Source organism: Ranitomeya variabilis, chromosome 1, assembly GCF_051348905.1.
Source record: "Ranitomeya variabilis isolate aRanVar5 chromosome 1, aRanVar5.hap1, whole genome shotgun sequence".
In the NCBI taxonomy this organism is placed as follows: domain Eukaryota; kingdom Metazoa; phylum Chordata; class Amphibia; order Anura; family Dendrobatidae; genus Ranitomeya; species Ranitomeya variabilis.
The window spans coordinates 25,451,092-25,739,449 of record NC_135232.1 but is presented as its reverse complement, the minus strand read 5'-3'; the positions used below and the strand labels follow the sequence as shown (position 1 = coordinate 25,739,449).

The 288,358-nt window shown below is 46.9% G+C and overlaps 3 protein-coding genes across 4 annotated transcripts; 1 reads left to right on the top strand and 2 right to left on the bottom strand.

The window, feature by feature from the left end:
* Nucleotides 1-78,340: 78,340 nt before the first annotated feature.
* PTGER4 (prostaglandin E receptor 4) lies at nt 78,341-95,917 on the top strand. Its single transcript, XM_077281448.1, has 2 exons — nt 78,341-79,313; nt 93,235-95,917. Exons 1-2 carry the CDS (start codon nt 78,492-78,494, stop codon nt 93,817-93,819), a joined length of 1,407 nt encoding a protein of 468 aa, XP_077137563.1. The 5' UTR covers nt 78,341-78,491; the 3' UTR covers nt 93,820-95,917.
* Nucleotides 95,918-106,250: 10,333 nt separating this feature from the next.
* LOC143803643 (uncharacterized) lies at nt 106,251-109,281 on the bottom strand. Its single transcript, XM_077281428.1, has 3 exons — nt 108,172-109,281; nt 107,433-107,859; nt 106,251-107,027 (listed from the first exon to the last, which is right to left on the bottom strand). The coding sequence occupies exons 1-3, from the start codon at nt 108,741-108,743 to the stop codon at nt 106,872-106,874; spliced, it is 1,155 nt and encodes a 384-aa protein (XP_077137543.1). The 5' UTR covers nt 108,744-109,281; the 3' UTR covers nt 106,251-106,871.
* Nucleotides 109,282-109,439: 158 nt separating this feature from the next.
* Nucleotides 109,440-279,629, bottom strand: TTC33 (tetratricopeptide repeat domain 33). Of its 2 annotated transcripts, XM_077281442.1 has the most exons (6): nt 279,262-279,629; nt 268,352-268,460; nt 267,813-268,042; nt 176,743-176,824; nt 147,605-147,736; nt 109,440-111,663 (listed from the first exon to the last, which is right to left on the bottom strand). In XM_077281442.1, exons 3-6 carry the CDS (start codon nt 268,034-268,036, stop codon nt 111,310-111,312), a joined length of 792 nt encoding a protein of 263 aa, XP_077137557.1. In that variant the 5' UTR covers nt 268,037-268,042; nt 268,352-268,460; nt 279,262-279,629; the 3' UTR covers nt 109,440-111,309. The 2 variants fall into 2 exon arrangements, with proteins under 2 accessions (XP_077137557.1, XP_077137551.1); XM_077281436.1 differs by lacking the exon at nt 268,352-268,460 and having other exon boundaries at nt 279,262-279,452.
* Nucleotides 279,630-288,358: the final 8,729 nt, after the last annotated feature.

Sequence of the window (288,358 nt, the reverse complement as noted above, 5' to 3'; positions counted from 1 at the left end):
TGCTCCTCATCCCCCCACACTCACCTGTACAATCTGCTCCTCATCCCCCCACACTCACCTGTACAATCTGCTCCACATCCCCCCACACTCACCTGTACAATCTGCTCCTCATCCCCCTACACTCACCTGTACAATCTGCTCCACCTCCCCCACACTCATCTGTACAATCTGCTCCTCATCCCCCCACACTCACCTGTACAATCTGCTCCACATCCCCCACACTCACCTGTACAATCTGCTCCACATCCCCCCACACTCACCTGTACAATCTGATTCACATCCCCCCCCCACTCACCGGTACAATCTGCTCCACATCCCCCACACTCACCTGTACAATCTGCTCAACATCACCTCACACTCACCTGTACAATCTGAATCACATCCCCCCACACTCACCTGTACAATCTCCTCCACATCCCCTCACACTCACCTGTACAATCTCCTCATCCCCCCACGCTCACCTGTACAATCTGCTCCACATCACCTCACACTCACCTGTACAATCTGCTCCTCATCCCCCCACACTCACCTGTACAATCTGCTCCTCATCCCCCTACACTCACCTGTACAATCTGCTCCACATCCCCCACACTCATCTGTACAATCTGCTCCTCATCCCCCCACACTCACCTGTACAATCTGCTCCACATCCCCCACACTCACCTGTACAATCTGCTCCACATCCCCCCACACTCACCTGTACAATCTGATTCACATCCCCCCCCCACTCACCGGTACAATCTGCTCCACATCCCCCACACTCACCTGTACAATCTGTTCCACATCCCCCCCACACTCACCTGTACAATCTGCTCCACATCCCCCACACTCACCTGTACAATCTGATCCACATCCCCCCCACACTCACCTGTACAATCTGCTCCACATCCCCCCACACTCACCTGTGCAATGTGTTCCACATCCCCCCCACACTCACCTGTACAATCTGCTCCTCATCCCCCTACACTCACCTGTACAATCTGCTCCACATCCCCCACACTCATCTGTACAATCTGCTCCTCATCCCCCCACACTCACCTGTACAATCTGCTCCACATCCCCCACACTCATCTGTACAATCTGCTCCTCATCCCCCCACACTCACCTGTACAATCTGCTCCACATCCCCCCACACTCACCTGTACAATCTGCTCCACATCCCCCCACACTCACCTGTACAATCTGCTCCACATCCCCCACACTCACCTGTACAATCTGCTCCACATCCCCCCCACTCACCTGTACAATCTGCTCCACATCCCCCACACTCACCTGTACAATCTGTTCCACATCCCCCCCACACTCACCTGTACAATCTGCTCCACATCCCCCCACACTCACCTGTACAATGTGTTCCACATCCCCCCCACACTCACCTGTACAATCTGCTCCTCATCCCCCTACACTCACCTGTACAATCTGCTCCACATCCCCCACACTCACCTGTACAATCTGTTCCACATCCCCCCCACACTCACCGGTACAATCTGCTCCACATCCCCCACACTCACCTGTACAATCTGTTCCACATCCCCCCCACACTCACCTGTACAATATGCTCCTCATCCCCCTACAATCACCTGTACAATCTGCTCCTCACCCCCCACACTCACCTGTACAATCTGATTCACATCCCCCACACTCACCTGTACAATCAGCTCCACATCCCCCACACTCACCTGTACAATCTGCTCCACATCTCCCACACTCACCTGTACAATCTGCTCCTCATCCCCCCACACTCACCTGTTCAATCTGCTCCACATCCCCCCACACTCACCTGTGCAATCTGCTCCACATCCCCCCACACTCACCTGTGCAATCTGCTCCACATCCCCCCACACTCACCTGTGCAATCTGCTCCACATCCCCCCACACTCACCTATACAATCTGCTCCACATCCCCCCACACTCACCTGTACAATCTGCTCCACATCCCCCACACTCATCTGTACAATCTGCTCCTCATCCCCCCACACTCACCTGTATAATCTGCTCCTCATCCCCCCACACTCACCTGTACAATCTGCTCCTCATCCCCCCACACTCACCTGTATAATCTGCTCCACATCCCCCACACTCACCTGTACAACCTGCTCCACATCCCCCCACACTCACCTGTACAATCTCCTCCACATCTCCCCACACTCACCTGTACAATCTCCTCCACATCCCCCCACACTCACCTGTACAATCTGCTCCTCATCCCCCCACACTTACCTGTACAATCTGCTCCTCATCCCCCACACTCACCTGTACAATCTGCTCCTCATCCCCCCACACTCACCTGTACAATCTGCTCCTCACCCCCCACACTCACCTGTACAATCTGCTCCTCATCCCCCCACACTCACCTGTACAATCTGCTCCACATCACCTCACACTCACCTGTACAATCTGCTCCACATCCCCCAAACTCACCTGTACAATCTCCTCCACATCCCCCACACTCACCTGTACAATGTGCTCCACATCCCCCCACACTCACCTGTACAATCTGCTCCACATCCCCCAAACTCACCTGTACAATCTCCTCCTCATCCCCCACACTCACCTGTACAATCTCCTCCACATCCCCCCCACACTCGCCTGTACAATCTGCTCCACATCCCCCCACACTCACCTGTACAATCTGCTCCACATCCCCCACACTCACCTGTACAATCTGCTCCACATCCCCCACACTCACCTGTACAATCTGCTCCACATCCCCCCCACACTCACCTGTACAATCTCCTCCACATCCCCCACACTCACCTGTACAATCTCCTCCACATCCCCCCCACACTCGCCTGTACAATCTGCTCCACATCCCCCCACACTCACCTGTACAATCTGCTCCACATCCCCCACACTCACCTGTACAATCTGCTCCACATCCCCCACACTCACCTGTACAATCTGCTCCACATCCCCCCCACACTCACCTGTACAATCTCCTCCACATCCCCCACACTCACCGGTACAATCTCCTCCACATCCCCCCCACACTCGCCTGTACAATCTGCTCCACATCCCCCCACACTCACCTGTACAATCTGCTCCACATCCCCCCACACTCACCTGTACAATCTGCTCCACATCCCCCCACACTCCCCTGTACAATCAGCTCCACATCCCCCAAACTCACCTGTACAATCTGCTTCACATCCCCAAAACTCACCTGTACAATCTGCTCCACATCCCCCCACACTCACCTGTACAATCTCCTCCACATCCCCCAAACTCACCTGTACAATCTCCTCCACATCCCCTCACTCACCTGTAAAATCTGCTCCACATCCCCCCACACTCACCTGTACAATCTCCTCATCCCCCCACGCTCACCTGTACAATCTGCTCCACATCACCTCACACTCACCTGTACAATCTGAATCACATCCCCCCACACTCACCTGTACAATCTCCTCCACATCCCCTCACACTCACCTGTACAATCTCCTCATCCCCCCACGCTCACCTGTACAATCTGCTCCACATCACCTCACACTCACCTGTACAATCTGCTCCTCATCCCCCCACACTCACCTGTACAATCTGCTCCACATCCCCCCACACTCACCTGTACAATCTGATTCACATCCCCCCCCCCACTCACCGGTACAATCTGCTCCACATCCCCCACACTCACCTGTACAATCTGTTCCACATCCCCCCCACACTCACCTGTACAATATGCTCCTCATCCCCCCACACTCACCTGTACAACCTGCTCCACATCCCCCCACACTCACCTGTACAATCTCCTCCACATCTCCCCACACTCACCTGTACAATCTCCTCCACATCCCCCCACACTCACCTGTACAATCTGCTCCTCATCCCCCCACACTTACCTGTACAATCTGCTCCTCATCCCCCACACTCACCTGTACAATCTGCTCCTCATCCCCCCACATTCACCTGTACAATCTGCTCCTCACCCCCCACACTCACCTGTACAATCTGCTCCTCATCCCCCCACACTCACCTGTACAATCTGCTCCACATCACCTCACACTCACCTGTACAATCTGCTCCACATCCCCCACACTCACCTGTACAATCTGCTCCTAATCCCCCCACACTCACCTGTACAACCTGCTCCACATCCCCCACACTCACCTGTACAATCTGCTCCTCATCCCCCCACACTCACCTGTACAATCTGCTCCTCATCCCCCACACTCACCTGTACAATCTGCTCCTCACCCCCCACACTCACCTGTACAATCTGCTCCTCATCCCCCCACACTCACCTGTACAATCTGCTCCACATCCCCCCACACTCACCTGTACAATCTGCTCCTCACCCCCCACACTCACCTGTACAATCTGCTCCTCATCCCCCCACACTCACCTGTACAATCTGCTTCTCATCCCCCCACACTCACCTGTACAATCTGCTCCTCATCCCCCCACACTCACCTGTACAATCTGCTCCACATCCCCCACACTCACCTGTACAATCTGCTCCACATCCCCCCACACTCACCTGTACAATCTGCTCCTCATCCCCCACACTCACCTGTACAATCTGCTCCTCACCCCCCACACTCACCTGTACAATCTGCTCCACATCCCCCACACTCACCTGTACAATCTGCTCCACATCCCCCCACACTCACCTGTACAATCTGCTCCTCATCCCCCCACACTCACCTGTACAATCTGCTCCACATCCCCCACACTCACCTGTACAATCTGCTCCACATCCCCCCACACTCACCTGTACAATCTGCTCCTCATCCCCCACACTCACCTGTACAATCTGCTCCTCACCCCCCACACTCACCTGTACAATCTGCTCCTCACCCCCCACACTCACCTGTACAATCTGCTCCTCATCCCCCCACACTCACCTGTACAATCTGCTTCTCATCCCCCCACACTCACCTGTACAATCTGCTCCTCATCCCCCCACACTCACCTGTACAATCTGATCCACATCCCCCACACTCACCTGTACAATCTGCTCCACATCCCCCACACTCACCTGTACAATCTGCTCCTCATCCCCCCACACTCACCTGTACAATCTGCTCCACATCTCCCACACTCACCTGTACAATCTGATCCACATCCCCCACACTCACCTGTACAATCTGCTCCTCACCCCCCACACTCACCTGTACAATCTCCTCCCCATCCCCCCACACTAACCTGTACAATCTGCTCCTCACCCCCCACACTCACCTGTACAATGTGCTCCACATCCCCCCACACCTGTACAATCTGCTCCACATCCCCCACACTCACCTGTACAATCTCCTCCACATCCCCCCACACTCACCTGTACAATCTGCTCCTCATCCCCCCACACTCACCTGTACAATCTGATCCACATCCCCCACACTCACCTGTACAATCTGCTCCACATCCCCCACACTCACCTGTACAATCTGCTCCTCATCCCCCCACACTCACCTGTACAATCTGCTCCACATCTCCCACACTCACCTGTACAATCTGATCCACATCTCCCACACTCACCTGTACAATCTGATCCACATCCCCCACACTCACCTGTACAATCTGCTCCTCACCCCCCACACTCACCTGTACAATCTCCTCCCCATCCCCCCACACTAACCTGTACAATCTGCTCCTCATCCCCCACACTCACCGGTACAATCTGCTCCTCATCCCCCACACTCACCTGTACAATCTGCTCCACATCCTCCCACACTCACCTTTACAATCTGCTCCTCATCCCCCACACTCACCTGTACAATCTGCTCCTCATCCCCCCACATTCACCTGTACAATCTGCTCCACATCCCCCACACTCACCGGTACAATCTGCTCCTCATCCCCCACACTCACCTGTACAATCTGCTCCTCATCCCCCCACACTCATCTGTACAATCTGCTCCTCACCCCCCACACTCACCTGTACAATCTGCTCCTCATCCCCCCACACTTATCTGTACAATCTGCTCCTCACCCCCCACACTCACCTGTACAATCTGCTCCACATCCCCCACATTCACCTGTACAATCTGCTCCTCATCCCCCCACACTCACCTGTACAATCTGCTCCTCACCCCATGCTCACCTGTATAATCTGCTCCTCATCCCCCCACACTCACCTGTACAATCTGCTCTTCATCCCCCCACACTCACCTGTACAATCTGCTCCTCACCCCCCACACTCACCTGTACAATCTGCTCCTCATCCCCCCACACTCACCTGTACAATCTGCTCCACATCCCCCACACTCATCTGTACAATCTGCTCCTCATCCCCCAACACTCACCTGTACAATCTGCTCCTCACCCCCCACACTCACCTGTACAATCTGCTCCTCATCCCCCCACACTCACCTGTACAATCTGCTCCTCACCCCCCACACTCACCTGTACAATCTGTTCCACATCCCCCACACTCACCTGTACAATCTGCTCCACATCCCCCACACTCACCTGTACAATCTGCTCCTCATCCCCCCACACTCACCTGTACAATCTGCTCCTCACCCCCCACTCACCTGTACAATCTGCTCCTCATCCCCCCACACTCACCTGTACAATCTGCTCCACATCCCCCACACTCATCTGTACAATCTGCTCCTCATCCCCCCACACTCACCTGTACAATCTGCTCCTCACCCCCCACACTCACCTGTACAATCTGCTCCTCATCCCCCCACACTCACCTGTACAATCTGCTCCTCATCCCCTCACACTCACCTGTACAACCTGCTCCACATCCCCCCACACTCACCTGTACAATCTACTCCACATCGCCTCTACACTCACCTGTACAATCTGCTCCTCATCCCCTCACACTCACCTGTACAACCTGCTCCACATCCCCCCACACTCACCTGTACAATCTGCTCCTCATCCCCTCACACTCACCTGTACAACCTGCTCCACATCCCCCCACACTCACCTGTACAATCTACTCCACATCGCCTCTACACTCACCTGCACACAGCTGGACTTTGTTTCTCACATCCTTTTTTGATATCCCTCACCTGCTCTTGTTTGCTTCTACAGTCAATAACATGTCAAGAGTTTTGGAGGAGATCTGGTGTCCTTCTCCATCTCCTCCATGGAATTATTAAAATCCATTTTTTTTTTATTGAAGATCCATTGAAACGAAATTATTATTATTGTAGATCATTTTCGCCAACGCGTTTCGAATGCTATATGTTGTATTATCAATGGATCTTTAATAAAAAGCTGGAGCGTAATAATTCATGGAGCTGTACTCCCGGTTTATATTTACTGTCTACATATGTCAGATGAAGATGGTTAAATGCTCCTGGTGGAGGATTCAGGCGGCTGGATGGACCAGATGGTTTTCCACCAGATCTATGTCAGGAATCATGTTTGACCCAATGTCACCAATGTTAGAGAATATGGAGGTCCTTGGAGGGGCAAAAATAAGGTTATTCATGATCTCCTTTAAGATTTATGTCCTCATCTATGACATTTACTCTCTTTGTTGTTTCAAATAGTCTGAAGGGGCTTCATCAGAGAAAATAAGCTTACCCCTGTCCTCAGCCGTCCTCTCCATGTAGAATGAAGAATGATTGTGCAGAGAAGAAAGGGTGAGCACTACCATGAGTCCTGTGTAGGTCAGCGGTAATGCCTCCTGATACCATTCATGTGTGGGGGCTTCTCCTCCATGGAGGCGGTCAATCACAATTTTCCTAAGAATACGGCCATGAATATAGAATGGGATCTAAACCTCCTCCAAGGGCAACTTCTCCCATCATCCAGGACAATGTGGTGATGATGGTTTGTCCCCATGATGGCGGCCAAGTCACAAGAAAAAAGTGAGAACTAAATGGCTCCAGGAACAAAACATTGTCATTTTGCGTCCAGGAAACTCCGTAGAGCTCATCCCATTGAGAACCTGTGGTTAATCCTCCAAAAGCTACAAAACACAGAAATTGTGATAAACTCTGAGGTGTGATGAGACAAGAACGGGCGGCCATCAGTCAGGATCTGCCCAGAACCCGATATCCAGTCGCCGGGAGAATGCAGACGTCTGGAGAATCAAGGTCAGCGCTGGGAATATTGAGGCCTCACAGAAACAGGTGGTGAGGTGCGACCTGGAGAGGAGACAATTAAGCCCCCCTTCAGTGATGTTGCATAGGGAGGTTGTGGGGTTTGGACATTGGTCTGATATACAAAGGGGTTGTGGTGGTTGAACAATGAAGACTTGCCTTGTTTGGTGGATCTTATTTTTAAAGTGTGTGGCAAAGTCCTCAGCAGTGATGAGGGAGGTTGGAGGGGGCAGTGGTTGGTGGAGGAGGGAGTTAAAGGTTTTGAATAACTGTTTGGGGTTGTAGGATAGGGAAGATACGAGGGTTGTGAAGTAGGCCTTTTTAGCAGAGGTGAGAGCAGATTTGAAAGCGAGTGTTGCCTGTTTGAATGCAGTGAAGTCGTCTTGCGAATGTGTTTTGTTCCAATGTCGCTCTGCAACCCTGGACAGTTGCCGGAGCTTTTTAGTGGTGTTTTTGTGCCAGGGTTGTCTATTGATACATCGCACTCTACCATGAACGAGAGGGGCAACCGTGTCAATAGCTGATGCAAGAGAGGCATTGTAGAAAGCAGTGGCACTGTCTGTGTCATGGAGCGAAGATATGGATGCCAGTGGTAGGATAAAATCAGAGTGTGTGTGGGTGTCTAGGTGTGCAAGGTTTCTGCGGGGGTGTGCATGTTGCTGGACATGGGTTAAAGGTGAGGACTTACAGTAAACAAACTAACAATGACAGACTGGTACAGAGGGAAGAGGACCCTACCCTTGCGGGCTTACATTCTACAGGATTATGGGGAAGGAGACGGTAGGTTGAGGGTTGCAGTAGCTCCGATGGTGTTGAGGTGGCCGTGTGGTCATTACAGGCTGTAAGCTTCTTTGAAGAGATGGGTTTTCAGGTTTCTTTTGAAGGATCCAAATGTGGTGGATTACCGGACGTGTTGGGGCACAGAATTCCAGAGGATGGGGGATATGCGTGAGAAGTCTTGGAGGCGATTGGGTGAGGAGTGAATAAGTGTGGAGGAGAGAAGGAGGTCTTGGGAGGACCGGAGATTACGTGAGGGAAGCTATTGAGAGATTAGTTTGGAAATATACGGAGGAGAAAGGTTATGGATGGCTTTGTAGGTCATTGTTAGTAGTTTAAACTGGATACGCTGGGAAATTGGGAGCCAGTGAAGGGATTTGCAAAGAGTGGCAGCAGGAGTGTAGCAAGGAGAGATATGAATTAGTCGGGCAGCAGAGTTAAGGACGGGCTGGAGGGGTGTGAGAGTGTTAGAAGGTAGGCCACAAAGGAGGATGTTACAGTAGTTGAGCCGGGAGATGATTAGGGCATGCACAAGCATTTTGGTAGAGTGAGGGTTGAGGAAAGGACGGATTCTGGAAATATTTTGGAGCTGGAGGCGACAGGAGGTGGCGAGAGCTTGGATGTACGGTTTGAAGGACAGGGCAGAGTCGAGAGTTACTCCGAGGCAGTGGATTACCGGGACAGGGGAAAGTGTGATTTCATTTATTTTGATAGATAGATCAGGTAGGGAAGATATGCGAGATGGAGGAAAGATAATTAGTTCAGATTTGTCCACATTGAGCTTGAGGAAGCGAGAGGAGACAAAGGAGGATATGGCTGATAGACACTCCAGGATTCTGGAGAGCTGAGAGGTGAGATCTGGGCCAGAGAGGTAGATCTGAGTGTCATCGGCATACAGATGGTACTGGAAGCCATTGGACCTTATGAGTTGTCCCAGGCCAAGTGTATAGATTGAGAAGAATAAGGGCCCTAAGACAGAGCCTTGAGGGACACCAACAGAGAGATGGCGAGATGAAGAGGTAGTATGGGAGTAGGAAACGCTAAATGTGCGGTTGGTGAGGTATGAGGAGATCCAAGGGCAAGGTCTTAGACACCAAGGGAAGAGAGGATCTGTAGTAGGAGGCAGTGGTCAACTGTGTCGAAGGCAGAGGACAGGTCTAGGAGGAGGAGTATAGAGAATTGTCTGTTAGCTTTGGCTGTAAGTAAGTCGTTAGTAATTTTGGTCAGGGTAGTTTCAGTGGAGTGGTGGGGACGGAAGCCAGATTGTAGGTTGTCAAAGAGAGAGTTAGATGCAAAGTGAGAGGAAAGTTCAGCATGGATGTGCTGCTCAAGGAGTTTGGAAGCAAATGGGAGCAAAGATATGGGGCGATAGATGGGCATAGCGCTTGGGTCAAGGGATGGCTTTTTGAGGATAGGTGTGATTGTGGCATGTTTAAAAGCAGAGGGGAAGGTACCAGAAGTTAGTGATAGGTTGAAGAGATGGGTTAGGGATGGGATAAGTGTGGTGATGAGGTTGGGGAGGAGGCGGGATGGGGTCAAGCGCACAAATGGTGAGGTGTGATTTGCTTTCAACTCTGTCAGCACCTAGGATGCCGATATAGTTGATATGCGTTGGCGTCGGGGGACAAATATACTCTGGGGTCCTGAATATACTCACCAGATTCGGCCCGCAGGCCAGAGTTTGACATATGTGGTGTAGTGTGTGTCTGTTGATTCATATAAAATAACTGTGTTGCCAGTGTTCGCTCAGTGATTTTCATGGATGGATAATTAAATAAAGAAATGACAACGCTTCGCCTGTTCATTACACTGTTAATCGCGGACCTCACGTACAGTACCCTGAAGTCATCCGCGTGCTGACCGTGATTCTCATAAACTCATAGCTTTCATCCATCATGTTGGTAAAAAACGATTGTGACGATGATTTTTGTGCGGTCGAGTGAACAGCCCCATAGACTACAATGGGCACATGTTCTATCAAGGACAGAAAACGTACATGTTACACGGACGAGTGAACGAGGCATCGAGGATAGAAAAACACTGAAGCCGCAAACTGTGAAAACCAACATGTGCATCAGTCTCTAAAGCTTTGGCCACGACTGTGTATAATGTGGCCACAGCAGCCGCTCACCGGACATCCCTCAGATACAGGCGCAGGTCAGAGGGATGTCTTAGTAATCATCTACCTAATCTGTCATTGTTGCTGGTATTGTTATTACAAGATTGTATTAGCCTTTCTTTCTTCCTTTTCTTTTTTCTCTTTCTCTTTGCTGTATTTTCATTTTTGTTTCTTTCCTTCCCTTCTTCCTGCTTGATTTCTTTCTGTCTTTTTCTTTCTTATTCTTTCTTTCCTTCCTTCCTAATTTCCATCTTTCTTTCTTTGCTTCCTACTTTTTTCATCTTTCTTAATTCCGTTGTCTTTTTCTTTCTTTTTCCTTCTATCTTTTCTTCTTTCTTTATTTCTGTCTGTCTTTCTGCTTCCTTCTTTTCTTACTTCCTCCCTTTATTTTCTCTCTTCATTCCTTCCTTCCCTTGCATCCTTCTTTATTTCCTTCCTTTCCATCCTTCTTTCTTTCTTTCTTTCCTTTCTTTCTTTTTCTTCTCATACTCTTAATAAACATTTCTTCTATCCAGTCTCTCCTTCCTTCCTTCCCTCCCTGCGTTCTTTCCTTCCTTCCTTTCCTTTCTTTCTCCTCTTTTCTTTCTTTCTTCTCAAACTATCTTTCTCTTTTTCTTCTCATACACTTAATAAACATTTATTCTGTCCAGTCTCTCCTTCCTTCCTTTCTATCTTTCCTTCCATCCTTTCTTTCACCTTTCTCTCTTTCTTCTCATACTCTCCTTCTTCTCATACTCTTAATAAACATTACTTCTGACCAGTCTCTCATTCTTTCCTTCCTTCCCTCCCTACGTTACTTCCATCCCTATGTTCCTCTGTTCCTTCCTTCCATCTTTCCTTCCTTCCTTCCTTCTTTCCTCCCTCTTCCTTCCATCCTCCCTCCCTTCCTTCCTTCTCTCTTTCTTCTCATACTCTTAAACATTTCTTCTGTCCAGTCTCTCATTCATACCTTCCTTCCCTTCCTACGTTCCTTCCTTCCCTCCCTACATTCCCTCTTCCCTTCCTTCGTTCCTCCTCCCTTCCTTCCTTTCTCCTCTTTCTTCTCATACTCTTAAACATTTCTTCTGTCCAGTCTCTCATTCATATATTCCTTCCCTCTCTCCCTGTTTCTTCCTTCCTTCCCTTCTTCCCTTCCTTCCTTCTTTCCTTTCTCCTCCTCTTTCTTCTCATACTCTTTCTCTCTTTCTTCTCATACTCTTAAACATTTCTTCTGTCCAGTCTCTCATTCATATATTCCTTCCCTCTCTCCCTGTTTCTTCCTTCCTTCCCTTCTTCCCTTCCTTCCTTCTTTCCTTTCTCCTCCTCTTTCTTCTCATACTCTTTCTCTCTTTCTTCTCATACTCTTAAATATTTCTTCTGTCCAGTCTCTCGTTCATACCTTCCTTCCTTCCCTCCCTATGTTCCTCCCTTCCTCCCTATGTTTCTTCTTTCCTTCTTCCCTTCCTCCCTTCCTTCCTTCTCTTTCTCGCTTTCTTCTCATACTCTTAAATAGGGTTGAGCGACTTTTGCTTTTTTAGGGTCGAGTTGGGTTTTGTGAAACCCGACCTTCTCGAAAGTCGGTTCGCGTGAAATCGGCCGATTCTACTGTGAAGTCGGGTTCCGGATCGGAACACGAAACCCAATTCAAGTCAATCTCTCTCTCTCTCTCCTCCGTGCAAAGCATGTGTTGTGTTTGACTGCGGAAATCACTGCAGCCCAAACGGTAATATGGCTCTATGACGCCGCAGAAACCAGGCCGGAACCTATGTCATCACGCTGCCCACACTCCATAATTGGCTGAAAAAATGGCGGGGAAGGCGTCATACAAAACGCGACTTTGGCGCCAAGATCGCCGACCACGTGGCCGATCCCACGCTGGAGTCGGGTCGGGTTTCACGAAACCCGACTTTGCCAAAAGTCGGCGACTTTTGAAAATGAACGATCCGTTTCGCTCAACCCTACTCTTAAACATTTCTTCTGTCCAATCTCTCATTCATACATTCCTTTCCTCTCTCCCTATGTTCCTTCCTTCCTTCTCTCCCTACATTCCTTTCTCCCTTCTTCCCTTCCTTCCTTCTTTCCTTTCTCCTCCTCTCTTTCTTCTCATACTCTCTTACTCTTTCTTCTCATACTCTTAAACATTTCTTCTGTCCAGTCTCTCGTTCATACCTTCCTTCCTTCCCTCCCTACATTCCTCCCTTCCTCCCTACATTCCTTCCTTCCTCCCTTCCTTTCTCCTCTTTCTCTCTTTCTTCTCATACTCTCTTTCTCTTTCTTCTCATACTCTTAAACATTTCTTCTATCCAGTCTCTTATTCATACGTTCCTTCCTTCCTTCCTTCCTTCCCTCCCTACGTTCCGTCCTTCTCTCCCTATGTTCCTTTCTTCCTTCCCTCCCTACATTCTTCCCTTCCTCCCTACGTTCCTTCCTCCATCCCTTCCTTCCTTCTTCCCTCCCTCCCTTCCTTTCTTCCTCCTCTTTCTTCTCATACTCTTTCTCTTTCTTCCCATACTCTTAAACATTTCCTCTGTCCAGTCTCTCGTTCATACGTTCCTTCCTTCCTTCCCTCCCTACGTTCCTCCCTTCCTCCCTACGTTCCTTCCTTCCTCCCTTCTTTCCTTTCTTCCTTCTTTTCCCCTCTTTCTCTCTTCCTTCTCATACTCTTAAACATTTCTTCTGTCCGGCCTCTCACCATGTTGCCCGCTGCTGGTCTTCAGCCTGTGTGTCACATGGAGGTGGTTTCCATAGCACAGAGGACATAATGTTTTCTGTCACTGCCAGTGGCCTGAAGGCAAATGGCTCCCAGAGCTGAGTATTGGGTGCGGGTTCCAGGAATGATCCGTTCTGTCTGAAGCTCCAAGAACAAAGAAAGTGTCATTAAAACGCAGAACGTTGGTCGGCTTTGCACAACCCGACTGACGCTGAGCGGCTTCTGATTCCTCCATGGCTTCTCTGTCCTCTGTAGGAATAATCGGATCAGTGACTTGTCGCCTTTTTATCCTCTATAAACGAATATTCCGGATGCTCAGGACACCGGGATGTCACTCTCTGGATACGTTACCAGTAGTCGCCATGCACATGGCCAACATTCCTAGTTTGCAGATACAATCCCAGGAACTAGGTCCTAGAAAAACCTAAAAATGGGTGGTCCTGAGCATTTGGGGGTGGTCTCAGGCTGGGTCTAGTATGTCCCAAATGTGGCATTTCAAATGGACAGGACAGCAGTAATAAGTAATAGTAAAGGACATTTTCTACAGAAAAGTTCCACAACTCTCTTATAGACCTTAATGAATAATGAAAGTGATGAATTGGGGTCCGGATGTTTACATTTCTCACCATTTCTTGCGGTCGCCTCTTCTCGGTTCACTTTATTTGAGGGTCTGACTGTGTGATGAAAAGTTATGCAACTTTGTAGAATACAGTAGGAGAAATAAGTATTTGATCCCTTGCTGATTTTGTGCGTTTGGAGGGAGTTGAAGCTCCGAGTTGCCAAGCGACAGCCTCAAAATCTTAGTGACTTATCGATGATCTGCAAAGAGGAGTGGAGCAAAATTCCTCCTGACATGTGCGCAAACCTCATCATCAACTACAAGAAACATGTGACTGCTGGGCTTGCCAACAAGGGTTTTACCACCAAGGATTAAGTCTTGTTTGCCAGAGGGATCAAATACTTATTTCTCACTGCAAAATGCTAATACATTTATATAATTTATCCAATGTGATTTTCTGGATTTTATTTTTGATAGTCTATCTCTCAATGTTAAAATTAACCTACCCTTAAAATTATAGACTGTTCATGTCTTTGTCAGTGGGCAAACTTACAAAATCAGCAAGGGATCAAATACTTATTTCCCCCCACTGTACATTGTAACAACTCTCCAGCTGGAGACAGGATACAATCTAGGACCATATAGTAGAATATCTGATCAACAGTGATAGACTGGTACCAAAAGGCAGAACCGGATAGAGGGTGAGGGGCCCATTGTGACCAGTGTTGTGGCCCCCGGACTGTACATGTACAGTGAGGCTGTGCCGGCCGTACAGGAGACCTCACATTCCTAGAGGCCTCGTGTCACCGGTAACTCCAGTTTCTACGTCGTCTGTCACAGGTTTTACATCACGGTGTAAACCTCCGAGAACCGAAGATAAAAGGAAAATCCAGACTGAGAATTATCTGTGTAATGAGACGTTCTGTGTCCACACCGGCCCCGCACGGCCTCTAACATCTCTGCTTGTTGTCAACATTTACTTCCAGAGGTTAAAAAAAACAAACGTACAAGGTCAGAAGATGTAGACAGAGGTGCACGGCATGAAATAGTGTCACATGGACGACAGGGCTGGCTGTATTATGAGGTTCTGCAGCAGCTTAGATGTATGATGAGGTTCTGCAGCAGCTGATGTGTATCATGAGGTTCTGCAGCAGCTGAGGTGTATGATGAGGTTCCGCAGCAGCTGAGGTGAATGATGAGGTTCTGCAGCAGCTGATGTATATCATGAGGTTCTGCAGCAGCTGAGGTGTATCATGAGGTTCTGCAGCAGCTGAGGTGTTATGAGGTTCTACAGCAGCTGAGGTGTGTTATGAGATTCTGCAGCAGCTGAGGTGTATGTAATGTGATCGGTCCAACCTCAGGGACCTTCACCGAAGAAGATTGCAGGGGCACCGTGGCTTTTACCAGGCGCAGTGCCACTGAGGGTATGTGCACACGTTGCAGATTTGCCTGCGGATTTTTCTGCACTAAATAGATAGATCTATAGATATATGAATAGATAGACCTATATATCTATATATAGATATATAGGTCTATGTATGGATAGATGTAGATAGATATATGGATAGTTAGGCTACTTTCACACATCAGTTTTTTTCCGTCAGGCAGGATCCAGTGAATTTTTGAAAAAACGGATCCATTGCAAATAGTGAAAAACTGATGCAACTGATCCGTTTTTTTGAGAGAGAGAGAATGGAAGATGTGCATGATTTGAATGGAAAAATGCATGAAAAACCGGATTCGGAGGCCGGATTCATCATTTCACATCTCAGTTTCATACATATTTCGCCGGATCCGACCAAGTGCTTCACAGAAGTTTATAATGCAGAACCGTGAAAATAAAAAATCATATTTTTTCACAAAAATGATCTTTTCGCCCCCAATTTTTTATTTTCCCAAGGGTAAGAGAAGAAATTGGACCCCAAAAGTTGTTGTACAATTTGTCCTGAGTACGCTGATACCCCATATGTGGGGGAAAACCACTGTTTGGGCGCATGGGAGAGCTCGGAAGGGAAGGAGCGCCGTTTGACTTTTCACTGCAAAATTGACAGGAATTGAGATGGGACGCCATGTTGCGTTTGGAGAGCCACTGATGTGCCTAAACATTGAAACCCCCCACAAGTGACACCATTTTGGAAAGTAGACCCCCTAAGGAACTTATCTAGATGTGTGGTGAGCACTTTGACCCACCAAGTGCTTCACAGAAGTTTATAATGCAGAACCGTAAAAATTAAAAATCATATTTTTTCACAAAAATGATCTTTTCGCCCCCAATTTTTTATTTTCCCAAGGGTAAAAGAAGAAATTGGACCCCAAAAGTTGTTGTACAATTTGTCCTGAGTACGCTGATACCCCATATGTGGGGGTAAACCACTGTTTGGGCGCATGGGAGAGCTCGGAAGGGAAGGAGCGCCGTTTGACTTTTCACTGCAAAATTGACAGGAATTGAGATGGGACGCCATGTTGCGTTTGGAGAGCCACCGATGTGCCTAAACATTGAAGCCCCCCCACAAGTGACACCATTTTGGAAAGTAGACCCCCTGTTATGACCCCAATGGCGAGGGTCTCAGAGGAACGTGGAAGTCTGCAGAATACAAAAATCCAGCTCATAGGGCAGTGGTAACTGGGTTGACCATATATCTACTCCTAACGCCAACACTAGAAGTAGCCGGGGATCATTCCTACGTTGATTCTAGATGACACGCTCCAGCCGGAGAGTCTAGCTACCCCTAGTAGAGGAAAACAAAAGACCTTTCTTGCCTCCAGAGAAGGGGACCCCAAAGCTGGATAGAAGCCCCCCACAAATAATAACGGTGAGGTAAGAGGAAATGACAAACACAGAAATGAACCAGATTTAGCACAGAGAGGCCCGCTAACTGATAGCAGAATAAAGAAAGGTAACTTATATGGTCAACAAAAACCCTATCAAAATCCACACTGGAAATTCAAGAACCCCCGAACCGTCTAACGGTCCGGGGGGAGAACACCAGCCCCCTAGAGCTTCCAGCAAAGGTCAGGATATATATTTGGAACAAGCTGGACAAAAATACAAAACCAAAACAAATAGCAAAAAGCAAAAAGCAGACTTAGCTGATATAACTGGAACCAGGATCAGTAGACAAGAGCACAGCAGACTAGCTCTGATAACTACGTTGCCAGGCATAGAACTGAAGGTCCAGGGAGCTTAAATAGCAACACCCTTAACTAACGACCCAGGTGCGGATAAAAGGAATGACAGAAAAACCAGAGTCAAAAAACTAGTAACCACTAGAGGGAGCAAAAAGCAAATTCACAACAGTACCCCCCCCTTAGTGAGGGGTCACCGAACCCTCACCACGACCACCAGGGCGATCAGGATGAGCGGCATGAAAGGCACGAACTAAATCGGCCGCATGAACATCAGAGGCGACCACCCAGGAATTATCCTCCTGACCATAGCCCTTCCACTTGACCAGGTACTGAAGCCTCCGCCTGGAGAGGCGAGAATCCAAGATCTTCTCCACCACGTACTCCAACTCGCCCTCAACCAACACCGGAGCAGGAGGCTCAGCAGAAGGAACTACAGGCACAATGTACCGCCGCAACAAGGACCTATGAAATACATTGTGAATAGCAAACGACACAGGAAGATCCAGACGAAAAGATACAGGATTAAGGATTTCCAATATCTTGTAAGGCCCAATAAAACGAGGTTTAAATTTGGGAGAGGAGACCTTCATAGGAACAAAGCGGGAAGAAAGCCATACCAAATCCCCAACGCGTAGTCGGGGACCCACACCGCGGCGGCGGTTGGCAAAGCGCTGAGCCCTCTCCTGTGACAACTTCAAGTTGTCCACCACATGATTCCAGATCCGCTGCAACCTATCCACCACAGAATCCACCCCAGGACAGTCAGAAGGCTCCACATGACCCGAAGAAAAGCGAGGATGGAAACCAGAGTTGCAGAAAAAAGGCGAAACCAAGGTGGCGGAACTAGCCCGATTATTAAGGGCAAACTCAGCCAACGGCAAGAATGTCACCCAATCGTCCTGATCAGCAGAGACAAAACACCTCAAATAAGCCTCCAAAGTCTGATTGGTTCGCTCCGTCTGTCCATTAGTCTGAGGATGGAAAGCAGACGAAAACGACAAATCAATGCCCATCCTACTACAAAAGGATCGCCAGAACCTGGAAACGAACTGGGATCCTCTGTCTGACACAATATTCTCAGGGATGCCGTGCAAACGAACCACGTTCTGGAAAAACACAGGAACCAGATCGGAAGAGGAAGGCAGCTTAGGCAAAGGAACCAAATGGACCATCTTTGAGAAGCGATCACATATCACCCAGATAACGGACATGCCCTGAGATAGCGGAAGATCAGAAATGAAATCCATGGAGATATGTGTCCAAGGTCTCTTCGGGACAGGCAAGGGCAAGAGCAAACCGCTGGCACGAGAACAGCAAGGCTTAGCTCGAGCACAAGTCCCACAGGACTGCACAAATGACCGCACATCCCTTGACAAGGAAGGCCACCAAAAGGACCTGGCCACCAGATCTCTGGTGCCAAAAATTCCCGGGTGACCTGCCAACACCGAGGAATGAACCTCGGAAATGACTCTGCTGGTCCACTTATCCGGGACAAACAGTCTGTCAGGTGGACAAGACTCAGGCCTATCAGCCTGAAATCTCTGCAACACACGTCGCAGATCCGGAGAAATAGCTGACAAGATAACTCCATCTTTAAGAATACCAACAGGATCAGCGACTCCAGGAGCATCAGGCACAAAGCTCCCAGAAAGAGCATCGGCCTTCACATTCTTTGAACCTGGTAAATACGAGACAACAAAATCAAAGCGGGAGAAAAACAATGACCAGCGGGCCTGTCTCGGATTAAGGCGTTTAGCAGACTCGAGATACATCAGATTTTTGTGATCAGTCAAGACCACCACACGATGCTTAGCACCCTCGAGCCAATGACGCCACTCCTCAAATGCCCATTTCATGGCCAACAACTCCCGATTGCCCACATCATAATTTCGCTCGGCAGGCGAAAACTTCCTAGAGAAAAAGGCACAAGGTTTCATAACAGAGCAACCAGGGCCTCTCTGCGACAAAACGGCCCCTGCTCCAATCTCTGAAGCATCCACCTCAACCTGAAAGGGAAGTGAGACATCGGGCTGGCACAAAACAGGCGCCGAAGTAAACCGGCGTTTCAACTCCTGGAAAGCCTCCACGGCAGCAGGAGCCCAGTTAGCTACATCGGAGCCCTTCTTGGTCATATCCGTCAAAGGTTTCACAATGCTAGAAAAATTAGCGATAAAACGACGGTAGAAGTTAGCGAAACCCAAGAACTTCTGAAGACTCTTAACTGACGAGGGCTGAGTCCAATCAAGAATAGCTCGGACCTTGACTGGGTCCATCTCCACAGCAGAAGGGGAAAAAATGAACCCCAAAAAGGGAACCTTCTGTACACCAAAGAGACACTTTGAGCCCTTGACAAACAAAGAATTTTCACGCAAAATTTTAAAGACCAACCTGACCTGCTCCACATGCGAATCCCAATTATCAGAAAAAACCAAAATATCATCCAGATAAACAATCAAAAATTTATCCAGATACTTCCGGAAAATGTCATGCATAAAGGACTGAAAAACTGAAGGCGCATTGGAGAGCCCAAAAGGCATCACCAAGTACTCAAAATGACCTTCGGGCGTATTGAATGCGGTTTTCCATTCATCACCTTGCTTAATGCGCACAAGGTTGTACGCACCACGAAGGTCTATCTTGGTGAACCACTTGGCACCTTTAATCCGGGCAAACAAGTCAGACAACAGCGGTAAAGGATACTGAAATTTGACAGTGATCTTATTTAAAAGCCGATAATCAATACAAGGTCTCAAAGATCCGTCCTTTTTTGCCACAAAAAAGAATCCCGCACCAAGAGGGGAAGAAGACGGACGAATATGTCCTTTCTCTAGAGACTCCTTGATATATGAACGCATAGCGGTATGTTCAGGTACCGACAGATTAAACAGTCTTCCCTTAGGAAATTTACTGCCTGGGATCAAATCTATAGCACAGTCACAGTCCCTATGAGGAGGCAGTGCACTGGACTCAGACTCACTGAAGACATCCTGATAATCAGACAAATACTCCGGAACTTCCGAAGGCGTAGAAGAAGCAATAGACACAGGCAGGGAATCCCCATGAATACCCCGACAGCCCCAACTTGAGACTGACATAGCCTTCCAGTCCAGGACTGGATTATGGGTCTGTAACCATGGCAGCCCTAAAACAACCAAATCATGCATTTTATGTAAAACCAGGAAACGTATCACCTCGCGGTGTTCAGGAGTCATGCACATGGTAACCTGTGTCCAATACTGCGGTTTATTTGCTGCCAATGGCGTAGCATCAATACCCCTAAGAGGAATAGGATTTTCTAATGGTTCAAGAGTAAAACCACAGCGCTTAGCAAATGACAGATCCATAAGACTCAGGGCAGCACCTGAATCTACAAACGCCATGACAGGATAAGACGACAGTGAGCAAATCAAAGTTACAGACAGAATAAATTTAGGTTGCAAATTACCAACGGTGACAGGACTAACAACCTTAGCTATACGTTTAGAGCATGCTGAGATAACATGTGTAGAATCACCACAGTAGTAGCACAAGCCATTCCGGCGTCTATGAATTTTCCGCTCATTTCTAGTCAGGATTCTATCACATTGCATCAAATCAGGTGTCCGTTCAGACAACACCATGAGGGAATTTGCGGTTTTTCTATCACATTGCACCGAATTAGGTGTCTGTTCAGACAACACCATGAGGGAATTTGCGGTTTTGCGCTCCCGCAACCGCCGGTCAATTTGAATAGCCAGTGCCATAGTATCATTCAGACCTGTGGGAATGGGAAAACCCACCATAACATTCTTAATGGCTTCAGAAAGGCCATTTCTAAAATTAGCGGCCAGTGCACACTCGTTCCAATGTGTCAGCACGGACCATTTCCGAAATTTTTGGCAGTACACTTCAGCCTCGTCCTGCCCCTGAGACATAGCCAGCAAGGCCTTTTCTGCCTGAATCTCAAGATTGGGTTCCTCATAAAGTAAACCGAGCGCCAGAAAAAACGCATTAATATCAGCCAATGCCGGATCTCCTGGCGCCAGCGAAAAAGCCCAATCCTGAGGGTCGCCCCGTAAGAACGAAATAACAATTTTTACTTGCTGAGCAGAGTCTCCAGATGAACAGGGTCTCAGGGACAAAAACAATTTACAATTATTCACGAAATTCCTAAACTTAAACCTGTCTCCGGAAAACAGTTCAGGAATCGGTATTTTAGGTTCTGACCTAGGATTTCTGATAACATAGTCTTGTATGCCCTGCACACGAGTAGCCAGCTGGTCCACACTTGTAATCAAGGTCTGGACATTCATGTCTGCAGCAAGCATAGCCACTCTGAGGTAAAGGGGAAGAAGAAAAAAAAAAAAAAAAACTCAGAATCTTCTTTCTTATAATCCCTCTTCTGCAATGCATTAAACATTTAATACTGGCCTGGCAAACTGTTATGACCCCAATGGCGAGGGTCTCAGAGGAACGTGGAAGTCTGCAGAATACAAAAATCCAGCTCATAGGGCAGTGGTAACTGGGTTGACCATATATCTACTCCTAACGCCAACACTAGAAGTAGCCGGGGATCATTCCTACGTTGATTCTAGATGACACGCTCCAGCCGGAGAATCTAGCTACCCCTAGTAGAGGAAAACAAAAGACCTTTCTTGCCTCCAGAGAAGGGGACCCCAAAGCTGGATAGAAGCCCCCCACAAATAATAACGGTGAGGTAAGAGGAAATGACAAACACAGAAATGAACCAGATTTAGCACAGAGAGGCCCGCTAACTGATAGCAGAATAAAGAAAGGTAACTTATATGGTCAACAAAAACCCTATCAAAATCCACACTGGAAATTCAAGAACCCCCGAACCGTCTAACGGTCCGGGGGGAGAACACCAGCCCCCTAGAGCTTCCAGCAAAGGTCAGGATATATATTTGGAACAAGCTGGACAAAAATACAAAACCAAAACAAATAGCAAAAAGCAAAAAGCAGACTTAGCTGATATAACTGTAACCAGGATCAGTAGACAAGAGCACAGCAGACTAGCTCTGATAACTACGTTGCCAGGCATAGAACTGAAGGTCCAGGGAGCTTAAATAGCAACACCCTTAACTAACGACCCAGGTGCGGATAAAAGGAATGACAGAAAAACCAGAGTCAAAAAACTAGTAACCACTAGAGGGAGCAAAAAGCAAATTCACAACAACCCCCTAAGGAACTTATCTAGAGGTGTGGTGAGCACTTTGACCCACCAAGTGCTTCACAGAAGTTTATAATGCAGAGCCGTAAAAATAAAACAAAATTTTTTTCCCACAAAAATTATTTTTTAGCCCCCAGTTTTGTATTTTCCCAAGGGTAACAGGAGAAATTGGACCCCAATAGTTGTTGTCCAATTTGTCCTGAGTATGCTGATACCCCATATGTGGGGGGGAACCACCGTTTGGGCGCATGGGAGGGCTCGGAAAGGAAGGAGCGCCATTTGGAATGCAGACTTAGATGGAATGGTCTGCAGGCATCACATTGCGTTTGCAGAGCCCCTAATGTACCTAAACAGTAGAAACCCCCCACAAGTGACACCATTTTGGAAAGTAGACCCCCTAAGGAACTTATCTAGATGTGTTGTGAGAGCTTTGAACCCCCAAGTGTTTCACTACAGTTTATAACGCAGATCCATGCAAATAAAAAAACATTTTTTTTCCACAAAAATTATTTTTTAGCCCTTAGTTTTGTATTTTCCCAAGGGTAACAGGAGAAATTGGACCCCAAAAGTTGTTCTCCAATGTGTTCCGAGTACGCTGATACCCCATATGTTGGGGTAAACCCCTGTTTGGGCGCACGGGAGAGCTTGGAAGGGAAGAAGCACTGTTTTACTTTTTCAACGCAGAATTGGCTGGAATTGAAATCGGACACCATGTCACGTTTGGAGAGCCCCTGATGTGCTAAACAGTGGAAACCCCCCAATTATAACTGAAACCCTAATCCAAACACACCCCTAACCCTAATCCCAACGGTAACCCTAACCACACCTCTAACCCAGACACACCCCTAACCCTAATCCCAACCCTATTCCCAACCGTAAATGTAATCCAAACCCTAACCCTAACTTTAGCCCCAACTCTAGCCCTAACCCTAACCCTAATGGGAAAATGGAAATAAATACATTTTTTACATTTTTTTAATTTTTCCCTAACTAAGCGGGTGATGAAGGGGGGTTTGATTTACTTTTATAGCGGGTTATTTAGCGGATTTTTATGATTGGCAGCCGTCACACACTGAAAGACGCTCTTTATTGCAAAAAATATTTTTTGCGTTACCACATTTTGAGAGCTATAATTTTTCCATATTTGAGACCACAGAGTCATGTGAGGTCTTGTTTTTTGTGGGACGAGTTGACGTTTTTATTGGTAACATGTTCGGGCACGGGATATTTTTTTGATCGCTTTTTATTCCGATTTTTGTGAGGCAGAATGACCAAAAACCAGCTATTCATGATTTTCTTTTGGGGGAGGCGTTTATACCGTTCCGCGTTTGGTAAAATTGATAAAGCAGTTTTATTCGTCGGGTCAGTACGATTACAGCGATACCTCATTTATATAATTTTTTTTTGTTTTGGCGCTTTTATACGATAAAAGCTATTTTATAGAAAAAATAATTATTTTGGCATCACTTTATTCTGAGGACTATAACTTTTTTATTGCTTCGCTCATGATGGTGTATGGCGGCTCGTTTTTTGCGGGACAAGATGACGTTTTCAGCGGTACCATGGTTATTTATATCCGTCTTTTTGATCGCGTGTTATTCCACTTTTTGTTTGGCGGTATGAGAATAAAGCGTTGTTTTTTGCCTCGTTTTTTTTTTTTTTTTTACGGTGTTCACTGAAGGGGTTAACTAGTGATATAGTTTTATAGGTGGGGTCGTTACGGACGTGGCGATACTATATATGTGTACTTTTATTGTTTGATTTTTTTTTATTTAGATAATGAAATGTATTTATGGGAATAATATTTTTTTTTAATTTATTTATTTAGGAATTTTTTTTTTATTTTTTTTTTACACATGTGGACATTTTTTTTTTACTTTTTTACTTTGTCCCAGGAGGGGACATTACAGATCGATGATCTGATAGTGTGCACAGCACTCTGTCAGATCGACGATCTGCTGTGCAGGGCTGCAGGCTTACCAAGTGTCTGCTCTGAGCAGACACTCGGTAAGCCACCTCCCTCCCTGCAGTGCCGCGGCCATCTTGGATCCGGGACCTGCGGCGAGGAGGGAGGTAGGAGACCCTCGGAGCAACGCGATCACATCGCGTTGCTCCGGGGGTCTCAGGGAAGCCCGCAGGGAGCCCCCTCCCTGCGCGATGCTTCCCTATACCGCCGGCACACCGCGATCATGTTTGATCGCGGTGTGCCGGGGGTTAATGTGCCGGGGGCGGTCCGTGACCGCTCCTTGCACATAGTGCCGGATGTCAGCTGCGATAGTCAGCTGACACCCGGGCGCGATCGGCCGCCCTCCCCCCGTGAGCGCGGCCGATCGCGTATGACGTACTATTCCATCCTTGGGAAGTAGGGCCCACCCCACATGGACGGAATAGTACGTCTAATGACAGAAAGGGGTTAAAAAAAAAAAAAAAAGGAAAAAAATGGCATGGGCTCCCGCGCAATTTTCTGCGCCAGAGGGGGAAATCCGACGGCCGGGGGCCAATATTTGTAGCCTGGGAACGGGGTAATACCCATGGCCCCTCCCAGGCTATGAATATCAGCCCGCAGCTGTCTGCGTAGCCTTTACTGGCTAGTAAACTAGGGGGACCCCCCCAAAAAAATGACGCGGGGTCCCCCTATATTTTATAGTCAGAAAGGCTACGAAGACAGCTGCGGGCTGATATTCATAGCCTAGAGAGGGGCCATGGATATTGCCCCCCCTGGCTACAAATACCAGCCCCCAGCCACCCCAGAAATGGCACAACTGTAAGATGCGCCAATTCTGGCACTTAGCCCCTCTTTTCCCACTCCCATGTAGCGGTGGGATATGGGGTAATAAGGGGTTAATGTCACCTTGCTATTGTAAGGTGACATTAAGCCCGGTTAATAATGGAGAGGAGTCAATAAGACGCCTATCCATTATTAATCCTACAGTAGTGAAAGAGTAAAATAAAAAAAGACACAGCCAGAAAAAAGTATTTTAATATTCTTAATTTCACCATACTTACCATTCTCAATCGCCTGTAAAAAATTAAAAATACTAAACCGTATACTCACTTTCCACCGTAGTCCAATTAATAACGAGTGTCCCACGACAATCCCCCCTATAGAACAGTGACATTGGGTGATGTCACTGCTCTATAGGGCCTCCAGTGACACACTGACAGGAGACAATGGCTCCTGCAGTGCATCACTGAAGAGGTTACCTGAGTTCAGGGTCTCACTTTATGGCAAAGCTGCGTGGGAATTTTCCCACACAGCAGTGTCACAAGTGAGACTAGGGACTATTTCTCACAGCGGCAGAGGAATACAGTGCAGAAGGATACCTTCCGTCATTGTATTGCTGGAGCCCCTGGAGAGCGGTCGCATCAGCTGATGTGGCAGCTCTCCACGGGAGATCGTCGTGGGACACTCATATTAATTGGATATCTGCGGATCAGGGAGTATATTGTTTGTTTATTATTTTAATATTTTTTACAGGTGAGCAAGGGCTTCTGGGATCAAGGTGATGGTGAGTATGTACTCTATGTTGTATGTACGTACTGTATGTTGTATGTTCTGTTGTATGTTGTATGTACTGTTGTATGTACTGTATGTCATATGTTGTATGTACTGTTGTATGTTGTATGTACTGTTGTATGATGTATTTTGTATGTACTGTTGTATGTTGTATGTACTGTTGTATGTTGTATGTTATATGTTGTATGTTCTGTTGTATGTTGTATGTACAGTATGTCATGTCATATGTTGTATGTACTGTATGTTGTATGTACTTGTTATATGTTGTATGTTGTATGTACTGTATGTTTTTTTTTTACATTCAACACATCAGCCGGATGATGGGACTACTACTGTCCCATCATTGGCTAATGTGTCAATCACTGTCACTGTAGCAGGCATAGCCCGATGGGACTTGTAGTCCCATCGGACGATGCCTGCACACACACACACAAACCCAAAGACCCCCGGACAGCCCGCAGACCCCCGACAGCCCCGCACAGACCCCCGACAGCCCCAGCAGACCCCCAGCAGCCCCGCACAGACCCCCGACAGCCCCGCACAGACCCCCGACAGCCCCAGCAGACCCCCGACAGCCCCGCACAGACCCCCAACAGCCCCACAGACGCATCGGCAGCCCCACACAGAACCCCGACAGCCCCGCACAGACCCCCAACAGCCCCACACAGACCCCCGACAGCTCCGCACAGACCCCCGACAGCCCCACAGATGCACCGGCAGCCCCGCACAGACCCCCGACAGCCCCGCAGACCCCCAACAGCCCCGGACAGAACACCGACAGCCCCAGAGACACACCGGCAGCCCCGCACAGACTTCTGACAGCCCCGCACAGACCCCGACAGCCCCGCAGACGCACCGGCAGCCCCGCACAGACCCCCGACAGCCCCGCAGACGCACCGGCAGACCCACTGACAGCCCGCAGACCCCGCCTGCACACACATACATGCACAGGCACAGAGTCACCGCCCACACTCCACCCACACACTTCCCTCCTCCCGATCTTCAGCATTTCATCCGCAGCTAAACCGCAGATCTTTTTTACATCTTGCTGGGGATGTGCCAAACTCAATGCAAGTCAATGGGTGCAGAAACGCTGCAGATCCGCACAAAGAATTGACATGCTGCGGAAAAAACAACGCTGCGTTTCCGCGCGTTTTTTTCTGCAGCATGTGCACTTTCGGATTGGGTTTTCCATAGGTTTACATGGTACTGTAAACCGCATGGGAAACTGCTGCAGATCCGCAGTGTCAAAAACGCTGTGGATCCGCGGTAAAATCCGCAACGTGTGAACATGGCCTTAGACGTCTTATCAGGCTGAAGTGACACAAGTGAATGGAGCTGAGCGGCTACAACCAGAGCGCACGATGACGAAAGTCGAGGGATGGAAATGTAGATGGGCCGGTGATTTCCAGACTTGATGAATTTGGCATAAAGGCAAAGATGCCTTTTTCAGGTTTCTTTTTTGCTCTTTTGCTTTATTTTGCAGATTTTTTGAGTGATATGCTGCACAATCTTTTTGATAAAGGATTAAAATGTAATTGTTATTTTTTTAATGATGTCAGAAAAGTTAGACACACTTTGCACCAGGGAGCTGGAGAAACATCGTACAAAAAATGTGGTGATATTTCAAAAAGTCTCAGATGATGAGCTAGCCCAAAACATTGGGAGAGGACCTGGAGAATCTAGCCTAAAAATGGTGAAAACACTAATGAGTTTGATGAAAAAATAAAATCCCCTAAAATCCAAATTTTTACTCCCTAAAAAAAAAGATGTTAATTAGACCAGTGAATCGGAGCTTAAGTGTTTCTCACCTGTCCTGGCTCCAGTGCCGAGTTTTGCTTCCTCCTTCCTCGGCAGACAGTTCTCTCTGTGCTAGTGCATGTCAGGTGCACACCTCTAATGTCACCATGCAAAGCTTTTCAAAGCCGACCCAGGTGGCTGCACGGTGCCTGAGTATTCAGGTAGTAATGCTGCTTTGTGCTATCTTAGAGTCTAGCAATCTCCTACTTGTCTCTGCTTCACCAAATGCCTGATTGTCTACTCAGCTCAGCTGTTCCTGAGTGCTGTATGCACACCAAGCTCTCTTACTACAAGGTGCTTGATATCCTCCTCAACTCTGCTTTTCCCTGTACCCCATCCACACATCGAGCACTGGCACTTCAGCTTTCCTATTCCTGAGTGCTCTCCACACACTCAATTCTTCCTACTCGTCTCTGCTGATTCAAAGCGCTATTCATACATTCAACTCTGCTGCATCAAGGTTCCTGCCTGCCTACTTGCGTCTGCTGATTCAAGGTGCTGTTTGCACACTTGGCTCTGCTGTATCTTGCACTTCCAGTTCTGCTGTACAAATGCCATTCTGTATACCCAACTCATTGTTTCTTCGTTTCATGGTCCTCATTGTTTCATGTGTTATAAGGCCTCTTTCACACTTCCGTCTTGCAGCTCCCGTCGAGATACGTTATTTTTTTAAAATGCAGTATCCTGCAAATTTTTTTGCAGGATCCTGTTTTTTCCCATAGACTTGTATTAGCGACGGATTATGACGGATGGCCACACGTGTCATCCGTCGTGCACTGGATCCAGTGGAATTTTGCTGTATGGACGCAGGAATCCAGTGACGGATCCTATTTTTCCATCTGAGCATGCCTGGAAGAGTTTTCCAACCCGGAGAAAAAGTCTCTCTCTCCAGAATTTTATACCTTAAAAATCCATGCGAGAACTAGGTCGACGCATCCGTCGAAATACTGGATACGTTACACACGTTTTACACTATTTTGGCAACATCCGTCGATGCGTCACTTTACTGCATAGCGACGCACCCCGACCGACGGAAGTGTGAAAGAGGCCTTATCTGGTTTGTTCAGCTCTGCTGCATCACCACTTCCAGTCCATGCTGCTCACGTTGATCTACAACTTAGTGAATCCACCTCTCCAGGTGAGACCATAACACTGAGTCATAAAAGGACTAAACAGGTTGCATCCTAACATTTAGGGTATGTGCACACGTTGCGGATTCTGCTGCGGATTTTTCCGCAGCGGATTTGGAAAATCCGCAGTGCAAATCCACTGCGGTTTTCACTGCGGATTTTCACGCGTTTTTTTCTGCGGATTCCTCTGCGGGTTTTCAACTGCACTTTCCTATTGGTGCTTGTTGAAATCCGCTGCGGAATCCGCACAAAGAAGTGACATGCTACTTCTTTTTTTCCGCAGCATTTCCGCGCAGATTTTTCCGCAGCATGTGCACTGCGGTTTTTGTTTTCCATAGGTTAACATTGTACTGTACACCGCATGGAAAACTGCTGCGGATCCGCAGCGTCAAAACCGCAACGTGTGAACATAGCCTTAGAGTTCTAACCCATCCACAGGTCTGGCCGCGGTGACCCCCATTGATCCTGAGGGCTATGAAAAACCCTTTTAAAATGTAGCGATGGGTGCACAAGAAACCCACCGCGCCATTCATGGTCTATAGGAGTTAGACGAGCGCCGTTCTCTTCCTCTGGCAGTAACTTAAGCAATGAATGGAGCGGCTGTGCTCCACTCTTCTGTACATTCTTCTGGTCCAATTTTGAAGATTTATCTTTAGAGTTTTGGAAGACCCCCTGTTCTGCACCCGATCACAGGTTTGATGGCTGGAAACCAGCGAACAAGTTGTAAGATTTGTTAGGCAGTGACTGGTGTTACATGTAGAGGTCACTGTATGTTCCCCCAGGATGCGCACGGAGGCGTACTGAGGCCATAAGAGTGCACTGCAGTCACAGGTGTAGCTGTGGTTGCAATGCAGACTAAAGTGAGTATAGGTCTTGGACATGATGGTTGTCCAAGGCAGATTTAGGGAAAACCTGATCTGGGTTTTGGTGTTTTGAAACAGACTGCAGATGGTATTGATGCAGTCATTCCTGGCCTGGGCTTTCTATGTGGCCCAAGGCCACAGGTTGCCAGTTTAAAACCCTGCAGTATAGGGTTTGGGTGTGTCAGGGTCAGAGTCAGTATCAGTCTGGTGTGTGCTATGCAGAGCTCCTGTGTGTGAGGCAACACAGGCAAAGAGCCAAGCAGCCAGGGGAGCTGAGATGCCTGGCACCCACAGCGTGCACAGCAGTGAAGTCACCCACGGTAATGGTGTAAAGCTGTGAGTAGAGACATTAACAAGGTGGTGCAGTTGCCCACGGCAACCGGTCAGAGGTGGACTGGAGTGTTTAGTGACTGTAATCTGTGTTTATATGGATTGAACATTAATGCTGTGAAGTGAATGCATTAAAGAGACTATTGTTTGGAAGTTTGCTGGGTCACTGCGCCTCATCGCTCCGTAAGTGTGCTACCACTGCACTACAGATTGTGATCTACTAAAGGACGGCAGGAAAGAAAATCATGGTGTTACGGCAACAGGGGAAGGTTTTATTCTTCGGGATTCTAAACCTCATAAGGAAAATAAACCAAAAGATACTCAGAGAGAAAGCGTGAATTATGAGCAAGCGCGATAAGTAAGGAACAATGAGTAATGATGGCTGCCGGCTGCTGATATGGATGTCACTAGGACTTTGTAGTGTCTTCTTTCCACACCCAGTCCATAGCTCTCCCTAATCTGTACTCTACAATGTATATTTGTGCCCTTCCTTCTGCAGTCAGTTGTATATCTTGGCTTGTTAGTTATTCACTGAAGTGACTTGTCCTAATGGTAGATTATCAAACCCTAGACCCCATAAGAAGTATGGAGTGAAAAAATGTCCCTCCCGCAGGTGTAACACCTTACAATCCCTGCAGAAAACTAAGCTTTAGCGGCTGCCTATTGGCATTGAGCTGTACCCATTGGCAATGTATGGCTGCATTATAAAATAATAGGCAATGTGAGAGATGCAGATACTAAAGGACGGCGGAAGGAATGAGCGGCTGATGAGAATATGACCCATGTGGGTTATTTGAGGACACGGGGTTAATAGAGTGATCCCTAATTAATATGTGATCACTGTTTACACTGAAGGTAATAAATGACGCCATCCATTATAAGTGATGAAGTTATATATAGTCTCTGTATCATGACTCATGGGACGTCAGCTAAGTGCTCTGCGATGCCTCGTGCCTCCTCTGCGTGGATCAGGCGTGACGAGGCGCCATGACGGCAGGAATCCTCCAGAGACATCCGTCCAACTATTCTCCATTAATTCTAATAGCAGCAGCGCGATGGGATGGAAATCTGGTGACTTACGCTGCAGTAACGTGTTTTTCCCATGATTTGGTCATTTTAGCATTTAGCTCTTATTTGTTAGTTTATTTATTTTGCTTTTTTTATACATTATTATCGTGATTGAAAAGGTTTTTACTTTGTTACAATTCTGGTGTTTTTCATGATTTATTACTTTTGGTTTTAGGTGCATAATTTAAAAAAACTTTTTGTTCTGTTTTATTTTAGAATTTTTTTTAATTTACTTTTTTTTTTAACGTTATTTTAGATTTCATTTATTTATATTTTGTGTTATTATTAGGTTTCAGTGTAATGTCATTATCTCAGGACGGCCACTGCTGAAAAGATATTACTGTAAGGTAACCCCGACGTTAGAAAATTCTGAAAACTGTTCTTACCTTGGGACGGATCCGTCACATGATGAACCCCTTGAGCGCCAGACTTATAATTATGGGGTCCTATTAGTCTGTTCATAATATTTCCAGAAAAAATAGTGCGACATGCATTTTTTGCGAACAACCAGCCCTGGGTACCACATGGGTGAAGTTGATGCAGCAGTGACAGAAGAAGCCCCCTTTCTCTTTACCGATGTCACAGGCACTACTGATCATCTCAGGGGATATGTAACTGACATCTGATTCTTCTCCGATCCCGGCCATTGCTGATACCGGCTGTCAGTCACAGCCCGGACCGTTCCCCATATGGGATAACATGGGCACAACTGCAGGAAGTCGTAAACTGGCTTTAGGACTTTAGCACCGAGTTTAGGTCTAAGGATAGCAAATCTAAAAATTGTGCCAAAAAAGTAACAAAAATCGAAAAGAAATTAAAATATTTTTAAGGGAACATGTCGGACATATAAAGGGTGACTAGCTGCCGATCTATGACCGGCATGATAAAAGTGCCAAAGTCCAAGTCCTAAGTGTTGTACTGATATAATAGAACGATCTGTAGGACGCTGCACAATGGAGCAAAACTTAGTGAAAAACTTTATACGTGCTGGCCCTTTAACTGATGGTACAATGCAGGCACCAGGCAGGTCATCCACAATGGACATTACTGGTCATTGTTAGACATTGTTGCTTAAAGTGACCCCTTTGTGCACCGCTCACCCCTATTTCTGCATACATTAACTCATTCCTGCCACAGGTAGTGTTCTTTTTTCCCTCTTTGTTCTTTCCTTCCCTTCATCCAACAGCCATATGAGCAGTGGTGTAACTAGAGTCCAATGGGCCCCGGGGGAAAATTTGGACCTGGGCCATCCCCTCACACACAACCGCAACTCCGACTCCCTCCCCATCCGCACCCACATGTTGGTCAAATGCATGGGCCCTTATAGCGTCTAAATCCTACCAACTTTATGTTATAATGTCCTGCATCCTGGGCTCCTTCTTGGTATATATGTCCCTCATCCTGGTATATATATGTCAGTACAGACCAAAAGTTTGGACACACCTTCTCATTTAAAGATTTTTCTGTATTTTCATGACTATGAAAATTGTACATTCACACTGAAGGCATCAAAACTATGAATTAACACATGTGGAATTATATACTTAACAAAAAAGTGTGAAACAATTGAAATTATGTCTTATATTCTAGGTTCTTCAAAGTAGCCACCTTTTGCTTTGATGACTGCTTTGCACACTCTTGGCATTCTCTTGATGAGCTTCAAGAGGTAGTCACCGGGAATGGTTTTCACTTCACAGGTGTGCCCTGTCAGGTTTAATAAGTGGGATTTCTTGCCTTATAAATGGGGTTGGGACCATCAGTTGTGTTGTGCATGAAGGTCAGTCAGTCCAAAAAATTGGGAAAACTTTGAAAGTGTCCCCAAGTGCAGTGGCAAAAACCATCAAGCGCTACAAAGAAACTGGCTCACATGAGGACCGCCCCAGGAAAGGAAGACCAAGAGTCACCTCTGCTTCTGAGGATAAGTTTATCCGAGTCACCAGCCTCAGAAATCGCAGGTTACCAGCAGCTCAGATTAGAGACCAGGTCAATGCCACACAGAGTTCTAGCAGCAGACACATCTCTACAACAACTGTTAACAGGAGACTTTGTACAGCAGACCTTCATGTTGAAATAGCTGCTAGGAAACCACTGCTAAGGACAGGCAACAAGCAGAAGAGACTTGTTTGGGCCAAAGAACACAAGGAATGGACATTAGACCAGTGGAAATCTGTGCTTTGGTCTGATGAGTCCAAATTTGAGATCTTTGGTTCCAACCACCGTGTCTTTGTGCGATGCAGAAAAGGTGAATGGATGGACTCTACATGCCTGGTTCCCACCGTGAAGCATGGAGGAGGAGGTGTGATGGTGTGGGGGGGGGGGGGGGGCTTTGCTGGTGACACTGTTGGGGATTTATTCAAAATTGAAGGCATTCTGAACCAGCATGGCTACCACAGCATCTTGCAGCGGCATGCTATTCCATCCGGTTTGCGTTTAGATGGACCATCATTTATTTTTCAACAGGACAATGACCCCAAACACACCTCCAGGCTGTGTAGGGGCTATTTGACCAAGAAGGCGATTGATGGGGTGCTACGCCAGATGATCTGGCCTCCACAGTCACCAGACCTGAACCCAATCGAGATGGTTTGGGGTGAGCTGGACCGCAGAGTGAAGGCAAAAGGGCCAACAAGTGCTAAGCATCTCTGGGAACTCCTTCAAGATTGTTGGAAGACCATTCCCGGTGACTACCTCTTAAGGCTCATCAAGAGAATGCCAAGAGTGTGCAAAGCAGTCATCAAAGCAAAAGGTGGCTACTTTGAAGAACCTAGAATATAAGACATAATTTCAGTTGTTTCACACTTTTTTGTTAAGTATATAATTCCACATGCGTTAATTCATAGTTTTGATGCCATCAGTGTGAATGTACAATTTTCATAGTCATGAAAACACAGAAAAATCTTTAAATGAGGTGTGTCCAAACTTTTGGTCTGTACTGTACACATCCTTCATCCTGGTATATATATTTCATATCCTAGGCCCCCATCCTGGAATATACAGTCATGGCCAAAAGTGTTGGCAGCGTTGAAATTGTTCTAGAAAATGAAGTATTTCTACCAGAAAGTTATTGCAGTTACACATGTTTTGTTATACACATATTTATTTCCTTTGTGTGTATTGGAACGACACAAAAAAAAAACAGAGGAAAAAAAAGGCAAACTGGAAATCATTTCGCACAAAAGCCCACCAAAAATGGTCCGAACAAAATTGTTTGCACCTTTCCAAAATTGTGAGTAAACAACTTTGTTTCATGCATGTGATGCTTGGTGAAACTCACCTGTGTCAAGTAACAGTTGCGTGCAATGCAATATGAAAATCACACCTGAAACCAGGTAAAAAGGGAAGATTTTGACTCAATGTCTGCATTGTGTGTCACACTAAGCATGGAGAACAGAAAGACCCACAAAGGCCCACAAAGAAAAGACCACAGTACCTACAGTCAAATATGGTGGAGGTTCAATTATGTTTTGGGGTTATTTTGCTTCCTCTGCACTGGGTGCCTTGACTGTGTGCAAGAAATCATTAAATCTGAAGATTACCAAAGCATTTTGGGTGGAAATATAGTGCCCAGTGTCAGAAAGCTGGGTTTGCGTCCTAGGTCATGGGTCTTCCAGCAGGACAATGACCCCAAACATACTTCAAAAAGACCCAAGAAATGCATGGAAACAAAGCGCTGGAGAGTTTTGAACTGCCAACAATGAGTCTGGATCTAAATCCCATTGATCACCTGTGGAGAGATCTTAAAATTGCTGTTGGGAGAAGTCACCTTCAGATATGAGAGACCTGGAGCAGTGTCATGGCTGGGTGGTCAGGTGATCTGGGACCATTGGCTTCTTCCCTGTCCCTAACACTAGGGGGCGCCCTAGCTCTCTCTATTCCTGAGATACTTCTGAAAGTTAAGATGCCAGGGCCTCCTCCCTTGCCTTATCTCCTGTATGTGCCCTCCGTCTGTTCCCTTCCCCAACCCAGGGAAGAGGGGAGCAGCCATGCACCGCAGTACATCAACCAGATGAACTAGGCAACATGAACAAGGGATAGCAGAAAATACCAGGCATACAAATATTCACTCACATATAACAGAGGAATGTATCGGGGTGTGGAGGACGGGGAAAGAAACAAGGTAGGAGAAGGAAAGGGAATTATCACGCTTACTAACCCAAGCAACAGTCACTGATAAACCCTCCAAACTCATACTCATATGCCCACTAACTACTATCTTCCCTGCCATGCAGCATAAGCTAGCTCTGACGATGTGTGTCAGTCAGGACCCAGATTATATAAGGGATAGGAGTGGCTAACCAAGCTCATCTGAGAGCTTAGACACCCAGAGTCTCCAACATGGCCGATTAACCCCTGTACTGCCCAAATAAATTTACACCATTTAAAAAGAAGGTGAAGAGCTTCTTTTCAGCACAGACACTGTGGTCTTCTGGCTCCGCTCTGTTGAGTAACAAGTATTACTCCAAGTTTATCTCTCAAGCACTAGGTGTCCGACAGCCATCTTAAAAATGGCTATAGGAAGTGATTGATTGCAGTTATTTATTATAAAGGGTGTGCAACCAAATATTATGTTGAGGGTGCCAACAATTGTGTCCAGCTGTTATGGGTGTGTCAGAGACTGCAGATCATTGCTCTGCATCTGACTGCAGAAGGTCTCAGCAGTTTGCTTTGCAGACTTCTTCCTGGGCCCTCTGACTCGCACCCAGTGGCAACCTCCCCTGTTGTGAATTCTGTTCTCGAACTCCCTCCTGTGGTCATGAATGGTACTTCGGCGAGTTCTGTCCATGGACTCCCTCTGGTGGCTGTGAGTGGAGCTGCTGGTTCTGAGGTTCCTTCCTCAGCTGACCTCGTTTAGTCCTAGGCTGCTGCTCTATTTAACTCCACTCAGATCGTTACTTGATGCCAGCTGTCAATGTCCTAGTACTGGTTCAGTTCTCTCTTGGATCTTTCAGATGACCTGTCTACTCCAGCAAAAGCTAAGTCCCTGCTACCTTATTTGTTCACCACTGTTTTCTTGTCCAGCTTGCTATCATGATTTTGCCTTGCTAGCTGGAAGCTCTGGGATGCAGAGTGGCACCTCCGCACCGTGAGTCGGTGCGGGGGTTTCTTTTGCACACTCTGCGTGGTTTTTTTGTAGTTTTTTGTGCTGACCTCAAAGATACCTTTTCTATCCTCAGTCTGTTTAGTTAAGTCTGGCCTCCTTTGCTGAAACCTGTTTCATTCCTAAGTTTGTGACTTCCATCTTAACTCACAGTCAATATGTCTGGGGGGCTGCCTTTTTCTTTGGGGAATGTCTCTGAGGCAAGGTAGGCTTTATTTTCTATCTTTAGGGGTAGTTAGCTCTTAGGCTGTGAAGAGGCGTCTAGGCAGAGTCAGGTACGCTCCACGGCTATTTCTAGTTGTTGTGATAGGATTAGGAGTTGCGGTCAGCAGAGCTCCCACTTTCCAGAGCTTGTCCTGTATTACTAGTTTGCTCATCAGGTCATTCCGGGTGCTCCTAGCCACCAGGTCATCATAACACTCCCCCGGCTCTAGTTGACACACCTGGACCAGGGTGTTTATAACCTCCAGCCTGCTGGTGGAAGTTGTGGATGATATTTCTACTTCCAGTTCCCTGTTGCGGCTTGGAGCTATAGCAGTCAGCTATCTTCCTCTCTGGTGTTTGGAGGACTTCTGTGTTTCTCTCTGAGTCTACACAAGTTAAGTGTTTGCTCAACTGTCTTTAGTGGTAGTGGGGCTTGACTAGTGGAAACCCTGTCCTTCTCTAAGCAGGGCTTATCGCCAGGGTCAGGCAGGAATTAGGTATCCTGCTCAGCGATAGGTGCAGAACCAATATAGGGATAATAGGGAAGACAGTGTGACATTAGATCTGCCTAGTGGTCTCCACTCCCCCCTTCCCTAGTGTTTTGTTCCCTTTCTCTTATCCCTTTGTGTTGCACTTAGCCTTTCCTACATGTTGCTTGACACTGGCCCATTTTTGGGGTTTTGTGCAAAATTGTGTTCACTTTGCCTTTTTTTCTGTTTTTTTTTGTGTTGTTCCAATGCAAACATAGAAGTAAACATGTGTATAACAAAACGTGTATTTGCAATAATTTTCTGGAAGAAAAACTTCCTTTTCTGGAACAATTTCAAGGGTGGAGGGAGACAAAGCCTGAGCTTGTTACAATGTACCAGGTAACGGGAGGGGAATAAAACCTGAGCTTCTTACAATGTACCAGGACCCGGAAGGAAACAAAACCTGAGCTTGTTACACTGTACCAGGAGCCAAGAGGGGAACAAAACCTGAGCTTCTTACAATGTACCAGGAGCCAGGAGGGAAGCAAAACCTGAGCTTTTTACAATGCACCAGGAGCCGTGAAGGGAACAAAACCTGAGCTTTTTTACACTGTACCAGGAGCCAGGAGGGAAACAAAACCTAAGTTTGATACCAGGAGCCAGGAAAAGAACAAAACCTGGGCTTTTTTACAATGTACCAGGAGTTGGGAGGGAAACAAAACCTGAGCTTGATACCATGTACCAGGAGCCAGGAGAGGAACAAAACCCGAGCTTTTTACAATGTACCAGGAGCTGGGAGGGAAACAAAACCTGAGCTTGATACAATTTCCCAGGAGCCGGGAGGGAAACAAAACCTGAGCTTGTTACAATGTACCAGGAGCCGGGAGGGACACAAAACCTGAGCTTGATACAATGTACCAGGAGCCATGAAGGGAACAAAACCTGAGCTTTTTACAATGTACCAGGAGCTGGGAGGGGAACAAAACCTGAGCTTTTTACAATGTACCAGGAGCCGGGAGGGGAACAAAACCTGAGCTTGATACCATGTACCAGGAGCCAGGAGAGGAACAAAACCTGAGCTTTTTACAATGTACCAGGAGCTGAGAGGGAAACAGAACCTGAGCTTGATACAATTTCCCAGGAGCCGGGAGGGAAACAAAACCTGAGCTTGTTACAATGTACCAGGAGCCGGGAGGGACACAAAACCTGAGCTTGATGCAATGTACCAGGAGCCATGAAGGGAACAAAACCTGAGCTTTTTACAATGTACCAGGAGCTGGGAGGGGAACAAAACCTGAGCTTTTTACAATGTACCAGGAGCCGGGAGGGGAATAAAACCTGAGCTTGATACCATGTACCAGGAGCCAGGAGAGGAACAAAACCTGAGCTTTTTACAATGTACCAGGAGCTGGGAGGGAAACAAAACCTGAGCTTGATACCATGTACCAGGAGCCAGGAGAGGAACAAAACCTGAGCTTTTTACAATGTACCAGGAGCTGGGAGGGAAACAAAACCTGAGCTTGATACAATGTACCAGGAGCCATGAAGGGAACAAAACCTAAGCTTGTTACAATGTACCAGGAGCCGGGAGGGAAACAAAACCTGAGCTTTTTACAATGTACCAGGAGCCGGGAGGGAAACAAAACCTGAGCTTTTTACAATGCACCAGGAGTTGTGAAGGGAACAAAACCTGAGCGTCTTACAATGTACCAGGAACCGGGAGGGAAACAAAACCTGAGCTTGTTACAATGTACCAGGAGCCAGGAGGGAAACAAAACCTGAGTTTGTTGCAATGTACCAGGAATCGGGAGGGAAACATCACCTGAGCTTGTTACAATGTACCAGGAGCCGGGAGGGAAACAAAACCTGAGCTTTTTACAATGTACCAGGAGCCGGGAGGGAAACAAAACCTGAGCTTTTTACAATGCACCAGGAGTTGTGAAGGGAACAAAACCTGAGCGTCTTACAATGTACCAGGAACCGGGAGGGAAACAAAACCTGAGCTTGTTACAATGTACCAGGAGCCAGGAGGGAAACAAAACCTGAGTTTGTTGCAATGTACCAGGAATCGGGAGGGAAACATCACCTGAGCTTGTTACAATGTACCAGGAACCCGGAGGGGAACAAAACCTGAGCTTGTTACAATGTACCAGGAGTCGGGAGGAAAACCAAACCTGAACTTCTTACAATGTATCAGGAGCTGGAAGGGAAACCAAACCTGAGCTTGTTACAATGTACCAGGAGCCGGGAGGGGAACAAAACCTGCCCTTGTTTCAATGTAACGCGCTCATTTACTAAACTGAACTCAGCGCATGTAAATGCAATCGAAATGTTTCTTTGTGCGCATTTGTGGCCCCACTTTATCTAAAACCGGCCCTGAAATAGTCAGAGCTGGATCTAGACTTAATAAAGTTCCAGTAGCAGCTTTTCTTCTTGCGCTGTGGAGGGGCACTGTGCAGCAGGAGATCCGGAGGTCTTGTATCAGAGCTGGGAGCAGAGTTGTAAGAACAGGTCCCCTCTTTCTGTAATCTGCTTGTCTGTAACATATACTGATCAGCTGTGACAACAGGCAGCAGACACCAGATTACACAGAAGAGGAAGAACCCAAATGGCCATGATTTTAGAACAATTTTTGAACTCACGAAAAAAAATTGAGGAGGGTAATAAAAGTATATTCCACTTTAGATAGTGTCTACATTGACGATACAATCAGCATTCGCTTGATGAAATGACAGTAGCCTTTTTTTTCTTTGGTCGGACTATGTTGCCGTTTTGAGCGCCGTAATAGGAAGTCATTATCAGGATAAAGCTTTTCCCACTGCGTTGGTGATTGTACAAAAGCCGGAGATAATCGGACATTATCCCGGGTGTAAATATGACCATTACTTCACGCTCGTTAATCTGCTCGTCCCCATATGATTATAATACACTTATAATAAACCGCTCTGCTAATAAGTCATTACCGGTGGCCAGAGTATAAGGCGATAAAGCCGAGTTTCTATCTATATCTGTATATGACGTCCGGGCAAGTCCTTCTGCAACACAAAACTACATGTAAAGCTAATGAAAAAAGTGCAAGTGTTGTCATAAGGATAAAAACATAGGTGTAAATTGCACAATTAATCTTGACCTACACAACGCTGTGCGTAAGTTTTCAGCAATTGTGGAAAAATGTTGCAAAGTGAGAAATTTTTTTTAAAAATTAACTGTTATTAGTTTATTATTAGCAATTAACAAAATGCAAAGTGAATGAACAAAGGAGAAATGTAAATCCCATCGGTATCTGGTGACCGCCCGTCACCTCCATCATCATTAGCTGGTGACCGCCTGTCCCCTCCATCATGAGTATCTGGTGACCACCCGTCATCTTCATCATTAGTAGCTATTGACCACCTATTGCCTCCATCATCATTATCTGTGGACTGCCCATCGACTCTATCACCAGCATCTGGTACCTGTCCCCTCCATCATCAGCATCTGGTGACCGCCCATCACCTCCATCATCAGTATCTGGTGACCGCCCATCACCTCCATCATCAGTATCTGGTGACCGCCCATCACCTCCATCATCAGTATCTGGTGACCGCCCATCTCCTCCATCATCAGTATCTGGTGACCGCCCATCACCTCCATCATCAGTATCTGGTGACCACCCGTCATCGCCATCATCAGTATCTGATGACCACCCCTCGCCTCCATCGCTCTTTCTAGATACATTTGCACAGAGCCCAGGATTTTCTAGGATTATAATCCAGTATATGATGTGAGAAAGTCACTGGTAAAGTACTAGAGGGGGGATATGTAGCACTGAGGTTGTTAGCTTCAGTAATATAAACCTAGAGCATGTGAGTGTGGGGTGGGTCTGAAGGTGCAAGCTCTGGAGATGTGCTTTAGTGTTAAAGAAAGCTGGATGTATGGAGATTGCAGGTCTCCTGGATTGAATGTGAGTCGCCCACCAGGGCAGCGGGGTACTCGGTACTGGGTCCGGTCTTAAAGGGGATGTTACGGTGGCTGCGACCCGGTCCGTGGCCCTGGGCGCCCAATTAAAGGGGAAGGTCTTTTAAGGGAATTTGTAATGTCTATGTACGTGACGCCACCTGTGGTTTTCGGTCAGTGAGGACCGACGCTGCTTAAAGGGGTCCTCTAGGGTGATGGTATGCAGCAAGATGGTATAACTTCCCACAGGTGAAGCAGGGTCCCCAGGGCTTCCCAAGTGTATGGCAAGATGGTGTAAGCCGATAAATGAGCAAAGAACGAGGACACAGGTTTGCAAAGTCTTTACCTGGTTTACTGATGGTAGTAGTAGTCCTCAGTCCAGGGTACCAAGTGCAGGGTAGCTGTGGTCCGGCCGGCTTGGAGGGAATAGGAGATCCCTCTCCCAGGTGAGGTCCGTAAGCCTTTCCTACTTGCGCTGTTTAGTTGGTTAGGTCCCTGCCGCTTGAAGCTCAGTGCAAGTCCCCTCTCTCCTGTCCTAAGACAGATGTCTGTATGATAGGCAGTTCGAGCCTGTTTATAGGATCTCTATCATGACCCGGGCTCTAAGGTCACTGCTTCACCTCAGACTTGATGCAGGCAATTGACATACAGTCCTATGCCCTCCGGTTCTGAAGTGCGTCCTGGAGAACAACACGACCTCGGGCTCCCGATACTCGGCTTCTGCGCTCTGGCTCCTAGGGTGTCCTTCCGCTGTTCCCCTCCTGAGCCTCTTCCTCCTCTGTGCTTCATCCCTCTAAGCTCCTTCACTATTCAACTCTCCTTCAGATTCTCTCTCTTTCTAGGGGTAGCAGTTCCCTCGTGGCTGCTCGGCCCCTACATCTGCTCCAGACGTCCTTCTACTCTATTCTCCTCTTTCAGACTCCCCAGGAAGCAAGTGTGACTGCTGTGGACAAATTGTATGTCTTGTGTGGAGACTGCTGTAAGAATGGAACAAGACAAAATGGAGGAGCTGATCAAGCATATGGCCCAGAGCCAGCAGCAACAGCAGCAGCAGATTGATTTACACACAGAGGCGGTTCGAGGCAAGAAAGTAGCTCCGACTCCAAGGTCAGCTGATTATTTCTCTGTCCAGAAGGTGGTGAGGACAGCCCTGAAGAAAATCACCCAGGTGATGACATAGAGGCCTTTTGAATCGTTTTGAAAGGGTTGCCTATAGGGAGAAACTTCCTCCAAAGCAGTGGGCAGAAGTCCTGTCGCCAGCTTAACATGAGAGCAACAAAAGGCCTACTGTGATGTGGCCTTACAAGACACCAAGGAATATGAAAGATTGAAAACAGAAATTTTGACGCTCTTGGCGGCAACAATGTCTGTCATGTCGCAACGGGTTCACCGCTGGACATATCACCATGACAAACCTCCTGACTCCCAAATGTTTGATCTGCTGCACCTCGTCCAAAAGTGGTTACACCCGGAGTCCTCTACCCCAGCACATATGGTAAAGTGAGCTGTAATGGACCGCATCTTGCACTGCCTTCCGAGCCAGATGCAGACTTGGGCTGCCCAGGGAGATCCTCAGAACGCCGATGACTTGGTAGAACTTGTCAAAAGGTACCAGGGAGTCGATGGTTCCTTGGGGAGGCAACCCACTCCATACTGGGGTGCAGAGGTTAAAAAGGGGGTAGGACATCCAAAGTCCAAAGGGGCATTGAAGGTCATGCCGAGAGTCTCATCGGGGGATGTAATCTGCCGGAGATGTCAAGTTCCAGGTCATATAGATTCCCATTGTCTCCTGACCACCAAGCAGACGGACTGTAGCATGAGATGCTCATGTTCCTTCACCGCATATCCAGCTGGCAGTGTGGACGGTCCACCCAGTGAGGTGCCCCAAGTTTTCCCTGTAAAAGTGAAGGGTCTGCAAATTTCTGGACTACTAGACTCAAGGAGTCCATCTTAATCTTATAGACTCCTCTCCATTACTAAACTGTGGGCTTGATGTCACCTGACAATACAAAGGTGACATCAACCCACAAATATGAACCCCACTTGCCACTGCTACAGTGCAAGTGGGAAAAGCGAGGCTAAGTGCCAAAATTGGCACATCTTATATATGCGCCCTTTCTGGGGTGGCTGAGAGCTGATGTTTTTAGTCTGGAAGGGGCCAAGATCCATGGCCCCTTCCTAAGGTGTTAATTTCAGCTTGCAGCTGTCTGCCTAGCCTTTGCTGGTTAGATTTTATAGGGGTCCCCTATGCCAATTTTTTTTCTGGGGTCCCCTGTAAACTAGCCAGTGAAGGCTAAGCAAACAGCAGTGAGCTGATATTAATTGCCTAGGAACCTTTATGGCTATTGGCTCCTTCCCAGAATATTAACATCAGCCCTCAGCTTTCCTTCTGCTGGTAATTAAAATTACGCGGGAGCCTGTTGTGGATTCTGTTTGTGGGCTCCCTCTGGTGGTTACTGCTGGTACTGGGTGACTTTGGTGGGTTGCGGCCTTTGGTTTCCACCTGTCCATCAGAGGCTGGGTGTTTCCTATTTTACCTGGCCTTTCTGTCATTCCCTTGCCGGCTATCAATGTATTCAGATGTGCTCTGTTTGGTTCCTGCCTACCTGCTCCCAGATCTTTCAGGATAAGCTAAGTGCTATTTTCAGTTGTTTGGTTTTTTGTCCAGCTTGCTTATTATGTCTCTATGCTAGCTGGTAGCTCTAGTGGACTGAGGTTCTCCCCATGTGCCATGAGTTGGCACATGGGTTCTTGTAATCTCAGGATGGTTTTTTGATTAGGGTTTTTTGCTGACCGCTCAGTCCCCTTTTGTATCGTTCTGCTTTCTAGTTTACAGCGGGCCTCAATTTGCTAAAACTATATATATCATCTCTATGTGTGTGCCTTCCTCTCATTTCACCGTCAATACATGTGAGGGGGCAACTATATCTTTTGGGGTTCATTCCTCTGGAGGCAAGTGAGGTCTTTATTTTCTCTGCAGTACTAGTTAGCTCTTAGGCTGGTGCGTGGCATCTAGAACCAACGTAGGCACGCTCCCTGGCTATCTCTAGTTGCGTTTGTCAGGCGTAGGGCAGCGGTCAGCCCAGGTTCCATCACCCTAGAGCTCGTCCGTTATCTATTTGTACTTTGCTTGTCCTGTGCTATCCCTAGCCATTGGGGATTCATGACAGTATAGCCGGCCAACAAAGTGTTAATTGTTTGGGCTGAAGCAGGAGAAAAAGAAGTGCTTAAGGGAATTTTTTATTTTTTTTTTCCCTTCAGAGTTTTGCTGCCTAGCCCTTAATTGCTGTCTAGCTGCTTCTTACCTCCTCTTAACCCTTGAATGGCCCTGATCTTAGCTGTTTAACATGGATGTCCAGAGTTTGGCTTCCAGCCTGAGTAATCTCGCGGCAAAAGTTCAAAACATACAGGATTTTGTTGTTCACACTCCCATGTCTGAACCTAGAATTCCTATTCCAGAGTTCTTTTCTGGAGATAGATCTACCTTCCTGAATTTCAGGAACAACTGTAAATTGTTTCTTTCTTTAAAATCTCGCTCCTCTGGAGACCCTGCTCAACAGGTCAAGATTGTAATATCTTTCCTGCGGGGCGACCCTCAGAATTGGGCATTTGCATTGGCACCAGGGGATCCTGCATTGCTCAGTGTGGATGCGTTTTTTCTGGCATTGGGATTGCTCTATGAGGAACCTAACCTAGAGATTCAGGCTGAAAAGGCTTTATTAGCCCTCTCTCAGGGGCATGATGAAGCGGAAATATATTGTCAAAAATTTCGGAAATGGTCGGTGCTTACTCAGTGGAATGAGTGCGCCCTGGCTGCAAACTTCAGAAATGGTCTTTCTGAGGCCATTAAGGATATTATGGTGGGGTTCCCTACGCCTACAGGTCTGAATGAGTCTATGGTTATGGCCATTCAGATTGATCGGCGTTTACGGGAGCGCAAACCCGTGCACCAGTTGGCGGTGTCTTCTGAACAGGCACCTGAGACTATGCAATGTGATAGAATTCAGTCCAGAAGTGAACGGCAAAATTATAGGCGGAAAAATGGATTGTGTTTTTATTGTGGTGATTCAGCTCATGTTATATCAGCATGCTCTAAACGCACAAAAAGGGTTGATAAATCTTTTGCCATTGGTACTCTGCAGTCTAAGTTCATTTTGTCTGTGACTCTGATTTTTTCACTGTCTTCCATTTCCGTCGATGCCTATGTGGATTCGGGCGCTGCCCTGAGTCTTATGGATTGGTCATTTGCTAAACGCTGCGGTTTTAGTCTGGAGCCTCTGGAAGTTCCTATTCCTCTGAAGGGAATTGACTCTACACCATTGGCTATGAATAAACCGCAGTATTGGACACAAGTGACCATGCGCATGACTCCCGTTCATCAGGAGGTGATTCGCTTCCTTGTACTGTATAATTTACATGATGTACTAGTGCTTGGTCTGCCATGGTTACAAACTCATAATCCTGTCCTGGACTGGAAAACAATGTCTGTGTTAAGCTGGGGATGTCAGGGGGTTCATGATTATGCACCTCCGATTTCAATCGCTTCATCTACTCCTTCTGAGATCCCTGCGTTTTTGTCTGACTATAGGGATGTTTTTGAGGAGCCTAAGCTCAATTCGCTCCCTCCTCATAGAGAGTGTGACTGTGCTATAGAATTGATTCCTGGCAGTAAGTTCCCTAAGGGTCGTTTATTTAATCTGTCACTGCCAGAGCATACTGCTATGCGGAATTATATTAAGGAGTCCTTGGAAAAGGGACATATTCGTCCATCTTCGTCCCCTCTGGGAGCAGGTTTCTTTTTCGTGGCTAAAAAAGATGGTTCCCTGAGGCCTTGTATAGATTATCGCCTTCTGAATAAGATTACGGTCAAATACCAGTATCCATTGCCATTATTAACTGATTTGTTTGCTCGCATTAAGGGGGCTAGGTGGTTCACTAAGATAGATCTTCGCGGTGCGTATAATCTGGTGCGGATAAAACAGGGTGATGAGTGGAAAACCGCATTTAATACGCCTGAGGGCCATTTTGAGTATTTGGTAATGCCTTTTGGACTCTCCAATGCTCCGTCAGTCTTTCAGTCCTTTATGCACAATATTTTCCGTGAATATCTGGATAAGTTTATGATTGTGTATTTGGATGATATTTTGGTGTTTTCTGATGACTGGGAGTCTCATGTTCTACAGGTCAGGAAGGTGTTTCAGGTTCTGCGGGCCAATTCTCTGTTTGTGAAGGGTTCAAAGTGTCTCTTCGGAGTCCAGAAGATTTCTTTTTTGGGGTACATTTTTTCTCCTTCTACTATTGAGATGGATCCCATCAAGGTTCAGGCTATTTGTGACTGGACACAACCTACATCTGTTAAGAGCCTTCAGAAGTTCTTGGGGTTTGCTAATTTTTATCGTCGGTTCATTGCTAATTTTTCCAGTATTGTCAAACCATTGACTGATTTGACTAAAAAGGGTGCTGATGTTGCTGATTGGTCTCCTGCGGCCGTGGAGGCCTTTCAGGAACTTAAGCGCCGGTTTTCTTCTGCTCCTGTGTTGTGTCAACCAGATGTTTCACTTCCTTTTCAGGTTGAGGTTGATGCTTCCGAGATTGGAGCGGGGGCGGTTTTGTCACAGAGAAGTTCTAATGGCTCGGTGATGAAGCCATGTGCATTCTTCTCTAGAAAATTCTCGCCCGCCGAGCGCAATTATGATGTGGGTAATCGGGAGCTTTTGGCCATGAAGTGGGCATTTGAGGAGTGGCGTCATTGGCTTGAGGGTGCTAAACATCGTGTGGTGGTCTTGACTGATCACAAGAATCTCATTTACCTTGAGTCTGCCAGGCGTTTGAATCCTAGACAGGCTCGTTGGTCGTTGTTTTTTTCTCATTTCAATTTCGTGGTTTCATACCTGCCAGGTTCAAAGAATGTGAAGGCAGATGCTCTTTCCAGGAGTTTTGTGCCTGACTCTCCTGGAGACTCTGGGCCTACTGGTATCCTTAGGGATGGGGTAATATTGTCCGCCGTATCCCCAGACTTGCGACGTGCATTGCAGGAGTTTCAGGTGGATAAACCGGATCGTTGTCCACCAGAAAGACTGTTTGTTCCGGATGATTGGACCAGTAGAGTCATCTCCGAGGTCCATTCTTCTGTGTTGGCTGGTCATCCTGGAATATTTGGTACTAGAGACTTGGTGGCCAGGTCTTTTTGGTGGCCTTCCTTGTCTAGGGATGTGCGTACCTTTGTGCAGTCTTGTGAAGTGTGTGCTCGAGCTAAGCCTTGCTGTTCTCGGGCCAGTGGGTTGTTGTTGTCCTTGCCCATCCCGAAGAGGCCTTGGACGCACATTTCCATGGATTTTATTTCTGATCTTCCGGTTTCACAGAAAATGTCCGTTATCTGGGTTGTGTGTGACCGCTTTTCTAAGATGGTTCATTTGGTGCCCTTGCCTAAGTTGCCCTCCTCCTCTGAGTTGGTCCCTTTATTTTTTCAGAACGTGGTCCGTTTGCATGGGATTCCGGAGAATATCGTTTCTGACAGGGGATCCCAGTTTGTGTCTAGATTTTGGCGGACGTTTTGTGCCAAGATGGGCATTGATTTGTCTTTCTCGTCTGCATTCCATCCTCAGACGAATGGCCAGACGGAGCGAACTAATCAGACCTTGGAAACTTATTTGAGGTGTTTTGTTTCTGCTGATCAAGATGACTGGGTTGCTTTTTTGCCACTGGCCGAGTTTGCTCTTAATAATCGGGCTAGTTCTGCCACGTTGGTCTCTCCTTTTTTTTGTAATTCGGGGTTTCATCCTCGTTTTTCCTCTGGTCAGGTGGAGTCTTCGGATTGTCCTGGAGTGGACGTGGTGGTGGACAGGCTACATCAGATTTGGAATCAGGTGGTGGACAATTTGAAGTTGTCTCAGGAGAAGACTCAGCAGTTTGCTAATCGCCGTCGCCGCGTGGGTCCCCGACTTCTTGTTGGGGATTTGGTGTGGTTGTCTTCTCGTTTTGTCCCTATGAAGGTCTCTTCTCCTAAGTTCAAGCCTCGGTTCATCAGTCCTTATAGGATCTCGAAGATTCTTAACCCTGTATCTTTTCGTTTGGATCTCCCAGCATCGTTTGCTATTCATAATGTGTTCCATCGGTCATTGTTGCGGAGGTATGAGGTGCCCGTTGTTCCTTCAGTTGAGCCTCCTGCTCCGGTGCTGGTGGAGGGAGAATTGGAGTATGTTGTTGAGAAGATCTTGGATTCTCGTGTTTCCAGACGCAAACTCCAGTATTTGGTTAAGTGGAAGGGTTATGGTCAGGAGGATAATTCCTGGGTGGTCGCCTCCGATGTTCATGCGACTGATTTGGTCCGCGCCTTCCATAGAGCTCACCCTGATCGCCCTGGGGGTTCTCGTGAGGGTTCGGTGACCCCTCCTCAAGGGGGGGGTACTGTTGTGGATTCTGTTTGTGGGCTCCCTCCTGTGGTTACTGCTGGTACTGGGTGACTTTGGTGGGTTGCGGCCTTTGGTTTCCACCTGTCCATCAGAGGCTGGGTGTTTCCTATTTTACCTGGCCTTTCTGTCATTCCCTTGCCGGCTATCAATGTATTCAGATGTGCTCTGTTTGGTTCCTGCCTACCTGCTCCCAGATCTTTCAGGATAAGCTAAGTGCTATTTTCAGTTGTTTGGTTTTTTGTCCAGCTTGCTTATTATGTCTCTATGCTAGCTGGTAGCTCTAGTGGACTGAGGTTCTCCCCATGTGCCATGAGTTGGCACATGGGTTCTTGTAATCTCAAGATGGTTTTTTGATTAGGGTTTTTTGCTGACCGCTCAGTCCCCTTTTGTATCGTTCTGCTTTCTAGTTTACAGCGGGCCTCAATTTGCTAAAACTATATATATCATCTCTATGTGTGTGCCTTCCTCTCATTTCACCGTCAATACATGTGAGGGGGCAACTATATCTTTTGGAGTTCATTCCTCTGGAGGCAAGTGAGGTCTTTATTTTCTCTGCAGTACTAGTTAGCTCTTAGGCTGGTGCGTGGCGTCTAGAACCAACGTAGGCACGCTCCCTGGCTATCTCTAGTTGCGTTTGTCAGGCGTAGGGCAGCGGTCAGCCCAGGTTCCATCACCCTAGAGCTCGTCCGTTATCTATTTGTACTTTGCTTGTCCTGTGCTATCCCTAGCCATTGGGGATTCATGACAGGAGCCCACACAATTTTTGCTTTTTTTTTTTTTCTTTAAAATCAACAGTTGCTGTCTGGTTACAGCCTATGTATGTTCGTTCTGTTAACGCTCCTACATAGGCTGGTGACAATGTGTGTGTGTGTTTGTGTTTACTTATCGGCTTACTGATAAAAGTGTTGGGCTGACACCAAGCCCTACAACTGCATCAGCATGAAAAAGGTGATGTTAAACCAAGAAATTATATCACAAAACTTTTTTTTTTAATATCTTTATTTAGCTCAAAAAAGCAATAATTGCTGTACAAAAACTCATACAAAAAATTCATACAAAAACGCACGTTTTTTCTGCAGCATTTTTCCTGCCAAGAGATGCAGAAATTTCTGCAAGCAACTACTCAATGTGCGCACATAGCCTTAGTGGTTGACCAAGGAAACTGTGAAACAGATGAAAGACCCATCATGGTTACTTTCCTTCGAAAATGACCAACAGCGTCATCAGCTCAGGAGTCGCAGCAACTAGTAGGACGGAGCATCCAGCGAAAAAGGAAGGTTATAGGATACATCAGAGTGAGGGGGGCTCTGACCAGACTACACATGAAGACTGCTGTAATAGGGGGCTCCAGACTACACATCCAGACTGTTGTTATAGGGGGGCTCCAGACTACACATCCAGACTGCTGTTATAGGGGGGCTCCAGACTACACATGAAAACTGCTGTTATAGGGGGCTCCAGACTACACATCCAGACTGTTGTTATAGGGGGGCTCCAGACTACACATCCAGACTGCTGCTATAGAGGGGGCTCCAGACTACACATGAAGACTGCTGTTATAGGGGGGCTCCAGACTACACATCCAGACTGTTGTTATAGGGGGGCTCCAGACTACACATCCAGACTGCTGCTATAGAGGGGGCTCCAGACTACACATGAAGACTGCTGTTATAGGGGGGCTCCAGACTACACATCCAGACTGCTGTTATAGGGGGGCTCCAGACTACACATGAAGACTGCTGTAATAGGGGGGCTCCAGACTACACATCCAGACTGTTGTTATAGGGGGGCTCCAGACTACACATCCAGACTGCTGTTATAGGGGGGGCTCCAGACTACACATCCAGACTGCTGTTATAGGGGGGCTCCAGACTACACATGAAAACTGCTGTTATAGGGTAGCTCCAGACTACACATGAAGACTGCTGTTATAGGGGGGCTCCAGACTACACATCCAGTCTGCTGTTATAGGGGGCTCCATACTCCACACCCAGACTGCTGTTATAGGGGGCTCCATACTACACATCCAGACTGCTGTTATAGGGGGGGCTCCAGACTACACATCCAGACTGCTGTTATAGGGGGGCTCCAGACTACACATGAAAACTGCTGTTATATGGTAGCTCCAGACTACACATGAAGACTGCTGTTATAGGGGGGCTCCAGACTACACATCCAGTCTGCTGTTATAGGGGGCTCCACACTACACATGAAGACTGCTGTTATAGGGGGGCTCCAGACTACACATCCAGACTGCTGCTATAGAGGGGGCTCCAGACTACACATGAAGACTGCTGTTATAGGGGGGCTCCAGCCTACACATGAAGACTGCTGTTATAGGGGGGCTCCAGACTACACATGAAAACTGCTGTTATAGGGGGGCTCCAGACTACACATCCAGTCTGCTGTTATAGGGGGCTCCACACTACACATGAAGACTGCTGTTATAGGGGGGCTCCAGCCTACACATGAAGACTGCTGTTATAGGGGGGCTCCAGACTACACATGAAAACTGCTGTTATAGGGGGGCTCCAGACTACACATCCAGTCTGCTGTTATAGGGGGCTCCACACTACACATGAAGACTGCTGTTATAGGGGGGCTCCAGACTACACATGAAGACTGCTGTTATAGGGGGGCTCCAGCCTACACATGAAGACTGCTGTTATAGGGGGGCTCCAGACTACACATCCAGACTGCTGTTATAGGGGGGCTCCAGACTACACATGAAGACTGCTGTTATAGGGGGGCTCCAGACTACACATGAAGACTGCTGTTATAGGGGGGCTCCAGACTACACATCCAGTCTGCTGTTATAGGGGGCTCCACACTACACATGAAGACTGCTGTTATAGGGGGGCTCCAGCCTACACATGAAGACTGTTGTTATAGGGGGGCTCCAGACTACACATCCAGACTGCTGTTATAGGGGGCTCCAGACTACACATCCAGACTGCTGTTATAGGGGGGATCCAGACTGCACACCCAGACTGCTGTTATAGGGGGGCTCCAGACTAGAAATCCAGACTGCTGTTATAGGGGGCTCCAGACTACACATCCAGACTGCTGTTATAGAGGGGGCTCCAGACTCCACATCCAGACTGCTGTTATAGGGGGTTCCAGACTCCACACCCAGACTGCTGCTATAGAGGGGGCTCCAGACTACACATCCAGACTGCTGTTATAGAGGGGGCTCCAGACTACACATCCAGACTGCTGTTATAGAGGGGGCTCCAGACTACACATCCAGACTGCTGTTATAGAGGGGGCTCCAGACTACACATCCAGACTGCTGTTATAGGGGGCTCCAGACTACACATCCAGACTGCTGTTATAGGGGGGTTCCAGACTACACATCCAGTCTGCTGTTATAGGGGGCTCCAGACTCCACACCCAGACTGCTGTTATAGGGGGGCTCCATACTACACATCCAGACTGCTGTTATAGGGGGTTCCAGACTACACATCCAGACTGCTGTTATAGGGGGGTTCCAGACTACACATCCAGTCTGCTGTTATAGGGGGCTCCAGACTCCACACCCAGACTGCTGTTATAGGGGGGCTCCAGACTACACATCCAGTCTGCTGTTATAGGGGGCTCCAGACTCCACACCCAGACTGCTGTTATAGGGGGCTCCAGACTCCACATCCAGACTGCTGTTATAGGGGGGTTCCAGACTCCACATCCAGACTGCTGTTATAGGGGGCTCCAGACTCCATACCCAGACTGCTGTTATAGGGGGATCCAGACTACACATCCAGACTGCTGTTATAGGGGGGTTCCAGACTACACATCTAGTCTGCTGTTATAGGGGGCTCCAGACTCCACACCCAGACTGCTGTTGTAGGGGGCTCCATACTCCACATCCAGACTGCTGTTATAGGGGGCTCCAGACTACACATCCAGACTGCTGTTATAGGGGGCTCCAGACTACACATCCAGACTGCTGTTATAGGGGGTTCCAGACTACACATCTAGACTGCTGTTATAGGGGGGTTCCAGACTACACATCCAGTCTGCTGTTATAGGGGGCTCCAGACTCCACACCCAGACTGCTGTTATAGGGGGCTCCATACTACACATCCAGACTGCTGTTATAGGGGGTTCCAGACTACACATCCAGACTGCTGTTATAGGGGGGTTCCAGACTACACATCCAGTCTGCTGTTATAGGGGGCTCCAGACTACACATCCAGTCTGCTGTTATAGGGGGCTCCAGACTCCACACCCAGACTGCTGTTATAGGGGGCTCCAGACTACACATCCAGACTGCTGTTATAGGGGGGTTCCAGACTACACATCCAGTCTGCTGTTATAGGGGGCTCCAGACTCCACACCCAGACTGCTGTTATAGGGGGCTCCAGACTACACATCCAGTCTGCTGTTATAGGGGGCTCCAGACTCCACACCCAGACTGCTGTTATAGAGGGGGCTCCAGACTACACATCCAGACTGCTGTTATAGAGGGGGCTCCAGACTACACATCCAGACTGCTGTTATAGGGAGCTCCTGACTACACATCCAGACTGCTGTTATAGAGGGGGCTCCAGACTACACATCCAGACTGCTGTTATAGGGGGCTCCAGACTCCACATCCAGACTGCTGTTATAGGGGGTTCCAGACTCCACACCCAGACTGCTGTTATAGGGGGCTCCAGACTACACATCCAGACTGCTGTTATAGGGGGGTTCCAGACTCCATACCCAGACTGCTGTTATAGGGGGATCCAGACTACACATCCAGACTGCTGTTATAGGGGGGTTCCAGACTACACATCCAGTCTGCTGTTATAGGGGGCTCCAGACTCCACACCCAGACTGCTGTTATAGGGGGCTCCAGACTACACATCCAGACTGCTGTTATAGGGGGCTCCAGACTACACATCCAGACTGCTGTTATAGGGGGTTCCAGACTACACATCCAGACTGCTGTTATAGGGGGGTTCCAGACTACACATCCAGTCTGCTGTTATAGGGGGCTCCAGACTCCACACCCAGACTGCTGTTATAGGGGGCTCCATACTACACATCCAGACTGCTGTTATAGGGGGGTTCCAGACTACACATCCAGTCTGCTGTTATAGGGGGCTCCAGACTCCACACCCAGACTGCTGTTATAGGGGGCTCCAGACTACACATCCAGTCTGCTGTTATAGGGGGCTCCAGACTCCACACCCAGACTGCTGTTATAGGGGGCTCCAGACTCCACATCCAGACTGCTGTTATAGGGGGGTTCCAGACTCCACATCCAGACTGCTGTTATAGGGGGCTCCAGACTACACATCCAGACTGCTGTTATAGGGGGCTCCAGACTACACATCCAGACTGCTGTTATAGGGGGCTCCAGACTCCACATCCAGACTGCTGTTATAGGGGGGTTCCAGACTCCACATCCAGACTGCTGTTATAGGAGGCTCCATACTACACATCCAGACTGCTGTTATAGGGGGTTCCAGACTACACATCCAGACTACTGGTATAGGGGGGTTCCAGACTACACATCCAGTCTGCTGTTATAGGGGGCTCCAGACTCCACACCCAGACTGCTGTTATAGGGGGCTCCAGACTACACATCCAGTCTGCTGTTATAGGGGGCTCCAGACTCCACACCCAGACTGCTGTTATAGGGGGCTCCAGACTACACATCCAGTCTTCTGTTATAGGGGGCTCCAGACTCCACACCCAGACTGCTGTTATAGGGGGCTCCAGACTCCACACCCAGACTGCTGTTATAGGGGGCTCCAGACTCCACATCCAGACTGCTGTTATAGGGGGGTTCCAGACTCCACATCCAGACTGCTGTTATAGGGGGCTCCAGACTACACATCCAGACTGCTGTTATAGGGGGCTCCAGACTCCACATCCAGACTGCTGTTATAGGGGGGTTCCAGACTCCACATCCAGACTGCTGTTATAGGAGGCTCCATACTACACATCCAGACTGCTGTTATAGGGGGTTCCAGACTACACATCCAGACTGCTGGTATAGGGGGGTTCCAGACTACACATCCAGTCTGCTGTTATAGGGGGCTCCAGACTCCACACCCAGACTGCTGTTATAGGGGGCTCCAGACTACACATCCAGTCTGCTATTATAGGGGGGTTCCAGACTCCACATCCAGACTGCTGTTATAGGGGGCTCCAGACTACACATCCAGTCTGCTGTTATAGGGGGCTCCAGACTCCACACCCAGACTGCTGTTATAGGGGGCTCCAGACTACACATCCAGTCTGCTATTATAGGGGGGTTCCAGACTCCACACCCAGACTGCTGTTATAGGGGGCTCCAGACTACACATCCAGTCTTCTGTTATAGGGGGCTCCAGACTCCACACCCAGACTGCTGTTATAGGGGGCTCCAGACTACACATCCAGTCTGCTGTTATAGGGGGTTCCAGACTACACATCCAGTCTGCTGTTATAGGGGGCTCCAGACTCCACACCCAGACTGCTGTTATAGGGGGCTCCAGACTACACATCCAGTCTGCTGTTATAGGGGGCTCCATACTCCACACCCAGACTGCTGTTATAGGGGGCTCCATACTACACATCCAGACTGCTGTTATAGGGGGGTTCCAGACTCCACACCCAGACTGCTGTTATAGGGGGGTTCCAGACTCCCCATCCAGACCACATTGGAGCATTAGACCCCGGTGTCCCGTCACGCACAGGCGAGAGCGGAGCTGTAATTGTGCTGCAGGTCTGAGCAGGTGGTTTGCTGCAGATGACACATAACGAGACAGGAACCTGTAGGGTGACGGGAACATTTGCTGAGAGGCCTGGCACCAGATATTAGGGGTAGGAATGAATATACACAGACAATGAAGTGTGGATTTATCGCCTATAAATAGACGGTAGCGTGTTACCGAGAACAGCGCCCGGGGGGACCGTAATGCACCAGGTTATCGGGGAGGACGTTCAGTGCGGCCTCAGATTAAATGTGGGATTAACGCCTCCGGGCGACATCAGCTCCATCACCTTTAATGTTTGTTTACCAGATCTGGGGCTTATGTAACGGCTGTAATTGTTTTTTGACTTTTTTATGATGCAATTACTGCGGATGTGGCGATATTACTAGTGACATAAACACGGCGATCATCAAACATCGCAACTGCCGGAATATGGAGACTCTGGGATGAAAGACGCCCGGACCTCGCCCGATGGTACCATGGACCCGGCACAGCGCTGAGACCTCGCGGACCCCGACACTGACGAGTCTAAGACTGGATTTAGGTTCTGTGCCCTAAATTGACCTCATTGAAGAGGGGCAGACGGATTTTTTGTTGGGGTTCACCAGGTCCAGTTTTGTATTCTTGGGGTTTCCTTATTATGATGGCTCTCCTGGCCTTAGGTCACTGGCAATGTGATTAATGTAATTTGTCCAAAATTAGAAAAACATAGCTGCTCTCTTTGAGAAACAGCGCCACTCTTGACCATGGATTATATTGCAACCCGGCCACATTGAAATCAATGGAGCTGATCTGTTTACCGCATCCATCCCATGGTCATGAGTGGTGCCTTTCCAAAACGAAAGAAGCTATGTTTATCTTATTCTGGACTCTTCTATTTAAGGCTATAGCAGAGCCAGGTAGGACTGGGTTAAATCCCAGCACTGCAGGTCTCGATTAGATGCACCTGACTTGCTTTGACTAAGAACCAGGACCTGTGTTCACTATGATGCTGGATGGAGCAGAGTGCAGTGTGCTGAAGCTGGTGAGTGCTGTGAGGCAGTGACCCCTGTTACAGCTAGGGGGCGCTGTATGTGCTCTGCAGAATGTGCATGGAAGCGTAGTGAGGCCATGAGGGCGTACTACAGACACAGGTGTGGCTGTAATTAGAATAGTGAAGCAGTGACTGATTAAAAAGCCCTGTAGTAGTGGGGGAGGTGTGTCAGTGTGTTCTTGGAAGCAGACAGGGCAGTTGTCTGCAGAGCTCTCTCTGTGTGGAGCAACACAGAGGCTAAAGGAACCAGAGAGACTGACACCCTGCGTCTTGGGCTGTCTTATGTGTACCCGGCTGCACTCCAGAGGATAAAGAGTGCAGTGCGCTGAGTGAATACAGAGACTTGTTACCGGCGTGAGGTCACCCAGGGAAACTGGACAGAGGGAAGTTCGGCCTGTGTATTGACTGCATCATATAGCCATGCATTATTAATGGTCTGTATGAAGAAGCCGTATACTATATTGACTGTGTGAAGTAACAAAATAAAAGAACGTTTTGTTTGAACTTGTTTGGGTCACTGCCGTTTCACTGTGTATGGTCATACCGCTGCATCACATATGGTGGAAAGAATGCGGGCCATGTCAACTGAGGCATACCCAAAGCGTGCTGCATGTCAGTGATTAAGCCTGCAAAGCTACAGTTTAAGCCAGCTGAAAAAATGGAGGAGCTTTTGAAGCAGTTTGCCCGCTCACAGCAGCAGCAGCAAGAGGCGCTGCTGTTACAGCGACAACAGTTGGAGCTACAAAAGCAGCAACAGCAGCAGACTACTGAATTCTTGATGCAGCAGTTTGCGGCTATGCGAGAGACAGTTCCACCAGGGACAGCATTCCGGTCTGAGGCTCGGTACAAGGTACGGTCAGCGCTGAGGAAGATGGAGCCTGAGGACGACATGGAGGCTTTTCTCACCATCTTTGAACGTACTGCGGAGCGGGAGAGCTTGCCGGTGACTCAGTGGGCTGAGGTGGTGTCCAATTTCCTGACAGGAGATGCCCAGAAAGCCTTCATAGACCTCAGTCGGGACGATGCCCTGGACTATGGGAAGCTGAAAGGTGAGATCCTTGCTAGACTGGGGGTTAATACATATGTGCGGGCCCAACGGGTGTTCCAGTGGTCCTTTTCCGAGACTCCCCCTGCCCGATCTCAGGCGCATGACTTGCTGCAACTGGTTAAAAAATGGCTTCAGCCTGAGACATTAACCCCATTCCAGATGGTAGAGAGGGTGGTGGTTGACCGCCTGGTGAGGGCTCTGCCAGCAGCCATACAGCGTTGGGTGGGACAAGGGGACCCAGGCACTCTGGATGAAGTGGTGGGACTGGTAGAGCGATATACAACCACTCAGGACTTTATACGGGGCACTGCTCCATTTCGGCTGTCACGTAAGGTTTCCCCAGCCCTGGAGCCGGGGAAAACTAAAACGACTCCTGGGCACAGTCGTGCCGCAGCGATCAGGTGTTGGCGCTGCCAAGGGCCTGGCCATGTGGCTGCTAACTGCCCGTTGGTGTCTGAACCCATGGACTGCAAGTATGGTCGCCGTATTTCTATGTATGCTCAGCCAGTCGGTACCACCACTACAGGCACCGCCGACAGCGAACCCCAGCTGTGCCAGGTACTTGTGAATGGGTGCCGAACAGAGGCTCTCCTGGACACGGGGAGTAAAGTGACTCTGGTCCATCGTTCCCTTGTTGCTGGGCCAACACCAACGGACAGAAAGTGGAGGTGATGGGTATCCATGGGGAAATCCGTGAGTGCCCGACCGCGGAGGTCAATGTTTCTACACCATGTGGAGACATTAGACATGTGGTGGGAGTGGCAAAGACCCTTCCCTATGGGACTGTGTTGGGAAGAGATTTTCCCCTGTTTTGGTCACTGTGGGAGACCAGGGTAAACCCTCTCATGGAAAAAGTTATACCGGGTGCAGAACCCAAAGATATTGAAATACCTGCCATAGGGGTCGCCAACCTAGGGACAGAGTGTAATCCCGATAGACTCCCCCTAGAGGTAGCGGCAGGAGAAGCTAAAGATGTTGCTTTGGGCGTGGAACCCGAAGAACCTAAGAGGTATGCCACAGGGGTCGCCAATTTAGGATTAGAGTGTAATCCCGATGGGCTCCCTCTAGAGGTGGTGGCAGTAGAGGTTGTGGGGACCCCATTGAACCCTGAGCTGGAGGTGTTCCCTGGTAAGGTTGGGACAGCTCAGATCCAGGGTCCCTTTCAGAGACGCAGGTATGAGAAGAGCCGAGAGCGTATGATCGCAGAGGCGACTGGGGACGTGCGCACGAGGAACCCTCTGGCATCGGTCAAGGATGGGGCCGGGGTCAGGGTAAATTAGATAGAGCGCTCGTTAGACAGCAGTGTCGGGAGGCTCAGGTTCAGCATAGTACAGATATATGCTCAGAGTTGTCAGCGCAGTCCGCGGTGTTTCAGCGTGATATAGTCTCTGAGGCACGGGTAAGGGTACAGAGGAAACAATACCAGGGGCCCGAAAGCAGACACTTAGGTGACAGGATGACCCGTGGGGTTAGTGAACCTGAAGTAAACAAAGTAAAGACCACCCAAAACTGGCCCAAATCTGCGGTTAATCAGAAAAGAGGGTTTGGGTTCTGCAATGGAGATCGGGGTGGGTGGTCCCATAATGAAATATGGAGGAGAAACGCAAAGGGGAGGGATGCGTGCGTTGATCGATGGTTCCGGTCCCTACTTTGGTTTCTTAATGTAGTGAGCGGGGATGTCAGGGGGGCATACCGATGCCCTGTCTTTCGCCCTTACAGGGTAACAAATGTTCAACCCCACAAGTATCCTCCCCCCCTGTTCATATGTGAGGCAGTGACCCCTAGTACAGCTAGGGGGCGCTGTATGTGCTCTGCAGAATGTGCATGGAAGCGCAGTGAGGCCATGAGGGCGTACTACAGACACAGGTGTGACTGTAATTAGAATAGTGAAGCAGTGACTGATTAAAAAGCCCTGTAGTAGTGGGGGAGGGGTGTCATTGTGTTCTTGGAAGCAGACAGGGCAGTTGTCTGCAGAGCTCTCTCTGTGTGGAGCAGCACAGAGGCTAAAGGAACCAGAGAGACTGACACCCTGCGTCTTGGGCTGTCTTACGTGTACCCGGCTGCACTCCAGAGGATAAAGAGTGCAGTGTGCTGAGTGAGTACAGAGACTTGTTCCCGGCGTGCGGTCACCCAGGGAAACTGGACAGAGGGAAGTTCGGCCTGTGTATTGACTGCGTCATATAGCCATGCATTATTAATGGTCTGTATGAAGAAGCCGTATACTATATTGACTGTGTGTGAAGTAACAAAATAAAAGAACGTTTTGTTTGAACTTGCTTGGGTCACTGCCGTTTCACTGTGTATGGTCCTACCGCTGCATCACAGTGCCCACCCAAAATGTGAGTTGTAGCTGCTCAGTACTGCTGTACAGTGTATTACATGCTGTTGCTGCTTCTAGTAAGCGATTGTCTCCCCTAAGTACAGGATTCTCAGCCACTTTGCTCAGTAATGCTATATAATATCCTTCATGCTGCTGCTCCTATTAAATTCATATATCGTACCAGTGCTGGATTCACAGCTACGCTACTCAATACTGCTAATATAATGTTCTGCAGGCTGCTGCACCTATTAAATTCATATATCATACCAGTGCTGGATTCACAGCTACGCTACTCAATACTGCTAATATAATGTTCTGCAGGCTGCTGCTTGTAAGCGATTATCGCCCCTAGTGTAAGATATATAGTTACAATGCACATTATTGCTATATAATGTCCTATATGCTGCACCTTCCAGTAAGTGTTTATCTTATGCCAGAGCAGGATTCACAGCTAAACTGCTCAATTGCTTTAAAATCTAATCATGATACAGATGTATTATAGTAAATGCTTATCTCACACTAGAGCTGGATTCACAGCTACACTGCTGTATAATGTTCCATATGCTGTTTACAAGAAGAAGCAGCAACAATTATCTCCTCCCTCCCAGTGCTGGATTCACAGCTACTCTTCTCGGCAATGCAATAAAATGTCCTCCATGCTGCTTTTTCTGGGGAGTGTTTATCAGTTCTGGATTCACAGCTACACCATTCAGTAATGCTGTATAATGTCCTCCTTGCTGCAACTGCTACTTCCGAACTTGTAATACATAGAGAAAGCAGAGCAGGAATCACTCATGTCTGTGGATGCAATGTATGAAGACATCATGGCAGCTAGCCTCCACCCACTAGCTTAGAGAAACCTGTGAAAAATGGATACAAGTCATATAATGGCCATAAATAGTGATATTTCTTCTATGCTCATACAACAGGTCATTCTGAAAAGTCACCTGTACTGGCCAGTAAACTTTACCATGTAAGTCACTGTTCTGCTCATCTAATAACTGTGAAACCTCATGGCCCAGATGTGAATCGTTGTTATTATATGTGAATGGTGGGATGTGGGTTTTAGTATACAGTTTATCTAGGGGTGTAACTCTGGGGGTGCAGAGGCAGAAAGTGGCGCCCGGGACCTGTTATTCCTGAGACCTACAAGCACTTGGCTGATTACTAGAATTGTTCATGTTTACTTTTCTGCTGATTATTGGATGACGTCCGGAGTCACTTTTTCCTGTAGAGATCCATAAACCCTCAATGAAATCCTAAACTTAAATCTAATATATAAAGCTGAATGTGTGTGTGTGTGTATGTCCGGGATTGGCATCTGCACCGTCGCAGCTACAGGCACAAAATTTTGCACAGTCACACGTCTGGACCCCGAGAGCGTCAAAGCTATGTTGTGAGGCGAAATTTTAACCCCGCGCTTTCCACTTCACCAAACAATTTTGCCCCTATCTACATAATGGGGAAAAAGTGAAAGGAAAAGTGTTGGAGGCAAATTAACAGCTGCCAGATGTGAACAAGGGGGACTTAAAGAATGAGAGCGATGGCGCCAAAGAGTATATACCGTACAGTTGCTAAGGTGGGGCCCCGACATGGGATAATCACCACACCACCACGGGGATATGAACACACACACAAAATGCGCCACACACTACCACGTGCTCGAACACATATACCACCCTCAGCGCACATTTCACCACACATACACCAACCTCGCCACATAAAAGTCTAAACACAAAAGTCGCCGCTCAAAACTCGCCACGCGCAAAACTCTCCACATGCAAAACTCGCCACACGTGCAAAACTCACCTCATGGAAAACTCGCCACACGCAAAACTTGCACACGCGGAAAAATTGCCACATGCACAAAAGTTGCAACACATGCAAAAGTTGCCTCACACAAAACTTGCACAAACTCAAAAGGCACCACACATAAAACTCGCCACGCGCAAAACTCGCCATGCGCAAAATTGCTGCACACAACTTGCTACACTAACCTGTCACATGCAACTCGACACACAAAAAGTTGCTACACGCATGTCGCCACACAAAACTCTTCTCACAAAAGTCGCTACATGCATGTCACCACACGCAACTCGACACACACAACTTGACACACGAAACTCGCCCTAAAACACACACAAGTCTGGTATTATCCTTCAAAAATAAAAATCTGATTAATAAGCAGACAAACTACAAGAGCAACAAATGTACCATATAGGAATCCGGCAGCTGTCAGTCACATGACCAGTCTATTATGTGTATGTGTGAGCTAATATATACTGCCAGGGGGTGGGCTTACTGTTGGCTGGGGATTTATCAGGCTGCCAATTTAGCTTACAAATACTGAAGTAAAAATACTGACCGAATAACGTGTGAACGAGGTCTAATACAGGAGGAGATGACACACAGATATATACTATATACAGGAGGAGATGACACACAGGTATATACTATTTACAGGGGAGATGACATACAGGTATATACTATATACAGGAGGAGATGACACACACAGATATATACTATATACAGGAGAGATGACACACAGGTATATACTATATAGAGGAGGAGATGACATACAGGTACATACTACATACAGGAGGAGATGACATACAGGTATATACTATATACAGGAGCAGATTACCTACAGGTATATAGTATATACAGGAGGAGATGACATACATGTATATTCTATGTATAGGAGATGACATACAGGTATATACTATATACAGGAGGAGATGACACACAGATATATACTATATATAGGTGAGATGACACACAGGTATATACTATATACAGGAGGAGATTACATACAGGTATATACTATATATAGGAGGAGATGACATACAGGTATATACTATATACAGGGGAGATGACACACAGCAGGTATATACTATATACAGGGGAGATGACATACAGGTATATACTAGTTACAGGAGATGACATACAGGTGTATACTATATATAAGGGAGATGACAAACATGTATATACTGAGGTGAAAATGAGAGGTGTGAGGTGAAAATGAAAAGGTGTGAGTGCAAAATGAGAGGAGTGATGGAAAATAGTGGAGTGATCGGAAAATGACAGATGTGAGGTCGAAATGACAAGTGTTAGGGGGGAATGAGAGGAGTGGGGGGGAAAATGAGAGATGTGAGGGGGAAAATGAAAGATGTGATGGGGAAAATGAGAGGCGTGATGGGAAAATAAGAGAAGTGAGGTGCTATAACTAACCACAGATATTTACTATGCCCAGGCAACGCCGGGCTCTTCAGCTAGTAGGTTATAAAGATAAAAAAATGAACCACTCATGAACAATTTCACTCTTCTGATGGAAATATGCGGAGGAACTGCTCTCACCTCACTGTAGGTTTTTGTATTATAAGCGTGCGTTCTATATACCAGAGCTGGGACCGATCTGTAAAAGTTCTGTCTCTTCTCCCCCTCTCTCAGCGAGAATTCCCAGCATGACCTCATGCACCAATAAGCTCAACATTTACCTCCGTATAGTCATCAGCTTGAAGTCAAATCATTAGTGCTCCTCATTGCAATCGTGTTCAAAAATTCAGCAGTCACACCTGTAAGGAGGCCTCGGCGTACCCTTAGGTGCCATAGGTAAAGAGAAAATCTTGCCTGTACAAGGAGAGCAATAGAACCTAAACATTAAAATTGAACAGGAATGAGATAAACACTTATTAGAAAGAAGAAGCATCCTAAAGATCATTATACAAAGGTATTGAGAACTGTAGCTGTGAATCCAGCACAAAGGGGAGAAACACTAGAATGCTGGAGCATTAGACAGAATATTTTACAGCAGTATCATGCAGTGGTGCTGTGAATCCAACACTGGGTGAGATAAATATTTACTAAAAAGCAACAGGATCAAGAAAGACATTATATTATAGACAGCACTATTGGGAACTGCAGCTGTGAATCCAGCACAGGGCTGAGATAAACACTACAATGCAGCACCATGAGACAGAACATCTTACAAAAGTACCATGCAGTGTTCTTGTGAATCCAGCACTGGTGTGAGACAAACATTTGCTAAAAAGCAACAGCATTAGGAAGAACATTATATAGCAACACTGAGAACTGTATCTGTGAGTCCAGCACAGAGTTGAGATAAACACTACAATGCATTACCATAAGACGGAACATCTTACAACAGTACCATGCAGTGTTGCTGTGAATCCAGCACTGGGGTGAGAAACATTTACTAAAAAGCAACAGCATTAGGATGAACATTATATAGCAGCACTGAGAACTGTAGCTGTGAATCCAGCACAGAGTTGAGATAAACACTAGAATGCAGCAGCATTGGACAGAAAATCTTACAGCAGTACCATGAAATGTTGCTGTGAGACAGCGTTGTGGTGAGACATTTACTAAAAATCAGCATCAAGAACATTATACAGCAGTACTGAGCAGTGTAACTGTGAATACAGCACTAGGAATACAAAACAACTTATCTGTGTCTGTATTGCAGTGCCCGAGGCTTTATGGGTCCACTGAGATATATAGACTCTGGACAGTGCCACACCGTGTACATAATGTATCTGAAAGCATACAATAAATGCATAGTAAAACACTAGAGTAGATAATGTGACCAGGATCCTCTTTGAAGGTCCCCACTCACCATTATCCCAGCATCGCCTGAGGTCATTACATTTCCTATGGGACCTTCCCTAATCCTACAGCCTGGTGCAGAAGACCAGCACTAATGGGCCCCGGGGGGCCGTTATAGTCAATAAGTGCAGGTATGGTTCAGTTTTTAGGTGTAAGGTTACAGGAGATTGTCTCCATGTCACTTATTTATTCATTCTCAGCGTTTTTGTGTTAAGTCAATAAAAAAATTTCCGTTTTTCTCGCTATTTACTTATTTATGGATCACGTCTCAGATTCTTAATATTTTCGATCAGCTGTAATATTAAAAAGATGGATGACACTGATCATTGGGTGACAATGGCGCCTGTCGGGGATGGGATATACAGTATTGTCTTAAAATTGATGCATTGGATAGTGGAAAAACCAATAAATGTAACGAACTGAGCAAAAGTGAAAAGTAGCAAATTGTGGTCTGTTACCATGGAAACACATACAGTCTGCACGGAAAGTATTCAGACCCCTTTAAATTTTTCACTCTTTGTTTCATTGCAGCCATTTAGTAAATTCAAAAAAGTTCATTTTTTTCTCATTAATGTACACTCTGCACCCCATCTTGACTGAAAAAAATAGAAATGTAGAAATTTTTACAAATTTATTAAAAAATAAAAAACGAAATATCACATGGTCATAAGTCTTCAGGCCCTTTGCTCAGACTCATATTTAAGTCAAATGATGTCCATGTCCTTGTGATCCTCCTTGAGATGGTTCTACTCCTTCATTGGAGTCCAGCTGTGTGTAATTACACTGATAGGACTTGATTTGGAAAGGCGCACACCTGTCTATATAAGACCTCACAGCTCACAGTGCATGTCAGACCAAAGGAGAATCATGAGGTCAAAGGAACTGGCCAAGGAGCTCAGAGACAGAATTGTGGCAAGGCTCAGATCTGGCCAAGGTTACAACAGAATGTCTGCAGTACTCAAGGTTCCTAAGAGCACAGTGGCCTCCATAATCCTTAAATATAAGAAGTTTGGGACCACCAGAAGTCTTCCAAGACCTTGCCGTCCAGCCAAACTGAGCAATTGTGGGAGAATGAGAGAGGTAAAGAAGAACCCCAAGATCACTGTGGCTGAGCTCCACAGATGCAGTAGGGAGATGGGAGAAAGTTCCACAAAGTCAACTATCACTGCAGCCCTCCACCAGTCAGGCCTTTATGGTAGAGTGGCCCGACGGAAGCCTCTCCTCAGTGCAAGACATATGGAGTTTGCTAAAAAAAAACACATGAAAGACTCCCAGACTATGAGAAATAAGATTCTCTGGTCTGATGAGATGAAGATAGACCTTTTTGGTGATAATTCTAAGTGGTATGTGTGGAGAAAACCAGGCACTGCTCATCACCTGCCCAATACAATCCCAACAGTGAAACATGGTGGAGGCAGCATCATGCTATGGGGGTGTTTTTCAGCTGCAGGGACAGGACGACTGGATGTCATTGAAGGAAACATGAATGCGGCCAAGTACAGAGATTTCCTGGATGAAAACCTCTTCCAAAGTGCTCTGGACCTCAGACTTGGCCGAAGGTTCACCTTCCAACAAGACAATGACCCTAAGCACACAGCTAAAATAACAAAGGAGCGGCTTCAGAACAACTCTGTGACCATTCTTGACTGGCCCAGCCAGAGCCCTGACCTAAACCCAACTGAGCATCTCTGGAGAGACCTGAAAATGTCGTACACCAACATTCACCATCCAACCTGACGGAACTGGAGAGGATCTGCAAGGAAGAATGGCCGAGGATCCCGAAATCCAGGGGGGAAAAACTTGTTCCGTCATTCCCAAGAAGACTCATGGCTGTAAGATTTCAAAAGGTGCTTCTACTCAATACTGAGCAAAGGGGCTGAATACTTATGACCATGTGAGATTTCAGTTTTTCTTCTTTAATAAATTTGCACAAATTTCTACATTTGTTTTTTCTTCAGTAAGATGTGGTGCAGAGTGCACATTAATGAGAATACAATGAACTTTCTTTGAATTTACCAAATGGCTGCAATGAAACAAAGAGCGAAAAATGTAAAGGGGTCTGAGTACTTTCCCTTACCCGCTGTAAATCTGCATGGGAGCTGTGCACACAACGGAGATACCAAAGGACATCGGATACAGACGAGGAGCTCCTGTGCTCTCGGTGTATTTCACACGTACCCACGACTTTCAGAGAGATAATTCATCCAAGGGCTCAAGGGTAGAGCGGTGAGTAGACTCGCACTGCGTGAATCACACCGCTGTGTCATCTCCTTCTTCTGTGGGTCTCATTTACCAGCACAGGTAATAATGTGCAGTAAGCGGTGTCATGGCCGCCCAAACAGCAGAATTAACCTCTCTGCCACATCCTCAACACTCAAGTATGCTGCTTCACAGGAGCTCCAGTAGGGGGCGTCCTTCTGTGCCCATCAATGTACCAAGCACTGTAACATAAGCCCCACTGCCAGCCTGGTACTAGTGCAGAAGCCACCATGAGTGGACAATTCTGGAAGAAAACCGAGTGAAGAGAAGAGTCCAGGACCTCACTGTCCCCTCCAGAAGCCCCAAGTAAAGAAATAAGTATTTACCAGAGCTGACAACTTTACAAAAGGGACATCAGGGAGATGCCAAAAATGAAAAGCCAATAATCCTGACCTAATACAGACCTGGAACAATCCTGTGAAATGATAGAGACACCCCCAATATATTCAGACCCCAGAACAGACTGCCTGAACAAATTCTGATCCCAGTATAACATACAAACCCTTACATAAATACAGACACCTGACTAAACTATCTAAACAGACTGCAGACCAAAAACCATAAACCAATAGACCCTAGAACAAACTAGAATAAATACAGACTCCAGAACCCTTAAATAAATAGAGACCACACAAAAATACTTGACATAATTCTGCCTGCAGCCACCACTAGGGGGAGCTCCCTGTATACAGAGATACATGACAAGATCCTGTCTGCAGCCACCACTAGGGGGAGCTCCCTGTACACAGAGATGCATGATAAGATCCTGTCTGCAGCCACCACTAGGGGGAGCTCCCTGTAAACAGAGATCCATAAGATCCTGTCTGCAGCCACCACTAGGGGGAGCTCCCTGTACACAGAGATACATAAGATCCTGTCTGCAGCCACCACTAGGGGGAGCTCCCTGTATACAGAGATACATCATAAGTTTCTGTCTGCAGCCACCACTAGGAGGAGCTCCCTGTATACAGAGATACATGATAAGATCCTGTCTGCAGCCACTAGAGGGAGCTCCCTGTATACAAAGAAACATGATAAGATCCTGTCTGCAGTCACCACTAGGGGGAGCTCTCTGTATACAGAGATACATGATAAGATCCTGTCTGCAGCCACCACTAGGGGGAGCTCCCTGTATACAGAGATACATGATAATATCCTGTCTGCAGCCACCACTAGGGGGAGCTACCTGTATACAGAGATACATGATAATATCCTGTCTGCAGCCACCACTAGGGGGAGCTCCCTGTATACAGAGATACATAATAAGATCCTGTCTGCAGTCACCACTAGGGGGAGCTCCCTGTATACAGAGATACGTAAGATCCTGTCTGCAGCCACCACAAGGGGGAGCTCCCTGTACACAGATACATGATAAGATCCTGTCTGCAACCAGCACTAGAGGGAGCTCCCTATATATAGAGATACATAAGATTCTGTCTGCAGCCACCACTAGGGGGAGCTCTCTGCATACAGAGATACACGATAAGATCCTGTCTGCAGTCACCACTAGGGGGAGCTCCCTGTATACAGATATACACGATAAGATCCTGTCTGCAGTCACCACTAGGGGGAGCTCCCTGTATACAGAGATACATGATATGATCCTGTCTGCAGCCACCACTAGGGGGAGCTCCCTGTATACAGAGATACAGGATAAGATCCTATCTGCAGTCACCACTAGGGGGAGCTCCCTGTATACAGAGATACAGGATAAGATACTGTCTGCAGCCACCACTAGGGGGAGCTCCCTGTATACAGAGATACAGGATAAGATTCTGTCTGCAGCCACCACTAGGGGGAGCTCACTGTATACAGAGATACAGGATAAGATCCTGTCTGCAGCCACCACTAGGGGGAGCTCCCTGTATACAGAGATACAGGATAAGATCCTGTCTTCAGCCACCACTAGGGGGAGCTCCCTGTATACAGAGATACAGGATAAGATCCTGTCTGCAGCCACTACTAGGGGGAGCTCCCTGTATACAGAGATACATGATAAGATCCTGTCTGCAGCCACCACTAGGGGGAGCTCCCTGTATACAGAGATACAGGATAAGATCCTGTCTTCAGCCACCACTAGGGGGAGCTCCCTGTATACAGAGATACAGGATAAGATCCTGTCTGCAGCCACCACTAGGGGGAGCTCCCTGTATACAGAGATACAGGATAAGATCCTGTCTGCAGCCACCACTAGGGGGAGCTCCCTGTATACAGAGATACATGATAAGATCCCGTCTGCAGCCACCACTAGGGGGAGCTCCCTGTATACAGAGATACATGATAAGATCCTGTCTGCAGCCACCACTAGGGGGAGCTCCCTGTATACAGAGATACAGGATAAGATCCTGTCTGCAGTCACCACTAGGGGGAGCTCCCTGTATACAGAGATACAGGATAAGATCCTGTCTGCAGCCACCACTAGGGGGAGCTCCCTGTATACAGAGATACAGGATAAGATCCTGTCTGCAGCCACCACTAGGGGGAGCTCCCTGTATACAGAGATACAGGATAAGATCCTGTCTGCAGCCACCACTAGGGGGAGCTCCCTGTATACAGAGATACAGGATAAGATCCTGTCTGCAGCCACCACTAGGGGGAGCTCCCTGTATACAGAGATACATGATAAGATCCTGTCTGCAGCCACCACTAGGGGGAGCTCCCTGTATACAGAGATACATGATAAGATCCTGACTGCAGCCACCACTAGGGGGAGCTCCCAGTAAAGAGATATCCCTGTATACAGTTATCTATGTGATGTAGATACAATAACTCTGATTTCAGGCTGCAATGTTATCTATGTGATGTACAGTTGTGCTCCAAAGTTTACATACCCCAGAAGAATCTTTGCTTTCTTGGCCTTTTTTAAGAGAATATGAATGATAACACCAAAACGTTTTCTCCATTCATGGTCAGTGGTTGGGTGAATCCATTTATTGTCGATCTATTGTGTTGTCTCTTTTAAAATCATAATGACAACCCAAAACATCCAAATTACCCTGATCAAAAGTTCACATACCCTGGTGATTTTGGCCTGATAACATGCACAGAAGTTGACACAAATGGGTGTGAATGGCTACTGAAGGTAACATCCTCACCTGTGACCTGTTTGCCTGTAATCAGTGTGTGTGCTTAAAAGCTGAGTGAGTTTCTGGGATCCAGACAGACTCTTGCATCTTTCATCCAGCCACTGATGTTTCTGGATTGTGAGTCATGGGGAAAGGAAAAGAATTGTCAATGATCTACAGGAAAAGGTAGTTGAATTGTATAAAACAGGAAAGGGATACAAAAAGATATCCAAGGAACTGATAATGCCAGTCAGCAGCGTTCAAAGTGTGATTAACAAATGGAAAATCCAGGGCTCTGTAAAAACAAAACCACGTTCATGAAAACCAACAAAAATTTCATCCACAACTTCTGAGAAAATTGTTCGTGATGCAAAGAAAAACCCACAAATACTCATCAGCTGAAATACAGGACTCTCTGAAAACTAGCGGTGTGGCTGCACAATAAGGAGGCAGTTGAAGAAAAATGGGCTGCATGGTCGAGTCGCCAGTAGAAAGCCATTACTGCACAAATGCCACAAAGCATCTCACCTACAATACGCAACGCAGCACAGAGACAAGCCTCAAAACTTCTGGAACAAGGTAATTTGGAGTGATGAGACCAAAATTGAACTTTTTGGGCACAACTATTTGGAGAGAGGTCAACAAGGCCTATGATGAAAGGAACACCATTCCTACTGTAAAGCACGGAGGTGGATCTTGATGTTTTGGGGATATGTGAGCTACAAAGGCACAGGAAACTTGGTCAAAGTTGAAGGAAAGATGAATGCAGCACGTTATCAGCAAATACTGGAGGTAAATTTGCAATCATCAGCCCGAAAGCTGCGCATGGGACGTACTTGGACGTTCCAACATGACAATGATCCAAAACACAAGGCCAAGTCGACCTGTCATTGGCTACAGCAGAACAAAGTGAAGGTTCTGGAGTGGCCATCTCAGTCTCCTGACCTCAGTATCATTGAGCCACTCTGGGGAGACCTCAAGCACGCAGTTCAGCCCAGGAATTTACAGGAACTGGAGACTTTTTGCCAAGAAGAGTGGGCAGCTTTACCATCTGAGAAAATTAAGAACCTCATCCACAACTACCACAAAAGACTTCAAGCTGTCATTGAGGTTAGAGGGGCAATAGACGGTATTAAGGAATGGGGTGTGTGAACTTTTGATCAGGGTCATTTGGATGTTTTGGGTTGTCATTATGATTTAAAAAGAGAAAACACAGTAGTTTGGCAAAAAATGGCTTCACCCAACCACTAACCATGAGTGAAAAAAAAGTTTTGGTGTTATCATTCATATTCTCTGAGAAAAGGCCAAGAATGCAAAAATTCTGCTGGGGTATGTAAACTTTTGAGCACAACTGTAGATACAATAACTCTGATCTCAGGCTGCAGAGTCGGCAGACTTCACGGTCTATGTGTCTTCATGCCAGTTCAACTAAGAAAAAACAAAACAAATTCTATATTTTTTTTCGACAGCTATTAAAAAATAAATGTACAAAAAGAATGACAAGTGACAAATGTTACTTTATTAAATAAATACGACATATTTGATTTCTCCGTCACTATAACAACTCGTACAATACAATGAAAACAGTTATTTATGGGGATCAGTAAATGACGTGAGTGCAAATGCGCTGTGCAAATTGTTTTTTTCTGCATTTATTTCACCATAAAAGTTAATAGTTAACTTCTACGTACAGATCGCATCGCAATAAGAGGATTGCGCACATCGATGGGGATAAAAGCAGAAATATTTTATAACTGCTGTGACTATAAATGCCAAAAAACCTTCTGACCGTCTGAACAAGCCCAAAAACTGAATAAACGAGGTGAATTATAGTCTTTGCAGGATATCGCTACTTTGTAGAAATGGCAATAAAATATATTTATGCCATTAAAAAAAAAAAATGTGGAACATTAAAAATAATACAGGAATTTTTAAAGAATTTCTAATTACTGGGATTTATTTTTATTGTAGGCGGAAAACGTTCCCGATCCTGCCCTCGCCTTCATCGTCTCATCTGATTGGGATGGGAGATAATATTCCTGGTGGATTTGGTTTCGGTCACACTATAAATCTATGAGAAGTCGTAGAATCTCATAAAGCTGTCACCCCATGAAAAATCCCATGTGTCCTCTGTGCCGGCAGCCATGGACGCTCATCTCCTGGTGGTGAGCGCCAGTGACAGTGACAACACGACACACACTGGCGTCACGCCGCGCTCACCCGTGTCACTGGTGGAGTCTATCAAACCCCGCAAATGCCACCCGAAGGTCTCCCCAGCAACTAAGTATCACAAATATAACTCTAACAATGAGGTAGAGGCTTCTTATTGCAGATGTAGCAGAGCTGAGTTTGTCAGATTCCGCAAGGACGAGGGATTTTTGCACGGATTATTTATCTGATATTTACTGTATTTTGCATTACTATTATAGCACCGACATATTCTGCAGCACTGTTATCATGAATGTCCCAATTGGGCTCACAGTCATGGGTGTATGTGCGGAATATAAGTGATATTTTGGCTTTTTTTTTATCTATGCTCTATGGTATGTGCAGGCCCCATATTAATAACGAAGGTGATCATTATTCTATAAGTCCCAGCAGGTCTTGGCCGCTGCAGTTCTGAAGACTTTTGTTTCCTTTTGTTTGTTTACAATAGAACGTTCTGAAACATAAACAAGTTTCACTTCCCCGATGTATCGGAGTCGGGGCGAGGTCACAGTCCGCACAGATAACACGGGGATCGGCACATGACCTCCCGACAACCCAGCTCTGCTGCACTACTGCTCACAGGATGACCTCCCGACAAACCCAGCTCTGCTGCACTGCTGCTCACAGGATGACCTCCCGACAACCCCAGCTCTGCTGCACTGCTGCTCACAGGATGACCTCTCGACAAACCCAGCTCTGCTGCACTACTGCTGACAGGATGGCCTCCCGACAAACCCAGCTCTGCTGCACTGCTGCTCACAGGATGGCCTCCCGACAAACCCAGCTCTGCTGCACTGCTGCTCACAGGATGACCTCCCGACAACCCAGCTCTGCTGCACTGCTGCTCACAGGATGGCCTCCCGACAAACCCAGCTCTGCTGCACTACTGCTCACAGGATGACCTCCCGACAAACCCAGCTCTGCTGCACTGCTGCTCACAGGATGACCTCCCGACAACCCCAGCTCTGCTGCACTGCTGCTCACAGGATGACCTCTCGACAAACCCAGCTCTGCTGCACTACTGCTGACAGGATGGCCTCCCGACAAACCCAGCTCTGCTGCACTGCTGCTCACAGGATGGCCTCCCGACAAACCCAGCTCTGCTGCACTGCTGCTCACAGGATGGCCTCCCGACAACCCAGCTCTGCTGCACTGCTGCTCACAGGATGGCCTCCCGACAAACCCAACTCTGCTGCACTACTGCTGACAGGATGACCTCCCGACAAACCCAACTCTGCTGCACTACTGCTGACAGGATGACCTCCCGACAAACCCAGCTCTGCTGCACTACTGCTGACAGGATGACCTCCCGACAAACCCAGCTCTGCTGCACTGCTGCTGCCACGATGGCCTCCCGACAAACCCAGCTCTGCTGCACTACTGCTGACAGGATGACCTCCCGACAACCCAGCCCTGCTGCACTGCTGCTCACAGGATGACCTCCCGACAAACCCAGCTTTGCTGCACTACTGCTGACAGGATGACCTCCCGACAAACCCAGCTCTGCTGCACTACTGCTGACGGGATGACCTCCCGACAAACCCAGCTCTACTGCACTGCTGCTGACAGGATGACCTCCCGACAACCCAGCTCTGCTGCACTACTGCTCACAGGATGACCTTCTGACAAACCCAGCTCTGCTGCACTGCTGCTGACAGGATGACCTCCCGACAAACCCAGCTCTGCTGCACTACTGCTGACAGGATGACCTCCCGACAAACCCAGCTCTGCTGCACTGCTGCTGACAGGATGACCTCCCGACAACCCAGCTCTGCTGCACTACCGCTGACAGGATGACCTTCTGACAAACCCAGCTCTGCTGCACTACTGCTGACAGGATGACCTCCCGACAAACCCAGCTCTGCTGCACTACTGCTGACAGGATGACCTCCCGACAAACCCAGCTCTGCTGCACTGCTGCTGACAGGATGACCTCCCGACAACCCAGCTCTGCTGCACTACTGCTGACAGGATGACCTTCTGACAAACCCAGCTCTGCTGCACTGCTGCTGCCAGGATGACCTCCCGACAACCCCAGCTCTGCTGCACTGCTGCTCACAGGATGACCTCCCGACAAACCCAGCTCTGCTGCACTACTGCTGACAGGATGACCTCCCGACAAACCCAGCTCTGCTGCACTACTGCTGACAGGAAGACCTCCCGACAAACCCAGCTCTGCTGCACTACTGCTGACAGGATGGCCTCCCGACAAACCCAGCTCTGCTGCACTGCTACTCACAGGATGGCCTCCCGACAAACCCAGCTCTGCTGCACTGCTGCTCACAGGATGACCTCCCGACAACCCAGCTCTGCTGCACTGCTGCTCACAGGATGGCCTCCCGACAAACCCAACTCTGCTGCACTACTGCTGACAGGATGACCTCCCGACAAACCCAGCTCTGCTGCACTACTGCTGACAGGATGACCTCCCGACAAACCCAGCTCTGCTGCACTGCTGCTGCCAGGATGGCCTCCCGACAAACCCAGCTCTGCTGCACTGCTGCTCACAGGATGGCCTCCCGACAAACCCAGCTCTGCTGCACTACTGCTGATAGGATGACCTCCCGGCAACCCAGCTCTGCTGCACTACTGCTGATAGGATGACCTCCCGGCAACCCAGCTCTGCTGCACTACTGCTGACAGGAAGACCTCCCGACAAACCCAGCTCTGCTGCACTACTGCTGACAGGATGGCCTCCCGACAAACCCAGCTCTGCTGCACTGCTGCTCACAGGATGGCCTCCCGACAAACCCAGCTCTGCTGCACTGCTGCTCACAGGATGACCTCCCGACAACCCAGCTCTGCTGCACTGCTGCTCACAGGATGGCCTCCCGACAAACCCAACTATGCTGCACTACTGCTGACAGGATGACCTCCCGACAAACCCAGCTCTGCTGCACTACTGCTGACAGGATGACCTCCCGACAAACCCAGCTCTGCTGCACTGCTGCTGCCAGGATGGCCTCCCGACAAACCCAGCTCTGCTGCGCTGCTGACAGGATGACCTCCCGACAACCCAGCTCTGCTGCACTGCTGCTGACAGGATGGCCTCCCTACAAACCCAGCTCTGCTGCACTGCTGCTGACAGGATGGCCTCCCTACAAACCCAGCTCTGCTGCACTGCTGCTGCCAGGATGGCTTCCCGACAAACCCAGCTCTGCTGCACTGCTGCTCACAGGATGACCTCACGACAAACCCAGCTCTGCTGCACTGCTGCTGACAGGAAGACCTCCCGACAAACCCAGCTCTGCTGCACTGCTGCTCACAGGATGACCTCCCGACAAACCCAGCTCTGCTGCACTGCTGCTGACAGGATGACCTCCTGACAAACCCAGCTCTGCTGCACTGCTGCTGACAGGATGACCTCCCGACAAACCCAGCACTGCTGCACTGCTGCTGACAGGATGACCTCCCGACAAACCCAGCTCTGCTGCACTGCTGCTGACAGGATGGCCTCCCGACAAACCCAGCTCTGCTGCACTGCTGCTCACAGGATGGCCTCCCGACAAACCCAGCTCTGCTGCACTGCTGCTCACAGGATGACCTCCCGACAACCCAGCTCTGCTGCACTGCTGCTCACAGGATGGCCTCCCGACAAACCCAACTATGCTGCACTACTGCTGACAGGATGACCTCCCGACAAACCCAGCTCTGCTGCACTACTGCTGACAGGATGACCTCCCGACAAACCCAGCTCTGCTGCACTGCTGCTGCCAGGATGGCCTCCCGACAAACCCAGCTCTGCTGCGCTGCTGACAGGATGACCTCCCGACAACCCAGCTCTGCTGCACTGCTGCTGACAGGATGGCCTCCCTACAAACCCAGCTCTGCTGCACTGCTGCTGACAGGATGGCCTCCCTACAAACCCAGCTCTGCTGCACTGCTGCTGCCAGGATGGCTTCCCGACAAACCCAGCTCTGCTGCACTGCTGCTCACAGGATGACCTCCCGACAAACCCAGCTCTGCTGCACTGCTGCTGACAGGATGACCTCCCGACAAACCCAGCTCTGCTGCACTGCTGCTCACAGGATGACCTCCCGACAAACCCAGCTCTGCTGCACTGCTGCTGACAGGATGACCTCCCGACAAACCCAGCTCTGCTGCACTGCTGCTGACAGGATGACCTCCCGACAAACCCAGCACTGCTGCACTGCTGCTGACAGGATGACCTCCCGACAAACCCAGCTCTGCTGCACTGCTGCTGACAGGATGGCCTCCCGACAAACCCAGCTCTGCTGCACTGCTGCTCACAGGATGACCTCCCGACAAACCCAGCTCTGCTGCACTGCTGCTGACAGGATGGCCTCCCGACAAACCCAGCTCTGCTGCACTGCTGCTGACAGGATGACCTCCTGACAAACCCAGCTCTGCTGCACTGCTGCTGACAGGATGGCCTCCCTACAAACCCAGCTCTGCTGCACTGCTGCTGACAGGATGGCCTCCCGACAAACCCAACTATGCTGCACTACTGCTGACAGGATGACCTCCCGACAAACCCAGCTCTGCTGCACTACTGCTGACAGGATGACCTCCCGACAAACCCAGCTCTGCTGCACTGCTGCTGCCAGGATGGCCTCCCGACAAACCCAGCTCTGCTGCGCTGCTGACAGGATGACCTCCCGACAACCCAGCTCTGCTGCACTGCTGCTGACAGGATGGCCTCCCTACAAACCCAGCTCTGCTGCACTGCTGCTGACAGGATGGCCTCCCTACAAACCCAGCTCTGCTGCACTGCTGCTGCCAGGATGGCTTCCCGACAAACCCAGCTCTGCTGCACTGCTGCTCACAGGATGACCTCCCGACAAACCCAGCTCTGCTGCACTGCTGCTGACAGGATGACCTCCCGACAAACCCAGCTCTGCTGCACTGCTGCTCACAGGATGACCTCCCGACAAACCCAGCTCTGCTGCACTGCTGCTGACAGGATGACCTCCCGACAAACCCAGCTCTGCTGCACTGCTGCTGACAGGATGACCTCCCGACAAACCCAGCACTGCTGCACTGCTGCTGACAGGATGACCTCCCGACAAACCCAGCTCTGCTGCACTGCTGCTGACAGGATGGCCTCCCGACAAACCCAGCTCTGCTGCACTGCTGCTCACAGGATGACCTCCCGACAAACCCAGCTCTGCTGCACTGCTGCTGACAGGATGGCCTCCCGACAAACCCAGCTCTGCTGCACTGCTGCTGACAGGATGACCTCCCGACAAACCCAGCTCTGCTGCACTGCTGCTGACAGGATGGCCTCCCTACAAACCCAGCTCTGCTGCACTGCTGCTGACAGGATGGCCTCCCTACAAACCCAGCTCTGCTGCACTGCTGCTGACAGGATGGCTTCTCTTCACCTTCTGCTTTTTCTGTTTTCTCGTTCTCATGGGAATCAGTTTCTGTCCTCTACAAGTGTCACATGTCGCCCCGCTGCTTCTTAATGTCACTTATTTTAGTTTTCTTCCCAACTACAAGATTATTATTTTATTGTCTTTCCTATTGAGAAAAATCATCATTATCCAGATAAACCTTTCTGGAACTTGGGAAAGCTGGGTGACTGCCTTTCCCCCAGACATCGATAATAGTAGAATATTTATTTATTTATTTTGATTTTTTATTTACCAAGGGAGAAATATTGGAAAACTGCAAACTCTTAGGCTATGCTTCCGAAGTGAGTTTTTGATGTTGCAGCTTTTCTGCACCCATTAAGTGAAATGGATTGTTAGCATTTTGTTTTAATACTTAAAGGTACAGCAGCCCAGTAATAATAAGGGGGGGTTCTGTGGAGACCCTGGAGGGCAGGAGCATTCCCAGTGAGAGCAACCCAGTAATAATAAGGGGGAGGGGGTGATATGGAGACCCTGGAGGGCAGGTCAGTAGTGTGAGGTGTGCAGCAGCAACAGCAGCATTCCCAGTGACAGCGGCATTCCCAGTAACAGCAGCATTCCCAGTGACAGCAGCATTCCCAGTGTCAGCGGCATTCCCAGTGTCAGTGGCATTCCCAGTGACAGCGGCATTCCCAGTAACAGCAGCATTCCCAGTGACAGCAGCATTCCCAGTGTCAGCGGCATTCCCAGTGTCAGCGGCATTCCCAGTGACAGCAGCATTCCCAGTGACAGCAGCATTCCCAGTGACAGCGGCATTCCCAGTGACAGCAGCATTCCCAGTGACAGCGGCATTCCCAGTGACAGCAGCCCAGTAATAATAAGGGGAGGGGGTGATATGGAGACCCTGGAGGGCAGGTCAGTAGTGTGAGGTGTGCAGCAGCAACAGCAGCATTCCCAGTGACAGCGGCATTCCCAGTAACAGCAGCATTCCCAGTGACAGCAGCATTCCCAGTGTCAGCGGCATTCCCAGTGACAGCGGCATTCCCAGTAACAGCAGCATTCCCAGTGACAGCAGCATTCCCAGTGTCAGCGGCATTCCCAGTGTCAGCGGCATTCCCAGTGACAGCGGCATTCCCAGTGACAGCGGCATTCCCAGTGACAGCAGCATTCCCAGTGACAGCGGCATTCCCAGTGACAGCAGCCCAGTAATAATAAGGGGAGGGGGTGATATGGAGACCCTGGAGGGCAGGACAGTAGTGTGAGGTGTGCAGCAGCAGCGGCATTCCCAGTGACAGCGGCATTCCCAGTGACAGCGGCATTCCCAGTGACAGCAGCCCAGTAATAATAAGGGGAGGGGGTGCTGTGCAGACCCTGGAGGGCAGGACAGTAGTGTGAGGTGTGCAGCAGCTCAGCCTCCTCAGCAGTGACATCAGTGCTGCCAATCACACCATTGGGGAGGGAGCAGACCTCACCCCTCTTGAGTAACTTCAGCGGAGGAAACTTAGAGCAGAAGCTCAGAAGTGTGCAGCAGCAGCAGCTCCGGCAGGAGAGCATGGCAGCCCAGTGACAGCAGCCCAGGCTGTGCCCCCCAGAGCGCCTGCACCCACCATGCCCGGACTGCCAGGCTGAGGAGCCCCCCGAGCTGGATGTAACCATGTACCCAGAGGAGAACCTGACCACCGGCGCCCCCAATGCCACCCTGCTGCCGCTGGGCAGCCCCAGTGCCGGCCGGCCCCCCACCATCCCGGCCGTCATGTTCCTCCTGGGGGTGGTGGGGAACCTGATCGCCATCGTGGTCCTGTGCAAGTCCCGCAAGGAGCAGAAGGAGACCACGTTCTACACGCTGGTGTGCGGCCTGGCGCTCACCGACCTGCTGGGCACCTGCCTGGTGAGCCCGGTCACCATCGCCACCTACCTGCAGAGCCGCTGGCCGGGCGGGGACGCGCTGTGTGAGTACACCTCGTTCATCCTGCTGTTCTTCGGGCTGTCCGGCCTCAGCATCATCTGCGCCATGTCCGTGGAGCGCTACCTGGCCATCAACCATGCCTACTTCTACAGCCACTACGTGGACAAGCGGCTGGCGGGGCTCACCCTGTGCGCCATCTACGCGTCCAACGTGCTGTTCTGCGCGCTGCCCAGCATGGGCCTGGGCCGCTCCACCCTGCAGTACCCGCACACCTGGTGCTTCATCGACTGGCGGAGCAACGTGTCCACCCAGGCCGCCTACTCCTACATGTACGCCGGCTTCAGCTCCTTCCTCATCCTGGTCACCGTGCTCTTCAACGTGCTGGTGTGCGCCGCGCTCATCCGCATGCACCGGCAGTTCGTGCGCAGGACCTCGCTGGGCACCGACACCCGCATCACCGACTTCAGGAGGCGGCGGAGCTTCCGCAGGATGGCGGGGGTCGAGATCCAGATGGTGATGGTGCTGGTGGTCACCTCCGTGGTGATCCTCATCTGCTCCAGCCCCCTGGTGGTGAGTGCGGCGGTGGGGAATGCCGGGGGGCCCGGGGTAGTGCCCAGCAATAATGATGCCAGGGTAGTGCCCAGCAATAATGATGCCAGGGTAGTGCCCAGCAATAATAATGCCAGGGTAGTGCCCAGCAATAATAATGCCAGGGTGCCCTGTATAATGCCCTGTATGGTGCCCAGCAATAATAATGCCTGTGTGTCCTGTAGTAATAATGCCAGGGTGCCCAGCAATAATAATGTCAGTGTGCCCAGCAATAATAATGCCAGTGTGCCCAGCAATAATAATGCCGGGGTGCCCTGTATAATGCCCTGTATGGTGCCCGTGCCCAGCAATAATAATGCCTGTGTGTCCTGTAGTAATAATGCCAGGGTGCCCAGCAATAATAATGTCGGTGTGCCCAGCAATAATAATGCCAGTGTGCCCAGCAATAATAATGCCAGTGTGCCCAGCAATAATAATGTCAGTGTGTCCTGTAGTAATAATGCCAGAATGCCCTGTACAGTGCCCATGCCCAGCAATAATGATGCCGGGGTGCCCAGCAATAATAATGCCAGTGTGCCCAGCAATAATAATGTCAGTCTGCCCAGCAATAATAATGCCAGGGTGCCCACCAATAATAATGCCAGGGTGCCCAGCAATAATGCCAGGGTGGCCAGCAATAATAATGTCAATGTGCCCAGCAATAATAATGCCGGGGTGCCCTGAACAGTGCCTTGTAATAATAATGCCAGTGTGCCCTATATTGATAATGCCAGTGTGCCCTCTAATAATGCCAGTGCGCCCTGTATAATGCCCTGTAATAATGATGCCAGTGTGCCCTGTAATAATAATGCCCTGTATGGTGCCCGTGCTCAGCAATAATAATGCCTGTGTGTCCTGTAGTAATAATGCCAGAATGCCCTGTACAGTGCCCATGCCCAGCAATAATGATGCCAATGTGCCCAGTAATACTGCCTCTGCACCCTGCAATAGTACCAGTATGCCCAGCAATACTAATGCCCCTGTGCCCTGTAATAATAATGCCAATCTGCCCTGTATAGTGCTCTGTAATAACGCCCCTGCACCCTGTAATAGTGCCAGTATGTCCAGCAATAATAATGTCAGTGTGCCCTGCAGTAAGAATGCACTATGTGACCAGCAGTAATATCTGTGTGCCCAGCAGTAATATCCGTGTGCCCAGCAGTAATATCCGTGTGCCCAGCAGTAATATCTGTGTGCCCGGCAGTAATATCTGTGTGCCCAGCAGTAATATCAGTGTGCCCAGCAGTAATATCCGTGTGCCCAGCAGTAATATCTGTGTGCCCGGCAGTAATATCAGTGTGCCCAGCAGTAATATCTGTGTGCCCAGCAGTAATGCTCTTGGTATTCCCGTCCTTCCTCACATTGGATCCCTCTATTACTTTGCTTTCCTTTCTCATTCCGTCCCATTGTGTTTTCCTCTTCTCCCCCCCCCCTCCCCCCTCACTCTGGATCTTTTTGTTCTTTCTCTCCATTGTTTTGTTCTTCTTCCCATATTGGATCGTTCTCTTCGTTCTCCGCATTCTTTCTTTGTGTTTTTACTCCCTGTCACTGGATCTTTCTGTTCTTCCTCCTTCACACTTTATGTTTTGTTCCTTATCCTGCTCCTTCTGTTCTTCCTGAACAATTTATCCTTTCATTCCTCAGGTTGGATCTTTCTATTCTTGATCCTGCAGGTTTTATCTTCCTGTTCTTTCCTGATAATGTTTCCTGTTCTCCTCACACTGGATCTCACTGTTCTTTTTTACATTGTATCATTTTTTCTCAGTCTTTGCTCTCTTTGCTCATTGTATCATTCTGTTGTACAATTACTCTGCATCTTATTGTCATTCCCTCTCTTTATGTCTTTATATTCTTCCATTTTGTATCTTTCTTATTCTTTCTCTCATTGTAGCTTTCTGTTCTTCATTCACATTGTATCTCTGTTGTTCCCTCACTTTATATCTTTCTTTTCCTTTCTCACACTGGGTCTTTCTGTTATTTCGTCACTTTAAATCTTTATGTTCTTCCCTCACTTTGTTTCTTTCTATTCTTTCATCACTTTATCTGTCTAGTCTTCCATCATATTGGATCTTTCTGTTCTTCCATCACTTTGTATCTCTCTGTTCTTCCATCACTTTGTATCTTTCTTTTCTTCCCTCAGATTGGATCCTTCTGTTCTTCCATCACTTTGTATCTTTCTTTTCTTCCCTCAGATTGGATCTTTCTGTTGTTCCTTCACTTTGTATCTTTCTGTTCTTCCATCACTTTGTATCTTTCTGTTCTTCCATCACTTTGTATCTTTCTGTTCTTCCATCACTTTGTATCTCTCTGTTCTTCCATCACTTTGTATCTTTCTTTTCTTCCCTCAGATTGGATCCTTCTTGTTCTTCCATCACTTTGTATCTTTCTTTTCTTCCCTCAGATTGGATCTTTCTGTTCTTCCATCACTTTGTATCTTTCTGTTCTTCCTTCACTTTGTCTCTTTCTGTTCTTCCTTCACATTGGATCTTTCTGTTCTTCCATCACTTTGTATCTTTCTGTTCTTCCATCACTTTGTATCTCTCTGTTCTTCCATCACTTTGTATGTTTCTGTTCTTCCTTCACTTTGTATCTTTCTGTTTTTCCATCACTTTGTCTCTTTCTGTTCTTCCGTCACACTGGATCTTTCTGTTCTTCCTTCACTTTGTCTCTTTCTATTCTTCCATCACTTTGTCTCTTTCTGTTCTTCCTTCACATTGGATCTTTCTGTTCTTCCTTCACTTTGTCTCTTTCTGTTCTTCCTTCACATTGGATCTTTCTGTTCTTCCTTCACATTGGATCTTTCTGTTCTTCCTTCACTTTGTCTCTTTCTGTTCTTCCTTCACATTGGATCTTTCTGTTCTTCCTTCACTTTGTCTCTTTCTGTTCTTCCTTCACTTTGTCTCTTTCTGTTCTTCCTTCACTTTGTATCTTTCTGTTTTTCCATCACTTTGTCTCTTTCTGTTCTTCCGTCACACTGGATCTTTCTGTTCTTCCTTCACTTTGTCTCTTTCTATTCTTCCATCACTTTGTCTCTTTCTGTTCTTCCTTCACATTGGATCTTTCTGTTCTTCCTTCACTTTGTCTCTTTCTGTTCTTCCTTCACATTGGATCTTTCTGTTCTTCCTTCACATTGGATCTTTCTGTTCTTCCTTCACTTTGTCTCTTTTTGTTCTTCCTTCACATTGGATCTTTCTGTTCTTCCTTCACTTTGTCTCTTTCTGTTCTTCCTTCACATTGGATCTTTCTGTTCTTCCTTCACTTTGTCTCTTTCTGTTCTTCCTTCACTTTGTCTCTTTCTGTTCTTCCGTCACCCTGGATCTTTCTGTTCCTGCTCCTTCACCTTCTTTCTGTCCTTTCCTCCACTCTTGATAAGCTATCAGCAGCCTCAGATATAGTAATAGTCAGTGTGTATCTGCTGGGGTGAAGTCTGGATAGTACACTGTCCTGTATACATAGGCGTCTGTGGGGCAGTATATATCCGTCCAGCACGTATGTGGCAGTTTTTTCCCTTTTTTACACTATATATCTAGTATTTGAGCTCTTGTACTTTTCCAAACAGCAGGAAACTCTAAGAAATGACATAGTAATTAGTAGTGAGCGTCAGTGGCAGATGGCACCAACCCTACAGGTACAGACTTGGGCCCCGGGCACACGTGGCGTCAGTTCAGCTGCAGGAAATCGTTTAACCCCTTTGCTGCCAGTAGACTGTACATAAAATGCTGCAGGTGTACCAGAATCATATCCGTCGTCCACTACGAGTTCTGCACTTCTACATTTCTATGTCCTGACAGTTACTGTAATTTGTCTGAAGGACTAAAGCAGAGGAATGCCCCCTGTAAAGTGGGCAGCACTACAAGTCTCAGCATGCGCTGACAGGCTGGGCTTTTTTTCACCTTCACATGAGATTTTGGCAACATTCACCTCCGGCATTTATAGATTGCAAGTCTCAGCAGAAATGTATAAGAGGTTCTCATCAAAATGGCAAGGTGCGGCGTGGCATGGGGTGGCATGGTCGGGTGTGAGGTGTAGTGTGTGTAAGAAGGCAGATTTTCCACTCAGGACTCCAGGAAAGCTGGGTGACATTGACTTTATGACTTTTCCTTGCGCTATTCTGAGTATTGGAGAAACTCCATGAATCTTCACCTAGGCTTCAATTCACACTAAAATCCTAAAAACGTCATCACCTCACTGAGCCGACTGCCAGGTCAGAGTCAGTTTACACTTAAACCTGCTGCATCTGCGCTACAATCCTCCTGGTGGTTGCATGCTATCTCTACGACCATCAGAGTCTTTCTATAATTCGGTTGAGTAGTTAAAGGGATGTGATTGTTTTGGTTACAAAACAGCGCCACCCTTGTGTACTGGCTGTGTTGGGTATTGCAAGTCAGTCTCCTTTCATCAGACAGAACGTTTCATTTTCAGAGTCGGTGTGCGTAACACACTCAGATCTGCTACACCTGTACACACCAAAGCGTCACAATAATGCAGCTGCTGAGGCCACATTGGAATACATTGTACACACGCTGCTTTTGATGGAACCTAAATGAATAACTACACCCCAGGGGCCACGACGAGCCCCATGGCGGTACCCCGACATGAACTTTGGACATAAACTTTGGAAATTTTTGAAAGTTTTAGTGACTTTGAAAAGTCATCGTGACCGAACTGGGAATTTAATTAAGGCAACATTTAATAGCTGGATTATTTGGAAAATGATGTCCTAGTCTGAACTGAGATTTGCGGATGATGAGGGTTATCCAAGGAAGAAAAAGTCAAACTGGCTTCTCCTGTTGGTGAAGGGCCATAACCTGTTTTGAACTGATTTCCTTGTCCTTCTGGTTCTTCAGCGCCAACTTATTCCACCCCCCATACAGATGACAGGAGGGGGGAAGGGAGTCTGGGATATCGCAAATAGTAGGAAGGAGATGTGGAAAGAAAGCCACGATCAATGTCCATGATCCTCCTGTAATGTATCCCGAGCCCAAAAATGCCTATAGAGGCTTAAAAGGGTTCTCTGCTTTTTTGGAGTTGGGACCTCCAGTGATCAGGTGTGATCGGTGGGAAACCTGGCAATGTGTTTAGTTTTCCTGCACTGCCCCTAGAGGGCAAATGGAGTATTACACCGCGTCCATTGGGTCCTATGGAGGGAGAAGCTCTTCATAAACTTCTCTCCAGAAATCTGGCATATTGCAGAACTTTCCGGTAGTTATTTCATCCTCCCGTTTTGTATTACTAATTATCTCTAGTGCAGATATTAATAGACCTGATTGTAAATGGCCGAGGGGCCAAAAACTCTTCCAATTCCGCAATTTCCCCTAAATTGTCAGGATAATTTCATCCAGGCCGTCCGCACAATGCGCTCATTCATTCTGTATGTGTCTCGTGTGTGCGCGCCATTGTTACGTGCTTTCTCGTACACCACAGAGCGCCGTCCTGTGCCAAGGCCTCATTATTTACCCCCTTGCGGTGCCAGGTCCTTCCACATCCAACATGCATGGCTCGTAATGCCGTGACCCCATTATAGGAGGGCGTGGGGCGATCTGGTGAAAAATAATAAACAGAAAGGTCAGGAATATAATGAAATTGGCACCGGAGGGGACAAATGGCGACAATTCATTAGGAGTCTTCAGGTCGTAGGCCGGACTCGGAGGTTGAGTCACATCAGCATTTTTTGCCGTTGAGTCTTCACCCGTTAAGAAAATAAAAGCTTGAAAATGTTTAGGAGTCATGACAACAAGTGCAAAAATGTGAGCGCCCTGGAGGATGTGCGCTCCGCTCCGGCCATTACTGCTGCCGGGAGAGGAATTAGTCGTGAAGCCTTCCATCCTTCTCTGTAGGCTTGTGCCGTAATTATGGCGCCTGACACCAAGTCTAATTATCACCGGGTTACTAAAAGCCGCTACAATGGGGTCTAGAGAACAGTCGTCTCCAGTCAGTAACCCCCCAAAAACATTCAGTATTGACCAAGGATGGCAACACCTGTCCACCACTCTCTGATGGGCTTCATAGCAGGGCGGTCTGCCGGCGGGCGGTCAGCCGGCTGGACCTATGTGCCAGAATAGGGACCAGTGCTACGTGTGCGGTTCCTGCTGTGGCACAACGGGGATGCCGTGGCCACCGTGTAATATTACAACAATGCCCAAAAAAGGTTTTCCCTACGGCGATTGACTGGCTTCGTAGACTTAATTGTAGACTATGAACTAGAGATATGGGCAATAATCGGCGGCTGGCGGACCGCTTCCCACGTGACGGCATCCGCGGCTCCTCTTCTGATTAGCCGGCCTGGCGCAACCTCATCGGACCCTTAGATTGATGCCTGTGATGCCGGCAGACTAATAAATGTGGAAGGTTCCGGGAATGATACAATGTATCAGTTTTTTCCCCGGAATGTTCTCTTAAGTTGACGACTGTTCTAATCGTGTCATCTCTCATATCTGACATTAGTAGAAATGACCCGACCATTGGAAAGTCATTGACACAACTGACGGTTCTCAGGTGGACGGTGACCCCGTCGCCCCCCATGTACAGTGGTGGCTCTGCGGTGTTCAGCCCTGTGGTGCATGAAGGACAGACCAGATCCGCTCAGGACGATCAGGTTGGATAAGTATCTGGAAGAAATGTCAGGAATGACTGACCTGCTGCACTTGGCCAGGCACAAGAGGCTAAAAATAGAGCCAGGGGGTCATCAGTCCACAGCCCGAGGGGGCCGCCATACCATTGTGTAACATTGTAGCATTTGTAGAATTTCTGACTGGAAGGAAAACTCAGCATCAAAAATGCAGATATTTCATGTAGTATATGGTCATACAGTGCTGAATAATAAACCCTAAGCAGTATTTGTGCCACCATACACTGCAGAGGAATGTACCGGACATAACAGCAGAAATACACAAAACTAAATACTGCAAGATAGTGCTGAAAGAACACTTGTGTATTGTGCTCTTATAATACCACCATAAACTGCTCAAATAATACCACCCTATAGTGCTAATGTATTATCACCATACTATGCCAAAATAATACCACCATAAAGTGCTCATGTATTACCGCCATACTATGCCTAAATAATACCACCATACAGTGCTCATGTATTACCGCCATACTATGCCGAAATAATACCACCATACAGTGCTCATGTATTACCGCCATAATATGCCCAAATAATACCACCATAAAGTGCTCATGTATTACCACCCTATACTGCTCATGTATTACCACCCTATACTGCTAATGTATTACCACCATACAGTGTTCATGTATTACCGCCATATTATGTCAAAATAGTACCACCATATAATGCCCAAATTATCCCACCGTACAATATCCAAATAATACCATTATAAAGGGCTCAGCTAACACCACCATACAGTGCTCATGTAATACCACCATACAGTGCCTAAATAATACCACCATACAGTGTTAACACATTACTGCTATACAGTGCCAAAACAATATCACCATATGTTACCACTATATAGTACTGAAATAATATCACCAGGAATTGAATAAAGTACCGTATACCTCCACGCAGTGAGTAAATAATACCAATATACAGTGCTCATTCTGTGGTAATGCCGCCATCCAGCAAGCAATGTAATAGCGCCATAGAAGGCCTGTGTACCAGGATAGCGGTATACCTGTGCGCTCGTATGCCCGCTATGTTTTTATGCGGTTTTATATCCCTATAGTCTCGTGTCCCACCATGTAAAGTAATAGTAGAAACATTGCTGCGCTGGCAAATATTAACCCATGCGGTGATAAGCGTGGCCTCCAGGGATAAGGGGCACGTTGTGGCGGCACAATAACTGATGATGGGGGCTGTGTAGGCGGGCGTGGGGCCCGGGCAGCTGTGTCAATTTGTTTTTGGTTACCTTGTGACCCTGTTTAACCCTCCGACGGCTGGACGGGACGGAGGCCGACCAATGGGATGTATAATATTAATCACTTAAAGGAATGCTCCTCCGGGGAGAAGTGTCATGGCTAGGGGGGGGGGGGGGGGGCAGAGACTTCCTGTGTCAGGCCCCGCCCCCTAGGAATGATACATTGTAACCATTTTCTGGGCGTGTGCCATTTATAAAGGGGTCTTCTCATCTGGTAGAGGGGCATCAGGACCCATCGGCCACCAGCTGTCTGCACCCCCTCTAGGTAAACCCCTTTAAAGCAGAACTCCGCTGCAGTGACGGAATCCTCATCCTTCATCACTAGGACATAGGGTAGCGGAATCCATGTTTTCCTCGCTTCCCATCCCCCGCCATGCGTTCTGCAAGCTGCGTTCATTTTTCCCATTTCCCAGCATGCACCTGACTTCCTGTCTTGGTGACCACCTGCCCCCTCCATGCGGCTGTGGCTCCTGAATGGTCACACATTGCAGATTTACACCAGTTATCGGGGGGAGGGGAAAAACGCACCACGGCCGCAACGTGTGAACACCACCCAAGTGCTATGTTCAGGAGCAGAGCCCGGGCAGGGAGGGGATGGGCCCCTGAGTGTTGGGGGCCCCTTTTAGATTTTGCATTGGGGCACTGGAGCTGTGGTTCTATCTTGTTACCAGGATTTACAGCAGCTCCAACGTTTGTGCCCCCGGAGCTCATCACTGTGCGCTACTGCTCCAGCCTGTGGCTGATAACAGAGGACAATAGCAACATGGAGTAAATGGACACCAGATGGATTTTGTAGGAGTGCTGAGTGTGTCATATGCTGTATAATAGAGAGGATGTAGCAGAGCTGAGTGTGTCATATGCTGTATAATAGATAGAATGTAGCAGAGCTGAGTGTGTCATATGCTGTATAATAGATAGAATGTAGCAGAGCTGAGTGTGTCATATGCTGTATAATAGAGAGAATGTAGCAGAGCCGAGTGTGTCATATGCTGTATAATAGATAGAATGTAGCAGAGCTGAGTGTGTCATATGCTGTATAATAGAGAGAATGTAGCAGAGCCGAGTGTGTCATATGCTGTATAATAGAGAGAATGTAGCAGAGCTGAGTGTGTCATATGCTGTATAATAGAGAGAATGTAGCAGAGCCGAGTGTGTCATATGCTGTATAATAGAGAGAATGTAGCAGAGCTGAGTGTGTCATATGGTGTATAATAGAGAGAATGTAGCAGAGCCGAGTGTGTCATATGCTGTATAATAGAGAGGATGTAGCAGAGCTGAGTGTGTCATATGCTGTATAATAGATAGAATGTAGCAGAGCCGAGTGTGTCATATGCTGTATAATAGAGAGAATGTAGAGAGCTGAGTGTGTCATATGGTGTATAATAGAGAGAATGTAGCAGAGCCGAGTGTGTCATATGCTGTATAATAGAGAGGATGTAGCAGAGCTGAGTGTGTCATATGCTGTATAATAGATAGAATGTAGCAGAGCTGAGTGTGTCATATGCTGTATAATAGATAGAATGTAGCAGAGCTGAGTGTGTCATATGCTGTATAATAGATAGAATGTAGCAGAGCTGAGTGTGTCATATGCTGTATAATAGATAGAATGTAGCAGAGCTGAGTGTGTCATATGCTGTATAATAGAGAGAATGTAGCAGAGCCGAGTGTGTCATATGCTGTATAATAGAGAGGATGTAGCAGAGCTGAGTGTGTCATATGCTGTATAATAGATAGAATGTAGCAGAGCTGAGTGTGTCATATGCTGTATAATAGATAGAATGTAGCAGAGCTGAGTGTGTCATATGCTGTATAATAGAGAGAATGTAGCAGGGCTGAGTGTGTCATATGCTGTATAATAGAGAGAATGTAGCAGAGCCGAGTGTGTCATATGCTGTATAATAGAGAGAATGTAGCAGAGCCGAGTGTGTCATATGCTGTATAATAGAGAGAATGTAGAGAGCTGAGTGTGTCATATACTGTATAATAGAGAGAATGCAGCAGAGCTGAGTGTCATATGCTGTATAAGAATAGAAAGAATGTAGCAGAGCCGAGTGTGTCATATGCTGTATAATAGAGAGAATGTAGCAGAGCTGAGTGTGTCATATGCTGTATAATAGAGAGAATGCAGCAGGGCTGAGTGTGTCATATGTTGTATAATAGAGAGAATGCAGCAGAGCTGAGTGTGTCATATACTGTATAATAGAGAGAATGTAGCAGAGCTGAGTGTGTCATATGGTGTATAATAGAGAGAATGCAGCAGAGCATTAGACCAACCTGCAGTCCTATGTAAGAGTCACATTATAACACCACACTAAGCAGTGCCTAATGACCTCCTCAGCCCTGCTGCGTTTGGTAAACCCGCCAGACGTGTATTAGTGGGGTCTTCAGTGCATTTAATGACAGGCAGAAAACCAGATTGGACTTTTGAGCTTCCTGCATTTCTGGAAATGAGCCCCTGGCATCTGCGAGGAAATTGGATTTGTGTTGCTGTCTGCCGGGTCTCATCTGCTTTAGAAGATACTTTTTATTGCAGGTTCAGTGTCTGCGGCCCGATGATACACAGGGACCTGTTCGGTGTAGCAGAGCTGAGTTTGTCACTTTCTCCGTGCACTGTGTATCACTCACACATTGCGATAACTCAGTGAACTAAAGGGGAACTCATCCATCGTCTCCCCACATCGTCATATTCACTTTCAGGCCTCGTTCACACTCTGCACAGTTGGTGCGGTTTTTCTGCACGCAGAATCCAGCGTTTTACACAAGCAGTGCAGTGGATGCGTTTTACACATGCTGCTTTTTTCGTGTACAATCCGTGCGGAAATCGGATTTTCTTGATTTTTTTTTTTTTTACGTCTGGATTCGGTCAATTTCTGCTGTTAAAAAAGTGCAGATTTCACATTCGGCTCTGCTACATCCGCATTATTGGCTTCGCTCTCATTGCTGCGTTATCAGGTTACATTACTCTTCCGCCATATATGCTGCGTGTAATGGAGACTGCGGGCGATACCCGTCAGCTGCACACGGACAATATTGGGTGGAGGACAATGACGGATTTTACTTGTGTTTGTTTTCTTGGCGTCTTGCAGACACTACACCCTGTTATATAAAAAAAAAGGATCAGCAAAAGCTGCCACCTGTTGGCCACCCTGCACATGACGGCCACTACTGCTGACTATGGAAGTTTTTCAACTTTTGTGAAAATACAACTTCAACTTTAAGCCTTTGGTTGTGATGGCATGCTGGGAGTTGTAGTGGCAGAAGAAGCCACAGGTTGGTTTTCCAATTCTGGAAATCATAGGTTTCTCCAGACCGCAGCATGCCTATTTATCTTGCAGAAACTCGAGCCTCCACAAGATAAATCTCACCAATACAATGTATTGGACACGTTGGTTCCTCACGGTTCAGTGATCACATGCAGAATCACCTGCGTTCAAAAGCCGGCAGCGCTTTGGACACAACAAACATGTGCTGCGCAAATGCGTTGCCGATTACTGACCGTGGGAACGTAACCTAAAACAACTTTGCAAATAGTTTTGATTTATAATATCTAACCGTTTTGCGTACGCAGCTCCAGTGCACTCTTATGTGTCTCCATAGTTGTGCAGATTACACCACTACTACCTTCCCTCTGTGTTGTCTTCTTTAGTCAGTAGAGAGAGCGCAGAATAGCAGAACAGCTGCATCCGACTACATTGGGATTGCTTGTAGTCTGTAGTCATGGAGACACATTGCCACTATATACACAAATGGATTTTTTTAATGAGGATTATTTGCAAAGTTGCTTTATCTTTCATTTTAGATGCATTGGAATAGTAAAAAAAATGTCAGAAAGTAGATAGACATAGACTTTAATAAGAAATCCTTGGGGTACCGCGATGGGATCGCAGGGGACGCCTCGGATGTGCAGCATATATCAGCATTGTAGCTGATATTTTGGAGCTCAAGTTTCTATGTTGCTTTTTTCATCACTGGAGTTTTTAGAAGTCGCTGAGACAAAAAGACAGAAAAGTATCCAACCATAGGGGGCCAGACGAGCAGGTGGCGGAGGTGCCATGGCTTCATCCAGCCATAGGGGGCAGGACGAGCTGGCGGCTACTGTGTGATAGCTTCATCCACCCATAGGGGCAGATAACAGATAGCTGGTGATTTGAGGAGTGGATACCCTTTATAGTCAGTGGAACCTTCTAATAGGAGGATTCGCCAGGTAGACCACCCAGATATTGCTCTCAGGGTTCATTTCTGGACTGTAAGTTCTACAAAGCACCAGTGTCCTTGTTGTGAACCGTGCCCTGGTCCAGCAGGTCACTTCTGCCTCATATGCACTCATAATGGAGAAACTGTGGATGGGTCAGGAGAGGCGGCAGACATAGTGATTGTTAGACCTTCTCTTCTAAAAATAAGCTGCTCCATGACCATCAGTCACTTTTCTGTCATCCTACCTTACGTGGGACTTTCGTTCGTTTTCCACGAGCTCTGATGATCCAGGATCTTCAATTAGAGAAGTGTCTCATAAGTGTGATCACGGCTGATCGCCATCTTCTCTGGAGAGACCCCGATTCTTGGCCTGAGGTTCCTTACAGGTCAGCACCGTATGTGATTTGGCTTAGAAACATCCGCGGTGCACAAAGGAGCTAATGATGGTTGAGTTGATCAGTGAGGATCAGCCGAGAGAAGGTTCATCCCAGGTCCGTCTAGTTCAACCAAGAAAAAGAATAAGCGAGTCCAGGTCAGACCATGGCAGACGCTCTGAGACTTTCGTGTGGGAACTCATTGGTTCTGTTAGTTCTTGTGATAAAGATGATACAATCAGTTATTCTTGTGAAATGTAAATATAATAAAAGTCAGGTCAATGTCAGTCAGCAGCCAACGAGGAAGTAGCACCTCCTAAGTCAATATGCCATAAAGACATTTCATAAGGTGCCCACAGATAGCGGTTAGCTGAGTGCGTGTTTGGCTGAAAGCTATCCCTCCTGACCCCATATACATGCATGCTCATCTCAGCCAAGCTATCCCTCCTGACCCCCATACACATGTATGCTCATCTCGGCCAACAGCTATCCCTCCTGACCCCCCATACACATGCATGCTCATCTAGGCCAACATCTATCCCTCCCGACCCCCCATACACATGCATGCTCATCTAGGCCAAGATCTATCCCTCCTGACTACCCCTACACATGCATGCTCATCTAGGCCAACATCTATCCCTCCAGACCCCCCATACACATGCATGCTCACCTCGGCCAACATCTATCCCTCCCGACCCCCCCATACACATGCATGCTCATCTCGGCCAACATCTATCCCTCCAGACCCCCCATACACATGCATGTTCAACTCCGCCAACAGCTAGATGATTGATGTCCATTCCAGTCCATAAGTTGTGCCTGTTTTTGCTGTTTGGTCCCATTCACTTCACTTGAGATAACCTGCAATACCAAAAAATGAGCAGTGAACCAGAGTGGCGCTGTTTCCCTCCCAAGAAAAAAAATCAGACCCTAATCTCCATTTTAGGACAACCCCTTTAATCTTTGTCAACTTCTTAAGTATTGAGTTCTCCTCGTGCGAGTCCCGAGTTGTACATCGTTCTACTTGACTTCTAGACTCCACCACAAGTACATCAGTCTGTGTCTGGTATTTCTTAGCCTACGTTTCATTCCATTCTTCTATATTTAGATGTCAGACATAATTTCCATTTAGTTAAAAAGGTGATATTGTTCCAGCTCCGAAGAATAATTGGCATGTTTTGTCTAGCAGATGGTCATGGCTGTTGCCAGTCATTATTCTAGAAGCATCCATATGAAGTGGTCAGGATGTAGACATGTTGTATGTTGAGTCTTTGCACTCTTACATGTCACAGTGGTTTCATACCTCCTGGTTAAATATAAAGACCTACTCCATCTTACGTGTTCCTTCAAATTCCATTCCTGTTCCATCTGATCTCAATAATCCAGAGCCAGAAACTTTGTAACTTACTTTGCTTTAAGCAATGACTAATTGTGTCCTTCTCCTTTCTCGTGCAGGTACGGATTTTCATCAACCAGCTCTATCAACCACCGGTGGAGAAGGACATAGCAAGCAACCTGGACCTGAAGGCCATCAGACTTGCATCAATCAATCCCATCTTGGATCCATGGATTTATATCCTCCTAAGGAAGACTGTACTTAGCAAAGTCATTGAAAAGATCAAGTGTCTATTCTGCCGGATCGGCAGCGGCAGGAGGCCACACTCCGCAGGAAGCTTCAATTGCACGGATGGAAAAAGAGCCTCTTCGGTTCTTTCAAGTCATTCTCCATCTTTTGTATGCAGAGAGCTCAGAGAAGTTAGCTCTACGTCCCAGACTTTACTCTATCCTCTTGAACTGAGCGATAGCTTCAGGAGCAGCACAGTTTTACCTGGGGCTACTATGCCTATAAATCTTCCAGGAGCTCCAGATAGGACGTTACGTGGTTCTGACCAGTCTGTGTCCTCTCAGGGTCCAGATTCTGAGAAAGTACTGTTAGTAAACGAGACCCAGCCAAGACAGAACAGCACTTCATCTAAGGGAAACCCACTTCACGTCACTTTTCCCAATGAGACCTTGAATGTATCAGAGAAATGTATCTAGGACTTTCAGGTTGTCCGCGTTGGACATTTAGATCTTGGTGACTATGATGAGACCCAAACACAATGTTCCAGTTACTTCAAGACAGTGTCTTGGTATGGGAGCCTCTGTTATCCATCACAAGGTACATATCAGTCAGAAATCTGATGGTTCCCGACAAATTGTAAACCAGAGATGGTGTGCCATCGGTGGTCTTTACCAACAGGTGTTGGGTTGTCTGGCACCACTGACTACTCCATTAGCACTTTCGATGAACATATCCACCATTGGTGGCTGATTTGGAGGAGACTAAATGATCAATTCTAAGACTATTGACACTTTCCAATTTGTCTCCTCCTCGATGATGAATGTCCATGTGTCTAGCTAAGCTTTAACAAATGTGAATTTTTAATAGATGACTATGTATGTATTTGGGATTTTTAATGTACCGTATTTATTGTCTTCTCCGTGAGAAGGTTTTTAGATTCTAAATGTTTAGCTAAAAGAAAGAAAAAGCAAATATTCTAATTTTTGTAAGAGTATTGCTTGACAGCTTTTATTACTGTCCCTCCCAACAAAATAAGGTTTTGCACTAAATTGTGACACTTTGTTTGGCAGCAATTGATATTTAAGGCTAGTGGTGGAGTTTGTGTACGTCAACGATGCGAAAGAATACAATATCTTTGTTCCAGAGTGAGGAATTGACGTAAGATCAATAAAACCATAAAAACTCAACATTACTAGTCATGGTAGACATGATAGATTGACTAGTAACCACTTCTCAGAGGGTCTCCTGTAGTAAAAATAGAGCCCTAGACTCAACCACCCAAAAAAGTTTGTAGGGTATTCGATTTCAACGTTCGCGTTCAGTCAGCGATATCCAATAATAAAGTGGTTGCCTGATGTTAAACAAGCCCTTCGTTGCCCTCTTAAGGTACGTTTACATAGTAGGGGGGTCTCCTAACTAGGATTGACCTCTATTATCTTCAGTAGCGATCATCTAGAAGCCAAACTCATGGCTCTTGGAGAACTTCAGAATCCTTTCGAAGCAGTGGAAATCCACCGATTTCATTGCTTCCCAGTAGTGGTACCCTTTTGATCAGTTGCATACTTATCCAACCCCAAAGAACCCTCAAAACAGGTACTTTTGGGCATTTTGGGACCTTTATGGAAGTTCTGTTGAAGGGACAGCTGGCACCACATTACAAGTCTACGGGACCAAGCAGATAGTTTTATATGAGAGTTATGGAATTATTCATCCCCACCAAAAAGTCTTATAAGTATTTATGGTGTCCGCTCCATTTATGATCCATGGGAAATTTGTTAAAATAGATAAATATCAGGGAAGAACTTTTCAACAATGGATTATGTTGTGCCGGTTGTGTGTGAGAATATCCTTACATTGCTGAGCATTGTGCCTGTGTACACAAAAATGCTGATATGTGATGTTAATAGATATATTAATTTATAATTGTGTTATCCACTAATTATGTACAGGTTGGAATTACTGTCCGAGTACAATCAGTGGCTCATGTGTCACAGTCAGAGAATATCCTAAGTCAGTGACTGACAATGCTGATTAACAACATTCAACCCAATTACACAAGCACTGCCGTACAAGAGACTGACTCTAGGTGAGGCACAGACTTGTTTAGGTCCCATAGAATAGAAGATACCTTCTATCATTGGAGTCAGTGCCCACACACCGCCATATGCAAAGTTTTCCACCAACATTCCACCAGTTGCACAGAGCTTTCCCTATCCATGTGCCGTCCACTCCGTGTAACATTTCCGGCCTCATGTCCATTGACTATTTTTGCATTTTGAGTTGACAGATTACTCTATGTACCCTTCCAACCGTGCCTAATGCCAATCCTGGCCCAAACCTTTATAGAGGATTTATCCGATTGCAGCACTTACCAATTGTGGTTGACACATTTGATAAATCCTGTCCAGAAGGAATGTCATCACCGAGCATGTTCCGTTGCTTTCCGTGGCCATGTGAATTGCTTTATTGTAATTGCATTCTGAATGTGTATTCGTCAAAAACCCCTTTTATCGACCAATAGTTTGTTTTATGGGGTGGGGAAGGTGGATCACAATAAAATAATTATTGTTGAAATCATCACTTTTTTGCTTGCAAGGACTCATTTAAAAAATTTTTAACCGTGTTTCAAAAAGTTACCAACTTTACAGTTTAGAATGTTGGAAACCTGTACACTACCAACGAAACGTGTACCAACCAAGAGACGAGTGAGCGGAGAAGTCATCCTTTTCTGAAAGTTGTCCCTTATTTGAAGAGTTGGGAGAAGTCAACCTTTTCTGAAAGTTGTCGCTTATTTGAGGGGTTGGGAGAAGTCAACATTTTCTGAAAGTTGTTACTTATTTGAGGGTTGGGAGAAGTCAACCTTTTCTGAAAGTTGTCCCTTATTCGAGAGGTTGGGAGAAGTCAACCTTTTCTGAAAGTTGTTCCTTATTTGAGGGGTTGGGAAAAGTCAACCTTTTCTGAAAGTTGTCCCTTATTTCAGGGGTTGGGAACCTTTTCTGAAAACTGTCCCTTATTTGAGGGGTTGGGAGAAGTCAACCTTTTCTGAAAATTGTCCCTTATTTGAGGGGTTGGGAGAAGTCAACCTTTTCTGAAAGTTGTCCATTATTTTAGGGATTGGGAGAGGAGTGAACCTTTTCTGAAAGTTGTTCCTTATATGAGGTGTTGGGAACCTTTTTTGAAAGTTGTCCCTTATTTGAGGGCTTGGGAGAAGTCAACCTTTTCTGAAAGTTGTCCCTTATTTGAGGGGTTGGGAACCTTTTCTGAAAGTTGTCCCTTATTTCAGGGGTTGGGAACCTTTTCTGAAAACTGACCCTTATTTGAGGGGTTGGGAGAAGTCAACCTTTTCTGAAAATTGTCCCTTATTTGAGGGGTTGGGAGAAGTCAACCTTTTCTGAAAGTTGTCCATTATTTTAGGGATTGGGAGAGGAGGCAACCTTTTCTGAAAGTTGTGCCTTATTTGAGGGGTCGGGAACCTTTTCTGAAAGTCGTCCCTTATTTCAGGGGTTGAAAACCTTTTCTGAAAATTGTCCCTTATTTGAGGGGTTTGGGGAAGTCAACCTTTTCTGAAAGTTGTCCCTTATTTCAGGGTTGGGAGCAGACATCTGAATCTTCACTCTAGTGTACAAGCAACTATGAGTAGGCAGTACGACTCGGAGAGAAGCACTGGCTCTCACGATGGGACTTCAAAGATGTGTGTGCAATGTTACATTCCATTATATGGCAAGAGAAAGCAGGTAAAACGTATACAAAAATAAGGTTTGTAATTGTGATACTTTAGGGGTTCAAATATGTGTCTTGTGGCCGGCGTCACCATGTATAAATGAATGTGAGCATTAACCCGAATCATAATAACTGGACAAACATAGTATCAAGAAAAGGAAACCTCCATCAAACTTGGGGTCTACACGTCTCCAAGTCTTGGCTGCATCAAGTCCATCTGAAAGCAAATCTGAAGGATCATTTCCCCAAAGTATTTCATGTGAAGTTCCAAAACTGGAAGTAAAAAGAAGAACAGAATTGTTCCCAGCAGGGTCAGAAGTTATGAAAAGTGCTTAGGAGTGTAACTATAGCGTGTGCAGGAGTGGCCACCACACCCTGGACCTGGTGCCTGAAAACAGCCACTCTTCTACAATGACTCCAGTATTGATATGTAGGAGGAACTCCAGACCGGTGGCCGTCAGTGGAAATTACTGCTGTGTATCTGCCCTTTTGGATCAGTCCTCTCTATACAGTATGCCTTGCTTTGTAGTGTCCCCAATAAGGACCCCCGTACCAACCAGCCAAGCTCTGATCGCTGCTGCTATCACTCAAATGCTACTGACAATATCTGACTTCATTTAAAGGGAATCTGTCCCCAGGTTGTTCGGGTGAGAGCAAAATAATGTATAATGGGCAGAGAGCCTGATTCCAGCGATGTGTCACTGAACAGAACATTCAAAACATTGTATGTACCACAAAATGGTTTCAATAAAAACGCAGCTCAATTAATGGAAAAATAAAAGAAAGTTACGAGTCTCCGAAAATTCTATCGCAAAACAAATCTTTTTTGTTTTTTACAAAGTTCTGATATTTTTCGAATAATAAATTAAACAAAAAAATCTCTAAACAAGTTTGATATCTCCAGTATTGTTTCGACTTGACAACGTTGCCAGGTCATTTTTATCGTTCTGTACACATTTTCCCTGATCAGTGCTGGTGTGTAATGTCCTCCATGCTGCTCCTGCTTTCTTATAAGTGTTTTATCTTACTCCAGTGTTGGAATCACAGTTACACTGCTCGGTACCGCTGTATAAAGTTTTCTATGCTGCTCCTTTCTAATAAGTGTTTTATCTAACACGAGTGCTGGAATCACAGTTACACTGCTCGATATAGCTGTATAACGTTTTCCATGCTGCTCCTGCTAAATAAGTGTTTTATCTAACTCCAGTGCTGGAATCACAGCTACACTGCTTGGTACAGCTGTGTAAAGTCATTCATGCTGCTGCAGCTTTCTAATATGTGTTTTATTTAACTCTAGAGCTGGAATCACAGCTACACTGCTTGGTACGGCTGCATACAGTCCTCCATGCTGCTCCTCCTTTCTAATAAGTGTTTTAGCTAACTCTAGTGCTGGAATCACAGCTACATTGCTCGGTACTGCTGCTTAAAATCCTCCATGCTGCTGCTACTTGTGAACATGTGCTACATAGAGAGAGAAGAGCAGGAATCCCTCATGCTCTGTGTGCTACACATGGGAGACATAATAGCAACTAGACTGCATTTGTTAGCTCAGAAACATATTTATGGCCACTGTTACCATGTTATTGCGGGCAGACGTTGCCAATAATGCTTGGCATGAATGGTGAGAATATTCCTGGACACATGGTAATTATATCACGTATAATAATAATCACTGCATAGTAGATAGGCAGCCCCATATATGAAGGTGACAGGTGACACCGCCCCCGCGCCGGATGTCTTCTGCCCTCTACGTCTTGTATTGATGGGTTTTCAAGACGAGTGGAAAACAAATGAAACACGACGTGTCGGATCAATAGGCAGAACATTGAAAATCTGTCAGGCGGCAGCAGATGGTCCGCTCGCCACGGCCGGCCGGGTGTTTGAACAAGTCTATTATATGTCAATCAGAGATAGAAAAGGCAAAGGCTCCAACAGAAAGAATAACAGCAATGGCGAAAGTAGAAGGGCGGACTATTGTACGGGTCTCATCCCTGCGGTTACCATAGAGCGCTTGTGTTGGTACACGGAACATTTCTTTTATCTTCTGCGGACGGATCATTGACAGACGCAGAGGAATCATCGCACTTTTCCATCTCTGCTCGAAATAGGTCATTCCAGCTATCAATCGAAGACTTATACGTCGGTCATACAACTTCCATACAATTCCCGAGCCGTATCCAACAGGCGGAAAAGAAGAAACATAGGCGGGAAGTGCACATTGTCACAGTGAATGGTTCCCAATCTGAACTCAATCCCGTCAAGGCCAACTTTACATTTTTTCTCACCTTCTTTAACTTTTTTATTTTTCGGCACAAGTTTAAGTTTTGAATAACATCAATTACTTTACCATATTATGTACTGAGAAACTGTAAACTCCCAAGTGCGACCTAATGGAGAAAAAAAATACAATTGCGCCATTGTTTTTTGTGTTTCATTTCTATGACGAGATAAAACACTTACCAGAAAGCAGCAGCAGTATGAGCGACAGTATATAGAAATATGAGCAGTGTAGCTGTGAATTTAACTTTTGGGAAATATGGACGCTTACCAGAAAGCAGCAGCAGTATGAGGGTCATTGTACAAAAATATGAGCAGCATAGCTGTGAATCCAGCTCTTGGGAAATATGAACACGTAGCAGAAAGCAGCAGCATGAGGGACATTATACAGAAATATAAGCAGTGTAACTGTGAATTCAGCTCTTTGGAAATATGGACACTTACCAGAAAGCAGCAGCAGTATGAGGGAGATTATACAGAAATATAAGCAGCATAACTGTGAATCCATCTCTGGGGAAATATGGACACTTACCAGAAAGCAGCAGCAGTATGAGGGACATTATACAGAAATATAAGCAGCGTAACTGTGAATCCAGCTCTTGGGAAATATGGACACTTAACAGAAAGCAGCAGCAGTATGAGTGACATTATACAGAAATATAAGCAGCATAACTATGAATCCATCTCTGGGGAAATATGGACACTTAACAGAAAGCAGCAGCAGTATGAGGGACATTATACAGAAATATAAGCAGTGTAACTGTGAATCCAGCTCTTGGGAAATATGAACACTTACCGAAAAGCTGCAGCAGTATGAGGGACATTATACAGAAATATAAGCAGTGTAACTGTGAATCCAGCTCTTAGGAAATATTTACACTTACCAGAAAGCAGTCCATTATACAGCTGTATTGAGCAATGCAATTGTAAATCTAACTCTGGAGTGAGAAAAATAATACTAGAAAGCAGAAGCATTGTTTTTCTGTTTAGTCACTCTGTTCCTTTTTGATCTCTCCCCCATAGACTTTAATGAGCAGCTGTAATCTGATCCCCCAATGAGCTGGCAGTTCATCTTGATTTAAGCAGGACAGATTTTTTTCAGACTACATAATGAGCAGGGGGGAGATGTGGCTCATAAGTGGAAAAAGAATCATATTTATCTAAGGTATATTAGTCTGTTTAACCCCGAATAAGCTGTAAAGTACCAGGAATGGGAAGTCTCACCTCATTCCAGCAGGGCTCGGGACGCTGGACCCTGACTCCGACTATAACACCGATTTTAGCCTTTCCCCCCTGTCACCAGGTACTTGTATCGAACACTTACTGGTTTCGTCCCTTGGCCCATATTCTCGTTATGACTTTCTAGCTCCTTTACATTTTTCGCGTCCATCTGCGTCAAACTAGTTTTGGTTGAGAATCTGCTTCTCTGGTGAAAACCATGAAGTGTCGCTGGGTCAGGATTACGGGAACATCACTCATATTGCTTTTTTTATTGACTGATGTATATCAAAGTAGTATGGGGTGCGAGTCTGTGCTAGAAAGGGGGAAATAATAAAAAAATATATCCCACATAAACCTATAGAAGAGCTGTGGAAATAATGATGTCACATGAATGAGAGATTTTGGCAGTCGCTCCCACATGAACAATGGTGTCTACGGTGAGATGATCCCTTTAAATGTACTCCCATCAGCTCCCGCTTCCTTATCTATTGGCACGGTCCACCCATGCAGTATTTATAGCCGCATCGATCTTATGGGAGATAGGAGGAAACGCGGAGTAAATCATTTGTGCAATTCTCTCTCCAGGACGCACATAATTTGCCATTAATAAAGAAGACGTCGTTCCTCATGTTTTCTCGATCAATCTGGAGTCTACGAGAACCCAGATACCAATGTAAACATTTACCTTATAGGATTTCTCGGTGTCGGCGAGATTCCTGCGGAGTCAGTGTATACAGAGAAGGGCGATTGTCTCAGCACGGACTCGTGTATATGTTATACGTGTAACAGCGCTTACGTCATCAGTTGAGTTGAGGAGCGTCGTTGTTCTCGTCTTACGGTAATTTGTGATGACAATCGCTATGCGTTGTGCCAGTGAGAAGATCTCTGTTGCATCTGTACCACATAGCACTAGTATGCCACAGTTCCACGTTTTAGAAAGATCCACTCTTTACTGACCTTCCAAGGACAAATCCAACAATGGTTCCAGTAGACAGGACAACTGTGAGGATGGTAAGTCAAGACGAAAGGTGAGGAACCACCAAAGACCAGATAAATAATCCCCAAACCACCAGGGATTTTACCATTTACTCCAAAACTACTCTACACCCCGAGAAAATTATGTATCTTCACCAACAGGGATGAAACCAAAAAGACAATTCACTACTGACCAATAATGGAAACAAATCATATTATCGTGGCTTTCCCTTACGGTTCTTGGATACTCAAGTGTTTAGGTGAAGCAGATGAGAGTATTATATTTGTACCAAAACCATGGAAGCTCCTTTTTTCTAGACCTTGCGGCCCAATATCACATGGTCGAGGTGGATGACTTTCCAATTCTGCCAATGACTACCCTCAATAACAACCAAAAACAATCCAACGCTTCAGATCTGATGGTCCATCAATGTTCCTTCAGCCACCATCTATTGGCTTTCCATCTAGATGGCTTTCCATCTATAGCAGTTGGAAAAACTCTTAACATAAAGTTTGGCAAAGTTGCCTATATCGGTCCATAGGCAAAAGTTATGGAAAGTTCATGAATTAGGTCAATAAAAATCCGATATCACTGGACACCTGGTGGAATCTTCTCTGTGAGTAGGTCATCAGATCAGCAAGGAGTCGGCCAGTCTACAGCGAGACTAAATACTCCATGAGGAGGTGTCAGGTGTGTGGATGGGACCCCAATCTAGAGAATCTCATTGTCAGATCTAGGAGAGAAAAAATGAATTGTAGAAATGTCCTAATTTCTGCGGTGATCTCATCTGCCAAGAAAAGTTCTTCAATCTAAACATAAGAGCATATTATGCACACAGAGGGTGCACGTGGTTCATGGACTCACTGTGCCATGGGGCTGGGCCTGCCTAGGAGGGGTGTAGCAAACGGGCTACCTGGTGTTCACTGGAGCTCCTGATGGCAGAGTCAGGCTTGAGCTGCAGGTAGCCACCAGGTACCACTCCTAGGCAGTCCCTGGTACTGCAGCTGCCGATCCCAGGAGTCAGGTACAGACTTGGCACGGATAGGACTTGGACTCTGTTCAGACTACTAGGTTCTGGATCCTGTACAGACCGGTTACTGACACGGAGACTCAAACGGGACTGATTCGGAGACTGGTTCAAGTAGCGTTGGAGTGGCTTCAGGGCTCAGTATTGGCTGCACAAGGACCAGGGACTTTGGGTACAGGACAGGCCGCCAAAGACCAGGGGCTTCAGGGTTCAGTACTGGCTGCACAAGGACCAGGGACTTTGGGTACAGGATTAGCCGCACAAGTACGAGGGACTTCGGGGTCAGGTCTGGTCGCACAAGGACACTGGACTATAGGTTCAGGACTGGCCACATAAGGGCCAGGGACTATGGGTTAATTAATGGCCGCACAAGGACCAAGGAACCTCACAACTCATTAGTAGACTACCACACTACCTAATGATACTTGGGGCTTGGCACCTCCCTATTGGTGAGGGTGCCTTTTGTACAAGATGCCTCCCAGCTATTGTCTGGGAGCCACCTTGCAGGTGCACTCTCAAACTAAATGTCTTCCAGACATTGGCTGGGGGCATTTTACTATGTGCGTGCGCTAGCCATCTAAGAGCAACAGGAAGCACGCTCGGCTGGGGCGGCGATTATCCCAGCGCCCCTGCATGAAGGGGGAAGGGGAACCATGCAAGGGGCGAGGGAAATAGCACTACAGAGCCATCTTTATCCCAATTTTATATTTCTTTTATATTTTTATGTTCTTTATCCGACTTGTTTTTACTGTTTTTGCCTTGTGTATCTTTTAATCTTTTTGTAACTTTTTAAGCACTGGACCATTTTTTTGGACATTATATATAATTTTTTTTGGGGGAGTTAGAATTTTAGGTTGCTATATGAATTATCTATATTATACCATGGATAGTGGATAACTTTCATACCCCTTTGATTACATGGAGAAGGTGAGGCTATGGGCACAGGAAGCGGAGAGGTCAATGCATGGTGCAACGTGTATGGTTCTTGGTCTAGAAGGACTATAAATACTCATAGATCATCCAATAGACATCAAATTCTGGGCAAAAATGGTTTAAATAGACATCAGAAACGCACCAGGGCCCGAGGATTGTGCAATGATCATCATTCACAAAGAACACATATCTAATCCCACCTGACCCCGGGATACAGAGTAGTGAGAGGAAGCAGAGGGCCCTGCATATGGTTCATCATCCATGAGTCTTCTCTACCGTATATACATCTCCAGCTCGTGCTGACATCAAAGTGCGTCAGCGTAATTCCAGACATACCTGGATCTCTCTCTATACTCCTGTATGCACCATTAATCAGGGGCGTACAGAACATGGCACGGTACCATGATGTGACTATCGGGGGTGCAGAGGGATACAATGCTCTAGAAGATGATGGTTTTGGAGCCTGAAGCTTTGCCCTTGCTCCTCGCATACAAATTAATTGATCAGAAAAAGGATCAGATCATGTCCTATGGTAGGTTCATAAATAAACGGGGATCACCCAGAACCAAGTTCCTTCTTTATATATCTAAAAATACTAAGGTCATATTTTTTTTTTAAATATAACTTGTTAATCATAACCTCTAGGATCCACACTTCTCTGCTTGTGCAATAACTACATATAAATGACATCACATATATTTGAGTCTAAGAGGTAAAGTTTCTCCTTGTGGAGAGTGACATGCCAGTGTAAGGAGACGTATAGGCCATGCAATGCTCCTCCATGGCCTATAAGTCTCCTTACACTGGCATGTCACTCTCCGCAAAGAGACATTACACCTTAGATCCCAGTCAGTGGCGTTTCTTACAGCTAAATCAGATCTCTTGCTTTACATTGAGGAGAAACAACATCCTGAAAGACAGTGTCTGCAAATTGAGATTCTGGTTTGGCTTTTATCCTAAGTTATGTAGCAAGGTTCGTTAAAGGGTTGATATTGACTTTAAGGATTGCTACATCGAGTAGGTGGCAATAGAGATTTAGCCCTCTTCATCTCTGAAAAATCAATTTAAGTACCACATACACTGACAGTCTGGAGTACAGTTTTGCACAGCACATCAGCACATATGTACTTCAGATAGTGTGCGTGCATGGTTCAGATAGAAAGCGTGCGTGGTTCAGATAGTCCGTGTGCGTAATTCAGGTAGAGTGCGTGCGTTGTTTAGATAGTGCACATGTGTAGTTCAGATACTGCCCGTGCGTGGTTCAGATAGTGCGTGTGCGGGGTTCAGATAGTGCGCGTGCATGGTTCAGATAGTGAGCGTGCATAATTCAGATAGTGCGAGTGCATAGTTCAGATAGTGCGTGTGCGTGGTTCAGATAGTGCACATGCGTGGTTCAGATAGTGCGCGTGCATGGTTCAGATAGTGAGCGTGCATAATTCAGATAGTGCGAGTGCATAGTTCAGATAGTGCGTGTGCGTGGTTCAGATAGTGCACATGCGTGGTTCAGATAGTGCGAGTGCATAGTTCAGATAGTGAGTGTGCGTGGTTCAGATAGTGAGCGTGCGTGGTTCAGATAGTGAGCGTGCGTGGTTCAGATAGTGTGCGTGCGTGGTTCAGATAGTGAGCGTGTGCGTGGTTCAGATAGTGAGCATGTGTGGTTCAGATAGTGAGTGTGCATAATTCAGATTGTGAGCGTGCATGGTTCAGATAGTGTGTGTGCGTGGTTCACATAGTGAGCATGTATGGTTCAGATAGTGAGCGTGCGTGGTTCAGATAGTGAGCGTGTGTAGTTCAGATAGTGAGCGTGGTTCAGATAGTGAGCGTGCAAGGTTCAGATAGTGCACGTGCGGGGTTCAGATAGTGAGCGTGTGTGGTTCAGATAGTGCACGTGCATAATTCAGATAGTGAGCGTGCGTGGTTCAGATAGTGAGCATGTGTGGTTCAGATAGTGAGTGTGCGTGGTTCAGATAGTGCGTGTAATTCAGGTAGAGTGCGTGCGTTGTTCAGATAGTGCGCATGCATAGTTCAGATACTGCCCGTGCGTGGTTCAGGTAGTGCATGTGCATGGTTCAGATAGTGCGTATGCATGGTTCAGATAGTGCGCGTGCGTGGTTCAGATAGTGAGCGTGTGTGGTTCAGATAGTGAGCGTGCGTGGTTCAGATAGTGAGCGTGCATGGTTCAGATAGTGTGCATAATTCAGATAGTGCGTGTGCATAGTTCAGATACTGCGTGTGCATAGTTCAGATAGTGCGTGTGCATAGTTCAGATAGTGCGTGTGCATAGTTCAGATAGTGCGTGTGCATAGTTCAGATAGTGCGTGTGCATAGTTCAGATAGTGCGTGTGCATAGTTCAGATAGTGCACATGCGTGGTTCAGATAATGCATGCACGTGGTTCAGATAGTGCGCTTGCGTGGTTCAGATAGTGCCCGTGCGTGGTTCAGACAGTGCACGTGCATGGTTCAGATAGTACACGTGCGTGGTTCAGATAGTGGGAGTGCGTAGTTCAGGTAGAGTGCGTGCGTGGTTCAGGTAGAGCGGGAGAGTGGTTCAGGTAGTGGATATGCGCTATGAGTTTTTTGACTGATCGACGAAAAAGACAACATTTATGATGACTTGTACATCTGGGAAAAAAGCAGAGAAAAAAATAATATGCGGGATGTACAGAATGTGATCGTAAGAAGAGGGAACTAAGCATCACGTGACCGGTAGCGAGAACAGTAGATCTCTTGTTCGCGATCTCTTCTTCTTTCCCATGGACTCCACTTGCTTTCATAGATTCCTCCCAAGGTGAGATTTCCAGTGCCTATCACACATATGCAAGTGCCACTTTTGTAAAGCTGTTGGCGACCAGTGGTGTTGTTCTGCTCGACTTCTTCTCTAGGTCACTCCGGGGCAGTACAGACAGGGAAGTAAGATAACTGGGCTGTTATGGTGGAGGGAATGGCTGCTTTTAACTTCTTGTTAGTATGAGATTCTTTCTTTATGGCAGCAATATATTATTGAATACATTGTCTCTAAAAAAAAAAATTCTTGCAAAATTGAAATTTAAAAAAAAAAAAAAAGGCAAGGTTGACCGTAGACTGAGAAGCTCAGCAGTTTATTGGATAATAAAAAAACTATTTATCTACCACCCATTGCTGTTAACGCGACTTTTATTGACTGGGATGATCCCTAGCAGCTGTCAGTCTACGGGGCGTGGGTTTTTACTGTCACAGGGGAATCCTCAATGTTCTTCTGCCTGTAATTGTGAAATCCCGCCAGCTGCGGAGTCTGGTGATCTGCAACATGTGGCTTCCCAGCTGCTGCAAAAATACAATCCCAGCGTGCCGGGAAAGCTGTGACTACAAGTTGCAGAGCACTGATATCGTCTTTTTATGTGCAAACGTTGCATATATGGATTATTTCAGATTGCATTTCTAGTCTATAGACTAGTTGGCGCATTTGGGTCAAATTGACTGAGCCCATCAACCATGACAAGGCGACCTTGTACAGATGGGACCCCGGACTAACCAGATTCGACAAGGCGACCTTGTACAGATAGGACAACGGACTAACCAGATTAGACAAGGCGACCTTGTACAGATGGGACTACAGGCTAACCAGATTAGACAAGGCGACCTTGTACAGATGGGACGCCGGACTAAGCAGATTCGACAAGGCGACCTTATACAGATGGGACCCAGGCCTAACAAGATTCGACAAGCCGACCTTGTACAGATGGGACCCCGGACTAACCAGATTAGACAAGGCGACCTTGTACAGATGGGACCCCGGACTAACCAGATTCAACAAGGCGACCTTGTACAGATGGGACCCCGGACTAAGCAGATTCGACAAGGCGACCTTATACAGATGGGACCCAGGCCTAACAAGATTCGACAAGCCGACCTTGTACAGATGGGACCCCGGACTAACCAGATTCGACAAGGCGACCTTGTACAGATGGGACAACGGACTAACCAGATTAGACAAGGCGACCTTGTACAGATGGGACCCCGGACTAACCAGATTCAACAAGGCGACCTTGTACAGATGGGACGCCGGACTAAGCAGATTCGACAAGGCGACCTTATACAGATGGGACCCAGGCCTAACAAGATTCGACAAGCCGACCTTGTACAGATGGGACCCCGGACTAACCAGATTCGACAAGGTGACCTTGTACAGATGAGACCATGGACTAACCAGATTAGACAAAGCGACCTTGTACAGATGGGACCCCGCACTATGCAGATTCGACAAGGCGACCTTGTACAGATGGGACCCCGCACTATGCAGATTCGACAAGGCGACCTTATACAGATGGGACCACGGACTAACCAGATTTGACAAGGTGACCTTGTACAGATGGGACCACGGACTACCCAGATTCGACAAGGTGACCTTGTACAGATGGGACCACGGACTAACCAGATTCGACAAGGCGACCTTATACAGATGGGACCACGGACTAACCAGATTTGACAAGGTGACCTTGTACAGATGGGACCACGGACTAACCAGATTTGACAAGGCGACCTTGTACAGATGGGACCACGGACTACCCAGATTCGACAAGGCGACCTTGTACAGATGGGACCTCGGACTAACCAGATTCAACAAGGCGACCTTGTACAGATGGGACGCCGGACTAAGCAGATTCGACAAGGCGACCTTGTACAGATGGGACCACGGACTAACCAGATTCGACAAGGCGACCTTGTACAGATAGGACCACGGACTAACCAGATTCGACAAGGCGACCTTGTACAGATGGGACCACTGACTAACCAGATTCGACAAGGCGACCTTGTACAGATGGGACCACGGACTAACCAGATTCGACAAGGCGACCTTGTACAGATGGGACCACGGACTAACCAGATTCGACAAGGCGACCTTGTACAGATAGGACCACGGACTAACCAGATTCGACAAGGCGACCTTGTACAGATGGGACCATGGACTAACCAGATTCGACAAGGCGACCTTGTACAGATGGGACCACGGACTACCCAGATTCGACAAGGCGACCTTGTACAGATGGGACCACGGACTAACCAGATTCGACAAGGCGACCTTGTACAGATGGGACCACGGCCTAACCAGATTCGACAAGGCGACCTTGTACAGATGGGACCACGGACTAACCAGATTCGACAAGGCGACCTTGTACAGATGGGACCATGGACTAACCAGATTTGACAAGGCGACCTTGTACAGATGGGACCACGGACTAACCAGACTTGTCTCTCTCCTGGACATGAGGCTACAAAACGTAGGTAGGGGATTATTCTTTGGGCTGTCGCGTCTTTTGCGTTTGTCCGCAGATTTGCTTCGGCAGTTTTTGTTGCGCTCACATTGAGTTGCTGTTCTGTCTAAAAGGATCTTGGGAGCGGCGACCCCACAAAATATAACATATACAATAATATAGTTTATTTCGCATTATTAGTTAATATCTCTTAAGGAAGCAATCACTAACATACAGAGCGTTCGTGGCATCCGCGAATATAATGGAGGCGAAAATAAGCACACAAGAACCCGGGAGTATTCTCTACAGCTGAAAATCGCCAGAGGTTTTCATTTCGAGTTTGTCTTCAAGTTTCCATGCACAAAAACATATTCCAGCAAACACAACATAAAAACACAGACACTTTTATAAGTTCCTTCGTACCCAGCGCTCCATATTGGTAAGATCTGCAGTTTCCGGATCTCCTGCTATAAAGATCAAAGTTCCTTTTGTGTCAGAACGTCGCAGTTCAGGTGATTTGGATCTTCCTTTTAATGCTATCTTCCCCACCTGAGCGGCACTACTCACCCCTACATGGGGCTGCCGATTGTGTGCAGCAAAGAATGCTGGGATTTGTAGTTTTCTGGGGCACTTAGCTTTAATATCAGCCCAGAAAAGAAAGTTGAACTTGTTGGCTCACTGGGACTAAAGCAACGGAGAAAAAGAGAAAGGAAACACTCAACATTCAGATTTTATTTTCACACGGACTCTTAACAGATGGCCAAAAAATGACAAGTGGGCGGTAAAATAGCACCCAAAATTTCCAAGTTTGAATAGAGTCAAGGGGGCAGTAACATGGGCGTCAACATGGTACTTTCCCTAATAAAGTTTGGGTTCAGCTGGTTATTATTCTCATGGTATCTATAGGTGCCCGGACCTGCCAATACTGGTGGGATCGACTGTCTATGTGATGGCGCCTCCTGATTCTCCTCCACCAGAAGATGCTGGGGAAAAGATGGATCGGGCATGCTGAATTTCAACATTTCATTCTTTAGCTCCCAGAAAATAACCCATTGCCAAAAGCGTCCAGCAGCAGCTAATTCCCCTCTCCTGAATGAAAATACATGCACGTTCAGCCATCCTGAGCGTGCATGCATATGTAGGAAGCGAGATGTCTCCTGAAGGTACCTTCACAGGATGCAAATTCTACTTTTAGGTCTCATGGTCAGTGCCATAAAGTGACTCCAAACTGTACAGAGTATTTTGAGGTCCAAAGAAGTCCCCATTGTGCATCAGTATACCTCATAGGGAAGTGAGTATCTCCTATGGGACTATATGGCGGCACAACTTGTGCTCCAGGCTCTGCTATGTGTATAAGGCCTAAGCATTTTTTTTTTGTTCTCCAGGAACTCACATGGTTGGAACCTCAATGTACAGATGGCTGCACTTAATGGAGTCAATGGAGGTTATAAAACGCTACCAGAAAATGGTAAAGATGAGCGAATCTGCTGCTAATTCTCAGATTGCTCGAATTTGCCCAGGAAATTTGATTCATATCGAATTAATAAAATTGAAATGTGCTTTATTATGCAGTAGGGTCTGTACTATTAAAAGAAATAACGATAATGCTTACTCTTCCCACAGCTCTATTCTTCAGTAACAGCAGGTCTTTGGTCTTCTTCACGGGTCCAGTCCGATCTTCGCGGTCTCCAAAGCTTGTAACGTCATGATGTTGTGAGGCTTAGTCAGAACTGGAGGTTCTGAAGACCGGAAGGGACCTGTCGAGAAGGCCGAACACCAGACGTGACCTGTGAAGAAGGCCGAAGACCAGATGTGACCTGTGAAGAAGGCCAAAGACCTGACGTGACCTGTGAAGAAGACCAACGACCGGACGTGACCTGCGAAGAAGACCGAAGACCCGACGGGACTTGTGAAGAAGACCGAAGACCTGACGGGACCTGTGAAGAAGGCCAAAGACCAGACGTGACCTGTGAAGAAGACCAAAGACCGCAAGGGACCTGTCAAGAAGACCGACATCTAGACAGGACCTGTGAAAAAGACCGAACGGGATCTGTGAAGAAGACCAAAGACCGGACAGGACAAGTGAAGAAGACCAAAGATCTTCTGTGACTGAAGATTAGGATTGTAAGGAGCGGTGGGGGAACTATGTGGAAAAGTGACAATATTTTTTATATTACCGTAATTTTTCTTTAAACCTTTCCCAATCCTTTTCTTTAAATTGGATCTATATTATTTTAATGAAATTCGAGACGAATTTGTTCATCTCTAAAATATGTCCATTTTTCCAATGAGCATACAAGAGAGGGGCTCACCGTGCAGTGATCTTCTGAAATTCATATATGTCTGGTTTTATCTAAGGGGGCTCTTCTGTGCAAATATCCCAGTTATGGCCATGACAAAGGGCAAACCTAACAGTCACATACGGATCCTCATTCCATATAAAGATATCTCTCAATGTACAAAAATATCTTTTAGCCACCTTTTACTTCCAGAAGGATGGATGAATGTCACAGATGAAAAAAAAACATGATTCAATGCTCTGATGTCACAGACAAGAAAAACACACTTCCAATAATCCAATCATCGAGCCTTGCTAAATGCTATTGGGTCAGCAGAGGTGGAGGCATCTGCTGACGGTTCCTCAGTTGTCATCTTTCCTGGTGAAGAAACTACAACGGTCTTACTACCGGTGGCAGCCACCTTGTGTATCCGCGATATGGCATCACAGGCCGCCACCACCTCATCACTCTCAAAGTCATAGTCTGGGATTGTCGCCTGTTCGATACTGAAATCCGTCTGGTTCCTCTCCTTGGCTTCTGCGGCTTCCGCTTCTTTCTTCTGTTGGAGAAGCTTTCGAGCCCAGTTCAGATCTTCCTCCCACAACTCCGTGTTGGAAGGGCAGATGTGGATCGCTATCTGGAAGCTTCGAATGGCCTGTAGATGACATGAAACATACTTGATGAGCTATTATTGACTTTTCATTACAATCACTCGCTCAACGTTAACGGTAGGGTTGTGTGCCTCTATGTATACTATTAGGGTTGTGTTCACATCTGTGTCGATCTTTTCGATTTTCTGTTCCGTCATAGGAACAGGAACCCAAATTTACCATCAGTACTTGATCCTTACATGATGGACACCAACAGCCCACATGGAATCAACTCACTAGAATCAGGTCAATTGGGCATCTCCCATGGTGTCCATCCGGCATGTCATGTTATTTTTTCCCGAAGCATTATCTACAGCTATCGACACCAGACTGGTGCACAACTTTACATCGGTTGTGTTCATCTCAGGCTTAGAAAGCCGGACCTAAATGGAAACCCAACCTTACTCTACTCCGCTCACTGGCTCTTCTATCAAACTTAGGCAATTGAAAAGAGAGGACAGAGAAAGAACTACCTAGGTCTGGATGATTAGACTTCACCACTTTTGTTTATAGTGGAGAAACATTTTTTTTTTGCATAAGAGCTACATATTCAAAGCTTTCATCCAGGTGGCTTAGCTCTTGTATCTCAGCCTCAAGATAGTCGCAAAAAGAGGACACGGAGCTATAATTCCTTGGCTAATGGGGGGATCTGGTATTTGGACCTTCACCAATCAGGCAGTGATCGCTTCTAATGGTGGACACATCTTTAATGCACCGCGGGTCTTTTTAATATTCGAGAAAGAAGACAAAAATACATCCCCAAAATGCAGCTATAGTCATGGCCGAAAGTGGTGGCACCCTTGAATTTTTAATAGAAATTGAGGTGTTTCTCCCAAAACATTAATGCAATTACATGTGTTGTTATACACATGATTATTTCCTTTGTGTGTATTGGAACAACAAAAAAAGAAACAGAGACAAAAATGCAAACTGGACATAATTTCACACAAAACCCCAAATGTGGTTAAGACAAAATTGTTGGCATCTTTTTGTGGGTAAACAACTTTATTGGGCAGAATGGTAGCTCAGTGGTTAGCTTTGCAGTGCTGGGGTCCTGGGTTCAAATCCCACCAAGACAACATCTGCAAGGAGTTTGTATGTTCTCCTCGTGTTTGCGTGGGTTTCCTCCGGGTACTCAGGTTTCCTCCCACACTCCAAAAAGACATACTGATAGGGAATGTAGATTGTGAGCCCCATCGGGGACAGCGATGATAATGTGTGCAAACTGTAAAGCGCTGCGGAATATGTTAGCGCTATATAAAAATAAAGAATATTATTATTTCAAGCATGTGATGCTTGTTCACCCTCACCTGTGGCAAGTAACAGGTGTGGGCAATATGAAAATCACACCTGAAACCAGATAAAAGGGCAGAAGTTGACTCAATCTTTGCATTGTGTGTCTGTGTGTGCCACACTAAGGAAGGAGAACAGAAAGAGGAGAAGAGAACTGTTTGAGGACTTGAAAACCAAAATTGTTGAACAATATTAACAATCTCAAGGTTACAAATCCATCTCCAGGGATTTTGATGATCCTTTGTCCATGGTGCAAAACATTATTAAAAAGTTTACAACCTGTGCCAACCCGTAGCTTGGACGTGGATGACAGAGAAAAATTGATGAAAGCTTGCAAGAAAGGATAGTCCAGATGGTGGATAAGCAGCCCCAATCCTGTAGGCTCAGGGTTCATCAGTGTCAGTGCAAACTATCTGTCGACATTTGAATTAAATGAAACGCTATGGCAGGAGACCCAGGAGGACCTCAATACTGACAAAGAGACATAAAAAGGTAGTCTGCAGTTTTCCAAAATGTACATGAGTAAGCCAAAATCCTTCTGGGAAAGAGCCTTGTAGACAGATGAGACCAAGATAGAGATTTTTAGTAAAACACATCATTCTACTGTTTACCGAAATGGAATGAGGCCTACAAAGAAATGAACACAGTACCTACAGTCAAATATGGTGGAGGTTCAAAGACATTTTGGGGTTGTTTTGCTACCACTCACACTAGGTGCTCTGACTGTGTGCAAGTCATCACGAAATCTGAAGATTACCAAAGGATTTTGGGTCACAATGTAGTGCCAGTGTCAAAAAGCTGAGTTTGCGTCCAGGCCATAGATCTTAAAGCAGGACAATGACCTCAAACATACTTCAAGAAGCCTCCAGAAAGAAATGGAAACAAAGCGTTGGAGAGATCTGAAGTGGCAGCAATGAGTCTGGATCTAAAGCCCATTGACCACCTGTGGATAGATCTTAAAATTGCTGTTGGGAGAAGGCGCCTTCAAATACGAGAGACCTGGAGCAGTTTACAAAAGAAGAGTGGTCCAAAATTCCCAGTGAGAGGTGTAAGAAGCTTGTCAATGGTTATAGGAAGCGACTGAAAGCAGTTGTTTATTCCAAAGGGTGAGCAACCAATTTTGACCAGCTCACGTTTGAGGTTTTGTGTGAAATTATGTCCAATTTGCCTATTTTTCTCAGTTTTTTCTCAGTTTTTTTTGTGTTGTTCCAATACTCACAAAGGAAATAAACATATGTATAACAAAACATGTGTAAATGTGAGAAATACTTCATTTTATGGAACAATTTCAAGGGTGCCAGCACATTCAGCCATGACCGTATATAAGCGTGTTCCTCTATTCTGTAGATAAGAGCCTGTCATCAGTGTATAGGTGTTGTTACAATGGTCTTTATCTGGCTCTGTTCAATCCCCTTTCACTCTCTCCTCAGTCCTAAAATGTAGGCCCCTATCACAGACATTTGTGCTGATGACCTGGCCTCCCACTTTATAGGGAAAATAGAGAATATACGTCAGGAAATCCACTCCCAAACACTAAATGCAGTGACTCCCATCCCTCCCTGCATTTCCCCTGGCTCAGTCTCCACATTTGACTCTGTCACAGAAGAAGAAGTCTCCAAGCCCCTTTCTTCTTCTCGTCCGACTACATGCACTACTGACCCCATTCCCTCACATCTCCTCCAGTCTCTCTCTCCAGTCGTCACAACTCACCTAACTACAATCTTTAATCTCTCCCTCTCCTCTGACATTTTCTCCTCCTCCTTCAAACACTCTATCGTTACTCCATTACTAAAGAAACCCTCTCTCTACCCATCCTACACAAATAACTACAGACCGGTCTCCAATCTCCCCTTCATCTCTAAACTCCTGGAGCGCCTGATCTACTCCCGCCTTACCCGTTACCTCTCCACTCACTCCCTCCTAGACCTTTCACAGTACGGCTTTCGCCCCTACATTCGACAGAATCTGCACTCATCACAGTATCTAACGACCTTCTGACAGCAAAACGTAATGGTGACCACTCTCTGCTCATTCTTCTCAACCTCTCTGCAGTTTTAAACACCGTTGACCACCGTCTCCTACTCTCTAGGCTCCAGTCACTTGGCATTAAGGACACTGCTCTCTCCTGGTGCTCCTCCTACCTTTCTGACCGCTCCTTCAGTGTACTGTTCGCTGGCTCCACTTCATCTCCTCTTCCTCTGTCAAAATCCCTCAGGGCTCAGTCCTGGGCCCTCTTCTTTTCTCTCTCTAAACGGTCCCAATTGGACAGACCATAAGCAGATTTGGCTTTCAGTACCATATTTATACCGATGATGACACACAACTATACACGTCATCTCCTGACCTTACCCCCGCTGTACTACAGAACGCCACTGACTGTCTGTCCGCAGTCTCCAACATCATGTCCGCTCTCTATCTGAAACTCAACCTCTTCAAAACTGAACTTCTTCTGCTCCCACCGTCTACTAAACTCCCTAAACCTGACATTTCCCTCTCCGTGGGTGGCACCATAATAACACCCCGGCAGCAGGCGCGCTGTCTGGGTGTTATGTTTGACTGATCTTTCCTTCACCTCCCATATACAATCTCTTGCCCGCTCTTGTCGCCTACACCTGAAGAACATCTCTAGAATCCGCCCCTTTCTCACCATGGAAACAACAAAGATCCTCACTGTTGCCCTGATCCACTCCCGCCTGGACTACTGTAACTCTATTAATTAGCCTCCCCGTTACTCGACTTTCCCCTCTACAGTCTGTCCTTAATGCAGCAGCCAGGGTCGCCTATCTGGCTAATAGGTATTGAACTGGCTGCCCATTCATTATAGGATCCAATTTATACTGCTTGTTCTCACCCACAAAGCTCTCCACAGTGCAGCCCCCCTACATCTCCTCCCTCATTTCTGTTTATTGGCCTACCAGCTCGATAAGCTCCACAGGCGACCTTTGACTAACATCCACACTAATCCGAACCTCCCACTCCCGGTTCCAAGACTTCTCCTGAGCTGCACCAATCCTCTGGAATGCTCTACCTCAAGAAATTAGGACTAACCACAACCATTCCCTCAAGATGGCTGGACCATTATTGTAAACAAGCCCCTGTACTGCGTGTCTCCTCCACTTCATTGTGGATTGTTAGCTCTTATGGGCAGGGGCGTCATTATCTTCTCTTTAATTATTGTATTATCTTTAACCTTGCTACTAATGACTGTTGTATATGAACTGCTGAACTGTAAAGCGCTGCGGAATATGTTGGCGCTATATAAATAAAGATTATTACAATTATTATAATGCCGAGCTTCTAAGAGCTGGTAATGAACGCGACCTGCAAACACTGTGGTTATGTCCTCGGCAAGGTGACATTTCCAGAACAATGCTTAGCGGCAGAAGTTTATTGTCCTCGTGGTTTGGACAAGAAGAGAGTGCGCATCTCTGACAAGTCACAAACTGACTATGCAAACAGCTCATGAAGCAGAGTTTGCTATCAGCTTGTGAAGAGTGTGGTTATCAGGGCAAAACAAGTGATGAAGACGCGAAAAGTGCAAAATTGGGAATAGCAAAATGTGAGCAAAAATAGCAGGTTCTTAAGAGGGATATTTTACAATTTGCTATCTACAATGTTGGAAACTTCGGAGTGATACAGGCAGAGGATAATCATTTCCAGTTCCTCCACTTACTAAAAGTGCCCATACACCCAGGTGATCGAGCATTAAGCCAACAGATCTCTCTTCTGGCCCCTCCATACACATGAAGGATCGGCTAAAACTGCCTTATTCCCCTTCCACCACCATCCATTGATGGCCCTTACAAATTAGATGGTAGGTTGATATCGGCTGACTTTAGGGAGTATGGAGACCATTAGTCCCAATTCCGATAGTGCATGTGTGATGGCAGCCTGATGATGATCATCTTTTCCTCACTGGTTTCTGGTGTTGGTCTTGAGATAATACACATAGAGTGTGTAACAGAGAGTATAAAACAACTCCTTACACCCTGTTACCCTTCTAATAGGTTCAGTTCAATAGGCTTTTCCACAACTCCTTTCTCTCTGCATGGTTACGTTTAATGAGCTTCCTACCACCACCTTTCTCTCCAGTAGGATCCAACAGTTGCCCCACACTCTCTTTCCTCTGAGAGGATTAGTTTCATCAGCTTCTCTGCAACCCTCTCCTCTCCGATAGGATCAGTTTCTCCACACCACACTTCTCCTAGTAGGATCAGTTACATCAGTTTCTCAACAACCTTTTCCCTCTGAAAGGGCAGTTTCATTAGTTGGATCAGCTTCTCCATGATCCCTTCCAGTAGCATCAGTTCAATCAGCTTCTCCGTGATCTCTTCCCTTCCAGTAGCTTTAGTTTCATCAGTTTCTAAATGCTTCCTTTCCCTCCGGCAGGTTCAGTTTAATCAACTTTCTTATGTTCCTTTCCCGTCTTACAGTATCAGTTCAATTAGCTTCTCCATGTCCCCTTCACCTTTGATAGAATCAGTTTGATCATCTTCTCAATGTCAGTTTTCCCCTACAGCAGGATCAGTTCAATCAGCTTCTCCATATCCCCTTCCCATCTGGTAGGATCAGTTCGATAAGCTTCTCCATGCCCCCTTTCCCTACAGTAGGATCAGCTTGATCATCACAATGCCCCTTTCCCTTTCCAGTAGGATCAGTTCGATCAGCTTCTCCATGTTCCCGTTCCTTTTCAGTAGGTTCAGTTTGATCAGCTTCTAAATGCCTCATACCCTTCCGGTAGGATTTGTTCCATCAGCTTCTCAATTCACCCTTCCCCTCCGGTAGGTTCCCTTGCACCAGCTTCTCAATGCCTCCTTCCCCTCTGATAGGATCCGTTCCACCAGCTTCTCAATTCCCCCTTACCCTGCGATACGTTCACTTCAATGAGATTCTCAATGCCCCTTTCCCTTTCCAGTAGGATCAATTTGATCATCTTCTCCATGCTCCGTTGCTTTTCAATAGGTTCAGTTTGATCAGCTTATAAATGCCCCCTTCCCTTTCAGCAGGATCCGTTCCACCAACGTCTCAATGCCCCCTTCACCTCCGGTAGGATCCTTTGCACCAGCTTCTCAATGCACCTTCCTCTCTGGTAGGATCCGTTCCACTCACTTCTCAATGCACCTTCCTCTCCGGTAGGATCCGTTCCACAAACTTCTAAATGCCCCCTTCCTCTCCGATAGGTTCAGTTCGATGAGCTTCTCAATTCCCCCTTCCCGTAGAATCAGACTGACCAGCTTCTCCATACCCCCTTCCCCTTCAGGGGGATTAGATTAATCAGCCTTTCCATGCTCTCTTCACCTTCGGTAGGATCCGTTCCACCACCTTCTCTGTTGCTCCCTTCACTTTTGGTAGGATCCGTTCCACCACCTTGTGCATTGCTCCCTTCACCTTCAGTAGGATCCATTCCACCACTTTCTCCATGTCCCCTTCAAATTCGGTAGGATCCATTCCACCACTTTCTCCATGTCCCCTTCACATTCGGTAGGATCCATTCCACCACCTTCTCTGTTGCTCCCTTCACCTTCAGTAGGATCCATTCCACCACTTTCTCCATGCCCCCTTCACATTCGGTAGGATCCATTCCACCACCTTCTCTGTTGCTCCCTTCACCTTCAGTAGGATCCATTCCACCACTTTCTCCATGTCCCCCTCACATTCGGTAGGTTCCATTCCACCACCTTCTCTGTTGCTCCCTTCACCTTCAGTAGGATCCATTCCACCACTTTCTCCATGTCCCCTTCACATTCGGTAGGATCCATTCCACCACCTTCTCTGTTGCTCCCTTCACTTTCGGTAGGATCAGTTCCACCAGTTTCTCCGTTGCTCTCTTCACCTTTGGTAGGATCCGTTCCACCACCTTTTCAATGCCCCCTTCAACTCCAGTAAGATCAATTCCTTCTGAAGAACATGAGGCCATATAATGGGTAAATGGCTCACCACAAATTACATTTGGGACTATTACGTACACGACTGAATGACAGTTGTGCCTAAAATGAAAGATCGTCAAACAGAAAAACTTCCCCCAATACGAGATGTGCAAGTCCCCGGGGCTGGTAGCACTCGGCAACTTCATGAATCATCTTCATACAGTGATTTCAAAACCATATACTGATCATCGTCATCCAAAAATGGAAATAAAACCGCCCCTCTCACCCGGGAAATATGGGGCTGATCCTCCTACAAACACTCCTGTCATATTTTCTCTATTGGAGGCACCGCTGGACCTGAGAGATAATTTTATCTTTTGTCGGCAGAGGATGAATTACACATCTCCTCCTGGTGCACGGACTATCCCACGCTTATATCTGGGAAATGTCAGAAAATAAGAGAAATTATGGGGAAAATCTTTAGATCAAATGAGATCATGCGGCTCAGAGGCCCCTAGCACTATGCATATTAATCATCTGGATATTTGTGATTCCTCAAGTTATATTTATTGGTTTGTTTAATTCCAATTACTGGAAAACGCTAAAAGTGAATTTTCACAGAGTACATAGCGGCTGGGGATCTGTATTTTCCATAATCTCCTGATACAAGATAAGAAACCTGCTGTCTGCGGCCACCACTAGGGGGAGCACAGGAGCTTATTATTTAAGTATGCAGACAACTCCTGGGCTCCCCCTAGTGGTCACTGCAATGAGACAGAATTATAAATAAAGGTTTAAGCAAGAGATTTGGAGGTCTGTATCTGCAAAACAGCCCTCTGACTGCTGATATACTAAACATGACAAGAACACAGAATATCAAACTGATTTAAATACATTTTCTTTAATAACAAAACTTTTCACTTTAAAAAAAAAATGAAAAAACATCTATTTAAATAGGTTTTCCAAAAAATTGCTTTGTGGGGCGGTGGGGGAGTTAGAGTGACGCACATAAGTGACAAATTGTACACCATAGAAACCTTTCCTATTTATAACCATATACGATTTAAGGACTTTGTGAGCCAACATATTGTTATCTGTCAGATAAGGAGATATTCTTCTGTACAGCTCAGATACATTACATTACTGATCCTGAGTTACATCCTGTATTATACCCCAGAGCTGCACTCACTATGCTGCTGGTGCAGTCACTGTGTACATACATTACATTACTGATCCTGAGTTATATCCTGTATTATACCCCAGAGCTGCACTCACTATGCTGCTGGTGCAGTCACTGTGTACATACATTACATTACTGATCCTGAGTTATATCCTGTATTATGCCCCAGAGCTGCGCTCACTATTCTGCTGGTGCAGTCACTGTGTACATACATTACATTACTGATCCTGAGTTACATCCTGTATTATACCCCAGAGCTGCGCTCACTATTCTGCTGGTGCAGTCACTGTGTACATACATTACATTACTGATCCTGAGTTACATCCTGTATTATACCCCAGAGCTGCACTCACTATTCTGCTGGTGCAGTCACTGTGTACATACATTAGATTACTGATCCTGAGTTACATCCTGTATTATACCCCAGAGCTGGATTCAGTATTCTGCTGGTGCAGTCACTGTGTACACACATTACATTACTGATCCTGAGTTACATCCTGTATTATACCCCAGAGCTGCACTCACTATTCTGCTGGTGCAGTTACTGTGTACATACATTACATTACTGATCCTGAGTTACATCCTGTATTATACTCCAGAGCTGCACTCACTATTCTGCTGGTGCAGTCACTGTGTACATACATTACATTACTGATCCTGAGTTACATCCTGTATTATACCCCAGAGCTGCACTCACTATTCTGCTGGTGCAGTCACTATGTACATACATTACATTACTGATCCTGAGTTACATCCTGTATTATACTCCAGAGCTGCACTCACTATTCTGCTGGTGCAATCACTGTGTACATACATTACATTACTGATCCTGAGTTACATCCTGTACTATACCCTAGAGCTGCACTCACTATTCTGCTGGTGCAGTCACTGTGTACATACATTACATTACTGATCCTGAGTTACATCCTGTATTATACCCCAGAGCCGCACTCACTATTCTGCTGGTGCAGTCACTATGTACATACATTATATTACTGATCCTGAGTTACATCCTGTATTATACTCCAGAGCTGCACTCACTATTCTGCTGGTGCAGTCACTGTGTACATACATTACATTACCGATCCTGAGTTACATCCTGTATTATACCCCAGAGCTGCACTCACTATTCTGCTGGTGCAGTCACTATGTACATACATTACATTACTGATCCTGAGTTACATCCTGTATTATACTCCAGAGCAGCACTTACTATTCTGCTGGTGCAGTCACTGTGTACATACATTACATTACTGATCCTGAGTTACATCCTGTATTATACTCCAGAGCTGCACTCACTATTCTGCTGGTGCAGTCACTGTGTCCATACAGTACATTACTGATCCTGAGTTACATCCTGTATTATACCCCAGAGCTGCACTCACTATGCTGCTGGTGCAGTCACTGTGTACATACATTACATTACTGATCCTGAGTTACATCTTGTATTATACCCCAGAGCTGCACTCACTATTCTGCTGGTGCAGCCACTGTGTACATACATTACATTACTGATCCTGAGTTACATCCTGTATTATACTCCAGAGCTGCACTCACTATTCTGCTGGTGCAGTCACTGTGTACACACAGTACATTACTTGTACACACAGTACATTACTGATCCTGAGTTACATCCTGTATTATACCCCAGAGCTGCACTCACTATTCTGCTGGTGCAGTCACTGTGTACATACATTACATTACTGATCCCATGTTACATTCTGTATTATACTCCAGAGCTGCACTCACTATTCTGCTGGTGCAGTCACTTTGTACATACATTACATTACTGATCCTGAGTAACATCCTGTATTATACCCCAGAGCTGCACTCACTGTTCTGCTGGTGCAGTCACTGTGTACATACATTACATTACTGATCCTGAGTTACATCCTGTATTATATTCCAGAGCTGCACTCACTGTTCTGCTGGTGCAGTCACTGTGTACATACATTACATTACTGATCCTGAGTTACATCCTGTTTTATACTCCAGAGCTGCTCTCACTATTCTGCTGGTGCAGTCACTGTGTACATACATTACATTACTGATCCTGAGTTACATCCTGTTTTATACTCCAGAGCTGCTCTCACTATTCTGCTGGTGCAGTCACTGCGTACATACATTACATTACTGATCCTGAGTTACATCCTGTATTATACCCCAGAGCTGCACTCACTATTCTGCTGGTGCAGTCACTGTGTACATACATTACATTACTGATCCTGAGTTACATCTTGTATTATACTCCAGAGCTGCGCTCAGTATTCTGCTGGTGCAGTCACTGTATACATACATTACATTACTGATCCTGAGTTACATCCTGTATTATTATACTCCAGAGCTGCACTCACTATTCTGCTGGTGCAGTCACTGTGTACATCCATTACATTACTGATCCTGAGTTACATCCTGTATTATACCCCAGAGCTGCACTCACTATTCTGCTGGTGCAGTCACTGTGTACATACATTACATTACTGATCCTGAGTTACATCCAGTATTATACTCCAGAGCTGCACTCACTATTCTGCTGGTGCAGTCACTGTGTACATAAATTACATTACTGATCCTGAGTTACATCCTGTATTATACTCCAGAGCTGCACTCACTATTCTGCTGCTGCAGTCACTGTGTACATACATTACATTACTGATCCTGAGTTACATCCTGTATTATACCCCAGAGCTGCACTCACTATTCTGCTGGTGCAGTCACTGTGTACATACATTACATTACTGATCCTGAGTTACATCCTGTATTATACTCCAGAGCTGCACTCACTATTCTGCTGCTGCAGTCACTGTGTACATACATTACATTACTGATCCTGAGTTACATCCTGTATTATACTCCAGAGCTGCACTCACTATTCTGCTGGTGCAGTCACTGTGTACATACATTACATTACTGACCCTGAGTTACATCCTGTATTATACCCCAGAGCTGCACTCACTATTCTGCTGGTGCAGTCACTGTGTACATACATTACATTACTAATCCTGAGTTACATCCTGTATTATACACCAGAGCTGCACTCACTATTCTGCTGGTGCAGTCACTGTGTACATACATTACATTACTGATCCTGAGTTACATCCTGTATTGTACCGCAGAGCTGCACTCACTATTCTGCTGCTGCAGTCACTGTGTACATACATTACATTACTGATCCTGAGTTACATCCTGTATTATACTCCAGAGCTGCACTCACTATTCCGCTGGTGCAGTCACTGTGTACATACATTACATTACTGATCCTGAGTTACCTCCTGTATTATACCCCAGAGCTGCACTCACTATTCTGCTGGTGCAGTCACTGTGTACATACATTACATTACTGATCCTGAGTAACATCCTGTATTATACCCCAGAGCTGCACTCACTGTTCTGCTGGTGCAGTCACTGTGTACATACATTACATTACTGATCCTGAGTTACATCCTGTATTATATTCCAGAGCTGCACTCACTGTTCTGCTGGTGCAGTCACTGTGTACATACATTACATTACTGATCCTGAGTTACATCCTGTTTTATACTCCAGAGCTGCTCTCACTATTCTGCTGGTGCAGTCACTGTGTACATTACATTACATTACTGATCCTGAGTTACCTCCTGTATTATACTCCAGAGCTGCACTCACTATTCTGCTGGTGCAGTCACTGTGTACATACATTACATTACTGATCCTGAGTAACATCCTGTATTATACCCCAGAGCTGCACTCACTGTTCTGCTGGTGCAGTCACTGTGTACATACATTACATTACTGATCCTGAGTTACATCCTGTATTATATTCCAGAGCTGCACTCACTGTTCTGCTGGTGCAGTCACTGTGTACATACATTACATTACTGATCCTGAGTTACATCCTGTTTTATACTCCAGAGCTGCTCTCACTATTCTGCTGGTGCAGTCACTGTGTACATACATTACATTACTGATCCTGAGTTACCTCCTGTATTATACTCCAGAGCTGCACTCACTATTCTGCTGGTGCAGTCACTGTGTACATACATTACATTACTGATCCTGAGTTACATCCTGTTTTATACTCCAGAGCTGCTCTCACTATTCTGCTGGTGCAGTCACTGCGTACATACATTACATTACTGATCCTGAGTTACATCTTGTATTATACTCCAGAGCTGCGCTCAGTATTCTGCTGGTGCAGTCACTGTATACATACATTACATTACTGATCCTGAGTTACATCCTGTATTATTATACTCCAGAGCTGCACTCACTATTCTGCTGGTGCAGTCACTGTGTACATCCATTACATTACTGATCCTGAGTTACATCCTGTATTATACCCCAGAGCTGCACTCACTATTCTGCTGGTGCAGTCACTGTGTACATACATTACATTACTGATCCTGAGTTACATCCAGTATTATACTCCAGAGCTGCACTCACTATTCTGCTGGTGCAGTCACTGTGTACATACATTACATTACTGATCCTGAGTTACATCCTGTATTATACTCCAGAGCTGCACTCACTATTCTGCTGCTGCAGTCACTGTGTACATACATTACATTACTGATCCTGAGTTACATCCTGTATTATACCCCAGAGCTGCACTCACTATTCTGCTGGTGCAGTCACTGTGTACATACATTACATTACTGATCCTGAGTTACATCCTGTATTATACTCCAGAGCTGCACTCACTATTCTGCTGCTGCAGTCACTGTGTACATACATTACATTACTGATCCTGAGTTACATCCTGTATTATACTCCAGAGCTGCACTCACTATTCTGCTGGTGCAGTCACTGTGTACATACATTACATTACTGACCCTGACTTACATCCTGTATTATACCCCAGAGCTGCACTCACTATTCTGCTGGTGCAGTCACTGTGTACATACATTACATTACTAATCCTGAGTTACATCCTGTATTATACACCAGAGCTGCACTCACTATTCTGCTGGTGCAGTCACTGTGTACATACATTACATTACTGATCCTGAGTTACATCCTGTATTGTACCGCAGAGCTGCACTCACTATTCTGCTGGTGCAGTCACTGTGTACATACATTACATTACTGATCCTGAGTTACATCCTGTATTGTACCCCAGAGCTGCACTCACTATTCTGCTGGTGCAGTCACTGTGTACATACATTACATTACTGATCCTGAGTTACATCCTGTATTATACTCCAGAGCTGCACTCACTATTCTGCTGGTGCAGTCACTGTGTACATACATTACATTACTGATCCTGAGTTACATCCTGTATTATACCCCAGAGCTGCACTCACTATTCTGCTGGTGCAGTCACTGTGTACATACATTACATTACTGATCCTGAGTTACATCCTGTATTATACTCCAGAGCTGCACTCACTATTCTGCTGGTGCAGTCACTGTGTACATACATTACATTACTGACCCTGAGTTACATCCTGTATTATACCCCAGAGCTGCACTCACTATTCTGCTGGTGCAGTCACTGTGTACATACATTACATTACTAATCCTGAGTTACATCCTGTATTATACACCAGAGCTGCACTCACTATTCTGCTGGTGCAGTCACTGTGTACATACATTACATTACTGATCTTGAGTTACATCCTGTATTGTACCCCAGAGCTGCACTCACTATTCCGCTGGTGCAGTCACTGTGTACATACATTACATTACTGATCCTGAGTTACCTCCTGTATTATACCCCAGAGCTGCACTCACTATTCTGCTGGTGCAGTCACTGTGCACATACATTACATTACTGATCCTGAGTTACATCCTGTATTATACCCCAGAGCTGCACTCACTATTCTGCTGGTGCAGTCACTGTGTACATACATTACATTAATGATCCTGAGTTACATCCTGTATTATACTCCAGAGCTGCACTCACTATTCTGCTGGTGCAGTCACTGTGTACATACATTACATTACTGCTCCTGAGTTACATCCTGTATTATACCCCAGAGCTGCACTCACTATTCTGCTGGTGCAGTCACTGTGTACATACATTACATTACTGATCCTGAGTTACATCCTGTATTATTCTCCAGAGCAGCACTCACTATTCTGCTGGTGCAGTCACTGTGTACATACATTACATTACTGATCCTGAGTTACATCCTGTATTATACCCCAGAGCTGCGCTCACTATTCTGCTGGTGCAGTCACTATGTACATACATTACATTACTGATCCTGAGTTACATCCTGTATTGTACCCCAGAGCTGCACTCACTATTCTGCTGGTGCAGTCACTGTGTACATTACATTACTAATCCTGAGTTACATCCTGTATTATACCCCAGAGCTGCACTCACTATTCTGCTGGTGCAGTCACTGTGTACATACATTACATTACTAATCCTGAGTTACATCCTGTATTATACACCAGAGCTGCACTCACTATTCTGCTGGTGCAGTCACTGTGTACATACATTACATTACTGATCCTGAGTTACATCCTGTATTATACCCCAGAGCTGCACTCACTATTCTGCTGGTGCAGTCACTGTGTACATTACATTACTAATCCTGAGTTACATCCTGTATTATACCCCAGAGCTGCACTCACTATTCTGCTGGTGCAGTCACTGTGTACATACATTACATTACTAATCCTGAGTTACATCCTGTATTATACACCAGAGCTGCACTCACTATTCTGCTGGTGCAGTCACTGTGTACATACATTACATTACTGATCCTGAGTTACATCCTGTATTATACCCCAGAGCTGCACTCACTATTCCGCTGGTGCAGTCACTGTGTACATACATTACATTACTGATCCTGAGTTACATCCTGTAGATCTTTCATTATATAAATCGTCAGTGAGCTTGCAGCATTTCCACCGTTGCATTTTCATCTCTACGTTGCGGTCAGATCACTTAAACCTGCCTGGAAGAGCGACTGTTCATTTTACGAACCCTCTAAAGCTTCTGGGAAGTAGCAGGCTGCAGTCGGTGGCCGCGCCGCGCTGCTGAGTAGCTGCAGGACCACAATGTCTCTGCTAAGTGTTCCCGCTGGGAGAAGCGCCAGGAGGCATTAACAGGTCAAATAATACAGTGTGTAAACGCGGCAGGACTCCGAGTCTTCATATTCTTCTTTTGTTTCCGAAACAAAGAAATAAGCTGAAATATTAAATATAGATGAGACTATGATACGGGGCGTTAACCCTTCACTCACTGGGGAACAAGAAAGATCTGTATACAGACTTTTCCATTTATGTAAAGTGCCTGTCAATTATATAACATTTTCCCCTGACTTTTCAGCTCATACATTTGAATGCAGTGCAGACAATGCTCTGTGAGCTAAACATCCCAGACTCCAAACTGATACATTGTAACAAACCAGCAGAGATCTGTGCAGCTGCTGCTGATGTTCTATGTATCTAAATCCTATTCATAGATACTTCTCACAGATGAGACTTTATTACAATCGTATTCAACGCAGACAATGCTCCGTGATCTCTGCTGGATTGTTACACTGTATCAGTCTGGAGTCCGGGATGTTTAGCTCACAGAGCATTGTCTGCACTGGATACATTGTATCAGATGGGAGCAGGACTAGTTATGTAGGACTTGATTTAGTCTCTATTTAGTGCTATTTTCACTATGGGGCGGAGGAGTTTGATGTAAAACAAGAGATGAGCCGTGAAGGTCAAAGGGGAGGAGACAAAAGACAATGTCACAGATATAGTCTAAAGGAAGCAACCGGAACAAATAAGGCTGTGTTCACATCTTGCGGTTACGTTTTTAGTTGCAATCGCGGTAGAACTGCAATGTTTTTCTGAAAAAGAAAAAACAAGGAATGTGGCAGCAACCTGTGAACACAGCCTAACAGGGCAAAGGGTTAGTTCCAGGTATAAAGAAAGTGAGCGATTTCATCAGTTGGCGACCGAGAACTGCGGAGCTAGAAGGTATCAGTAGATTTGATTATGTCTGTATAAATATTAACCTTAGGACTTATTTAGTCAAACCAACAGTGATTTTTCTCGTATGCCAAAAAACGGTCCAAGTTTCATCAAGATTTTTGATCAGAGTCTGATCATCGTCAGTTTTTAAAAGCGTTATTAAAAGCTTGTAAGCCAAAAACAGTCCAAGTTTCATTGGGGTTTTTGATCTGAGTCCTCAGAGTTTGGTCAGTATCAGTTTTTAAAAGCGTTATTCAAAGCAGAAGTTATTTTTCAAATCAAATATTGCGCAAGCAGGCTAGAGCTTCATTGTGCATTAAAAATAACAGAAACCTGTTGAAAACCTGACAGGAGCCCAGTGGTATAGCACCGGTAGAGGGAAGGTCTCATTCAGACATCAAAGATCTTTCTTGTAAGCAAAAAACATTCCGAGTTTCATCGGGGTGTTTGATCAGAGTCCTCACAGTTTGGTCAGTGTCAATTTGTATCATCAGAGTAATGACGGCATCAGTGTTGTCTGATTTTTTTCACGGATCCAAACACTTGCATTGGTGACATTGTTCCGAGACTGGGATCAAACTCGTAGATCGCCGTGATTTCGCATGGACCATTCATTCTGCAAAAATTCATGGACGTGTGAACAGCCCCGTAGACTATGATAGGTACGTGTTCTATCAGCGAAACCCTGACGTCTCAGTTCTCGTGCAGTTTTTCCTGCATTTCCTGCTACGTAAAGGTTTACATGTGAATGGATTTGCATTAAGTACAATGTAGATTAGATCTAATCATTATAACCAATGTAGGTCACTCTGAAAGGGTGGCCCATTTTTACTGCACTCAGCCAAATTAAAGGGAATCTGTCACCAGGTTGTTCCTACTCCATCTGAGAGCAGCATGATACAGGGACAGAGACCCCAATTCCAGCGATTATTATTATGATTCTTTTCCTGGGATGCCCCGCCCCCATCACTAATTGGCAGCTTTCTGTGTACACTGTGCATAGGCAGAAAGCTGTCAATCACTGGTGGGGTTATGGTGGGACTAGATGGCAGCAGATTTTCTAGTCCTCTAGTGAACATCTCCTGCTGATAAAACTGTGATTTTACCAAAACTACAGCAAGCAGCCCGGTAAATGACACATCACTGGAATCAGTGTTTCTTTTCTCTACACTATGCTGCTTTCAGATTAAATGGCAAAACACTGGTGACAGATTCCCTTTAATAACTGGTAATCTGGTGGTAGTTGCTTAGTAACTGGCATCGGTTGTAGTAGATATTCTGCTCTTCCTTAACTTACTTTCTTGCTCTTTTTTTCTCAATGGCCAGCAGCTTGATCTGGAGCTATGGTGATTTGATGGGTGAACGGTACACAAATATTTGCTGTCTGGACAAGGAGGAATAACCATCATGGGATTAGCAGCTTTGAGTACTGTTCACACTTGCAGTTTTAGGTTAACATCAACTGTAATTTTTCAAAGCAAATATTGCGCATGCAGGCTAAAGCTTCAATGTGCATTAAAAATAACAGAAGCCTGTTGAAAATCAGACAGGAGCCCGATAGCACGGCACTGGTAGAGGGGAGGTGAACGTGCATCATTGCGGATCGCCAACTACTAAAGAAATTCTACTTTGCAACTTTCACGAGTGACCAGATTTTTGACCAGATCTGCTATCACACTCCTGGTTCCCTGCTACAATCACCAGCCGAGAGCCAATCCCACCAAATTACCAGAAGTCCTGGACATAAGACTTACGGCAGACGTGCATTTACACACCTACCCACCTTCACATCAGATTGAATGGAAATACAACTATATAATGGAAAAAGGGACAACCTGGGCCAAAATGACCAACTCACAACTCTCCCTATGTTTGCCCTCATTCCTGCTCCTCCATCATTACTACCCTCTAAGGCAGAGTGCAGCACACAGAGGTTTTAGAGGAGCTTCCTCTAAAAAAAGAAAAACTCTGGAAAAAGACTCCTTGTGCACAAAGCCGCTGAGCGAAAACGCTCCAAATCTCAAAACTTTTCAAAAACTTTGGCTTTCTGATCAGTTTCTGCTCCGAAAACTCAGCAAGAAGACCCATCATCATGGCATGTTTATTCTTCAAGAGGCTTCTCCTAGGAAGCTTCTCGCCAGCGTAGTATAAAGTATAGGGAAAAGATCGCCACTTCAAGAACAGGACGGCGGTTTCACCAAGGGAAACCTTGCTGAGTTCACCAGTGTCTTAAAGACATTGTGTGCACGTAGCCTAAAAGTTCCATTGCTGCCCCAACCTTGTGAACCCCCAACGCCTTCTTTTGGGTCAGCGCCCGCCTACATTCCTACTTGTTACATTCCGGTCATAATATTTCTATTGTTCAGTAGCGGAACCTGGTAATTCTTTTCACTTTTTATAAACTTTTTTTTGTCTCCAAAAACTTTTTGAAACTTTTGGTCCTGCTAGAGGACTTCAACCTATGACCCATCTGATAATAGTATTATCAATAACATAGACATGGCAGACGTGGGGGCTTCCTTTCTCAGGGAGCTTAAAGCCATGGTAATGACTTGATACCCATCGGGGGTGTCAATGTGGTGAAATAGAGAGCGAATTCTAGGGGGTTAACGTGGCTAAGCAAAAGGCTGGCCATTGCACCAGGATGATGGCCGTGTATCTATAACCCATCTGATAATAGTATTATCAATAACATAGACGTGGCAGACGTGGGGGCTTCCTTTCTCAGGGAGCTTAGTGCCATAGTAATGACTTGATACCAATCGGGGGTGTCAATGTGTTGACATAGGGAGCGAATTCTAGGAGTTAACGTGGCTAAGCAAAAGACTGGCCTTTGCAGAGGGATGATGGCCGTATATATTGCTAACGGAATGAGCTCAGCACCATTGCATTGACAAAAATGGGCAAAAAAAAAAAAGGGCAAAGGCTTTTTCCACCACCGGCAGGGGTGGCAGCACTTGCCGGGGTGATGCTTCCTCTCTGCGGATGCTGTAATGATGGAAGTAGTCCTGAATCAATACAGAAAGCATGAAGAGTTTCATTTCCCAGGACGAGGTGCACAGAGATGCATTTTGCTAATAGCCGGTGGTGGAAGCGCTAATTAATGTGAGATGAATAGAAGCACGTTCCTCTCCAGCACTTATCTTGGGATTATTTTTTTTTTACCAGTGAGCCGATATGGCCAGTAATGTACGGTGCAAAATATGTACAATGTGGAGATTCATATATATATATTTAAAAAAAACTTTTGGGTACAGGAGGAAATACCAAGAAAGTAGCCACTATAAAAAAAACTTTCATATTTAAAGTTTAAAAAAAAACAACAACAAAACACTGCAGCCAATCACTGGTCTCACAATTTACACACATATTCTGTAAAGTGAAGTTGGGCAGAAGTAAGGAGGTGGGAATCCCTAGCCGGTTCCTCAATCCTGGGTGTAACAAGAGCTATCCCTGGTGTAACAATTGACAATTGGCTTGCATTAGTCCTGCCCCCGAGGAGCCCCCAAAACTCCGCCCACGTCAGAATCTACATTTGCACACACTAGACCGTATGTTATTTTCTCTGGGTGTAACGAGGCTGTTGATTGAGGTTGAGAATTCTTTTTTTTCCAGCATTTTCGGCTACTATAGAAACTCACAAGATTAGCGGAATGTGACTCTCATTCTCAGCAATAGAAATGATTCCAAAAGAATAAGACAAACATTTCCCCAATGCACCTGTTCTCTGTGTGCTAGAAACGATGCAGGGCGGCAGTTGTGCCATAGATCATCGGGGAGGCGGCAGAACCAAACATTGCCGCCCAGCCTTTTATCAAGGTGATACATTGCAGGATCCTCGGGCATAAGGACGACCATAAATCGCGTCAGTGGACCTGGACTTAGTCGAAGTAACGGGGCTTCAGCCGTCACTTCTGCCTGGCCAGAAAGTATTACCAGGCAACAGGGCGAAAACAGAGCAACAAAGTCTTTAAAAGTGCGATCTGATTATCCATGACGCTGCTACGTGTTAATATATGATTCCGTGGGAGAATTAATCGTCGTCCATGAGATTTACGCAGAGCGCGGGCGGCTGCCATTCTGGTAACCAAGGTCTTGTTACAGGGTAGGAGAAAAAAATACTGCATTAATCAGGATTCCAGAGTTTGGACATCACAACGCTGTCATTGATGAGAATCCGTCCCACTTATAATGATAGGAGCCGAGGATGATATTGGACTGGGGTCACATCCTTGAATAGGTCATCAATATCAGATCGGTGGGGGTCCCACACCAGCACAATCAGCTCCTGGGTCCAACAGAAGTGCTGTGTATGAAGCCAGAACATCACAGCGCCATACGCCATGTCGTGGCCGTTATCAGTACGGCAGCTCAGATCACATTCACATCAATAGGAGCTGAACTGCAATCCCATGAACATCCACTATATAGCGTACAGGATAGGCCATCAATATCTGGTCATTATGGGTGCGAAACTCGGCACCCTCGCCTACTAGTTGTTCCTGGCACCGACAGTTGCGCATGTCCGTCAACTACACAGCCGGGACTAAACATCAACCACTATTCGGATCAATAGGGGGCAGAGGTGAAGGACGAAGCTCCGCAGGGTGTTATGACACCTCCACCGATCAGATGCCGATGACCTATCAGAAGGATAGGTGTTGTGAACTATACTTCTTGGCTCCCTCTTGTGGTCTCTAGTGGTATGGCACTGGGATTGTCTTTCCCCAGCTTTATACCCACCTGGTTCGTTAGGCCAGGGGTGTTGCTATTTAAACTTCCTGGATTCTTAGTCTGGTGCCTGGCATCGTTGTAATCAGTTCATTTCTGTTTGCTCCTGTCTGCTGGTCCTGGTTCTTTGCAAGATAAGCTAAGTCCTGCTTCCTTATTTTTTGTTTATCTGCATTGTTCTTATTTTTGTCCAGCTTGTACAAAATGTGATTCCTGATATTGCTGGAAGCTCTAGGGGGCTGATATTCTCCCCCCACACCGTTAGTCGGTTTGGGGGTTCTTGAATATTCAGCGTGGATATTTTGATAGGGTTTTTTGCTGACCGTATAAGTCATCTTCCTATATTCTGCTATTAGTCAGTGGGCCTCTCTTTGCTGAAACCTAGTTCATTCTTGCGTTTGTCTTTTCTTCTTACCTCACCGTTATTATTTGTTGGGGGCTTGTATTTAACTTTGGGGTCTTTTCTCTGGAGGCAAGAAAGGTCTTATTTTCCCTTATAGGGTTAGTTAGTTCTCCGGCTGGCGCGAGACGTCTAGAATCAACGTAGGTACGTTCCCCGGCTGCTGCTAGTTGTGTGCTAGGATCAGGTATACGGTCAGCCTAGTTACCACTTCCCTATGAGCTGGTTTTTTGTGTTTGCAGACTTCGCTGAAACCTCTGAGACCCTCTGCCATTGGGGTCATAACAGTATGCCAGGCCAAGTGAATAGTTAATGCATTGCAGAAGTGGGATTAAAAGAAAAGAAGTTCTGAGTTTTTTTGTTTTTTTTCTTCCTCCCCTTTTTCTCTGAGTGGCTTCAGGCTTTGCTGCAGACATGAATGTCCAGACTCTGATTACTAGTGTGGATCAGCTTGCTGCACGTGTGCAGGGCATTCAGGATTTTGTTGTTGGCAGTCCTACGTCAGAACCTAAGATTCCTATTCCTGAGCTGTTCTCTGGAGATCGATTTAAATTTAGGAATTTTAGGAATAATTGTAAATTGTTTCGATCTTTGAGACCTCGTTCGTCTGGAGACTCAGCTCAGCAAGTTAAAATTGTTATCTCCTTCTTGCGTGGCGACCCTCAGGATTGGGCTTTCTCGTTGGCACCAGGAGATCCGGCATTGGCAAATGTTGATGCGTTTTTTCTGGCGCTTTATGAGGAGCCCAATCTTGAAATTCAGGCAGAAAAAGCTTTGCTGGCTATCTCTCAGGGCCAGGATGAAGCTGAAGTGTATTGCCAAAAATTTCGGAAATGGTCCGTGCTTACTCAATGGAATGAGTGTGCTCTGGCCGCAAATTTCAGAAATGGCCTTTCTGAAGCCATTAAGAATGTGGTGGTGGGTTTCTCCATTCCTACAAGTCTGAATGATTCTATGGCGCTTGCCATTCAGATTGACCGGCGTTTGCGGGAGCGCAAATCCGCTGGTCCTCTGGCGGTGTTGTCTGAACGGACACCTGTCTCAATGCAATGTGATAGAATCCTGACTAGAACCGAACGGCAAAATCATAGACGTCAGAATGGGTTGTGTTTTTATTGTGGTGATTCTACACATGTTATATCAGCATGCTCTAAACGCCTAACAAGGGTTGTTAGTCCTGTCGCCATTGGTAATTTGCAACCTAAATTTATTTTGTCTGTGACTTTAATTTGCTCATTGTCTTCCTACCCTGTTATGGCGTTTGTGGATTCAGGTGCTGCCCTGAGTCTTATGGACTTGTCGTTTGCCAGGCGCTGTGGTTTTGTTCTGGAGCCTTTAGAAAATCCTATCCCTCTTAGAGGAATTGATGCTACGCCATTGGCGGAAAATAAACCGCAGTTTTGGACACAGGTGACCATGTGCACGACTCCTGAACATCGGGAGGTGATTTGTTTTCTTGTTCTGCATAAAATGCATGATTTGGTCGTTTTAGGTCTGCCATGGTTACAGACCCATAATCCAGTTTTGGATTGGAGGGCTATGTCTGTGTCAAGTTGGGGCTGTCAGGGAATTCATTGCGATTCCCCGCCAGTGTCTATTGCTTCCTCTACTCCTTCGGAAGTTCCTGAGTATTTGTTGGACTATCAGGATGTATTCAGTGAGTCTAGGTCCAGTGCCCTTCCTCCTCATAGGGACTGTGACTGCGCTATAGATTTGATTCCGGGTAGTAAATTTCCTAAGGGAAGATTATTTAATCTGTCTGTACCTGAGCATGCCGCAATGCGTTCTTATATCAAGGAGTCTTTGGAGAAGGGGCATATTCGTCCATCCTCTTCCCCTCTTGGTGCGGGATTCTTTTTTGTGGCCAAGAAGGACGGATCTTTGAGACCTTGTATAGACTATCGGCTTCTGAATAAAATCACTGTTAAATTTCAGTATCCTTTGCCTCTATTGTCGGATTTGTTTGCCCGGATTAAGGGTGCCAGGTGGTTCACCAAGATAGATCTTCGTGGTGCGTACAACCTTGTGCGCATTAAGCAGGGAGATGAATGGAAAACTGCATTTAATACGCCCGAAGGTCATTTTGAGTACTTGGTGATGCCTTTTGGGCTCTCTAATGCTCCTTCAGGGTTTCAGTCCTTTATGCATGATATTTTCCGGAAGTATCTAGATAAATTTATGATTGTTTATCTGGATGATATTCTGTTTTTTTCTGATGATTGGGACTCTCATGTAAAGCAGGTCAGGATGGTGTTTCAGGTTTTGCGTGATAATGCTTTGTTTGTGAAGGGCTCAAAGTGTCTCTTTGGAGTGCAGAAGGTTCCCTTTTTGGGTTTTATTTTCTCCCCTTCTGCTGTGGAGATGGACCCAGTCAAGGTCCGAGCTATTCATGATTGGACTCAACCCACGTCTGTTAAGAGTCTTCAGAAGTTCTTGGGTTTTGCTAATTTCTACCGTCGTTTTATCGCTAACTTCTCTAGCGTTGTTAAACCTTTGACGGATATGACCAAGAAAGGTTCTGATGTTGCTAATTGGGCTCCTGCAGCCGTGGAGGCCTTCCAGGAGCTGAAGCGCCGGTTTACTTCGGCGCCTGTTTTGTGTCAGCCTGATGTCTCACTTCCCTTTCAGGTTGAAGTGGATGCTTCTGAGATCGGTGCAGGGGCTGTTTTGTCGCAGAGAGGCTCGGGTTGCTCTGTAATGAGACCATGTGCTTTTTTTTCTAGGACGTTTTCGCCTGCTGAGCGGAACTATGATGTTGGGAATCGGGAGTTGTTGGCCATGAAGTGGGCATTTGAGGAGTGGCGTCATTGGCTCGAGGGTGCTAAGCATCGTGTGGTGGTCTTGACTGATCACAAAAATCTGATGTATCTCGAGTCTGCTAAGCGCCTGAACCCTAGACAGGCTCGTTGGTCATTGTTTTTCTCCCGTTTTGACTTTGTGGTCTCGTACCTGCCTGGTTCAAAGAATGTGAAGGCTGATGCTCTTTCTAGGAGCTTTGTGCCTGACTCTCCTGGAGTCTCAGAGCCAGCTGGTATTCTTAAAGAGGGCGTAATCTTGTCGGCCATTTCTCCTGATTTGCGACGTGTGTTGCAGAGATTTCAGGCTGGTAGACCTGACTCTTGTCCACCTGACAGACTGTTTGTTCCTGATAAATGGACCAGCAGAGTTATTTCCGAGGTTCATTCCTCGGTGTTGGCAGGGCATCCGGGGATTTTTGGCACCAGAGATTTGGTAGCTAGGTCCTTTTGGTGGCCTTCCTTGTCACGGGATGTGCGGTCATTTGTGCAGTCCTGTGGGACTTGTGCTCGGGCTAAGCCTTGTTGTTCTCGTGCCAGCGGGTTGCTTTTGCCCTTGCCTGTCCCGAAGAGGCCTTGGACACACATTTCCATGGATTTCATTTCAGATCTTCCGGTGTCTCAAGGAATGTCTGTCATCTGGGTGGTGTGTGATCGTTTTTCCAAGATGGTCCATTTGGTACCCTTGCCTAAGTTGCCTTCCTCTTCCGATCTGGTTCCTTTGTTCTTTCAGAATGTGGTTCGTTTGCACGGCATTCCTGAGAATATCGTGTCTGACAGAGGATCCCAGTTTGTGTCCAGGTTCTGGCGATCCTTTTGTGCTAAGATGGGCATTGATTTGTCGTTTTCGTCTGCCTTTCATCCTCAGACTAATGGCCAAACGGAGCGAACTAATCAGACACTGGAGGCTTATTTGAGATGTTTTGTTTCTGCGGATCAGGATGATTGGGTGACCTTCTTGCCATTGGCTGAGTTTGCCCTTAATAATCGGGCTAGTTCCGCTACTTTGGTTTCGCCATTTTTCTGCAACTCTGGTTTTCATCCTCGTTTTTCCTCGGGACATGTTGAGCCTTCTGAATGTCCTGGGGTGGATTCTGTGGTGGATAGGTTGCAGCGGATTTGGAATCATGTGGTGGACAACTTAAAGTTGTCACAGGAGAAGGCTCAGCGTTTTGCCAACCGCCGCCGCGGTGTGGGTCCCCGACTTCGTGTTGGGGATTTGGTATGGCTGTCTTCTCGGTTTGTTCCTATGAAGGTCTCCTCTCCTAAATTCAAGCCTCGCTTCATCGGTCCTTATAAGATTTTGGAAATCCTTAATCCAGTGTCCTTTCGTTTGGATCTTCCGGTGTCGTTTGCCATTCACAACGTGTTCCATAGGTCTTTGTTGCGGCGGTACGTTGTGCCTGTGGTTCCTTCTGTTGAGCCTCCTGCTCCGGTGTTGGTTGAGGGCGAGTTGGAGTACATGGTGGAGAAGATCTTGGATTCTCGTCTCTCTAGACGGAGGCTTCAGTATCTGGTCAAATGGAAGGGCTATGGTCAGGAGGATAATTCCTGGGTGGTCGCCTCTGATGTTCATGCGGCCGATTTGGTTCGTGCCTTTCACGCTGCTCATCCTGATCGCCCTGGTGGTCTTGGTGAGGGTTCGGTGACCCCTCCTTAAAGGGGGGGTACTGTTGTGAACTATACTTCTTGGCTCCCTCTTGTGGTCTCTAGTGGTATGGCACTGGGATTGTCTTTCCCCAGCTTTATACCCACCTGGTTCGTTAGGCCAGGGGTGTTGCTATTTAAACTTCCTGGATTCTTAGTCTGGTGCCTGGCATCGTTGTAATCAGTTCATTTCTGTTTGCTCCTGTCTGCTGGTCCTGGTTCTTTGCAAGATAAGCTAAGTCCTGCTTCCTTATTTTTTGTTTATCTGCATTGTTCTTATTTTTGTCCAGCTTGTACAAAATGTGATTCCTGATATTGCTGGAAGCTCTAGGGGGCTGATATTCTCCCCCCACACCGTTAGTCGGTTTGGGGGTTCTTGAATATTCAGCGTGGATATTTTGATAGGGTTTTTTGCTGACCGTATAAGTCATCTTCCTATATTCTGCTATTAGTCAGTGGGCCTCTCTTTGCTGAAACCTAGTTCATTCTTGCGTTTGTCTTTTCTTCTTACCTCACCGTTATTATTTGTTGGGGGCTTGTATTTAACTTTGGGGTCTTTTCTCTGGAGGCAAGAAAGGTCTTATTTTCCCTTATAGGGTTAGTTAGTTCTCCGGCTGGCGCGAGACGTCTAGAATCAACGTAGGTACGTTCCCCGGCTGCTGCTAGTTGTGTGCTAGGATCAGGTATACGGTCAGCCTAGTTACCACTTCCCTATGAGCTGGTTTTTTGTGTTTGCAGACTTCGCTGAAACCTCTGAGACCCTCTGCCATTGGGGTCATAACAGATAGGCCATCAATGCAAAAGTCTCGGCCATCCTCTTTAACTCTATGGGCCCAAAGAGTGAAAATTGCAAACCACTGTGCACCAGTCTATGATGGAAGTTGTCCACAGATGCAAAATCTCCAAGACTGGGAGAAGTGGACGTTGTGAGCCGCGCAGTCCATATGGCACTGGTCAGCCTATGGTGTGGCGTCCTTAGGAGTCATGGATGTTGCTGTAAAAAGATCCTCAGGTTGCAATCTCCAGAATTGTCACAGATTGGTGGCAGTGTAATAAAAATGTAGTCAGGAACAAATCAGCCAGGAATCGACAGGAAAGAGGATGACGTGGGAGAAAAGTCGGGATCGCAGCTAAGGATCAGAGCCCCAACTAGGTCAACTGGTAATGGGCGAACAATCCAGAAGATGAGACAGTAACACAGTCGGAGTCAATCAGGGGTCGATAGCAAGATGAAAGAGCTCAATAACAAGACCCAGGAATCGATATGAACCTCAATTAATAGCCAACGCCTTAATGCCTCCAAGCCTAACCTTCATCTTTGGGTGGTGGCTGCTTTAGCCTTCTCATGAAACTCTGGAGTCTCAGCTGAAGAGCTGCAAACCAAAAGCAACAAGACAGGAGCAAGAACCGGTGTAGAGGAATCGCCTATTTACCAGGACACTTGCGGGAACCATGGCCACTCGCTTAGATGCAGCACTAAAACGGGGTAACAGGTTGATGATCTCTTTTTCGATTGAACTAATGCGAATACTCCAAGGAATGGCCCCTGATGGACATTCCTAAGAAACCATCCTATGTACCTAGGATGTCCCTCCAATCGGTGGTCTGACCACCATGGCCAATGTCAACTGTAATAATTGGCACTAGTACTAGGAATTCACCCTGCCACTTTGTCCCCTGCAGGCTCGGCGAGGCTTTATTCAAAGTCACTATATAGTCAACAGCCAACCATGTCGAAAGCCCGAAAAAAAAACTTGATTGTCATCATGAGGTTCTAGCTCTTGGCCAAAGTCATTGTGGTCACCAGTGAGTTGTTAGTGCCCGATCCCAGGGAGGTTGCCCCTAATCTCTCCTCTCTCCGCCACGTAAGCAGGACAATTTATGTCCCAGTGATTACTACCCGCACTGTTTCCAGTCACCAGAGCTGTACAGGCGGCCAAACCCATGAGTTTTAGGTCAGTGGATCCCGACGATTTAGCAAAACCTCAAATCTACGCTAAATGGCGGATGGATTCATCAATGATGGATCTTGCCCAACAACTATCTGGTGCCTCCTCGCCTCAAGACTCTGTAATGGTTTCTGCTTTTAAGAACAGAGATTATTCACGGTGGATGGTATGAAAGTTTAATCAGACGGCGAGTTATACTTTGCCGTTGTGAATATTTCAGTATTTATTCTGGGAGATAAGGAGCTCGTGGAATGGCTATTCTAGACGTATGGAATAAATAGAAGCTTATCTCAGCGGAACAGCCCGGCCGAGACGATTACTCCTTATAGACACTGGATGCTGAGGATGCCGTCTGGTCGCGCTCACAGATAGTAGATATGAGCCTTTTCTGTTCTTGCTGATATTCCACAAAACTTCCATGAACTTCTGCCTGATACAAGCGAGAGTAGGTGAATCCAGCTCAGAGGCGGTCGGTGTCGGACACTTTGGGTACATGATAAAAAAAACACAAAAATTGAGCTTAACTTGAGTTGGTACACATGCAAAGGTTAAACGCATGTTCACATTGGCCACAAAACATTAAAACCTACAAGAGAAAAAAGTAAGCAAAAACCCTGATGTTTTTACATCAGGGCTTTTGCTTACTTTTTTCTCTTGTAGGTTTTAATACTTTGGGTACATGGCACATTTTGCTTTGGAGCCTCTAGCAATAGACAATACGGGTAAATGAGGCCATTCTTGGTTATTACGGTATCTTATGTGAGCGATATGTTATCAGGGTATTTCTAAATTGCTTGGGGATCTCCATTGCTCCGAGTCAACAAATAATGAGGCGCGTTGGATCCGCTCTGCACATGTTCTGCACATATTTGCACACAGGACGGCCTCGGAGAACGCTCCATATTCTGAGTCCATGAACCAGACGTTAAGTTAATCAATAACCCATTCCTATCGACACCGCGGAGCAGCTGTCAGGACAGGAGCAGTGATCTTTAGCACAGTCATCAGGAGCTATAAATACAAGGTGGGGCGCGAGGAAAGCAAATATCGCCCCATGGTGAATGGAGAATAAAACTGAGAAAACTCAGCACTTTAAGATAAAAAAAAGTCAACAAGAAGCAAAAGTCCTTCAAGGAAAGATAAAAATAAAATCTGCTTCCTCCTGGTGACTGTATGTCTGAGGTGGTCTGCGCGTTCATTGATACAGCAGGGTCTCTGCATTGTAGCAGCCTATGGGAATGTGTCCGCGGTATGATACTTGGCTTTACCTAAAGAGGTGCACATGTATGAGCATACCGCGGTTAGGCTATGATCACACAAAATGGTGTGAAAGAGAAAAAACATCAGGAGAAAGGGGCTCATGGTGACGGAGCAACTGTTAAAGATGTGAAGAATCAATCTGGTGAAAGGGATCAGAGAAGGATGAGAAGAATTGTTCTGATAAAAGGAAACAAAGAAGGTTGTGAAGAATAAAAAAAAATCAGAAAAGGATGTGGAGGAATAGTTGTAATGAAAGAAATTCCATAAAGATATGAAGAATCGTTCTGATAAAAAGATCAGAGGAGAATGCGAAGAATCAATCTGGTGAAAGAGGTCAGAGAAGGATGAAAAGAATTGTTCTGATAAAAGGGATCAAAGAAGGTTGTGAAGAATAGTTGTGATGAAAAAAATCAGAAGAGGGTGTGAAGAATCCTTCTGATATCAGAATCAGAAGAGAATGTGAAAAAATCATTCTGATGAAAAAAAAATCAGAATATGGTGTGAAGAATCTGAGAAAAGCATCAGGAGGAGGATGTGAAGAATCGCTCAGATTTTAAAAAATCAGAAACTGGTGTGAGGTATAGTTCTAATGAAAGGAATGCCATGAAGATATGAAGAATCGTTCTAATGAAAAGATCAGAGGAGAATGTGAAGAATCACTCTCAAGAAAGAATCAGAGGAGGGTGTTAAGAATCTGATGAAAGGATCAGAGGAGGAGGATAGGAAGAATCACTCTGATGAAAGGGATCAGAGAAAAATGTGACTAATTGTTCTAAAAAATAATCAAACAGGAGAGCAGAGGAGGATGTGGAGATCTGATGAAAGGACTCCTGCTGATGAAGAGGTCAGAGGAGGATGTGAAGAATAGTTCTGAATAAAAAAATCAGTGGAGGCTGTAACGAGTTGTTCTGATTAAAAGATCAGATGGAGATATGAAAAATCATTCTGATAAAAGGATCAGAGGAGGATCTGAAGAAAGTTTCCTTGGTTCACCCTGATCCTCTTATATCGGTGGTGGATAAGCCCTTTCTGTCAGGCTGGTGGAGGTGGAGTAATGTTGGAGGTGAAGGTTTTCTTGGCACATCCTGGTGGAGGTACAGTGCAGTAGTGGTGGGGTAAAGTGCACCCTGGCCTTCTGATACCTGTAGATGGATAAATATTCCTGTCGGGCTGGTGGAGGTGCAGTAATGTTGTAAGGGAAAAGTTTCTTAGCACACCCTGACTCCTCTGGTACCTGTTTGATGGATGATCCTTTCTACAAGGCTGGTGGAGGTGCTGTAATTCGGTGTGATAGTTTTCTTGGCACACCCTGGCTCCTCTGGTACCTGTGAATGGATGATCCCTTTCTATCTGGAAGATGAAAGTGGAGTAAAGGTGGGGAAGGGTTTCTTGGCGCACCCTGACTCTTCTGGTAATTGCACGACAGACGATCACAACTGTCAGGGTGGTGGAGGTGCTGTAATCCGGTGTGATAGTTTTCTTGGCACACCCTGGCTCCTGTGGTACCTGTGAATTGATGATCCCATTTTATCTGGAAGATGAAAGTGGAGTAAAGGTGGGGAAGGGTTTCTTGGCGCACCCAGACTCCTCTGGTAATTGTATGATAGACGATTCCTCCGGTCAGGGTGGTGGAGGTGCTGTGATCCGGTGTGATAGTTTTCTTGGCACACCCTGGCTCCTGTGGTACCTGTGAATTGATGATCCCATTTTATCTGGAAGATGAAAGTGGAGTAAAGGTGGGGAAGGGTTTCCTGGCGCACCCAGACTCCTCTGGTAATTGTATGATAGACGATTCCTCCGGTCAGGGTGGTGGAGGTGCTGTGATCCGGTGTGATAGTTTTCTTGGCACACCCTGGCTCCTCTGGTACCTGTGACTGGATGATCCTTTTCTATCCGGCAGATGAAGGTGGAGTAATGGTGGGGAAGTGTTTCTTGGTGAACCCTCACTCCTCTTATAATTTTATGATGGATTATATGATTCCTATAGTCAGGCTGGTGGAAATGCAGTAATATTGGAAGGGAAGGGTTTCTTGGTACAGCCTGACTCCTCTGGTACGTGTATGATGGACGATCCATTTCAATCAGGCAGGAGCAGGTGGAGTAATGGTCGGTAAAGTTTTCTAGGCGCACTCTGGCTCCTCTGGAACATGTGGATGGATGACTCCTTCCTGTCAGGATGGTGGAGATGCAGTAATGTTGGATGAGAAGGTTTTCTTGTCACACCCTGGTCCTCCCTGGTACCTGCAGGATGCAGGATCCCTCTTGTCAGGGTGGTGGAGGTGCAGTAATCCGGTGGGTTAGTTTTCTTGGAGCACCGTGACTTCTCCAATACTTGCCAATGGACATATGGACACTAGGACTCACCTAAGTGTGGTGGTCGTTCCTCCCTTTTGGCAGCTATTTATTTTATGGTAGACAGACAATGTCATATTCCTCAATGACTACGATATCACAGACTGCTTCCAGGAACATAACAGTGACTGAAGGTCCTGAAGGTCAAAGATGGTCCGATGTTCTACCAGTTAGGGGTCTCTAATAAAGTGGCCCTTCAGTGTATAATCTTCAGACATCGGCTTCTGAAAGCTGATAAGACATTTCCCTCAATGCTGCACTCGTCATTTCTGATCATATAACATAATGGTGGAGCATGAAGCTCCCGGATACAAGAGGCGATACATTGCACCAACCATGACATGTCCATATATCACCATCATCCATGGGTGAAGAGCTGCTGACTAAAAGCCACGAAAAATCAAACTTTGCGTGTACGTCTCCTGCTATGGGGGAAATTCCCGGGAGGACTTGTCTTCTGCCTTTTCTTGAGTAACCAAGTTGATAGTCGAGAGGAAGCAGAAGAGGGAAAATGCAGATCAAGAGCAAACCGCACGTAGAACGAGCTCTGTATGTAGAGATAGCGGAATGGAAAGTAATGATATGAGTCAGGTGGGGAAGGGGTGTCAGACCGGGGTGGCAGGAGTGTCAGACCGGGATGGCAGGGGAGAAGGGGTGTCAGACCGGGGTGGCAGGAGTGTCAGACCGGGATGGCAGGGGAGAAGGGGTGTCAGACCAGAGTGGCAGGGGATGAGGAGTGTCAGAACGGGGTGGCAGGGGAGAAGGGGTGTCAGACCGGGGTAGCAGGGGGTGAGGAGTGTCAGACTGGAGTGGCAGGGGGTGAGGGGTGTCAGACCGGGATGGCAGGGGAGAAGGGGTGTCAGACCAGAGTGGCAGGGGATGAGGAGTGTCAGAACGGGGTGGCAGGGGAGAAGGGGTGTCAGACCGGGGTAGCAGGGGGTGAGGAGTGTCAGACTGGAGTGGCAGGGGGTGAGGGGTGTCAGACCGGGATGGCAGGGGGTGAGGGGTGTCAGATCGGGGTGGCAGGGGGTGAGGGGTGTCAGACAAGGGTGGCAGGGGGTGAGGGGTGTCAGACCGGGATGGCAGGGGGTGAGGGGTGTCAGATTGGGATAGTGACAGGGGGTGAGGGGTGTCAGACCGGGGTGGCAGGGGGTGAGGGGTGTCAGACCGGGGTGGCAGGGGGTGAGGGGTGTCAGGCCGCGGTGGCAGGGGGTGAGGGGTGTCAGACCACGGTGGCAGGGGGTGAGGGGTGTCAGACCACGGTGGCAGGGGGTGAGGGGTGTCAGACCACGGTGGCAGGGGGTGAGGGGTGTCAGACCGGCATGGCAGGGGGTGAGGGGTGTCAGACCGGAGTGGCAGGGGAGAACGGGTGTCAGACCGGGGTGGCAGGGGTGTCAGACTGGAGTGGCAGGGGGTGAGGGGTGTCAGACTGGGATGGCAGGGGGTGAGGGGTGTCAGATCGGAGTGGCAGGGGAGAACGGGTGTCAGACCGGGGTGGCAGGGGGTGAGGGGTGTCAGACTGCAGTGGCAGGGGGTGAGGGGTGTCAGACCGGGATGACAGGGGGTGAGGGTTGTCAGATCGGGGTGGCAGGGAGTGAGGGGTGTCAGACCGGGATGGTGGTGGGGGGGTGCCAGATCGGGATGGCAGGGTCTTACCACGGGAGATAATTCAGGAGTCTCCCTCCAGAAATAACAAGACTTACACTAGTACAGAGACCACACTGATCCATCTGAATGGACACCACCGCTCCATTCAGACAAGGCATTGCAGAGCCCAGTCCTCGGGATCAGTGGGGCCAGCCAGAGAAGCAGCCCATGGTGCCAGTCAGAGAAGCCGCCCATGGTGCCAGTCAGAGAAGCCGCCCATGGTGCCAGTCAGAGAAGCCGCTCATGGTGCCAGTCAGAGAAGCCGCTCATGGTGCCAGTCACAGGAGCTGTCCATGGTGCCAGAGAAGCCGCCCATGGTGCCAGTCAGTGAAGCTGCCCATGGTGCCAGCCAGAGAAGCCACCCATAGTGCCAGTCAGAGAATCCGCCCATGGTGCCAGTCAGAGAATCCGCCCATGGTGCCAGTCAGAGAAGCCGCCCATGGTGCCAGTCAGAGAAGCCGCCCATGGTGCCAGTCAGAGAAGCCGCTCATTGTGCCAGTCATAGGAGCCACCCATGGTGCCAGTCAGAGAAACCGCCCTTGGTGCCAGTCAGAGAAGCCGCCTATGGTGCTAATCAGAGAAGCTGCCCATGGTGCGAGTCAGAGAAGCCGCCCTTGGTGCCAGTCAGAGAAGCCGACCATGGTGCCAGCCAGAGAAGCAGCCCATGGTGCCAGTCAGAGAAGCCACCCATGGTGCCAGTCAAAGAAGCCGCTCATGGTGCCAGTCAGAGAAGCCGCTCATTGTGCCAGTCATAGGAGCCACCCATGGTGCCAGTCAGAGAAACCGCCCTTGGTGCCAGTCAGAGAAGCCGCCTATGGTGCTAATCAGAGAAGCTGCCCATGGTGCCAGTCAGAGAAGCCGCCCTTGGTGCCAGTCAGAGAAGCCGCCCATGGTGCCAGTCAGAGAAGCCGCTCATGGTGCCAGTCATAGGAGCTGTCCATGGTGCCAGAGAAGCCGCCCATGGTGCTAGTCAGTGAAGCTGCCCATGGTGCCAGCCAGAGAAGCCACCCATGGTGTCAGTCAGAGAATCCGCCCATGGTGCCAGTCAGAGAATCCGCCCATGGTGCCAGTCAGAGAAGCCGCCCATGGTGCCAGTCAGAGAAGCCGCCCATGGTGCCAGTCAGAGAAGCCGACCATGGTGCCAGCCAGAGAAGCAGCCCATGGTGCCAGTCAGAGAAGCCACCCATGGTGCCAGTCAAAGAAGCCGCCCATGGTGCCAGTGATAGGAGCCGCTCATGGTGCCAGTCAGAGAAGCCGCTCATTGTGCCAGTCATAGGAGCCACCCATGGTGCCAGTCAGAGAAACCGCCCTTGGTGCCAGTCAGAGAAGCCGCCTATGGTGCTAATCAGAGAAGCTGCCCATGGTGCCAGTCAGAGAAGCCGCCCATGGTGCCAGTCAGAGAAGCCGCCCATGGTGCCAGTCAGAGAAGCCGCCCATGGTGCCAGTCAGAGAAGCCGCTCATGGTGCCAGTCATAGGAGCTGTCCATGGTGCCAGAGAAGCCGCCCATGGTGCCAGTCAGAGAAGCCGCCTATGGTGCTAATCAGAGAAGCTGCCCATGGTGCCAGTCAGAGAAGCCGCCCATGGTGCCAGTCAGAGAAGCCGCCCATGGTGCCAGTCAGAGAAGCCGCCCATGGTGCCAGTCAGAGAAGCCGCTCATGGTGCCAGTCATAGGAGCTGTCCATGGTGCCAGAGAAGCCGCCCATGGTGCCAGTCAGAGAAGCCGCCCATAGTGTCAGTCAAAGAAGCCGCCCATGGTGCCAGTGATAGGAGCCGCCCATGGTGCCAGTGATAGGAGCCGCCCATGGTGCCAGTCAGAGAAGCCGCCCATGGTGCCAGTGATAGGAGCCGCCCATGGTGCCGGTGATAGGAGCCGCCCATGGTGCCAGTGATAGGAGCCGCCCATGGTGCCAGTGGTAGGAGCCGCCCATGGTGCCGGTGATAGGAGCCGCCCATGGTGCCAGTGGTAGGAGCCGCCCATGGTGCCAGTGATAGGAGCCGCCCATGGTGCCGGTGATAGGAGCCCCCCGGAGCCAGTGGTAGGAGCCGCCCAGACCCCAGCATGCAGTGACCTCCTGCACCAGGTTGAGCTTATTTACTGCATCTCCCGTCACCCACATGATGTCGTCCCCATGACGTACTGCCCAGGGTCTGGTGCGGGGGCCTCACTTGCCCCCCATATGTTGGAGCCTGAGTGCACATAAAGGCCTACGGTCTCTAACTGTGAAGGGTTAAGGACTTTCTTTCTTCGAGATCGTCCTCCCGACCTTCTATGAATTGCTATATATACCCTGAGCTATCCGTCTGGGCAGGAGAGGCGGCCGGCGATAACCATACATTACGTTCTGACGAGCCATTAAAGGCCTGGAAACACGTCAGGATCAATTCCGCGACCGCATTATCACACACAATGGCGGAGCGGAAGCTTTACATTGTGGTAATTGTGTCATGAGACTCTCGGCTGGAGACGGGGGGGATGGAGCGGCCGAGCACCAGGGTCTCCCTCTAATGGAGCAGACTTCTACCACGGTCCCGCGAGGTTATCGATTTCCAGTTGGAGGCTTCATCATCTCGTATCGAGGAGGAAACATGCAACAGTGGTTTCATTACAAGCGATTACAGGACGTCCATCCTCTCCATAGAGAGGGGGCAAAAAATTCTGTGTGAGCCCCCGTCCCACCTGCAGCCATATATAAAAGAGCACGGCCTCTTCATTACTGGATAGACTCACCAACATAGAGGATAGGTCCAGCACCTAAAGTGCTGGAGGACCAGGGCATGTACCCCTAAGACTTCTCTCTAATTAAATTCCATTATAACATTTCAGCAGGCGGCCGCCCTATCTATTCTGTGCACAGAAGTCGTGGGGAAGGGTAACGTGAGCGACCCGGCTTGCAGACTGTAGAAAAGTTCGGGACTCACCATCGCTATTTCCCCAAGTCCAAGCTGTGCCCGTCCCAATGTCTGCCAGGCCTCTACAAACTTTGGGTCCCTGCTGACTGCGGTTTCTGCGGCTTGTACTGCTGGGAAGATTTCCTGAAGAAACAGAAGAGACTGGAAGAAAAAAAAAGAAAAGAACAATAAAAGTTTCAACATTGTTTGAAAAAGTTACAAAACTTTATTTGTTTTGAGGACGAGAGTTATTATAGAGAGGGGGGGGCGAAAATAAGTTGTCTTTTTAGGCACTGATGGTTTTAAAATAATAAATGGAAGCAAACTCAGCTTTCCAGCCCGTTGCTCTGAAAGTCTGCTCAGAAGTTACAGGAGCGCTGCAGACAGTGATTAGCTGCAGCGGTCAGGTGACAGAGATGGCGCACACCTCTGGATCGGTGGGGATAAGGCGAGTATGGCTCCATATATTATTTTAAGACCATCAATGCCTAAACAAAGAAACAAATTGGGGTATGGGACGGTTAATAGCCCTCCATTTGTGACAGATTGCAGAATAACATTTTAGGAACTCTACAAACATGTGATTTATTGCATCGTGGGGGCGAACAGGGAACTCGAAACTGTAAAAAAAGAAGAAGTTTGGAGGATTGTGTGGAGGGAAGGTCTGATAATAACAGTGGTCACCTGACGGAACGCAGAGCTATTTATAGGAAGGTTCCGCTCTCGCGCCCCTCTGCAGCAAAAGTGATGACCCCAAATCATCATTTGCTTTTTTTCTGACCTTTCCTTTTTGTCTCAATAGATATATTGCAGTTTTCTAATCAAAATAGAACACAAAGTCAAAATCGGACTTTATTTATTTATTTTTTAACCATTTAAGCACAAAGAGTTGCACCAAATTCTAAATACATTGAAACAAATCTTGAGTCTTTCAAAAGAGCAGCAAATGATGAATCAGGGAAAACATCTGGAAACCCCCAAACGCAGCCGACAAACAGGCGAACACTTATGTAATAACCAATGAGCCATGTGTTGTAGAATCAAGTAAAAAAAAAAAGTAATAACGGAAAAATATGAAAAGCTCTACAACTTTCTAATATACTTTGTTTCCATTCTTTAGCATTTTGAAGATCTCTGCTTGCTGTTAGTAAATGAGCTCATTCTACAGACGCAGTAATCCTGTATATATCTAGTCCTGCTCTCAGCTGATACAATGTATCCAGTGCAGACAATGCTCTGTGACTCCAGACTGATACAATGTATCCAGAGCGGACAATGCTCTGTGACTACAGACTGATACAATGTATCCAGTGCAGACAATGCTCTGTGACTCCAGACTGATACAATGTATCCAGTGCAGACAATGCTCTGTGACTCCAGACTGATACAATGTATCCAGAGCGGACAATGCTCTGTGACTACAGACTCATACAATGTATCCAGTGCAGACAATGCTCTGTGACTCCAGACTGATACAATGTATCCAGTGCAGACAATGCTCTGTGACTCCAGACTGATACAATGTATCCAGTGCAGACAATGCTCTGTGACGCCAGACTGATACAATGTATCCAGTGCAGACAATGCTCTGACTCCACACTGATACAGTGTATCCAGTGCAGACAATGCTCTGTGACTCCAGACTGATACAATGTATCCAGTGCAGACAATGCTCTGTGACTCCAGACTGATACAATGAATCCAGTGCGGACAATGCTCTGTGACTCCAGACTGATACAATGTATCCAGTGCAGACAATGCTCTGTGACGCCAGACTGATACAATGAATCCAGAGCGGACAATGCTCTGTGACTCCAGACTGATACAATGTATCCAGTGCAGACAATGCTCTGTGACGCCAGACTGATACAATGTATCCAGAGCGGACAATGCTCTGTGACTACAGACTCATACAATGTATCCAGTGCAGACAATGCTCTGTGACTCCAGACTGATACAATGTATCCAGTGCAGACAATGCTCTGTGACTCCAGACTGATACAATGTATCCAGTGCAGACAATGCTCTGTGACGCCAGACTGATACAATGTATCCAGTGCAGACAATGCTCTGACTCCACACTGATACAGTGTATCCAGTGCAGACAATGCTCTGTGACTCCAGACTGATACAATGTATCCAGTGCAGACAATGCTCTGTGACTCCAGACTGATACAATGAATCCAGTGCGGACAATGCTCTGTGACTCCAGACTGATACAATGTATCCAGTGCAGACAATGCTCTGTGACGCCAGACTGATACAATGAATCCAGAGCGGACAATGCTCTGTGACTACAGACTGATACAATGTATCCAGTGCAGACAATGCTCTGTGACTCCAGACTGATACAATGTATCCAGTGCAGACAATGCTCTGTGACTCCAGACTGATACAATGTATCCAGTGCAGACAATGCTCTGACTCCACACTGATACAGTGTATCCAGTGCAGACAATGCTCTGTGACTCCAGACTGATACAATGTATCCAGAGCGGACAATGCTCTGTGACTACAGACTGATACAATGTATCCAGTGCAGACAATGCTCTGTGACTCCAGACTGATACAATGTATCCAGTGCAGACAATGCTCTGTGACTCCAGACTGATACAATGTATCCAGTGCAGACAATGCTCTGACTCCACACTGATACAGTGTATCCAGTGCATACAATGCTCTGTGACTCCAGACTGATACAATGAATCCAGAGCAGACAATGCTCTGTGACTCCAGACTGATACAATGTATCCAGTGCAGACAATGCTCTGTGACTCCAGACTGATACAATGAATCCAGTGCGGACAATGCTCTGTGACTCCAGACTGATACAATGTATCCAGTGCAGACAATGCTCTGTGACGCCAGACTGATACAATGAATCCAGAGCGGACAATGCTCTGTGACTACAGACTGATACAATGTATCCAGTGCAGACAATGCTCTGTGACTGCAGACTGATACAATGAATCCAGAGCGGACAATGCTCTGTGACTACAGACTGATACAATGTATCCAGTGCGGACAATGCTCTGTGACTACAGACTGATACAATGTATCCAGTGCAGACAATGCTCTGTGACTCCAGACTGATACAATGAATCCAGAGCGGACAATGCTCTGTGACTACAGACTGATACAATGTAGCCAGTGCAGACAATGCTCTGTGACTCCAGACTGATACAATGAATCCAGAGCGGACAATGCTCTGTGACTCCAGACTGATACAATGTAGCCAGTGCAGACAATGCTCTGTGACTCCAGACTGATACAATGTATCCAGTGGTGCAGACAATGCTCTGTGACTCCAGACTGATACAATGTATCCAGTGGTGCAGACAATGCTCTGTGACTCCACACTGATACACTGTATCCAGTGGGCAGCACGGTGGCGCAGTGGTTAGCACAGCAGCCTTGCAGCGCTGAAGTCCTGGGTTCTAATCCCACCCAGGACAACATCTGCAAAGAGTTTGTATGTTCTCTCCGTGTTTGCGTGGGTTTCCTCCAGGTACTCCAGTTTCCTCCCACATTCCAAAGACATACTGATAGGGAATTTAGATTATGAGCCCCATTGGGGACAGTGATGATAATGTGTGCAAACTGTAAAGCGCTGCGGAATATGTTAGTGCTATATAAAGATTATTATTATAGTGCAGACAATGCTCTGTGAGCCAAAACATCCCAGGCTCCAGACTGATACATTGTAACAATCCAGCAGAGAGATCAGTGCACCTGCTGTTGAAGTGTTCCGCTCACAGAGCATTGTCTACACAAGATACAATTGAGTTGAGAGTTGCTGGAGGAGTCATGAACTACATGGTCACTGATTAGTTTAATTAAAAGGGATCAGTCTTCAGTTTTGCTCTTATTTTGTTCTCATTAGTCGTATTACGTTTTTTATCTTTTTTAAAACCTCCTAATGGTTCCAAAGATATGGGCCTTTTTATTCAGAGCTCATTTTTATGGTCTTTATAAGTGGGTGGTGCTCACAGAGTAATTATGCAGAGCAGTATAAGGACACGCCCCAGAGGATCCTGGCTGTAATGCCCACCTGGTAAAGACCATAAAAACTAGCATATTGTGCAAGCTAAATAAACAGGAGCATTTTTAAAAAGAAAGAATATGTTACTAAAGGCAGCAGCCAGACTAAAATAAGATAAAAAATTATTCCCCTTTAAAGAGTTCTGTAGGAAAAAAAATGTCAAAATAAATAAATGTATAAAACACTCATTTTTAGTAACAAAGGCTAATTTTGCCTAGACGAGAGCCTTCCGTCCTGGTACTCGGTTATAGAAATGTAAAAAAACAAAATAAAAATAAACAAGTTGCATGTCACTATATATATATATTAAGCATTGGTTTCTTGCAGCATTAAGCTCCAGAGCTGGAATCTGACATGACATTTTTAGGAAGTTTGTACATTGTCGCACCAGAGGAAGGCGTTTGTTGTGTTCTATATGATTATATGTGCATAGTAAGTAGGTTGGCCACATTGCAGTTCTTAATCCATAGTCCTGAGCAGAAGCGCAGGAAGACGGCAGCGAGCACAAAAAGTATATTGGTCCCTTGATTTCTAGCAGCTCATCACAGGGTGACCCTGTAATTTACAAAATTATAAAAATTATTGAAATCTGTAGAAATTATTGCAAATTCACACAGTAGGAAGCTGCTTTACAGCTGGGGGTGGACCTAAAATCTACTGCCCCGCCCCCGAGGAGCAGCAAAGGTTACATATATAGAAAATCCTAATCTGTTGCTAAAACCCAACCTATAAAAATACTATAATATGTGCTATTTGAGCATGCGGAGCTGATAGAACCCATGGGGTGTAGAGTATTAGACACATAGACTTGTAAAAGCTGTAAGTTCCGGAGGACAGTCAGCTTACATTAAAGCAATGGGTCTATTTGAAGTAGCCTTTACTTTACCATTATTATATCTTTATGCATCAGGTTCCTTTCTGCATTAACTTTGCATTATTTTTCTGCCACGGCACAGCCAGCAGAGGGTTGTGCACCCTAGTAATGAATGGGGAGCATGTTGTACCCCTCACACGGTGCAACGGTAAAAGGTAAGTACTCCATAATTCCGCTCTGGTTGTTGTAGCTCAGTGCTACAGTCCATCAGATGCGTTTCATATCTTCAGATTCCCTTGCGGTGGACTCTTTACAGAGTGGAAACTCTGACTTTGGCTACAGATTAGTAAATTACCAGTAAATCATTACTGATGGAAATTTTAGGAATTTCCATCTCAGACTATAAAACCCGAAATAAAAGTGACCTGTAGCTCCGGATCAGATAAATGGCAATATAGTAGGTGGGGGAAGCACCATGAGTCCGGTTACTAAAAACTCAGGAGATAAGGGGGTATAATGGTGGGAACTTATAAGATATACAAAAGAAATCCAAATGCCCCCCCCCTTCCCCCCGTTACTAATTAAGTTTATTAGTAAAATTTACAAACTTCAATAAATCAAACAAGAAAAATGTAAATTGTTGAACACAACTAATATACCGTGAGATTTCTCAAAATTTACAACAAAATGTCACTTTTACTGATTACTGCAGTCTCAGGATTATTTACCCCCTACATAGAAAACCTCATGGTAGCAGACATTTTTCCTAAGGCAAGTAATCAAGAGTGTTACGGAACCCCCCCAGCACCCAGAATATGTTGTGCAGTTATATGTATGTATAATAGGTTCCATGTGAGATGCATGTCCCTAATGCATCAGTCCACAGGCTGCGCCCCTGGGCAGAGAGGACAAGATATCCCCCTTCTGACCTCCCCCACCTTTGTAATTCCCACAGTAAATATCGGCAGGCTCCGGCCACCTGCGGCTATTGTAATGAATGTCTGGCCTGCCGCTTTTCAATTGGCCTGCCCTCTGTATCTGTGTGATATACTGTATATTCTGTGTCCTGTGAGTAAAGCGTTGTCACACTGGAAATACGTGGAGATGCAGTGATCTTTTATATGCGCCCATGTATCCAAGCAATTCCAGCCAGCGTCCTTCATTCAGACTCCAGCCAAAGCAGAGTGGACCTCCTGAAACACGGGGTGGTACTGAAAGAGGTACTCCAGCATGGTAGACCCCGTTACAAAGAGACTAACCAATCAGGAGATAAAACTCATCAAATACCCGGACTGGCCAGGGGGTTTGTTGCATTTAAGAAATATGGCTAAGTCAATGGAGGCACTGTAAGTGCATACTAAACACTAAGGTCCTCCATGCCCCAAAATGTCACCTCTACAGACTTAAAAGCACAAGAAACGTTGCCTCCAATAAACTCAAAACCACAGAAATAAGCCACAGAATTTCTGGGTTTTTCTAATGTGGAGGGATGAAACAAAACTGGAACTTTTTAGGTCTGTGGATCAGATATATGACTGGAGGAGGAAGAATGAAGGAAATGCTGAAAAAAACACTCTGCCTACAGTGAAGTATGGCGGAGGCACGGTGAGTTCTGCAGTGAAACAAGGCAAATGCTTGGTGATGTCTACAGTGAAGCATGGTGGGGTCTCAGCGATGTTTACAGTGAAGCACTTTGGAGGCTTGGTGAGTATTCTACAGTGAAACATGGCGGATGCTCGGTGATGTTTACAGTGAAGCATGGTGGATGCTCGGTAACGTCTACAGTGAAGCATGGCAGGGGCTCGGTGATGTCTACAGTGAAGTAGGGCAAAGGCTCAGTTATGTCTACAGTGAAGCATGGCAGAGATTCTGTTATGACTACAGTTAAGCATGATGGGGGCTCTGTGATGTGTACAGTGAAGCATGGCGGTGGCATGGTGATGTCTACAGTGAAGCATGGTGGTGTCTTGGTGATGTCTACAGTGAAGCATGGCGGATGCTCAGTGATGTCTACAGTGAAGCATGGCGGGGGCTCGGTGATGTCTACAGTGAAGCATGGCGGGGGCTCGGTGATGTCTACAGTGAAGCATGGCAGTGGCTAGGTGATATCTACAATGAAGCACGGTGAGTACTTAGTGATATTCAGAGTGATTCATGGCGGGGGCTCGGTAATGTCAACTGTGAAGCATGTCAAGGGCTTTGTGATGCTCTAGTGCCACTTTGCTTCCTCTTGCACTGGAAATCTGCAACATCTGAAGGTCAAGATGGATCCTACGATAAAACGTCATGTCTTCTGTGGGGAATCCTAAACATGGGCATCGTTGGACCTTCCAATGCACACTGGACAGTCTACCAAGGCTTGGTTTCAAAAGAAGTCCTGGAAAATTCTGGAGTGGTCGCCTGAATTCACCTGGCTTGAATCTCATAGAAAATATCTGTTGGGATTTGAAGAAGGCAGAACATTGCCCATGAGGAATGGGCTAAATTCCTCAGAAACGTTGCTGCCAGAAGCTGGTGTCTGACTACGTATCCTGCCGGCAGCAGGTCATAACAGCCAGAGTGGTTTCAGTAAGTAAAAAAGAAACTGGTCAAGAGGGGGTGGATAATATGGAGACAGCAGTAATCAGTAAAAGTGGCATTTTGTGCAGGATATTGAGAAACCTTTTGTTATATTTGTTGTGAATTCCATAATAGCTCCCAGAACGTGAGTTTAGAGGATTGTATACTATGTCTGGCATTCAGCTGGAAAGGACACGTGTGAGGTGAGGCTAGTCAGTCTGCGGCCAATCAGAATTTTGGTAAATACTCCCGACATTGCTGTTGGTTGGCTGACTGGCAAGGTACCTCTCAAGATGCTCCGCCCACATGTCCTTATTAGCTGAATGACAGTCCTAGTTATTTCCCACAGATGCTTTTGAGAGTCCAAATACACATTAATAAAAGTATTGCCGGTGTGGGAACTTGGGTCACATTCCCAAATGTGCAAACAATTGCTAAACTCCAAACGATCCTCGACTCGTATGGAAATAATCAGTTTTTGGATTTTCCTCGCACACAAGTTCTCGGCTCCTCCAGTTTATATAACGTCAGAATTAGAGAAAAATATTAGTATATAAAGAAATAACATTAACATTTAGAAAAAAAATTAACGAGAAACATTAATGAAAGCCACAAGAAAAATGTGGTAGATATGAGACAAAGTGTAAAAATGTCTCGTTATTGCAGGACGTGGTTGGAAATTACCCTGAAACAGAAAAGTGGAACCGCAGATAAAACATGTCTACATGATAAGTGAAAATCACAACCCTTTCTCTTTTTTTTTTTCTCCTATCTATCTTTACGGGAACGTATAATCAAATAATTATATTTTTTGTACATTTTATCAGAGAAGGAAATTTCTATCAAAATTCCAGATTTCACAATAGAGCGAACAATTGATTGACACTTTCTGCTTTCTGTGGATCACTTCCCAGCTTTGGTGTGTAGACTGAGACAGAATGAACAGAGTCATTTCATTAAAGAGTCATCTTTATTAGCGGGGGGAAAGGCCGTACTCCATCACTTCTCGAAGATTGTAACAATTGATCACAATTCTCTAGGGACTTCCAATCATTGCAGCTGCCATAAAGTGCAATCTATGCCACACTGTCTACTAGACGGAAAAGATGTCGTCAATATAGCTTCCATATACAGGAAAAATTTCCGTTAAGTCACGCTCCTTTATTGGGAATGTCTAAAAACATTCTAAATGTGGCGCAAGGTGTGAAGGACGGAAATTTGGCACATGCAGCTTAGTAAATCAGCCCCACAATACCCCGCGAGAGGCAGCTCTGTACGATAAGAAGGTGATCAACGACAATACATGAGCAAAGTGGAATAACACGGCCGGCTCCACAAGACGAGAACATTTTAGGCAATAATATATTAAAGTGATTTGGAACAAGGAGGTGATAAAAGTCGAGACAATAACAGCCGGGTAAAACCAATCTCTGCTCTGGATTAAGAGGGCTGTAAATCTGGAAATGCGAGAGCTGTCGTCTCTGGCAGTAACTCGATAATCAGTATTCGCTAACGTCTCCAGATTAAAGCTACAATAGATCACATCTACAGCGGCATCGGTGGCAGCGCAGCAGTACCAAGCCTCCGGCGGGCAGCCTCACGACGACCAGTCTCAGGTCGAAAAGTAACAGTCACTTTGGGCAATTATCCTTTTCCTGATTTTTCACTTTTGCCCTTCCATTTTTTTTCCATTCTGTCTTCCAAGAGTTACAACTTTTCTTTTTCTTTTTTTTATAGAAGTTGAAATTTTGAATGACTCCAAATACTTTACTATATATTGTACTGAAAACCAGTAACAAAAAAAAGTGGGGTGAAATGGTAGAAAAAAAACCAAAACTAAATATTTTTTACGTTTCGCTTCATGCTTCCCCTGAAGACTGATGACAGATTCCCTGTAATGGATAGCATGACCCCTGAGGAAGGTGCTAAACGGACACTGAAAAATTAGTGCAAGGCTTCCTTACAGGTTCAACTTATCGCTGTTGGACACCCCCACTCGTCAGCTGCCCCCCAAAAAAGCATTTTTTGTCTCAAAAAGTCACTGACGTATCAAAAGACTTTGCATATATCAGCTTTATGCTATATTTGTTCAGAGAAATATGCTTCTTTCTCCATTTATGAGACACTTCTTTCTCCTTACCTGCCCACTCTACTCAACAGCTCTAGTCTGGTGAAAACAAGACTGACTGCTCACAAAGGAATCATATTATAAGCTGCATAATTAAATATTTGGAGAGAGGAGAGGCAAAAAGAAAGATGGAGGTAGTCTCTTTCCAGTGCAAGATTCACAGCTACACTGCTCAGTACTGCTTCATAATGTCCTCCATGCTGCTGCATTCTAGTAAGTGTTTATCTTACTCCTGTGCTGAATTCATAGTTAAACTGTTCAGTACTGCTGCATAAGTTCCTCCATGTTGCTTTTTAAGAAGTGTTTTATCTCACTTCATAGCTGGACTCAAAGCTTCACTGCTCAGTACTTTTTTAAAATGCCCTGCATGCTGCTGCTTTCTTTTACGCGTATATCTCACTCCAGCACTGGATTCATAGCTACACTACTGCTCAGTAGTAGTGCTGCATAATCTATGCTATGCTGCTGCTTTCTTTATCTCACTCCAGAGCTGGATTCACAGCTTAAAGAGGTGTTCCACTACTTTAACATTGATGACTTATGAGCTGTTCTCAGTGCTGTCGGCGGCAGGAAGTGTTCAGTAACTGAGCACTTCCGGCCTCTGTCAGCACCGAGAACAGCTGATCAGAGGGGGTGCCAGGTCTCGCACCTTCAGCGATCAGACATTGATGACTTATCTTAAGGATAGGTCATCAATAATAAAGCAATGGATAACCTCTATAACTGCTCAGTACTGCTTCATAATGTCCTCCATGCTGGTGCTTTCTAGTACGTGTTTATCTCACTCCAGTGCTGGATTCATAGCTACTACCACATATTTTCTTTCATGCTACTTTCTAGTAAGTGTTTTATTACATTATCAAAACTGGATTCACCGCTCAGTACTGCTGTATAATGTCCTTCATGCTGCTGGTTTCTATTATATGTTTATCTCACTCCAGTGCTGGATTCAGAGCTACACTACTGCTCAATACTGCTGCATAATATTGTCTATGCTGCTGCTTTCTAATAAATATTTTATCTCAATCCAGAACAGGATTCACAGCTTGTATGCTCAGTACTTTTGCATAATATTCTACATGCTGTTGCTTTTTAGTAAGTGTTTTATTAGTCCAGAGCTGGATTCACAGTCTCACTGCTCAGTACTGATGTATAATGTTCTCAATGATGCTGCTTCTCAACAAATCTGACAGACAGGAGAGCAGGAATCCCTCGAGTCTGTGTGCTGTGTATGGGAGGCATCATAACACCCATCATCTCCACCTACCAGCTCAGAGAAAACTGGAAAATAATGATAGAGCTTACAGAGGATACAAGTCATTTAATGGCCAGAAATAGTATTTTTCCTCAAAGCTTATTGTGCAGAGTTTGTCATGTGGCAAATCGCACTTCAATATGAATATCTGCAGCTTACCATAACATTACAGCTTTTTTATTTTTATCGATTCATTTCGGGAGCGTCAGGTCACATAACCAGTGAGCACAAAATATACAACTTACAACCGTGCAGGAGACAACAGCAGAATAAACCCGAAAAAGTAAGCATTATGTGGGGGGGGGGAAGAATTATGATGAAATGCCAGGCGGAGGATTCATAATCAACACCAAAGATTTCCGGAACCTATAATCTGGGCGATATATTTCAGGCACATAACCAGAGCTGCGGGTAAAAAACTGCCTAAAAAGTAGCAGGAAGCCCCAATTCACACCCCTAGGAGTTAATACAGGCGACCCCCCCATTTAATACCCTCATATCCTAAGCAGTGCAGCTACAAAGAGCATTTCTCTTTTCTTGGAGGACCCAGCGTGCAATACTTCTCTTGTCCTGTGGGAGCAGTGCAGGAAAGTAGAAGATTTGCTGCGGAGTCTAAGAGTGGGACAAATTGTGACCAGTTTACCTGTGCATCATGACCCACTCTGTATAGAAGCTTCAAAAGGAATTTCTACACAGGTTCCTAGAAGATTCGGGACAATAACTGCCTGGTTTTCCTACTTTCTTGATTCTGTTCTATATCATTATCAAAATGCAAAGGGTAATCTAAGATGTGTGCATTCTGACTGTGATCCAGATACTAAGACCTCCAGCATCCCAAGAATTGAGGGTCTAACATTCCCTCTGTGAATGGAGTTAGGGTGATTTCACACTTGCGTTGTGCCGAGCTGCGGAGGGCTGCACATACATTCGCATGGCCTGCGTACCCAATGTTAAAGATAGGTACCAGGACGCATGCCAACGTAGGTGGAGCTGAATGGAAGAGGTGTGGCAGTGGGCGGGGCTTAACCGAGGAAGAACAAGGAAGTACGCAGCCCTCCGCAGCTCAGCACAACGCAAGTGTGAAATCACCCTTAGTGAGCATGTGCGACCACCCTGAAGCATTAATGAGCATGTACAACCCCCCTGAAGCGTTAAAGAGCTTGTACGACCACTCTGGAGCATTAGTGAGCATGTGCGACCACCCTGGAGCATTACTGAGCATGTACACCCCCCTGAAGCGTTAAAGAGCTTGTACGACCACTCTGGAGCATTAGTGACCATGTGCGACCACCCTGGAGCATTACTGAGCATGTACAACCCCCCTGAAGCGTTAAAGAGCTTGTACGACCACTCTGGAGCATTAGTGAGCATGTGCGACCACCCTGAAGCTTTAATGAGCATGTACAACCCCCCTGAAGCGTTAAAGAGCTTGTACGACCACTCTGGAGCATCAGAGAGCATGTGCGACACTCCTGGAGCATTAGTGAGCATGTGCGACCACCCTGGAGCATTAGTGAGCATGTGTGACCACCCTGGAGCATTAGTGAGCATGTGTGACCACCCTGGAGCATTAGTGAGCACGTGCGACCACCCTGGAGCATTAGAGAGCATGTGCGACAGCTCTGGAGCATTAGTAAGCATGTGCGACCACCCTGGAGCATTAGTGAGCATGTGCGACCATCCTGGAGCATTAGTGAGCATGTGTGACCACCCTGGAGCATTAGTAAGCATGTGCGACCATCGTGGAGCATTAGTAAGCATGTGCGACCACCCTGGAGCATTAGTAAGCATGTGTGACCACCCTGGAGCATTAGTGAGCATGTGCGACCACCCTGGAGCATTAGTGAGCATGTGCGACCACCCTGGAGCATTATTGAGCATGTGCAACCATCTTGGAGCATTAGTGAGCATGTGCGACCACCCTGGAGCATTAGTGAGCATGTGCGACCACCCTGGAGCATTAGTGAGCATGTGCGACCATCTTGGAGCATTAGTGAGCATATGCGACCACCCTGGAGCATTAGTAAGCATGTGCGACCACTCTGGAGCATTTGCAAGCATGTGCGACCACCCTGAAGCATTAGTGAGCATATGCGACCATCCTGGAGCATTAGTAAGCATGTGCGACCACTCTGGAGCATTAGTAAGCATGTGTGACCACCCTGGAGCATTAGTGAGCATGTGCGACCACCCTGGAGCATTAGTGAGCATGTGCGACCACCCTGGAGCATTAGTGAGCATGTGCGACCACCCTGGAGCATTAGTGAGCATGTGCGACCATCTTGGAGCAATAGTGAGCATGTGCGACCACCCTGGAGCATTAGTGAGCATGTGCGACCACCCTGGAGCATTAGTGAGCATGTGTGACCACCCTGGAGCATTAGTGAGCATGTGCGACCACTCTGGAGCATTAGTGAGCATGTGCAACCACTCTGGAGCATTAGTAAGCGTGTGCGACCACTCTGGAGCATTAGTGAGCATGTGTGACCATCCTGGAGCATTAGTGAGCATGTGCGACCACCCTGAAGCGTTAGGGAATTAGAAAAAAGGGGTTCACCGCCAAATAAAGGTAAAAATAAAGGTGCATGCTAATGTGCAATATGGTTAGACAACAAGAGGAAAAAATGCATGCTGAAAAATAGGGATCACCCAATGTGAAGCAAAAAATATATTTTATTGATAGTAACAACATGCAAACAAGCGGACAAATTAAAAACAGTTAAAAAACCAAAACATGGTTAGATAACAAGTTATGCCCACAATATGGCAATAACAATCCTCCACTAGTCACTGCTGGTGAACGGGTAGTACATGGCTCTCAAGGATGGTCAAAATATATGGATATAACCGTACTCGTACTCAATAATGTAACAATGGATGTATCAGCGTGCAATATATCAAGCAGCCGCAAGAAATGCATCCGCAGGGACTCGAACATATTATTCCAGGAGGCCGAAGACATTCTGCTAGCACCCGATCCCAGCACATTCGCTCATCACCAGACTCGGTAAAACAACGTCTGCCGGCCACAGCTCTGTGCGCTTTAATAAAGGTGGCGGATTACAAGGCTCCGCTCATTTACAGCAGCTCAAGCGTATAAAGTTCACTATCTGATTTCTCAATCTTACACTTTACTTTTTATAAGGTCACCGGAGCACATTCATAACTCTCCTGCTCCGCGGATGAAATAGAAACTCTCGCTACTTCCCTCCTAGAGGCTCCTATACTCTCACTCCACTCCCAGGTGCTCAGATTCATTTGTAGGAGGCGAGATGTCGCCAGGGGCCCCGAGTCTTTATTTAAAGTAGGTAAATCTCGTGCGCGGTGTAAAGGGTAATAGGAAGTCATGACACTAAGTAAGGAAATGATAAGATGCAATTAAAGGATCAGCCATGCTGAGGCACGAGGAGCAGGCACACCACATATCAAGTATGGAAAGAAGCTGCAGACCTCAGTTATGTTCACACAGGCGAAAGTCATTCTCTAAGAACCAACCATTACCATCTTTTTCTGACATGTTGAGGAGGTCTCCTCATACAGGCTGTCGTTTTATAAATACATATTACAGATGCCAATTAAAGTCGATGGAGAAGGAGAAAGGAACAAAGTGAGAGAGGCATATTGTGCCGGATTCACAGCTACATTGCTCAGTACTGCTGCATAATTCCTTCCATGCTGCTTTCTAGAGTGTGTTTCATCTTACTCTACAGCTGGATTCACAGCTAAACTGTTCAGCAGTGATGGAAAATTATCTGCATGCTAACGCTGCTTTCTGGTGTTTTATCACACTCCAGTTCTGGATTCACAGCTATATTGTTCAGTATTTCTGTATAATGCTCTTCATGCTGTTGATTTCTAGGGAGTGTTGAGCTCACTCCCCCAGAGCAGGATTCACAGCTACACTGCACAGTAATGCTGTATAATGTTTTCCATTCTGGTGCTTTTCAGTGTTTTATCTCACCCCCCAGAGCTGGATTCTCAGCTACAAAGCTCAGCAGTAGTGATGAGCGAGTATACTCATTGCTTGGGTTTTCCTGAGCACGCTCGGGTGGTCTCCGAGCATTTATGACTATTCAAAGATTTAGCTTTCATCACCGCAGCTGGATGATTTACAGCTACTAGTCAGCTTGATTACATTTGGTGATTCCCTAGCAACCAGGGAACCCCCACATGTACTCAGGCTGGCTAGTAGCTGTAAATCATTCAGCTGCAGCGATGAAAACTAAATCTCCGAACACCCGAGCAACGAGTATACTCGCTCATCACTACTCAGCAGTGCTGTACAATGTCTGCCATGCTGCTGCTTTTCATTGTCTTATTTCACTCCCAGAGCTGGATTCACAGCTACACTGCTCAGTACTGCTATATGTTTATCTCACCTCTGAGCTAGATTCACAGATAAACATTATACAGCAGTACTGAGTAGCTTATCTTTTCCCAGTACTGGATTCACAGCTACCCTGCTCAGAACTACTGTATAATGTTTTTCATGCTGCCACATTTTCAGTGTTTTATCTTACCCCCAGAGCTAGATTCACAGCTGCACTGCTCAGTACTGCTGTAAATTGTTTATATCACCACAGAGCTGGATTCACAGCTGCACTACTCAATCCTCTATACTGCTGCTTTGTTTGAACATGTGTTACATAGAGACAGGAAACCGTGAATCCCTTATATCTGTGTGTGTTTTGCATGGAAGACATAATATTTTCAACATACAAACTTTAAAAACAACTGAAAATTAGAGATCAGACCTCTAGAGGGAAAATATGAAATATGAAGAGTGCAAATCATACAAGGACATGAAATATTTTTTTATTTCTCATGTCCACAATTGCTAAATTATTCTGTACAGCTATGGTTTAACCACAGCACCTAGAAAAGAGACTTTATCTCTCTGGAGGACTGGGCAAGTATATGGACATGTAATACTTTATCTCCCCTGCGGAGGTGCTGCAGAACATTTAGCTCGTGGTTCTAGCAGTATGATGTCAGATACCTGAGAGGTTTCAAAGAAAATACAAGTAAAACCTTGGTTTGTTCTCCAGCACCACTTCAATCTCACTTTTTGGTTTCTCAGAACTTTACCACAGTTTTTACAACATCTCCTTATGTATATTTATGCAGACATGCGGAAACTATAGATACCGCAGCCTTGAAGGAACACAGAAGCCGGTTTATGGATTTATGTGGAAATATTAAAGTCCATACTGCATAAAAAAAAAAAATAAATAAAATGCCGGATGTTAAGTGTCGCCGTCATTCCAGCCATTCTTCCATCTGTTTATGTATATTGTATCACTGTGACGAGCTGTATAAGAGGCAGGTGTGGCCCCCGGGGCCTGGGGATCAGGGTAAATATAGAGTACGCTCATTAGACTAATATCACGATTACTAATATATTTATTACATTCATTATGTGTCTTCCATCAAGATAATGAAATAGCCAAACCCTTGGCCTTGTTTGCCCTGATCTCAGGACATTAGTCTAGGTGATTGTCGGGCCGCTCCGCTGCTCAGGACAGTCTATTGGGTTCACTGTGTAATACCTCGTTTCTCCATTAGTGGCGCTGCAGGGAAGGCGACTGTTGGGTCTCTAAACTGATTAGAGTAACTAAACTTTTATTTTTTAATAATTTTGTCCAACATGGAAAGTTATGAAACTTAGCATCTACCTTTATTAGGAGATTTGTCTTGATTCCTGTAAAAAAAATTGCATGTAAGTGGCCTCCAAAGCCCAGATTTTCCCCAAAACTGGAGTACAGATGATGGCAGTTAAATACCCGTATCTCACTAACTGTGGGGAGGAGCTGATGCAGGAGATTGTCCTAATGGGGAGGACACTCAGAGGAGGAGAAAGGGGCTGACCCATCACTGCCATCATCTGTACTCGGGACAGATGCTCAGCTAATGCCAACACCCCCAGCAAGGAAGAAGGACGGCAGAAGAGTGCAGCACTCCAAGAGACACACAATATAAATAGTTATTTAGGGAAATGATGGTCCCCCAATCATCTATGACCACCAGGGTCAAGGGATGAGGACGGCCATCGCGACACACGGGGGGTTGGACACGATAACCCTGGAGGTTCCTTCCATCTCTAACATTCTAGGATTCTATAAGGAGACGAGAAGTCATGCGTCAGCTGCAGCCAATCACCAGCACTGTGTAGAGGCTGCAGCCAATCTCCAGTGCTGTGCAGAGGCTGCAGCAATCACCAGCGCTGTGCAGAGGCTGCAACAGTCACATGATTTCTCTACATATCATCAACAGTCAACTCATGACCTATTTGGAAATTTAATTCCTGACAGTTCCCCGCTGTCCACACATCTTGCCGATCAGTCTTTTGGGAAATCTTCTATTTTGCTGCCATGCTTGGTCTACTCCCTCATGGTGGCATTGGACACCTTCTACAGAACTTTTCAAAGGTCTCTTCAGTCGAAGCTGATCTTGCAAATCAGTGTCTTAGGAACCCTTCTATTTTGCTGCCATGCTTGGTCTACTCATGTTGGGTTGGCATCTGCTGGCATCAGACATCTTCTGCAGAACTTTTCAAGGGTCTCATCAGTCACAGCTCCCCCCCCCCCCCCCATATCAATCCTTTTATCACATCTGATTTTGGGACACACTGAGCAGAATGTTTCCACACATCGGTCAAAATTTTTCCAAGATCTTTTCATGGAAAATATCCGAACTCATCACAAGTGCAACGTGCGAAACGAAGAACCGAAATCTGCTAAAAAGTCCAGAATATCTTATCGGAAAGTTCTACAAGTGAAAAAAGAAGGAGTAGAGGTGCAGGGTGGTCCTCTAAGCCTGGTGTCCCATCATCTCGGAAATCTCTGGATCTCCATAATATGACGGAGCATCGTCTAGAGACTGCAACTAAGATATTACCCTAAAACCTAGCCCCTATTCTAGTTTTTGCACCCCCCATAAAATTTGGGAAGGCGAGCACTGATGTGGCATATCCCATGCTATGCTACCGTCCTGACCTATTCATCTGTAACTACATCCCACTGCCAAGTGGTGACCACTGAGGAGCTCAGCTTGGGTTATCAACCAAAAAAGACATTCTCTCCATGAGTGGTGGAAAGAAAAGAACAGGAAGGTCCGTAAGACGAGTTGTAGCATAAGAGATCCGAAACTCATGTGAAGTGCTTCTCTGACAAGCCATCAGGATTATTTACCCCTAAGGGCTCTGGTACAGTTCGGGACGGTCTCCGTCGTCACCGAGTCCCCTGTGGTCTACTCCTCGCTTTGTCTGGACGTCACATTGCTCTCACTTTTGTCAGTGACGGGTTCTGCTACTTTCTCACTTCTATGTTTGTACTGACCAGATGACAGGTTTCTTCCTGTACGTTGCACGCCAAGACTTCTGTGGTCTACCCATGATCTACTCAGTGGTCGACAGTAGTACATGTGTGATCTTATCACCCGCTGGGGTCAAGTTCAGACGTCAGAGATTGTAAAGAGTTAACAGCAAAAAAAACTATTTATGTACAAACTTGAAGTTCTAGATCCGAGGCGCATTATTACACAATGGAACCTTGTAAACTTGTTACATTGTATCTATCACTTGTTACATTGTAGGAGGGCGAGTTGACTCTTGACCCTAGATCTGATCATTGAGGCCACCACCATCACCCATGATTTATACATTCTCAGCCCCCGTCATTGGAATACACAAATGAATGGTGACTACAGGGAGCAGGATACAGAAGCAGCGGGGACCGGTCACAGAACTTCACATACGATGCCTTACTCCTGGATAAATGCACCATCACGGAGCTTAGTGCCAAACATGGGAGTCGTTTGTGGAAATTTTTGCCCCAACATCGGGAAGACCATTTGTGAAGTCAGAACCTGATTTTGGGGAAAGGCCGGGCTCACAATCTCCGGTCTAGTTGTTGCATGGGGCAGAACTCATGTTTTTCCAGCAAACTCCCCCATATCTGCATGGAGCATGTGCACTGGGCATGGGGAACAGCTAAGGGTCTTCCCAAACTGATCCCACAAAGCTGAAGCTACAAGTGTCCACAATGTTATGTGCAGATGATTAAGATTTCCCATCACTGCAGCTGAGGGTCCAAAGCTGCCCCTGATAACAGCCCATAGCATTATCCTCCTCCACCATCTGTACAGGGGGCACAATGCAGTCGGGGGTAACGTCCTCCTGGAATCACCAAACCCAGACTCCTCCATCAGACACAGATAGAGAAGTGTGATCCGTCACTGCACAGAACACGTCTCCTCCAGAGTCCAGTGGTGGCGGCTTTACACCACTCCATCCGACGCTCGGCATTGTGCTTGGTGATGTACGGCTGCATGCAGCTGCTCGGCCCTAAAGCTCCTGGCGGGGGGCAGAGTTTGTGCTGATATTAAACCAAAGGAGGTCTGGACTCTGCAGTTATGGGATCAGCAGAGCGGTGGTGACTTTTCTGCTCCTCAGCAGCACTTTGCCCCCCACTCTGTAATGTTACGGGGTCTCCACTTCTAAGGCTGAGTTGCTGCGGCTCCTTCCATATCTCAATAATATCTCTCAGGTGATGGGGGAAGATTCAGGAGGAAAAAATGTCATGGATGGACATGTTCCCCCGGTGGCTCCTCTTACAGGACTGTGCTGGTATCAGTGAGCTCTGAACCACCGGCCGCTCTGTCACATGGCATGGTAGGAAAGGCAGATGGCAAGGAGGGGGGCCAGAGGTTATACAATGGGGGTGAGGGGCTGGATGTGATACACCAGGGCAAGGGGGTCAAAGGTACTACACGGGGGCGGGGGGAGGTGGGGGTGCTAGGGGCCAGAGGTTATACACTGGGGGTGAGGGACAGGAGATAATACATGGGGGGTCGTGGGGCCGGATGTTATACACTGGGGGGTGAGGGGCTGGAGGTTATACACTGGGGGGGGGTGAGGGGCCGGAGGTTATACACGGGGGGAGGGGGGGAAGGATGTTATACACTGGGGGGTGGGGGGCCGGAGGTTATACACTGGGGGGTGAGGGGCCGGAGGTTATATACTGGGGGGTGAGGGGCCAGAGGTTATACACTGGGGGGTGAGGGGCCGGAGGTTATACACTGGGGGGTGAGGGGCCAGAGGTTATACACTGGGGGGTGAGGGGCCAGAGGTTATACACTGGTGGGTGAGGGGCCAGAGGTTATACACTGGGGGGTGAGGGGCTGGAGGTTATACACGGGAGGTGAGGGGCTGGATGTTATAAACTGGGAGGTGAGGGGCCAGAAGTTATACACGGGGGGTGAGGGGTCGGAGGTTATACACTGGGGGGTGAGGGGCTGGAGGTTATACACGGGAGGTGAGGGGCTGGATGTTATAAACTGGGAGGTGAGGGGCCAGAAGTTATACACGGGGGGTGAGGGGTCGGAGGTTATACACTGGGGGGTGAGGGGCTGGAGGTTATACACGGGAGGTGAGGGGCCGGATGTTATAAACTGGGGGGTGTGGGGCCAGAGGTTATACACTGGGGGTGAGGGGCCAAAGGTTATACACCGAGGGGGTAAGGGGCCGGAAGTTATACACTGGGGGGTGAGGGACCGGAGGTTATACACTGGGGGGTGAAGGGCTGGAGGTTATACACCGGGGGGTGAGGGGCCGGATGTTATACACAGGGGGGTGAGGGGCCGGAGGTTATACATCAGGTGGTTAGGGGCTGGAGGTTATACACTTGGGGGTGAGGGGCTGGAGGTTATATACTGGGGGGTGAGGGGCCAGAGGTTATACACTGGGGGGTGAGGGGCCAGAGGTTATGCACCGGGGGGGTGAGGGGCTGGAGGTTATACGCCGGGGGGGGGGGGATGAGGGGCCGGAGATTATACACCGGGGGGTGAGGGGCTGGAGGTTATACACCGGGGGGGTGAGGGGCCGGAGGTTATACAGACATGTGTCCTTTACTTTTCTCCATTTCTTCAGTTCTCCACCATCATTTCATAGAAGTGTCACCGCCCTGTTCCCAGAGCAGGCGGTAGTGATGGAGGTCGCTGACGCCACCCGTCATTACCTGCAGGTCGTCTTGTCTGACGTTGATGCTGCCGGCAGTTGTTTCTTTTCTTGGCCATTATCTTGACATACAGTTTGCGGTGATGTCTGCACCACATATACCGTGGCCATGTATGTGACGTCACATGTACGCACACGCTCCGGGCGCTGACACCTCTGTGGTTACCATCGATCAATCAGGAAAAATCCAGCACAAATGCTCCCATAACAATTACTCGTCTTTATTGAAAACTTTCTTCTTATACTCAGCATAATTATCACAACCTCCTGGACGGGAAGAGGTAATGGGTAGACGCGTTTCGGAGTTAATGGGCAGATGCGTTTTCAACCTTGCGGTTCTTAGTCCTTGCTCTGAATCCTGGACATTTGGATGGGTGGGCTGACTTTTCTGTATATTTTATGGATCTGTGGTTACCATACTCTGCGGCTCGGAGCCGTCTGCAGTTTCATCGCTGGCCCCTCCTGATTCTCTGCACGCTCAGCCCTGGTGCACGCTCAGTAAGAGTGCGGGGTCGGTTCTGGTCCAGGGGGACATTGAGGTGTCAGGCAGGGACACAGCCTGGGGTGACGAGTGCTGCGTGACACGGGTGACCCTGCAGGGAGCAGACATTAGAAGACAGACGACAGCGGCCAGAGGAAGAAAAGGGCCACAAGCGAAACTTATGTATGTGACGTATAGTCCCGGGGCGGCCATACTGGAGACACTCGCTCCTTACACAGTATAGACAGCACTGCAGGTGGGGCAGAGGCAAAGAATAGTAATTAATAAGGAAAATGTCGGCAACATGCAGAGACCAGACCACCCTGTCTCCCTGCAGACCCCTTGTCCCCCTCCTCCAGGCACATATTAACTCTGCCTCCAGACCCCTCTGTTCTTCTCCTCCAGGCACCTCTGTCCTCCTCCTGCTACAGACCCCTCTGTCCTCCTCCTCCAGGCACCTATGCCCTCTGCCTCAAGACCCCTGTGTCCTCCTCCTGCTCCAGACCCCTCTGTCCTCCGGGTCCAGGCACCTCTGTCCTCCTCCTCTAGGCACCTATGCCCTCTGCCTCAAAACCCCTCTGTCCTCCTCCTCCATGCACCTGTGTCCTCCTCCTGCTCCAAACCCCTCTGTTCTCCTCTCGCTCCAGGCAACTCTGTCCTTCTCCTGCTCCAGGCAACTCTGTCCTCCACCTGTTCCAGGCAACTCAGTCCTCCTCCTCCAGGCACCTCTGTCCTCTGCCTCCCGAACCCCCTGTCCTCCTCCTCCAGGCACCTCTGTCCTCTGCCTCCCGAACCCCCTGTCCTCCTCCTCCAGGCACCTCTGTCTCCAGAAACCCCTGTCCTCCTCCTCCATGTACCGCTGTCTCCAGAACCCCCTGTCCTCCTCCTCCAGGCACCTCTGTCCTCTGCCTCCAGAACCCGCTGTCCTCTGCCTCCCGAACCCCCTGTCTTCCTCCTCCAGGCACCTCTGTCCTCTGCCTCCAGAAACCCCTGTCTTCCTCCTCCAGGCACCTCTGTCCTCTGCCTCCCAAACCCCGTCTTCCTCCTCCAGGCACCTCTGTCCTCTGCCTCCCGAACCCCCTGTCCTCCTCCTCCAGGCACCTCTGTCCTCTGCCTCCCGAACCCCCTGTCCTCCTCCTCCAGGCACCTCTGTCCTCTGCCTCCAGAACCCCCTGTCCTCCTCCTCCAGGCACCTCTGTCCTCTGCCTCCCGAACCCCCTGTCCTCCTCCTCCAAGCACCTCTGTCATCCTCCTCCTCCAAGCACCTCTGTCCTCCTCCTCCTCCTCCAGGTACCTCTGTCCTCCTCCTGCTCTAGGCACCTCTGTCCTCTGGCTCCCGAACCCCTGTCCTCCTCCTCCAGGCACCTGTCCTCTGGCTCCCAAACCCCCTGTCCTCCTCCAGGCACCTCTGTCCTCTGCCTCCAGAACCCCGTCCTCCTCCTCCAGGCACCTCTGTCCTCTGCCTCCCGAACCCCCTGTCCTCCTCCTCCAAGCACCTCTGTCCTCTGCCTCCAGAACCCTCTGTCATCCTCCTCCTCCAAGCACCTCTGTCCTCCTCCTCCAGGTACCTCTGTCCTCCTCCTGCTCTAGGCACCTCTGTCCTCTGGCTCCCGAACCCCTGTCCTCCTCCTCCAGGCACCTGTCTTCTGGCTCCCAAACCCCCTGTCCTTCTCCTCCAGGCACCTCTGTCCTCTGCCTCCAGAACCCCGTCCTCCTCCTCCAGGCACCTCTGTCCTCTGGCTCCCAAACCCCCTGTCCTTCTCCTCCAGGCACCTCTGTCCTCCTCCTGCTCCAGGCACATTTGATCGTTATATATCAGTATATCCTTAGTCATCGTGCGTTGCTTCTTTTTAGGCACAGTATATAGGGGTTTATCATTTCTGCGGTGTATGGAGGTGATGTATACCTGCACGCGGTGCGGTATGTTCCCGTGCACACTGTGCCGCAGTACTAAGCACCCACAATTCAATATTCCTTTGCATCACAGAAGTCCAAATACAGTCAGCGAATCTACAAACCCTGAGCTTGTTGTACCGTCCCTGTGCACGCCATGGTCGCGGAGAGGCCTCGTGACTTTCTTGCAGAGGACGTCACCTCCGTATGACCCTGCGCCGTCCCCACAATATAATGGAGAGGAGACATCGAGCCGCCCACAATGTACAGCAATGACCATTCTTCAGTCTTAGGGAAGTTCTCGCGTCCTTCGAAGATTAGATGAAAATCCGGAATGAGGATCGATGTCTGCAGCGCGGCCCGCGAGCTCTCGTCATAGTGAACGGCCGCCAACACGACGTAGTCATGAGACCCCCGAGAGCCTCCATGGGGGAAAGCCAAAAAGTGATGATTTTACGATCCTCTGCCCCAAGCAGCCACGACCACAAATTCTTAGTGTGCGGTTCACAACATTCCCGGGAGCTACAGGCGGTAATATCCTAATCGCCTGCGAGGAATGGCGCCTGACAGAACACAATAGCACTGTGCCGTGGGCCGACATTCCGGCACGAGGGGGTATGAGCCACACGCCAGTTGCCGGAATGGTGACTCACGTTGTCGGGTTCTGTACCGGGCACAGGACTCAGTATTTGCTTTAGGAAATAATAGCACGAGCCATCTCGAAGATTCCCGCTGCTCGTCTCCTCCTGGATGGGAGGGAGTAACTGGTCCTGAAGTGTTATCATAGGAACGCTTATACCTGGCAGCTCCGGTGATGAACGGACAGCCGACAGCCACACAGGCCATAGTGACAGCCACAAAGGCCATGGGACAGGCACACAGGCCATAGTGACAGCCGCACAGGCCATAGTGACAGCCGCACAGGTGATGGGACAGCCGCACAGGCCATAGTGACAGCCGCGCAGGCCATAGTGACAGCCACACAGGCCATAGTGACAGCCACACAGGCCATAGTGACAGCCGCACAGGTGATGGGACAGCCGCACAGGCCATAGTGACAGCCGCGCAGGCCATAGTGACAGCCACACAGGCCATAGTGACAGCCACACAGGCCATGGAACAGGCGCACAGGTGATGGGACAGCCACATAGGGCATGGTGACAGCCACACAGGCCATAATGACAGCCACACAGGCCATAGTGACAGCCGCACAGGTCATGGGACAGGCGCACAGGTGATGGGACAGCCGCACAGGCCATAGTGACAGCCGCACAGGCCATAGTGACAGCCACACACGCCATGGGACAGGCGCACAGGTGATGGGACAGCCGCACAGGCCATAGTGACAGCCGCACAGGCCATAGTGACAGCTGCACAGGCCATAGTGACAGCCACAAAGGCTATAGTGACAGCCGCACAGGTGATGGGACAGGCGCAAAGGCCATAGTGACATGCGCACAGGTGATGGGACAGCCACATAGGGCATGGTGACAACTGCACAGGTGATGGGACAGCCACACAGGCCATGGTGACAGCCGCATAGGGCATGGTGACAGCCACACAGGCCATGGTGACAGCCACACAGGCCATATTGACAGCCGCACAGCTGATGGGACAGGCGCACAGGCCATAGTGACAGCCGCACAGGCCATGGTGACAGCCGCACAGGTGATGGGACAAGCACACAGGCCACAGTGACAGCCGCACAAGCAATGGTGACAGCCGCATAGGTGATGGGACAAGCACACAGGCCATAGTGACAGCCGCACAGGCGATGGGACAGCCGTACAGCTGATGGGACAGGCGCACAGGCCATAGTGACAGCCGCACAGGCCATGGTGACAGCCGCACAGCTGATGGGACAAGCACACAGGCCACAGTGACAGCCGCACAAGCAATGGTGACAGCCGCATAGGTGATGGGACAAGCACACAGGCCATAGTGACAGCCGCACAGGCGATGGGACAGCCGTACAGGTGATGGGACAGCCGCACAGGTGATGGGACAGCCGCACAGGCCATAGTGACAGCCGCACAGGCCATAGTGACAGCAGCATATGCCATGGTGACAGCAGCACAGGACATGGTGACAGCCGCACACACAATGGCTTGAGCCACACAGACGATTCCCAGAAATTAATAGGGGAAAACCATATCAGCTTCCCAGTCACCGACTGCCACATACCGGCGCGTCATTGTGACACAACACTATTATAGGGGCACTGTGACACAACACTATTATAGGGGCACTGTGACACAACACTATTATAGGGGCACTGTGACACAACACTATTATAGGGGCACTGTGACACAACACTATTATAGGGGCACTGTGACATGACACTATTATAGGGGCACTGTGACATGCACTATTATAGGGGCACTGTGACACGACACTATTATAGGGGCACTGTGACACGACACTATTATAGGGGCACTGTGACACCACGCTATTATAGGGGCACTGTGACACGACACTATTATAGGGGCACTGTGACATGACACTATTATAGGGGCACTGTGACACAACACTATTATAGGGGCACTGTGACACAACACTATTATAGGGGCACTGTGACAACACTATTATAGGGGCACTGTGACACGACACTATTATAGGGGCACTGTGACACGACACTATTATAGGGGCACTGTGACACGACACTATTATAGGGGCACTGTGACACGACACTATTATAGGGGCACTGTGACATGACACTATTATAGGGGCACTGTGACATGACACTATTATAGGGGCACTGTGACATGACACTATTATAGGGGCACTGTGACACAACACTATTATAGGGGCACTGTGACACAACACTATTATAGGGGCACTGTGACATGACACTATTATAGGGGCACTGTGACATGACACTATTATAGGGGCACTGTGACACAACACTATTATAGGGGCACTGTGACACAACACTATTATAGGGGCACTGTGACACGACACTATTATAGGGGCACTGTGACATGACACTATTATAGGGGCACTGTGACACGACACTATTATAGGGGCACTGTGACATGACACTATTATAGGGGCACTGTGACATGCACTATTATAGGGGCACTGTGACACGACACTATTATAGGGGCACTGTGACACGACACTATTATAGGGGCACTGTGACACCACGCTATTATAGGGGCACTGTGACACGACACTATTATAGGGGCACTGTGACATGACACTATTATAGGGGCACTGTGACACAACACTATTATAGGGGCACTGTGACACAACACTATTATAGGGGCACTGTGACAACACTATTATAGGGGCACTGTGACACGACACTATTATAGGGGCACTGTGACACGACACTATTATAGGGGCACTGTGACACGACACTATTATAGGGGCACTGTGACACGACACTATTATAGGGGCACTGTGACACGACACTATTATAGGGGCACTGTGACAACGCTATTATAGGGACACTGTGACATGACACTATTATAGGGGCACTGTGACACGACACTATTATAGGGGCACTGTGACATGACACTATTATAGGGGCACTGTGACAACGCTATTATAGGGGCACTGTGACACGACACTATTATAGGGGCACTGTGACAACGCTATTATAGGGGCACTGTGACACAACACTATTATAGGGGCACTGTGACATGACACTATTATAGGGGCACTGTGACATGACACTATTATAGGGGCACTGTGACACAACACTATTATAGGGGCAGTGTGACATGACACTATTATAGGGGCACTGTGACATGACACTATTATAGGGGCACTGTGACACGACACTATTAGTGGGGCACTGTGACACGACACTATTATAGGGGCACTGTGACATGACACTATTATAGGGGCACTGTGACATGACACTATTATAGGGGCACTGTGACATGACACTATTATAGGGGCACTGTGACACGACGCTATTATAGGGGCACTGTGACATGACACTATTATAGGGGTACTGTGACACGACACTATTATAGGGGCACTGTGACATGACACTATTATAGGGGCACTGTGACATGACACTATTATAGGGGCACTGTGACAGGACACTATTATAGGGGCACTGTGACACGACACTATTATAGGGGCACTGTGACATGACACTATTATAGGGGCACTGTGACATGACACTATTATAGGGGCACTGTGATACAACGCTATTATAGGGGCTCCACTGTGACATGACACTATTATAGGGGCACTGTGACACAACGCTATTATAGGGGCACTGTGACATGACACTATTATAGGGGCAGAGTGAAGGGGCACTGTGACATGACACTATTATAGGGGCAGAGTGACACGACACTATTATAGGGACACTGTGACACGACACTATTATAGGGGCACTGTGACACGACACTATTATAGGGGCACTGTGACACAACACTATTATAGGGGCACTGTGACACAACGCTATTATAGGGGCACTGTGACACAACGCTATTATAGGGGCACTGTGACACGACACTATTATAGAGACACTGTGACACAACACTATTATAGGGGCAGAGTGACACGACACTATTATAGGGGCACTGTGACATGACACTATTATAGGGGCACTGTGACACGACGCTATTATAGGGGCACTGTGACATGACACTATTATAGGGGTACTGTGACACGACACTATTATAGGGGCACTGTGACATGACACTATTATAGGGGCACTGTGACATGACACTATTATAGGGGCACTGTGACAGGACACTATTATAGGGGCACTGTGATACAACGCTATTATAGGAGCACTGTGACATGACACTATTATAGGGGCAGAGTGAAGGGGCACTGTGACACGACACTATTATAGGGGCAGAGTGACACGACACTATTATAGGGACACTGTGACATGACACTATTATAGGGGCAGAGTGACACGACACTATTATAGGGACACTGTGACATGACACTATTATAGGGGCACTGTGACATGACACTATTATAGGGGCACTGTGACATGACACTATTATAGGGGCACTGTGACATGACACTATTATAGGGGCACTGTGACAACGCTATTATAGGGGCACTGTGACATGACACTATTATAGGGGCACTGTGACATGACACTATTATAGGGGCACTGTGATACAACGCTATTATAGGGGCTCCACTGTGACATATCTGTCCCACACTACCATAGGGAATAAATTACTATTTGATGGATTCACAGATGCACAGCACATTACAGTCCTGCTATCAGAGCTGTGTTCTGTAACGAGCCCTGCATCGCTGTCTTTGATACAGTCATCACAGATGTACGGCTTGTTACAGTCCAGTTATTAGAACTCTGCCTTTTAACAAGCCATGCACTTGAGTATTTGTTTACAGTCGTGTGATGGATTCGCAGCTGCACAGCTCAATACAGTCTTGTTATTACAGCCCTGCACCTGTATCTTTCAAAGGGTAAAATAAAAGTAACTGCCCCAGTGTCTGATATAGTTATCTAATGGCCACACAAGTGCACTGCTCATTACAGGCCAGTTATTAGAGCTACGCCTTGTAACAATGTGACAGTAAACAATAAAGGGTCCCAAACAATAACAGCAAGTGGAGATCTGAAAAAGTCTTATGAATCAACAATGAAAATACTTTTGAAACTTGTGTAACTGGGTTTCTAGTTTATTTTTTTGAAAGCAAGAACATTGCTGCAGGCTGTCCTGTGCTTGCTGTCAAAACAGTAAAAGCTTCAAAGCGATCTCCCAGGGACTCCGTCAGTGACATTCATCGACCAAGGGCAAATGGCCCGACAATGGGTTAACGAGAACCAGTGGTTTGGCTATGCCGCTGGTCCGAACTGTCAATCATCTGTAGTGCACCATCGCCATGAGCAAGCAGGAAACCGGGAGGCAGAGGAGCGATGCGGGGGAAACATGCGGCCGGTGGGGTCACTCCCGCGCTCTGGTGCTGACTACGTCCAGTCCATCCGATCCCACCAAGGCAGGAACGTTAGTTATCTACCGTACCTGAGCCTTCATCTCGTACATGGCGGCATCTTCTGGAGTCAGGTGGATTCCTTCATCCCATTTCTTTATTGCCTCCAAGTGCCTAAAAAACATTTAAGAAAACAGCATTCGATACAATATCAAGTCTACATATATAAGAGATACAAAGTGATCATAATAAGAGGGGCGAGGACTCATCACCTGGGACCAGAGGTCCAAGGAAAACTAAAAGCCACAACGGTGTTATCCAAAAATATGAAAAATGGAAACAAAGATAAAAGAAACTGAGGAATAAAATAGTAAATGTACTGGAGATCGGAGGAGGGGAAAAAAGGGTCTGGAGGAGGAGGACACTGGAGTCTGGAGGGGAAAAAAGGGTCTGGAGGAGGACACTGGAGTCTGGAGGAGGACACTGGGGTCTGGAGGAGGACACTGGGGTCCGGAGGAGGACACTGGGGTCCGGAGGAGGACACTGGGGTCTGGAGGAGGACACTGGGGTCTGGAGGAGGACACTGGGGTCTGGAGGAGGACACTGGGGTCTGGAGGAGGACACTGGGGTCTGGAGGAGGAGGACACTGGGGCCTGGAGGAGGAGGACACTGGGGCCTGGAGGAGGACACTGGGGTCTGGACGAGGACACTGGGGTCTGGACGAGGACACTGGGGTCTGGACGAGGACACTGGGGTCTGGACGAGGACACTGGAAGTTACAGAGGAGTAGTAAAGAAGAAGACAGGAAACTGGAGGACAGGGGGGTCTTGAGGAGGATAGAGGAGATGGAAGAAAAACAGAGGAGGCTGGAGGAGGACAGAGGAGGCTGGAGGAAGACAGAGGAGGCTGGAGGAGGACAGAGGAGGCTGGAGGAAGACAGAGGAGGCTGGAGGACAGAGGAGACTGTCGGAAGACAGAGGAAACTGGAGGAGGACAGAGGAGGCTGGAGGAGGACAGAGGAGGCTGGAGGAGGACAGAGGAGGCTGGAGGAAGACAGAGGAAACTAGAGGACAGAGGAGACTGCTGGAAGACAGAGGAAACTGGAGGAGGACAGAGGAGGCTGGAGGAAGACAGAGGAGGCAGGAGGAAGACAGAGGAGGCTGGAGGAGGACAGAGGAGACCGGAGGACAAGAGACTGGAGAAACAAGAGAACTCTGGAGGGGTCAGAGCATTCTGGAGGGGGCACAAGTCTCTGGAGGACTAGGAGGAAACCCATGAAGATGGGAAAACACATGAAACTTTCCAATGTCCTAGTTAGATCTTTCTCTGATCTTTACAGCAATTTCTAGAACATAGAGCCCACCAGCACGGCCCTGAGCGCTGTACATTTTCTGTTTTGATATGACAGGTAAAAATGCAAAAGTTGCACAAGTTAATGTCAAACCCTTGTCCCAGTGCTGTGTAAACAGCTGGTGATGAGAAAGCCCACAGGAAAGCCTCGGGGACCCCCAGCTGTCAGCGCAGATCCCCATCACACAGGCTGGGGCCTCGTTGGTTTACTGGGACTTAGCTAATGATGTACAAACCTGCAGCTGAGAACATGACCCATGGAAGAAGCTACATTCATATTTACTATAAACATGGCTGACATGTCACCTTCACACACAAGCTCAGATGTGGAAACCTCCTGATCATTAAGTCGTCTGCAGGACCATCCATAGTGTCACACGGACAATAGAGCTAGACTTGGAAAGCAAGATGGATGACACAAGCAATGGCCCACTAAAGCTGGACGCACATAAATCATAGCTGCCAAACAAGCTCCTCTGACCTCCATCATATGCTCAGCCAAGACCAACATGGCCCCTCCAAAGCCCCCTGTCCTATTCCAAACTCCTCTGCGCTCCCCAGACTCCTTGGTCTTCCTCCAGACACCTCGGTACCCTCCACGCTCCTCTGTCCACCACCAGACTCCCATGTCCACCTACAGACACCCATGTCCAGCTCCATACTCTGCTGTCCCTCAAATCCTCCTCTGTCCACCTCTAGACTTTTTGCCGCCACTTTTAAACTTACTATTTTGTCCGTGACTTGTTGTTGATGTATTTATATTTAATAAACTTATTTATGATTATTCAATTTTTGGACTCTTGCACTATTTTTCTTATTTGCTTTTGCCTTTTGCAAGTAGCAGTGTGTCCCACACTATTCCATCTACAGGCTTATTATATCTTTACTGATGATTTCTTATAAGATATCATGATTAGACTTTGTAATAGCTGCCCGTTGTGTTTTCCTTGTTTTTACTTTCCTCTATCTTCCTCCAGACTCCTCAGTCCTAAAGAAACCCCTTAGCTCCCAGACTCCTCAGTTCCCTCTAGACTACTCTGTCTCCATCTTTTCCCCTGCAGACTCCTCAGTCACCACCAGACCACCCCAGTCTCTTCCAGACACCTCTGTCTACATCTAGACTCCTATGTACCTTCCGGACTCCTGAGCCTTTCTCCAGATACCTCTGTCTTCCGCCATAATCCTAGGTTACTCCTCCAGATTCCTGAGTCTTCCTCCAGACACCTATGTCCTTCTCCTTACTCCTTGGTTACTCCTCCAGACTAATCTGTACGATCCAGATCCCCCAGTCTTCCTCCAAACACCTCTGTCCTTCTCCATACTCCTCCAGTCTCCTCTGTACCCCCCAGACTCATATGTACCCAACAGGATCCTGCGCCTTCCTCCAGAACACTGTCCTCCTGCATTAGCCTAGCTTGCGCCTCTAAACTTTTCTGTCCTCCTCCAGACTCCTATGTTCCAGCCAGAACCCCAAGTCTTGCTCCAAACGCCTCTGTATTCAAGAGACTCTTCTGTCCTTCTCAAAGACCACCCCAGTCTCTTCCAAACACATTTGTCTACCTCAAGACTCCTCTGTACCCTCCAGACTCTTGACTCTTCCTCCAGACACCAATTTTCTTCTCCATACACCCAGGTTACTCCTCCAGACTCTTCTGTATGCTCCAGATTCCCATGTATCCACCAGAATCCCGAGTCTTCCTCCAGTCACTTCTGTCCTCCTCCATTCTCTTAGCTTCCTCCTCTAGATGACTTTTCTGTCCTCCTCCAGACTCTTCTGTACTCATCAGAATCCAGAGTCTGCCTCCAGATTCCTCTATATTCTAGAGACTTCTCTGTTCTCCTCCAGACCCCCTGTTCTCCTCCAGACCCCCCAGTCTCTTCCAGATTCCTCAGACATCCTCAGACACCGAGTCGGATAAAATGTTTGTCAGTCTCATCCCGCTCCTCGTCATTTTACAACAGTATAGTATTTCTTGAAGCAGAGGCCTGGAGCTTGGTGCCCCGGTGAGAACTCCCCACAGTCCACATCTGTACTATCATCCACATCTGTACTATCATCTACACAACGAAAGCTTCCTACCAGGCCCTCACGAGTTCACAGGTACCAGTGGTCAGCAGAGTTACGTTTGTCTCAAAGAGTTATGTGTAGTTTTATAAAAGATGGAAGAGCAAAGATTTTCAAGATCTCTGCTCGCTGTTAGTGAGTGAAAACTCTTGTTCCGTTCAGTGATAGTAACCCTGCATAATGCTGGTCCTGCCCTGCACGTAGCCAGTCCTGCCCTGCATGTAGCCGGCTCTGCCCTGCACCTAGCCGGCTCTGCCCTGCACCTAGCCAGTCCTGCCCTGCATCTAGCCGACCCTGCCTTGCATGTAGCCGGTCTTGCCCCGCACGTAGCCGGCCCTGCCCCGCACATGGACGGTCCTGCCCCGCACAAAGTCGGTTCTGCCCCGCACACAGCCGGCCCTGCCCCGCACACAGCCGGCCCTGCCCCGCACGTAGCCGGCCCCGCCCCGCACATAGCCGGCCCTGCCCCGCACATAGCCGGCCCTGCCCCGCACATAGCCGGCCCTGCCCCGCACATAGCTGGCCCTGCCCCCCCACATAGCCGGCCCTGCCCCCGAACATAGCCGGCCCTGCACTGCACATAGCCGGCCCTGCACTGCACATAGCTGACCCTGCCCTGCACATAGCCGGCCCTGCCCAGCGCATAGCCGGCCCTGCCCTGCACATAGCCGACCCTGCCCTGCACATAGCCGGCCCTGCCCCCCACATAGCTGGCCCTGCCCTGCACATAGCCGGTCCTGACCTGCCCTGCACATAGCCGGCCCTGCACTGCACATAGCCGGCCCTGCACTGCACATAGCCGGCCCTGCCCTGCACATAGCCGGTCCTGACCTGCCTTGCACATAGCCGGCCCTGCATTGCACATAGCCGGCCCTGCCCTGCATGTAGCCGGCCCTGCCCCGCACCTAGCCGGCCCTGCCCCGCACATAGCCGGTCCTGACCTGCCCTGCACATAGCCGGCCCTGCATTGCACATAGCCGGTCCTGCCCTGCATGTAGCCGGCCCTGCCCCGCACCTAGCCGGCCCTGCCCTGCACATAGCGGGCCCTGCCCTGCACATAGCGGGCCCTGCCCCCCACATAGCCGGCCCTGCACTGCACATAGCCGGCCCTGCACTGCACATAGCCGGTCCTGACCTGCCCTGCACATAGCCGGCCCTGCCCTGCACATAGCGGGCCCTGCCCCCCACATAGCCGGCCCTGCACTGCACATAGCCGGCCCTGCCCTGCACATAGCCGGTCCTGACCTGCCCTGCACATAGCTGGTCCTACCCTGCACATAGCCGGTCTTTATCAGTCAGGGTGCATCACATCTGGGCATTACCAGGACGGCTCACTGGTTAATACTCGTCACTTATCATCTCATATGAGTAATGCCACTACTCCCAGTACGATGAGTTCCATGGACTATGTGAATATAATTATCAACATTCTCAGTGTATAGACTCGTTGGTTGACTCAGCCGCATATCACCACCACCACCATCATCATCATCTCACATAAATCCGGATCACGTGATATATCGCCATAGACAGGCCCGGCTACGCTTTCCTATGCCTGCGCTTTACACACTGGACTTATATATCAGGGTCATGTATGACGCAAGTCGCTGGGGGCTCCGAGACCCTCTGCACCATTAATCAAACAGGGGATCCGTTGGTAGAGGTGGACCCAGGCGGTCTGGAGAAATGTAAACTTCATTCTTCTTTTCTTCCCACTAGCAGAGGGGATCAATCATGGAGTGGGGGGTCTGGGTAATGTATGGAGCCATCAGCGCCCACAATATTAATGAACAGACCACATCTGTATATAACTGCACAGGAGAAACCAGCAGCTGATTATATACAGGTACAGCACAGAACGTAACGCCGCGGACAAGTACTGTGCCTTTAAGAGGTTCATAAGAGGCCGGCATGTGCGGCCACCGCTCCAACCTGACCGCCCAGTTCAGGGTTGGCTCCATCCCTTTAATGTCCGGTTAGATGTCGGCCATTGGGAATATTTTTGCTCCTGATCAGAATTTACAGCTCATCTGGATTCATTGATTGCTCCCCAGTGTCAGGATGTTATATGTGGAGGTGACCAGGAGCGACCAGGATGGCAGGAACAAAGCAGAAGAAAGCCCTGGCCTCCATTAGAAAACCCTGCCCTCCATCATAAAGCCCTGCCATCCATCATAAAGCCAAGCCCTTCATCAGAAAACCCTGCCCTTCATTAGAAAACCCTGCCCTTCATTAGAAAGCCCTGCCCTCCATTAGAAAGCCCTGCCCTCCATTAGAAAACCCTGCCCTCCATTAGAAAACCCTGCCCTCTATCATAAAGCCCTGCCATCCATCATAAAGCCATGCCCTTCATCAGAAAACCCTGCCCTTCATTAGAAAACCCTGCCCTCCATTAGAAAACCCTGCCCTCCATTAGAAAGCCCGGCCCTCCATTAGAAAACCCTGCCCTCCATCATAAAGCCCTATCCTCCATCATAAAGCCCTACCCTCCATCATAAAGCCCTGCTCTCCATCATAAAGCCGTACCCTTCATGATAAAGCCCTGCCCTCCATCATAAAGCCCTGCCATCCATCATAAAGCCCTGCCATCCATCATAAAGCCCTGCCCTTCATTAGAAAACCCTGCCCTTCATTAGAAAACCCTGCCCTCCATTAGAAAGCCCTGCACTCCATTAGAAAGCCATGCCCTTCATTAGAACCCCCTGCCCTCCATTAGAAAGCCCTGCCCTCCATTAGAAAGCCCTGCCCTCCATTAGAAAGCCCTGCCCTCCATTAGAAAACCTTGCCCTCCATTAGAAAGCCCTGCCCTCCATTAGAAAGCCCTGCCCTCCATTAGAAAACCCTGCCCTTCATTAGAAAACCCTGCCCTCCATTAGAAAACCCTGCCCTCTATCATAAAGCCCTGCCATCCATCATAAAGCCATGCCCTTCATCAGAAAACCCTGCCCTTCATTAGAAAGCCCTGCCCTCCATTAGAAAGCCCTGCCCTCCATTAGAAAACCCTGCCCTCCATTAGAAAGCCCGGCCCTCCATTAGAAAACCCTGCCCTCTATCATAAAGCCCTGCCATCCATCATAAAGCCATGCCCTTCATCAGAAAACCCTGCCCTTCATTAGAAAACCCTGCCCTCCATTAGAAAACCCTGCCCTCCATTAGAAAGCCCGGCCCTCCATTAGAAAACCCTGCCCTCCATCATAAAGCCCTGCCATCCATCATAAAGCCATGCCCTTCATCAGAAAACCCTACCCTTCATTAGAAAACCCTGCCCTCCATTAAAAAGCCCTAACCTCATTAGAAAGCACCGCCCTCCATCATAAACCCTCGCCCTTCATTAGAAAGCCCTGCCCTCCATTAGAAAACCCTGCCCTCCATAAGAAAGCCCTGCCCTCCATTAGAAAGCCCTGTCCCTGAATTTAAATCCCTTCCCCGGTTATAAATCAATGCAATTATAAAGACCGGCCACAATAATAAATTCCTGCTTTTAATTATAAATCTCCACCAAGTTATTCATTTCTGCCCCAGATTAAAAAGCAATGCCTCAATTATAAATCCTGGTCCCCACCTGCAAAGTCCTGCCAAGGAATGTAAAGCCCCGGACTTTACAGCCAAAGAGAACCTACAGCTCTTCTCTTAGGAGGAAAAGAGTATCCATAAGTCCTGATACAGTAACTGGATAACATTAAGGGCATTCTTTGGAATGCTCTCTCCAGTGCTGCACCTCTTCTTTAGAATGCTCTCTCCAGGGCTGCACCTCTTCTTTGGAATGCTCTCTCCAGTGCTGCACCTCTTCTTTGGAATGCTCTCTACAGTGCTGCATCTCCTCTTTGGAATGCTCTCTCCAGTGCTGCATCTCTTTTTTGGAATATTCTCTCTAGTGCTGCACCTCTTCTTTGAAATGCGCTCTCCAGTGCTGCACCTCTTTGGAATATTCTCTCCAGTGCCGTACCTCTTCTTTGGAATGCTCTCTCCAGTGCTGCACCTCTTCTTTAGAATATTCTCTCCAGTGCTGCACCTCTTCTTTAGAATATTCTCTCCAGTGCCGTACCTCTTCTTTGGAATGCTCTCTCCAGGGCTGCACCTCTTCTTTAGAATATTCTCTCCAGTGCTGCACCTCTTCTTTGGAATGCTCTCTCCAGTGCTGCACCTCTTCTTTGGAATATTATCTCCAGTGCTGCACCTTTTCTTTGGAATGCTCTCTCCAGTGCTACACTTCTTCTTTAGAATGCTCTCTCCAGTGCTGCACCTCTTCTTTGGAATGCTCTCTCCAGTGCTGCACCTCTTCTTTGGAATGCTCTCTCCAGTGTGCATCTCCTCTTTGGAATGCTCTCTCCAGTGCTGCATCTCTTCTTTGGAATATTCTCTCTAGTGCTGCACCTCTTCTTTGGAATATTCTCTCCAGTGCTGCACCTCTTCTTTGGAATGCTCTCTCCAGGGCTGCACCTCTTCTTTGGAATGCTCTCTCCAGCGCTGCACCTCTTCTTTGGAATGCTCTCTCCAGTGCTGCACCTCTTCTTTGGAATGATCTCTCCAGTGCTGCACCTCTTCTTTGGAATACTCTCTCCAGAGCTGCACCTCTTCTTTGAAATGCTCTCTCCAGAGCTGCACCTCTTCTTTGAAATGCTCTCTCCAGTGCTGCACCTCTTCTTTGGAATGCTCTCATCAGTGCTGCACCTCTTCTTTGGAATGCTCTCAAGTGCTGCATCTCTTCTTTGGAATATTCTCTCTAGTGCTGCACCTCTTCTTTGGAATATTCTCTCCAGTGCTGCACCTCTTCTTTGGAATGCTCTCTCCAGGGCTGCACCTCTTCTTTGGAATGCTCTCTCCAGCGCTGCACCTCTTCTTTGGAATGCTCTCTCCAGCGCTGCACCTCTTCTTTGGAATGCTCTCTCCAGCGCTGCACGTCTTCTTTGGAATGCTCTCTCCAGCGCTGCACCTCTTCTTTGGAATGCTCTCTCCAGCGCTGCACCTCTTCTTTGGAATGCTCTCTCCAGCGCTGCACGTCTTCTTTGGAATGCTCTCTCCAGCGCTGCACCTCTTCTTTGGAATGCTCTCTCCAGCGCTGCACCTCTTCTTTGGAATGCTCTCACCAGTGCTGCACCTCTTCTTTGGAATGCTCTCACCAGTGCTGCACCTCTTCTTTGGAATGCTCTCTCCAGTGCATCTCCTCTTTGGAATGCTCTCTCCAGTTCTGCACCTCTTCTTTGGAATGCTCTCTCCAGTGCTGCACCTCTTCTTTGGAATGATCTCTCCAGTGCTGCACCTCTTCTTTGGAATGCTCTCTCCAGAGCTGCACCTCTTCTTTGAAATGCTCTCTCCAGTGCTGCACCTCTTCTTTGGAATGCTCTCATCAGTGCTGCACCTCTTCTTTGGAATGCTCTCAAGTGCTGCATCTCTTCTTTGGAATATTCTCTCCAGTGCTGCACCTCTTCTTTGGAATATTCTCTCCAGTGCTGCACCTCTTCTTTAGAATATTCTCTCCAGTGCTGCACCTCTTCTTTGGAATGCTCTCTCCAGTGCTGCACCTCTTCTTTGGAATATTCTCTCCAGTGCTGCACCTCTTCTTTGGAATATTATCTCCAGTGCTGCACCTTTTCTTTGGAATGCTCTCTCCAGTGCTACACTTCTTCTTTAGAATGCTCTCTCCAGTGCTGCACCTCTTCTTTGGAATGCTCTCTCCAGTGCTGCACCTCTTCTTTGGAATATTCTCTCCAGTGCTGCACCTTTTCTTTGGAATGCTCTCTCCAATGCTACACTTCTTCTTTAGAATGCTCTCTCCCTATCTACAAGCTAGCCTTCCAGTGTACAAATATTGCTGGTCCCTCTACCCCTTGCCTGGCTATACCGCCATCAACAGTACTTCGGATCACACAAGTCCCCCTCTTCACGTATAACTGGCGCTCTTCCCTGTAAATTATTGTACAGTGCTACTGAAAATATGGGAACGTCAAAAAAAAGATTAGAAGATGCAAGGAAATGTTTTGATGAGCTATACGGAGGCGATACCTTGTCACCGGCTTCCTCCAGCGCTGCACGTCTTCTTTGGAATGCTCTCTCCAGCGCTGCACCTCTTCTTTGGAATGCTCTCTCCAGCGCTGCACCTCTTCTTTGGAATGCTCTCTCCAGCGCTGCACGTCTTCTTTGGAATGCTCTCTCCAGCGCTGCACCTCTTCTTTGGAATGCTCTCTCCAGCGCTGCACCTCTTCTTTGGAATGCTCTCACCAGTGCTGCACCTCTTCTTTTGAATGCTCTCACCAGTGCTGCACCTCTTCTTTGGAATTCTCTCTCCAGTGCATCTCCTCTTTGGAATGCTCTCTCCAGTTCTGCACCTCTTCTTTGGAATGCTCTCTCCAGTGCTGCACCTCTTCTTTGGAATGATCTCTCCAGTGCTGCACCTCTTCTTTGGAATGCTCTCTCCAGAGCTGCACCTCTTCTTTGAAATGCTCTCTCCAGTGCTGCACCTCTTCTTTGGAATGCTCTCATCAGTGCTGCACCTCTTCTTTGGAATGCTCTCAAGTGCTGCATCTCTTCTTTGGAATATTCTCTCCAGTGCTGCACCTCTTCTTTGGAATATTCTCTCCAGTGCTGCACCTCTTCTTTAGAATATTCTCTCCAGTGCTGCACCTCTTCTTTGGAATGCTCTCTCCAGTGCTGCACCTCTTCTTTGGAATATTCTCTCCAGTGCTGCACCTCTTCTTTGGAATATTATCTCCAGTGCTGCACCTTTTCTTTGGAATGCTCTCTCCAGTGCTACACTTCTTCTTTAGAATGCTCTCTCCAGTGCTGCACCTCTTCTTTGGAATGCTCTCTCCAGTGCTGCACCTCTTCTTTGGAATATTCTCTCCAGTGCTGCACCTTTTCTTTGGAATGCTCTCTCCAATGCTACACTTCTTCTTTAGAATGCTCTCTCCCTATCTACAAGCTAGCCTTCCAGTGTACAAATATTGCTGGTCCCTCTACCCCTTGCCTGGCTATACCGCCATCAACAGTACTTCGGATCACACAAGTCCCCCTCTTCACGTATAACTGGCGCTCTTCCCTGTAAATTATTGTACAGTGCTACTGAAAATATGGGAACGTCAAAAAAAAGATTAGAAGATGCAAGGAAATGTATGTTTTGATGAGCTATACAGAGGCGATACCTTGTCACCGGCTTCCACAGCAAACATCAGCAGATGTAATATATGGCGCGGCGCGGGAGCGTCATGTTCCGACATTAACGACCAGATGCCTCCCGCTGCATGGAAGGATAAATATGTCATCGGTGCAGTAAGTGGCTCAGGTCCGTCTGTGACGAGCGCCGGGCAATGGTCACTCAGAGTAACGGCACATTAGTCCGGGCGCTTCCTGTCCTTAATGGAATGTTATCACACGACGTGTTGGTTTTCCCAGTGCGGGACGCGCATTAGATGGAAGCGGCTGATAAGACGAAGCTCATAACGGACGATAATCCGGAAACCAGCGAGAATACTGCCTCAGATCAGCGCTCTGACCGGCCATACCGCGGTATCCGCACCGTGTGAACACAGACTTGAACGGAAAGTGTCGTCAGAAAAATGACCGATTTTTTTAAATCAGGTTTTCGTCTTACATGTATTTTTAAATATCATTTTTTACAAAGGCTTCTCTTTTTTCCCCATATCACAATCTGTATTAAAAATAAAAATCTTGCAATTCTCACACTGTCCACTGGGGCAATAGAGTTTCAGGAAATGCACATGTACATTAGCAGCAATGAATACGAAGATTCTATATTTTATATTGAAGCATCTAATGAGCGTGTGCAAAGGAGATTGTGAGGAGAAGGGGAGGAGGGGAGCTGTGACATCACCTACTGTGAATGGTAGATCCTGTGTTATCTACTGTATATAGAGGTGTTTTCAGTCATTATACAGGAGGGGGAGGTGAGCTGTGACATCACCTATTGTGAATGGTGGATCCTGTGTTATCTACTGTATATAGAGGTGTTTTCAGTCATTATACAGGAGGGGGAGGTGAGCTGTGACATCACCTATTGTGTATGGTGGATCCTGTGTTATCTACTGTATATAGAGGTATTATCAGTCATTGTACAGGAGGAGGAGGTGAGCTGTGACATCACCTATTGTGAATGGTGGATCCTGTGTTATCTACTGTATATAGAGGTGCTATCAGTCATTGTACAGGAGGAGGAGGTGAGCTGTGACATCACCTATTGTGTATGGTGGATCCTGTGTTATCTACTGTATATAGAGATGTTATCAGTCATTATACAGGAGGAGGAGGTGAGCTGTGACATCATCTATAGTGAATGGTGGATCCTGTGTTATCTACTGTATATAGAGGTGTTTACAGTCATTGTACAGGAGGAGGAGGAGGTGAGCTGTGACATCACCTATTGTGAATGGTGGATCCTGTGTTATCCACTGTATATAGAGGTGTTATCAGTCATTGTACAGGAGGAGGAGGTGAGCTGTAACATCACCTATTGTGAATGGTGGATCCTGTGTTATCTACTGTATATAGAGGTGTTATCAGTCATTGTACAGAAGGAGGAGGAGGTGAGCTGCTGTGACATCATCTATTGTGACTGGTAGATTCTGTGTTATCTACTGTGTATAGAGGTGTTATCAGTCATTGTACAGGAGGAGGAGAGCTGTGACATCACCTATTGTCAGTGGTGGATCCTGTGTTATCTACTGTATATAGAGGTGTTATCAGTCATTGTACAGGAAAAGGAGGTGAGCTGTGACATCGCCTATTGTGAATGGTGGATCCTGTGTTATCTACTGTATATAGAGGTGTTATCAGTCATTGTACAGGAGGAGGAGGTGAGCTGTAACATCACCTACTGTGAATGGTGGATCCTGTTATCTACTGTATATAGAGGTGTTATCAGTCATTGTACAGGAGGAGGAGGAGGTGAGCTGTGACATCATCTATTGTGAATGGTGGATCCTGTGTTATCTACTGTATATAGAGGTGTTATCAGTCATTGTACAGGAGGAGGAGGTGAGCTGTGACATCACCTATTGTGAGTGGTGGATCCTGTGTTATCTACTGTATATAGAGGTGTTATCCGTCATTGTACAGGAGGAGGAGGTGAGCTGTGACATCACCTATTGTCAGTGGTGGATCCTGTGTTATCTACTGTATATAGAGGTGTTATCCGTCATTGTACAGGAGGAGGAGGTGAGCTGTGACATCACCTATTGTCAGTGGTGGATCCTGTGTTATCTACTGTATATAGAGGTGTTATCCGTCATTGTACAGGAGGTGGAGGAGGTAAGCTGTGACAAAATTACTAAATTAGGTTGTAAATACAGATTGTGATATATGTATATCATTAACACCATTATAAAAAAATACTCCCTAATGCGTGGGAATGGGGGATTATTATAATATTGCTTATCCTGTATGGGCTCCAGATTTATTAATAACTGATGATGAAGGGGGTGATTAATTGGGCCTGAGATATTCTAATACAGAATATTAGCCAATTGTTATAGGAGAACATTTGTGTTCGGCGGCTCCGTCCTTTCCAGGAGTCATTGGGTTTAATACTGTCAGTGATATAGGTTTATACTCGACTATTCTTATATCTTCCCAGTTTGGGGGATTCTAAGATCAGTGTGCGGACCTTCTCTCCTGGGGGACTGGTGGTGGGGGGCCGTCAGTCTTATCTATATTGAGCTGTAAATATGTCTCGTGTAGATGGAAGTCTGAACCTCGCCCTATTTGTTATCTTGAATGTCAGACTGATAACATCAACGTTATTAAGTTTAGTTCTTCTTTTTTCTTAAAAAAGCTTCTACTAAAAATGATCAGATTAAAAAATATAAAATGATAGGAAGAGACAAAATATTAAATAAAACAAACAAATAAAACAATCGTCGCCTTTTAAAGGGGCAACCTGGTGACATCCGGAGCCGTTCGCCTCCGGAGAGGGTCGTACTATCCGATGCGGACGTCAGCCGCTCGCTCTGTATGTTGCCAGATAACCCCTTTAAGCTTTATATATATCAACTGAAAATCAACATAGATGCTTAAAGGGGATGTCCTTAAAGGACACATCTCTAAGTGGGCAACCATTAACTGGAAGGTGCAGTAAAATGGCTCCTGTTCCCGCAGAATCAGCGGACCACATACAATGCAAGAAGCCGCCTAGCCATGGATTAGAGAAGCGATCTGCTGACAGATTGGGCAGCCGTACTTGTCCCCTTAAATATTGGAAGATTTAACATTGAAATCTTTTGAATGCAGGGGGCACGGCTGCGGTTTTGCCCACCATTGGGGTCTCCAGAGACACCCGAATCTATCGTCCCCGGTGGATTCTCTTCTTGGGTTACTCTTCCTTTCTCTAGGTGTCTCTGTGGAAGACACAGCTGCGGTTTTGCCCACCATGGGGGTCTCCTCATCTCTGGAGACACCCGGATCTTTCGTTAACCGTGGATTCTCTTCTTGGTTTGCTCTTCCTTTCTTGAGGTGTCTCTGTGGAGGACACAGCTGCGGTTTGGGCCACCATGGGGGTCTCCTCACTTCTGAATCTCTCGTTCCAGGTGTATTCTCTTCTTGGATTACTCTTCCTTTCTCGAAGTGTCTCTGCTGAGGACACAGCTTCGATTTTGCCCGCCATTGGGGTCTCCTCGTCTCCAGAGACACCCGGATCTCTAGTTCCCGGTGGATTCTCTTCTTGGATTGCTCTTCCTTTCTCGATATGTCTCTGTGGAAGACACAGCTGCAGTTTTGCCCACCATGGGGGTCTCCTCGTCTCCGGAGACATCCGGATCTCTCGTTCCCGGTGGATTCTCTTCTTGGATTGCTCTTCCTTTCTCGAGGTGGCTCTGTGGAGGACACAGCTGCAGTTTTGCCCACCATGGGGGTCTCCTCGTCTCCGGAGACATCCGGATCTCTCGTTCCGGGTGGATTCTCTTCTTGGATTGCTCTTCCTTTCTCGATGTGTCTCTGTGGAGGACACAGCTGCAGTTTTGCCCACCATGGGGGTCTCCTCGTCTCCGGAGACATCCGGATCTCTCGTTCCCGGTGGATTCTCTTCTTGGATTGCTCTTCCTTTCTCGATGTGTCTCTGTGGAGGACACAGCTGCAGTTTTGCCCACCATGGGGGTCTCCTCGTCTCCGGAGACATCCGGATCTCTCGTTCCCGGTGGATTCTCTTCTTGGATTGCTCTTCCTTTCTCGAGGTGGCTCTGTGGAGGACACAACTGCAGTTTTGCCCACCATGGGGGTCTCCTCGCCTTTGAATCTCTCATTCCTGGTGAATTCTCTTCTTGGATTACTCTTCCCTTCTCAAGGTGTCTCTGCGGAGGACACAGCTGAGGTTTTGCCCACAATGGGGGTCTCCTCACCTCCAAATCTCTCGTTCCTGGTGAATTCTCTTCTTGGATTACTCTTCCTTTCTCGAGGTGTCTCTGTGGAGGACACAGCTGGGGTTTTGGCCACCATGGGGGTCTCCTTGTCTCCGGAGACACCCGGACCTCTCATTCCTGGTGGATTCTGCTCTTGGATTCCTCTTTCTTTCTCAAGGTGTCTCTGCGGAAGACACAGCTGCGGTTATGGCCACCATGGGGGTCTCCTCGCCTCCAAATCTCTCGTTCCTGGTGAATTCTCTTCTTGGATTACTCTTCCTTTCTCGAGGTGTCTCTGCGGAGGACACAGCTGCGGTTTTGCCCACCATGGGGGTCTCCTCGCTTCCGAATCTCTCGTTCCTGGTGAATTCTCTTCTGGGATTACTCTTCCTTTCTCGAGGTGTCTCTGCGGAGGACACAGCTGCGTAGATGGGCGACATCCAGACTCTTTCTCCGAGGGGCTGAGAACAGACTATCCGACGTGCTGCTTTCCAATGGGGGAGCAAGTATGAGACATGGCGACGTCACTGTAACTTCAGGTCCTTCCTAATAAGCGAGAAGTGGCGTCTGGGGAAGCAGGATGACATCAATGGCAGAGATATCTGCAGACGCAGACCTGGCACTGTATCTGGAGTCGTCCCCCGGCGCTGCGCTGAATCACTACTTTGTCACAAGAATATGATTAGTCTCCCATTACCGGCCCCGTGTTCCTTCCACGCCGAGGGGTGACTAACCGGCCATCATCGCTGTACATTACCAATGAGAAGATGATGGACAGTTTTAGACTTCCTTGTCCACTCCCATCCTCCATGTCCTTTTCGGAAAGGCCAGGTTGCGTCCGTGCAATAATGTAGATTTTCCACTCACTCGGACCGAATCCACACCGAAGCTTTAATGGCGGTCAGTCACCGAGCAGCGCCACCACAGGGCAAAAGAAGCATTACATAGTGCTTACTGCAATCAATGGGGCGGCCCGTGCAATGCATGAACACGACGGGTCCTCATGTGCATGATGGGAGAAGAGCGGTCTGAGGTATACACCTGTCATTTCTGGTGACTGTTAATAGGAAACTGTAATATGGTTTCTGGCCATTATATGACTTATGTTTTGCATTTTTCACCAGCTTTGTAGGCACTCTCTCAAATTTACAGTTGTCTCTGCGCTGGTGGAAGAAGACTAGCTGCTATGATGTGTCCCATAGATATGAAGAATTCCTGTCTCTTTGCAGTACAGGTTTAAAAGCAGCAGAAGCATGGAGAACATTATACAGCAGTACTTAGCAGTGTAGCTGTGAATCCCACATTGGGGCTGAGCTAAAACATTCAGTAGAAAGCAGCCACATGAATGACATTATACAGCAATACTGGGCCGTGTTGCTGTAAATCCAGCACTGGGAGAGCTAAAACAATCAGCAGAAAGCAGCCATATGAAGATAATAATACAACAGTATTGAGCTCTGTAGCTCTAAATCCAGCACTGGGGTGAGACAAAACAATTACTACAAAGCAGCCATATGAAGGATATTATACAACAGTACTGAGCCGTGTAGCTATGATTCCAGCACTGTGGTGAGGTAAAACAATCAGTAGAAAGAAGCCACATGAAGGACATTGTACAGCAATACAGAGCTGAATAGCTGTGAATTCAGCACTGGCGTATGAAAAAACACTACACACTGAGAAGTGGTGTTGTGAATTAATTTCTGTGATGAGATAGACACTTACTAAAAAGCAGCAAAAAGAAGAACATTATATAGCATTACTGAGCAGTGTAGATGTGAATGCAGTCCTGGGGTTAGATAAATCACTTATTAGAAAGCAGCAGGAAAGAAATTTAAACAGCAGTACTGAGTAGTGTAGCTGTGAATCCAGATCCAGTAAGACAAAACACTTAATGTCTGCTTTTCTCTCTCCTCCTCCTTTCCATCCTGCTTTTCTCTCTTAGTCTCCTCCTTTCCATCGACTTAAACAAGCACCCTGTCTTACTATCATCAGTTTTTCAGAGTAACAGATGAGTCAAGGAGGTAGGAGGGGGAAAAAGTGGCTCATAAGTGGATTAAGAAGCATATCCTTCTTCTAAAATATTACAAAAGGTTCTTATATGTGATTGTACAGTTGATTTATGCAAAGGACAGTGACTATTGAATACCCTGGTGTGCACAATTGCTAGGTGGAGATAATGTGAAAAGGTGAAAAGTGACAGCTGGTCTGGGTGCGATTCGTCAGGGGCTGCTTAAGTTAGGAGTAGAATTGAATCACCGTTCAGGACTGGGGTTTATTGTGGGACCTTGTGATGATCCCTTATAGATATAATTGCCTTCCTATATAAAGTAGACGTGATAAACGCGCTAGAAGAGAGTCGTGGGGTCTCATTATGATATATTCCGTAGCCAAGGTCCAACGCTAAGGTAATGGCGGACGTACAATGTATTGATCATCCCTAAATCTTATTATTACTATACACTGACCCCATTAACCATATTATAAAGGTTCAGAAAGGTTACTCTACCAGCATGAAATATCGAGATGACATACTGGCAGTACTGGGAAACTCTCCAGCCGCTTTTATTACATCGGACCCCGATGACAAAGATACAATAGAAATGTATCGATCTGTTCATATTTTTGGCTACATTTCCTCCCATGATGCATCATTTCCAAATCACGCATCTTTCCTTTCCTGGGAGGAGCTTAGTCATCACTTGACTATGGGCATCCAGATGAAATAGTATGGTGGTCTGGTAATATAGCTGTCAGACCGAAGTGTCTGATTTCTCTTACTCTTGCACTGTTTAGAAGCACTTAATCTTCATATTAAACAGTGCAGGATTCTATTAACAGCACAGGGGTTAATCTGCTCTGTTAAGAGCTCTTGGAAACTGTCCTGCATTAAGGCTCTCAGCTGTTCACTGTTGGCCACGCCCCTCTCCCATATAATCTAGGCCCTGGCTAGCACTCATTGCCAGAGAAGCTTCATGCCGCATAGTTAGGAGATGGTGGTTTGCTGTTGTTATTTGAGAAGGCATTCGGTGGATTTATCAGAGATTGTTGCTAGGTTTTGGTTGTGTGCTAATCCACTTTCTTCTCCTACTTTGTTTTTACCCCATCCTCCACTCCCAGGTGTATACCTCTGTTGTTTGTGTCAGTATATTTGTATGATTGGTATTTTTTGGTACCTTTGTTCCCATTACCTTGTTAGTCTGGTTGGAGTATTACATACACAACAACTCCCCTCTTCCCTGGGTGAGAGAATGGTACAGAATGAGGGTGGATTCAGAAGCTAAGGCAAGGTACTTGGCCCTGGCATCTTCACCATGAGAAGTTATCCAGGGAACAGGGCAAACTAGGGCACCAATAGCGTTAGGGACAGGGAAGGAGCCCCTGTTCCCAGGACACCCGACAACAGATTTGTGACAGGGGTTTGGCGAAGTGACAGGTGTCTAGAGGGGGTAACAAGGATGTGAAGGCGGTGCAAAGGGGTCTGGAGGAGGGACAGAGGGGTCTGGAGGAGGAACAAATGGATCTAGACAGAGCACAGAGGGATCTGGAAGAGTGACAAGGATCTAGAGGATGATGGAAGAGTCTGGGGAATAGAGGAGTAGGGGTGTAGAACTGTCTGCAGGATGTGGCAGACAGATCTAGAGGAAGGCAGTTGTCTGAATCTGGAGGAAACAGGGTTATAGAAAGACTGAGGAGACTGGAGTGTACAGAGTGGAACAGAAGAGTTTATCTCAGTTTGTATTACCTTGTTAGTCTGGTTGGTGTATTATGGTACACTACTACTCCCATCTTCCCTGGGTGGGGGAAGGGTACAGACTGAGGGCAGATTCAGGAGCTAAGACAAGGTGAGTGGCCTTGACATCTTCACCATAAGCAATCCGGGGAACGGGGCGAGCTAGGGCGCCCCTAGCGTTAGGGACAGGTAAGGGGCCCATGGTCCCAGGACACCAGACAACAGAGTCGTGACACTAGTATATTCTATACTGTACGTTCTAGAACTTGTGTTGCAAACATGGGATGTCGACAGACTGCCCAAAAACGATTTCCTTTGAATGCAAATTGGTACGATGCCCGCAGCTTTAGAAAAACAAGACTTGTACCTATTTTAAGTCAATATTTTGGGGTCCATAAACACATGCTGGGCCCCTAGCATTCCCACAGTTGTGTCTAACTGTTACTGCAATTGTAACAGAGCAACGGAGGAGCAGAGATCCCCCCATTCATGTGACTCGCTAGTGACCTATTACGTCTGGTCTTGTGGGCCGCTACCATCAGACTATTAACTCATGATCTGAATCCAAAGAAAACATGGAGAGATACAAGATCACCAGCACCAGAGAAAACATTCCCCATCAGTAAAGAAAAGCAAATTTGTCTGTCTCCAATTCTCCAACAAATCACACAGGAGTCCAGGCCATCACTCGCTCAGCAATTGCGGACCCGTCACCGCTGAGGCTGCTGCCCACGATCAGTAATACTAGTGGTCTGGACGCAGCGTATTTTCGCTGCATCCAAAATGCTGCGTTGTACAGTACAAGCACAGTGGATGGGATTAACAGAAATCATAGGTCCACTCTGCTTCTTTTTAACGCTGCGTAAACTCACCCGCGTCACAAGGTTACGAGCGGCAGCATGTCAATTACTCTTGGGGGGACGCTCACTCTTCTGTGCGTAATGATCCCATAGACTTGCAATAGTTAAAAAAACGGTGTCTGCTTTACCTTGGCTGCTTTAAAGCTGTCTGCTTTACCTTGGCTGGTTATCAAAAATGGGGAGGACTCAAGATCATTTTCTTAATTTACTTGTTGATTAGGTTAATCCATGTATAGTAAACTACACATGCACGGCACTAATTATACATCTCACAAATATCTCTCTCATATCTATCTATATCTTTGCACATCTAATCTAACATACCAAAGAGAAAAAAAAAGCATCAGAAACTCATGCGGCAACATAGCATGCAAAAATGCAAATCAGCTAAGGTGCGGGATTCATTCGGAAATTCAGCTAAGTGACAGCCTGAATCACGGAACGTGGGAACGTTCCTTAACACAGACCTTTCTTTCTCATCTCAACTTGTCATCCAAACACAGATCCCTCATCCCCCAATGCAGACCTGTCGCCACTATTGCAGGCCTGTCGTCCTCAATGCAGGCTTGTCCCCCAAATGCAGACCTATAGCCCCCAATGCAGACATGACGATCCAATACAGACCTGTCACCCCAATGCAGACTTGTCACCCCCAATGCAGACCTGTCATCCCCAAGATAGAACTATTGCACCCAAGACAGACCCATCAACCCTCCACAGACCTGTTGGCCCTAATGCAGACCTGTTGCCCTCAATGCACACCTGTCGCCACAGTGCACACCTGTCGCCCCAATGCAGACCCGTCGCCCCCAAGACAGACCCGTCACCCCTCTGCAGATCCTTTGGCCCTAATGCAGAACTGTTACTCCTACCGCAGACCTGCAACAGGCCTGCATAGGGGCGATAGTTCTGCATAAGAGCGAACGGTCTTAATATTAGCTTGAGGAGCTTCATAGAAAAAAAAGAGACGATAGATTAGAGATGGAAGGACTTAATATACAGTAGAATAAATCTAATTTATTAGCCGTCAGAAGCAGCGGATTCATACGTCGCTTAAGAGGAATTAATTAGGAAAAAATGAAGTTAGAAATTTGCATTCATTATAGAAAATGTGATAAATCAGAGGTTAATCACATTGTGGAAAGTGTAGAACAGAAGCCTCCGTCTAGGAAAGAGTAAAATCCATTTCTATCCGCGAAGGGTAGAGACTGAAGAAGAAGAAGAAGGCGTCCTGCACATGGGAACTAAAAACAGCGCAAGATGAAAACATTACTCCTGAGAAAGAACCGAGGGTGCCCGACGGGGTCAAGGGTCCGGAACATGAGGGGAAACAGGACATGGTAAGGAACATTTAGTGTCTGCAGGAGCTTTACTGGGGATTTCATCAAGACTTTGGTGTAATGTCCCGGGCACAACTGCGACTCTTGGAGCATCACAAATACATGAATACAACGTATGACATGAGAGAAGACGACCTAGGAAATATACTGTACACTAAGTGTAAGAAGGATATGAAATGACAGGAAGAAGTCCCAAGACCAAGAACAAGGGGACGAAAGGATTGTAGAATATTAAATCATGGCTGCATAATTCCAGTATACGTGCCACTCCTCTCCCCAGGCCGTGTGTGACATTACTACTCAGTACATACAGAAGATGCAAATACACAATGGCCATAAACCAGGGGAAATATGGGACACAGGAGGAGGAGGACACCTAGGAGAAGGAGGACACCTAGGAGACGGAGGACACCTAGGAGAAGGAGGACACCTAGGAGACGGAGGACACCTAGGAGAAGGAGGACACCCAGGAGGGACAAAGGGAGGATGAAAGAGGAGGAGGACACCTAGGAGGGACAAAAGTAAGATGACAGAGGAGGAGGACACCTAGGAGGAGGAGGACACCTAGGAGACGGAGGACACCTAGGAGAAGGAGGACACCTAGGAGAAGGAGGGCACCTAGCAGAAGGAGGACACCCAGGAGGGACAAAGGGAGGATGAAAGAGGAGGAGGACACCAAGGAGGGACACAAAGAGGATAACAAAGGAGGAGGACACCCAGGAGGGACAAAAGGAGGATGAAAGAGGAGGACACCTAGGAGGGACAAAAGTAAGATGACAGAGGAGGAGGGGGATATCCAGGAGGGACAATAGGAGGATGAAAGAGGAGGAGGACACCCAGGAAGGTCAAAAAGAGGATGACAGCGAAGGACATCCATGCAGGACAAAAGGAGGATGACAGAGGAAGAGGCGGAAACTCAGGAGGGACAAAAGGAGGATGACAGAGGAGGATGACACCCAAGTGGGACAAAGACTAGACAGCAGAGGAGGACATCCAGGAGGGACAAAAAGAGGATGACGACACCCGGGAGGGATAAAAAGAGGACAAAGAAAACAACCAGGAGGGACAAAAGGAGCATGACAGAGGAAGAGGAGGACACACAGAAGAGACAAAAGGAGGATGACAGAGGAGGATGAGGACACCCAGTAGGGACAAAAGGAGGATGACAGAGTAGTGGGAAGACATCCAAAAGGGACAAACGAGGAGGACATCTAGGAGGGACAAAAGGAGGATGACAGAGGAGGAGGACACCAAAGAGGGAAAAAGATTAAGCAGCAGAGAAGGACACCCAGGAGGGACAAAAAGAGGATGACACCCAGGAGGGACAATGATTCTGCGGCACAGGAGGACAACCAAGAGAAACAAAAGACATGTAGAAGAAGGGGAAGACACCAATGAAGAGTCAAAAAGGGAAGGCTGCAGAGGAGGAGGGCAACCAGGAGGGAGAAGGAATAGACAGTATAGGAGGACAGCAAGAAGGGACAAAAGGAAGATGACTTAGGAGGAAGAGGAGCACAATCAGAGAGGAACAAGGGGAAGTTAGAAGAGGAGGAAATGGACACCCAGGAGGGACAATGGAAGGCAGCAGAAGGGGATGAAACCCATGATAAAAAAAGGGAAGGCTGCAGAGGAGGAAGATACCCAAAAGAAACAAGGGAAAGGCAGCAGAAGAGGAGGGTTTGAACATGTAGGGAGGAAAATGGTTGTGGATGCAGAGAAGGAGGACTTCCATGGAGGGAAAGCATGAGAAGAGGATGAAACCCAGTATAAGCATGGGGAATACAGCAGAGTAGGAGGACACACAGAAGAGACAAGGGGAAGACAGAAGAAATGGAAGGCAAATAGGAGGAACAAGGAGACGGCTGGAGAAGTAGAGGGCACACAAGATTGACAAGGGGGAGGCTGCAAAATAGAAGGGCACACAGGAGGGACCAGGGTAATGCTGCAAGTGAGGACAGCAAAGAGGGACAAAGGCCAGATGGCAGAGGAGGACACACAGGAGGGAAAAGGGGGAGGAAGCAAAACAGAAGGAAACACAGGAGGGACAAGGGTAATGCTACAAGTGAGGACAGCCAAGAGGGACAAAGGCCCGATGGCAGAGGAGGACACACAGGAGGGACAAGGGGGAGGATGCAAAATAGAAGGAAACACAGGAGGGACAAGGGTAATGCTGCAAGTGAGGACAGCCAAGAGGGACAAAGGCCCAATGGCAGAGGAGGACACCCAGGAGGGACAAGGTAGAGGATGCAAAATAGAAGGAAACACAGGAGGAACAAGGGTAATGCTACAAGTGAGGACAGCCAAGAGGGACAAAGGCCCGATGGCAGAGGACACACACAGGAGGGACAAGGGGAAGGATGCAAAATAGAAGGACACATAGGAGGAACAAGGGTAATGCTGCAAGTGAGGACAGCCAAGAGGGACAAAGGCCCAATGGCAGAGGAGGACACCCAGGAGGGACAAGGTAGAGGATGCAAAATAGAAGGACACATAGGAGGAACAAGGGTAATGCTACAAGTGAGGACAGCTAAGAGGGACAAAGGCCAGATGGCAGAGGAGGACACACAGGAGGGACAAGGGGGAGGATGCAAAATAGAAGGACACACAGGAGGGACAAGGGTAATGCTACAAGTGAGGACAGCCAAGAGGGACAAAGGCCCGATGGCAGAGGAGGACACTCAGGAGGAACAAGTGGGATGTTGCAGAGGAGGTAATCTAGGAATTTCACATGGTCAATGACTACACGTGACTGTAAGTCTGATTTACTTGATATATTGAGAGTTCTGTCAGTATAGACTAGTGAGATTTACTCATCAGGGTGGCAAAAACATTCCCACGCTATATCCAATAATGATCAAGGTCTAGGAACGCTTTACAGGAAGGCAGGACTTCTCGGCAGGTCCATGCCCTGTGGTAAACGGACTTATTTTTTTAGAGTTCAGGCTCCTGGAAATCTGCCCCCACACAATATAAACCTGCCATTAATCCAGTCTCTGTGCCTCCACTAGTTATTTACGGCAGAGGTGAAGAGTCATCTAAGAAGGCGACCTGAATCCTCTGCTAATTCCTTCAGCCATGCTTCCTGCGTCATCCATAGGCTTCCCACTACGGAAAACGTGTACGAAGCTGGGGCTTCACTATATAAACGTCTACTCCGGTAAATAAGACGAATCAATCCTGGAAATCAGTGTAAGCAGCATTAAGTGTCCAGACTGATGAATAAGAAGGCGTCAGACACGAGGGCCGGACCAGGGCGATACGGCCAGAACATGACATTATGGATAATGACGTTACAATATCTAAGAGCGGCCGATCACAGCGCGTCCCCGGAGCAGCATAACCTTGGCGTCAGATGCTCTTCTAGATGAGAAAATATCAAAAGGAGAAAAACGCAGGATGGAAAATTCACCTTCATCTTGAGAAAGCATCAGTTTTCATTGTCCGTACATGCGGGGGTATCATAAGTCTGTGATGTACGGACCCCCAATCCCACACCCATTACCTGATTATGAGCCTATACTCACCCTCTGCTTCCTTCAAAAACTATAAAGAGGGTTTACTGCTCACTACTGACCCTAAGCCCCCCAAACGCAATAAATAGGTGTCGGCCGTGCAGATTGTTGTCAGATTTCATAATATAATCTGCATGCATTATTAAATAGATCTCTCAGACCTGATGAGACTGGTGTACTTACAGTGGAAGTCCAATTCATAACGGCTCTATGATTGTGATGAGTGAGCATTATGTGTATTCAGTCTCCGCCCACTCAGGATGACTGACAGCTATTCTGCCTCCGCTCACTCACCCTGACAGCTGCAGCTTGAACTTAGCAGTGTGAGATCCCAGCAGCAGGGAGGAGGGACACTGAGGAGCTGCTCTCAATCAGAATAGGTGGGTGGAAACTCGGCAGCAGAAAGTAGGGATCCTGAGGAGCTGCCAATCATGCTAGGTGAGTGGTGACTCAACAGAAAAAAGGAAGAACATAGGGCTGTCACTCAGGAACAGGTAAGTATATTGAGAGTCAGCGGCAGGGAGGAGAAACACTGAGGAGCAGACAACTAGACTAGGCTGGCGGAGACGCAGCAGCAGAGAAGAGGGATAGTGAGCAACTGCCAGTCAGTCTAGGTACGTGGCGGCTCAGCAACAAAGAGGAAGGGCACCCAAAAGCTGTCAATCAGGCGCAGGGAAGAGGGACATTGAGGAGCATGATTAACAGCTTCTCAGTGCCCCTCCTCCCTGCTGCAGAGTAGCCACCCATCTAGTATAATTGACAGTTCCTCAATGTCGCTACTCTTTTCCTATGAGGCTCCATACACCTAGTCTGATTAACAGCTCCTCAGTGCCCCTCCTCCCTGCGGCAGAGTAGCCACCCATCTAGTATAATTGACAGTTGCTCAATGTCGCTACTCTTTTCCTATGAGGCTCCATACACCTAGTCTGATTAACAGCTTCTCAGTGCCCCTCCTCCCTGCTGTTGAGTCGCCACCCGTCCAATCTGTCAGCTTTACAATGTCCCTCCTCCCTGCCGCGTTGTCACCCACCCAGTCTGATTCATATCTCCTTAGCATCCCTCCTCCAGGCACCTGAATGACAGCATCTCAGTGTCCCTCCTCTTCTGTGCTGAGTCTCCACACACCTAATATCATGATTTAGAAGCTCTCCTCCTGCTGCTAGGTGTGTGGAAACTCACAGAAAAAGAGGAGGACACTGAGAAGCTGTCAATCAAACTAGGTGGGTGGCAACTCAACACCAGGGAGGAGGGACATTGAGGGGCTGTCAAGGGGATTAGGTGGGTGGCCATTCAACAGCAGGGTGGAGGGACACTGAGAAGATGTCAATCGAACTAGGTGGGTGAAGACTTAGCAGTGGGGAGAGCTGCCAACTGGACTTGGTGGGTGGAGACTCATCAGCAGGGAAGAAGGACACTGAGGAGTTGTGATCAGACTTGGTGTGTGGAGACTCAGCAGCAGGGAGGAGGGACACAGAGCTGCCAATCGGACTAGGTGGGTGGAGGCTCAGCATTAGGGAGGAGACAGAGAGCTGTTAATTGCATTGGGTGGGTGGAGACTCAGCAGCAGGGAGGAGGGACAATGAGGAGTTGTGATCAGACTAGGTGGGAGAAGACTCAGCAACAGGGAGGAGGGACACAGAGCTGCCAATCGGACTAGGTGGGTAGAGACTCAGCAGCAGGGAGGAGGGACACTGAGGAGCTGTGAATCAGACTAGGTGGGAGAAGACTCAGCAGCAGGGAGGAGGGACATTGAGGAGTTGTGATCAGATTAGAAGAATGGAGATTGTGTTTGAAGTTCTACAGAGCACTCCGTCCTCAATGGGTCAAACAGATCTATGTAACAACGCATGCAGCTCACTTTGTGAAATCTGATGACAGACGCGCTTTTGGAGCATCCCCTGGACTTCACTGTAGACTTGTTTCTTGACTATATCCATTTCTTGGAAAGCTGAGTGACACTGAAAACAGCTACTATTCACTTCTTCATAATCTCTAAAAGGAACTTATTGAAAACTCGATACGAGGAAAGAAAATAAAAAATATATATACATAAAACCTCATTGTCATAAATTTCCCATTAAAGGGAACCTGTCACCCCCAAAATGGAAGATGAGCTAAGCCCACCAGCATCAGGGGCTTATCTACAGCATTCTGTAATGCTGTTGATAAGCCCCCGATGTAACCTGAAAGATGAGAAAAAGAGGTTAGATTATACTCACCCAGGGGCGGTCCGGTCCGATGGGCGTCGCGGTCCGGGGCCTCCCATCTTCATAGGATGACGTCCTCTTCTTGTCTTCTTGCTGCGGCTCCGGCGCAGGCGTACTTATATGCCCTGTTGAGGGCAGAGCAAAGTACAGCAGTGCGCAGGCGCTGGGCCTCTCTGACCTTTCCCGGCGCCTGTGCACTGCTGTACTTTGCTCTGCCCTCAACAGCCGCAGCGTGAAGACAAGAACAGGACGTCATCTGATGAAGATGGGAGGCCCCGGACCGCGAAGCCCATCGGACCAGACCGCAGCGGGACCGCCCCTGGGTAAGCATAATCTAACCTCTTTTTCTCATCTTTCCGGATACATCGGGGGCTTATCTACAGCATTACAGAATGCATTCCAGAATGCTGTAGATAAGCCCCTGATGCCGGTGGGCTTAGGTCACCTTCGATTTTGGGGGTGACAGGTTCCCTTTAATCATTTGTCAATCCCCAATTGCAAATTTGAAAACTATAAAAGTCACAGTCCAGTGCTGCAGAGCGGCGGCCATGTTCTCCGAGAAATGAATTTGTGGTTTGTCCGCCAGCGCTCTTGCAGTAGTATGGGGGTCGACTATAGGAGCGGTTTTATCACTTACTCTTGAGCCACAGCCCCCTATTCTCCTGCTGCCCAGGAACCAGCGCATGTACAGAAACCATCTAATAGGGGACTAAAGGCACTCTTATAAATAGTGATAATGGGAGAGAATTCTTTTCTTCTTCCTTCCCTGGAGTTCCCCTTTAAGTAGTATCGCCGTGCACTGGGCTGGGATTATCCTCACATCTCTACGATAATGCACTAGATCCCGGATTCACCTCCCTATAACAGGCGCGTAGACGGCGTCTTCCAGTAACCGGGTAATGCGGTTACTTCTACATTACCGCCTGCTGATGTTACAGCCACAATATTAAATATTTAGCACTAAACACATTTGTGTGTAATCTCGGGCAAAGACGATGGGACTTTAATTCAGAGGAAGGAGACGGATATTTCAGCATTAGGATCGGAGCCCCTGACTAGGGGTGAACTGAGATCGGGACCCGGTACAGAGGACGCAATGGGGACCAGGAGGAAAAACTGGAAGGTTCAAGGCGACGGCGGTGCAAGGAGCTCCAAACTCTCCCTAGTGGCCGCTCTCAGCACTGCAGCTCCAATCACATTCTTGTCAATAGCAGCTGAGCTGCAGTACCGAGACCGGCCATTAATCAATGTATGGAGCTAGTGAACAGGGTACATCCAGCAACCACTGGTATCGGGTGTTGGACCACCACCAATTTAGCACTGATGACCTACACTACCCCTTTAAGTTAATGGGACCAAGCTGCAGTACCAGACACAGCCACTATGAGGAGTTTCCCTGGTAAACAATATGGGGGTGCGGCTCTACAGCGAGTCGGACCCCCAATTACCAGATAAAGATGGGCTATTAGTATTATCGTGCCAGAAAACCCATTTTTTATCATTAATCTGTAATCTCATCATGAAACTTGAGGAAAATGAATGAGGAAAGTGTTTAGATTTCATGGAGCAGAAGCCACAATTCGGCTCAGGATACATTACCACCGCTCCAAGTTTATAGAAGGGATTTACTTGGTCACGGAAAAAACAACGAAAACCCAACACAAATATCCGTCTGAGGCATCTTCTAATGCACGGCTGTTTATGAGTCTATTGTACAGAAACTACTGGTTTCCGTAAACTAATCCCCCCAAATGCAGGACGGCTGGGAGCGAAGAACAGATGCATCTGTCCGGGACCCTCTGCTTTACAGATCCTGCAAAACAAGGGCCGCACATGACGGCCAACACAAACACAACATATACAGGCGGCCATAAACAGCAGCTGCAGGGATCTGAAGGAAGAATCCATACATCTACAAGGGCAGAGGAATGAGGAGAAGCTCCAAGACCCCAGTGGAGAAGGGCTAGGCATATCACTGGGGTCTTATGGGGTCTCCAATATGGCCGCCTCTATACAGACAATACAGGAAGTGTGTGCTCCAATATGGCCTCCTCTATACAGACAATACAGGAGGGAAGTGTGTGCTCCAATATGGCCTCCTCTATACAGACAATACAGGAGGGAAGTGTGTGCTCCAATATGACCTCCTCTATACAGACAATACAGGAGGGAAGTGTGTGCTCCAATATGGCCTCCTCTATACAGACTATACAGGAGGGAAGTGTGTGCTCCAATATGGCCTCCTCTATACAGACAATACAGAAGGGAAGTGTGTGCTCCAATATGGCCTCCTCTATACAGACAATACAGGAGGGAAGTGTGTGCTCCAATATGGCCTCCTCTATACAGACTATACAGGAGGGAAGTGTGTGCTCCAATATGGCCTCCTCTATACAGACAATACAGAAGGGAAGTGTGTGCTCCAATATGGCCTCCTCTATACAGACAATACAGGAAGTGTGTGCTCCAATATGGCCACCTCTATACAGACAATACAGGAGGGAAGTGTGTGCTCCAATATGGCCTCCTCTATACAGACAATACAGGAGGGAAGTGTGTGCTCCAATATGGCCTCCTCTATACAGACAATACAGGAGGGAAGTGTGTGCTCCAATATGGCCTCCTCTATACAGACAATACAGGAGGGAAGTGTGCGCTCTAATATGGCCTCCTCTATACAGACAATACAGGAAGTGTGTGCTCCAATATGGCCTCCTCTATACAGACAATACAGGAGGGAAGTGTGCGCTCCAATATGGCCTCCTCTATACAGACAATACAGGAAGTGTGTGCTCCAATATGGCCGCCTCTATACAGACAATACAGGAGGGAAGTGTGTGCTCCAATATGGCCTCCTCTATACAGACAATACAGGAGGGAAGTGTGCGCTCTAATATGGCCTCCTCTATACAGACAATACAGGAAGTGTGTGCTCCAATATGGCCGCCTCTATACAGACAATACAGGAGGGAAGTGTGTGCTCCAATATGGCCTCCTCTATACAGACAATACAGGAGGAACATGTGTGCTCCAATATGGCCTCCTCTGTACAGACAATACAGGAGGGAAGTGTGTGCTCCAATATGGCCTCCTCTATACAGACAATACAGGAGGGAAGTGTGTGCTCCAATATGGCCTCCTCTATACAGACAATACAGGAGGGAAATGTGTGCTCCAATATGGCCTCCTCTACACAGACAATACAGGAGGGAAATGTGTGCTCCAATATGGCCTCCTCTATACAGACAATACAAGAGGGAAGTGTGTGTTCCAATATGGCCTCCTCTATACAGACAATACAGGAGGGAAGTGTGTGCTCTAATATGGCCTCCTCTATACAGACAATACAGGAGGGAAGTGTGCGCTCTAATATGGCCTCCTCTATACAGACAATACAGGAGGGAAGTGTGTGCTCCAATATGGCCACCTCTATACAGACAATACAGGAGGGAAGTGTGTGCTCCAATATGGCCTCCTCTATACAGACAATACAGGAGGGAAGAGTGTGCTCCAATATGGCCTCCTCTATACAGACAATACAGGAGGGAAGAGTGTGCTCCAATATGGCCGCCTCTATACAGACAATACAGGAAGTGTGTGCTCCAATATGGCCGCCTCTATACAGACAATACAGGAGGGAAGTGTGGGCTCCAATATGGCCGCCTCTATACAGACAATACAGGAGGGAAGTGTGTGCTCCAATATGGCCGCCTCTATACAGACAATACAGGAGGGAAGTGTGTGCTCCCATATGGCCACCTCTATACAGACAATACAGGAGGGAAGTGTGTGCTCCAATATGGCCTCCTCTATACAGACAATACAGGAGGGAAGAGTGTGCTCCAATATGGCCTCCTCTATACAGACAATACAGGAGGGAAGAGTGTGCTCCAATATGGCCGCCTCTATACAGACAATACAGGAAGTGTGTGCTCCAATATGGCCGCCTCTATACAGACAATACAGGAGGGAAGTGTGGGCTCCAATATGGCCGCCTCTATACAGACAATACAGGAGGGAAGTGTGTGCTCCAATATGGCCGCCTCTATACAGACAATACAGGAAGTGTGTGCTCCAATATGGCCGCCTCTATACAGACAATACAGGAGGGAAGTGTGGGCTCCAATATGGCCTCCTCTATACAGACAATACAGGAGGAACATGTGTGCTCCAATATGGCCTCCTCTGTACAGACAATACAGGAGGGAAGTGTGTGCTCCAATATGGCCTCCTCTATACAGACAATACAGGAGGGAAGTGTGTGCTCCAATATGGCCTCCTCTATACAGACAATACAGGAGGGAAGTGTGTGCTCCAATATGGCCTCCTCTATACGGACAATACAGGAGGGAAGTGTGTGCTCCAATATGGCCTCCTCTGTACAGACAATACAGGAGGGAAGTGTGTGCTCCAATATGGCCTCCTCTATACAGACAATACAGGAGGGAAGTGTGTGCTCCAATATGGCCTCCTCTATACAGACAATACAGGAGGGAAGTGTGTGCTCCAATATGGCCTCCTCTGTACAGACAATACAGGAGGGAAGTGTGTGCTCCAATATGGCCGCCTCTATACAGACAATACAGGAGGGAAGTGTGTGCTCCAATATGGCCTCCTCTATACAGACAATACAGGAGGGAAGTGTGTGCTCCAATATGGCCGCCTCTATACAGACAATACAGGAGGGAAGTGTGTGCTCCAATATGGCCGCCTCTATACAGACAATACAGGAGGGAAGTGTGTGCTCCAATATGGCCTCCTCTATACAGACAATACAGGAGGGAAGTGTGTGCTCCAATATGGCCGCCTCTATACAGACAATACAGGAGGGAAGTGTGTGCTCCAATATGGCCTCCTCTATACAGACAATACAGGAGGGAAGTGTGTGCTCCAATATGGCCGCCTCTATACAGACAATACAGGAGGGAAGTGTGTGCTCCAATATGACCTCCTCTATACAGACAATACAGGAGGGAAGTGTGTGCTCCAATATGGCCTCCTCTGTACAGACAATACAGGAGGGAAGTGTGTGCTCCAATATGGCCTCCTCTATACAGACAATACAGGAGGGAAGTGTGTGCTCCAATATGGCCGCCTCTATACAGACAATACAGGAGGGAAGTGTGTGCTCCAATATGACCTCCTCTATACAGACAATACAGGAGGGAAGTGTGTGCTCCAATATGGCCTCCTCTGTACAGACAATACAGGAGGGAAGTGTGTGCTCCAATATGGCCGCCTCTATACAGACAATACAGGAGGGAAGTGTGTGCTCCAATATGGCCTCCTCTATACAGACAATACAGGAGGGAAGTGTGTGCTCCAATATGGCCTCCTCTATACAGACAATACAGGAGGGAAGTGTGTGCTCCAATATGGCCGCCTCTATACAGACAATACAGGAGGGAAGTGTGTGCTCCAATATGGCCTCCTCTATACAGACAATACAGGAGGGAAGAGTGTGCTCCAATATGGCCGCCTCTATACAGACAATACAGGAGGGAAGTGTGTGCTCCAATATGGCCTCCTCTATACAGACAATACAGGAGGGAAGTGTGTGCTCCAATATGGCCTCCTCTATACAGACAATACAGGAAGTGTGTGCTCCAATATGGCCGCCTCTATACAGACAATACAGGAGGGAAGTGTGTGCTCCAATATGGCCTCCTCTATACAGACAATACAGGAGGGAAGTGTGTGCTCCAATATGGCCGCCTCTATACAGACAATACAGGAGGGAAGTGTGCGCTCCAATATGGCCTCCTCTATACAGACAATACAGGAGGGAAGTGTGTGCTCCAATATGGCCTCCTCTATACAGACAATACAGGAGGGAAGTGTGTGCTCCAATATGGCCTCCTCTATACAGACAATACAGGAGGGAAGTGTGTGCTCCAATATGGCCTCCTCTATACAGACAATACAGGAGGGAAGTGTGTGCTCCAATATGGCCGCCTCTATACAGACAATACAGGAGGGAAGTGTGTGCTCCAATATGGCCGCCTCTATACAGACAATACAGGAGGGAAGTGTGTGCTCCAATATGGCCTCCTCTATACAGACAATACAGGAGGGAAGTGTGTGCTCCAATATGGCCGCCTCTATACAGACAATACAGGAGGGAAGTGTGTGCTCCAATATGGCCTCCTCTATACAGACAATACAGGAGGGAAGAGTGTGCTCCAATATGGCCACCTCTATACAGACAATACAGGAGGGAAGTGTGTGCTCCAATATGGCCTCCTCTATACAGACAATACAGGAGGGAAGTGTGTGCTCCAATATGGCCTCCTCTATACAGACAATACAGGAAGTGTGTGCTCCAATATGGCCGCCTCTATACAGACAATACAGGAGGGAAGTGTGTGCTCCAATATGGCCTCCTCTATACAGACAATACAGGAGGGAAGTGTGTGCTCCAATATGGCCGCCTCTATACAGACAATACAGGAGGGAAGTGTGCGCTCCAATATGGCCTCCTCTATACAGACAATACAGGAGGGAAGTGTGTGCTCCAATATGGCCTCCTCTATACAGACAATACAGGAGGGAAGTGTGTGCTCCAATATGGCCTCCTCTATACAGACAATACAGGAGGGAAGTGTGTGCTCCAATATGGCCTCCTCTATAGAGACAGTACAGGAAGTGTGTGCTCCAATATGGCCTCCTCTATACAGACAATACAGGAGGGAAGTGTGTGCTCCAATATGGCCTCCTCTATACAGACAATACAGGAGGGAAGTGTGTGCTCCAATATGGCCTCTTCTATACAGACAATACAGGAGGGAAGTGTGTGCTCCAATATGGCCTCTATACAGACAATACAGGAGGGAAGTGTGTGCTCTAATATGGCCTCCTCTATACAGACAATACAGGAGGGAAGTGTGTGCTCCAATATGGCCTCCTCTATACAGACAATACAGGAGGGAAGTGTGTGCTCCAATATGGCCGCATCTATACAGACTATACAGGAGGGAAGTGTGTGCTCCAATATGGCCTCCTCTATACAGACAATACAGGAGGGAAGTGTGTGCTCCAATATGGCCTCCTCTATACAGACAATACAGGAGGGAAGTGTGTGCTCCAATATGGCCTCCTCTATACAGACAATACAGGAGGGAAGTGTGTGCTCCAATATGGCCTCCTCTGTACAGACAATACAGGAGGGAAGTGTGTGCTCCAATATGGCCTCCTCTATACAGACAATACAGGAGGGAAGTGTGCGCTCCAATATGGCCTCCTCTATACGGACAATACAGGAGGGAAGTGTGCGCTCCAATATGGTCAATAAATAAATAAAGCTATACTGTATATTATGTGCATCACTCTCTCAGGTGACTGCATCCTCCATAAGCAGAGGTAATAAAATCAGCATCACTGGAAGATTAAGGAGGTGAAGAAATTCGAAGTGATGTTGTGAAGAAGGTTTAGAGAAGTTTTTGGCTTCGACCAGTGAGACGTCCTTTTTGAGCCTTTTCAGACGTCATCGCTCTTTTCTTCCATTTGTCAGGCAGGTGGATTTCCTGGGTTGACGGCCCGGATTTACAGCTCAGATTTCGGCCTGGTTTGCTAAAATTAGACTTGTAAATAGATTACGGGGTAATTACATAATCATGTACAGAGATTATCGGTGACCCTACGGCCGGGATGTTATTCTCAGAGCAATCATAGGCTTATGGGACTTGAACAAATTTGTTAAACTGCCATTAGGTGGAGGACTAATCTGGCTTGATCCTTGAGATGTGCCCCCATCAAGTTATTTGCCTAGAGGTTGCGCAACCGAAAAAAGCAGTCAGCTAAATGTAGACATAAGCACTCAGGCAAGAATTCTTGTGTTTTCAGTGGGGTCAGGATCGTCTGTCCCCCTCTTGACCCCTCTGTCCTCCATCCAGACACTTCTGTCCCCCCTCCAGACCCTCGTGTCCAGATCCTCTTTTCCCCCTCCAGACATTTCTGTCCCTCCTCCAGACCCGTATCCCCCCCGCCAGACCCCTTTGCACCCCCATCAAATCCCTGTTACCTCCTCCAGAACCCTGTCGACCTCCAGACCCCATCTGTCCAACTTCCAGACTATTCTGTCTCATCTCTCCTCGTTCAGATACCCATCTCATCAGAATCATTTATCCCCTCCAGACTCCTTTGTTTGCTTTAGACACATATGCCTCCTCCATACTCTTCTGTTCCACTCTGTACACTCCAGACTCCTCAATCTTTCTAGAACTCTAGTTTCCTCCAGATTCTCACGACTCTGTTGTCGGGTGTCCCAGGATCAGGGGCTCCTTCCCTGTCCCTAACGCTAGGGGCGCCCTAGCTTGCCCTGTTCCACGGATAACTTCTGATGGTGAAGATGGCAGAACCACGTACCTTGCCTTAGATCCTGAATCCACCCTCAGTCTGTACCCTTCCCTCACCTAGGGAAGAGGGGAGTAGCTCTGTACCGTAATACACCAACCAGACTAACAAGGTAATATGAACAGAGATAAAGGAAAATACCAAACATATAAATATACTCACACATATAACAGAGGTAAACACAGAGGAGTGGCGGATGGGGTTAAACCAAAGTAGGAGAAGAAACGGAATTATCACACACTCAAAACCTAGCAACAGTCACAGATAACTCTACCAAACGCCTTCTCCTACAAAAACCAAAACCAACCTCCTGTCATGCAGCATAAGTTATCTCTGACAATGAGTGCTAGCCGGGCCCAGTTTATATAGGAGATGGGAGTGGCTAACAGTGCACAGCTCAAAGCATTATCTCCAGTAGCTCTCCAGTAGCTCTCAAAAGAGCAGATTAACTCCTGCAGTGCCGAAATAAATTTACACGGTTTAATAAGAAAGTGAAGTGCTTCTAATCAGTGCAGGAGTAGGAGAAATCAGATGCTGGGGGGCTTCTGGCTCCTTTCTGTCGTGGTAAACCCGTGACAGTACACCCCCCCCCCCTTGTACGAGAGACCTCCGGAAAGTCAAAAACAGGTTTATCAGGGTGTGCCATGTGAAAAGACCCGATCAGCCTGGCCGCATGGATATCAGATGATGGTACCCACATGCCTGCCAGAGTACCAGCTACTGAAGCGATCAATGAACTAAGGGAGAATCAACGATCTTAGCGATTTGAAATTCCACATTTCCATCCACAATGAAAAATGTAAACAGTATGCAACATATTTTTTGAGTAGAGATCAATGAAACACATTATGGATCATAAAAGTGAGCGTCAAAGCAAGGCGAAATGCTACGGGATTGGTGACGACCACAATCTTATAAGGACCGATGAATTTGGGACCCAATTTCCAAGAAGGAACCTTCATTTTAAAGATCCTCGAAGACAACCACATCAACTCAACAACACACAGGTCAGGACCCACCAAACGTCTCCGATCAGCTGCGCTCTTCTATTTGGACCAAATTTCCTCAAATTATAATAACCCCTATAGATGCCACATAGATGTAATTGAGGATGAAAATCATTCTTCGCCAGGTATTCGAGAAGAACCATTCCTATTAAATGAGCTGAACTGAGGATGAAACATGTATGCCCCTAAAAAAATGACTTACCAGCAGATTCCTCTACAGGTAGGTAACCCAATCCTCCTGATTCAGACACAAAACACCTACCATAAGTCTCAAGATTCTGGTTAACCCGTTTGGCTTGCCCAGTAGACTGTGGGTGAAATGATTAAGAAAATGACAGGTGGATCCACAAACGAGTGCAAAATACCCTCCAAAATTTGGAAATAAACTGCACCCCCAGGTCAGACACAATATCGGTAGGGATCCCATGTAATTTTACTATCTCACTGATGAAAATCTGCACCAAAGTCTTGGCGTTAGGCAAAGCATGTAGCACAATAAAATATGACATCTTACTGAATCTGTCCACCACCACCACCAAAATTACAGTATCACTTGCCGACAAGGGTAGATCAGAGATAAAATTGACAGATAAATGAGTCCAAGGTTAACTGGGAATAACCTATGGTTGCAGAGACCCAGACGGACGACTTTGAGAGGTTTTAGAATGCGCACAGACACTGCACGGGGCCACATGCTCACGGACATCCTGATGTACTCCTGACCACCAAAAATGCTGAGTAAGAAGATCTGTGGTAGCTTTATTACTGGGATGTCCGGTCAAGACCGAATCATGATGTTCACTAAGAACTCTCAGACAGAGATTCACAGGCATAAACAGTTTATCTGAGCATCAACAACTTCTTTTTCAAGATCGGAGCATGTAAATGCAATAACCAACCCTTTTTGTTGTATAGGAACCGGTTCATAATTATCTCCACCCTCAGGAAACAATGAGATAAGGCATCCGCCTTAATGTTCTTGTTCCCCGACCTGTATGCAACAAAAAGTTAAACCTGGTGAAGAACAATACCCATCTTGCCTGTCGAGGCGAAAGGCCCACTTGATTGTCAAGAGTTCACTGTTACCAATGTAATAATTTCTTTCCGCAGATGACCGTTTTTTTTTTTTTAGAAAAGTATGCACATGGACACCATTTACCAGGAGACACACCGTGAGACAAGACAGCCCCCACACCCACGAGTCAACTTCTACAATAACAGGCTGAGTGACGTCATGCTGTATGAGAATCGGCATAGATGCAAAACACTTCTTCAAGGTATCGAATGTATCGAATGCCTCCCTGGCTGGACTGGACCACTTGGTAAAGTCTGTCCCTTTCCTGATCATACCAGTCAGAGGTTTGACCCCTACCGAAAAGTTTTTGATTAACTTACGGTAGTAGTTGGTGAAACCCAAAAATTTTTATAATGGCTTAAAATCCTCAGGACGATCCCAAAACAGTAACGCTGGATCCATGCGAAAACCAGTGGATGATAACACATTCTAGAAAAGGGATCTCCTCAACCGAGAACATGCATTTCTCTGGTTTGACAAATAATTTATTGTCTCTGAGTATCTGTAAGTCCTGCCTGACATGTACCTGATGTAACTCAAGGTCAGTTGAATAAATTAATATGTCATCAAGATAGATTACAACAAATCCACCTACAAGGTGACTAAAGATGTCATTAACAAAGTGCTGAAAGATGGCGGGAGCATTCGTTAACCCAAATGGCATCACAAGGTTCTCATAGTGACCCTATGGCATAATGAAAACTGTTTTCCACTCATACCCCTCTTTAATCCGAATGATATTATACGCCCTCCTGAAATCCAGATTAGAAAACCATTTTACTCCTACAAACTGATTAAAAAAGGCTGGGATGAGGGGGAGCGGATACGGATCCCGGACCGTGATCTGATTGAGTTTGTGGACATCTAGGTAGGGGTATAACGCTCCGTCTTTCTTCTTTACAAAGAAAAACCCAGCAGCAATGGGGAATGAGGATGGTGTGATACGGCCCTTTTCCAAACTACGCGATATGGTCCTTTATGGCCTGCCTCTCTGGATCAGAGATATTACGGTATATAGTCTGCACTTTGGCAGCTTGGCCCCAGGAACAAGATTTACAGCACAATCATAAGGACGATGGGGAGGAAGTTCTTGGCAGCCCTGCTCCGAGAACACATCAACAAAGTGCAACAGGTATTTAGGAACAGACTTGGTATCCAACCTTGCAAGCCGGGTGCCAAGCAGTGTCCTTGACAATACTCACTCTACTTTTCCACCTTCCAAGTCTGCCAATCTACCACAGGGTTGTGCAGGGTGAGTCAAGGAAGTCCAAGAACCACAGGAGAGGCAGACTTTCTAGCACATAACAGTCATTACCTAGAAACAGTCACCATAAGCCTTCTCCTACAATAAGCAACAACAACCTCCAGATATGTAGCATAAGCTAGCTCTGACAATGAGTGCTAGCCAGGGTCCGCATTATATAGTGGGTGGGAGTGGCTAACCGTGCACATCTGAAAGCATTAGCTCCAGGAGCTCTCAACAGAACAGATTAACTTCTGCACTGTCTAAAAAAAATTACACAGTTTAATAAGAAGGTGAAGTGCTCCTAATCAGTGCAGAAGTAAGAGAAATCAGCCTCTGTGGTCTTTTGGCTTCTCTCTCTCCTGGTAAACCGGTGACATCCCTTCAGTCCCTTCTCCAAACCTTTCTGTCCCTCCTTCAGACCCCTCTGTTCCTCCTCCTAATCCTGTATCCCCTCAATATTCCTTTGCTACCCCCTACAGACCCCATCTATCTAACCTCCAAACTTCTCTATCCCATCTATCCTGACCCAGATACATGGTGTCATCCAGAATCCTTTATCCCCTCCAGACCCATCTGCCACCTCCTGCAGGCAGTTCTACACTTCAACCCCCAGACTATTCTGTCCTCCTCCAGACTAGTCTGACCACTCCTCAAGACTCCGTCTCCACCTCCAAACTCCTCTATCTTCCTGCAAACTCTATCACCTCCACCCAAGTCCTCCTCCATTCTCCTCTTACAGCAGCTCATCTCCAAGGTCCATTCACATTTCAAGGGCACATAAACTTCAAAAGGGGGAATTTCGCTTAACCCCCCACAATAAGTCAGAGCAGAAAACGCTGCTCCCATATCATGGATGTGACTGGCGGGCATGTCGTATTATTATTTACTACGCAGAGATGCTGTAAAGATGACATCTCCTCCTGCTAAAGACGTCAGTTTAGCGGGGTTTTGTGAAGCCAGACCTGGAGAGATGACCAATGCCATAAAGGCTCCTTCTGAAAATAGGGCTGTCTTTGTAGGTCAAGCCCTTTAAACAATGATTTCACACTGGAAGGGTCCTGTATGTGGGGGAGGTCAATGGCTCAGCATGTCAATAAATCACACGGAGGTCCAGAAATCTACTAGAAATGGGCAGCTGGTAATCCAGATCTCATACTGACAATACCAGATCACTGACTGTTGTGAAATAGAGAAGCCAGGCTCGTGCCATCACTGACTTCTACCCGAGACTTCCCCTGTGAGTAATAACCAATTCAGTATACCTCAAATTAAACTTTGTCTAATACTAAAGTGTACAAAACTTTTTGGAGATGCTTCTCCACCACCTGACAATTCCATTCCCGGCTCATGATCCCCTTTCGTTGCCTTGTATGACAAAGTCGGCAGCAGACAGATTGGAGCACATGGAATATCTGTTTCCACATTCTCCAGAGCTTGGGGATATGGGAGATGAAGAAATATAAGTTCATAACTGGAATTAGAGACTAATGAAATGATTAGTTCCCGGCAGATCCTCCGAATCACGTGGCTCATATCTGAATCATCTCTATTAATCCCCCAGGGTTCAGAAAGTGAACCCGAGCCCAGTTCTGTAACACCAGATTAGATGGAAATATTAATATTGCATTAAAAAAAGACAGCCAGAAAATAATTGTAAACGGCTCCATCTTCACTGAGTCTCTGAACATTCAGAGGCAGAGGGGCCCCATGCCTTAAACGCGGAGGGGCCGCCAGACTGCGACGACACATGGGCCTTGTTTCTTAGACATGGAGGGACCGAGTGTCTCAGACGTGGAGGGACCGAGTATCTCAGACGTGGAGGGGCCGGGTATCAGATATAGAGGCGCCGAGTATCTCAGACGCAGAAGGATCGAGCATCTCAGACGTGGAGGGGGCGAGTATCTCAGATGAAGAGGGGCCGAGTATCTCAGATGCAGAGGGGCCAAGTATCTCAGTTGCAGAGGGGCCCAGTATATTAGATGCAGAGGGGCCGAGTATCTCAGATTCAGAGGGGCCGAGTATCTCAGATGCAAGGGCCCGAGTATCTCAGATGCAGAGGGACCATGTATCTCAGATGCAGAGGGACCGAGTATCTCAGTTGCAGAGGGGCCCAGTATATTAGATGCAGAGGGGCCGAGTATCTCAGATTCAGAGGGGCCGAGTATCTCAGATGCAAGGGCCCGAGTATCTCAGATGCAGAGGGACCATGTATCTCAGATGCAGAGGGACAGAGTATCTCAGTTGCAGAGGGGCCCAGTATATTAGATGCAGAGGGGCCGAGTATCTCAGATTCAGAGGGGCCGAGTATCTCAGATGCAAGGGCCCGAGTATCTCAGATCTAGGGGGGTCAGTATCCCAGGTCTAGAGGGGCCGAGTATCTCAGATGTAGAGGGGCTGAATAGCTAACATGCAGAGGGGCTAGGTATCTCAGATGCAGAGGGGCCGAGTATCTCAGATGCAGAAGGGCCAAGTATCTCAGATGCAGAGGGACTGAGTATCTCAGGATGCAGAGGGGCCGAATATCTCAGATGTAGCGGGCCCAATATCTCAGAGGCAGAGGAGCCGAGTATCTCAGATGTAGAGAGGCCGAGTATCTCAGATGCAGTGGGGCCGAATATCACAGATTCAGAGGGGCCAAGTATGTCAGATGTAGAGGGCCCAATATCTCTGATGCAGAGGGGCCGAGTAGCTCAGATGCAGAGGGGCCGAGTGTCTCAGAAGCAGAGGGGCCGAGTATCTCAGATGCAGAGGGGCCGAGTATCTCAGAACATCATAATGACAACCCAAAACATCCAAATGACCCTGATCAAAAGTTCATATACCCCATTTATTAATACCGTGTATTGCCCCCTCTAACATCAATGACAGCTTGAAGTCTTTTGTGGTAGTTGTGGATGAGGTTCTTTATTTTCTCAGATGGTAAACCTGCCCACTCTTCTTGGCAAAAAGCCCCCAGTTCCTGTAAATTCCTGGGCTGTCTAACATGAACTGCGTGATTGAGATCTCCCAAAAGTGGCTCAATGATATTGAGGTCAGGAGACTGAGATGGCCACTCCAGAACCTTCTCTTTGTTCTGCTGCAGCCAATACCAGGTCCTCCTGGCCTGATGACTGCAAATTTTCCTTCAGTATTTGCTGATAACGTGCTGCATTTATCGTTCCTTCAACTTTGACCAAGTTTCCTGTGTCAAAACATCAGCAATCCACCTCCGTGCTTTACAGTAGGAATGGTGTTCCTTTCATCATAGGCCTTGTTAACCTCACTCCAAATGTAACATTTAAACATTTAGGTTGCGGCCAAAAAGTGTAATTTTCGTCTCATCACTCCAAATTACCATGTTCCAGAAGTTTTGAGGCTTGTCTCTGTGCTGTTTTGCGCATTGCAGGCGAGATACTTTGTGGCATTTGCGCAGTAATGGCTTTCTTCTGGCGACTCGACCATGCAGCCCATTTTTCTTCAAGTACCTCCTTATTGTGCATCTTGAAACAGCCACACCGCTAGTTTTCAGAGAGTCCAGTATTTCAGCTGATGTTATTTGTGGGGGGGTTTCATCCTGAACAAATTTTCTGGCAATTGTGGATGGCATTTTTTGTTGGTCTACCTGACTGTGGTTTTGTTTTTACAGAGCCCCTGATTTTCCATTTGTTAATCACAGTTTGAACGCTGCTGACTGGTATTATCAATTCCTTGGATATCTGTTTGTATCCCTTTCCTGTTTTATACAGTTCAACTACCTTTTCCTGTAGATCCGTTGACAATTCCTTTGCTTTCCCCATGACTCACAATCCAGAAACATCAGTGGCTGGATGAAAGATGCAAGAGTTTGTCTGGATCCCAGAAACTCACTCAGCTATTATGCACACACACTGATTACAAGCAAACAGGTCACAGGGGAGGATGTTACCTTTAGTAGCCATTCAAACCCATTTGTGTCAACTTCTGTGCATGCTATCAGGCCAAAATAACCAGGGTATGTGAACTTTTGATCAGTGTAATTTGGATGTTTTGGGTTGTCATTATGATTTAAAAAGAGAAAACACAGTAGTCTGACAATAAATGGCTTCACCCAACCACTAACCATGAGTGGAGACAAAGTTTTGGTGTTATCATTCACATGCTCTGAAAAAAGGTTGGGGTATGTAAACTTTTGAGCAAAACTGTACTTCGGCACAGCTCTATCTCATTCTCCATTACAGTCATAAAAGTCCCAACTATCTGTACATAAATCATGCTCCATGTTAATGTCATCTGCAATTCCCTGCAGAGAACGTGCCAAAAACATGAGCCTTCTGCTTTATATCCATTACGTTCCCTGTAGACCGCATCACTCCTAGTTCAGGATAACTTGTAAAGACGCCACAAATAAAAATAATCCAACAGTCAGGAAGGATCATGAGGAAATAAACCAGCATTTCCAAAATGTGGCAACGAAGATTGATGGAAATAGTCGTCAATTTTTACAAATGTGAGATTTGCATCTCATGGGTTAAAAATCCACTTCTGACCTTTTCCCGAAGTGATAATTAATGGTGACATATATTGATCTCATAAAGTGTGGGAACCAGTGAGCACAGTAGACGCAACCTGACATTTACCACTAGTTATACTGTAACTTCATTTCGGCAGAGATTTCATTGCCACGTCAAGCCAAATACCGAACAACGGGTAACCGGATCTCGAGAGGAAGTAAGATACCGGATTAAATCACTGGTGTCTGATTTTGAGATATTAATGGACATCAATGGCCAATCCTGGGGATCTGATACCTGGCAGTCACGGTCACTGTTTTTGAGACACCAGCTCAGTGTATGGATAGGTGGTGTTTCATCTCGGGCACAAGGACCTCTTGTAGATGCAGAACCTGGACGAATCCTTCAAGAAGTAAAGTTCTTTTCAAATCTTTCAAGAAGTCATTGGGAAAAAATGCTTCTAGAAGAGATAAAAAGAATCTCTTTTTATAAGGACACAACGTAGGAAAGTCTACCCCAAGGGATAGGAGTTGAAATTAGTAAAAATTTACCTTAGTTACCCTCACTACTACTACGTTTAGGATAGGTTCAGTGCTCTCCTCCGAGGACTACGTGGTGAAATCCCCAAAACACTGAATTCCAATGAGAACCCGACAAAGCCCCCATGGAGCTACTTACTTAAAAAGCAGCCAATGTAGTCCCTGAGGACACAATCTGGTCTCCTTCCTGGCAAAATTTGCCTTATTTAGACATTGATAAAATGTGGTTGGTTCCATCGGGGCTCTCATCAGAATACAGATTTAAGAGGGTTCGGAGAGAAAACTCAGTATAGTGCTGTTACGAGTGTGTCAAAGGCTGCAGACCATCTGACTGTAGAAAGTCTCAGCAGTTGGTAGTTGCAGCTTTCTTCCTGGTCTTTCTGACTCTAGAACCCAGTGGCAACCTTCCTTCTACTCTAATGGACTCACCTGGACCCGGGTGTTTATAACTCCCAGCTTGATGCTGGGAGTTGCTGGTGATATTTCCATGTCCACTCCGCTGTTGAGGCTTGGAGCTACAGGAGTCGGCTATCTACCCCTTTGGTGTTTGGAGGACATCTCTGTTGCTCTTTGAGTCTACTCAAGCTAAGTGATCCCCTTGTTTATGTATGTATCCCATCTTTCTTTAGTGGTAGTGGGGATTGACTAATGCTTATCTTGTCCTTCCCTATGCAGGGCTTATCGCCAGGGTCAGGCAGGGGTTAGGTATCCTGCTCAGCGATAGGTGGAGAACCTATATAGGGACGCTTAGGGCTGACAGGGTGATGTTAGATCTGCCTAGGGGTCTCCACTCCCCCTTCCCTAGTGTTGGGTTCCTTTCTCCTTATCTCTTTATGTTGCACTTAGTCTTTAGTACACTGTGCATGATAAGTGAACTGTATTACTGCCTTACATTGAATCACAAGGAATTTTTTACCAGCCTTTTTGGTGGTGTGTTATTTTGTTTCAGGTGTTTTCCAGCTGTGAACCCAAGGTAGAAAGCAGAAGTGATTTTTAACCGCTTCAGTCTTCTGTTTTTAATGAGCTCTATGTACCTAAAGACGAGAATGGATCCAATTATCACACGATTGCCAGATGAATTTCAGGATACCAGGATCGCTTGGTCTTAGCAAATCCAGGTCAGCTCTGCCAGTGATGGCACTAATGGCAGACTGTTTTTATCTAGTGGCTCACATGAATGCCTCAGTTACAGTGAAATACTATAAAATAAAGAAGAAAAAAAAATATAGCTCCAATTTATCAAATACAGCTTTTTTAAGTCATTTTCTGTCTTGTCTTTCAGTTTTCGCTGAAGAACTTTGTGCCAAATTTATCAAATTGATGCATAACGTTTGAGGAATTTGATTTTTTATTTCTCTTTTGCACCATTTTAGATTTAAAAAATCCATTAAATAAGCTTTAAATTTTAGTCGTCACCTGCACAAAAAAAAATATGAGACAGATTTTGTCTACATTACAAAAAGCTGTAAATAATGAATTCGCCAAACACATATGGATGACGAGAAGAACGTTCACAACCCCAAAAAATGATGAGGACTGAAAAGTTATAGTAAAAAAGGAACAAAAAGTCATAATGAATAAAAATGCCTAAAATCAAAACTTTCACAAAAAAGAATCGGGCTAAAATGTTACCAAGAGATTCAATTTTTTTTTATGATCTAGTTGGGATCACTATGTTAAAAAATGTGTAAAAAATAATAATTTCTTTTTAGTATAAATTTGGAAATAAAGAATTATAAATTGTTTTGATCTTTGCACATTTTAAACTCTAATAAAATGAAAGAATAAAATATCTACAAAAAAAAAATTTTAACTTAAAAAAGGTACTTAAAAATGTCCTTAAGATGCAAAATTTACTTGGTGGGAAAAATAAGATAAATGTGGGCAAAAATTTGTGCCGACATGGAGTCAATGTGGGATCTGCTGGTCACTGGCTGCGTGACTTTTCCAGAAAGCAGTTTTTCTTCCAAAAACGCTTCGCCGTGTGGTTGGTTGTGTTTTAAGAAAATGGCATGGTCCACAGCATGGTCGTAAATCTCCATTCATGGATATAATTCCCGTATAAAATCCATTTTCTGCCTTATTTCCACAGTGGAGACGCACACGATAATCCTTTCCGAGAGCGGCGTTCTGTGCTACGTAACCGCAGGCAGATGTTTTCTAGTTGTGTCTGATCTTCCACCTTGAGGACCATGTTTAGCTTTGCCTGTACGGAAGGAGATGAATCGTCTCGGAGCCATGGCCCATTAATCTTGGGTAGGACAGCTTCTGTTGTGGCTTACAAAGCAGAGGAGGTAGGGAAGGAACAGAGATGTCTGGATTGCATCTCCTGAGACTGGTCAAGAGAGTCGTAACTCAAGATTTAGCTGTGAAATAAAGTAATGTGAGGGCTATCGAATTATCAGATAATCTGTGAAGGTGAAATATGAAGAGGTGGCTGGGGATGGACACACGGCAGACATGGCCGCCGTCCAAAAGCGAATGTATTGTATACATCTATATCTGTCTCCTCTTCTGTTCTACAGTCAGTACCGCTCCTCTGTGACCACTCAATGTCATGGCGGCCCTGTACTGGCCACACAGATCTGTGACCACTGTGGCCATTATCACGGGTCTGACCACCGCTTTGGCTGCAGGGTCATGTTTATAGGAAATATTAATGGTATACCCACAGAATAAGCCATAAAAGTCTAACCGATGGGAACCCATCACTCGGAACAACACCCTTTTTCAGAAAGGGGTCCACGACCAAACAAAGTTCCTTGTGAGGGACCCACTAATTGCAGCATCCAGGTACACTCTGTGAACTGCGGTCTCTTTCTTGCGGCTCAAAAGTCTCCTCATCTTGGCATGTCAGGCTTGACTTGTCACTCTCCGTAAGGAGTAACGTTACCCCTTGGATCCCGCTCAAAAGCCTCTCACTCAGCCAAACCAGATCTCACACTTTGCACTGACGAGTGCTAGTTGTCACGCTCACGCCCTGACTGGTGGGCGTGAGCTCAGGGGGTTTGTGGCCCCACTGTGCCACAAACCAGACTACCCTGGAAGGGGCGTGACTATGACCGCTGCCTGGGTTTTCACTGAAGCCTCTGATGGTGAGGTCAGGCTTGTGCGGCAGGCAGCTGCCAGGTGCTACTCCAGGGCGGTGTCTGGCTGTGGCTGCTGATCCCACTTGGGAGACAGGAACACCAGGATTGGTGTGGGCATCAGGCAGGACTGTCAGAAGAGCACGGGTGAAACTCAGAAGGGTAGGCTGGCACGGCTGAGACACAGGGCTGGCAGAGACACGGCAGAGAACACAGGGCTGGCAGAGACACGGCAGAGAACACAGGGCTGGCAGAGACACGGCAGAGAACACAGGGCTGGCAGAGACACGGCAGAGCACACAGGGCTGGCAGGAACACAGGACTGACAGGAACGGCAGGAAACACAGGACTGGCTAGGACGGCAGGAACACAGGACTGGAAGGCATGGCAGGAACGGCAGGACTGGCAGGAACACTGGATTGGAAAGCACGGCAGAGAACACAGGACTGGTTGATGTGGTGTATGAAGGAACAGGTAGGGACCTGTTCACACTGGAGGTGCAGGTACGGATATGTAGTGTGGAGGAACAGGTAGGGACCTGTTCACACAAGAGGTGAAGGAAAGGAAACAAGCAGAAAGGAATGAGGTATGAAGGAACAGATAGGGACCTGTTCACACAGGAGATGTAGGTACGGAAACAAGCCAGAAGGAAAGGAGAATGAAGGAACAGGTTGGGACCTGTTCACACAGGAAGTGAACCGCAAGGCTGCGGATAGGAATGGTAGAGCAGTAAGAGAAAGTGTAGCAACTAAAGCCAAGCAGAGCAGAACCGCAAGGAATACGGAGAGGAGCTGTAGCGAGAGGTTTCTGCAGCAAAGCAGAGCGGAGCCACAAGGAATGTGGAGAGGAGTTGCTGCAAGGGATTACGGCAGCTACAGAAGCTAAGCAGAGTAGAAAGGAGCAGAACTGCAGGAGTGCGGAGCAGAGGTAAAGCCACAAAGGTACAGAGCAGGCAGAGCCGCAAGAGTGCAGAGTGTAAGCAAACTGAGAACACGAGGAAAGACACAGCAGGGAAGGAAGCCACAGACAAGGAGACCGAGATAAGACTAAGTTCAGACAAGGAAATGGAACAAGACAAGAAACAATGACAAAGACATAAGGACCAGGATATACTGCCTCCTGGAGGGCGAACAACAAGATCAAGGCAAGAGCACAGAGAAAAGCCTCCAGAGAGGGAGTAACTCAGAGCAAGGCCTGGCAAACTCAGAAGCTAAACACAAACTGAGCTAACACATTGCACAGGCCTAGACCACTGGGTGGAGCTGCACTATATACTGGAGGCCTCCTGGCAATTGGTCAGGAACAGATTAGACAGATGCACCTGATTCCTATAAGAACCAGAGAGTTCAGGTGCCACCCCCCTATACACACAGCCATGAAGCATGCAGAGAGCAGAGACACAGAACATGGAGCTGGCATAAAACAGAAACCACATCATGGCCTGGAGCAATGGGTAAGATAGTGTGAGAGATGCGAGGCCATGCCGTGATGCCAGCAGAGTTGTTACACTAGTACCCCGAAATAGTGTCTGCAAGTTGAGATTCTAGGTTTGGCTTTTATCCTAAGTCATGTGACATGGCTCGATAAAGGGTCGACATTGACTTTTAGGATTACTACCTTCCAATAGGTGGCAAGGAGTTGTAGTCCTAATCCTCTCTGAAGACACAATTTGCTGCTTTCTCCAGACACTTCAAAGAGAGTCACAATATCTCGCTATGCCTGGAGAAGAGAATTTATGAAGCTCTTGGTCCAGATAAGCAGATTTTAAGAACGGCAAGGATAAGTGGAGCTGGTGCTTCAGATTGGATGAGGCAGTATGTGGCATGGTGAAAATGCAGCGATGTGCAATAGCGAAGCCGAACGAACGAGGACTGAGCAGCGGAAATAGTCCAAATACAGCAGAACTAAAAAAGCAAACGTGTAGTGGAAACCAGATGTAGAAGAGCTGGAATAGTAGAGTATTTATAGTGGAGACCAGATGTAGTAGAACTAGAAAAGTGAAGGTGTAGTGGAAACTAGATGTAGTAGAGCTGGAACAGCAGAGGTGTAGTGGAAACTAGATGTAATAGAGCTGGAACAGCATAGTTGTTATGGAGACCAGATGTAGTAGAGCTGGAACAGCAGAGTTGTAGTGGATACTTGATGTAGTAGAACTAAAACAGCAGAGCTGTTGTGAAGATCAGATGTAGTAGAACTAGAACAGCAGAGTTGTAGTGGAGACCAGATGTAGCAGAGCCAGAACAGCAGAGTATTTGCAGTGGAGACCAGATGTAGAAGAACTAGAAAATCAAAGGTGTATTGGAAAGTAAATGTAGTAGAGCTGGAACAGCATAGTTGTTATGGAGACCAGATGTAGTAGAGTTGGAACAGCAGAGTTGTAGTGGTGACCAGATGTAGTAGAACTAGAACAGCAGAGTAGTAGTGGAGATCAGATGTAATAGAACTAGAACAGCAGAGTTGTAGTGGAGACCAGATGTAATACAGCTGGAACAGCAAAGTTGTAGTGGGACCACGTGTAGCAGACCTGGAAGGTTGAGTTCCTGCCCTGGTTTGTAATACAATCCATTCAACCTCCGGAAAGCTCAGGTGGAGGAGCATAGGTTGCGTTAAATTACCTGGCAGCATGCGGTCACCGGAGTGCACTGAATTGCGGTGGTAACCTGATGCAAAGGAGGAAAGAAGGAACTGTCTGGAAAAGAGGCCAGAGGCCGCGCTCGGTGCTCAAGATGGGGCAGGTAACTCACACGAGCACGCTTGTTTGGCTAACGCCCACAGAATGGAATGGAGCCGTGCAGAAAAGGTAGAAGGATTGGGGGACCTTTGCTTTAGAGAAGGGTGTCGGCATCACTGGCGGGACATGAAAATATCAAACATTTAAACACGTCTAAGGTGAGAATACTCTTCATTCCTCCTTCGGGGGTGCAGCAGAAGGTTCAACACTGACGGCCCGGTTCCCCCACAAACTGCAAATGATCGAGGGGGGTCTGCCTTTATGGAACATGTGAATGGTCGTCCATTTTTAAGACACAGCCTACTTATAGAAGGGAACCGCCTCTACTCTCTGAAAGGGCATATAGGCATCTTCTCTCATAAGGAGCAAAGCGCAAATCTCAGTGCAGGGCCCTCAATAAAATGGTAGAAATACAAAACCCAAAAAATCTGCCCAATGTGTTGTTTCTCCTGCGGGTCTGGAGGGGCGGAGCTTGACAAGGGCGTGTCTGTATTCCTCATCATGCTCCGCCCCCTCACTTCCGCCATAACACAATGTATCAGCTTTGTCTGAATTGTTACTTTAACATTCTACACTTTCTTTCGCAGAATTTTGATCTCAGGAAGGAAGGACTCTTACTGGAAAATACCATCCGATCTCCAGGCGCCAAAATGTTTGCTTAAAGTAAAAGGGTTTGTAATGTCCTGAACGATAAAAAGATTAAAAAGGTGCGGACAGAAGATCTGACAAAACAGTGAGAGAGACCAAAAATCTGGTGCAAGTGAGACAGAAAAACATCCAATGCCGGGAAACGAGAGAAAACTGGATGCAACACATCAGGAGGACTAATGCTATGTTCTATGCCCATCTAACAATCCAGAACATCTGATAATCCAGAACATGTCAGGTCCAATTAATACCATATTAAAGGAACCTTACTGTGCAACCATGAAATCGCCATGTTATTTGTCATCCACATCATACGACTGCGCCTCTTTTCCCCTGAGTATTCAAGTAGTAGCACATGCCACTACTATGTGCCTTCCTGGAAATAGCCATTTAACTAATCCAGCTCTGCTATTGCTGGGCTCTGCTGCAGCTATTAAGTGTGTGCTTACTGGGATACAATTCTATGCTATTCCAAGGAGCTGTCCGCACATTCAGCTCTGCTACCTCGAAGTGTCTGACTGCCAACTCCGCTCTACTGCTCCCACGCACACTTGGATCTGCTATATCAAGCTGGCCCACTGCCAACTCAGCCTTGTTGTTCAAATATACATTACCCAGCCTTTACAAGATGCTGACCGCTCACTCGATTCTGCTATTCCTAGGTGCCTATATGTATCTCCTCCACTGCAGATCCAAAGCCAGCATATCCAGCTCTACAGATCCACAAGCCAGACAGCATATCCAGCTCTTTAGATCCACAAGCCATCCAGCTCTACAGATCCACAAGCCAAACAGCAAATCCAACTATACTGTTCTATGTTGTTTTACCAGCCGCCCGGTCTATCTTACAACAGTGCACCAACGCATTCGGTTTGTGCTTTTTATCCTGACCCCTACACCTTAGAGAATCCACATCAGCAATTGAGCTCATAACAATGATGTTTTCCCATAGTCTGTTAGTCTTCTAGGTATATGGAAGAAGGGATGGACTATTGGTATAACCTGTCCAGTCGCACAGGTGCCCAAGAGGTAAGGTATTGAACCCATATATTGTTCTTGCACATGCACATGGATCAGCATTGGAGTAAATACACACACACCTAGATATAGCAGAGTCAAGTGGGCAGACATTTTGGAAAGGCAGGGAGATTAATATTAGAATAACAGAGCTGAGTTGGCAGTCAGGCACATTGATATAGAAGAGCCGAGTGTGTGAACAGCAACTGGGAGCAGCAGAACCGAGTGGGCAGTCAGGGACTTTGATGTAGAAGACTTGAAAATGTGGACAGTGCCTTCAAGTGTATGTCTTCTGACTGTGTCCACTGCAAGATGGAAGCAAGGGGTGTACAGGACATACTAGTATACTATGAATCCTAGGATCCCACACCTAGGCCAGATGTCCCAGCAGTGCCGACTTCAGTGTGAGCAAGAGGGATTTCTAGAACTAGGGCATCCATTATTTTACGTGAATATATCGGATTGATATTCCCCTTTTTTGCATGCTTGTCCAGCAGCACACATACGCTGGAGATGTGACGCGCTCAGTCCGAGCTTTTAGCGATCATTCTTGCACTAACCGCTTTCCCAGCAGGAGTTCGGCGACTTTCAGCAGGTGTCACAATGAAATCTGGCAGATGAGGAAATGTCCCAATATTCCGGCTCACAAATTTCTCCCTTTCCATCCATACATGTCTTCTTCGCACAATGAAATATTTTTCCCCATTGTATTATAATATTTAGTCAGCTTCTTTATTGTCTTATGGATAATTAGCCTTGGACGTCACCAAGATGTTTGGGGTCTACAGACGTAATTCTTGCTTTTTTTAAAGCAGAACCTATTACAGAAATATAATAGTGTAAGGAGAAGATGACAAGGAAAAGCTGAAGAGACTAATCAGCAGCATGCAGAAGAGCTGATCCCTCCATGCTGCCACCAATATGTCACAGATCCCACCAATCTGTCACGGTTCACAGACAAGATACCTTTATCATCCCCACCACTCACACCAATTTGTCACGAACCGGGGTTGCTTGGTGGCCCCTGGTTCCTTCTGAAGGGGATTTATCTATATCCCACTTCCCATTTCCACTTTGGAACATGCTGCTCTCGGGCGCCCCCTTTACCCTCAGGTCAGACTAGGTACTGCACCTAGGGTAATTAGTCGCCAGCAAGGCTGCCAGCTATGTACTGGCTATTGGGCATGCTGCAGCGAGGGCGATATAACTACTCCCACACAGGCGGGAACAATAATTATCAACGCCGCCGGTCGCTACAGAGATTCCCAATCGCACAGAACAAAGTATGCTGCCACCAGCTCCGATTTCTTAAGGATTAACAGGTCCGGAGCCAACCCAAATCAGTAGCGTAATTCACTTCAGAGGACGCAACAGTTTGTTTAGAGCATGAAGCGACAAGCTAGTAATTTTATATTTTACTCCATAAAAAGGGAGGCAGTGTTTACAAAGTATTAAAAAGATATTATAAAATACAAATATATGTACAATGCAATTAGAAATAAACAGGGGTTAAAATTGAAAAGAACACTTACATGTCGTTATGTCATTTTATCTCATGAGCTGAGGAGGAGAAGGACGTCCATATACAGTGCCTTGCAAATGTATTCGGGCCCCCTGGAACTTTTCAACCTTTTCCCACATATCATGCTTCAAACATAAATATACCAAATGTAAATTTTTGGTGAAGAATCAACAACAAGTGGAACACAATTGTGAAGTTGAACGAAATTTATTGGTTATTTTAAATTTTTGTGGAAATTCAAAAACTTAAAAGTGGGGCGTGCAATATTATTCGGCCCCTTTACTTTCAGTGCAGCAAACTCCCTCCAGAAGTTCATTGTGGATCTCTGAAGGATCCAATGTTGTCCTAAATGCCTAATGATGATAAATATAATCCACCTGTGTGTAATCAAGTCTCCGTATAAATGTACCTGCTCTGTGATCGTCTCAGGGTTCTGTGTGAAGCACAGAGAGCATCATGAAGACCAAGGAACACAACAGGCAGGTCCGTGATACTGTTGTGGAGAAGTTTAAAGCCGGATTTGGATACAAAATGATTTCCAAAACTTTAAACATCCCGAGGAGCACTGTGCAAGCGATCATATTGAAATGGAAGGAGTATCATACCACTGCAAATCTACCAAGACCCGGCCGTCCCTCTAAACTTTCATCTTAAACAAGGAGAAGACTGATGAGAGATGCAGCCAAGAGGCCCATGATCACTCTGGATGAACTGCAGAGAGCTACAGCTGAGGTGGGACAGTCTGTCCATAGGACAACAATCCGTCGTACACTGCACAAATCTGGCCTTTATGGAAGAGTGGCAAGAAGAAAGCCATTTCTCAAAGATATCCATAAAAAGTGTCATTTAAAGTTTGCAACAAGCCACCTGGGAGACACACCAAACAAGTGGAAGAAGGTGCTCTGGTCAGATGAAACCAAAATCGAACTTTTTGGCAACAATGCCAAATGATATGTTTGGCGTAAAGGCAACACAGCTCATCACCCTAAACACACCATCCCCTCTGTCAAACATGGTGGTGGCAGCATCATGGTTTTGGGCCTGCTTTTCTTCAGCAGGGACAGGAAGATGGTTAAAATTGATGGGAAGATGGATGGAGCCAAATACAGGACCATTCTTGAAGAAAACCTGTTGGAGTCTGCAAAAGACCTGAGACTGGGACAGAGATTTGCCTTCCAACAAGACAATGATCCCAAACATAAAGCAAAATCTACAATGGAATGGTTCACAAATACACGTATCCAGGTGTTAGAATGGCCAAGTCAGAGTCCAGACCTCAGTCCAATCGAGAATCTGTGGAAAGAGCTGAAAACTGCTGTTCACAAATGATCTCTATGGAACCTCACTGAGCTCGAGCTGTTTGCCAAGGAAGAATGGGCGAGAATTTCAGTCTCTCGATGTACAAAACTGATAGACATACCCCAAGCGACTGCAGCTGTAATTGCAGCAAAAGGTGAAGCAACAAAGTATTAAGATAAAGGAGCCGAATAATATTGCACGCCCCACTTTTCAGTTTTTGAATTTCCACAAAAATTTAAAATAACCAATAAATTTCGTTCAACTTCACAATGTGTTCCACTTCTTGTTGATTCTTCATCAAAAATTTACATTTGGTATCTGTTAGGGGTCGAGTTCTCACCTCTGCACAGGGGGAATCTCGAGTCAGCTCCGCTGCGGTCTCCCATTCTTCTCCTGCCGCATTGGAGCCTGCTCAGCGGAGGCGTCGGTCCGAGTGTCTCGCTCAGTCTGATACTGTGCAAAGGGTTACTGCTGCCTTTCCAGCTGCTGCCATTGTAGCCAGCACTGGTCAGCGGCGAGCAGATGTCTTTGGGACTAAGTCCTACTTTTCCCCTTCTGAGCATGCCCAGGGTAAGATCTCTCATTGGAGATCAAGGGTCACATGCTCAGGTACTGCAGCAACTCCCATTGGTCCTCTAGGAAGGTCCTGAAGTTGCTCAATTTCTGTGGCAGCCTCCCATTGCTCCTTCTGGGAAGGTCCTGTAGTTGCTGCAGCTATAAAAGGTTCGCATGACCACATGGCCATGTGCTAGTATCAATCTATGTTATGTGCTTTGCGCCAGTGTGGTCTTGTGTGTATGTATTTGGGGCCCAGGCTGAAATAAGCCCCTAGAATACCGGCCCCTCCGGTGAGGTGTTATGTGTGTGTATTCAGGGTCCCAGATGAAATAAGCCCTAGAATACCGGCACCTCCGGTGAGGAGTTTTGTGTGTGTATTCAGTGTCCCAGATGAAATAAGCCCTAGAATACCGGCACTTCCGGTGAGGAGTTTGTGTGTGTGTGCAAGACCAGTGACTGCTATCATATGAGCAATTAGCTGTGTACTCCTGTGAGTCTAACAGGGCACAGTGCTTTCTTTTGTCGGCAACTCTGTGATGTAACAGAGTCCACTTATACCGTTATATAGTGCCATTTGCTAGCAGCAGGTTCCTCCTGCACGGTGGACCCCGGGCTGCGAACACACCAATATCTTCATCTATTTACTCGGTGCGTTCCGCTAGCACTAACAGGTATCTTTATGCTTGAAGCATGATATGTGGGATAAGGTTGAAAAGTTCCAGGGGACCGAATACTTTCGCAAGGCACTGTATATCTAGACGCATGAGGACAGCTTTCCGGGATGTCGTTAGATCGCTTCCTGAACCAACACTACTCCCAACTCAGCAGGGGTAAGATATGCCCTCGTCGTGACATCACTGAGTGGGCTGAGTAATGACATGCACTTTTCTTTCTACTATTTATGTTTTTGAGTCACCAAACAAAGACATTCCTGGGAGAGGGACAATGAGTGGCTTGAATTTCACTGTGCTTCTGGCAAAGAGAAGGGGGGTCGAATGGCCCGCAGCGTGTGTCTTGTAAAGTTAGGTAGATACTCCAACATGGCATATTCACATTATCGTTGCAGTGGAAGTCCACTATAACATGGCATTTAAAGGTAAAGTAATAGGGATTTCTAGAACTAGGACATCCATTATTTTACGTGACTATATCGGATTGATATTCCCCTTTTTTGCATGCTTGTCCAGCAGCACACATACGCTGGAGATGTGACGCGCTCAGTCGGAACTTTTAGAGATTATTCTTGCACTAACCGCTTTCCCAGCAGGAGTTCTGGGACTTTCAGCAGGTGTCACAATGAAATCTGGCAGATGAGGAAATGTCCCAATATTCCGGCTCACAAATTTCTCCCTTTCCATCCATATATGTCTTCTTCGCACAATGAAATATTTTTCCCCATTGTATTATAATATTTAGTCAGCTGCTTTATTGTCTTATGGATAATTAGCCTCGGACGTCACCGAGATGTTTGGGGTCTACAGACACAATTCTTGCTCTTTTCAAAGCAGAACCTATTACAGAAATACAATAGTGTAAGGAGAAGATGACAAGGAAAAGCTGAAGAGACTAATCAGCAGCATGCAGAAGAGCTGCCGGGAACACCGGGAGGTTAGGATGCTTCCTGGTTATGAGAGAAAAGTGACAAACACAAGAATTACAGAACCGCAACAGTAAGGAAAACGGAGAAATTAAGAGGAGTCAGCAGAGAATGTAAGGTGAGCATGGTGTTACTTATTTGTCCTGGCACAGGCCCAGTTCTGCGCGTCTTCCTTTGCCACGGCCATCTCCCTATGTTCTCATGTGCGTTGCACAGTTGTGTGAAAGTGTTTGCCCCTTCCTGAGTTCCTATTCTTTTTGTTTGTCACAATTAAATGTATCAGATCATCAAACAAATGTAAATATTAGACAAAGAACACAAGGAATCACAAAATGCAATTTATAAATGAAGAAGGTCTTTATTAAGGGAAAAAGAAATCCAAACCTACAGGGCCCTGCGTGAAAAAGTCATTGCCCCTAAACCTAATAACTGGTGGGCAACCCATTAGCAGAAACAACTACAATCAAACGTTTGTGATAACTGGCAATGAGTGTTTTACAACACTCTGGAGTAATTTTGGTAATCCAACTGCAGAATTGATGTAATTCAGCCACATTGGAGGGTTTCCGAGCCTGAACCGCCTTTTTAAGGTCACGCCACAGCAGGACTTTGACTAGGCCACTCCAAAGTCTTAATTTTGTTTTTCCTCAAGCCATTGAGAGGTGGACTTTGTCACATGTTTTGGATAATTGATCTGCTGCATAACCCAAGTGTGCTTCAGATTGAGGTCACAAACAGAGGGCCGGACAGTAGTCTGCTTCAGGATTTTTGGTAGACAGCAAAATTCATGGTGCTGTCCACACATCCGATTCTGATACTACACCGATGAGCAAAAAGGTAACAATGTTCTGAACTTTTGCCTTTCAGGCTCCATATCTTACCATCCACTACTGCTTTGAATGTGAGACTGCCATCATTCATTCTGGCAATCTCATACATAAATTTGACGGGCCACGAGGTAAATAAAAGGGTCCTATGTATGGGGTATGGTGATTCCAGATGTGTTCAGTGAACACATCCGGAATCACCACGCGTACAGAAGGGGCGGCGCTCTAGGCGGAGCGGGTTTTCCATTCCATCCAAAGCGCCGTCATTATGGACCGTGGACATGCACCCTTACTGTTTTGCTCCTGGTGTATACTACAAATTACAACATGTCCTCACATTCCCTAATAGCTCCGTGTGTTCTTAGGTTGATTCCCAAGAGAAAGGTCCCTGATTCGAATCGAGGAGCCGCCATGAATATTTCCCAAGAGAAGAGAAACATCATCATTCAGCTCATCGATAGCCGTCTCTCGGCCAAGAAAATTGCTAAACTGCATCATGTGAGTGCCATGACAGATGGGAGAATACGAGATGAAGTCCGTCCATCCACTTAGAAGCCTAAAGGTGGACATCCAGGCAAAATATCGGAGTCAACAAGGCGGCTCATCACAAGGTCTAAAAGTTCTGGAGCGACAAACAGTGGAGGAGACTCGTAAGCTTCATAATAGTAAGATCACAGATGTCGATGACAGAACTGTGCGAAGCCCATTACACAAGTCTGGAATGGTGGCCCGAAAAAAGGTGAAGAAGCCTCAACCTCAATATCGTCATAAGAAGCGTCCGCTTGAGTTGCAAGAAAGTAAGAAAAGTGGACGGTAGAAGATTGGAAACGGGTGATTTGGAGCGATGACACGAAGGTCAATAGATGGCTCCGATGGGTGCAAATGGATCTGGAAGAAACAAGGGAAAAGGGGCCAACAGATCGAGAAATTGAAGGAACTATCAAGTTCGGTGGTGGAAGACTGATGATATGAGGTTATTTCATAGCCAGAGGTGTTTGATACGTGACCAAGATCGATGGAGGTCTCAATGCTGAGCTATATGTATCCGACAGGACGAGTTACTCCGTACACATCGAGTACTATGGGTATGAAAAGGACGACATAGTGTTCCTGCAGGACAGCGACCAGAAGAAAACACTTGTGGGTAGAGTTGAAGAAAAAACTGTATACAGACCCAAGTGAGTTGACCAGTATGCACCAACATGGGGAAAGTGTAGAAAAGACCTGGGATCAGATTTTGGTCGAGACATGCTTGATTCTGATCGAGAGCAGCCCAGAAGGATTCACACAGTGACGAAAGCCAAAGGTGGATTTACAAAATAAAAATAAAAATTTAGATTTTTTAGGAGCAAAACAGTAAAAATGAAGGGACATGACAGGAATCAAAAACTAATCATATGCTAAATATTTGCAAGTCAAATTTATGTATGAGATAGTCAGGATGGTGGTCTCATGATCAAAGCAGTAGTGGATGGTGAGATATGGAGTCTGAACGTCAAAAGTTCACAACATTGTTATCCTTTTGCTTATCAGCGTAAGTGCCTGACTGCCAACCTAGCTATGCTATTCCAAAGTGCTGTCTGTACATTTGGCTCTTACTTCAAAGTACTTGACTGCTGCATGAACTCCAAGGTATTGTCTGCACGTTAGGCGCTGCTACTTTAAGGCGCCTGTCTTCCATCTTAGCTCTGCTATACTAAATACATTGCCCTGATGCTCAAAGGTGTCGTCCTCACACCTAGCTCTGCTGTACCAAGGTGCTGGATTATGTTATCTGCTCTGCAGCTCCATGCCGCTGTGTGATCATGCTCCGGTTCTGTATCTCCTGTCCTGCTGATTCAGGTGCTATCTATGTATCCAGCTCCTCTGATCCATCTATCTCTGCTGATCTGCGCTGATCCACATGCAGCACAGCTGTCCTACTTCGCTGCATCAACACTTTTGCATTGTTGAACTCACCTTAACCTACAGCTAAGGGAATCCATCTCAGCAGGTGTGCCATAACACAGAGAATAGTCAGAATGCCGAGAGCTCAGAGTAAGCAAGGAAAAGACAACAAGGATACATTTACATGTAGTGAAAATGCTGCAGAATTCAGAGCAGAAAATCTCCAGCAGTGACCTGAAAAAGAAAGAAACTTGGACCCCAAAATTCTAGGCTTTACACTATTGATCCAGACTAGAGGATACACAACGGCTTGTAGACTGATGCCAATTGGCTTCTATCCATGTAGGACATATGGAGAACATGAAAACAAAGATAAAGAGTAAATATAGAGTGAACGTGATAACACGCACGCCTCTGAAGGGCAGGGAATGACACATTAATGATAATTAGAGCACGGTCATTGCAACAATTAAGAAAAAAAATATTGACAAATAAAGAAGATACAGAACACTCAGCACATTAGATACAATGCGTCATCATTGATTAAGAATGGGACACAGAAGACAGTGATAAGGAGGAGAGTTACAGGCAGCACTTATGTGACATCACACAGAAGATAGAGGGATAAGGAGAGTTACAGGCAGCGCTGATGTGACATCACACAGAAGACAGAGAGATAAGGAGAGTTACAGGCAGCACTGATGTGACATCACACAGAAGATAGAGAGATAAGGAGAGTTACAGGCAGCACTGATGTGACATCACACAGTAGAGAGATAAGAAGAATTACAGGCAGCACTGATGTGACATCACACAGAAGATAGAGAGATAAGGAGAGTTACAGGCAGCACTGATGTGACATCACACAGAAGACAGAGTGATAAGGAGAGTTACAGGCAGCACTGATGTGACATCACACAGAAGATAGAGAGATAAGGAGAGTTACAGGCAGCGCTGATGTGACATCACACAGAAGATAGAGAGATAAGGAGAGTTACAGGCAGCACTGATGTGACATCACACAGAAGATAGAGAGATAAGGAGAGTTACAGGCAGCACTGATGTGACATCACACAGTAGAGAGATAAGGAGAGTTACAGGCAGCACTGATGTGACATCACACAGAAGATAGAGAGATAAGGAGAGTTACAGGCAGCGCTGATGTGACATCACACAGAAGACAGAGAGATAAGGAGAGTTACAGGCAGCACTGATGTGACATCACACAGAAGATAGAGAGATAAGGAGAGTTACAGGCAGCACTGATGTGACATCACACAGAAGATAGAGAGATAAGGAGAGTTACAGGCAGCGCTGATGTGACATCACACAGAAGACAGAGAGATAAGGAGAGTTACAGGCAGCACTGATGTGACATCACACAGAAGATAGAGGGATAAGGAGAGTTACAGGCAGCACTGATGTGACATCACACAGAAGATAGAGAGATAAGGAGAGTTACAGGCAGCGCTGATGTGACATCACACAGAAGATAGAGGGATAAGGAGAGTTACAGGCAGCACTGATGTGACATCACACAGAAGACAGAGAGATAAGGAGAGTTACAGGCAGCACTGATGTGACATCACACAGAAGATAGAGGGATAAGGAGAGTTACAGGCAGCACTGATGTGACATCACACAGAAGACAGAGAGATAAGGAGAGTTACAGGCAGCACTGATGTGACATCACACAGAAGATAGAGGGATAAGGAGAGTTACAGGCAGCACTGATGTGACATCACACAGAAGACAGAGAGATAAGGAGAGTTACAGGCAGCACTGATGTGACATCACACAGAAGATAGAGAGATAAGGAGAGTTACAGGCAGCACTGATGTGACATCACACAGTAGAGAGATAAGAAGAATTACAGGCAGCACTGATGTGACATCACACAGAAGACAGAGTGATAAGAAGAGTTACAGGCAGCACTGATGTGACATCACACAGAAGATAGAGAGATAAGGAGAGTTACAGGCAGCGCTGATGTGACATCACACAGAAGATAGAGGGATAAGGAGAGTTACAGGCAGCACTGATGTGACATCACACAGAAGACAGAGAGATAAGGAGAGTTACAGGCAGCACTGATGTGACATCACACAGAAGATAGAGGGATAAGGAGAGTTACAGGCAGCACTGATGTGACATCACACAGAAGACAGAGAGATAAGGAGAGTTACAGGCAGCACTGATGTGACATCACACAGAAGATAGAGGGATAAGGAGAGTTACAGGCAGCACTGATGTGACATCACACAGAAGACAGAGAGATAAGGAGAGTTACAGGCAGCACTGATGTGACATCACACAGAAGATAGAGAGATAAGGAGAGTTACAGGCAGCACTGATGTGACATCACACAGTAGAGAGATAAGAAGAATTACAGGCAGCACTGATGTGACATCACACAGAAGACAGAGTGATAAGGAGAGTTACAGGCAGCGCTGATGTGACATCACACAGAAGACAGAGAGATAAGGAGAGTTACAGGCAGCACTGATGTGACATCACACAGAAGATAGAGGGATAAGGAGAGTTACAGGCAGCACTGATGTGACATCACACAGAAGATAGAGAGATAAGGAGAGTTACAGGCAGCACTGATGTGACATCACACAGAAGACAGAGAGATAAGGAGAGTTACAGGCAGCACTGATGTGACATCACACAGAAGGTAGAGAGATAAGGAGAGTTACAGGCAGCACTGATGTGACATCACACAGAAGACAGAGAGATAAGGAGAGTTACAGGCAGCACTGATGTGACATCACACAGAAGATAGAGAGATAAGGAGAGTTACAGGCAGCACTGATGTGACATCACACAGTAGAGAGATAAGAAGAATTACAGGCAGCACTGATGTGACATCACACAGAAGACAGAGTGATAAGAAGAGTTACAGGCAGCACTGATGTGACATCACACAGAAGATAGAGGGATAAGGAGAGTTACAGGCAGCACTGATGTGACATCACACAGAAGACAGAGTGATAAGAAGAGTTACAGGCAGCACTGATGTGACATCACACAGAAGATAGAGAGATAAGGAGAGTTACAGGCAGCACTGATGTGACATCACACAGAAGATAGAGGGATAAGGAGAGTTACAGGCAGCACTGATGTGACATCACACAGTAGAGAGATAAGAAGAATTACAGGCAGCACTGATGTGACATCACACAGAAGACAGAGTGATAAGAAGAGTTACAGGCAGCACTGATGTGACATCACACAGAAGATAGAGGGATAAGGAGAGTTACAGGCAGCACTGATGTGACATCACACAGAAGATAGAGGGATAAGGAGAGTTACAGGCAGCACTGATGTGACATCACACAGAAGACAGAGTGATAAGAAGAGTTACAGGCAGCGCTGATGTGACATCACACAGAAGACAGAGAGATAAGGAGAGTTACAGGCAGCACTGATGTGACATCACACAGAAGGTAGAGAGATAAGGAGAGTTACAGGCAGCACTGATGTGACATCACACAGAAGACAGAGTGATAAGAAGAGTTACAGGCAGCGCTGATGTGACATCACACAGAAGATAGAGGGATAAGGAGAGTTACAGGCAGCACTGATGTGACATCACACAGAAGGTAGAGAGATAAGGAGAGTTACAGGCAGCACTGATGTGACATCACACAGAAGACAGAGAGATAAGGAGAGTTACAGGCAGCACTGATGTGACATCACACAGAAGATAGAGGGATAAGGAGAGTTACAGGCAGCACTGATGTGACATCACACAGAAGATAGAGGGATAAGGAGAGTTACAGGCAGCACTGATGTGACATCACACAGAAGATAGAGGGATAAGGAGAGTTACAGGCAGCACTGATGTGACATCACACAGAAGATAGGGGGATAAGGAGAGTTACAGGCAGCACTGATGTGACATCACACAGAAGATATATATATATGGCGTATATAAAAATCACTCTGGGGGACACAGAAGTACATTTGCACAAAAAAGTACTACTTATTAAAAAGTCAAATGATGAACCAGCTAAAAACACCAAACTCCAACCACAATGACATTAAAATAAAAAAAAGCAAAAAATAAACAGACGCAAAAAAAGAATTAGTCAAAAGTGAAAAACAGACGACACAAAAAACTTTTTATTTTATTTTATATTTTTAGGAATCATTTTCAGCAGACTCGTTATCATCCTCGGTAGGAGTGCAAAGACTGATAACACAGGATCCACCAATCACAATAATCCACCAGCTCCCACTCTCTTCATAATGACCTTTGCACATGCTCATTAGATGCTTGAATGCAAAAGACAGGCTCACAGTCTGTTCAATGCTGCTAATATACACATGCATTTCCTGAAATAACAGGAAGTTACAGTTTTTTTTAAAAAAGCCACAGTGGTCGATGTGAGAATTGCAAGATTTCTAATTTTATTTAATAAAGATTGTGATATGGGAACAAAAGATAAAACATGTAACAAAAAAAACTGATTTAAAGTTAATGACTTACGGCATTTTTTGATAAATGTGTTTCCAAACATTAGAATGCGGGAAGAACAGTGTGTATATGGAGGCTTGCGGAGTCTAGCACACTAATATATGCCACATGGTTCCTATACTAAGCACTTACGATATACTCCCATTGTATTTAGTGATGTGATCGCTGCTCAGATATCAAGAGCTGTGATTCCAATAATCAGGACATGATCAGGTTTATAATTAGAAGTCATTGAATTAAGGATTATACAGAATAATTAGCGTAATCCGGGCTGACAGTGATCGCCTGTGCCAAGACCACCCAGACCGCACTCGCCCAATTATTACTGGGCATGGACCATTGGGTACGCGGTAATTCTATTTACCCTGGAATGTGAATCTTCTCCGCGGCGCCTGTGAGCAATCACCGGGATTATGGATATGCTTGCTGTCAGTGGATGACTCACAATGCCGTCTTCTGAATAATTAATGTTCTTCAGACGCGATATGGAGTGACGGAGGCCACGGGAAAACATCGGTTATTTCTATCCGTTGCAGTATAAAATTGGCTGAAACACTTTTGATGGCCTTCGGCTTGATCTCGAGCCATTGATGGATGAACGATGTGTAGGAAGATCGATCTTGTGGAAGCCTAGATAGGTCCACCAGGGTCTTCTCTGACGTCATCTTGATAGTATCAAGCCATCGGGTTGCTGGTCTTCCTCATGTTCCTTCTATTCTTCCGACCATGATGTCCTTCTCCAGTGATGGCTCTCTTCGTATGATGTGTAGGCCAGTCGTAGATATCTGGCTTGACTTTCCAAATTCCTAAACATGGGATACATCTCAAATTCTACCAAACATGACCACGGCGGATATGGACGTGACATGGCGCCAACGTTATACCGAACCCTCTAGAAAATCCATCTCCGATCTCTACTTCAACTAGTGTCCGAGAAAGGTCTTCCTGGAGTACGAAGCTGGAAGTCATTGGCCCGACCATGACCACTTTTCTTTGAGACTACACCACCTCCACGCTCATTTCCTCGCCTGTAATTTGACATTGGGGCACAAGAAAACTTTAGAAAATTTCTGATTTCAGGGAGGTACCGGCGATGGGGTGACAACACTTCCAATATCTAGAGGGTTGGAAATGAGGAGACACGTGAACTTCAGATACCAATTATTCTAGGACAATATCTGAATGTTCTAAGTGGATAAAAAACACATTCACTCCAAGAACCTCAAAAAGAAGCAAACACAAAAAAATAAATAAAAAAAATGAGAACTTCCATTTAGGTCCTACAAGATCAGGAGTGACGCGGAGGACACACGGCAAAACGAGGCCAAACAGGAAAAAAGGGGATGTTCCCTTTCAGCAAATTTTCCTTCTATGTTCTGGCCTCCGACACTGGCATCACATCAACACCAATGCAGACAATCGGTGATTGTTCTGAGCAGGGCTCTATTTTGGTGGAGTCGAAGTCGGTGCCATGGAAATTGAGGAGTTGGAGTCAGAGGTTTGGCTTACCGACTCCACAGCCCTAGAAGGGCTGTGAAGTCGGAGTTGGAGCCCATTTTGGTGGTGTCGGAGTTGAAGCCCATTTTGGTGGAGTTGAAGCCCATTTTGGTGAAGTTGGGAGTCCATTTTGGTGGAGTCGAAGCCCATTTTGGTGAAGTCGGAGTCCATTTTGGTGGAGTCTGAGCCCATTTTGGTGGAGTCGGAGTCGAAGCCCATTTTATAGTGGAGTCGGAGCCCATTTTGGTGGAGTCGAAGTCGAAGCCCATTTTAGTGGAGTGGGAGCCCATTTTGGTGGAGTCGGAGCCCATTTTGGTGGAGTCGGAGTCGAAGCCCATTTTAGTGGAGTTGGAGCCCATTTTGGTGGAGTCTGAGCCCATTTTGGTGGAGTCGGAGTCGAAGCCCATTTTGGTGGAGTTGAAGTCGAAGCCCATTTTGGTGGAGTCGGAGTCGAAGCCCATTTTAGTGGAGTCGGAGCCCATTTTGGTGGAGTCGGAGTCGAAGCCCATTTTAGTGGAGTTGGAGCCCATTTTGGTGGAGTCTGAGCCCATTTTGGTGGAGTCGGAGTCGAGTCGAAGCCCATTTTAGTGGAGTCGGAGCCCATTTTGGTGGAGTTGAAGTCGAAGCCCATTTTGGTGGAGTCGGAGCCCATTTTGGTGAAGTCGGAGTCCATTTTGGTGGAGTCTGAGCCCATTTTGGTGGAGTCGGAGTCGAAGCCCATTTTAGTGGTGTCGGAGCCCATTTTGGTGGAGTTGAAGTCGAAGCCCATTTTAGTGGAGTCGGAGTCCATTTTGGTGGAGTCGGAGCCCATTTTGGTGGAGTCGGAGTCGAAGCCCATTTTAGTGGAGTTGGAGCCCATTTTGGTGGAGTCTGAGCCCATTTTGGTGGAGTCGGAGTCGAGTCGAAGCCCATTTTAGTGGAGTCGGAGCCCATTTTGGTGGAGTTGAAGTCGAAGCCCATTTTAGTGGAGTCGGAGCCCATTTTGGTGGAGTTGAAGTCGAAGCCCATTTTAGTGGAGTCGGTGTCATGGAAATTGAGGAGTCGGAGGTTTGGCTTACCGACTCCACAGCCCTGGTTCTGAGCGCCTTGTCTTTGAGTAAAAAAACTATATTTTCATCTTGTGCTATCTCAGATCCCTTAGCAGGTCACTTAAAGTTAAAAAAAAAGATATATACATATAGCTAACGGTCACTTTAAAAACGTCTGGTCCATATGAGACAACCCCTTTAAGAAACGGGAGCGCGACACAATGCACACCGACTCAGACTAAAGTTCAGGCGATTATGGGGGGAACTTCTCCTCCATTAAAGGCTCAAACTGAAACAGATGGAGACTTTTAAGTTGTTATTTCTCTTTATTTCTTCAAATATCTTTTTGTTGCAGAAAAAAAAATGATATTTTGGAAAAAAAAAAAGAAAAATTAAAATTGAAAGAACTGGATATTCAATTACAAAAGCAAAGTGAATGAACATCTGGATTTATGGTAAAAGGGCGGCAGAAGTCCAACCGGACCACAAAGTGAACAATCGCTGTACACAAAGCGCCACTTTCCAGTAATCCCGCTCTGCTGCACAAGGTTAGAACGGAGGGGAAAACAGAATCATTCCCTTCCACCATTATACGAGCTCTGTCATATCTTTCATATTTGAAGCATATGGATATTTTTGGGGGCATTTTTTTTCCCTATTGTCGGATAGAGCTTGTAAAAACAATCACTTTCGCAATTTATTGCTTATTAAAATTTGCAGCCGTTCTTGAGATATTAACACTTTTCTTTTGTTTACATCTCGTTGCCTAGGAGACCGACCACCGCTGCTATTTCACAAACGTGTAGTTCTCTCACGAGCTCTTCTGTATTGAACTTGTAGGTGCTGCTCTGAAGCTGTCCGCGATCGCTGAAACGCACGGTTACCTCCTAATCTCAGCCAGCTTCAGTGCAGTGCTTACAAGCTAGACAGAAGCAGCAGCGGTGGTCGGTTTCCTAGGCAACGGAATGTAAATAAAACAAAAAAGTGTTAATATCTCAAGAACGGATGAAAATTTTAATAAACAGTAAATTGCAAAAGGGTTTGTTTTTACAAGCACTATCCGGAAAATACCCACATGTGAAGATGGGAAGACTAACCCATTAAATCCAAGTATATTTGCCTTACGTAGGTTGAAAAAAATAACCTAGGTCCATCAAGTTCAACCTTTCTCCACCAATTCTGTAATCTCATTGTCTATTGCCGTCTGCAGACGGAGTTAACTGAGAATCCATCGGTGAGCTGGCTCTGATGGGAGAGTTTATAACTCTTATTATCATGCTTCTTCCGAGCTCTTTTCAGCTTATTTATGACATGAAAAGTTGAGCTGAAATTTGCTGTCATTAATCAGCTGAGACTGGTTCAGGAAAACAATGATAAAAGTTATAAACTATCCAATAAGAAGGAGCTCACTGATGGTTTCTCAGTTAACTCGTTCTTCAGACAGTTGTTATCTCGGATGCAAGGTGTAGGTAGCTGCAGATTTAATCTATAGCGACCACTAGAGGAATATTGTGGTATTACATGGCGCAAATGCAAAAGAAATGGCATCCACATAAAACATATAATCAGGCCTTCGCTCTTCCTAATACTCACCTAGACAGATATTATATTATCCCGACAGGGTTATTTAAGGGGTGACCCAGATGGAACAACCCCTTTAAGTAACGGGGCACATATATGATGCAGACAGGTACGGGCGGCTGAAGATGTGACATCACTGATGAGATGTAGAAATTCCCACACAAAGGTTAGATTTAATGATTTTTTTTTGGATACTTTCCGGTGACTTCACTTTATTGATCTGTAGGAAAACAATAGACGAGGAAGTTCGATAAGAAGCTGGAGTCAAAAATAAATCAGGACAAATAAAAAGTAAATGAGGAAATCAGACCATAGATGTCCATGAATTGTGTGAAATAATGAGAAATGACAAAAACTAAAAGAGAGGGGCAAAAAGCCATGGAAAGTCCTAACACCGGCTGAGATCTATCAGTAATTAGAAAGCAATCCTGCCACTTAGTGACAAATAATATCAGCTGGATCATCTGAACAAATAAAGGTATTTCACAAGAATCATGATGAGTAAAACCAGTTAACTGTCTCAAGACCTTTGCAACCTTATTGTTACAAAACATACTGATGGCATCTGTTACGGAAGAACTATAAATTACTCTGACTTTCAGATGACTATGGTCCATTCTTCCACTCTCTCCAATGCTTCAAATATCTTAAAGGGGCTCTCTATTACTAAAGGTTATTGATAAAATATCAACGGGGGTCAGACTACAAAGACTCATCATCTAAATGAAGGTTTCGTCCGAGGCAGGTCCCATGAAGGATGGACACCAGCTGCTAAGAGTCTATAGAGCACCATAACTACCATTTAGTGACAAATAATATCAGCTGGTTCATGTGATGACCTATAAAAAGGTGTCTCCTTGCTAAGGTGCCACACAGGAATCATCTGTAGAATCCTGATGGGTAAAACCAGTTAACTGTGTCAAGACCTTTGCAACCTTATTGTTGCAAACCATACTGAAGGCATTGGTTACAGAATAACTATAAACTCTGATTTTCAGAGGACTATGGACCATTCTTCCACCGTCTCCAATGCTTCCAATATTACTAAAGGTGATCGATAAAAGATCAACGTGGGACTGACTCCTAACACTCATCATCTGACTGAAGGTCTCGTCCAAGACCGGTCCCATGGAAAGGTAGTTCCACGTAGTGCCGGAGAACGCACGGTGCCGGAGACGAGATCCCTGGGAAACGTATTACTGCCGGCTGCCGGGAAATCTGTAAGTTACATTTTACCAGATGTTATAAGTCACATCTCATTGTGATCTATAAAGGATGATAAGAAGCAGCCGTCCCGAGGCTGAAGGACACATTATTCCTGGTGCAGGATCCCAGCATTTCACTGCCAGGATTCTCCCTGGTGCCCACAACTTAGTGCGGCTCTCAGACCACATTCCCGCCGAATTCTATAAATTCTGATGCAGACAGGACACTTCACCCGGTATAAAATGCTGATTTAGGAGACAATTCTTTGAATTTACTAAATGCACGAGGTCAAAAAAAAATTCCGCAAAAGTCATAAAAAGCGAATCTGTCCTGAGAAAGTGAGCGATTATTGCAACCAGAAATGTCTATTTTTTTCTCATGAAAAAAAAAAAGAAAACACTAGTCATTTTTTATTACAATTTTTCCCACCAGCCACAGAGCCCAATTATCTATACTGCCTTTGTACATGTGATTACTCTTGTATATGACCGGTCTTTTTGGCTTTAATTTAACACCAGTTATGGTGATTTATCTCAGAAGCAAGACTTACATGTGTTAAGAGTTACTTTTACTTCATTCACTGTCAGCCCCTGACATGCAGTTTATTATCCACTCTCACTTTCAGATTTTTTACTGCCCCCCATCAATAATACATGGTGGATGGGAGGTTTGTGTGTCCTGGATGCTGCGGTATTCCACAGCTTTTTTCCTAGGGTGATTTCCCTTTCTAAGGCTCATGAGGAGGAATCATGCTTTTCTCCCCGCCTACAGCCTAAATGATCTGCCCTCCTTGATAACATGCTTTCACCCCTCTCCTCTCTGATCTGCTGGGTATGACTGTTTCTCCTCACTGCTGCTATCTTTAACAGTAAATGAAGCGGGAGATGATCAGATGGAGAGTCAGGAGCGCTGATAAATTATTAGTATTTTGACTGTGGGGTATTCCCGGTATACGGCAGGTCTTGTGGGGTGTTCCCGGTATACAGCAGGTCTTGTGGGGTGTTCCCTGTATATGGCAGGTCTTGTGGGGTTTTCCCGGTATACGGCAGGTCTTGTGGGGTGCTCCTGGTAAACGGCAGATCTTGTGGGGTGTGCCCAGTATACGGCAGGTATTGTGGGGTGTTCCCGATATATGGCAGGTCTTGTGGGGTGTGTTATGAACTGGTGGTTTAGGAGCAACATGGGACGTGCTCTGGAGGAGGTGGTACCTGTACTGACCGCAGTTCCTGAGCTTAACACAACACTAGAAGTAGCCGTGGGATGTTCCTGTCACTCCCTAGACACCTCGTCACAGCCGGAGGACTAACTACCACTAAAGATAGAAGCAGGAAAGCTATCTTGCCTCAGAGAAAATCCCCAAAGGATAGACAGCCCCCCACAAATATTGACTGAGAGTGGAGAGGGAAATGACATACGCAGAATGAAACCAGGATGTAGCAAAGGAGGCCACTCTAGCTAGATAGATAGGACAGGACAGAATACTGTGCGGTCAGTATTAAAAAACTAGAAAAATCCACCACAGAGTTTACAAAAATCTCCACACCTGACTAAAGGTGTGGAGGGTAAATCTGCTTCCCAGAGCTTCCAGCTTAACTGAATAAATCCATACTGACAAGCTGGACAAGAAAAAAACATAGAATGTACAGAACGATTAAGTCCACAACAAGTGGACTGAAAAGAACAAAAGCAAGGACTTATCTTTGCTGAACTGGTCAGAATATCAGGGAAATCCAAGCAGAGATGTGAATCCAACCAGGAACCATAGACAACTGGCACTGGCTGAAGGATAGAGCCAGGCTATATAGCCGAGCCAGAAAGACAATCAGTGGAAGCAGCTGCTGACTGCTAAATCCAAGGAGCAGCCATACCACTTAAAACCACCGGAGGGAGCCCAAGAGCAGAACTCACAAAAGTGCCACTTACAACCACCGGAGGGAGCCCAAGAGCGAAATTCACAACAGGGGTGTTCCCGGTATATGGCAGGTATTGTGGGGTGTTCCCGGTATATGGCCGTTCTTGTGGGGTGTTCCCTGTATACGGCCGGCCTTGTGGGGTGTTCCCGGTATACGGCAGGTCTTGTGGGGTGTTCCCGGTATACGGCAGGTCTTGTGGGGTGTTCCGCATATACGGCAGGTCTTGTGGGGTGTTCCCGGTATACGGCAGGTCTTGTGGGGTGTTCCCGGTATACGGCAGGTCTTGTGGGGTGTTCCCGGTATACGGCAGGTGTTGTGCAGGATTTCAAACTTACAGCAGATCTCTTAGGATGTTGCTGCTATATGGCGTCTTTTGTGGGGTTTTCCCAATGTATCACAGGTCTTGTGAACTTGTGCCAGTATATGTCAGTTATTGTCGAATGGTGCCAGTATATGTTGGGTCCTCTGAGGTGTTCCCAGTACAGTGGGGGAAGGAAGCATTTAGTCAGCCACCAATTGTGCAAGTTCTCCCACTTAAAAAAGATGAGAGAGGCCTGTAACTGACATCATAGGTAGACCACAACTATGAGAGTCACAATGAGAAAACAAAATCGAGAAAATCCCCTTGTCTGATTTGGGAAGATTTATTTTGCAAATTATGGTGGAAAATAAGTATTTGGTCATTAACAAAAGTTCATCTCAATATTTTGTTATTTATCCTTTGTTGGCAATAACAGAGGTCAGACATTTTCTGTATGTCTTCACAAGGTTGGCACACACTGTTGGTGGTATGTTGGCCCATTCCTCCATGCAGATCTCCTCTAGAGCAGTGATGTTTTGGGCCTGTCCCTGGACTACACGGACTTTCAACTCCCTCCAAAGGTTTTCTATGGAGTTGAGATCTGGAGACTGGCTAGGCCACTCCAGAACCTTCATATGCTTCTTACAAAGCCTGTCCTTCATTGCCCTGGCGGTGTGCTTGGGATCATTATCACGCTTAAAGACCCACGTTTCATCTTCAATGCCCTTGCTGATGGAAGGAGGTTTGCACTCAAAATCTCACGATATAAGGCCCCATTTATTTTTTCATGTACACGGATCAGTTGTCCTGGCCCCTTTGCAGAGAAACAGCCCCAAAGCATGATGTTGCCACCCCCATGCTTCACAGTAGGTATGGTGTTCCTTTGGATGCAACTCAGCATTCTGTCTCCTCCAAACACAACAAGTTTTGTTTCTACCGAACAGTTCTACTTTGGTTTCATCAGACCATATGACATTCTCCAATATTCTTCTAGATAACCCAAATGCTCTCTAGCAAACTTCAGACGGGTCTGGACATGTACTGGCTTAAGCAGAGGTACACGTCTAGCACTGCAGGATCTGAGTCCCTGGCGGGGTAGTGTGTTACTGATGGTAACCTTTGTTACGATGGTCCCAGCTCTATGCAGGTCATTCACTAGGTCCTCCCATGTGGTTCAGGGATTTTTGCTCACCGTTCTTGTGATCATTTTGACCCCACGGGGTGAGGTCTTGCGTAGAGCCCCAAATCGAGGGAGATTATCAGTGGTCTTGTATGTCATCCATTTTCTTATTATTGCTCCACAGTTGTTTTCATCACACCAAGCTGCTTGCCTATTACAGATTCAGTCTTCCCAGCCTGGTGCAGGGCTACAATTTTGTTTCTGGTGTCCTTCAACAGCTCTTTGGTCTTCACCATAGTGAAGTTTGGAGTCAGACTGTTTGAGTTTGTGGACAGGTGTCTTTTATACTGATCACAAGGTCAAACAGGTGCCATTACTACAGGTAATGAGTGGAGGACAGAGGAGCCTCTTAAAGAAGAAGTTACAGGTCTGTGAGGGCCAGAAATCTTATGTTTTAGGTGAGCAAATACTTATTTCCCACCATGATCTCAACTCCATAGAAAACCTTTGGATGGCGTTGAAAGTCCGTGTTGCCCAGTGACAGGCCCAAAACATCACTGCTCTAGAGGAGATCTGCATGGAGGAATGTGCTAACATACCACCAACAGTGTGTGGCAACCTTGTGAAGACTTACAGAAAAGTCTGACCACTGTCACTGGCAACTAAGGATATATAGCAGAATATTGAGATGAACTTTTGTTAATGACCAAATACTTATTTTCCACCATAATTTGCAAAATAAATCTTACCAAATCAGACAAGGTGATTTTCTCGATTTGTTTTCTCATTGTGACTCTCATAGTTGTGGTCTACCTATGATGTCAATTACAGGCCTCTCTCATCTTTCCAAGTGGGGGAACTTGCACAATTGGTGGCTGACTAAATACTTTTTTTCCCCACTGTATATATCAGTTATTGTGGGGTGGTGCCAGCATATGTTGGGTCCTCTGGGGTGTTCCCAGTATATAACAATTCTTTTGTGGTGTTCCCAGTATATGTTGGGTCCTCTGGGGTGTTCCCAGTATATGACAGGTCTTGTGGGGCGGTGCCAGTATATGTTGGGTCCTCTGGGGTGTTCCCAGTATATGATAGTTCTTGTGGGGTGGTGCCAGTACATGTTGGGTCCTCTGGGGTGTTCCCAGTATATGGCAGATCTTGTGGGGTGGTGCCAGTATATGTTGGGTCCTCTGGGGTGTTCCCAGTGTATGACATTTCTTTTGTGGTGTTCCCAGTATATGTTGGTTTCTCTGGGGTGATCTCCGCATATAACAGTTATTGTGGGGTGGTGCCAGTATATGTTGGGTCCTCTGGGGTGTTCCCAGTATATGACAGGTCTTGTGGGGCGGTGCCAGCATATGTTGGGTCCTCTGGGGTGTTCCCAGTATATGGCATATCTTGTGGGGTGGTGCCAGTATATGTTGGGTCCTCTGGGGAGTTCCCAGTATATAACATTTCTTTTGCACTGTTCCCAGTATGCGGAAGGTCTTGCGGGATATTTCCAGTATGCTGTGGTTAGTATACATGACACATTAGTACACCGCACGGGGTAGAGGGTGGCTGTAGCCTGTAACCATGGAAATATATTGGAACTGTATACACTAAACGGTACGCGATGCTTCATGAGGACACTTTGCAGAATCGCTTTGTTGCTTTTCCATTTTCGAGACACGGGAACGATGTAACAATGGCTGATAAGAGGGAACGCTGCTATTAGGGGCGTCAGGATTGTGAAATCTTCCTGCCATCGTCTGCAGTAAAACTGAAATGTGAACAAGACGCCGAGAGCATCTGTGATGAGATAACGCCGCGGTGACGAGGAGTAAAGCGTCCTGACGGGAGCGCTCAGGTAATAGAGAGTTTACAAGGAGAAAATTACGTGAAGATGAAGCGTCAGGATGGTGAACAGAATCTGCATCTGACAAAAACAATCAGCTCGATATGGAAGCATTACACTCATTAAAGGCAAAAGTCCAGCGCTGAGCAATACGGGGCAAAGTATCCGTGACAGCAGCACTCCAGCACAATGAGAGCCGGGACTGCTCACCAGTAAGAGCACAGTGACACAGAAGGAGATACTGGGGAGGGCCGGCGGCCTGTAGCTTCCCGGACAGTACTACTGTTAATCCCCTCTACGCCGTCCTGCAGGTACTACTGCCTCATTTTTTCGAGAAGTGACCCCAGATGACCCATAAGGGCCAAGGGCATCATGGAAGGGGGTCCTCTACCTCGACTTATGAGCAGGCACATCCAGGACTGACAGAGAAAAACACTTCATATTGGATTGTCTTTGTGAGATTAGCCAAAGAGCAAAAAAAAATGTTACGTCTGACTTGTTGCATTAGGGCATCACCCAGAGACCAGGTCGGTCCCTTATTTTTTTGTATTGATATAACTTTTGCCTAAAATTAATGATGAATAGAAAAAAAAAATCCTTAAAGATTGATTTAAAGCGTGCCACACATCAATAAATTAATACAATTTGTTTTTACCCTGTTGACACAATACACTATTATAATCTGATGTACTCCGCACAATTTACACGTACGACCACATTACAAATTCACACACCAGTAAAACCAATAGCAGTGTTATCATTACTATAACTATGCCTCTAGATAAATTCCCTGAGGTGTGCAGTTTGCAAAATGGGGTCACTTGTGGGGGATTTCCACTATTTAAGTACATCAGGGGCTCTCTAAACAGGATAAGACATGCACAGAACATTCCATCAAAGTGTGCTTTGCAAATTGTCACTCCTTCCCTTACGAGCCCTGCCATGCGCCCAAATGGTAGTTTTCTCCCCACATATGGGGTATCGGGCGTACTCAAGAGAAATTGCCCAACATTTGTTGGGGTCCATTTTTTCCTGTTACCCTTGTGAAAAAAATTTATTTTCACGGATCAATGTTAGAAATTTCTGTGAAGCACCTGGCAGTTCCAGCTGCTCACCACACATCTAGATAAATTCCCTGACGGGTCTAGTTTCCGAAGTGGGATCACCACTGTTTAGGCACATATGAGGCTCTCAAAACACGACATGGCGTCCGCGCATCATTCCAGCCAATTTGGTGTTCAAGAAGTCAAATGGGGCTCCTTTTCTTCCAAGACCTGCCATGTGCCCAAACAGTAGAATTTCCCTACATATGGGGTATCGGCGCACTCAGGAGAAATACCACAACAAATTCGGTGGTCCATTTTAACATGTTAACCTTGTGAAAATAAAAAATGTTGGGGCTAAAAGAACATTGTTGTGGAAAAAAATTTTTTTTTTTATTTTCATGGCTCAATGTTATAAACTTCTGTGAATCACCTAGGGGTTTCAAGGTGCTTACCACACATGTAGATAACTTCCTTGAGGGGGCAAGTTTCCAAAATAAGGTCACTTTTGGGGAGTTTCAACTGTTTAGGCACATCAGGGGCTCTCCAAACACCACATCACATCTGCTTTCACTTCCAGACAATTTTGTGTTAAAAAAATCAAAACAGTGCTTCTTCCCTTCCGAGCACTGCCGTGCGCTCAAACAGTAGTTTTCCCCCACATATTGGGTATCAGGAGAAATAGCGCAACACATTTTGCTGTCCACTTTCTCCTGTTACCCTTGTGAAAATAAACAAAATTGGGTCTAAAGTAAACTTATGGTGAAAAAAAATAAATGTTAATTTTTTCCTTACACATTGCATTAATTCCTGTGAATAAATAAATGCAATGTATAAGACAAATTTTACCACTATCATGAAGTATAATTTGTCATGAGAAAACATTCAGAGTATCACCGGGATCCGTTAAAGCGGATCAGATACAGAAGACGGAGACCAGACTGGGAGGCGATTAATAAATATCCACTGTCTGGAGTAATACCAGACTCAGCCTGTGGACAAGGGTGGCGCTCTTCCTGGAAGCCAGCAGCTGTATTTTCCAATCTCATTAAGCTCTTTTGTTTATTTCTGGTGACCTTTCCTCAGTTCTTGTGCTCGGCGGCTGCCGATAACAATGAATGATTAGTAATATCTCACACAGACGGCTGCGGACGGGTCAGGAAATTAAAGTCTAATGCAATCACACCAGTCGGCGAGAACTGCTCCAATTGTGCACTAAAACTAAAGCAATTATCCTCCATGAAATAAAGAAACGACGATGTGTCTGGGAGCGTGGGCTCAGACATTGATGTGGAGCTGACCCCGAGACCAACGCTCTGAAATAAACAATATGTATCAATATTTCATCGCTTTACCAAAAACAACAAAAATACGTCAGCTTACGCAGCAGCTTACTGACGCTATACTGCACTTATCCATCATACAGGCTGGGATGGGTCCAGCGTCCTCACATCAGCAATGGTCTCCTTGGTCTCTCTCCACTTTCCTTTGCTTTATGAAAATAGACCGGGGGGGCAAGTGGTCAGTTGCCAAGGGCTCTCATTTATCAGGGGCTTACAAAACATGGAAGTCAACGAGAACCCTAAGGCTATGTTCACACCCAGTGTTTTTTTTTTTCTGCAAAAACCTGGCCTCTTGGCAGTAAAATCGCTGCGTTTAAAACGTCCATTTTACAGCATTTTCGTAGCGTTTTTTGCCACAGATTACATTTTTTTGCAGCTTTATTGCATTAGATGGCAGAGTTTTATCCGCGCTGTTTGGTTATTTTAGGACTGTGATATCTGAGCACTGTAAGGTGGCATTATTTAAGTATTTTATGGTTGTAATATTTAAGTCGTTGTAGGACGGTATTATTTGGACTATGAAAGTCAATTTTATGCATTGAACACCAGTGTCATGTAGTCACTCAATAGGAATAACGTTTGGCTATTGTATGACGGTATTATTTTGAACACTGTGGCGGTATTATTTAAGAACGGTAAGCAATATATGGCATTTACAGTAAATGTCAGTGATATTTTGGCACTTTGTGCCAACAATGTTTGGATACTGAATGGAGGTATAACTTGGGCACTGTAGGGCGGCATTATTTAGGCAGTTACTGGCAGGAAAGTATGAGCGTTTTAAGCGAGTTCTGAGTTATTTGAATATTGTATTCATACAGGAATATGTACGTATGCGCATGTATTTCTCAAGCTTCTGAAATGTTGATAAACATGTCCTCATCTCCTATAAAACTGGCCCCAATGCATCGCTATTCGTGACAAATAAAGACGTGACCCCAATAAGACCCCCAGGGACCCAATAAAAGTCTAAAAGGATCAATCAGGATTCATTTAAAAAGGATCAGCAAAGAAGTGAAGGCTTCAAAGCCACGGACAATAAAGTGATCTAGTGTCATACAATGATACTTAAAGGGGTTTGCTGCCCGATCCTCCCTGCGTGTCTCCTACATGTGACCACCGCTGCAGCCAATCACTGGCCTCCAGTCGCAAGCAGAAGACGCAGCGTTAAACCCCGGCCAAAAAAACAGCGAGTTTGTCACGTCTCTGTAGAGTCTATATGGAGATGGACAACTCCCATCTATAAAACAGCAGGGAGCCCGACGAGAGCGCTGCACCCCCCACTACATATGACCACCCCACACCACCATGTTTGCTCCTGCACCATAAATCTTAAGGTATGGAGCCATAAAAGGTAAAGTAAACAGGGTGCAGCATTAAGAAAATGATTACAGGCCATAAAGCTGCCCGCGTCTCCAGGGCCGGCTGTATAACACACAACAGCCGCAAGAATTACCCCGATATTGACTGACGATCAAATGGGTCGATATACATATATATATAGTAGGAAAGCCAGGTAGGACAGGGTTAAAACCTAGCAATGGAGGCTCTGAATACATGCACCTGGCTAGCTATGTCTAGAGTCAGGCCCTGTATTCATATGTTGGTCAGTCAGCTGGGGGAGCGGAGCAGAGTGGATTTGTGTTGGAGCTCCAAGACAAGCCAGAATCTCTCTAGAGGAGAATTATCAATTCGACACTAGACGGGGACACTGACGCCCGCGCTGATTGGGTGCCGGGGTCATGTGACACAAGAACAGCACGAGAACCCCGGGGGGAGCAAATGCAGACACCGTAGGAATGGCGCCAGCACGGGAGGCGAGTATAGGCTTTATTATTTTATGGGGGCAAAACAAGGAGTTTGAGAAAAACTTGCACAACTAGTGGACAACTTCTTTAAAGAGCTGAGCAAGTTTATAGAGTTCAATAACCCTCACAACACTTTGGCACAAGAATCTGTGTGAACTCTTGGGCCTCCCTGACAGCGAGAATCCATATAATTGGTGTATGAATGCGGAGCACAGTCCCAAAGAGCACGGGTGATTACAGTATAAAAATTGTACGTCCTGGGTAAAGGCAGCTACAGCATTGCAAACATGGTCTGAAAGTATGGAGGAGCTCGTCAAGCAACTGGTCCAGAGCAATCTGCCGCAGCAGCAGCAAACCCAACAAGAAACTAACAAACTCCTGATCCAGCAGTTTCAGCAGCAGATGGCTCTCTTGGCAGAAACTGCCCGGGTCAAGGAGACGGCCCTTTCTGCCATCCAAAGTGATGGTATCCGTGTGACGCGCACACTACAGGAGGTCTTGCAGAAGACGACTCTGGAGGATGAAGTCAAGGCTTTCCTGAGTGTCTTTGAGAGGGTGGCAGACAGGGAGTAACTGCCCCAGAGTAATGGGAAGAGGTCCTAACTCCGTACCTTATGCTGGAACTGCAGAGTGTACTGCGACCTTGCCCTGCGGGATGTAAAGGAGTACGGCAAGCCGAAAACGGACATTTATGGCATGTTTGGTTGTAACACTGGCAGTCCGAAAACAGGAGCACCTCTGGTGCTACTAAAAGGACAAGTCGCCCCAGTCCCAGATGTTTGACATCTTCTACCTGGCTGCAGCTGGACATGTGCTCTGCAGCACAGATGGTGGAAAGAATGGTGGAGGACCAATTTATCCACTTACGACTGAGATCCGTGCAAAGCTGAGATCTCCAAAATGCAGATGACTTTGGCTACGTTCACAACGCAAATGTAAACGCATGCACAACGCAGCGTTTTGTGACGCATGCGTCCATTTTTGCATGGTTTTGGGCGCAGAAAAAACTGCAACTTGCTGCGTCCTCTGCGCCCTGACGCATGCGTCACAAAACGCAAGTGCAACGCATGTCCATGCGCACCCATGTTAAATATAGGGGCGCATGACGCATGCGGCGACGCTGCAGCGCCCGACGCTGCGGCGCAGAACGCTAATGTGAACGTAGCCTTTGTGAGCCTCGTGAAAGGATACTTGGCTGTGGAGAACTCCCTGAGCAATCAAGCAAGCCTGAGGTCACCTTTCTGGGACACCTAAATGAAGGGGTCCAAAACCACATCTGAGAGGTTCTCAAAGACCCAGGAGCAGTCAGAGCCAGGTTAAAGGGGTACATATCATGCAATTGTCTACTGGTGGTGTTGTACACCAGGGCATATATCTGCCCATTGTCCCTTGGTCTCAGAACCGATGAACTGCTCTGTAGGCCAATGTTTCTCATATTTTGCACATGCAGCAAGTGAGGTACCATACCCTGGAGAGAAACCTCAGCTGTGCCGGGTGACCGTGAATGGTGTGACTGGACTCAGGGAGTTTGGTGATCTTGCTAAGGGCCACACTTCTGCATTTGCTAGTCCCTGGGAAGTGGTGAGGAGGTGTATCCTTGGAGGAACCAGAAACTATCCAATGGGTCAGGTCAACAAACGTACAGACTGTGGCTCCGAGTCCCACCAAGTGGGAGAGGCCAATATCCTTGACCAGGAGGAGTCTGAGGATAGCTATGGGACTGCCCAGCTCAGGGACAGAACAATGAAAGGTGCTCTGTAAAATCCAAATGGTGTTCCTCAGGAGCCCATAAGTTTTCCACAATTGGCCAGACACAAGGATCTGTTGTGTCAAGGGACAAATTGAGGGGCAAGACAGGGCACGCCTCTGAAAGTCTAAAGAGGCAAAATCCAGGGGGTATTATCGGTCAGCTCGAGTGAGACAATTTAAGCCCAGGGATCGGATACTTGTGTTAGTGCCCACAGGGGAGAGCAAGTTCCAGTGGCAGGAAAAAGGTGGGAGAGGTCACTTACAAAGTATACCGGCCAGGAAAAAGGAAGACCTTCCCGATATATTATGGCAAAGGATAGGAACCTGCTCGAAACCCCATGCCCTGGTAAAAAGCCAGCATTGCGGGTGTCAAAGGGGCAGAAATTTTGCCCCCTATAAAAATCAGCACGAATGAAAATTGGTACCGAAAAATGGGGGCAAGTTCTTGGAGTTACTGGGTCACCCTCGTCTCATCAAGCAGGAGACAACCAATTGTGTCAATTTAAAGCCTTGTAGGCTCTGTGTGTTGACAGACAGTGCCTAGTTCCTGGCTTTGGGCAGAGGGGGAGGGTATGTAGGTAAACTAGGTATGACAGGGTTAAATCCTAGCACTACAGGAACTGATTAGGGACACCTGGCTAGCTATGACTAGAACCAGTCCATGTGTTCACTGGAGGCAGTCAGATGGGGGGGGAGCAGAGTATTGTGAGATGTGTTGGACCTGCAGAGAGATAAGCCAAAGCTGCGATTTGTCTTAGACGCTGCAATACAGTTGTACTGCAGTATATAGTACAAGCGCACGGTAAATACCATAAAGATAAGATTAATCAAAATGCCAGAATTGGTTTTCAGAAAAGGGATCAAAACAAGATGTGTACCACAAACGGGTATTAATAAAACAGTCAACGCCACATGTAAAAAAACAAGCTGGAAAAAGAGAACGCTTTGGATCTCTTGGCACGTCAACACACAAAAATAATTTTTAACAAACTTTTTTTTCACCATTTAAAAAAAAAAAAAAAAAAGGATCTCCAAAAATTTGGAAAAATGGAAGTTGTGACCAGCACGGGCGCGGTTGATGACTTTTAGATAAAACTTTAAGTCGAAAAAGGTCACAAGTTTTGCCGCCAATCTGCACCCGCTCACAGGAGGTGAAGACTTCACTTTCTGACTTTGGACTGCTCCAGATTTCAGCAGCGTTTTACACCGATTACAGATGTAGCAGAGCCGACTTTGTCATCTGCCTTTTTATCCTTTCGCCTTATGGAAAGCCTGGAGCGACGCACTGCAGCTCGGCTCTGCTACATCTGTGCTTCCAGCGACAAGGCCAGATGCGACGTGATAATGAGAAGCAATGTAATATATTCCGGAGCAGCGCTCGCACTTCTTCCCGCGTCAATTTAGTCCCCGCTTGAGAATTTTTTAATTGGACCAATTAGCAACCTGAGACGTGACGCTGAGGATGTGTGGGGAAACTGTGAAGCCCCTCATTAAAGGGAGTGCGCAAATTGGGTGCAGAGAGCAGGTTTCCACATCTCACAGTGGCGCGGTTAATTATTCCGCCCGTGTCAGTGCCACCGCCGGGGGATGAATCACCGTGGGTCAGGACCGCAGAGGAAAGGAAATGGTTGCAATGTAGCAGAGCCAATAACACGGATTTCCTTGCATTTTTTTTTTCTTAATTCCAAAATTTGCACCAGAATCACCTGCTGTGGAACTACAACTCCCAGAATGCCACAATCATGCATGGGAGAAGTCACACTGGACATCCCGGGTATCACCGACACCCACAATAACGGGATTGTGTATGACGCCGAACATGCCGGACCAGAACGCCGAGCTCATGTGTGATTGTAAAGGCGCAACAGTGACACCTTCAGGTCATACATGATACTGCTCCTGCACAGCTGGTGTCCTCACCACACAGTTAGTGTATGTAAAATTACCAATCAGATGTAAAAAAAAAATCCTGCACCCCAGAGGTCAACAAACGGAGGCTCTAAAGCCGTTTCAAAGTTATAACTACCAGCATAGACTGACAGCCTCTATCAAGATCCTGTCTGTCTGCAGCCACCACTAGGGGGAGCTCCCTGTGTACAGAGATACATGATAAAATCCTGTCTGCAGTCACCACTAGGGGGAGCTCCCTGTATACAGAGATACATGATAAGATTCTGTCTGCAGCCACCACTAGGGGGAGCTCCCTGTATACAGAGATACATGATAAGATCCTGTCTGCAGCCATCACAAGGGGGAGCTCCCTGTATACAGAGATACATGATAAGATCCTGTCTGCAGCCATCACAAGGGGGAGCTCCCTGTATACAGAGATACATGATAAGATCCTGTCTGCAGCCATCACAAGGGGGAGCTCCCTGTATACAGAGATACATGATAAGATCCTGTCTGCAGTCACCACTAGGGGGAGCTCCCTGTATACAGAGATACATGATAAGATCCTGTCTGCAGTCACCACTAGGGGGAGCTCCCTGTATACAGAGATACATGATAAGATCCTGTCTGCAGTCACCACTAGGGGGAGCTCCCTGTATACAGAGATACATGATAAGATCCTGTCTGCAGCCACCACTAGGGGGAGCTCCCTGTATACAGAGATACATGATAAGATCCTGTCTGCAGCCACCACTAGGGGGAGCTCCCTATATACAGAGATACATGATAAGATTCTGTCTGCAGCCACCACTAGGGGGAGCTCCCTATATACAGAGATACATGATAAGATCCTGTCTGCAGCCATCACTAGGGGGAGCTCCCTGTATACACAGATACATAAGATCCTGTCTGCAGCCACCACTAGGGGGAGCTCCCTGTATACAGAGATACATGATAAGATCCTGTCTGCAGCCACCACTAGGGGGAGCGCCCTATATACAGAGATACATGAAAAGATCCTGTCTGTAGCCACCACTAGGGGGAGCTCCCTGTATACAGAGATACATGATAAGATCCTGTCTGCAGCCACCACTAGGGGGAGCTCCCTGTATACAGAGATACATGATAAGATCCTGTCTGTAGCCACCACTAGGGGGAGCGCCCTATATACAGAGATACATGATAAGATCCTGTCTGTAGCCACCACTAGGGGGAGCTCCCTGTATACAGAGATACATGATAAGATTCTGTCTGCAGTCACCACTAGGGGGAGCTCCCTGTATACAGAGATATATGATAAGATTCTGTCTGCAGTCACCACTAGAGGGAGCTGCCTGTATACAGAGATATATGATAAGATCCTGTCTGTAGCCACCACTAGGGGGAGCTCCCTGTATACAGAGATACATGATAAGATCCTGTCTGCAGCCACCACTAGGGGAGCTCCCTGTATACAGAGATACATGATAAGATCCTGTCTGCAGCCACCACTAGGGGGAGCTCCCTGTATACAGAGATACATGATAAGATCCTGTCTGCAGCCACCACTAGGGGGAGCTCCCTGTATACAGAGATACATGGTAAGATCCTGTCTGCAGTCACCACTAGGGGGAGCTCCCTGTATACAGAGATACATGACAAGATCCTGTCTGCAGCCACCACTAGGGGGAGCTCCCTGTATACAGAGATACATGGTAAGATCCTGTCTGCAGCCACCACTAGGGGGAGCTCCCTGTATACAGAGATACATGACAAGATCCTGTCTGCAGCCACCACTAGGGGGAGCTCCCTGTATACAGAGATACATGACAAGATCCTGTCTGCAGCCACTACTAGGGGGAGCTCCCTGTATACAGAGATACATGATAACATTCTGTCTGCAGCCACCACTAGGGGGAGCTCCCTGTATACAGAGATACATGACAAGATCCTGTCTGCAGCCACCACTAGGGGGAGCTCCCTGTATACAGAGATACATGATAACATTCTGTCTGCAGCCACCACTAGGGGGAGCTCCCGGAGCTCCCTGTATACAGAGATACATGATAAGATCCTGTCTGCAGCCACCACTAGGGGGAGCGCCCTATATACAGAGATACATGAAAAAATCCTGTCTGTAGCCACCACTAGGGGGAGCTCCCTGTATACAGAGATACATGATAAGATCCTGTCTGCAGCCACCACTAGGGGGAGCTCCCTGTATACAGAGATACATGATAAGATCCTGTCTGCAGCCACCAATAGGGGGAGCGCCCTGTATACAGAGATACATGATAACATTCTGTCTGCAGTCACCACTAGAGGGAGCTCCCTGTATACAGAGATATATGATAAGATTCTGTCTGCAGTCACCACTAGAGGGAGCTCCCTGTATACAGAGATATATGATAAGATTCTGTCTGCAGTCACCACTAGGGGAGCTCCCTGTATACAGAGATACATGATAAGATTCTGTCTGCAGTCACCACTAGGGGGAGCTCCCTGTATACAGAGATATATGATAAGATCCTGTCTGTAGCCACCACTAGGGGGAGCTCCCTGTATACAGAGATACATGATAAGATCCTGTCTGCAGCCACCACTAGGGGAGCTCCCTGTATACAGAGATACATGATAAGATCCTGTCTGCAGCCACCACTAGGGGGAGCTCCCTGTATACAGAGATACATGACAAGATCCTGTCTGCAGCCACCACTAGGGGGAGCTCCCTGTATACAGAGATACATGGTAAGATCCTGTCTGCAGCCACCACTAGGGGGAGCTCCCTGTATACAGAGATACATGACAAGATCCTGTCTGCAGCCACCACTAGGGGGAGCTCCCTGTATACAGAGATACATGACAAGATCCTGTCTGCAGCCACTACTAGGGGGAGCTCCCTGTATACAGAGATACATGATAACATTCTGTCTGCAGCCACCACTAGGGGGAGCTCCCTGTATACAGAGATACATGACAAGATCCTGTCTGCAGCCACCACTAGGGGGAGCTCCCTGTATACAGAGATACATGATAACTTTCTGTCTGCAGCCACCACTAGGGGGAGCTCCCTGTATACAGAGATACATGACAAGATCCTGTCTGCAGCCACCACTAGGGGGAGCTCCCTGTATACAGAGATACATGACAAGATCCTGTCTGCAGCCACCACTAGGGGGAGCTCCCTGTATACAGAGATACATGATAAGACCCTGTCTGCAGTCACCACTAGGGGGAGCTCCCTGTATACAGAGATACATGACAAGATCCTGTCTGCAGCCACCACTAGGGGGAGCTCCCTGTATACAGAGATACATGATAAGACCCTGTCTGCAGTCACCACTAGGGGGAGCTCCCTGTATACAGAGATACATGATAAGATCCTGTCTGCAGCCACCACTAGGGGGAGCTCCCTGTATACAGAGATACATGATAAGATCCTGTCTGCAGCCACCACTAGGGGGAGCTCCCTGTATACAGAGATACATGATAAGACCCTGTCTGCAGTCACCACTAGGGGGAGCTCCCTGTATACAGAGATCCATGATAAGATCCTGTCTGCAGCCACCACTAGGGGGAGCTCCCTGTATACAGAGATACATGATAAGATCCTGTCTGCAGCCACCACTAGGGGGAGCTCCCTGTATACAGAGATACATGATAAGATCCTGTCTGCAGCCACCACTAGGGGGAGCTCCCTCTATACAGAGATACATGATAAGATTCTGTCTGCAGTCACCACTAGGGGGAGCTCCCTGTATACAGAGATACATGATAAGATCCTGTCTGCAGTCACCACTAGGGGGAGCTCCCTATATACAGAGATACATGATAAGATCCTGTCTGCAGCCACCACTAGGGGGAGCTCCCTGTATACAGAGATACATGATAAGATCCTGTCTGCAGCGACCACTAGGGGGAGCTCCCTGTATACAGAGATACATGATAAGATCCTGTCTGCAGCCACCACTAGGGGGAGCTCCCTGTATACAGAGATACATGATAAGATCCTGTCTGCAGCCACCACTAGGGGGAGCTCCCTGTATACAGAGATATATGATAAGATTCTGTCTGCAGTCACCACTAGGGGGAGCTCCCTGTATACAGAGATATATGATAAGATTCTGTCTGCAGTCACCACTAGAGGGAGCTGCCTGTATACAGAGATATATGATAAGATCCTGTCTGTAGCCACCACTAGGGGGAGCTCCCTGTATACAGAGATACATGATAAGATCCTGTCTGCAGCCACCACTAGGGGAGCTCCCTGTATACAGAGATACATGATAAGATCCTGTCTGCAGCCACCACTAGGGGGAGCTCCCTGTATACAGAGATACATGGTAAGATCCTGTCTGCAGCCACCACTAGGGGGAGCTCCCTGTATACAGAGATACATGGTAAGATCCTGTCTGCAGTCACCACTAGAGGGAGCTCCCTGTATACAGAGATACATGATAAGATCCTGTCTGTAGCCACCACTAGGGGGAGCTCCCTGTATACAGAGATACATGATAAGATCCTGTCTGCAGCCACCACTAGGGGGAGCTCCCTGTATACAGAGATACATGGTAAGATCCTGTCTGCAGTCACCACTAGGGGGAGCTCCCTGTATACAGAGATACATGACAAGATCCTGTCTGCAGCCACCACTAGGGGGAGTTCCCTGTATACAGAGATACATGGTAAGATCCTGTCTGCAGCCACCACTAGGGGGAGCTCCCTGTATACAGAGATACATGACAAGATCCTGTCTGCAGCCACCACTAGGGGGAGCTCCCTGTATACAGAGATACATGACAAGATCCTGTCTGCAGCCACTACTAGGGGGAGCTCCCTGTATACAGAGATACATGATAACATTCTGTCTGCAGCCACCACTAGGGGGAGCTCCCTGTATACAGAGATACATGACAAGATCCTGTCTGCAGCCACCACTAGGGGGAGCTCCCTGTATACAGAGATACATGAAAAGATCCTGTCTGCAGCCACCACTAGGGGGAGCTCCCTGTATACAGAGATACATGATAACATTCTGTCTGCAGCCACCACTAGGGGGAGCTCCCGGAGCTCCCTGTATACAGAGATACATGATAAGATCCTGTCTGCAGCCACCACTAGGGGGAGCGCCCTATATACAGAGATACATGAAAAGATCCTGTCTGTAGCCACCACTAGGGGAAGCTCCCTGTATACAGAGATACATGATAAGATCCTGTCTGCAGCCACCACTAGGGGGAGCTCCCTGTATACAGAGATACATGATAAGATCCTGTCTGCAGCCACCAATAGGGGGAGCGCCCTATATACAGAGATACATGATAAGATCCTGTCTGCAGCCACCACTAGGGGGAGCGCCCTTTATACAGAGATACATGATAAGATTCTGTCTGCAGTCACCACTAGAGGGAGCTCCCTGTATACAGAGATATATGATAAGATTCTGTCTGCAGTCACCACTAGGGGGCGCTCCCTGTATACAGAGATACATGATAAGATTCTGTCTGCAGTCACCACTAGGGGGAGCTCCCTGTATACAGAGATATATGATAAGATCCTGTCTGTAGCCACCACTAGGGGAGCTCCCTGTATACAGAGATACATGATAAGATCCTGTCTGCAGCCACCACTAGGGGGAGCTCCCTGTATACAGAGATACATGACAAGATCCTGTCTGCAGCCACCACTAGGGGGAGCTCCCTGTATACAGAGATACATGGTAAGATCCTGTCTGCAGCCACCACTAGGGGGAGCTCCCTGTATACAGAGATACATGACAAGATCCTGTCTGCAGCCACCACTAGGGGGAGCTCCCTGTATACAGAGATACATGACAAGATCCTGTCTGCAGCCACTACTAGGGGGAGCTCCCTGTATACAGAGATACATGATAACATTCTGTCTGCAGCCACCACTAGGGGGAGCTCCCTGTATACAGAGATACATGACAAGATCCTGTCTGCAGCCACCACTAGGGGGAGCTCCCTGTATACAGAGATACATGATAACTTTCTGTCTGCAGCCACCACTAGGGGGAGCTCCCTGTATACAGAGATACATGACAAGATCCTGTCTGCAGCCACCACTAGGGGGAGCTCCCTGTATACAGAGATACATGACAAGATCCTGTCTGCAGCCACCACTAGGGGGAGCTCCCTGTATACAGAGATACATGATAAGACCCTGTCTGCAGTCACCACTAGGGGGAGCTCCCTGTATACAGAGATACATGACAAGATCCTGTCTGCAGCCACCACTAGGGGGAGCTCCCTGTATACAGAGATACATGATGAGATCCTGTCTGCAGTCACCACTAGGGGGAGTTCCCTGTATACAGAGATACATGATAAGATCCTGTCTGCAGCCATACTTGGAGAGGGCACATCTGTGTAACATAACCTTCCCAGTGAGGAACAGAATACTATGGGAATGTAATAAAGAATAGTAATAATAAGCTGAGGCGCCGCGCTGTGAACTGACAGTGAGAGCCAGCAGGACTTGGAATGGGATGAGCTTGTTGAGGAGACTTCACATTTCGGGACCTCGCTGCCAGCACATGATGAATGCTCTTCCTGCCCGTTTCCTACATGGCGGAGCGCCCCCACAGGAGAGATTTATGGGCTGCAGATGTAACACGCGGCGACTCTAGTGTTCCTGTGGCTCAGCGGCGCTCGTCAGACACTTCATGGTTGGGATGTTCTCATGGAGATATGATGAGCTCTATCAGAAGCCAGGACTTTGATATTTGAGATTTCTTTTCCCACTAGAAAACAAACCCTTTTGGCCCCGATCACAACTGGGAACGAAAACGAGGAAAGAAAACCACGAGAAAGCGAAAAAGGCGGAATAAGAGACGTGGGGCGAACGGCAAAATCTTACACGTTCCACCATGAAAGGCCCCACACCCAAGAAGGCCACCACATAAAACCCTGATGGACTCGGTGAAGAACGTACTCACAAAATGGGGACAAGAAAAATTCCAAATTGGGTGAAAAGAAAATATCTTGCAATTTATCGCCGCAAAAAAAAATCTGAATAAATCTCCATGTCTCGAGTCCAAACCCTTTGTTCTGGAGCCAGAGGTTTCTGTCTTTTGAAAATGGCCGTCTCTGGCTGTGATTCCTCTATGGAGAGAGCTGTGAGTAGTCACAGACCCGACCACTGCCTGTCATTAGCAATGATCCGAGAGCAAGTACATCACTGATGAGACTGACTGCAGTGTTCATGTGCTCGATCGATGGGACCTCATCACTGCAGGAGGGACTGATGTCTCCATCTGAATAGTCTCAGCTCACAGGTAAAATGTCAGGTCTTCCTATAATGGAGACAGCAGATGACAGCTGCTACTCAAAGTTCTATGGAACCAGCAGTGTGTCCCTCTACATCTGTAGCTCCTCCCTCTATGTCTGTGTCTCCTCTAGCTCCTCCCTCTACGTCTGTGTCTCCTCTAGCTCCTTCCTCTATGTCTGTGTCGCCTCTAGCTCCTCCTGTCTGTGATGCCTCTAGCTCCTCCCCTCGATGTCTGTGTTGCCTCTAGCTCCTCCCCTCTATGTATGTGTCGCCTCTAGCTCCTCCCCTCGATGTATGTGTTGCCACTAGCTCCTCCCCTCTATGTATGTGTCGCCTCTAGCTCCTCCCCTCAGTCTGTGTCACCTCTAGCTCCTCCCTCTATATCTGTGTCTCCTCTAGCTCCTCCCTCTATGTCTGTGTCTCCTCTAGCTCCTCCCCCCTATGTCAATGTCTCCTCTAGCTCCTCCCTCTATGTCTGTGTTGCCTCTAGCTCCTCCTCTGTCTGTGTCGCCTCTAGCTCCTCCCCTGTCTGTGACACCTCTAGCTCCTCCTGTCTGTGATGCCTCTAGCTCCTCCCCTCGATGTCTGTGTCTCCTCTAGCTCCTCCCTCTATGTCTATGTCTCCTGTAGCTCCTCCCTGTCTGTGTCACCTCTAGCTCCTCCTCTGTCTGTGTCGCCTCTAGCTCCTCCTCTCTATGTCTGTGTTGCCTCTAGCTCCTCCCCTCTATGTCTGTGTCGTCTCTAGCTCCTCCTCTCTATGTCTGTGTTGCCTCTAGCTCCTCCTCTCTATGTCTGTGACACCTCTAGTTTCTCCCCTCTGTCTGTGTCACCTCTAGCTCCTCCTGTGATGCCTCTAGCTCCTCCCCTCGATGTCTGTGTTGCCTCTAGCTCCTCCCCTCTGTGTCTGTGTCACCTCTAGCTCCTCCTCTATGTCTGTGTCTCCTCTAGCTCCTCCCCTCTATGTCTGTCTCCTCTAGCTCCTCCTCTATGTCTGTATCTCCTCTAGCTCCTCCTCTCTATGTCTGTTGCCTCTAGCTCCTCTCTCCATAGAGTTTTACAAGCACCAACCGTCATCTCCTATCTCAGTAACAGGAAGATCAGTCTTCGCTGAATACAGATTTTACCTCTGAACTGACAGCGAGAGATCAGTCCAGGAAAAGAAAGAAGCAGATTTATCTGATAAGATTTATTACAGCGTTTCTTATCTTCATGCGAACTACTGATTTATGAAATTAGAATTATACCGATGGTTACTCCTGTAAGTCCCTTATGAGCTCACAATGTCCAGCAGCCACAATCATCGCTAATGACGATGGCGCAACCACTGCAGACATCCGGGACTGCTGACTTTCAAAGTGCGGCGATTTGCAGGTCATGATGTAATTTTATGTAAATTTATGCTAAGAAGTTGTCTAAGATACTGATGACCTCATAGTATAGCAAGTAATTATTATCAGGGAGGTTCGGATGGACACCTCCATGGATCAGCTCTTTGCGGGTCCTCAGCGTGGCCAGAATTGACCATTGTACAGAGCCGGGACACTACAGCTCCATACACAGTCTAGCGGCCATTCCCAGGTACTGCAGCTCAGCTCCTATTGAAGTGAGGTGTCCCAGCTCTGCCTTCAGTGAACTTCTGGTAGCGCCCACCAGCCACGACAAGGAGAACCTTCTCTGGTGGGACATCAGACGTATCTCTTGCTTCCATATTGGTCTGAGCTTGTTCCATCAGTCTATGGCTGTTTTTAATTAGTGCTGGATCCTTCCTGCCCTTTACAATTGTAGTTTTTGGTCTTTGAGAGCTAAGTCACCTTGTCGTGGCTGGTGGGGACACACTAATTGTCCTTCATTGTATAAGCATAGTCTATATTGCAGGAATGCAGGTCTATTTCATATATTCTAGATATGCATCTATCTTGGCACATTTTGCAATCCTAACGATAAATCATTAATATTTTATCTTCTCTAAGGGGAAAAAATATATACGGTACATATGCAAGTTACTAGTAAATGGAAATAATGCGGGTAAAAAAAGAAATGGGGGAAAAAAATGTTTTTTGGGTTTCGTAGTTTCTGCCTTTCATTGTGGGGTAAATGTGACAGGGCAATGTGATCCTCCAGATCAGGACGATTACGTCGTTACCAAACTAGTATACTTTGTTATTATTTTTGTGACTTAAAATACAAAAAAAAAAGAATTTTGTAAAAAAATAAAAATTAAAAATTAAAATATTTTTAGTTTGTCTTGCCTTTTTCCCGAAACCCTTAACTGATTTTTTTTTTCTTGGTTTCTTGGCTAGAGCGGTTTGAGGGCTGATATTTTTTATTGGTACATACAATATTTTAATTCCTTTTCTTTTTTTTTTTGGGGGGGGGGGGGGGGGTGCATATTTGGGGCGATACATTGAGCAAAAAAAAAAAACACAGCAATTCCGGCATTTCCTTTTTTTTCTTTATATAATGGGTTTAAAAAAAATAGATTTTGATTATATATATATATATATATATATATTATCCTAGGATAAATCAGGTAAGCTGCTTTTAACCTCGAGGAGGAGAATTCTAAAATTTTCTGAGGAAAGTGTAATTTCTGTAGCTCTAGGTCACCGCCGCTCAGGCGATGCTCCTACTACCCAAAAAAAAGTGACTTTCGAAAACTTTCTAACAATCCTGCGGCCAAAAATACCGAAAGCCAGAACATATCCCGTTCCTGCGCCCAACAGTCCAGTCCTGAAGGCTTCTACTGCCCCCTTGTGGAGAAATAGGTAAATGGCAGATTCTTACTTGTGCACGGGATGAATGTGCTCGGGCATTGCTCCTACCTTCCGTTGAGGGCCAGCAACGCTCCTTCTTCCTTCATCCGCTTGCCCTTTGAGATGTTGTCCTCCAGGAGAAGTCCTTTCTTCCTCTTAATGGACTGGAGCCAGGGCGCGTCGTCGCTGTCACCGCCAGCGGCCGCCTCGTCCGCAGACTCCTTCTCGAAGTTCTGAGATGTCGCCTTCGACACCCTCTCACCAATCTTCCTCTTCCATCCAAAGGAGGCCATTATCAACTACAAAAAAAAAATAGCAGCAAAGCCAAAATATAAACCCAAGGCTCATCTGGTTCACTGACACCATTTTCAAGTAGCCTAGTAAGTAGCTCAGAGGTAACAGGGTGGAGGTCGTGATTCGGGACCCCCATGAATTAGCCAGCACTTCCCTGCATTGAATTCTATGTATTATAATATTGTAATACTTAATTTCGCCTGCGGAGGCACTGCAGGGTAAATGAACAGTTGCTGCTGGGTTATATATGATCACTGGGGGTCACAGTACCCTAGTAAAAGGTGCCAGACTTGATGTTTTATCTGGTTACCCACCTTTTTTAATAAGTGCCTGATATTAGATTCTGCACAATGGTCCTCCAGTGGATCCAGGAAGGATGAGATGGAGGAGCAGCGATCAGCCGATACCCAAGATGGCTTCTTTCTAAAATAAGTCAGGGATATGCTATCAGTCGGTGGATGAAAACAATTAATGTTTGCATTCACTGACAGCAACCAATGACCTCTGAAGTCGAGGGGGTTCCATCTTTTTTTTTTCCAAAAAAAAAAAAAAAGGGAATTCAAACAGAGCCCCTGGTGGAGCCATGTAGTGAAACGGCACAAACTAAATTTAAGTCGTCTACATTCCCCCCCTTTTTTTTTTCTTCCCCAACGTTATCTGTCTTTTCAGCTTAGAACTACGTGATTGGGTACATCTGAAGAGACGGACACCGCTGAGAGCTCCATCCGGGGCTCCATTTAAATCCCTTTCCACTTCATGGAAGTTACAATTTGCTATATGATTGGCGCCTTATCCTCAAATAGGGAGAGGATGGTAGATAGTGAGAAATTATGCCAGTTTGCAATTTACTTGTTATTTCTATCCTCCGTCGTTCTCTATTTATCGCAAGAGGGAACATGAGCAGCGCCGACAAGCATTTTCTAGGCGAGTTTGCAGGTGCTTCTCTGAAGCTGGCCGGTATGGCAGGAGCCTAGGGTTAGCTCATGCTTCCAATGCTGCAGAGGTAAAACCGCCTCAAATTGCAGCAGCAGTGTCATGCTGCCGTGAGGATCCCAAACGGTCAATCAATCTGGAGAGCCTGAGTCCCCAAGAAATCAGGAGGTTGGAGAGCAGAGCACTACTGCACAGACAAGATGGGACATACATATAAGCCACTTAAAGGGGTTTACCATCAAGCAAAATTCAGTTTAATCAATAGATCTCGGAATAATAATAATTTCCACAATTGATGTATTTAAAATAAAATGTTCCTGTGCCGAGATAATCTTACAAATGTGCCACTGCCATGTACTGTGTAACGGCCGTGTAACGTAGGATGGTGGATAAGTAGCCCCAATCAAGGTCTAAATAAATCAGAGCTGTCCTGCACGCTCAGTGTCAGCATGAACTATCTGTCCACATACAGTACAGACCAAAAGTTTGGACACACCTTCTCATTTAAAGATTTTTCTGTATTTTCATGATTATGAAAATTGTACATTCACACTGAAGGCATCAAAACTATGAATTAACACATGTGGAATTATATACCTAACAAAAAAGTGTGAAACAACTGAAATTATGTCTTGTATTCTAGGTTCTTCAAAGTAGCCACCTTTTGCTTTGATGACTGCTTTGCACACTCTTGGCATTCTCTTGATGAGCTTCAAGAGGTAGTCACCGGGAATGGTCTTCCAACAATCTTGAAGGAGTTCCCAGAGAAGCTTAGCACTTGTTGGCCCTTTTGCCTTCACTCTGCGGTCCAGCTCACCCCAAACCATCTCGATTGGGTTCAGGTCTGGTGACTGTGGAGGCCAGGTCATCTGGCGCAGCACCCCATCACTCTCCTTCTTGGTCACATAGCCCTTACACAGCCTGGAGGTGTGTTTGTGGTCATTGTCCTGTTGAAAAATAAATGATGGTCCAACTAAACGCGAACCGGATGGAATAGCATGCCGCTGCAAGATGCTGTGGTAGCCATGCTGGTTCAGAATGCCTTCAATTTTGAATAAATCCCCAACAGTGTCACCAGCAAAGCACCCCCACACCATCACACCTCCTCCTCCATGCTTCACGGTGGGAACCAGGCATGTAGAGTCCATCCGTTCACCTTTTCTGCGTCGCATAAAGACGGTGGTTATAACCAAAGATCTCAAATTTGGACTCATCAGACCAAAGCACAGATTTCCACTGGTCTAATGTCCATTCCTTGTGTTCTTCAGCCCAAACAAGTCTCTTCTGCTTGTTGCCTGTCCTTAGCAGTGGTTTCCTAGCAGCTATTTTACCATGAAGGCCTGCTGCACAAAGTCTCCACTTAACAGTTGTTGTAGCGATGTTTCTGCTGCTAGAACTCTGTGTGGCATTGACCTGGTCTCTAATCTGAGCTGCTGTTAACCTGCGATTTCTGAGGCTGGTGACTCAGATAAACTTATCCTCAGAAGCAGAAGTGACTCTTGGTCTTCCTTTCCTGGGGTGGTCCTCATGTGAGCCAGTTTCTTTGTAGCGTTTGATGGTTTTTGCCACTGGACTTGGGGACACTTTCTAAGTTTTCCCAATTTTTCGGACTGACTGACCTTCATTTCTTAAAGTAATGATGGCCACTCGTTTTTCTTTACTCAGCTGCTTTTTTCTTGCCGTAATAGAAATTCTAACAGTCTATTCAGTAGGACTATCAGCTGTGTATCCACCAGACTTCTGCACAACACAACTGATGGTCCCAACCCCATTTATAAGGCAAGAAATCCCACTTATTAAACCTGACAGGGCACACCTGTGAAGTAAAAACCATTCCCGGTGACTACCTCTTGAAGCTCATCAAGAGAATGCCAAGAGTGTGCAAAGCAGTCATCAAAGCAAAATGTGGCTACTTTGAAGAACCTAGAATATAACACATATTTTCAGTTGTTTCACACTTTTTGTTAAGTATATAATTCCACATGCGTTAATTCATAGTTTTGATGCCTTCAGTGTGAATGTACAATTTTCATAGTCATGAAAATACAGAAAAATCTTTAAATGAGAAGGTGTGCCCAAACTTTTGGTCTGTACTGTATGAATAAAATGAAACGCTATGGCAGGAGACCATGGGAACCCCACTGGTGACAGAGACATAAAATAAAGCTACACTTCAGATTGCCAAAATGTACATGAGTAAGACACAATCCTTCTGGGAAATCGTCTTGTGGATAGATGAGACCAAGAGAGAGCTTTTTGGTAAAGCACATCATTCTAATGTTCACGGAAAACAGAATGAGGCCTACAAAGAAAACAACACAGTACCTATAGTCAAATATGGTGGAGGTTTAAAGATGTTTTGGGGTTGTTTTGCTGCCAGGCAGCATGAAATCTGAAGATTATCAAAGGACTTTGGGTTGCAATGTAGAGCCCAGTGTCAGAAAGCTGGGTTTGCGTCCTAGGTCATGGGTCTTCCAACAGAACAATGACCCCAAACATACTTCAAGAAGCCCCCAGAAATTGATGCAAGCAAAGAGCTGGAGAGTTCTGAGATGGCAGCGATGAGTCTGGATCTAAATTCCACTGAATACCTGTGGAGAGATCTTAAAATTGCTGTTGGGAGAAGGCGCCTTCACATGTGAGAGACCTGGAGCAATTTGCAAAAGAAGAGCGCTCTAAAATTCCAGCTAAGAGGTGTAAGAAGCTTGTTGACGGTAATAAGAAGCGACTGATTGCAGTTATTTATTCCAAGGAGTGTGCAACCAAATATTAAGTTGAGGGTGCCAACTAGAGATGGGTGAACCCCTGGATGTTCGGGTCTAGCCGAACAGTTAAAAAAAGTACCTGAACCCGGACCCCATTCTGCATGACAGTGTGGTAAACATTGGCTCTGATCCGCGGTTAGATTATTACTGCCGGTGAGGGCACTGCGGCTCCCACGCTATCAGATGAGATCGTGAGCCAGCAACTGTGACCGGATGTAAAAAGTTTACCTCAGGTCACATGCGTCGGCTGATCGGACTACTACTCACATCAGCCTATGCCTGCTGTCGTTGATAACAGCGAGAGAAGGCAGCGGCTGATGGAAGTATTCATCAGTGGGTGCCTGGGCAATAAATAAATTTAAAAAGACGGCGTGGGTTCCCCTGTATTTTTGATAACCAGCCAGGCAAAACTGATAGCTGCTGGCTAAAAACCCACAGCGGCAGCTGTCAGCATTATCATGGCTGGTTATCAAAAACAGAGGAGTCCCCATGCCGTACTTTTAAAATTATTTTAAAAAAAATAATTTAAAAAAACGGTGTGGGATTCCCCCTATTTTTGACAACCAACCAAACTAAAGCAGACAGCTGGGGGCTGGTATTCTCAGGCTGGTAAGGGGCCATGGATATCGACCACCCCAGCCTGTAGCAGCCATAAATGGCACATCTATTAGATGTGCTAATTCTGGCGCTTTGCCCGGCTCTTCCCACTTGCCTTGTGGCAGTGGGGTTAATATTTATGGGGTTGATGTCACCTTTGTATTGTCAGGTGACATCAAGCACACAGCTTAGTAATGGAGAAGCGTCTATAAGACACCTATCCATTACTAATCCTATAGTTATATTGGAAATAAACACACAGCCAGAATAAAGCCTTTTATTTGAAATAAAACAAAACACACTTTCGTTTTTTTATTTACGCCCATTCCAATGAAGTCCTCATCCTCTGTAAAAACTGAAAATAATAAACAATACTCATCTAACGCACATTCCATTGAAGCCATGGTCTCCTGTAAAAACAAACAAAAAAAAGGAACCAAATTGCTCACCTGTCCAACATACTGTTCCATGCCGTAATCCATGTCTGCGATAAGTGGCTTTCAACCTGGATGGTGCCAAGATGCGACAGTCCAGGCTGAAAACCACTAGTGAATGAGCTGCTGTGAACGCAGAATCAGTGACGTCATCGAGGTTACCGCCGGTCACTGAGGCTGCGTTCCCACACTTCGCTGTGAGCCAGGCCAATAAACTGTGGTGACCTCAGCGAGATCACTGCTAGCGCCATGAGAAAAAGTCTCGCGGTGCAGCGCTGACCTCAGTGAGTTCACCGCAGGAAATTTCTTTTGAAGGAAATAAAGCTGAGTAATTGCAGTGATTTTCTGGGAGAAATACTTCATTTCCTGGAACAATTTTAAGGATGGGAACACTTTCGGCCATGACTGTATATCTGTATGTTTTTTTTCTTGATTGCCATGAGGGTTCTGGAATTTCATGTTTTTGGCTGATGCAATTTTATGGTTCCTGTGAGATGTGTGGGTAAAATGTGGGCAGTATACGCATGGTCCGTGTGCCGTCCGTTTTTTTCTCTTGGACCCATTGACTTGCATTTGTGAGTCTCGTCCACTATACACGGCTATACGCCGCATGCTGCGATTTGTTTTCCTCATGCTGAATGGGAGAAGATAAACAGTTTTATTTGTATTTTTACCTTCCTCCATTTTCTGGGAGTGCAAAAAAACCCGAAGATTTCCAAAGAGTGTCCTGGCAATCAGTCAGTGAGAACAGATGCTCTCTTGGTAAATGTTCAACTGGGTCCTATGGAAGTGATTGGTTCAGGCAACTTTCTGGTGCGTACGTCTGACAACATACAATGCGTTCTAGCAGCCATATTGGTTCGGTTGCCCATAGCAACCATAGCATAGCTTTCACTTCTGTGGAAGAAATGGCGGCTGCGCTCTGATCGGTTGCTATGGGCAACAAGGCTGCTGAAACGCAGGCTCGAGTCTATGCGTCATTACTGGGGGGGTTACCGGGGAATAAGGGGCCGCATCACCATGAAAATGGACTAAGATTGGTCAAGATGACATCAGGTTTATTTAAAAAAATTGGATTATTTGGAACATTTTTGTGTAAATTTTGGTAAAGATTTAGGCACAAATTTTTCTGCAATATTAATGTTTACTGGGACAGTAACCGCCCGCGGTGTTCGCAGCGACCAATCGGAGCTCAGCTTTGGTTTTACCTCAGAAGTATAAGAAATGGCTGAGGTTGCCGTGTCTTTCCTGTCAGTCGCGTCGTGTGTGGGTACAACATGGCGGATTGTATAGATGAACACACCAATGTCCTGCTGGTCGGCGTCCGCACCTTCCCGCTCCACTAATGAGCCGTGTACATGGTGGAAGTGACGCAACACAGGATCCATGACCGACGTCAATATATCAGACACGACGTCCAGGGGCAGACTCTTAGAAACCCAAGAAGATCGATATGAAAAAAAGTGATGACACGGGATTCACTGTGCTCTGTGATTGGCTGCAGCGGTCTGGTGATGTGAACAGAACAGTCAGTTAGTTTGTTGATGACCGCTGCAGCCAATCACAGGGGGCAGATGTTCTGGGACAGGTCCAACAGCGGCACATTTTGGTAATTTCATACAATCCAAACTGGAATAAATGGTTGTATTTAGTCAGGATGGGTTTCTATGAATTGGACTCCGGAGTCTTTTTTGGGGGGGATTAGAGGGGTAATGTTTTAAAGCTGTCATCTGCTTATAATAGCAGAGACTGGAGCCAACTGCTGATTGTTACTGCTTAAAGCTTTACATGCTGATGTCAATCTCAGGCACAGGCAATCAAAGGATTTTAACTGTCACTCGCTCATTACCTAAATTGACCATATCCAACAGGAAATTCTCTCCCAATCCCCTCATACCATGCACTGTCCTCCCTCCCCCATTGCATCTACCTCACTCTCTGACTTTGAACCTGTCAGGGAAGAACTCCTTGCATCGTCTACTGGCACCAATGACCCTATTCCCTCACATCTCCTCCAGTCCCTTTCACCTGCTGTCACCACTCACGCAACAAAAATATTCAACCTCTCTCTCTTCTGGTATTTTTCCCTCCTCATTTAAGCATGCCATCATACATCCATTACTTAAAAAAACATCCCTCGACCAAAACTGTGCTAATTATAGACCTGTCTCTAATCTTCCCTTCATCTCTAAACTCCTGGAACGCCTGGTCCACTCCCGTCTTACCCGCTATCTCTCAGATAACTCTCTTCTCGACCCTCTTCAATCTGGCTTCCGCTCTTTACACTCTACTGAAACTGTCCTCACTAAAGTCTCTAATGACCTACTAACAGCTAAATCTAATGGTCACTATTCCATGCTAATTCTCTTGGATCTCTCCGCAGCATTCGACACTGTGGATCATCAGCTCCTCCTCACTATGCTCCACTCCATCGGCATCAAGGACACCGCTCTCTCTTGGTTCTCCTCCTATCTCTCTGACCGATCCTTCACTGTATGTTTTGCTGGTTCCTCCTCCTCTCCCCTTCCCCTTACTGTTGGGGTTCCTCAAGGATCAGTCCTAGGCCCCCTCCTCTTATCCTTTTATACCGCCCCTATTGGACAAACAATCAGTAGATTTGGTTTCCAGTACCATCTCTATGCTGACGACACCCAATTATACACCTCTTCTGTTATCACGCCGACCTTTTTAGAAAACACCAGTGATTGTCTTACCGCTGTCTCTAACATCATGTCCTCCCTCTATCTGAAACTGAACCTGTCAAAAACTGAACTCCTCGTGTTCTCTCCCTCTACTAACCTACCTTTGCCTGACATTGCTATCTCCGTGTGCGGTTCCACCATTACTCCAAAGCAACATGCCCGCTGCCTTGGGGTCATCCTTGATTCCGAGCTTTCATTCACCCCCCACATCCGATCACTGGCTCGCTCTTCTTATCTGCATCTCAAAAACATTTCTAGAATTGGCCCTTTTCTTACTTTCGACACTGCAAAAACTCTTACTGTCTCACTTATTCATTCTCGTCTGGACTATTGTAACTCTCTACTAATCGGCCTCCCTCTTACCAAACTCTCCCCGCTCCAATCTGTCCTGAATGCTGCAGCCAGGATCATATTCCTCACCAACCGTTACACCGATGCCTCTACCCTGTGTCAGTCATTACACTGGTTACCCATCCACTCCAGAATCCAGTACAAAACTATTACCCTCATCCACAAAGCACTCCATGGCTCAGCACCACCCTACATCTCCTCTCTGGTCTCAGTCTACCACCCTACCCGTGCCCTCCGCTCCGCTAATGACCTCAGGTTAGCATCCTCAATAATCAGAACCTCCCACTCCTGTCTCCAAGACTTTACACGTGCTGCGCCGATTCTTTGGAATGCACTACCCAGGTTAATACGATTAATCCCCAATCCCCACAGTTTTAAGCGAGGCCTAAAAACACATTTCTTGAGACTGGCCTACCGCCTCACCATACTTATGTAACTATCCCCGTTTTATCCATACATTTTATTCATAACCAGGACCCTCGTATCATGTTCTCATACACTTTATGCAGTCAATAGCCTCTGTGTCTGTACTGCTACATACTTAGGCTGATAACTGGTTCATGCAGCTTTACATGAACACCCGAGCCTTACACTATGGCTGGTCCGAACAACGAAAGCAATTGTTACCATCCACCTCTCGTGTCTCCCCTCTTCCTCATAGTTTGTAAGCTTGCGAGCAGGGCCCTCATTCCTCCTGGTATCTGTTGTTTATGTGTTTATTGTTATGCTGTAATGTCTATTATCTTTGCAAGTCCCTTCTATAATGTCAAGTGCTGCAGAATATGTTGGTGCTATATGAATATAAAATTATTATTATTTTAAAAGCAACGAGATTTTCAGATTCCAATGGATCACAGTTGCCACCATCTTTGTGCTCTCGTGATGGACTTTGTAGGAAAGAGTCACTTTCACTGTAACTGCTCTACTGAAGAACAAAATAATAATAAAGTATTGCAGGATATAGAGCGAGCGATCAATCACGGGTGAACGTCCCCCAATGGGCTGAACAAGAAGTTCAATTTCTTTTAAAAGAAAAAAAAAGGCGGTTTATAAATTACGTGTGTGTATATAATATATATATATACATGTCATATACATATATATATATATATATATATATATATATATATATATATCGGATATCTATCAAAGCAATGATCTTTTGCTTGTTTTTGATTTATTTCTTTTTAATTATTTTAGGGGCTGTTCAAAGTTTTATATACATATATCTATATAATATGTATTTTATCTTTCATAACATAGATCTACAATATAATTGTCTAAGGGTCACTTCCATCTGTCTGTCTGTCTGTCACCGATATTCATTGGTCGCGGCCTCTGTCTGTCATGGAAATCCAAGTCACTGATTGGTCGAGGCAAAACGGCCACGACCAATCAGCGACGGGCACAGTCCGGCGGCAAAATGGCCGCTCTTTACTCCCCGCAGTCAGTGCCCACTCCATAATCCCATCCAGTCAGCGCTCACACAGGGTTAATGGCAGCGGTAACAGGCCGCGGTGTAACGCACTCCGTTAATGCTGCTATTAACCCTGTGTCCCCAACTTTTTACTATTGATGCTGCCTATGCGGCATCAATAGTTAAAAGATCTAATGTTAAAAATAATTAAAGAAATAAATAAATAGTTATATACTCACCGTTGGCCCCCGGATCAGGAACAGGCCTTTCCTGCTTCTCGCAACGCTCCGGTGACCGCTCCATGCATTGCGGTCTCGCGAGATGATGACGTAGCCGTCTCACGAGACCGCTACGTCATCATCTCGCGAGACCGCAATGCACTCTTGGGACCGGAGCACGCGAGGAGCATTGGTAAACGCTTCGCCTGGATCCGGGGCCAACGGAAGGTGAGTATATAACTATTTTTTATTTTAATTCTTTTTTTTAACACGGATATGATGCCCACATTGCAATATACTACATGGGCTGTGCAATATACTACGTGGTCTGTGATATATTACGTGGCCTGTGTTATACACTACGTGACCTGTGTTACATACTGCGTGCGTGGGCTGTTATATACTACGTGAGCTGTGTTATATGCTATGTGGGCTGTTATACACTCCGTGGGCTGTGCAATATACTACGTGGGCTGTGCTATATACTCCGTGGCTGTGCTATATACTCCGTGGGCTGTGCTATATACTCCGTGGGCTGTGCAATATAGTACATTGCCGGCCGCGAACAATCAGCATCAGGCGCAGTCCGAATCCTGTGTATTCAATGTATTATTGTAAAATCTTGATAAATAAACTACATACATATTCTAGAATACCCGATGCGTTAGAATCGGGCCACCATCTAGTTATTATATATACATATAGTAAAAATATTTTCTATATACATACAAATATATTTTTTTTTTTATATACAAAATATTTTAACTATATATCAAAAATACTTATTACGAAAGATATTTATTTATATAATATATATTTTCTTTCGTAATATATATATTATATATAGTAAAAATATTTTGCATATAAATATAGGAAAAAATATTTGTATGTATATGTGTGTGTATGTAAAAAAAATGTTATTTTTTATATACAATATATTTTTACTAATACATACATTTATCACGAAAGATAAAATATATATTATATAAATATATGTATATAAGTTTGAACAGACCCTAAAATAATTAAAAAGAAATAAATCAACACCAAGCCCATGAGATCACTGCTTTGATAGACGTCCGCCACTCAAAAAAAATAAATAAAAACAAGCGCAGGTCCACCGACTGAAAAATGAAAAAAAAAAAAAGTTACTGGGCTCCTAAAAAACGGCGACACCAGCACACTTGTCTCTTTAATGTAACCAGTATAACATACAGCCCCCGCTCTCAGTGTCGCCGTTATCGAGTCATGTTTACCATGCAGACAACAACATAAAAAAGTTAAAAATGGCGAAATTAAGGTTTTTTTCACCATTTCATCGCATTTTGGAATTTTTTCCCCCATTTTCAGCGTATTATATGGGAATATAACGCAGTCAGTCACATCTACTGCAAAAAGTAAAATAATAAAATGGTAAATCCGGAGAGGACTACAGGGGACGGGAAGAAAACGCAGCATAAAGCGCCCGGAAGACGGAAAGGAGACAAATAAATAATAACAATAATAATAATAAATAATAAAGGGTTAAGAAGGGGGGGTGCCCCGGAATCCCCCCGAGATACATAGCGGCCCCGCAGCCCCCATCACCACGTCCAGCACATTACCCCCGGCCTGGGGGGCAGTGCAGCACCACATGATCACTGCGCGCAGCTTCCTGCCCGTTTTGCTCCTGAATGAGCTTTATTGAGGCAGTAAATGGACAATCCCTTTAAACGAGCTCCCGGGAGGACAGCGCCGCCGCTCCCACACAGGCCGGGCCGCGCTCTGCCTGACCAGGGCTCTGCCCCGTCTCCTCGCCTGTATTTACCTGCAGAAAATGCTACAGGCTCTTCCTCCTCTGTGCACAGCATCGGAGACTGCAGCTACACCGTATGGACAAACATGAATTACCCGAGGAAAGCAGACCTGAACTAGGAGGCTGTACGGAAGGCAGGAGCCTTTTCCCTGGGTTACGTCACTTTCGGCCTAGACTGTACGTTGCGTTATATTTACAGCCAATCATCAGCGCTGGTTGCTGTGACGTTCAGCGCATGTGCTGCAGGGTGCGCACGTGACTCTCTCTAGCCAATCATGACGTGCGTTCTAGTTAGCTGTGTAGTTAGTTGGTATCTATGCCATGATTGTGGAGGAGGCTCCACACTGCAGGATGGCGGATTATAGGGCAGTGTCCGGACTGTGTGTGGGGGATTTTGACTGCCGCTTTGTATAGAGGGATTTATCATGGCAGCCAATCAGATCCTTGCTTGTATTAGAGGTGGATTCTGATTGGTTGATCTGGCAATCACTGTTTATACCAAATATGTTTCTTTTTTTAAATTCTATTGGAATGTTTCAGGTTTTATTTTAACCCCTTAGTGACCCGGCCAGACCATTTTACGATTCTGACCACTGTCACTCTATGAGGCTATAGCCCTGGAACGCTTCAGCGGATCTCACCGATTCTGAGAATGTTTTTTCATGACAAATTGTACGTTATAATAGTAAAATTTCTTTAAGATGACTTGCGCTTAGATGTGTGCTGAGCACCATAAACCCCCAAGGTGCTTCACAGAAGTTTATAATGTTGAGCCGTGAAAATAAAACAAATCTAATTTTTAGCCCCAAGTTTTTCATTTTCACAAGGGTAACAGAAGAAAATGCACCATAAAATTTGTTGTGCAATTTCTCCTGAGTACACCGATACCCAAAATGCGGAATGGAAGGAGCATAATTTTACTTTTTGAACGCTAAATTGGCTGGAATTGAGAGCAGATGCCATGTTGCGTTTGGAGAGCCCTTGACGTGCCTAAACAGTGGAAACTCCCCAACAAGTGACCCCATTTTAGAAACTAAACCCCTCGAATAACATCTAGATGTGTGGTGAGCACCTTGAACCCTCAGGTGCTTCAAAGACGTTTATAACGTTGAGCAGTGAAAATAAAAAAAAAATAATTTTCCCCATAAAAATGTTAGCCTCCAAATTTTTATTTTCAAAAGGGTAGGAATAAAAATAGACCCCAAAAATTGTTGGGCAAATTTCTCTTGAGTACGCAGATTCCTCATATGTGGGAAAACTACTGTTTGGGCGCATAGCAGTGCTCATAAAGGATGTAATGAGGTTTTGGAACGCAGATTTTGATGGAATGTTCTACAGATGTTTTGTCACGTATGGAGAGCCCATGATGTGTCTAAACAATGGAAACCCCCCACGAGTGACTCCATTTTGGAAACTAGACCCCTCGAGGAACTTATCTAGATGTGTGGTGAGCACCTTGAACCCCCAGGTGCTTCACAGAAATTTATAATGTTAATTTGGGAAAATAAAAAAAAATCACTTTTTTTCCCACAAAAAAAATGTCCTTTTAGCCCCAAATTTTTTATTTTCACAAGGTCAACAGGGGAAAATGGACCCCAAAATGTATTGTGCATTTTTTCCTGAGTACGCCAATACACCATATGTGGCTGAAAACTACTTTTGAGGCACAGTGCAAAGCTCAGAAGGGATTAAGCTCTTTATTGGAGTTCAGATTTTGCTGGACTGGTTAGAGGGTGCCATGTCACATTGGCAGAGCACCCGGCTTGCCAGAACAGCAGAACCCCCCATAAGTGAGCCCATTTTACAAACTACACCTCTCAATGAATTTATCCAGGGGTGTAGTGATTATATTGACACCAGATGTGTGTCACAGAATTGTTATACCATTAGACAGCAAAGAAAAAAATAATTACGTTTTTACCACCTAAATTTAGTTTTAGTCCCAGGTTTCATATTTTCACACTGGGAAATAGTTGAAATGACACCAAAATTTGTCCCGCAATTTCTGTTGAATGTAGAAACACCCCTGTGAGATATGGGAAAATGATATCAAATTGATATAATTTTGATATCTGATGGAATTCCCTATCAGATACAGTTTGGCCAAAAATACTTGCTCCCATACTCAGCCCCCACCATTGGTAATCCCCCAGACCAAAGGGAAGTCAAATACACATCAAACAGTGGGACCTCATTATCCAGCACTTCTTTGGGCAGGGCAGACCAATGGCTTTTTTTTATTCGCTCCAGCAAAAAGGCCTTTGAAATTCTCCCTGGAGGGGCAAAAGGCATAGACTCTTTGTCGCCCAGCATCAAGTCCAGCAGTTATCACAGGGGTGTGAACCCTTGTGCAGTTACCAGCCAACTGGCTTCTTTTGTTGGACTCAGGCTGACAACGCAAACATATTGGCACTGCAGATCCCAGGCTCAACAGCACAAGGCTCTGAGATAGTAAATCTAGAATATGACCTATAATAAAAGAATGCAATATCTCTGAACCTAGCTGAGCACATAATCAGAATCTGCATTCCTTTCCCCACAAGCCCATACCATGCAGCCACCTCGAGAACTCTGCGTTATTGAGTTATAAAGCAAGCTACCAGAAATTAAATACGGTAGCTGTATTTGGTCTCCCTGCACAGATAAAATCCAGCAGAACCCAGTGGTGCTGCCGCTGTCCCATTTAGAGCTTCCGGTGGAAAGTTATGGGCATCCACGGTTCTGGCCGGAAAACCATGCTCTCAGATATGGGAGGAGAAATGCTGCACTGCCCAGTGGTTGGCACAGCGTGTGGCAGGGAGCAGCCTAGGGGATAATAGGCAGCGCCTTATTTTGGACTTAGTTTTTCAACTGGGAGGAGGCCCGTTAGCTGACGTGGCAAGAGAATCACGTAACAAAGATTTGGACCTCACGTAACAAAGATTTGGACCTCTGATCCATCAGCGCCTCCCTGTAGTTACATGCTACATAACACAGTAATTGTAATCTATCTGTATCCTATCCTTGTTCTACAGTCCTGACTGTATACTTGTATATTTGTTCTTGTATATATATCTGTATCTTTCTAGTGAGCCTTTCGGCGATTAAATACAAAATTAATCTTGGGCTGCTCTTTTATCTCGATTCACAAATCCCCACGTCTGCATGCTCGGTTGGTTATTATATGCTATCCGGGGTTGGTTTCTGACCTGATATAAGCCTGTTGTCGGACGGGGTTTATATGTAACTAGGAACTGGTGGCAGCAGACTGTACTGTGTTAGTGAGGAACTCTGACAGTGATGGCCAGGAGGTTTGCATATACCTCCCCAGCCTGGACTGGTGATGTATATCCCCCCACACTGGGAGCTCCTCAATAACTCGTACCTATAAGGGAAGACTCTCCGGCGACTATTTGCCCTCGGTGCAGTTCCCTAAGTGACCTGGGGTAATTGGTGGCGTCAGAGAGCCGATCCCTGCTGGGTCATTCTCTCACCTCCCCAGAGGTGAGTGAAGTCAACATACCCCTCCCCAGGTACAATCCGTCACAGATTGGTGGCAGAGGTGGGATTGAGATAATAGTGTGTGTGGGATCTCTACTCTCAGACACTAAGGACTAACAGCAGTCGCTTTTGCTGCTGGAGTCCTAAGATCAGCTCAGCACTAGCAGTCTGAGTGCAAGTACTGTAGGTGTGTGTGTGATCGGGTTGCCAGTGTGTCCGTGACTGAGGGGTGAAAAGACTTGCTGCAGGCACTTGAAGCTAGACAAGAATGATGGCCAGGGAGCTATCCCATAATGCGGAGAATGACTGTACTGTTTCTGCCTGGGCTCCCGAGTGACTTGCCGCCAGTGCACTACCCTGCCGCAGGAGAACACCCTTCTCCCCGGACAGCTCAGGTCAGAGGCCCTCTATCAAGCTGCCCCGGCCAGTCTCGGGGCGGGGCGCGAGCAAGCCTCCACAGCCCTGCTGAAAGCGGCAGAGCGCCAGGCAGATCAGGGGGCGGCCGAACACCAGGCAGATCAAGACGCAGCAGAACACCGTGGGGCTGCAGAGCGAGAGGCGGCACAAGCAGAGCGGGAGCGCAAGGCAGTGGAATGCTGTGAAGCTGCAGAGCAACAGCACCAGCTGGAGTTGGCCCGGCAGGGTTTCATACCACCCACCCCAGCACCTCCGGACCCCAAGACTGCCAAGGTCCAAGCCAAGGACTTCTCGCTGGAGAAGGACGGAGACCTGGACTCCTTTCTTGAGCAGACCTGCCGACAGCACCATCTTGCCTCGGATCAGTGGACCAAGTACCTGACCCCCCTGTTAGAGGGGTAAGTCCCTGGACATACTGGGGGACTTACATGCCGGGGCGGAGGACTATGAGAGCATCAAACAGGCCCTGATTCAGCAGTTCAACCTCACTCCGGAGTCTTACTGCAGGAAGTTTTGGAGCCAGCAAAAAGGCCCCAAGGACACCTGGGCCGACCACATGCTGGCCCTCCTGCGAGCTGCAGAGCACTGGACCAAGGGTCTGTAGCTCACCACCAGCCAGGAGATCCAGGAGGCGTTTGTCACTGAGCAATTCTTAAGGAACTGCCCAGAGGACTTCCAGAAGTACCTCCGTGACCGGAAACCAAAGAAGGCCGCTGCCACAGCCGCTCTGGTAGATTACTATGCCAATAATCAGGCCCCTGAAGCCAAACGGGACTCCCACAGCACCGGGAGAGGGTGTAAAGGTACCTTCACACGAAACGACTTTGTAACGATATCGCTAGCGATCCGTGACGTTGCAGCGTCCTGGCTAACGATATCGTTTAGTTTGACACGCAGCAGCGATCAGGATCCTGCTGTGATGACGCTGGTCGCTGAATAAAGTTCAGAACTTTATTTGGTCGTCCGATCGCCGTGTATCGTTGTGTTTGACAGCAAAAGCAACGATACCAGCGATATTTTACACTGGTAACCAGGGTAAACATCGGGTTACTAAGCGCAGGGCCGCACATACTTACATTCGCATCCCCCGCCGTCTGCTTCCCACACTGACTGAGCGCCGCAAAGTGAAAGTGAAAGCACAGCACAGCGGTGACGTCACCGCTGTGCCCTGCTACTGCCGGCGCTCAGTCAGTCAGTCAGTGCAGGAAGCGGACGCCGGGGGACGCGAATGTAAGTGTGTACTGTTTGTTTTTTTTACATTTTACGCTGGTAACCAGGGTAAACATCGGGTTACTAAGCGCGGCCCTGCGCTTAGCAACCTGATGTTTACCCTGGTTACCCGGGGACCTCGGCATCGTTGGTCGCTGGAGAGCGGTCTGTGTGACAGCTCTCCAGCGATCAAACAGCGACACTGCAGCGATCGGCATCGTTGTCGCTATCGCTGCAGCGTCGTTTCGTGTGAAGGTACCTTAAGACTCATCCTGCCATTTTCCCAGCCCTTAGAATGCAAGGGGTGCCCCCCTCTGCTCCTCTCTCCAGGCCAGGGATAGAACCCAGGAGGTGTCACCTCTGCAACTAACCCGGACACATCAGGGCCGTGCGTCCCCACAGGGGGAGGTGGTAGGTCCCGTGACAATTTCCAGCCCATCACCATAAACCATGCTATTGGTATGGGACTGCGGGACACAGGCGCTGAGATGACCCTCGTGCGGCCTGAGATGGCGTCCCCCCAGGACTTGATACTCGGAAAAACCATAGCCGTCTCCGGGATTGGAGACGTCGAACCAGCCCTGCCCGTCGCCAGGGTCCATGTGTGGACTGGGGCACTGGGAGGGGAATGAGGGAGTATCAGCGAATATTCCCACGAATGTTTTACTTGGGACAGATTTGGGGCAGCTAGTGTCACAGTATGTGGCTACTGAGGCCCCAAGTTCTGATCCCCCAGTGTCTTGATTTGTCTACTGCTAGTAATGTTGTAAATGTGTTGCCTGTACCTCCTGCGTTAAGGGGGAGGTGGGAGCTGTGAGTCACTCCTGTGGTGACAGGACACATGCATCGCCTGCAGATGAGATGGAGCCACATGACACAGGAAGGTGTGAGAATGCCCCCAGGTGTGATGAGACAGTGTGCTCTGGAGGCAGAGGTAGGGGGCAGGTAGCTGCAAGGCCAGAACCAGAGTTGGTGGGAGGGGCTGCCGCAGGGATCGTAGAGCCCCTAGATGAGTCCAAACTGCTGGGTTCTGTGCAGCTGCAGGAAGGGGAACGTGCCAATGGGGTTGGGGCTGTCACAGGAGAGGTGGAGCTTCCAGGTAAGGCCCCAGGGCAGGAGGTCCCCACACCCGGGATGCCAGGGGACCAGGTTGGTCCACCTGACTCAACGACTTGTGTGGACTCGAGGGGATGCAGGCACTACCCAGGGTTACAGCGGTCGTGGCCGCTGTCACCAGGAGTGGGAGTGCTGGAGCCCAAGGAGCCTCACAGAGGTCCAACGGCCTTCTCCCTTCTGACCAAGTGGCGGCTGAGCCAGAGGGAGGCCTGGAGACGGGTCCCAGGGAACTGACAGAAGACGTGGCAGTTTCATCCATTCTTGACACTTCTAGTCAGGGGTTTCAGGCGGCGTTGTAAGCCGACGATGGCCTGAAATCTCTTAAGGAGCAGGTGCCACAGCATTTCATGGACTCAGACCTCGAGCGGGTGGTCTGGGACCAGGGACGGCTGTACCAGGTGTCGGTTCAGCAAGAGTCACCAGAGTGGTGGCCTAGGGACCGACAGTTAGTGGTACCCTATCTGGTCCAGGCGGAGTTGTTGGGGATCGCATATGAGGTTCCGATGTCCGGACACTTAGGGATCGCTAAAACCAAGGCCAGGCTAGCCCAGCATTTCTACTGGCCTAAAATGGGGACCGATGTGGCTGCCTACTGCTGTTCGTGTGACACCAGTCAGAGAGTGGGGAAGGCCGGGCAGCGCCCCAAAGCCCCACTGGTGCCATTGCCCATCATTGAAAAGCCTTTCTGGAGGGTGGTTGTGGATCTCATTGAACCGATTTCTGTTCCCAGCCACTCCGTGAAACGCTACATACTAACGGTAGTGGATTATGCCACCCGATACCCGGAAGAAGCCTTTTCATCCATTTGGGCTGACAAGGTGGCCACCACTTTGCTGGAGATTTTCCCGAGTGGGATTTCCCCAGGAAATTCTCACCAACCGAGGGACCCAGTTTATGTCGCAGCTGATGGAGTCCCTTTGTAAGAAAATACAAGTGCAACACCTGGTGGCCAGCCCGTATCATCCGCAGACTAATGGTCTGTGCGAGTGGTTCAATGGCCCCCTCAAGCAGATGTTAAGATGTTGGTTGACTCCCACACGACTGGGAGCGGTACCTCCCAAACTATTTGCCTACCGGAAGGCTTCACAGGCCTCAACGGGGTTCACCCCCTTCGAGCTCCTGTATGGGCAGCGTGTACGAGGGCCCCTTGCTCTGGTAAAAGAGGCATGGGAAGGAGACTTGGCCACCCCTGGAGTGTCGGTCGTTGAGTACGTCATGAGCTTCCGGAACAAAATGATGGCCTTGTCACGGCTGGTGCAGGACAGTATGGCCCAAACTGACCAGAAGCGCTGGTAAGACCAGAGTGCTTGTGAAAGGACCTACCAGGTAGGTCATAAAGTGTGGGTAATGGTCCCCGTACCACAGGACAAGCTTTAGGCAGCCTGGGAGGGCCCATACCTCGTGCACAGCAGCTCAATGATATCATGTACCTGGTCACCCTAGACCACGCCCGTGGAAGGAGGAAGACCTTCCACGTGAACATGATGAAGGCCCATCATGAGCGAGAGGCCAGTGACCTCCGTGTGCAACCTTCCCAAGAAAGGAGAGGCAGAAACCCTCTTGGATCTGCTCACCCAAGCCAAGGCGGGTTGATCCGTTGAGGACGCAAGATTTTCCACCAGCTCTCCGAGGACCAACGGTCCCAGCTGGCAATTACTCTACGCCCTTTCCGGGAGCTGTTCAGCAGCCTTCCCGGAAGGACCGAGTGGACACTGGGTATCACCCCCCGATCTGGCGGTCAGCATATCGGGTCTCTCTCAAAGTGCAGCAGGAGATGCGCCAGTTGATTGACGAGATGCAGTAGCTGGGAGTGATCCAGGCATCCAACAGCGCGTAGGCATCGCCCGTAGTCCTCGTCCCCAAACAACGCGGTTTTGCGTGGACTACTGAGGTCTCAACGTTGTCACAGTCACAGATTACTTTCTCGATCAGTTGGCCAAGGCTAAGTACCTGACCATCATGGATCTGAGCCGTGGATATTGGCTGATCCTTCTGACCCACGAAGCCCAGGAGTGCTCTGCCTTTATCACCCCACTTAGACTATACGAGTCCACCGGGGACTGCTGTGTACTATAGGTTTGTTCCACACTACAGTACCCTGGCCAAGCCCCTGACAGACCTCACCAAGAAAAAGCTGCCGCTCGAGGTAGACTGGTCAGTCGCCTGTGAGACTGCTTTTCAGGTGCTCAAGACCGCTCTCTCCAGTTCCTCAGTACTACAAGCTGCTGAATTTGCGCGGCCGTTTGTAGTACAGACCGATGACAATGACTTTGGCCTTGGTGCCGCGCTCAGCCAGGTCAACGCAGCGGGCCAGGATCATCTCGTCCTGTACCTGACCAGAAAGCTATTGCTGAGAGAGGTGGCCTACTCCATGATGGAAAAGGAGTGCCTGGCAATCGTGTGGGCCCTGCAGCCATACCTGTACGGGCATCCCTTCATCGTGGAGCCGGACCATAACCCCCTCAGCTGGTTGCACATGATCTCCGGGACAAATGGGAGGTTGCTGCGTTGGAGCCTGGCGTAGTACCACTTCTCCATAAAAGGGGCCGTGACCATGGCAATGATGATGGGCTATCCCAGCAAGGAGATTGTGGGAGTACGCTCGGGGGAACACAGGAATGTGATGCCCCCTAGCGCCCTCTAAGGGATGGGGGGAAGGTGTGATATATGGGAAAATGATATCTACTTTATATCATTTTCCTATCTGATGGAACCCCGTTAGATTCAGTTTGGCCCAATATACTTACTCCAAACTCAGCCCCCCACCCTTGCATTCCCCCAGGCCATAAAGGGAAATTAAATACACCTCAGTCAATGGGACCTCATTATCCAGAGAAGGCACTTCCTTGAAAAGAGTTGATCAGTATTTTTCTTTAATTAACACAAG

Coding starts and splice junctions, on each gene's coding strand:
- TTC33 (XM_077281442.1), bottom strand. CDS start 268,036: ATGGCCTCCTTTGGATGGAAGAGGAAGATTGGTGAGAGGGTGTCGAAG. Junction 176,825..267,812: donor TTGCTGGCCCTCAACGGAAG/GTAGGAGCAATG, acceptor AATGTTTTTTAG/GCACTTGGAGGCAATAAAGA. Junction 147,737..176,742: donor TGTACGAGATGAAGGCTCAG/GTACGGTAGATA, acceptor TTTTTCTTCCAG/TCTCTTCTGTTTCTTCAGGA.
- PTGER4 (XM_077281448.1), top strand. CDS start 78,492: ATGTACCCAGAGGAGAACCTGACCACCGGCGCCCCCAATGCCACCCTG. Junction 79,314..93,234: donor TCTGCTCCAGCCCCCTGGTG/GTGAGTGCGGCG, acceptor TTTCTCGTGCAG/GTACGGATTTTCATCAACCA.
- LOC143803643 (XM_077281428.1), bottom strand. CDS start 108,743: ATGTCCAGGAGAGAGACAAGTCTGGTTAGTCCGTGGTCCCATCTGTAC. Junction 107,860..108,171: donor TTGTCGAATCTGGTTAGTCC/GTGGTCCCATCT, acceptor GAATCTGGGTAG/TCCGTGGTCCCATCTGTACA. Junction 107,028..107,432: donor CGTTGTCCCATCTGTACAAG/GTCGCCTTGTCG, acceptor TATCTGTACAAG/GTCGCCTTGTCGAATCTGGT.